The sequence below is a fragment of the Nycticebus coucang genome, chromosome 4, assembly GCF_027406575.1.
Source record: "Nycticebus coucang isolate mNycCou1 chromosome 4, mNycCou1.pri, whole genome shotgun sequence".
Taxonomy (NCBI): domain Eukaryota; kingdom Metazoa; phylum Chordata; class Mammalia; order Primates; family Lorisidae; genus Nycticebus; species Nycticebus coucang.
This window is the reverse complement of record NC_069783.1, coordinates 138,125,694-138,339,328: the sequence shown is the minus strand read 5'-3', so window position 1 is coordinate 138,339,328 and position 213,635 is coordinate 138,125,694. Positions and strand designations below refer to the sequence as shown.

The following is a 213,635-nucleotide window of genomic DNA, read 5'->3' as shown; positions in this document are numbered from 1 at the left end:
AGCTGGAGATATACAAACCCAAATGTCCTAACCCTATTGTCTACAGCTTGTATGAGTTCATACACACGTACGGTTCCTGTAAAGGCTACTGTTATTCCAATATACACAGATGCTGTTTGGAAAAATTAACTGGATATTTACTTTCGAACGTTTCTAAAGTTATGTATCTATATCTTCAAGTACTTTCTGAGGCATCTATATGCCTATAGATGCTAGTCTAAGAAGCCCAGTACTACGTATTACTGGTGTTTCTTTTTGCCTCAGTCTCTAACATGGCTCTGAACAACACCATTATTGATCTTGTCTTTATTAAAAAATGTGGTAGTTTGACGGCGCCCATAACTCAGTGAGTATGGTGCCAGCCACAGGCACCAAGACTGGTGGGTTCAAACCTGGCCTGGGCCAGCTAAACAGCAATGACAACTGTAACAAAAAAATAGCAGGGTGCTGTGGCAGGCTCCTGTAGTTCCAGCTACTTGAGAGGGTGAGGCAAGAGAATTGCTTAAACCCTAGAGTTTGAGGTTGCTGTGATCTGTGACGCTACAGCACTCTACTGAGGGCAACATAGTGAGACACAGTCTCAAAAAAAAAAAAAAGGAAGGGGAAGAAGAAGGGCGGTGCCTGTGGCTCAGTGAGTAGGCCACTGGCCCCATATACTGAAGGTGGTGGGTTCAAACCCAGCCCCGGCCAAACTGCAACAAAAAAAATAGCTGGGTGTTGTGACAGGTGCCTATAGTTGCAGCTACTTGGGAGGCTGAGACAAGAGAATCGCCTAAGCCCAAGAGGTGGAGGTTGCTGTGAGCTGTGTCGCCATAGCACTCTACAGAAGATGACAAAGTGACACTGTCTCTAAAAAAAAAAAAGTGGTAGTTTGGTCAGGCACAGTGGCTCACACCTGTAATTCTAGCACCGTGACAGGCTGAGAAGGGTGTATTGATTGAGCTCAGGAAAGTTAGAGACCAACCTAAGCAAAAGCACCACCCAGCTCTAAAATATAGCCAGGCATTGTGGCCAGTGCCTGTAGTCCCAGCTCTTGGGAGGCTGAGGCAAGAGAATAGCTTAAACCCAAGAATTTTAGGTTGCTGTGAGCTATAATGCCATAGCACTTTATGGAGGGTGACAAAGTAAAATTATGTCTCAAACAAAAAAAAAAAAAGAGGAAGAAGAAGAAAGAAAGAAAAAGAAAAAAATGGGGCAGCATCTCTGGCTCAAAGGAGTAGGGCACTGGCCCCATATGCCAGAGGGGGCTGGTTAGAACGCAGCCCCAGGCCAAAAACTGCAAAATAAATAAATAAAATAAAAAATTAAGCAACCAATAAAAATCCTACAAAAGATCACTATGAAAATATTAGAAAAAGGGTGGCGCCTGTGGCTCAAGGAGTAGGGCGCCAGTCCCATATGCCGGAGGTGGCAGGTTCAAACCTAGCCCCGGCCAAAAAACAAACAAAATAAATAAATAATAAAAAGTTAAAAAAAAAAAAAAAAAGAAAATATTAGAAAAAAAGAAAAAAATTGATAGTTTGTTCATCATAATTTTTTTCTTTCTCAGACAGAGGTCTCATTATGTTACTCTCGGTAGAATGCTGTGGCGTCACAGCTCACAGCAACCTCCAACTCTTGGGCTTAAGCGATTCTCTTGCTTCAGCCTCCCGAGTAGCTGGGACTACAGGCGCCTGCCACAACGCCTGGCTATTTTTTTTTGTGGCAGTTGTCATTGTTGTTTAGCTGGCCCGGGCAGGGCTCGAACCTGCCAGCCTGGGTGTATGTAGCCGGTGCCTTACCCACTGAGCTACGGGTGCCGCCAGAAATATCTGCATTTCTTTTTTTTTTTTTTGAGACAGAGCCTGGAGCTGTCGCCCTGGGTAGAGTGCCGTAGCAACACAGCTCACAGCAACCTCCAACTCCTGGGCTCAAGCGATTCTCCTGCCTCAGCCTCCCAAGTAGCTGGGACTACAGGTGCCCGCCACAACACCCGGCTATTTTTTTTTTTTTTTTGGTTGCAGCCATCATTGTTGTTTGGTGGCCCGGGCTGGATTCAAACCCGCAGCTCAGGTGTATGTGGCTGGTGCCTTAGCCACTTGAGCCACAGGCACCGAGCGCCTGGCTAGTTTTTGGTTGCAGCCGTCATTGTTGTTCTGGCCGGCCAGGGCTGGATTCGAACCTGCCAGCTGGGGTATATGTGGCTGGCCTCTTGAGCCACAGATGCCGAGCCAATATCTGCATTTCTTTTTTTTTTTTTTGTAGAGACAGAGTCTCACTTTATGGCCCTCCGTAGAGTGCCGTGGCCTCACACAGCTCACAGCAACCTCCAACTCCTGGGCTTAAGCGATTCTCTTGCCTCAGCCTCCCGAGTAGCTGGGACTACAGGCGCCCGCCACAACGCCCAGCTATTTTTTGGTTGCAGTCTGGGCGGGCCGGGTTCGAACCCGCCACCCTCGGACATGGGGCTGGCGCCCTACCGACTGAGCCACAGGCGCCGCCCAATATCTGCATTTCTCATACAAGACACCAATCATGGACCTCTCGGAAGAAGGAATCAGAAGGCCAAGAGGAAAGAATCCTAGTAGCTCCCTCCGGAATGGTGGGACATGGACCAACAACTGCTGCTAAAGACAGAAACCAGTGTGGGATCTGGGCGTGTCTCCAGAAGTGGCAACATACAAGTTTTTTTTTACATTTAACATTTTTATCCTTGGAAAAGTTTTGTAACTGTTGCAGTTCGTGTGATTATATGTTTATGTTTTTCTTCAATATAAATACTACTTAAATCATTAAATTAACTTTTCCTGAATCCTAAAGCGAAAGCATCTATGAGCTGATCCAGGGGTCCGCTTGGGGCACTCCCAAGTCTCCTCACTCCCTCCCGTACCATGTTGTTTTCATTCATTCAGAAAACCACAGGAAACTGGCACTGTTCGGTGTTAAAGCTATGAAGAAATTCAGAGGAAGCATTATCACCAACCAGAGGCAGGGGTGCCATTTAGATTTAGTGGTCAGGGTGACTAGAAGCAGCAGGGAGTGGCTTGACCGAAAACACTGATGTCAGTTATAAAAAGGCCTCTCAGACTGCAGAGTGGAAGCAGGGAGGCTCCTACAGGTGCAGGGGTCCAGGATTGGAAAAAAAAAAAAAAAAAACCCAAAAACCCAGTATCCTGGACCCCAGGTGGAGCTGGCAACTTGTCAGGGGTCTTTGGTCCGCATCCCGCACAGCCCACCCAGATTCTCCAGGAGAGAGCTATCTCGACAGATGGGGGCTTAAGCTGAGCCCTGGGTGTGACATGAGGACACTAAAGGCACAGTGTGTCGGGATCGTCCTTGTTTCCTTCAGAGGAGTTTCCCATCCTCAAGCTGCTTCCCCGGCTGGGAAGCAGGACAGCACCGGCCATCCGTACCTACCACGTCATAGGTGTGCAAGGATTACAGAACCTCATCTGCAGAGCCATGCTAGGTATTGTTATTAATAACACGAGCGTGGAAGATCATCTTTTGGAGTTTGAAAGGGTTCGAAAAGTCCCCAACGTGGACACTTCCCAGTAAGGGACATCACACCAACGCTCGTAACTCAGTCCTTTGCATGTCACCAAAGTTCTCCCAGAAACTCTCTCAGTATCCCCCGTGAGGCCAAGTAAGAGTTATCAACCTCGTTTATACACAGATAAAAGGAGCTCTGTGAGATATTTCGGTTGCCTGGGGGGAAATGGAGATCCTCAGCAAAGCGGGCCTCCCAAAGGCCTGCAAGCAGTAAACGCCTGAGAGTGGGTTGAGCTAGAGGCCTTTCCCGAAGCCCCGCCCCGGCGCGAGCCCCGGATGAGGAAGTGGCGCGGACACCGAGACGGCGGAGGCCGGGGGAGAGAGGCCCGGGGGCGGGAAGGGGGCGGGGCCCCGGGGCGGAGCCACCGGAGCGGCGCGGGCTCTCAGGTGAGCGAGCGCTCCGCTGCCGGGGCGGGCCTGCCGGCGCCTCAACCTCAGGGGCGGAAGCTGCGCGGGCCGTGGAGGCGCAAGTGGGGTGTCCCCCGGAGGCACAGGGGACCTGGAGAGGGTCCAGGCCCAGGAGCCCCGGCCTGAGACGGAAGGGGCTCTAGAACCGCCAATGAGTGGAGCTGTCCGCCCGGGACTGGCGCTTGGGGGGGCTTGAGGTAGGGGACTGGTGGCCGAGGTTCGAGTCCCGGCTCTGCCTCGAACCCGCTGTGTGACCTTGGACAAATCTCTCTCCCTCTCTGAGTCTCCGCGGCTTCAACTGTGGAACAGAGGCAGGAAGGTCCGCTGAGAGTGGTACAGGTGGAGGTTCGGGGAAGGACCTCTGCCTAACTCCTCTTTGTAGTCGCCTTGCACAGGTCATTGGCTGCGAAACGCGAACGGTAGGAGTGTCTCGGAGTGACCTTGTGCAAGTCCCTTGCTCTCACTTTGCCCATCTGCATAATGAGCGGACTAACGTCCTTTAAGGTCTCTTTAATATTGGAGTGTTATTGATGTAGGTGGAGACAAGATAATAAGCGCCCATTCGCTAGGAACGAATTGTAGAGATAGAATCAATCTCTTCTGAGGTTTGTCCCTAGACCCTGGCACAGATTCCCCTTATTTCCTGGATTCTGTTTGTTCTCCATCCTTGCTTGTAATTGGAGGAGTGACTTCATCCAAGAGCCACTTGGCGCCACATTTCAGCTGAGCAACACAAATATCTTCATTGGCCTAAAAAAAAATCAAAGAGTAGTTGCAAGGAAAAGTGTGACATTTCAACCTTTCTGTTTTTGTTTCAGTGACAGGGAGGCAAGATGACTTCTCTGCCCCAAGCTTGGAACAGTTGAAGGAAACAACGGTGCAAAATGAGAACAACTAAGGTCTACAAACTCGTCATCCACAAGAAGGGATTTGGGGGCAGTGGTCAGTATAGATTGACTTTCGGGGATTGTGTGAGTTGGCTGAGGTTCTGATGTGTTTGGTGCTTCCAGTGCCATGAAAATTGCACACTGACTCACATGACAATCAAGGCTAGACAGGCATAGATGTGCATAGAACAGGTATGATCAAAGCATGAACCTTTGCCTAGCTCCTAGGCATAGGAAGAAAGAACAGGATGCAGTGTGTTATGCTCCACTGAACCAGAATCTCAGTACCAGCTCTGCCTCTAATTTTCCCAGTGACCTCAGGCAAGCCCCTAGTTTACTTTATCTGCAAGTTTAAAGTCTTTTTTTTTTTTGTAGAGACAGAGTCTCACTGTATCGCCCTCGGTAGAGTGGCTGGGTTTGAACCCACCACCCTCGGCATATGGGGCCGGCGCCCTACTCACTGAGCCACAGGCCTTTAGAATGGTTTCTCTTTGCCCTTTGAGTCCACAAATCTGCAAAATAAGAGAGCACTTACTAGTGTGATTGTTTTCTATTGCAAAGGAATACTTTTTCCTTTTGTTTTAACAACTTTATTTACTTTAGAAATTAGCATTAACACAATGAGTCTTTTTATTGAATTTTGTATTTTAGAATGCATTTGCTTCTGTGTTATGTGAATATAAGCCTCCCGAGGACTAGGACTGCCAAAAAGGGAAAACATTATATTCTATATCATAGGGTGTTGTGAGGCTTAAGCTAATCTATGGATCTATGTAAAGCATTTAGTTCTTTTTTTTTTTTTTTTTTGAGACAGAGCCTCAAGCTGTGGCCCTGGGTAGAGTGCTGTGGCATCACAGCTCACAGCAACCTCCAACTCCTGGGCTCAAGCGATTCTCCTGTCTCATCCTCCCAAGTAGCTGGGAATACAGGTGCCCACCACAACGCCCGGCTATTTTTTTGTTGCAGCCGTCATTGTTTTGCGGGCCCAGGCTGGATTTGAACCCGCCAGCTCAGGTGTATGTGGCTGGCGCCTTAGCCGCTTGAGCCACAGGCACCACACCAGATCTGTGTAAAGCATTTAATAGAGTAACAGTGTCTGCTCAATAAATGTAGCCATTATCATTACTAGGACAAGGATATGCCAGACATTGCTATACTTAAAATACAATTTCTGCTAAAATGCACATTCTATTGTTAACATCATACTTTATGTGCTATTAATTTTTTTTGTTTTCTGAGACAGTCTCACTATGTGGCCCTCGGTAGAGTGCTGTGCTGTCACAGCTCACAGCATCCTCAAACTCTTGGGCTTAAGTGATTCTCTTGCTTCAGCCTCCCAAATAGCTGGGACTATAGGCACCTACCACAACACCTGGCTATTTTTTGTTGTTGTTGTTGTTGCAGTTGTTTAGCTGGTCCGGGCCGGGTTTGAACCTGCCACCCTCAGTGTATGTGGCTGGTGCCATAACCACTGTGCTATGGGCACCGAGCCTATGTGCTATTAAATGTTGCCTAAATATTTGTGGACAAGAGCTGAAAAGGCAACAAAAATAACTTTCAGCAGAGGGAAGGATACAAGGATACGGTATATACAGTGTATACAATGTATGTAAGTTCACATTTTCCTGTATACAAGACAAAGGTAGCTAGGTGCTGTTCACAGTCTTCCATAGGACTATAAATAAAAATATAGTGAATAAATATTTATTAGGTGTATACCTGTGCTAAACATAAAGTTTATAAATGTGACAAGGTTCCTTGTCCCTAAGGATCTTTCAGCTTGATGAGACAGACATGCAAAAAGGAAATGACAAAACCAAGCAGACAGAAGTATGTGCTCAGGGGTTTAATTCAAACTATAGATGTAGGGGAAGGTTTCACAGAGGATTTAGCATAAAACTGTCAAAGGAAACTTACCAAATAAAATTTGGGATTGACCCAGTGCTTCATTTTACTAGGATGAATTTTTCTTGGATCTGATTATATTTGAAATCTGGATATATTTCTCATGTTGTTAGCATAATTAAAGGTGATGTCCTTCCCCTTAAAGCAACAAAGCAATCATTCTTTCTATGTAATTCCGAGTTTGTGGGCAGCGCCTGTCGCTCAGTGAGTGGTGCACCAGCCCCATATACTGAGGGTGGCGGGTTCGAACCTGGCTCTAGCCAAACTGCAACAAAAAAATAGCTGGGCATTGTGGCAGGCACTTGTAGTCCCAGCTACTTGGGAGCCTGAGGCAAGAGAATTGCCTAAAAGAGCTGGAGGTTGCTGTGAGCTGTGATTTCACAGTACTCTATTGAGGGCGACAGGGTGAGACTCTGTCTCTAAAAAAAATAATAAATAAAAAATAAAGTTCAGGCCTCAGTAGACCTGCACATCAAAAAAAAAAAAGGTGCCTGTGGCTCAAGGAGTAGGGTGCTGGTCCCATATGCCGGAGGTGGCGGGTTCAAACCCAGCCCCGGCCAAAAATCACAAAAAAAAAAAAAATTCTGAGTTTGTAATATTTGAAAGAATTCTCTCCTTCCCTGATAGGAGTGTGGGGGTAGACAAGCATCTGAAAGCATGACTTCTATGGACCCTAATGTTAACTGTTGCCTGAAGTTTTTCCCTGATCAGGTGCTGCTCTTTGAAGTCCAGGCCATTTTGTTTGGCTTGATTTTTATGACATGTAAGAGAGGTGGTGAGCTTTAAGGAGAAGGAACCTGGGACCAGTCAGTCTAGGCAATCCTGTTACTAGCTGTCTAACCTTAGGCAAGTCACTTAATCTCCCAAGTTATTTCTTCACTCATGTTAGATCCAAAGATTTATTACTGTGAGGGTCATGTTATGGCAGTGTGTGGGAAGTTCTTTGAACATTGTATAAATGTAAGGGATTATGCTGTGTCTGTGGAAGCCAACCTGTTTTGTTCTTGGTGTATGCGATTTGCATCTGTGGTCTCCAGCCCTGGGCTGTGGACTGCTACCAGTCTGTGACCAGTTTGGAATGGGACCCCAAAGCAGGAGGTGAGCAGCAGGTAGGTGAACAAGCAAAGCTCCACTTGAAGCTCCCTCAAGTTATGGCTGGCCGCTCCCTTGTATTATGGCCTGAGCTGCTCCTCCTGTCCCATTAGCCCAGTTAGATTCTTTTTTTCTTTCTTTTTTTTTTTTTTTTGAGACAGTATCCTCCGTAGAGTACTGTAATGTCATAGCTCACAGTAACCCCAAACTCTTGGGCTCAAGCAATTCTCTTGCCTCAGCCTCCCATGTAGCTGGGACTACAGGTGCCTGCCACACCGCCTGGCTAATTTTAGAGACGGGGTCTCGCTCTTGCTCAGGCTGGTCTCAGACTTGTGAGCTTAGGCAGTCCACCTGCCTCAGCCTCCCAAGTGCTGGGATTATAGGCGTGAGCCACTGCGCTCGGCTATGTTGTATGCTTCTTAAGAGAATCTAATGTGTGATGGTGTGAGGTGAAAATGTAATGTACTTGAATTATCCTGACACCATCCCACCCCACTCCCATACATGGAAAAATTATCTTCCATGAAACTAGTCCCTGGTGCCAAATAGGTTGGGGATGGCTGCATATTTGAGGGAATAAAAGGATGTTCCAGAGGTCTGATATGCAGATACCAAGGGCTGCTTTACCCCTGGGATTAGTAGGATAGTGTTACAGAAAGAGCAGGGGGTACGGAAACAAGAGTACTCGAGCAGTGTTCCATTCAGCTACCCACTAACTTCAGTCATTCCAAACCTTGATTTAAAATGGAAACTCGCCTGCCAATGGGGTAGTAATACCAACATGATGGGTTGTGAGGACCCATTGTGAGAACATACACAGTGTACCTGTCACCCAAATGAGTGTGTTTTCTACTTGAGATCTCTGAATTGTCTTTCAGATGATGAGCTAGTTGTGAACCCCAAAGTGTTTCCTCACATCAAGCTTGGAGACATTGTAGAGATTGCTCACCCCAACGATGAATTCAGGTGAGCATCCTGTTAGGATCAAGGGAACTAGGCAGCCTGCTGGTCCTAAATGATATTTTGTGTAAGGGTGAAAGGTGGGCAGGATAGTACAGGCCTTTAAAAATGCTCATGCCCCCTGGTGTGCAGTGGCTGCAAACAGCAGCCTCCTCGGTAGTGTATGCAGCCTGTTGCTTGTATAGGTTGCTCTAAGGGACCTTGGAGACACTCCTTTCCAATACATGTTCATGTGTTAGACCTTGTGCTGTCCCCAATCTAGGCTCCAGACAGGTATGCGTGGTGCCTTTGGAAAGCCCCAGGGCACTGTGGCCAGGGTTCACATTGGCCAAGTCATCATGTCCATCCGCACCAAACTACAGAACAAGGATCATGTGAGGCCCTTCGCAGGGCCAAGTTCAAGTTCCCTGGCCGTCAGAAGATTCACATCTCCAAGAAATGGGGTTTTATGAAGTTTAACTCAGATGAATTTGAAGACATGGTGGCTGAAAAGCGACTCATCCCAGATGGCTGTGGGGTCAAATACATCCCCAATCGTGGCCCCCTGGACAAGTGGCAGGCCCTGTACTCGTGAGAACTTAACATTGTGTTGCCTATCAATTGCGCCTACCAATAATAAATCCTACTTCCTGTCCAAAAAAAAAAAAAAATGCTCATGCCCTCTAGGATTTGGTAAACCAATACATTTTCAAAAATAGTCTTTATGCTTTAAAGATGAGATGACAGCTCTGAAAAATTCTGTCCCATTTGTCCATTTTCTTTAGTGCCTGTGTAGCGATTCCTTGTTTCTAAGGGAGTTTTCTCCCATTGTTGTAGTACAAGTTACAATATGTCCACAGTGATCTCTTTGCTTTTTGTGGGGGATAAAGAAAGCTGGGGAGTTAACGCTTACAGTATTTCACGTTTTTGTTGCTTTGTTTTCCAGCCCTCTGCTTTTGCAAGTCAAGTCACTTAAGGAAGATTTACAGAAGGGTAAGGATTACCTTTCCTCTGAGATTTTTTTTTTTTTTTCAGGGTAACAAAGAGAGATTTTAGGGAGAACAAAGACAGTTGGAAGTGGCTCTCTCTGAGAGTTTTATATTTACCATCTCAGAAACAGTAAGAACCCTGTCTTCATAATCTCAGGGAATGTGGGCCAGTACTTCTCTGATCAAATTGTATTCCTGCTAAAAAAATTGTTAGGTATCAAAACTGGAGGAATCTCATTTGTCTGCATCTTGAGGGCAATGAAGAAATTATCCTTGTTTAGACTCATGAGAGAAGTTTATCTGAATATCTGAAAGGTTATAAATAACTCTGCAAATTGTTGGTAAAACATGTTTTTCTAAATATACACCCACACAAGAGAAAAACAAGCATATAGGTTGCATTATTCATATAGTATTTTGTTTCACAAAATAATTTGTAAATGCCTATTCTGAGATGAGTTGGGCGGTGGGGGAAGAGATGTATATAATTGCCCAATGGAGTTTTTTATAATTTATCTTTATCCTTCCAACAACTCTTGAGTGAGTAAGGAAATTTAGTTTTAGCCAGACTATAATCTAAGTGGAGCCAGAATGGTGATTCTATTTACTCATTCTGTATCCAAAATTTTTTTGTTTTCCCTGTAATGGTTATGCCATGCTACTTAAGGAACCAGGGTGTTAACTGATGGTAAATAATTTAATTGAAATTGATTTTCCTTCCTTAAAATAAATTCTTTAAACAGATAATTCCTTAAATAGTAAGAGAAAAAAACAAAATACTTCTGTGTTGCTCTAAATGGCTTTGATGTCAGACGCTCAGGTTTAGCCATTCAATCCAGAGGGTGCCAAAAAATGTATATACTTTTTAAGAAAGAAAAAACTGTATTAAAATCATAATATTCAATATGTACTAATAATGTTTGTTATCTTGTATATTTTAAATGTTACTGATATATATTGAGTATGACAATTTTAATACAGTTTTTTCTTAAATTATGTATACATTATTTTGGCACTCTCTGTATATTATTTTGGCACTCTCTGTATATTAATTTGATTGGAAAACATTCTATAAAACCTTATTCCTAAGAGTGGTGTTCCTACCCTTACCCCATCTCCTCCCACCCATGATTTTCTTACTTGCCAGACTTAATGGCTCATTGAAAAGTTTATTTTTTCCTTAATTACTATGGATACTTTCATTCTAAATGAGGGATTTCTTTTTTTCTTACGGATTTTTACAGGTCTTTGAATTTTCTTTTTTTTTAGAGACAGAGTCTGACCTTGTCGCCCTTGGTAGAGCGCTGTGTCATCACAGCTCACAGCAACCTCCAACTCTTGGGCTTGGACGATTCTCTTGCCTCAGCCTCCGAAGCAGCTGTGACTATAGGTGCCTGCCACAATGCCCAAGTATTTTTTTGTTGCAATTTGGCCGGGGCTGGGTTTGAACCCCCCACCCTTGGTATATGGTGCTGGCGCCCTATTCACAGAGCCACAGGAGCTGCCCAGTTCTTTGAACTTTCTTATGCTACTTAAATTCCTTCTTTCCCTTTCCTTTCTGCCCTCCCCTCTCTCTTTTTTTTTTTTATTTTTATTTATTTATTTATTTTTTCCATGGCCTCACACAGCTCACAGCAACCTCAAACTCCTGGGCTTAAGTGATTCTCCTACCTCAGCCTCCCAAGCAGCTGGGACCACAGGCGCCCGCCACAGCGCCCGGCTATTTTTTGGTTGCAGTTTGGCCAGGGCCAGGTTTGAACCCGCCACCCTCGGTATATGGGGCCGGTGCCCTACCGACTGAGCCACAGGCGCCGCGCCCCTTGCCCAGACTGGAGTGCAGTGACGTAATCATAGCTCTCTGCAACCTTAAATTCCTGGGCTGAAATGATCCTCTCGCCTCAGCCTTCTGAGTAGCTGGGACTACAGGTGTGCGCCATTATGCCCAGCTAATTTTTCTTTTTCTTTCTTTCTTTGTTTTTTGTTTTGTTTTGTTTGAGACCAAGTCTCAAGCTGTTGCCCTGGGTAGAGTGCCATGGCGGCACAACTCACGGCAACCTCAAACTCTTGGGCTTAAGCGATTCTCTTGCCTCAGCCTCCCAAGTAGCTGAGACTACAGGCACCCACCACAATGCCCAGCTATTTTTTGGTTGTAGTTGTTATTGTTTGGCAGGCTGGAGCCAGATCCGAACCCGCCAGCTCCGGTGTATGTGGCTGGCTCCACTGAGCTACAGGCTCCAAGCCTCTTTTTTTTTTTTTAATTTTTTTTATTTGTTTTCTGGTGCCAGGAATACAGGCATGAACCACTGCACCCCACCACCTCTCCTTTTTTTAAGGAGTGAATTTTATTTATTTATTTATTTATTTATTTATTTTGAGACGCAGTCTTACTTTGTGACCCTCGGTAGAGTGCCATGGCATCATAACTCACAGCAACTTCAAACTCGTGGGCTCAAGCAATCCTCTTGCCTCAGCCTCCCTAGTAGCTGGGACTGCAGGTACCTGCCCCAATGCCCGGCTATTTCTTTCTTTCTTTTTTTTTTTTTAGAGATAAGATCTCACTCTTGTTCAGGCTAGTCTCGAACTCCTGAGCTCAGGCAATCTACTCGCCTTGGCCTCTCAGAGTGCTAGGATTACATGTGTGAGCCACCGTGACTGGCCTTATTTATTTATTTAATTTCAGATTAATACGAGGGTACAAATGATTAGGATACAATGTTTGCGTTTGTTAGGTAGGGTCCATGTTGTAGTTGGATCCCATACCCAGGAGGTGTGCCATATACCCGTACATTGTGCCTGTGAGATAAGAGCACCTCAGTCTCTCTCCCCCTTTCCCTCTCACTCCTCCCCTTCAGTTGAACTGAGTTTTTCTCTTGTGTGGGCGTGTATTAGTTCATCTACTGGTTTCATATTAGCATTTAGTACATTGGATACTTGCTTTTCATTCTTGTAATACTTTACTAATCTCACTTCTTTTTTCTTTTTTTCCTTTCTTTTTTTTTTTTAGAGACATAGTTTCACTTTGTCGCCCTCAGTAGAGTGCTGTGCTGTCACAGCTCACAGCAACTTCCAGCTCTTGGGTTTAGACGATTCTCTTTCTTCAGCCTCCCGAGTAGCTAGGAGTATGGGCACCCACCATAATGCCCGGCTATTTTTTTGTTGCAGTTTGGCCAGGGCTGGGTTCCAACCCTCCACCCTCAGTATATGGGGCCAGCTCCCTACTCACTGAGCCACAGGCGCCACCCTAATCTCACTTATTTTTTCAATTGCTTGAGCTTAAGCTCCTGGAAAGCAGCAAATTGTGATTTGCCCATGGAAAACAATCAGTTGTGTTGCTTGTTTAATGTCTAAGTATTTATAGATTAGAATGTATGTACTAGCTTTTTCAAAATGTGTCACTTGAGCCAGACTTCTTCACTATTTCAGAAACTATCAGTGTGGACCAGACTGTGACTCAAGTGTTCCGGCTAAGACCTTATCAAGATGTCTATGTGAATGTTGTAGACCCTAAGGTTTGTCTTTGTTCTGGACTTGAATATCTTTTTGGAATGATTAGCACCTTTCTTCCAGGTTAAGTCACTAAGGAAATAATGGGTTACTTAAATACAGAATTAGACTATTAAATATGTGGCTATATTAGGTCTTTTAGGTTATAGGTAGTATGTGGGTTGCATTTCAGATTCTATATATGAAGCTATATGTAAAATTTTTTACATTTTCTCATTTTTCTTCAAAATACAATGCTATAATATGTAAAAATTGTCCAGAAGGTATTGACATTAGGGAAATAAGCACATAAATCAATGTCATGTTTGTGTGCCAGAATGCAACTAAAACAAAATTGTACTCTGGTACCGTTTTTTTTTTTTTTTTGAGATAGAGTCTCACTTTGTGGCCCTCAGTAGAGTGCTGTGGCATTATAGCTCACAGCAACCTCAAACTCTTGGGCTTAAGTGATTCTCTTGCCTCAGCCTCCCAAGTAGCTGGGGCTATAGGTGCCTGTCACAACACCCAGCTATTTTTGGTTGTAGTTGTCATTGTAGTTTGGCAGGCCTGGGCTGGATTTGAACCCGCCAACTGTTTGCACTCAAGCAGTGTATGTGGCTGGTGCCCTAGCCTCTGAGCTACAGGTGCGGAGCCAGTACTGGGTATATATGTATTTTTTTTTTTTTTTTTTTTAATTTGAGAGAGAGTTTACCTCTGTTGCCCTGGGTAGAGTACCATGGTGTTATCATAGCTTACAGCAACCTCAAACTCGTGGGCTCAAGTGATTCTCCTGCCTCAGCTTCCCAAGTAGCCAGGACTATAGGTACCTGTCATAACACCCAGCTAATTGTTCTATTTTTAGTATAGATGGGGTCTCGCTCTTGCTGAGTTGGTCTCAGACTCCTGAACTTAGGCATCCATCCACCTTGGCCTCCCAGAGTGCTAGGATTATAGACTTTAGCCACTGTCCAGCCTGGAACTCTTTTTTTTTTTCTCTCTTTTATCTTTTTTTCTTAAGCTTCCTTTTGGTCATACTTGTATTTTAATTATTATTATTATATTTTTTAGAGACAGAGTCTTGCCTCCTAGGCTGGAGTGCAGTGGTACAATTAACCTTGAATCCCTGGGTTCAAGCAATTGTCTCACCTCTACCTCCTGAGTAACTAGGACTATAGGCACACACCTATATGCCTGGCCTAAGTTTTAAATTTTTTGACAAGATAAGGCCTCACAATGTTGCCTAGATTAATCTCAAACTCCTAGCCTCAAGCAAACCTCTCACTTTAGCCTCCCTAAGTCCTGGATTACAGTGTGAGCTACTGCACCTGGCTGCACTGTTTGCACTCAAAATGATTGTGATACAGCTGTTGTAGGATCAGTTGTAGACTTATTATTATCTACACGTGAAAGCTGCCTTTGACAGGGCAAAATTCTGTTTTTTTAGATTTCTAGTAGTTTTTTTTTTTTTTTCCATGGGGAGTGGACATTAATTTATGAATATAAATTGTGACGGAGTAATGGCAAGATTTATTATTATCCCTTTTAGGATGTGACCCTTGACCTAGTGGAATTAACTTTTAAGGATCAGTATATTGGCCGTGGGGATATGTGGCGACTAAAGAAAAGTTTGGTAGGTGTGATTTTTAAAAAAGTCTGTTATTATGTGAATAACCCCTGTTTATCATAGATATTTAGAAGAGTTAGTAGGGAGAAGAGTATAAAACCATTTCCGTTTCTAGCATCTACAGATAATTATTGTAAGTATCCCGTGTGTTCTTCTATTCTTTTTCCTCTTCATAACTTTTTTCAGCTTTGTTTATTTATTGTTACAGAGGTTTATTCTACATTTTAAGTTTAAATGCGAAATTATACTATATTTTACATTTAAATGGCACTTTAGTTTTCATTTTTCTTTTTTTTTTTTTTTGAGACAGAACGTCACTGTTGATAAAGTGCCGTGGCATCACAGCTCACAGCAACCTCCAACTCTTGGGCTTAAGCAATTCTGTTGCCTCAGCCTCCCAAGTAGCTGGGACTATAGGCGGCCACCATAACGCCTGGCTGTTTTTCTGTTGCAGTTGTCATTGTTGCTTAGCTGGCCCAGGCTAGGTTTGAACCCACCAGCCTCCATGTGTGTGGCTGGCATTATAACCATTGTGCTGGGTGCTGAGCCAGACACTTTAGTTTTCAGATTTTTCACTTGATCTCATTTGTTTTTCACATCTTCTATGGATAGGTATTTATTGTTACTAATTTATAGGCTAGATAGCTAGCAAGCTCTTGATACTTGGCAAGAACCTGGATCTTGTGATTGCTAGGTCAGACTGCTTTTTGCCTCCCATTTTCCTTATTTATTTATTTATTTATTTGGACAGAATCTCACTTTGTCACCCTGGGTAGAGTGCAGTGGCATAATAGCTCATAGCAACCTCAGACTCTTGGGCTCAAGCGATCCTCTTGCCTCAGCCTCCCAGGCAGCTAGGACTACAGGTGCCCACACCACAACATTTGGCTATTTTTAGAGATGGGGTCTCACTCTTGCTCAGGCTGGTCTTTTTTTTTCTTTTTTCTTAAAGACAGAGTTTTACTTTGTTGCCCTCAGTAGAGAGCTGTGGTGTCATAGCACACAGCAACCTTAGACTCTTGAGGTCAAATAATTCTTTTGCCTGGCCTCTCAGGTATCTGGGTGCCAGAACAAATGCCCAGCTACTTTTTTAGTGAGTGGGTCTTACAGTTGCTCCAGCTGGTCTCTGAACTCATGATCTCAGGCAATCCATCGACCTCAGCCTCTCAGAGTGCTGGGATTATAGGCATGAGCCACCTCAGGCTGGTCTTGAACTCCTGAGCTCAAGCAGTCTGCCTGCCTCAGCTTCCTAGAATGCTAGAATTACAGGTGTGAGCTACTGCGCTGCACCCAGCTTATTTATTTATTTATTTATTTATTTATTTATTTTTTGTTGAGACAGAGTCTCACTCTGCCATCCTGGGTAGAGTGCTGTGGCATCATAGCTCACAGCAACCTCAGACTCCTGTGTTGAAGCAATCTTACCTCAGCTTCCTGAGTAGCTGGGACTATCGACGCCCACTACAATGCCTAATTTTTTCTATTTTTAGTAAAGACAGGGGTCTCACTTTTGTTCACGCTGGTCTCGAACTCCTGACCTTAAACAATCCACCCACCTTGTCCTCCCAGAGTGCTAGGATTACATAGTTATTTATTTTTATTTTTATTTTTTCTTGTGGTTTTTGGCTGGGGCTGGGTTTGAACCTAGCACCTCATATGGGACTGGTGCCCTACCCCTTTGAGCAATAGGCACTGCCCTATTTTTATTTTTATTGCCCTAGGAGAGTGCTGTGGTGTCATAGCTCACAGCAACCTCAAACCCTTGGGCTCAAGTGATTCTCTTGCCTCAACCTCCCAAGTAGCTGGGACTACAGGCGCCCGCCACAGCACTCAGCTACTTTTTTTTTTAATTAATTTATTTTTATTTTTATTTTATTTATTTTTCGCCAGGGCTGGGTTTGAACTTGCCACCTCCAGCATATGGGGCCGGTGCCTTACTCCTTTGAGTAAGGTGCCGCACCCAGCTATTTTTAAAGACGGGGTCTCATTCTGGCTCAGGCTGGTCTCAAACCTGTGAGCTCAGACAATCCACCCGCCTTGGCCTCCTGGAGTGCTAGGATTATGGGCATGAGCCACTGCAGCTGGCCCCATAGGTATTTTTAATGGACATTTTTTCTTTTTTCTTTCTTTCTTTCTTTTTTTTTTTTTTTTTTGTAGAGACAGAGTCTCACTTTATGGCCCTTGGTAGAGTGCTGTGGCCTCACACAGCTCACAGCAACCTCCAACTCCTGAGCTTAAGCGATTCTCTTGCCTCAGCCTCCCTAGTAGCTGGGACTACAGGCGCCCGCCACAACGCCCGGCTATTTTTGGTTGCAGTTTGAGTTTGGCCGGGGCCGGGTTTGAACCCACTACCCTCGGTATATGGGGCCGGCGCCTTACCGACTGAGCCACAGGCGCCGCCCTTTTTTTTTTTTCTTTCTATTTTTAATGGACATTTTTTTACTTGAAAGATTAGCTCATCAGAATTATGACTTAGTTCTGAAGATGCTTCTTTTTTTTTTTTTTTTTGAGACAGAGTTTCACTTTGTCCCAGCTCACAGCAACCTCCAACTCTTGGGCTTAAGCAATTCTCCTGCCTCAGCCTCCCTAGTAGCTGGGAGTATAGGCACCTGCCACAACACCTGGCTATTTTTTGTTGCAGTTGTCATTGTTGTTCTAGCTGGCCTGGGCTGGGTTCGAACCCACCAGACTTGGTATATGTAGCTGGCACTGTAACCACTGTGCTATGGGCACCAAGCCCTGAAAATGCTTCTTTTTTATTTTTCGTAGAGACAGAGTCTCACTGTACTGCCCTCGGGTAGAGTGCCATGGCGTCACACGGCTCACAGCAACCTCTAACTTGGGTTTACGCGATTCTCTTGCCTCAGCCTCCCAAGCAGCTGGGACTACAGGCGCCCACCACAACGCCCAGCTATTTTTTTGTTGCAGTTTGGCCGGGGCTGGGTTTGAACCCACCACCCTCGGCATATGGGGCCGGCGCCCTACTCACTGAGCCACAGGCGCCGCCCTGAAAATGCTTCTTATTGGAGTGTTTGCATATTATGAAACAACACTTTCTAGATCAAAATGCCATTTAGTATACATTTTCTTTATTTCTTTTTTTTTTCTTTTGAGACAGAGCTTCAAGCTGTTCGCCTGGGTATAGTGCTGTGGCATCATAGCTCACAGCAACCTCAAACTCCTGGGATAAAGCAATTCTCTTGCCTCAGCCTCCCAGGTAGCTGGGACCACAGGCGCCTGCCACAACGCCTGGCTATTTTTTGGTTGCAGTTGTTGTTGTTTGGCAGGCCTGGGCTGGATTCAAACCTGCTAGCTCTGGTATATGTGGTTGTCACCTCAGCTGCTTCAGCCACAGCCGCTGAGCCATAGTATACATTTTCAGGAAAAGAATTTTTGCTTGTTTTTCATTATATTTGGTGAGGGAGGGTTCCATTTTCTAAAATGAGTGATAAAATGAGGAACTACTATATTTAGAGGAGCATGTAAATGTAAATATAGCTGTAAACATGTGAGTGTAAGTGCAGCAGAACCTCCTTAGTTGGCCACCCCCTACATTAACAACCTCATTAAGTTGACCTAATTTTTGTCGACCAGACATGCATCACATGTACGCATCAGTAAGATAGGCCTAGTTCCTTATGTGGACCACCTCCGTATGTTGATTAGTTTGTTAAGAGTCCCTTGTGTGGTCAACTTACAGAGGTTCTACTATAAATTAGTAAAGTGGGTCCTGGGATTCAGACTCAGGTCTTCATCCATCCAAAGCTCATACTCCTAATCTTCATGAAATACTGTTTTCCTAAAATATAATATTGTTAACCTCTTGGAGAAAATAAATGCTTTCATGTATGTATCAGTCCGGTAGGCGCAGATCTATTATGACCGCCTCTGTATGTTGAGTGTTTTGTTATAGTCCCTCGGGTGGTCAGAGGTTCTACTGAGTCTGTGAGGTCACCATGTATTATCTACCTGGTCTTTACTATTGTCTGTATTTGTCAGACTCTTTAAGCACCTACAGTTATACCTACCTCAGCCCGTTTTCCCATGTGGGTAAATCTATTACTCCAAGGTGAATTGAATTTTGTGTTGTTAGAAGAAACTGAAAAGCCAGGAGACCTCATTTGTGACTTTTTATGGCCTCAATATGTTAAATCTCTTTCTCTCTCCCCTTAGGTCAGCACATGTGCTTATATCACCCAGAAGGTGGAATTTGCTGGCATCAGGTAGCTATTATATCACTCTTTTTAGTTTTTCTTTCTTTTTTTTTTTTTTTCTTGAGACAAAGTCTCATTATGTCACCCTCAGTAGAGTGCTATGGTGTCACAACTCACAGTAACCTCAAATTCTTGGGCTTAAGCGATTCTCTTGCCTCAGCCTCAGAAGTAGCTGGGACTACAGGAGCCCATCACAATGTCCGGCTATTTTTTTTATTGCAGTTGTCGTTGTTTAGCTGTCCTGGGCCAGGTTCGAACCTGCCACCCTCGGTGTATGTGGCTGGCACCATAACCACTATGTTATGGGCGCTGAGCCATTTTTTCTTTCTTTCTTTTTTTTGAGACGGAATCTCACTTTGTTGCCCCCAGTAAAGTTCTGTGCCGTCATAGCTCACAGAACCTCAAACTCTTGGACTTAAGCAATTATTCTCTTGCCTTAACCTCCCAAGTAACTGGGACTACAGGCGCCTGCCTCAACACCTGGCTATTTTTAGAGACAGGATCTCGATCTATCTAGCTTGGGCTGGTCTCAAATTCATGAGCTCAGGTGATCCACCTGCCTCGGCCTCCCAGAGTGCTGGGATTACAGGCATGAGCCACCGTGCCCAGCCTTATTATATCAGTCTTTTTTTTTTTTTTTTTAGAGACAGAGTCACTTTATCACCGTTGGTAGAGTGCCATGAAATCACAGCTCACAGCAACCTCCAACTCCTGGGTTTAGGCTATTCTCTTGCCTCAGCCTCCCCAGTAGCTGGGACTACAGGCGCCTGGCTATTTTTTTTGTTGCAGTTTGGCCGGGGCTGGGTTTGAACCCACCACCATCGATATATGGGGCCGGTGGCCTACCCACTGAGCCACAGGTGCCTATTATATCACTCTTGATTTATCTATGCAGTAACTAGGCTACATAAGGCATTCAAGGCACATCATTATCCATGTAATAAAATATGCAAGACCTTAAAATGTTACATTATCTCTTAGACAAACAACAGGATACACTATAGTAGTTTTAAGATAAATGGAAGAAGTTGCTAACGCTACTTGGTATTCTGTAACAGAGGAGTTAGAGACTCATATAGTATTAGAACTGGGGGAAAAAAACGTAGATAATATCTAATCAAACCTTTTTATTTTATAGATTAAAAGGTAGGTTTAGTGGGTGACGCCTGTGGCTCAAAGGGATAGGGCGCCAGTCCCATATGCTGGAGGTGGTGGGTTCAAACCCAGCCTTGGCCAAAAACCACAAAAAAAAAAAAAAAGTAGGTTTAGAGTCATAAGATCACTAGTAGAATAGGCTTAATGCCTGTACCTCAGTGAGTAGGGTGCTGACCACATACAGCAAAGGTGGCAGGTTCGAGCCCGGCCTGGGCCTGCTAAACAACAATGACAACTGCAACCAAAAAATTGCCGGCGTTGTGGGTACCTGTAGTTCCAGCTGCTTGGGAGGCTGAGGCAAGAGAATTGCTTAAGCCCAAGAGTTTGAGTTGCTGTGAGCTGTGACGCCATGGAACTCTACCCTACCAAGGGTGACACGATGAGACTCTGTCTCAAAAAAAAAAGGAAAAAGATGACTAGCAGAATAGTTCTTTTTTTTTTGAGATGGAGCCTCAAGCTGTCATCCTAGGTAGAGTGCTGTGGCATCACAGCTCACAGCAACCTCCAACTCCTGGGCTTAAGCGATTCTCTTGCCTCAGCCTCCCAGGTAGCTGGGACTACAGGTGCCACCTACAACGCTTGGCTATTTTTTGGTTGTAGTTGTCACTGTTGTTTGGCAGGTCCGGGCTGGATTCAAACCCACCAGCTCTGGTGTATGTGGCTGGCGCCTTAGTCACTTGAGCCACAGGTGCCGAGCTGAGAATAGTTCTTTTATTACATTTTAAACTATATTGCTGTGGTCTTGATTTATTGAAATTATTTCTATATATTGGTTTGTGATATTTAGAACTTCTTGAAGTCCCTTTTAAATTCAAAAAGTACTATATGCACACATTAAAGCATTCAAATAGTATATGATAAGGTATAAAATGAAATACATATTCTTTTCTCCAGAAATAATCTGCATCTTTCCTGAAATTTGCGGTGTATACACAAACATATTTATGTCCAATTGACTTTATTTGTTTATTTTATTTTGAGATAGAGTATCACCCTGCTACCCTGAGTAGAGTGCCATGGCATCATAGCTCACAGCAACCTCAAACTCCTGGGCTTTTGCCTCAGCCTCCCAAGTAGCTGGGATTACAGGTGCTAACTACTATGCCCAACTGGTTTTTCTATTTTAGTAGAGCTGGGCTCTTGCTCTTGCTCAGGCTAGGCTTGAACTCCAGAGCTCAAGCAGTTCACCAGCCTTTGCCTCTGAGAGTGCTAGGGTTACAGGCGGGAGCCACCATGCCCAGCCTGATTGACTGACTTTTAGTAATACTAAGATTGCTCAGTGGGTTCAGATGATGCATTTTGGTTCCCTATTATAAAGCTCCTCATCAACTTTTCTCCAATGATTTTAGTCACTGTTAATTGTTGTAAAATAGTGATTTTCTAATTCAGTCGTCCTTTCTATATTTATTAGCTGGTATCCTTTTTGTTTTGTTTATGAGACAGAGCCTCACTCTGTCCCCCTGACTGCACACACCCAGTTAACTTTTTCTTTTCCATTTTTCTTTTTCTTTTTTTTTTGAGACAGCCTCAAGCTGTTGCCCTGGGTAGAGTGCTGTGGCATCATAGCTCACAGCAACTTCCAACTCCTGGGTTCAAGTGATTCTCCTGCCTCTGCCTCCCAAGTAGGTGGGACTACAGGCACCTGCCACCACGCCTGGCTATTTCTTGGTTGCAGCCATCATTGTTGTTTGGTGGGCCCAGGCTGGATTCAAACCCGCCAGCTCAGGTGTATGTGGCTGGCACCTTAGCCGCTTGAGCCACAGGCACAGAGCCTCTTTTCCATTTTTTAAGAAATGAGATCTCCCTCTATTGCCTGACTGGAGTGCAGTGGCTCTTATCAGGTGTGATCATAGGTCACTGCAACCTGGAACTCCTGGGCTCAGGCAACCTTTCTATCTCAGTCTCCCAAGTAACGAGGACTGTAGGCATGTACTACCAGGCTTGGCTAATTCTTTTTTTTTTGCAAATAGGTGTCTCGCTATAATGTCCATTCTATCTTGAACTCCCAGGCTCAAGTGATCTCCCTACTTCAGCCTCCCAAAGTTTTGAGATTACAAGAGTGAGCCACTGTGTCCAGCCCCTGAATCCTTTTATTATTTATTTATTGAGATAGAGTCTCCATGTGTCACCCTCGATAGTGTTGTGTCATCACAGTTCACAGTAACCTCAAACTCTTGGGCTTACAGGATTCTCTTGCCTCAGCCTCCCAAGTAGCTGGGGCTACAGGCACCTGCCACAACGCCCGGCTATGTTTTTGTTGCAGTTGTCATTGTTGATTTTAGCTGGCCTGGGCTGGGCTCGAACCCACCAGCCTCAGTGTATGTGGCCGACACCCTACCCTCTGAGCTGTGGGCACCACCCTTAAATGGATGTTTTAAAAGTTGGTTGTTTTAATTAGGTTGTTTAATTGTTTTAAAGCTAGCCAGGCGTTGTGGCGGGCATCTGTAGTCCCAGCTACTCAGGAGGCTGAGGCAAGAGAATCGCCTAAGCCCAGGAGTTGGAGGTTGCTGTGAGCTGAGACGCCACAGCACTCTACCGAGGGTAGAGTGAGACTCTGTCTCTACAAAAAAAAACCAAACAACAAAACTTCAAGCAACTAAAGCACAACTTTTTTTTTTTTTTTGTAGAGACAGAGTCTCACTGTACCGCCCTGGGGTAGAGTGCCGTGGCGTCACACGGCTCACAGCAACCTCTAACTCTTGGGCTTACCCGATTCTCTTGCCTCAGCCTCCCCAGCAGCTGGGACTACAGGCGCCCGCCACAACGCCTGGCTATTTTTTTGTTGCAGTTTGGCCGGGGCTGGGTTTGAACCCGCCACCCTCGGCATATGGGGCCGGCGCCCTGCTCACTGAGCCACGGGCGCCGCCCTAAAGCACAACTTTTAAGTGATGAAATGTAACCTAGATTCATGGGATGGTGAACCAGGGGTCAGGAAACCTCACTTCTAAGTGAGTGATCTACTAAGTTCTTCAGTGCCAGGGATTAGCTATCACTTGATCAGTGAGTAGTGTGATATTGGATAAGTCAGGTAAACTCTCAGTCTCCACATCTGCAATCATTCTATGATTGGTTTAGAATCTTTTTCTGTCAGGCACTAGATAATAAATATTTTAGATTTCATTGGTCATATAGATCTCAGGTCTCTATTGCATATTCTCTCTGTGCGTGTGTTTAAAAATGTAACAACCGGGCAGCACCTGGGGCTCAGTAAGTAGGGCACTGGCCCTATATACCAAGGGTAGCAGGTTCAAACCCAGCCCCGGCCAAACTGCAACAAAAAAATAGCTGGGGGGGCGGTGCCTGTGGATCAGTGGGTAGGGTGTTGGCCCCATATACCGAGGGTGGCAGGTTCAAACCCAGCCCCGGCCAAACTGCAACAAAAAATAGCTGGGCGTTGTGGCAGGCGCCTGTGGTCCCAGCTACTTGGGAGGCTGAGGCAAGAGAATCACCTGAGCCCAGGAGTTGGAGGTTGCTGTGAACTGTGTGAGGCCACAGCCTGGGCAATAAAGTGAGACTCTGTCTTTTAAAGAAAAAAAAGTAACAACCATTAGTAGCTATGGACCATACAAAAACAAGAGATGGGCTGGATTTGTCCCATAGGCTGCATATAGTTTGTTGAGCCATGGTTTAGAAACCCTCCCAGATCCCTTTCATTCTTAAATTCCTTATTTCTTTTTTGTAAATGCCCCCATATATGTGGTGCTAGATAAAGAAAATCCTGACACAATGTCAGTCTTAGACTTTCCAAGATCTGTCCTAATATTTTGCTTAGGCATACATAGTTAAATGTCAACATCAAAGTCTTCTATCCTTTCTCCAGAAGATTGATAGTATTTGTACATTGGCTCAAACTTCACTTTCTCTTGCTAACTACATGAATGGATGAACAAAAGAGATGTTCTGGACCTCATGAGGAAAAGAAAGTATAGTCATTATTTGTATAGTTGATGGCATTAATGAATTTTTAAAGAATTTTCCTATAATTTAACTTTCAACCTGGTAATTAGTTAAATAATTTAGGACATATGAGACAGTTTCATTATCTTGAGACCCTGCCTTTACTGTTTATTTTTTTGAGACAGAGTCTCACTTTGTGACCCTCAGTAGAGTGCCGTGGTGTCACAGCTTACAATAGCCTCCAGCTTTTGGGTTTAAGCTGTTCTCTTGCCTCAGCCTCCTGAATAGCTAGGATTACAGGCGCCTGTCACAAAGCCTGGCTATTTTTTGGTTGCAGTTCTCACTGCTGTTTTAGCTGGCCTGGGCTGCGTTTGAACCCGTCACCCTTGGGTATATGAGGCCGGTGCCCTACCCACTGTGCCACAGGGGCCACCTGAGACCCTGCCTTTAAAACATTATTTTTTCTTAAACATTTTTATTTCCTCTGAGCAAATTCCCAGTATAGAGTGTTAAAAAATTAAATTAGCATGCCTTAAATTTGTGAGTTAGAAAAATAATAATTTGGGGTGATGCCTGAATCCTCACTGCTTATGTGAGATGAATTTTTGAGCGGGTAAAGGTTGCCCCAATTAAAAAAAAATTAGCATGTTAAAAACATTAAGGAAAATACCAAAAGAAAATTTCCCCAGTATTTTAAAGTGAAATATCTTTTACTGATCCAACTTTTGCTTTATTATTTTTAAATTTTTTTCTTTTTTGGTTTTTCTTTTTTCTTTATTTTCCTTTTTTGATACAGAGTCTTACTCTGTTGCCCAGGCTAGAGTGTTGTGGCATCATTCTAGCTCACAGCAACCTCAAACTCCTTGGTTCAAGTGATCCTCCTGCTTCAGCCTCCTAGAGTGCTAGGATTACAGGTATGAGCCACTGTACTTGGTCTATGTTTTTAATTTTTTAATTAGTTAATTAATGTTTTTTTGGTTTTTTTTTTTTGAGATAGAATCTCACTTTGTTGCCCTCGGTAGAGTGCCATGGCATCATAGCTCACATCAACCTCAAAATCTTTTTTTTTTTTTTTTTTTTGTAGAGACAGAGTCTTACTTTATGGCCCTCGGTAGAGTGCCGTGGCGTCACACAGCTCACAGCAACCTCCAACTCCTGGGCTTAAGTGATTCTCTTGCCTCAGCCTCCTGAGTAGCTGGGACTACAGGCACGCGCCACAACGCCCAGCTATTTTTGGGTTGCAGTTCAGCCGGGGCCGAGTTTGAACCCGCCACCCTCGGTATATGGGGCCGGCGCCTTACCCACTGAGCCACAGGCGCCGCCCCAACCTCAAAATCTTGGGCTTAAGTGATTCAATTCTCTTGCCTCCCAAGTAGCTGGGACTACAGGTGCCTGCCACAATGTCCAGCCATTGTTAGAGACGAGGTCTCACTCTGGCTCAGGCTGGTCTCTAACTAACTGGTGAGTTTAGGTAATCCCTGCACCTCAGCCTCCCAGAGTGCTAGGATTATAGGCATTAGTCACCGTGCCTGGACAGTTAGTTAATTTTTTTGAGACAGAATCTCACTCTGCTGCTCTAGCTAGAGTGCAGTGTTGTTATCACACCTTATTGCAACCTCAAACCGTAAGGCTCAAGCAATCCTCCTGCCTCAGCCTCCAAAGTAGGTAGGACTACAGGCGCCGGTCATAGCGCCCAGCTGTTTTTTTTTCTATTTTTAGTAGAGATGGAGTTTTGCTTTTGTTCAGATTGGTCTCACCTCCTGGACTCAAGCAATCTACCTGCCTCAGCCTCCCAGATTGTTAGAGTTACAGGCGTGAGCCACCTCACCCGGCTTTTTGCTTTGTTAAAATACTGTTCTTGGGACCCTCACCTGTTTAATTGTAACTTATTTTAACTTTTTAATTCACAGAGTGATGAAACTTAGTTATAAAGGATAGTGGTCATCACTGACCCCACACAACTCACTTGATAGAAAAACAAGGGAAGTGACCTGCCTAAAGCTCATGCATAAATCAAGGACTGGTATTCTGAGATCTCCTTCATTGAGGTCTAGGGCTTGGCCGTGTGCCATTTGCTACTCTTGCACTCTGTGAGAAGCCTTGCATACTCTTGGGTTGTGTCCTGGGGGATATAAATTATGTGCTTGCACTTGTCAGTGGCATTTGTTTCTCCTTTGAACCAGTAGAAAAGAGAAAGGTACTGCCTTTGGGCTGTTCTTGGTTCCTTTTGGGTAAAGGAAAATTAAAGGCTTAGGAATCAGGGTCAACATTGCATTTGCTCTGTATGTGTGTGTGCCTGTGTATGCATGCATGCTTTTCTTTCTTTCTTTTCCTTTTTTTTTTTTTTTTTGATACAGACTCTCACTTTGTCTCCCTCAGTAGAATGCCCTCAAACTCTTGGGCTAGAGAGTTTTTTGTTTGTTTGTTTTGTTTTTTAACCACCGTGTCTGGCCCATGCATACTTTTCAATAAAGAACTTTTTCCATAGAGATAATAATAACTGTTTTGCGGTTTACCAAGTTCTCTCATTTACAGTATATGACATTTGACCTTCCCAGCCCTAGAAGATGGATGGGGTAGGATTCTTCTTAACCACATATACTGATTTTGGGGCAAAGGAGAACCAAGGCTGTAGGTGTAAGCCATAGATAGGTCTGGTCTAACCAACTTCGTTTTGCAGATATGAGGGAGGCCCAGAGAGGTTGATAGATTGTTCAGCATTTCTTAGGTAACTGAGCTGCGACTCGTGGTATGCAGCCTTTTCAGGCTTTTTTTCTAGTCTTTTCTTTTTTATAAGGACTGACAGTTTAGGTCAAGCCAGTGACTACATTGGAGAAAAGAAAGTGAGATAAGGTAGAAGATAAGGGCTTGAGAGGTTTGGCGAGGGATGAGTGATTACTGGGTCCTTAGGTAACAGCTACCACTTTCTCTCCAGTATATTGGCTATACTTATAGTTCTCCTTAATACATATAGTTACTTGTACTCTTAATTGAGCACCTGTTCTCTCTCTCTCTCTTTTTTTTTTTTTTCTGGCAGTTTTTAGCCGGGGCCAGGTTTAAACCCACCATCCTCCATATATGGGGCCAGTGCCCTACTCCTTGAGCCACAGGTGCCGCCCGAGCTCCTGTTCTCTGTCCTAATGCTAACTTCAACTATTTTCCCACATTATCTGGTTTAATTTTCAAAATTGCTCTGTGTGGTAAGTATCATTGTGTCATTCTTTAAGATAAGATTATTGAACTCATGAATTATTTTTCCATGGCCATTCAACCAGTAAGTGACACTCAGAGGTGGATCCCTGCCTAGACCAGTTTCTCTCCAGGCCGGTCAGCTATGAAAACTATGCATTTTATACTGTACTATCCATTTTACACTCTCAAAAGTTGCAGAGGAAAAACGTCAGTCCTTAAAAATGTAGCACCATGTTTCCATTAAAAATTTTCAGCACCTAAGCAAGAGTGAGACCCCCATCTCTACTAAAAATAGAAAAATTAGCCAGTTGTTGTGGTGGGTGCCTGTATTCTCAGCTACTTGGGAAGCTGAGGCAGGAGAATTGCTTGAACTCAAAAGTTTGCATTTGCTGTGAGCTACAGTGACACCACAGCACTAAATGTAAGGCCACAGAGTAAGACTCTGTCTCAGCAAAGTAGCCTCCATTGAACAGGGACCCTGTACCTTCTATCTCCTGACTGCTTGTTTTCTACTCCTTATACTATGATAGATTTATGTCCCTGTTAAAAATTCATTGTATCAAGGGCGGTGCCTGTGGCTCAAAGGGGTAGGGTGCTGGCCCCATATGCTGGAGGTGGCAGGTTCAAACCCAGCCCTGGCCAAAAATAAAACAAAATTCATTGTATCAAAACGGGGGTTAGCAGGCCTGGTGCAGTGGCTCACACTCTTGATCCTAGTACTTTGGCAGGCTGAAGTGGGAGAATTGCTTGAGGCTAGGAGTTTGAGACCAGCCTGGGCAACAGTGAGATGTCATCTCTATAAAAAATAGAAAAATTAGCGAGATGTCATGGCATGGGCCTGTGGTCTCAGCTCCTCAAAAGGCTGAGGCAGGAGGATTGCTTGAGCCCAGAAGTTCAAGGTTGCAGTGAGCTATGACGACACACTGCACCTCTAGCCCAGCCAACAGAGTGATACCTTGTCTCTAAAAGAAAAATAGCAACAACAGAAAACCCCTGAGGTTAGCACAAAATTGTTCATCCGTGCTTCTCTTTTTTTTTTTTTTTGTAGAGACAGAGTCTCACTTTATGGCCCTTGGTAGAGTGCCATGGCCTCACACAGCTCACAGCAACCTCCAACTCCTGGGCTTAAGCGATTCTCTTGCCTCAGCCTCCCGAGTAGCTGGGACTACAGGCGCCCGCCACAACGCCCGGCTATCATCCGTGCTTCTCAACTTTTTATTGTGACATGGGCCCTTTCAAAGTTTGACCACAGTTGTAGATTCTCTCCCTAGAAAGTTGTTTTTTTTGTAGAGACAGAGTCTCACCCCACGGTAGAGTGCGTGATGTCACACAGCTCACAGCAACCTCTAACTCCTGGGTTTAGGCGATTCTCTTGCCTCCCGAGCAGCTGGGACTACAGGTGCCCGCCACAATGCCTGGCTATTGTTTTGTTGCAGTTTGGCCGGAGCTGGGCTTGAACCCGCCACCCTTAGCGTATGGCGCCAGTGCCCCACGCACTGAGCCACAGGCACCGCCCACCCTAGAAAGTTATATATCATTTCAGAGGGTTCACAGATTCTCTGAAGCCCTTTCTTAGATTTACATGTTGTCTATGGGCTCCCAGATTAAGCACTCCTGTTGTACATACTCAATATAGTATGAGAATTTATATTGGATAATTTGTTGGGCTGTCTTTGAAAATCTGTAACTAGTCAATTCATTGGCTGTAAGTCTCAGAGTAGAGAGCGCCTCTGGAAGTTGCCTCTATTTCTTGTTGGTTTAGTTTAAAACTTATAATAATTTGTGTGTGTGTCTCCTTTTAGGGCACAAGCTGGTGAGCTGTGGGTCAAGAATGAAAAAGTCATGTGTGGTTATATTAGCGAAGATACCAGGGTAAGATTTATAAAATAACTTTTCAGTTTTATCTCTCCCTACCATTTTATCTATGCCCTAAAAAAAAAAAATAAATAAATAATCTGATGATCTCATAATTGCTACTGTTTGCCCAGGTGGAACTGGTGATAATTGTCAGGGTCTCCTGCAACTCTGATGTTTTATAGTTGGATTGCTCCAGTTTGGTTTTGATCTTTATTGCCTTCTTCTGAAGGCATCTGTTTTATATAGATATAGATATATATTTTTTTGAGACAGAGCCTTACTATATTGCCCTCCGTAGAATGCCGTGGTGTTAACAGCTCACAGCAACCTCAAACTCTTGGGCTCAAGCAATTCTATTGCCTCCGCCTCCCAAGAGACTATAAGCACCCGCCACAATGCTGGCTATTTTTTGGTTGCAGTGGTCATTGTTTGGCAGGCTCAGGCCGGATTCAAACTTGCCAGCCCAGGTGTATGTGGCCGGTGCCGTAACCACTGAGCTACGGGCGCTGAGCTGGCATGTGTTTAATATTAAACATAGAGATTTAGTATCTAACCTGCAGGATGTTATGCTCACTGACACATAACAAAAGTTAAACTGTCTGTCTGCTTTTCTTTTTTCTCATCTTCCTGTCTCCATGAGAGCAGTGGTTTCAACCAGGGATAATTTTGTCCTCCCCACCAACAGGCTTTTGACAATGTCTACAGACATTTTTGGTTGTCACAACTGGGGGCTTGTGCCATTGGCATCTAGTGAGGTCATTGCTAAACATGCTGCGTGTACAGAACAGGCCTCCAGAACAGAGAATTATCTGGCCCCAAATTCAGTAATGTGATGGGGGCCTGTCTTGTTCCCTGTGGGATAGTTACTAATATCCCCATGGTTTCTACTCATGAGATGCCAGAATCATCCTCCACACCCTACCCTGCGAGTCATGATAGCCCCAGATATGTCTCCATACATTGCAAATGTCCCCTTGGGGACAAAAATCACCCCTAGTTGAAAACCAGTGCATTAGAGGTAACCATATCTAAATTTTGTTGTTATAGTTTTCTGTATATGTAGTGTTAATGCATCTATTTTTTGCCCTAGTATTTGTTTTGTTTATTTTTGAATTGTTTAAGTTGAATAAAAATGTATGTGTGCTTCCTTGGCTAGATTTTTGGTACTCCATACTATATTTTAAGTCTGTAATTAAAGGCTGGGCACAGTGGCTCACACCAATGATTTGTAAGGCTGAGAGGGCAGGATTGCTCAGGACCAGTTTGTGACTAGTCTGGGCAGCATAGTGAGATCCCATCTCTTTAAACATTAAAAAAAAAATTTTGTAATTAAGGGTACATTTGGAGCCATGCATGGTAACCATGCATGGTTGAAATTGCTTCTGCTGAGGAGGTTGAGGTGGAGTGATTGAGCTCAGGAGTTTGAGACCAGCCAGAGCAAAGTGCGATCCCATCTCTACAAATAGAAAAACTAGCCAGGTGTTGTGGCAGGCACTTCTAGTACCAGCTACTTGGGAGGCTGAGACAAGAGGATTGCTTGAGCCCAAGGGTTTGAGGTTGCTGTGAACTATGACACCATGGCACTGACACCCAGGGCAACTGAGTAACACTCTGTCTCCAAAAAAAAAAATGTATATAGAGTGTATTTGCTGGGTCATAGGTGCCACTCTGTGACAGGGCTGTCCACTCTTTTGGCTTCTCTGCTGCACATTGGAAGAACGGTTGTCCTGGGCCATACATTAAATACACAAACATTAATGAAAGCTGATGAGCAAAATAAAAGTCAGTGCATAATATTTGTGATATTGGTGACCACAGCTAAGCAAAAATGTCCTCACATAATCTGCATGTGATCCATGGTTTGGACACCCCCGCAAGATATTGTTTTCATATAATAAAACATATCCATACATATAATAAAACCATGTTATGACCAGGCGTGGTGGCATACACCTATAATCCTAGCTCTCTAGGAGGCGAGGCGGGTGGATTGCCTGAGCTTACAGGTTCAAGACCAGCCTGAGCCAGAGCGAGACCTCATCTCTAAAAATAGCTGGGCATTGTGGCAGACACCTATAGTCCTAGCTGCTTAGGAGGCTGAGGCAAGAGAATTGCTTAAGCCTAAAAGTTGGAGGTTGCTGTGAGCTATGATGCCACAGCACTCTACCAAGGGTGACAAAGTAAGCCTCTATCTCAACAAAACAAACAAAAACAAACCCCCCCATCTTATGTACACAGTTTGATGTTTTGAGAAATGTATACACCATTCTTACTTCCATCAAGGTAGAACATTTTTCATCCCCCTAAAAAGTTCCTTTGTAAGCCTTTGCACTCCTTATCCCCTCACACAAAAGCAGCCTATCTCTAGAATAATTTTGCCTACAATAGTATCTTTGTTTTGTTTTTCAAGTGTGAAACAATGTTTATTGAGGCTGAAGAGAAAGGCTTACAGAGCCAGAGCAGGATAGATTTATGGAGAAATACACATTCTCCAGAAAGAATGAACAGGCCCCCTTGTCTGGTAAAAAAGCTAAAATGACATCTTTTAAAACAAATAACTTTAAGGCTGGGTATGGTGGCTCGCACCTATAATCCTAGCACTCTGGCAGACTGAGGTGGGTGGATAGCTTGAGCTCAGCAGTTTAAGACCAGCCTGAGCGAGACCTCATCTCTTAAATAAAAGAAAATAGCTGGGGTGTTGTGGCGGGCGCCTGTAGTCCCAGCTACTTGGGAGGCTGAAGCAAGAGCATCATTTGAGCCCAAGTTTGAGGTTGCTGTGAGCTGTGAAGCCACAGTACTCTACTGAGTGTAACAAAGAGAGAGACTCTGTCTCAAAAACAAACAAAAAAAAAACCACTTTAATTATAAGAACTTTGCCTGTTTATTATTTAAAAATTTAGAAAATATGTATTTTTTGTTCATTTCTCTAATAGAGTTCATAATTAGAAAAAGTAAACAAAAAGAAGCAAAATCACTTATAATATCAATACCCAGAGATGATCATAGTTAACATTTTGAAAGGTATATCTCCTCCCAAACTTGGTGTCTTTGTGTGTTAGAAAGGGAGAATGTGGCCAAGCATGGTGGGCTTGTGCTTATAATCCTACCATTTTGGGAGACAGAGGTGAAGGATCACTTGAACTCAGGAATTTGAGACCATCCTAGACAACATAGGGAAACCCTGTCTCTACATAAAATACAAAAATTAGTAAATAAAAATAGTAAAATACAAAAATTACTGGCATAGTGGCAGGCATCTGGGGAGGCTGAGGCAGAAGCATCTCTTATGCCTATGAGTTTGAAGTTGTTGTCACTGGTGTTCACACTACTGCACTCTAGCCTGGGCAAGAGAGGGCAACCCTGTCCCCCACCCCATTCCTCCCTAAAAGGGAAGAAAAGGGCGAGTGAATTTTTCAAATGCCTGGTATGCCTCAGGAACTATAGAAAGTGCCAGAGCTTGAATGGTTTTTAAGGAGCTTCTGTCTTTTTCTTTTTTTTTAAGAGACAGAGTCTCACTTTGTCGCCCTCGGTAGAGTGCTGTAGCGTCACAGCTCACAGCAACCTCCAGCTCTTGGGCTTAGGTGATTCTCTTGCCTCAGCCTCCTGAGTAGCTGGGACTACAGGTGTCTGCTACAACACCAGGCTATTTTTTTGTTGTAGTTTGGCCGGGGCCGGATTTGAACCCACCACCCTCGGTATATGAGGCTGGTGCCCTACTCACTGAGCCACAGGCGCCACCCAGGAGCTTCTGTCTTTAAGAAGCAGATCTCTACTGAACAAAGATTATCAGAGATTTATGTTTTGTTTTCCCACCAAATAGTTTCAGAGTTCGGTGGAAAAGAGAAAGTATGGATAAAGTGTGGTATAGCACATAGGGCCAGAAGACCACTTATGCTTATCCTTGAATCAGTGTATCTGTAGGGAATGTGTGGTGTGAATTATTAATTCATTAAACTGACAGGTCATCATCTGGTATATCTCAGCCCGAGTTCTGTCACCATAATTAGATTTCTAGGACCTTCTCAGGTAGATTTACTGCCTTTTCTGCATCTTTTTTTTTTTTTTTAAGACTAGTCAAGTGCAATAGTGAGAAGTCTGCATTTTTTTTTATCTGAGCCTTTATGGACTGTTTGTATCTGTTGCAACATTTTGCATATTTTTATCCTGTACTGTAAGCTCCTAGAGGTCAGGGATCAGATCTTCTCACTGCCTATGCTATAGGACTCAGAGTAAAAGCTCAGTAACTATTTTCTAGTTTTATTTTAAAATTTATTTTATTTTTTCTTTTAGAGATGGGGGTCTTGCTCTGTTGCCCAGTGGTGTGATCATAGCTCACTGTAACCTTGAACTCCTGGGCTCAAGCGATCCTCCTGCCTCAGCCTCCATAGGTGCTGGGATTGTAGGGGTGAATCACTGTGCCCTTTTCAGTAAAAGAAAATGCGTGCATGAAGTTTCACATCATAGTTTAAAGAATTCTCCCATTGTTGCTTTTTAATAAAATTTTGGTAAAAAACACATAAAATTTACCATCTTAACCATTTTTAAGTGTATAGTTCATAGTGTTAAGTATGTTTACACTGTTATGAAGCAGATCTCCAGAAGTTCTTCATTTTACAGAACTGAAACATTGTACATCCTTGCTTTTTAACGCAGTTATGTTTTTGTTTATTTCAGGTGGTGTTCCGTTCTACGTCGGCTATGGTTTACATATTTATTCAGATGAGCTGTGAAATGTGGGATTTTGATATTTATGGTACTGTTCCTAAGTGCTGATTGTAACTGCCACTTGGGAGAATTTTCTGGTTTCCCCCAAATTGGTTATCATTTTACAATGAGCTCTTGACATTGTTTAAAGATAGGTTCTGATGCTAAAATGAATTATATAGAGGTAGGTAAATTATATATATGTGTATATAAAAGATCACAAAGTCCATAAAATTCAATAAAGTATTAGTAAAAAATCTGAATCCTCAGATCTTTAATTATTCTCTAAGTATAGGAAGAAAAATTACAGAATGAGTATGGTTAGCAACCAACACTTTGATATCTTTTGTTTCTCTTCCTGTCATTCACAGAATTAACCAAGTCTATTTCATTTTATTTGAATGATGACATAATGAGTGGAGAACAATAAAGCTGCTGTGAAGTGCGAATGTTGTGTCCAACATACCAGCCTCATGGTGCATATAATCCAAATTTGTGTTTAGAAAAGTTACAAATTAACTCTTGTTATGGATCAACAAGGTTCCTCATGAACGTCAGGAACTGCCAATGATAATTCATGAATGCCCAGGGCCCACTGAATTGTCTTCTTTTTTATGTAGAGACAGAGTCTCACTTTATGGCCCTCGGTAGAGTGCCGTGGCCTCACACAGCTCACAGCAACCTCCAACTCCTGGGCCTAGGCGATTCTCCTGCCGCAGCCTCCCGAGTAGCTGGGACTACAGGCGCCCGCCACAACGCCCGGCTATTTTTTTGTTGCAGTTCGGCCGGGGCCGGATTTGAACCCTCCACCCTCGGTATATGGGGCTGGCGCCTTACCGACTGAGCCACAGGCGCCGCCCTGAATTGTCTTCTAACAATCTCTAAGCATCACTCTGAGAATTATCATATTTGGAAGTTAGATTGTTCTCTCATTCTGAAGATACACTGCATTTCTCGCTCATCAAAGCTTTTTTAAAACTTGTATTTTCTCTTGAAGCCCTGGCCCCTTACTGAGTGAGGCAGATATTAAATTTGGCTTTCCAGTACTTCTAGCTCCCAAGAGAAAAAAATTAGGTTTGATAGAAACTGTAGGACTAAGCCATTTTGTACCTGAGTTTTATGATTTTGTTTTAAAATATAACAGAACCCACCTTTTCTTTGGTCCCATTCCTGTTACTTCACAGGAAAGAAGAAAACACAAGCAAGAAATAAAGGTAGTCTTCAGCCTATTCTCATTGTTTCTTTTCAGGGGATCTGTATTTTGAGAAAGCTGTGAATGGTTTCCTTGCTGATCTATTTACCAAATGGAAGGTACGTTTCTTGTTATATACCAGATCTCACTGAGTAAGTAAACATTATTTGCTACAGATTTTTTTTTTTTTTTTTGTAGAGACAGAGTTTCACTCTATTGCCCTCGGTAGAGTGCCATGGCCTCACACAGCTCACAGCAACCTCCAACTCCGGGAGTTAAGCGATTCTTTTGCCTCAGCCTCCCGAGCAGCTAGGACTACAGGCGCCCGCCACAACGCCTGGCTATTTTTTGGTTGCAGTTTGGCCGGGGCTGGGTTTGAACCCGCCACCCTCGGTATATGGGGCCGGCGCCTTACCGACTGAGCCACAGGCGCCGCCCTGCTACAGATTCTTAAAATGCACTGTTTCTATTAAGTTACCTTAAATTGAGCTATTTTAGTTAAAACCTGGACTCCATTAGCCAGGTATGTTGGCAAGTACCTGTAGTCACATCTACTTGGGAGACTGAGGTGGGGATCATTTGAGGTTATAATGAGCTGTGATCATGCCACTGCACCTAGCCCTGGCAATAGAGTCAGAGACCTTGTTTCCAAAAAAAAATTTTTTTTCAAAAAGAAAAGAACTGAACTCCAAATTTAAATTGCCCTAATCACTTCAACATGATAAAGAGCATATATGAAAAACCCATAGCTTATATCTTACGTACTCAATGGAGAAAGACCGAAAAATTTCTTCTCACTTCAGGAACAAGACAACGATGCTTGCTTTTGCCACTGGTATTCAACATTGTACTAGTTGTTCTAGGCAGAGCAACTAAGTAAGTAAAAGAAATATCCTCTATGGGCGGCGCCTGTGGCTCAACGAGTAGGGCGCCGGTCCCATATGCTGGAGGTGGCGGGTTCAAACCCAGCCCCCGCCAAAACTGCAAAAAAAAAAAAAAGAAAGAAATATCCTCTATGTAGAATATCATAAACAATCTATAAAAAATTATTAGGGCTAATAAATTCAGCAAAGTTTTAGGTTACAAAATCAACACATGTCAGTTGTGTTTCTATACACCAGCAGTGAATAGGAAACTAAAGAAAACATTTACAATAGCATCAGAAATAATAAATACTCAGGAATAATTTCCCCAAGGAACTGCAATACTTTCATACTAAAATCTCTAAAACATTGTCAGCTGGGCTCGATGGCTCACACCTATAATCCTGGTACTCTGAGAGGCCAAGGCAGGTAGATTGCTTGAGATCACAAGTTCAAGACCAGCCTAAGCAAAAGGGAGACCCCATCTCCACTAAAAATAGAAAACCCGAGGCAGGAGGATCTCTTGAGCCCAACAGTTGGAGGTTGCTGTGAGCTATGATGCCACCGCACTCTAACCAGGGTGACAGCTTGAGCCTCTGTCTCAAAAAAAAAAAAAAAATTGTGAAAGTAATTAACAAAGACCTAAATAAATAGATTGACTTCTGTTCAGCGATCAAAGACTTAATACTATTAAAATGGCAATTCTACTTTCAGCTATCTATAATTTAATGAAGTCCCTATCAAAATCTCAATGCCTTTTTTTTTTTGAGACAGAGTCTCACTTTGTCACCCTATGAGTGCCATGGTGTTGCCACAGTAACCTCAAACTCTTGGGCTTAAGCAATTCTCTTGCCTCAGCCTCCCAAGTAGCTGGGACTACAGGCGCCCACCATAACACCCGGCTGTTTTTTTGTTGCAGTTGTCATTGTTTAGCTGGCCCAGGCTGAGTTCGAACCCACCAGCCTTGGTGTATGTGGTTGGCACCAAGCCCTCAATGCTGTTTTTTATAGAAATGGAAAAGCTGATCCTAAAATTCACGTGGAATTGCAAGGGATCCGGAATAGCCAAAACAATATTATAAAAGGAGAATAAAGTTGGAGAACTCTCTCTACCTAATTCAAAACTTAGTGTAAAACTATAGTCATCAAAACAGTGTGATACTGGCAAAAGGATAGACTTGTAGATCAAGAGTTGAATTAGAATCGGAGAAATCAACCAATATATCTATGATCAGTTGATTTTAGATGAGGGTGTCAAGTCCATTGAGGGAGAGATAGCTTCTTCAACAAATTGTTCTGGAACAACTGAATATCCATATGCAAAAAAATAAATTTGGACCCTTACATCATATACAAAGATTTTTGTGGGGAGGAAGGCAGAGTCTTGCTATGTCACCCTCGGTAGAGTGCCATGGAGTCACAGCTCCCAGCAACCTCAAACTCCTGGGCTCAAGTGATCCCCTTGGCTTAGCCTCTGGAGTAGATGGGACTATAGGTCTGCACAATGCCTGGTTATTATTTATTTTTTTTTAGAGACAGAGTCTTACTCCATCACCCTTAGTAGAGTGCCATAGTGTCGCAGCTCACAGCAACCTCCAGCTCTTGGTCTTAGACGATTCTCTTGCCTCAGCTTCCTGAGTAGCTGGGACTATAGGCACCCACTACAATGCCCGGCTATTTTTTGTTGCAGTTTGGCCAGAGCCGGGTTTGAACCCACCAACCTCAGTATATGGGGCTGGTGCCCTACTCACTGAGCCACAGGCAGCACCCAATACCTGATTATTTTTAGAGATGGGGTCTCACTCTGGCACAGATTGGTCTCAAACTCCTGAGCTCAGGCAATCCACCTGCTTCGGCCTCTCAGAGTACTAGGACTATAGGCATGAGCCACTGTACCCAGCCAATAACCACATTTTTTTCTTTTGAGACATTCTCTGTGTTGCCTAGATAGAGTGCTATTCACATCAGAGCTCACAGCAACCTCAAACTCTTGGGCTTAAGTGATCCTCTTGCCTCAGCTTCCCAAGTAGCTGTGACTACAGGTGCCCGCCACAATGCCCAGCTATTTTTATTTTTTGTTATTGTTGTTTGGTAGGCCCATGCCGGCTTCGAATCCACCAGCCCCAGTGCATGTGGCCGGCGCCCTAACCACTGTGAACTATGGGCACTGAGCCCACAATTGTTAAAAACACAAAAATATTACTCCATACAGTTACCTAACCTTGATATCACATGGAAACATTATCCTGGTCAAAAAGTATCTGAGGTAAAATTAAGTAGTGGAAAAGAGCATAGAGTTTGGATTAGAAAAGACTGTGTTGAAAATTATGGCTCCACTCTGATTGGCTTTTTTTTCACAGTCTCACTGTGTTGCCCTCTGTAGAGTGTTGTGGTGTCACGGCTCACAGCAACCTCAAACTCTTGGGCTTAAGGGATTCTCTTGCCTCAGACTCCCAAGTAGCTGGGACCACAGGTGCCTGCCACAACACCCAGCTATTTTATTTATTTTTTTTAATTTTTAGAGAGTTTATTCCTATTTATTTATTTTTTGCAGTTTTTGGCCAGGGCTGGGCTTGAACCCACCACCTCTGGCATATGGGGCCGGCACCCTACTCCTTTGAGCCACAGGTGCTGCCCTATTTTTTGTTGTTGTTGTTGTTGTTGCAGTTGTTATTGTTGCTTAGTCCGGGTTCAAACCCCCAGCCTTGGTGTGTGGGGCTGGCACCCTAACCACTGAGCTGTGGGCGCCGAGCCCTCTGATTGGCTTTTTGACCTTTGAGATTTAGTCTCTCTGAACCTTTATTTCCTTATCCACAAAAGTGGGGATGATGGTAGTCCCTACTGCCTCTTTCGTATGTGAATTGGGAGGCTTATGCCAACATCAACCCATTGGGAGACATTTTTAACTCTATATTACATATACCAAAATTAAATAAGGATTTATTTACACGGCATTTATTTTATTTTTTTTTAGATGAATTTGTGGAGTTATATGATACATGGCATTTATATTGTATTAGGTATTGTAAATAATCTGGCGACGATTTAAAGTATAAGAATGTACATAGGTTATATGCAAATACTATGCCGTTTTATATAAGGGACTTCAGCATTCAAGGATTTTGGTATCCTTTGAGGTCCTGGAGCAATTCCTCCATGGAGAGACAACTGTAGTTGGTTACATTTTCTATTATCTTTGCTTTTAAGGTCGTTTATTTCTTTTGTATTTGTACGGGATAAGTACTGTGTACTGGGGTACTGCGGTGTCTCTCTTCCCAGCTGTGTTCTGTGATGGCTGGAAATCAGTTCTAGTGAGAATATTTATACCACGGAAATTGGAAAACACTGCAAATCTGGAATTGATTTGTGCGGAAGTTGAAAAACATTTCAGTTTAATAAATATAATTGGTATAGGGAAAGAAATTATTTCTTAAAAATTAGATAAGGATGCAGTGTCTAGAGCAATTGGAGTCCATTTAAATTAGTTGGTAGCTAATGAAGAACTGCTCCTTCCTAGATTCTGCTCTTGCTATTATGGCTTGTCTTTTTCTTTTCTTTCTTTCTTTTTTTTTTTGAGACAGAGTCTCACTATGTTGCCTTTGGTAGAGTGCTATGGCGTCACAGCTCACAGCAACCTCAAACTCTCGGGCTTAAGTTATTCTCTTGCCTCAGCCTCCCAAGTAGCTGGGATTATAGGCACCTACCACAGTGCCCAGCTATTTTCTTTTCTTTTTTTTTTTGAGTTTCGGCCAGGGCCAGGCTTGAACCCGCCACCCCCGTATATAGGGCCGGCGCCCTACTGCTTGAGCCACAGGCACCACCCTCCCGGCTATTTTCTTGTTGCAGTTGTCATTGTTGTTTAGCTGGCCCGGGCTGGCCCCGTAACCACTGTGCTACGGGCGCTGAGCCTATGATTTGTCTTTTGTCCATTGAAATATATCCAATATCAGATGCCATACAATGCGCATTAAGTTTATTCCTCATATGGTGAATGCTGAAATGTCTAGTCAGTACGTATGGTTGGGATAAAGGTGAGGTTGGTCCATGCAGTCTGTTGTCTTCAAAGACCCAGGAGGAACTGAAACTGAGCTTGGTAGCTCAGTACAAGCCACATTTCATGTTCATGTGTAAACACCCTCGTTCAAGGAAGTTTATATCCAGATTCATGAAAACATTATTCTTGCTAGTCCCTAGGTGTCAAAAGATATTTAATAATTTATGGGCTTGGCTTATACCTTTTTTTTTTAATTGAGACAGTCTCACTATTGTTGCCCTTGGTAGAGGGCAGTGGCGTCACAGCTCACAGCAACCTCAAACTCTTGGGCTTAAATGATTCTCTACCCTCAGCCTCCCAAGTAGCTGGGACTACAGGCACCTGCCACAACTCCCAGCTATTTTTTTATTTTTAGTAAGCCAGGGCTGGGTTTGAACTCACCAGCCCTGGTGCACGTGGGTGGCACCCTACCCACTGAGCTACAGGTGCCACCCTATACCCTTACATCTTGAGCTGCCCCCAGGCCTCATCATATGGCAGTGATAGGGTGTGAGAATGCCTATAATTTTTAAATCCACCACCAAGAGTGCTGTTCTTATTCCCCAAACTGCAGTTTTGAAGAAATTAAAAAAAACTGTAAACATGTACAACTACGAGCCCCGGATACTGGGCTGATCAGTTTCATGCCACATCAAGAATTAGGAGATAGAGACCATTACTTGTTGGTGATTTGCAGTTTTTTTATTGTTGTTGTTTTTTTGGTATTTTCTGTATCTTTGGGACTTTATTATTTATTTATTTTTTGAGACAGAGTCTCACTATGTCGCCTCACATAGTGTGGAGTTATGTGATACATGGTGTGGTGTCACAGCTCACAGCAACCTCAAACTCTTGGGCTTAAGCGATTCTCTTGCTTCAGCCTCCCAAGTAGCTGGGACTACAGGCACCCACCACAAATGCCTGGCTATTTTTTTGTTGTAGTTGTCATTGTAGTTTAACAGTCCTCAGGCTGGGTTCGAACCCTCCAATGTCGGTGTAATGTGGCTGGTGCCCTAACCCCTGAGTACGGGTGCCAAGCCCATCCTTGGGACTTTAGGTAACTTGCCCAAGGTCACGTAATGGCAAGTTTCAGAGCAAGAACTCTATGCAGGTCTTCTGATTCTCAGCAGTACTCTCTCCTCTGTACTATACAACCTGTAATTACATGAAATTATCCAATACTGTATACATTGCTGCTGAGCCACCTAGAACTGAGAATGTTACATGTATGCACACTGCTTCGTAATGAAGTATATGAAGTAAACTTGAGTGCTGTTTTTCTCTGTTCATGCCTAGGAAAAGAACTGTAGTCATGAAGTAACAGTGATTCTATTTTCCAGAACTTTCTATGATGCAAAATCTATTGGTGAGTAACTCTTTTTTTCCTCCTACAGTTATATTTTTGTTATGTTTCCTCTCCAAAGGTGCAGAATCTGTGGCCTTAAGGACACTTGTGGCCTTCTTGGTCCTTAAGTGTGGCCTTTTGACTGAATCCAAATTGTACATAACAAGTTCTTTTATTAAACGGGGTGTAGCAAAGAAAGATGAAGCTTTTCTTGCCTCCTTTGGTGCTTAAAAAAGAATGATCTTGAAAACAGAGGGCTGCAAGTTCCTCACCCCTGCCAGCTACAGCAGTGGGGCCTATCCCAAGCACCACCATTCTTTTTTATCTTCTTTCCCTTTGCACTGTCCCATCTTTCCCACCCTATGAGGACAGTCTAAGATAGTAAGTAGCATAGTCCATTTGTTGTTGTAAGAAGTGCGTGGGCTGTGATTCATTTTAAAAGCAACTTTACTAGTGTGGGCATGGGGACTTATACCTTTAATCTTAGCACTTTGGGAGGCCAAGGCAGGAAGATCACTTGAGGCTGGGAGTTTGAGTCCAGTCTGGGGAATGTAGTGAGACCTCATCTCTGAAAAAAAAAAAATTAGCTGAGTGTGGACTTTTCCCTAAAGTTGCAGCTACTTGAGAGTCTGAGGTTGGAGGATCACGTGAGCTCAGGTTTGAAGCTGCAGTGAGCTATGGTCGTACCTCTGTGCTCCAGCCTTGGGCAATAGAATGACTCTCTGTCTTAAAAAAAAAAAAAACCCAACTTCATAAACATTTATCTTTATTTTGTTGAGATAACAACAAATCTTTAACCCAAAAGAGGAAGCTGACAAAACTATAAATTTCTCTGTTTGGTCTAAACTACATATTCCATTTTCTCTATTTCAGATGAATTTCCTGAAATAAACAGAGCCTCAATTCGACAGGATCACAAGGGACGGTTCTATGAAGACTTTTACAAGTATGTTTGGGTGCTTCGGTGTGCCTTCTATTTATTTATAGGTTGTTTCTTTCTTTCTTTCTTTTTTTTGCAGTTTTTGGCCGGGGCTGGGTTTGAACCCGCTACCTCTGGCATATGGGGCCAGTGCCCTACTCCTTTGAGCCACAGGTGCCGCCTATAGGTTGTTTCTTTACTAACTTAAAAAAAAATAATCTTTTTATTTTGGAATAATTTTATTTTTATGTTTTTGTTGAGCCAGAGTCTCATTATGTTGCCCTGGGTAGAGTACCATGGTGTCACTGCTCACAGCAACCTCAAACTCTTGGGCTCAAACAGTTCTCTTGCCTCAGACTCTCAAGTAGCTGGGACCACTGTTGCCCACTACAACGCCTGGCTATTTTTTTAGAGATGAGGTCTCACTCTTTTTTAGGCTGGTTTGAACTCATGAGCTCAAGTGATACACCCACCTTGGCCTCCCAGAGTGCTAGGATTACGGGTGCGAGCCACTGCACTCAGCCTTATGGAAGAACTGTAGATTCACAGGGAATTTGCAAAGATAGAACAGAGCATTCCTGTTTACCCTTTCCCCTGTTTTCTCTAATATTAACATTTCATAACGAAGTTACATTGGTCAAAAGTAGATTAGGGTCGGTACATTAGTATTAGTTACATTCAGACTTTTTTCATATTTCGTGAGTTTTTTCACCCATGTACTTATGTGATCTAATCCAGAATGCCACATTTCATTTAGGCCTTCTAAATGTTTTATTGTGAAAAATTTCAACATGCACAAAATGAATGAATATTATAATGAATTGATATACCCAATACCTGGATTTAGCAGTTATTATTTTGCCATATTTGATCCTTTTTTTGACTGAATTTTGTTTTACAAATTATAGATGCCATAACGTTTTATTTCTATGTCTATCAAAAAGGGCATTTTTATATGTAACCACAATATCATCATTTCATTTAACAAAATTAATAATGATTGTATAATATCATCTGATGAATGGTGCATATTCAGATTTTCTTAATTGTCCCCCAAAACAACTTCTTATGTTTTATCTGATTCTTTTTGGTGTTGTTGTTGAGACAGAATCTTACTATGTTGCCCTCAGTAGAGTGTTGTGGCATCACAACTCACAGCAACTTCCAAATCTTGGGCTTAAGCAATTCTCTTGCCTCAGCCTCCCAAGTAGGTGGGACTACAGGCACCTGCCACAATGCCAGGCTATTCTTTGTTGCAGTTGTCATTGTTGTTTAGCTAGCCCAGGCCAGGTTCAAACCTGCCACTCTTGGTGTATGTGGCTGGCGCCATAACCACTGTGCTATGGGTGCCAAGCCATTGTTTGATTCTTTTTTTTTGAGTGACAGAATCTCACTTTGTCACTCTTGGTAGAGTGCTGTGGCATCACAGCTCACAGCAACCTCCAGCTCTCTTGGGCTTAGGCAATTCTCTTGCCTCAGCCTCCTGAGTAGCTGGGAGTACAAGTGCCTGCCACACGCCTGGCTATTTTTTTGTTGCAGTTTGGCTGGGGCCGGGTTTGAACCCGCTACCCTTGGTATCTGGGGCCAGCACCCTACTCACTGATTCTTGATTCAAAATCTAAGACACCACCCCATTGTCTGATTCTTAATTCAAAATCTAAGACAACTTCCTCCTTCCTTTTTACCCCCTAACTATTGACTTGTTGAAGAATCTGTGTCAGTAGTCTGGTAGAAGTATACATCTCAAACTTTAGCTGCATATGAACTACTCCCTGAGGATTCCACTTCTGACCAGGATCTTTTAAAATGCTGATTTTAATCAGTTCAGGTGACCTGGGATGGGCCTAAGATTCTGCTTGATAGCGAGTTACTATGTTTATATATATTACTTATTGGTCTCTTTGTACCACATTTTGAGTAGGGAGGCTGTAGAAAGAATATCCTATCTGGATTTGTCTGATTACATCCTTATGGTTGTGTTTAATTGGGTATTTTTTCTAAACCAGAAGTTATAATGGTGGTGATTTTGATCCCCCCCAATCTTTGGACATTTGGCAGTATCTGGAGACATTTTTACTGTAAAAACACATAGCAGAGAGAAAAGGAGATCATGTAACTGGTATTTTGTGAATAGGGATGCTGCTAAATGTCCTACAGTGCATAAACAGCCCTACACAACAGAGTTATTTTGCTCAAAATGTTGTTAGTATGGCTGGGCACAGTGGGTCACATCTGGAATCCTACCATTTTGGGAGGCTGAGGCAGAAGGATCACTTGATCTCAAGAGTTTGAAACCAGCTTAAGCAATATAGGAAGACCCCACCTCTACAAAAAAATAAAATAGAAGAATTAGCTGGGTGTGGTGGTAGATGCCTGCAGTTCCAGCTCCTTGGGAGGCTAAGGCAGGAAGATTGGTTGAGCCCAAGAGTTTGAGGTTGCTCTGAGCTATGATGCCATGGCATTCTAGGGCAGGCAGCAAAGTGAGACTGTGTCTCAAAAAAAGAAAAAAAATTTAAATAAATTAAGACAGAAAGAAAAGTTGATAGCACCCAAGTCAAGAATCTCTGATTTTAATTTTTTTTTAATTTTTTTATTGAGATAGAGTCTCACTTTGTGGCCCCCAGTAGAGTGCTGTGGCATCATAGCTTATATCAACCTTCAACTCTTGGGCTTAAACGATTCTGTTGCGTAAGCCTCCCAAGTAGCTGGGACTGTAGGCTCCTGCCATAACGCTCTGCTTTTTTTGGTAGAGACAGGGTCTCACTGTGGCTCAGGCTGGTCTCGAACTTCTGAGCTCAGGGCAATCCACCTGCCTCAGCCTCCCAGGGTGCTAGATTGGGTTCCTCAATAACATGAAGTGTAGGACCATGACCTCTTAAATTCTCAGATGTTTGGAGAAATGTACCACCTCAGTTGGAGGACTGAACAGACATCTAAATGGATGTTACAAAGCCATTTGCTTTTGAAAAGGTGTTAGATTGTTTCATTATTGCCTAAGTTTTTACAAAGATTTTATGTTTACATAAAACGTAACAGAAGCACATTTAATCACCTCTGGCTACACTTGTTAAAGCTTTTAAAGATTTCTTCTCTCTAACTCTGCTATTATTGGTTGGGTCTTCCTCAAACTGTTTCCTTCCTTAACTGAGAGGAAGAACTCCTTGTTTCTCTTTTTGCCTCAGACTTGGAGATACAATATCTCTCTGTTTTGCAGTAACCATTTACTTAGTTTTGTTTTGTTTAGTTTTGGATTCAAATGTTTAGTTTTGTTTAGTTTTGGATTCAAATGACCCCTCTTCCTAGCCCCCCCCAACCTTAAATATGTATATAATACTGGGAATGTTTCTTGGTCATAGTTCCTTCCTAAGACCCAAGCCAGCATACAATGCTAACTTACATTTTTTTCCTTTTTCAAATTGTAGTACCATTTCAAAAGAATAAATCTTTTAGGGGTGGCGCCTGTGGCTCAAGGAGTAGGGTGCTGGCCTCATATACTGGGGGTGGCAGGTTCAAGCCCAGCCTGGCCAAAACTGCAAAAAAAAAAAAAAAGAATAAATCTTTTATAACTGTGGTTTTTGTTGTTATATTTTGTGTTTTTAGAGACAGAATCTTGCTCTGTCCCCATCTTAGGGTACAGTATCCTGATCATAGCCCTCACTGTAACTTCAAACTCCTGGGCTTAAGCCATCTTCCTGCTTTAGCCTCCCAAGTAGCTGGGACAATAGGCATATGCCACCATGACCGGCTAATGTTTACATTTTTTTGTAAAGAGGATGTCTGTGTTAGTCAGGCTGGTCTCAGGTGATCCTCCTGTCTTGATCTCCCAAAGTGCTGGGATCACAGGTGTGAGCCATCATGCCTGGCTTGTTTTTAAAAATTGATGCTGTGGATAAGTGCCGAAGAGTAACAAAAAGGAAACTTTGTAAGCAAGTTTTTGGATAATTCCCCCGCCCTGGGTAGAATGTAGTGGTGGCATAGCTCATAGCAACCTCAAACTCTTGGGATCACCTGATTCTCTTGCATCAGCCTCCCCAGAAGCTGGGACTACAGGCGCCCACTACAACGCCTGGCTGTTTTTAGAAATGGGGTCTCGCCTTTGCTTAGGCTAATCTTTAGCTCCTGAGTTTAAGCAATCCACCTGCCTCAGTCTCCTAGAGTGCTGGGATTACAGGTGTGAGCCACTGTGCCCTGTCCTTGGATAATCTTTTTAGCTATTCAATTACAATTATTTAAACCTATGAAATGGAAGAAGAATATAATGAATATTTGCTTGCTTTTTCCCTAGACTTATCAATTATATTCAGGATATTTAACATTGATATAAAGAGGTCGGGTGTGGTGGCTCACAGCTGTAATCCTAGCACTCTGGGAGGCTGAGGCTGGAGGATCCTTTGAGTTCAGGAGTTTAAGACCATCCTGAGCAAGAGAGACTCTGTCTCCAATTAAGAAATCGTAAAATTAGCCAGGTGTCATGGCAGGTGCTCAATCAACCTAGTAGTTTGAGCAGCTGTGAGCTATGACACCATGGCACTGTAGCTTGGGGCAACAGTGAGATTCTCTAAAAAAAAAAAATAATACTATTACCTAATCTTTCATATTTGCCAGTTTTCCTAATATCCCTTATAGAAATGTTTTTCCTGATTCAGATTTCTATCTAGAATCATGCATTGCTTTTAGCTAAGATTATCTTGTTTGTTTACATTTTTTTTTTTAAGCATTCGCTGCTTTTATTTTTATTTATTTTTTTATTTTTGCAGTTTTTTTGGGCTGGGGCTGGGTTTGAACCCACCACCTCCGCCATATGGGGCTGGCGCCCTACTCCTTTGAGCCACTGGCGCCACCCTACATATTGTTCTTTTACAATGTTTCACTATGAAAAATTTCAAACATAGAAAAGTTGAGAGAATGGTATAGTGAACATTCATAACTCAGCCACTTAGATTTTACAACTAGCATTTGCTATATTTATCACATATCTGATTATCTTTTAAATCATTTAAAAAGTAATACATATTCATTATAGAAATTTTGGAAAATATGGAACACAAGGTGAAACATAATAGTGGTTCCACTTTCTTACTGAGATGACAAGATGGTAATATTTGTCTATTATGCAGGACTTATGACACAAGGGGTACTGTATTCTAACCACTTTACGTAACTTGATTCATTTAAATATCACAACAGTCTATGGGATAGTTTCTGTTACCCCATTTTACAGATATGAAAACTTGGACACAGAGTTTAAGTAACTTATCCAAAGTTCATGGCGTATTAGTGGTGGGGTATGGACCTGACACCGTCTAGTTCAGAGTCTGTGTTTTTTGACCATTATATTATTTATCCTCATATTGAATATACTTTATTTTATTTTTATTTTATTATTACTATTTTTTTGAGACAGAGTCTCACTGTATTGCCCTTGGTAAAGTGCTGTGATGTCACAGCTCACAGCAACCTCAAACTCTTGGGCTTAAGCGATTTTCTTGCCTCAGCCTCCCAAGTAGCTGGGACTATAGTCGCCCACCACAACGCCCAGCTGTTTTTTTTTGTTGCAGTTGTCATTGTTGTTTACCAGGCCCAGGCCAGGTTCAAACCCACCTGCCTCGGTGTATGTGGCCGGCACCCTAACCGCTTAGCTACAGGCGCTGAGCCTGAATATACTTTAAATTATCTGTTGCTCTTTTGTTGGATCCTATATCCCTTTGAAAATTTTATGTTTTTAATTGAAAGAAACCAGTTGTCTCTTTCTTACAGTACAGGTTCGTTTTAAGGAAATCATAAAGTTAAGTAAAGAATAGTTCAAAACACCCGCAATTCCACCACCTCCCAGATATAATTACCATTACCTTGGTGAATCAACCCCTGGTCTGTGTATTTAGAAACAAAAATTAGTTTGCAAAGAGATATCACATACTTCACTTTTTTTTTTTTTTTTTACATGTTTTAAACCTGTCCTTTCTGCTTGCTGAATCACAGTGCCATTCCAGGTTAAACAATCTGCTTCTACAGTTTTTTTTTTTAATATAGAAACTCCACTGGATTATTATTACTGAACACTTGAGGTGATTTCTAGCTTTTCACTATTGTCAATAGGTCTGCCACTGAACGTTCTTACAGATAAGTCTTTAAGTATACTCTTAATTTTTCCTTATGATAAATTCCCAGAAATGGCATCACTGAGTCAACAGATATTCTATTTTCTTTTTTTTTATTAAATCATAGCTGTGTACATTAATGTGATCATGGGGCACCATACACTGGTTGATGTTCTATTTTTGTAAAGGCCTTTCATTTGAACAGCCAAATCATCCTCCAAAAGCTTTGAAGTAGAAAATTCTGTTTTCTTAGGAGCCGTCTTATTTCTCTGTGTCCTCACCAACACTTAAGTACTCTTTTTTTGTTTCTTTACCAATTGGATTGGAAGCAACATTATCTCATTGGGTCTTAATATTCATTTCTTTTATTGGTGAAGATAATTGTTTTCTCATGATTATAAGCCTTTATATTTCTCTTGTGAGTTGCCTATTTGTCTTCATAGCTTTTTCTTTTTCTTTCTGTCTTTTTTTTTTGAGACAGAGTTGCCCTGAGTAGAGTGCCGTGGCATCACAGCTCACATCAACCTCAAACTCTTGGGCTTAAGCAATTCTCTTGCCTCAGCCTCCTAAGTAGCTGGGACTACAGGTCTGCCACAACGCCCGGCTATTTTTAGAGATGAGGTCTTTCTCTGGCTCAGGCTGGTCTGGAACTTATGAGCTCAGACAATCCACCCACCTGGCCCTACCACAGTGCTAGGATTATAGGGGTGAGCCACCTCTGCCAGCCATAGCTCATTTTTAAAATCTTTTGTGTGTCTGTGTATATGGATGTGTTTTATCTTACCCCTTGTCTGACTCTGTAGTCCTAAGGGAAGTACTTTTAATAATGTGATAGAATGTTTGTCCAGATCTTTTTCTGTCTAGCCCAATTTAAAATTGGTATGGTCTGTTTTTGTTATCAGTGAAATCAAATATACTTAGGTAGAAAGAACAGTATTGTGAACCTCCTTATACTCTTTACTTGTATTTAGTAATTATCAAAAGGGATCACATCATTTTTGATGGCTATATTTTTGTCAAATTTTTAAAATTTAACTAATTCCTTATTGTTCGATATTCATTTATTTATTTTGTTTAAATTGGGACAGAGATTCGTCTGTTGCCCAGGCTGGAGTGCAGTGGCACTCACTGCAGCCTCCAACTCCTGAGCTGAAATGATCCTCCTGTCTCAGCCTCCTGAGTAACTTGGATTGCAGGCGAGTGCCACCATGCTGGGCTAATTGTTTTTTTTTTTTTTTTTTTCCATTTTTTTGTAGAGATGGGATGTTGCTGTGTTTCTCAATCTCGTCTCAAACTCTTGGTGATTCTCTTGCCTCAGCCTTCCAAAGTGCTGGGATTACAGGCATGAGCTACTGTGCATGGCCATTTTTTTTTTTTTTTTTTGAGACAGAGCCTCAAGCTATCACCCTGGGGAGTGCTGTGGTATCACAGCTCACAGCAACCTTCAACTCCTGGGCTCAAGCGATTCTCCTGCCTCTGCCTCCCAAGTAGCTGGGATTACAGGCGCATGCCACAATGCCCGGCTATTTTTTGGTTGCAGCCATCATTGTTGTTTGGCGGGCCCGGGCTGGATTTGAACCCACCAGCTCAGGTGTATGTGGCAGGCGCTTTAGCCGCTTGAGCCACAGATGCCAAGCCTATGGCCATTTTTTATTTTTTTTTCAGATTAATATAAAGGTACAAACGATTAGGTTACAGTGTTTGCATTTGTTAGGTAAGGTCCCTGTTGTAGTTGTGTCCTGTACCCGTGAGGTGTGCCATGTACTCTTACATTGGGTCCATTAGGTGGGAGCAAATCAATTCTCCTTGTATGGCCAATTTTAAAAAAGTTTTAAATTATCTATATCACTGTGATAAATGAATACATAGTTATATAGCCCTAAGTTTAGAATAAATTTCAAGCATTGACATTATTAAGGAAAATGTATATTGTTTTCTATTTAAATTAAAAAATTTTTTGAAATACATTCACATGGTTCCTATTTCCAATTTTTAATTCACAATGTGTATTGTAAAGCGATTCCCACCCATTCCTTTCCCCTAATCAAGTCTCCCAACCTGGGCATGTTTATTGGATTTATATTTAATACATATATATGGATGTTCTTTTTTCTTTTTTTTGGCCGGGGCTGAGTTTGAACCCGCCACCTCCGGCATATGGGACCAGCGCCCTACTCCTTGAGCCACAGGCGCCGCCCTATGGATGTTCTTTTTAAAGGTTTGTCTGTACATATGCCTAATTGCAATTCAAGAGCGTAAAATGTACATGCCCTCAACAGCATATGGGAATCCATATGTATCCCTGTCCAACAATGGGCATTAGTACATGTACGACATGAAGGCAATTTTTTGGCCAGATGTGGTGGCTCACACCTGTAACCCTAGCACTCTGGGAGGCCAAGGTGGGTGGATTGCTTGATTGAGCTCTGTGTCTACTAAAAATAGAGAACATTAGCTAGGCATCATGATGGGCATCTGTAGTCCCCACTACTGGGGAGGCTAAGGCAGGAGGATCACTTGAGCCCAAGACTTTGAGGTTGCTGTGGGCTATGATGACACTACTCCACTCTACACAGGGCGACAGAGTGAGACTGTCTCACAAAAAAAAAAAAAGGCAATTTTTGAAACGTTTTTCTAGCCTTTTTTGTGATTACTAATATGATTGTATTTCTTTCTTAATGTTTATTAAGTGTATTTAACTTCATTACTTCTTTTATTTTTCAAAACACATTTTAAATACTAATCAAACTAAACATTGATTTTTTTTTTTTTTGAGCTGTTGCCCTGGGTAGAGAGTGCCGTGGCATCATAGCTCACAGCAACCTCCAACTCCTGGGCTCAAGTGATTTTCCTGCCGCTGCCTCCCAAGTAGCTGGGACTACAGGCGCCCGCCACAACCCCCGGCTATTTTTTTTTTTTTTGGTTGCAGCCAACATTGTTGTTTGGCAGGCTTGGGCTGAATGCAAACCTGCCAGCTCAGGTGTATGTGGTTGGCACCTTAGCCACTTGAGCCACAGGCGCCGAGCCTAAACATTGATTTTAAAGAGAGACAGGTGGTATTAAGGATACTGCTAGCAGTAAACCCCAAATACCCCAGTCATATCAGACAAATGGCAAATCTCTTCCTGATTCATTTACTTCTTATTATATAGTTAATTCACCCAGCCCTAGTAATCCCATCTTCTTTCCTTGTAAGGGACCTGAGGCAATAAATAGCTGCTTGCTGTCCATTTTACAATAATACTCCTTTCAGAGTGGTGGTGCAGAATGAGAGAAGAGAAGAATGGACTTCGCTCCTCGTGACCATTAAAAAACTCTTCATCCAGTATCCAGTGTTGGTGCGCCTGGAACAGGCAGGTACTGCATCCATGTGACAGAAGGTGTGGTGGCAGAAGGAGGTCTGAGCGGGAGGCTGGGAGACAGAGAAGAGGTTCATGCTTGTTTCCCATCCATTGCCCTGTGTAGTTTCTGCATGTGGTCAGGTTTCTATTTCAAGTGGATCCACTTGTTCATTACATATGTAGTAAGTTCAGCAATGTCCCTAATGCAGGACTGGGGGCCTTGGGAAGCCAGACACCTGCTTTTTTTTTTTTTTTTTGAGAATTCATCTTTCATGAGATGTTTGTCCTTCTCTCGTAACTTTTGTTTCAGAGGGCTTTCCTCATGGAGACAATTCTACCTCAGCACAAGGAAACTACCTGGAGGCCATCAATCTGTCATTCAATGGTGAGTCACGATACCAGCCACAGTGAGCCAGCATCTTTCTTATTCATGGCTGTGAACTTCTCTCTACTAATGCCCTCTATTTTGCCTTTTTGAATCAAGTGAACATTTTCTTTTTTTTTTTTTTTTTCTTGTAGAGACAGAGTCTCACTTTACGGCCCTCGGTAGGTGCCGTGGCCTCACACAGCTCACAGCAACCTCCAACTCCTGGGCTTAAGCGATTCTCTTGCCTCAGCCTCCCGAGTAGCTGGGACTACAGGTGCCCGCCACAACGCCCGGCTATTTTTTGGTTGCAGTTTTGGCCAGGGCCGGGCTTGAACCCGCCACCCTTGGCATATGGGGCCAGCGCCCCACCAACTGAGCCACAGGCGCCGCCCCAAACTATGTTCTTATTATCATATTTTCCACCCTATCCCTCAGCTGCTTTTAGGTAATTAAAAAAAAAAATCTACTCATGGGGAGGCACCTGTGGCTCAGTTGGTAAGGCGCCGGCCCCATATACCAAGGGTGGCGGGTTCAAACCCAGCCCCAGCTGAACTGCAACCAAAAAATAGCTGGGTGTTGTGGCGGGCGCCTGTAGTCCCAGCTACTTGGGAGGCTGAGGCAAGAGAATCGCTTAAGCCCAGGAGTTGGAGGTTGCTGTGAGCTGTGTGATGCCATGGCACTCTACCGAGGGCCATAAAGTGAGACTCTGTCTCCACAAAAAAAAAAAAAAAAAAAAAAATCTACTCCTGGCTCGGCGCCCATAGCACAGTGGTTAGGGTGCCAGCCACATACACCAAGAGTGGCAGGTTCAAACCCGACCCTGGCCAACTAAACAGCTGCAACCAAAAAATAGCCAGTCATTGTGGTGGGCGCATGTAGTCCCAGCTCTTTGGGAAGCTGAGGCAAGAGAATCACTTAAGCCCAGGAGTTTGAGGTTGCTGTCAGGTATGATGCTACGGCACTCTACAGAGGGCGACATAGTGAGACTCTTGTCTCAAAAAAAAACTATTCAGTAGAAATCAGAAAAAAAAAAAAAGAAGAAGAAGAAAGAATCTATTAACGGCTCAGCACCTGTGCTCAGCGCCAGCCACATACACCGAGGCTGGCGGGTTCGAACCTGGCCCGGGCCTGCTAAACGACAATGGCAACTGCAATAACAACAGCAACAAAATAGCCCGGCGTTGTGGCAGGCACCTGTGGTCCCAACTACTGGGGAAGCTGAAGCAAGAGAATCACTTAAGCCCAGGAGTTTGAGGTTGCTGTCAGGTATGATGCTACGGCACTCTACACAGGGTGACATAGTGAGACTCTGCCCCGCCCCAAAATCTGCTTGAAAAAAAATTACAAAAGTAACCCGTGTTCTTAGAATTTAATATTAAAGAGGTATACATATTAAGTAAAAAATGATACCCTCCACCAGTACTATTGATCCTTTTCTAAGAGAAACCATTTGTTCACATCACAGTGTGATTTCTTCTTAGTGTCTATTCCTGCATTTATGTGTTGGCTAAAATATTACTGCTTGCAAATAACAGAAACCTACCAAGTTAATTTAAACAAGAAAGGAAATTCACTGTAAGGACACAAGAGCTTAGTGGGGCAGTTAGGAAAGGCTTAAATGCCATGTTGGAATAGGTGAGGACCTTGGTGGCTCTGGGAACCACAGCTGCAGGAATTCCTAGAGCTGTATGCAGCTCCCAGCAACTCCGGTTCTGCTCTCCTGTATTCAGAATTTCACATTCCCAGCAGAGGGAGTCGGATAGGCCTAGATCTGCTTAGCTTTCTGTCCAGTGGTGGAAGTGATGATGTGTGCTCACATCATCTGTTGCATCACCTTCCCATGTGCTTGCACCCAGGTGCTGGGGAATTCTAGAATATAGTGTCTTTTGGAAAATCTTTTTGTTTGGCCGGGCACAGTGGCTCATGCCTGTAATCCTGGCACTCTGGGATGTCAAGCCTGGTGGATCACTTGAGCTCAGGAGTTTGAGACTATCCTGAGCAAGAGCAAGACCCTGTCTCTAAAACTAGCCAGGTGTTGTGGTGGGTGCCCACTCAGGAGGCTGAGGCAAGAGAATCACTTGAGCCCAAGAGTTTGAGGTTTCTGTGAGCTGTGACACCTATCACTGACTTTCCATAGTAAGAATTGCAGATGGCTAGAAATAAAAATTATCTTGCCATGTTTAACAAGTGATCTCAAGATTCTGGTCCACTCTCTTAAATTAATATTTGATTCTTTTTTTTTTTTTTTGAGACAGAGCCTTAAGCTATTGCCCTGGGTAGAGTGCCATGGCATCATAGCTCACAGAAACCTCAAGGTTTGGGCTTAAGCAATTCTCTTGCCTCAGCCTCCCAAGTAGCTGGGATTACAGATGGCTGCCACAATTCCTGGCTATTTTTGTTGTTGTTGCAGTTGTCATTGTTGTTTTAGCTGGCCTGGGCTGGATTCAAACCCGCCAGCCTCTGTGTATGCGGCCAGCACCCTTCCCACTGAGCTACAGGTGCTGCCTCTTTTTTTTTTTTTGAGACAGAGTCTTACTCTGTCACTCTTGGTAGAGTGCCGGAACATAGCATAGCTCACAGCAACCTCAGACTCTTGGGCTCAAGTGATCCTCTTGCCTCAACTTGCCCAATAGTTGGGACCACAGGCACCTGTCACAAGGCGCAGCTAGTTTTGTTTTGTTGGTTATTATTATTATTATTATTTTTTTTTTTTTGAGTAGAGATGAAGTCTCACTCTTGCTTAGGCTGGTCTTTTTTTTTTTTTTTTTTTTTTTTTTCTCTAGGGAAATTCAATAAGGCTGGTCTTGAACTCCTGAGCTCAAGGGAGCCACCCACCTCGGCTTCCCAGAATCCTAGGATTAAAGGTGGAGGCCACCATTTGATTCTTTTAAGTTTCAATACAGACTCATTTGTGGATGGTTTAAATTAACCACATGAAATCTGAGCATTTAAGCTGCATTAAGGCAGGTGTTAGGCATCCATGAGGAGGATTGACAGAGGTGACGGGGGCTTAGTTCTCAGTTCAAACAGTTCTTAATTTAGAAGAGAAAAGACAGACAACCAACTAGAATGTGGTAGATGGTATAATAGAAATATGGACATAATCCTCTGAGAGTGCACACATGCTTGCCTGTGGCTGGTTTCTGAATTTTTGTTTTATTTCAAGTGTTTGACAAGCACTACATCAACCGCAACTTTGACCGAACTGGACAGATGTCTGTGGTGATCACGCCTGGGGTGGGTGTCTTTGAAGTGGACCGCCTACTCATGATCCTGACCAAGCAGAGGATGATAGATAATGGTACCGCTCCCTGGCTCATGCTCTGTCTGTCTCTGTCTGTGTGTGTATAGCCTGACTTTCCCCTGAGCTTTCACCGACTTCTTAGAGTGTGAGGAGTGCCACAAGGTCTTCTGCGTGTCACAAGATCCAGGCGTGTCAGTAGACGTCAGATGACAAAAAAAAAGTAGCATCGTCAAATCAGTATGAGAAATGCTGGGTCATACATAAATTACCAGGTTCTATAATTGTAGGCCTTCCCGAGAGTTTCTGATACGTTAGCCTATGTTGTTTATCTCTAGAGGGTGTGTCTGGTATTCTGAGTTCCCCAAACATATTGGTAGAGTGACGCAAGAGATCGCACTCTGGGAGGATTGTTTCAACCCATCTTGGGAAGCACCATCAGGTCATCTTGTTCAGCCCTCTTTGCATAATGTACCTTGTGTCTCCAGCTTGGCTCCATGATCCCCAATTTAACTTCTGTTTCACCAACAAGATGGAGTGAGGAAAGCAAATCCTGACTGTCAATACAAAAAAAGCTCTGTTAAATGACATGAATTGGTTTTCTTTTTTACTGTGATTACACAGTTCTTATTCCTTTCTGGCCTCAAAAGAGGAACCAGACAAAATGCATCTATTTATTTCTTTGTTGCATAGGAAACACTGGTGAAGTTATAAATCATAGATGGTAAAGCTGGTTTTGCCTCATACCTTGTTAAATAATAGCATTTATGGACTGGGACACTCACGTTTTCCCACTCCCCTCCGTCCAGCTCATTTTGTCTTTTCTTTTTTAGGAATTGGTGTGGACTTGGTGTGCATGGGAGAGCAACCATTACATGCTGTCCCATTGTTCAAGGTAATTAGATTTTGGATATTTCAGGTTGAGAATAGCCCAAAACAGAGAAGTTGTAACAGTTCCACATCTTACTTACCCCGTGCATTCACTTTTTTCCTCGCAGTTGCATAATCGGAGTGCTCCTCGGGATTCTCGTCTGGGTGATGACTATAATATTCCTCACTGGATAAACCACAGGTGGGTGCTATCTTGATCAGTAGTAGGTGGTGAGGGTTTCAAATAGCTTCCTTGCCCTTTTCTCTTTAAATTTATTAATTTCTTTTTTATGGCACAAACGTTTGTCAAGAAAATGTGGAAACCGAAGTTCTCACCTTTGCTTAAAAAGCTTCTCCATGTGCAAAACAGTAGCAGTAACACAAGAACAGTCTGTGATAAAAAAGTAAAAACAAAATTTTTTTTGTTTTTAGAGACAGAGTCTCTCTCTCTCTTTTTTTTTTTTTATGTAGAGATAGAGTCTCACTTTATTGCCCTCGGTATAGAGTGCTGTGTCATCACAGCTCACAGCACCCTTCAGCTCCTGGGCTTAGGCGATTCTCTTGCCTCTGCCTCCTGAGTAGCTGGGACTACAGGCGCCCCTTTTGTTGCAGTTTGGCCGGGGTCGGGTTTGAACCTGTTACCCTCGGTATATGGGGCCGGCGCCCTACCCACTGAGCCACAGGTGCCGCCCATAAAAACAAATCTTGAAGGGCTTATTTCCACTATTATTCCAAAGTCCTAGTGTTTCCAACTTCCACAGACCATAGTAGAACAGCACTGTGCCTGGCCTTCTCCATTTGTAAAAAAGTCCCCAGGCCTCCTTACACAGGACAAGGTTTCAGTGTTCTTGCTGATTCTACCTCAGTGATGTAGTTTCTCTTGCCCCTCTGCCAGTGCCACTGCTTCATCTCTGGCCTCATCTTTTTTTTTAATTTCAGAGTGTTAGGGGGTACATGTTTTATTTACATACTTTGTTTTTGTAAAGATTTGTTTATTTATTTAATTATTTTGAGACGGAGTCTCACTCTCTGGCCCAGGCTAGAGTGTTGTGGTGTCAGCCTAGCTCACAGCAACCTCACACTCCTGGGCTCAAGTGATCCACCTGCCCTATTCTCCCAAGTACCTGGGACTACAGGCCTGCACCAACAATGCCTGGCCAATTTTTTCTATTTTTAGTAGAGATGGGGTCTTGCTTTTCTCAGGCTGGTCTCAAACTCCTGAGCTCAAGGAATGCTCCCACCTTCATCTCCCAGAGCAGCTAGGATTGCAGGTGTGAGTGACCATACCTGACCATGTTTTTGTACAGATTGAGTCTAAGTTGTATGTGTAATGTGCCCTTCACCCAGATAAAGTGCACTATACCCGATAGGTGTATATTTATCCATCCCCTTCTCCTCCTGCCCCCATCCTCATCTTTTTGAACTATGGCAGTAATCTTTTTGGTGTGTCTATTTCTCAACCTTGACTCTATGACATTCGGGGCCAGATCATTCTGTGCTGTGGGGGCTGTCTTGTGTGTTGCGGCTCGAGGGAGCAGCGTCCTGACCTCTACTTGCTTGGTGCCAATAGCACACACATAATGTCTGCAGAAATTGTCACTTGTTCCCTGGGTGGCACAAACCACCCTCCAACCCCGTGGGGCCTCCAACCCATGCCCCATTGAGAATTACTTCTTTTGACCAGTGTTTTTCTTCTTTCCTTTCTTTTTTTATTTTGTTCTTAAGCAACAGAGCCCTTTTTTCAAGTTAAAGTCTTAGAGTCCCAATATAAAAAAGCAAAATGAATTAGTGTTCCTCTCTGCCCTCTGTGGCAGGCCCTGAGGTAGCACCTCAAACCCTGGGGGTCTAGGGACTGGCGTCCAGCAACCGCTGTTTGCCAGAGTCACTTTTGTGAAAACAAAATCCTCCTGCTCTTTCCCTCTGATTCTTCACACCAAATTTGATAAAGACTGAAATATTTGCAAGATACAATTGTAAGAGGGACTTTACCTAACAAATGCAATCAGTGTAACCTGGTTTCTTGTACCCTCAATGAATCAACAACAACAACAAAACCAAGAGACTGAAATATTTGACACCTGAAGCTCCTTGCCCACCACTGCCCTCTTTATTTTTCAGGGAAGCACTTCACTTCTAGAGGGCCTCTCTGTCTGCCCTTCCCTCACAAATGCCTATTTATCCCCTAGACCCAGCTCTTGTCATCTCTCTTCCCTGAATTCTTCCTGCGCTGCCTCCAGTATCCAATAGCTGCTTTCCCTTTCATGCTTCCAGAGCTTTCTGTCTTTCTTTGGGTTATTTGTCTATGGCCAGGACTTAGGAGGAGCAGAAAACCAGGAGCAGAAAACCACCGGGCTCTTTCCTCAGTGCAACATAAGCTTCAGTTTTAGCTTCTGTTTTTTTTTGTTGTTGTTGTTGCAGTTTGGCCGGGGCTGGGTTTGAACCTGCCACCCTTGGCATATGGGGCCGGCGCCCTACCCGCTGAGCCACAGGCGCCGCCCTTAGCTTCTGTTTTGTTGTAAATCTTTACAGCTTGAAAACTCATCACAAATTTTGATTGCAGCTATATTTTAACTTTGTTATGGGCTAGATTGCCATCAGTAAAGTGGTTCTTCTGGTCACCTATAAGTACTCATAGGTGAAGAGCCATGAATGAGCAAGGAATAGTCATTTTGGCCAGTTCTGTGAAGATGAAAAGGGTCACATTATAATTATCCGGTTCCAAGTATGTCTATCTTCTCTGGGAGCCCAATGAGATACTTACTGTCTGGTCACCTATGTTCTTTATATGTATATATAAGTTATACTTTTTTTTTGTTGTTGAGACAGGGTCCCACCCTATGCCCCTGAGCAGAGTGCAGTGGGCGTGGTAGCTCGCCACAACCTCAGACTCGGGCTGCGGGCACCCCGCTGCCTCAGCCTCCGGAAGCCGCTGGGATTACAGGCGCTCGCCGCGGCGCCCGGCTGGGTTTTTCCATTTTTTTCACGAGTCGGGGTCTCACTGTCGCTCAGGCGAGTCTCGAACTCCTGAGCTCAAGCGATTCTCCCTCCTCAGCCTCCCACAGTGCTGGGATTACAGGCGTGAGCCACCACGCCCGGCTAAGTTATACTTTTAATGATGTTTAGTTTTGTATGTTGCCATTGCATGGCCTGATAAGGTCATTACTTATTTTTAAAAAGTGACTACTTCATTATAATATGCCTTCATAATCTTTCTCATCTTATGTTTATGTTCCCATTATTATTATTTCTTTTTTTGTTTGTTTTTGAGACAGAGTCTCACTATGTCATCCTGAGTAGAGTGCTGTGGTGTCACAGCTCACAGCAACCTCAAACTCTTCGGCTTAAGCGATTCTCTTGCCTCAGGCTCCCAAGTAATGGGACTACAGGCACCCGCCACAACACCTGGCTATTTTTTTTTTTTTTTTAGAGACAGAGTCTTACTTTATTGCCCTCCATAGAGTGTCATTGCATCACAGCTCTCATAGCAACCTCCAACTCCTGGGCTTAGGTGATTCTCTTGCCTCAGCCTCCTGAGTAGCTGGGACTACAGGCGCCTACCACAATGCCCAGCTATTCTTTTGTTGCAGTTGGGCCGGGGCCGAGTTCAAACACGCCACCCTCGTTAGGGGGGTAGGGGCCGGCGCCCTACCTACTGAGCCACTGGCACTGGCCAAAAGCCAGCTATTTTTTGTTGTTGTTGCAGTTGTCATTATTGTTTAGCTGACCCGGGCTGGATTTGAACCCGCCAACCTCAATGTATGTGGCTGGCGCTGTAACGACTGTGCTACGGGTGCCAAGCCACCATTATTATTATTTTTTTATGTTTTTTGAGACAGAGTCTCACTCTCTCACTCTGGGTTAGAGTGCTGTGGCATCATAGCTCACAGAAACCTCAAACTCTTGGGCTCAAGTGATCCTCTTACCTCAGCCTCCCTAGTAGCTAGGTGTACAGTCACCTGCCACCACGCCTGGCTAGTTTTTCTATTTTTAGTAGAGATGGGTCTTGCTCTTGCTTAGGCTGGTCTTGAACTCCTGAGCTTACGCAATCCAACCACTTTGGCCTCCTTGAGTGTTAGGATTACAGGTGTGAGCCTCTGTACCCCATGCCTGGCCTATATTACCATTATTTTAAAAACCTGATTCTTGGCTGAGCACAGTGGCTCACACCTGGGTGGCCAAAGCAGGAGTATTACTTGAGGGTAGGAGTTCAAAACCAGCGTGAACAGCATAGCAAGACTGTGTCCCTACAAAAAATTAAAAATAAAAGAAAATAAAAATAAAAACCTGGTAAGATAGAGCTGATTTCTTTTTTTCACTATTTCAGAGTAACTTATTTTTTTGTCAGCCTCTATCTTTGGATCTGTAATTTTTTTTTTTTTGTTTGTAGAGACAGAGTCTCACTTTACTGCCCTCGGTAGAGTGCCGTGGCGTCTTTTAATGGACATTCAGATTCAATTGCCAGTAAAAAAAAAAATAGCTGCTCTTTAATTATATATCACATTTTATGGTTTTCAGTTTAGTTCAGGAAATAAGGTAAAAAATAACCATAGTACACACAAAGTTGTATATATAAAGTATTGTAGTTTCCTTAAATTTTACTTTAGAGCAACTTGAAAGTTTCCTGAATTTTTCACTTTATTTTTCATCCTGAATTGCTTCTCTGATGCTAGTTAAGATGGAGGATGGAACCTCGTGCTTTAGAATCTGAGATGCGTGAAGGCCTGAGGCCTGCTTTTCATTTCATTGTAAGCTTTGTTTGCCTATGCCACTTGGGGATGGGAACACAAGGCCCTGAGATGGACAGCTGCTCACAGGGGCTCTTGTTCTTTTCTAGTCAGCAAAGCCTCTTTTTTTGTGTGTGTGTGTGGTTTTTTGTTTTTTTTTTTTGGCCAGGGCTGGGTTTGAAACTGCCACCTCCGGCATATGGGACCAGCGCCCTACCCCTTTGAGCCACAGGCGCCCCCCAGCAAAGCCTCTTTAGAAACAGGCAAGGTATTCCCACTATGTTAAGGCCTGAGTTTACTAAACATAATCAAATTGTCTTCAGTGAAGACTTAATACTCCCAAAGTATAATTGTCTAATAATGAAAATTGATCCAGAAAGTAATGTCAGGTATGTTAAAAGTTACAATACTGACCTGGTGTGGTAGCTCACGCCTGTAATCCTAGCTCTCTGGGAGACCAAGGTAGGTGGATTGTTTGAGGTCAGGAGTTTAAGACCAGCCTGAGCAGGAACAAGACTTGACTCTACTAAAAATAGAAAAATTAACCAGGTATTATGACAGGCACCAGTAGTCCCAGCTACTCAGGAGGCTGAGGCAGCAGGAGAACTTGAGCCCGAGTTTGAGGTTGCTGTGAGCTATGATGTCACAGCACTCTAGCCTGGGGCAACAGAGTGAGACTCTGTCTAAAAAAAAAAAAAAAAAGGAAGAGTTACAAAACAGATTTTTGGGATCACAGGAATTTATCTTAGAAATCATGTAAACCATCCAGTCACATTGTGCAGGTAGGAAACCAAGTTCCAGAGTGGCTTGCCTAGGGTGGAATAACAAGTTCATGGCAAAGGTGCAGCTTGTAATTTGAGCCATTTGAAACCATGATATTAGATGGTTTTTGGCCTTCAAAAATAGTGCTCTATGTGTCAGAAACAAGTTCATGGCAAAGCTGCAGCTCTTAATTTGAGCCATTTGAAACCATGATATTAGATGGTTTTTGACCTTCAAAAATAATGCTCTATGTGTTAGAAACCCTTTCTTCATGCTGACATCACTTGAACACTCAGATGTTTTACAATTAATATCTGGGAAGAGAGTAGCCTTCTCTATTTGGTACTTTCCTAAATACCACTGTGAAAGGCCAAATCCCAGGGCCCATTTGGATTCTAGGTCTGTCTGTATGTGGCATCTTTCTTTTTTTTGAGACAGTCTCACTATGTCGCCCTGGGTAGAGTGCAATGGTGTCACAGCTCATAGCAACCTCCAACTCTTGGGCTTAAGCAATTCTCTTGCCTCAGCCTCCCAAGTAGCTGGGACTACAGGCACCCGCCACAATGTCCGGCTATTTATTTTTGTTTTTGTTGCGGTTGTCATTGTTGTTTAGCAGGCCCGGGCCAGGCTCAAATCCACTAGCTTCAGTGTATGTGGCCCACGCCCTACCCACTGCGCTACGGGCGCTGCCTGTGTGTGGCATCTTAAGTTGTTATCTACTTAATATGCCACAAGGATTGCTTCATGATCCATTGGCCATCTGTTGAAATTGCCTTTTGATAGAAGGCGGAGATTGGTCAATATTCAAAATTATCTTTACCACTAGTGAATGATAGATAAAAGAGAATACAGAGAGATGCTTGAGTAATAGCAAAGGCTGCACAGCCTCTATTCATTCACCATATTCAAGGCAAGGATGAGTCTCTGGTTTTCTTGTATACCTGACATGAGTATATTAAGATGCTCTTCAAAGGCATTGGGATTTAATGATTTCTGCAATCTTTTCTTGAGTACTAACCTTTTTCTTTTGTTGCTTTATTCTTGCTTACTAAGTGCCGATTGATTGATAGGGACCTCCCTTGGGTGTAGCATCACGCCAGGTATCAAGGTGAAAGTATCACAGTATAAATAGATTTTAATCACTGCCACAAGGAGGAGATTCTGATCCACGTAGGAGTTAAGATTTGCATGCATAAAATAATTTATGGGGAAAAAAAGAATAGCACAACAATTAAAAACATAACTAATGTTTTATAGTCACTTCTTGCCAAAGAAGTTAGAATTTGCAAGATCAGTGAAGCTTAAAATAAATTCCATCACAGGGGGACTGATCTATGCCTGGGATTTCAACTAAGTCTTGAGGTTAAAATAAAAGGGATTTAGATTAATGGCCCTGTTGGTTTCTTTTACAGTTTCTACACATCCAAAAGCCAGCTCTTCTGTAACAGTTTCACCCCACGAATAAAACTGGCAGGAAAGAAGGTAGGTTTCACTGACCAGCAAAGCCTTTGGGGACTGTCACATGTTGATGTGTTTATTTTAGTACTGAGGAACCTTCATTTCCCTTCATCTCCCCCAGGGTCAGGAACAGGGTTTAAGAAATTTTGTCTTAGGCTCAGCCCTGTGGCTCAGGGAGCTAAGGTGCCAGCCACATACACCTGAGCTAGAGGGTTCAAATACAGTCCAGGCCCACCAAACAGCAATGACAGCTGCAACCAAAAAATAGCCGGGCATTGTTGCGTGCATCTGTAGTCCTAGTGCAACAACACTAGGGAGGCAGAGGCAGGAGAATCTCTTGAGCCCAGGAGTTGGAGGTTACTGTAAACTGTGATGCCACGGCACTCTACCCAGGGTGACAGCTTGAGGCTCTGTCTCAAAAAAAAAAAATTGTCTTACAACTTTACAGTTATGAATAACAAGATAACCCCCATAGACAGCATGAAAAATATGCAAAAAGTTAATTTTATTATGATGTGACTGGTTTATTCCGATCCTGAGGCCACTCAGATACCAGTGGGGTTAAAACACAGATACACAAATGGGAATTATGGTAAGAAGGTCCATCCTAATAGTAAAGAAATGAAAGTTCAAACTAGAAAGCAGGGGCTGGGTAAGATGGCTCACACCTGTAATCCTAGCACTTCAGGAGGCCAGTGCGGGTGGATTGCCTGAGCTAGAGCGAGACCCCTTCTCTATAAATAGCTGGGTGGGTGCCTGTAGTCCCAGCTACTTAGAAGGCTGAGACAAGAGAATCGCTTGTGCATAAGGGTTTGAGGTTACTGTGAACTGTGACACCACAGCACTCTACCAGGGCAACAAACTGAGACTGTGTCTTAAAAAAAAACAACTAGAAAGTAAATTCATTTTTTTTTTGCTTACCAAATAGGTTTAAAATATATTAAATTATTAATTATACTACATGCTGGAAAAAGTGATGAAATTGGTACTTGAGTACCTGGTTAGTGTGTGATAATTTTGCAAAGCAGTTCAACCGTGTGTATTGGGAGCAATGTCAGTGTTCATGCCATTTGACCAGGCAAGTCCATTTTGGGCATGTGGTAAATTAGATCTGGGTCTCGTTTCATTTATAATAGTAAGAAGTTGAAAGCAACAAAACAATGGTTGACTAAATCATGCAGTATCTACTTGATGAAATATATTTGTAACTAATAAAAAATGCCAGTTTTAAGAACCTAAACAAGTATTTTTGATGTAATATAAGAAGAAAAAGAGGCTATTATGCTCCTAGGATCCAGACCTGGATGCTGTCACTCCTCTGCCTATTTCCAGTAGAGCTGAATTCTCTGAGAGTTGCCCGATTTGTGGCCATGTTACATTAATAGTTTCAGAGCAGCCGGGAGTAGTGGGAGGCTGAGGTGGGTAGAATACCTGAACTCAGGAGCTCAAGACCAGCCTAAGCAAAAAGTGAGACCCCATCTCTACCCAAAATAGGAAAACTAGCCAGGCATTGTGGCAGGCACCTATAATCCCAGCTACTTGGGAGGCTGCAGTAAGAGGATCACTTGAGCCCGAGAGTTGGAGGTTGAGGTGAGGTATGACACCACGACACTCTATCCAGGGTGACAGAGTGAGACTCTGTCTCAAAAAAAAAAAAAAAAGTTTCAGGGTCACTTCTTCCTTTTTCTTTCTTTTTTCTTTTGGCAGGGAGGGCTGTTAATAGGGGAAATACTAATTTGGAGGAATCTGAGGACTCCTTAAATAGGCCAGGTCAAGTAGTAAAGTGCTGGGAGATGGGACTTTGCCTATAAAAAGCCTTCTCCTGCCTTACGAGGTTTTATGCCTTCACCACAACCATTCTTGCCAAAGTGGAGAAACATATCTGCATCTTGATCATGAATATTGTTATGAGAGGTCTCAGGGTCCTGAAAAAGATTCATTGAAAAAAATCTAAAAAGTGATAGTTCTATCAGTTTTTTTTTCTCTACCTGTGTTCTCCATTTCAGCACACTGGGTGATCTACAGAGTGCTCAGCTCTGTTGCAGGGGTCCTCAAACTGTGGCCTGTGGGCCACATGAGGCGGTGTGATTGTATTTGTTCCTGTTTTGTTTTTTTACTTCAAAATAAGATATGTGCAGGGCGGTGCCTGTGGCTGAAGGAGTAGGGCACCAGCCCCATATGCTGGAGGTGGTGTGTTCCAACCCATCCCCAGCCAAAAAAACTGCCAAAAAAAAAAAAAAAAAAGATATGTGTAGTATACATAGGAATTTGTTCATAGTTTTTTTTTTAAACTATAGTCCGGCTCTCCAATGGTCTGAGGGACAGTGAACTGGCCCCCTGTTTAAAAAGTTTGAGAACCCCTGCTGTTAGGTATAAGCAGACAGGTGACAGTGCTGTGGGGAAGGGGAAAACACATACCATTTGGGTCACTTAGGAACTGGCCATGGTAAAACAAAACTGAACAGTGGATTGACCAAGAGAATGAAGATCTGGGCTAGGATTTTGACTGCCACCTGCTAATCATGTGACTGTGGGCAAGTTCCTTATCCTTTCTAGAAATGAATATTCTCACTTTTATTTATTTTTTATTTTTTTATTTTTTTATTAAGTCACATACACATAGATCATGAATACATTCATGCATATGTGGGGTACAATGTGCTGAATTTTTGAGGTCTGTGTCCCCACTGGATAGGCTCTGAGAGCAAACAAGATGTGAGGTGGGAAGGAAAGGACCATGGTAGGTAGGTGTCAGACGTTAGTTCTGCCTTTCCATAAGTTACAGGAAGTGTTCAGACATGGTCTCTGCCCTGGGGAGCAGCCACGTGCCTACTGTTCCTTGTGATATGTTCTATTCTGGTTGGGGAGAAAGTGATTAATTATCTATTTAATTTAATTTTACAGCCTGCCTCTGAGAAAGCAAAAAATGGCCGTGATACTTGTGAGTAGTTTTTGAGATCTTCTTCCATTACTTTTAGAAAGAGTCAGCTAACCCATGGCAAAAAAAGATTATGTGAAATCACTTAAAAGTTCACAGAAAAGTAGGGAGACCTGAGTTCCTTTTGTGTCACTATGGAAGGTCCTTTAACTACCTTGTATTTTGGTCCTAAACACTGTGAAATGATGACAAAACCTTGTTTTTCTTTTCCATAGATCAGTTGTCAGGATCAGGTAGCAAGTTTCATTTATTCATGCATTTATTTGTTTATTTGGTAGAAAGTGTTAAAGTACTAAACATACTAAGATGCTATTTTTAAAGCAGGATCACAGAAGAATGAAATGCTACCCACACCTTGCTTTCCTTTAATGCTATACTGTCTCTATATAACTTTGGCATATCGTTTAATCCCAAACCTGATAGATGAGTATTATTCCATTTTCCAAGGGGAGATGATGGTCACCTATGCCTTGCAGATTTTGGTGGAAACCCTCTGAAGGCATCTGTTTGAAATGTATTTGGATGACAATTTGTATTATTTGTGTATTTCAGCTCTCGGGTCTCCAAAAGAATCTGAGAACGCCCTCCCCATCCAAGTAGATTATGATGCCTATGATGCTCAAGTGTTCAGGCTGCCCGGCCCATCCCGGGCGCAGCGTCTCGCCACCTGCAGGTTTCCTGCCAGATTCACTTTGGGGGTGGGAAGGGGGGGGCAGGGTATACATGTGCACAAATTGTTTAGGAAAACCTGATGTCCATTGGGAACCTTTATGAGAGTAACCTTGAAAATGTTTTAAAATTAGCCGGAAGGAAGCCTTGCTGTGTAGAGCATTAGGGATTTTCTTTTCAGGCTCTTCAGTCCCAGCCATTGTTTACTGTGAAGTATTATCTCAAAACAAAGATAGCATTCTAGCCAAGAGAGGCAATCCATACATTTTAGAATCAGTGGCCTTATCATAGCTCACTGAGCTCAAGTAGTCTTCCTACCTCAGCCTCCCAAGTGGCTAGGGCTATAGGCGCACATGCAACCATGATTGGCTAATTTTATTTTACATTTTTAGAGATGGGGTCTTGCTCTGTTGCCCAGGCTGATCTGGGCTCAAACAATCCTCTTGCTTCAGCCTTCCAAAATGCTGAAATTATAGGCACGATGCCCAGCCTTATATTTTATATTTTATTCTACTGCTTATAGTCTTGGATTTTTTTTTTTTTTTTGAGACATAGTCTCACTATGTTGCCCTCAGTAGAGTGCTATGATGTCACAGCTCACAGTAATATTGAACTCTTGGGCTTAAGCGATTCTCTTGCCTCAGCCTACTGAGTAGTTGGGACTACAGGTGTCCGCCACAACACCTATTTTTTGGTTGCAATTGTCATTGTATAGCTAGCCTGAGTTGGGCTCAAATCCTTCAGTTTCAGCATATGTGGCTGGTGCCCTACTCACTGAGCTACGGGCACCTAGCCTATAGTCTTGAATTTTATGTTTAATTCTTTTTTTTTTTAATTGAGACAGAATCTCTCACTTTGTTGCCCTTGGTAGAGTGTTATGGTATCATAGCTTATAGCAACTTCAAACTCTTGGGCTCAAATGATCCTTTTGCCTCAACCTCCCAAGGAGCTAGGACTATGGGCACCTGCCACATAGCCCAGCTATCTTTTTTAGAAATGGGGTCTCTCTCTTGCTCAGACTGGTCTTGAATTCCTGACCTCTAGCAATCCACCATGGAAGGCCAAGATTGTAGTATGAGCCACTGTGCCCAACCTGTGTTTAATTCTTCATGTAGAATTTTTTTGCGTGAGTGTGAGAAACAGAATTCTACCTTGTTTTCTCCCCTAGTTGGCTAAATACTGTTTTCTAGATTTTTAAAATGTATATATTTAAGTACAACTAACTGTGAGAATATTATATCTCTTAATTTTGTTTCAAATGAAGTTGATGTGGCCACATAATTTTTTTTTCAGAGACAGAATCTCACTTTGTTGCCCTTGGTAGAATGCTGTGGCGTTACAGCTCACAGCAATCTCCAGCTCTTGGGCTTAGCCGATTCTCTTGCCTCAGCCTCCTAAGTGGCTGGGACTACAAGTGCCTGTCACAACGTCTGGCTATTTTTTGTTGTTGTTGCAGTTTGGCCAGGTTTGAACTGGGTTTGAACCCACCACCCTCGGTATATGGGGCCAGCACTCTACTCACTGAGCCACAGGCGCTGCCCCCAAATGATTTTTTTTTTTTTAATCCTTTTCCCTTAACCCATTGTCACGTCTCTTCCTGAGACTGTTTAGAGTTCAGAATAAGTGCTATTAACATTAGGTCTCCTACACATGATGCTACTTAAGGCCTCAGTAGTAGCTACTTAGGGGCTTTTCTTTTGGGTCTTTAAAATTGCTCTCATAGTTAGATTTTGGGTTTTCTTTTATCTAATCAATAACAGCATGACCTAGAGTTTTAGGTATCCAGGTAACTTGAAGGCACAAACCATGTCTTGTTTTTTTGTTTTTGTTTTTTTCAGTTTTTGGCTGTGGATGGGTTTGAACCCACCACCTCTGGCATATGGGGCTGGCGCCCTACTCCTGAGCCACAGGCGCTGCCCACAAACCGTATCTTAATCTGTGCTCTACCTCTTGCAAATGGCTAAGCATATTTTGGTGCTCAAATATTTTCTGTTAAAATAATGAATACGTAGTCAGCACCTGGGATCAATTTTCAGGCTTTATTTAAACTATTAGGTAAAACAAAATCCTTCCAGGAGGATAAGGAAGGCTCTGATGTCAGAAGGGTATCCTATTGGTGGGCTAAGTCTTTTGTTCTTAGTTTTTACTTCCCCATTGGGCTTCTCTCTTTTTGATCTTTCTTCTAACTGCTTCTAGAGATTCTTTCTTTAGGGAGTTTATGTTTTAATAAGTAATTGTTTCTTTCTTTCTTTATTTTTATTTTTTTGTTTGTTTGTTTTTTGCAGTTTCTGGCCAGGGCTGGGTTTGAACCCACCACCTCCAGCATATGGGGCCTGCGCCCTACCCCTTTGAGCCACAGGCACCGCCTATTTATTTTTTTTGAGACAGTCTCACTACGTCACCCTTGGTAGAGTGCTGTGCTGTCACAGCTCACAGCAACTTCAAACTCTTGGCCTGAAGCAATTCTCTTGCCTCAGCCTCTCGAGTAGCTGGGACTATAGGTGCCCACCACAACTCCTGGCTATTTTTTTGTTGTAGTAGTCATTGTTATTTGGCAGGTCCAGGCCTGGCTTGAACCCACCAGCCCTGGTGTATGTGGCTGGTGCTCTAGGCACTGAACTATAGGATCCAAGCCAATATATTGCTTTTTAAACATTTATTAAGGAAATGTTCAGTTGTGCTTAGATAGAGATACTAGTATCATGAATGGTTGTCACCATGTTGCCCATCTTATTTCATCACTTCTCTCACATTTTATATTTTGGCTGAAGAATTTTAAAATAAATCCTAGGCATTCCTATTTCTTTCTCCCTCGCTGATACATACGTCAGTATATGTCTTTTACTAATAAGAACTTTAAAAAATTATTACTAATAACAAAATTCCTTAACGTCCTCTAATAGCCAACCCATATTCACAGTTCCCACTTATCTCAAAAACGGATTTCTGTAGTTGGTTTGTATAATTAGACATCTAAGCAAGATGCACATGTTCCCTTTGGTTGTAATGTGTCTTTCGTGTGTGTGTGTCTAACAGTAGAATGTCTTGCTTTCTTCATTTGGCTGATTGTTTCCTTGTAATGTTTAACTTTTCCCTTTATTCTCTGAATTTCTTTTCTTTTCTTTCTTTTTTTTTTTTTTGTTGCAGTTTTGGCTGGGGCTGAGTTCAAACCCGCCACCCTCGGTATAGGGAACCGGCGCCCTACTCCCTGAGCCACAGGCACCACCCCTCTGAATTTCTTTTAAACTGTGAATTATCTCTAGAAGCTTGGTTAGGTTTAGGCTCAAGTTTAAGGGCAAGAAGACTTCTCCGGTACTGTGTACTTTGTCTTGCATAACATGGTCTCTTGTCAGGTCCCCTGTTTTTAGTGATGTGAGATTGATCAGTAGGATGAGGTGGGGCCATCACTTCTTTACAGCTCTGATACCATCACTTTGGCTATGTGAGAACTATCAGTCATTCCCCCCTTTCTTACACATTCCAAGCTGCTCAGGGCAAAGTACCTCCTATGTATTTCCCACTCATATATCACATTGGACGTCTTTGTCATTAGTTTCCCAAGTAGCTTGGGCAGGTGATGGGTTTAGGAGGTGGGACAGAATCCCTTGCTTGGTAGTAACTTTTTGTCTCTTGCCTGGCAGGTCTGTGCGAGAGCGGGAAAGTCATAGTCGAAAGAGTGCCAGCTCCTGCGACGTCTCATCCAGCCCTTCCCTGCCGAGCCGCGCACTGCCCGCTGAGGAAGTGAGAAGCCAGGCTTCTGACGACAGTTCCCTGGGCAAGAGCACCAACATCCTGATGATCCCACACCCCCACCTGCACCAGTATGAAGTCAGCAGCTCCTTGGGCTACACCAGCACTCGAGGTCAGAGTGCTGACACACATCAGAGTGGGGACAGCATCCTACTGTAGTGGAGGGCGGGTGGGGAATTGGTGGTCTGGGGTGGGGTGTGAGTCCCACATCTCCATTATTCCCACAGCAGTGCAGTGGGTGAGAATCTCCTTAGCTTTTAGGTATGTGTGCTTTACACTGTGTTTTATCTCTACTCCTTGTTCCCTCCTATATACCTTTTCCTATGTTAATGTAGAGTTTTTCTTAGGTCTAGAGTCAAAGGGGTTTGCTTATTTCCTTGCCATTTCTATTTGCACCATACATAAAACAACCTCTGTCCTATGTTCCATTTTAAGGCTTTTCCTCTCAACTACCTGTTCCTGTCTAACACTCAGGAGCACAGATGCTGCTCTGCCTGTAACTTGGCCATCCAGCAACAACTACTACTACTGTTTCACAGACCCCTCCTAACTTTTTGAGATATCGTCTCACTTTGTTGCCCTGGGTAGGATAGCCCATGGTATCATAGCTCACAGCAATGTCAAACTCCTGGGCTCAAGCAATTCTCTTGCCTCAGTCTTCCGAGTAGCTGGGACTATAGGCACCTGCCACAACACCTGGATATTTTTAGAGATAGGGTCAAGCTGGTCTCAAACGCTTGAGTTCAAGCAATCCGTCTGCCTTGAGCTCCCAGAGTGCTAGGATTACAGGCATCATGCGTGGAGATCATTGTGGTTCAGGCCTGGAATTGGAACATTGTCTCTTTTACCTGTGTTGCATTGCCAGAACTAAGTCATTTGGCTTCACTGCAAAGGGGCTGGGAATGATATATTCTTGTTGTGTGCCCAAAAGGAAAATCAAATGGGTTTAGTAAAGAAATTGAGGGCAGCGCCCATAGCTCAGTGGGTAGCACCCTGGCCACATACCCTGAGGCTGGCAGGTTTAAACCCGGCCTGGGCCAGCTAAAACAACAATGACAACTGCAAAAACAACAGAAATAGCCGGGGGTTGGGGTAGGCGCCTGTAGTCCCAGCTACTTGGGAGGCTGAGGCAAGAGAATTGCTTGAACCCAAGAGTTGAAGGTTGCTGTGAGCTGTGACGCCATAGCACTCTGCCCAGAGTGACAGCTTGAGACTCTCTCTCAAAAAAAAAAATATTGACTAGCTTTGCCAGGGTTTGCCCTTCCAGCCACCAAATATCTATCTTTATTTTTTCTCCCACATACAGAAAATACTCACCTCTTTTCCCAGGGCAGTGTTTTTCAACCTTTTTTTATATCATGGCATACTTGAACTTATAGTTAAACTTCCGTGGCACATTTAAATTATGTTGAACTAAAAAAAAAAAAAGAGTGCTTATTGTGCTTTGAACTTGTTTCAAAAATAATTTAATTAATGGTCTTTAAAAATGTTTGCAGCACACACCAGTTGAAAATCACTGACCCAGGGGAACAACTCAAGTCCCATTATTTAGTCATTACATCTAACTCCGAGTCCAGGGTCTCCGGGTGATAGGTGGTCCTTTCTGTCAAGTTTGTACATGGCTTCATTGGTAATTCAGGAACTTGAACCCCCTTTTCCTGTGTATTTAGTAAGTAACAAACCCAAACATACTCCATTCTTTATAGTTTGGCAATTTTACTCATCTCTCTTACTCTCTGACATTTATGATATCCAGGGTTCTTGTCAGTTCTGCTTATCAGCCTGCTTAGTTCTGGTTTCCTCATGGCTCTGTGCTTTCTTTTTGTGATACCGGGCAGATGTCCTGGAGAACATGATGGAGCCACCGCAGAGAGACTCGAGTGCACCAGGGAGGTTCCATGTAGGCAGCGCAGAATCCATGCTCCATGTCCGGCCTGGTGGATACATGCCCCAGCGAGCACTGATTAACCCTTTTGCCCCCTCTCGAATGCCTATGAAGCTCACATCTAATAGAAGGCGCTGGATGCACACTTTTCCTGTGGGTAAGTTGGTTGCTCAGAAAGAGCCTTGGACTAGGTAGGGTTCCAGCCGCGGTCCTCATCTCTCATCATTCATGTGCTTTTGGTCTAGTGTCTCAGCTTCCAGTAAGAGGGGAATAACCCTGTCTACTTTGGCTATCCCAGGGCTTCTCCTGGACAGGCTTTGTAACTAATTAGCTGTGTAAGCCTAAGGGCATATTTTTTTTGCTACTCGAAAGGGACTGCTTTGCCACTTGTTTTCTTTTCTGAGACTAATATCCCTCATTCTTGTTCATTCCCTCTTCTCTAAGTCCTCTCTGGATATTGATATTGCTGTCTTGGTTACACAGAATTATGGTACGTGGCTTTCTCTTAGGGGTCTGTGACAACTGAAAAAAAAATTTTTTTTTTCACATTCACTGTTTTCCTAGTCTGTCCTTTTTGATCTGTGGTCTGTCCTAAAGAAGATGACAGTAAGATTTTAATGCTGCAGCTAAAATTGAACTCCAGCTTAATGAGCTCTTACTGGGCTGGGAAGGAACAAATGCATTGCATTCCAGGTTTGTTTGTTTTTTTTTCATGGAAACCATCCTTCTGAATGCCTGGAAATGTCTAGTTATTTTTTTGCACTTTTAGGGTTTAAAAGTACATTAGTGAGAAAAGCATTGGGGTCTTGGCTGTGAAGTCAGAGAGCAAAAGGGGGGTTGGGAATGATCCCTTTTGCCCTCTTACCTCTGCCATAATCAGTCAGAGAGAAACCACTTGTGTCTTTCTGGTGTCTTTTCCATTCTCTTGCTATCCCCACTGACTCCATGTGAGAGAGCTCTTAAGAGAGCTTTTGAGTCTTCTCCTGTGACCTTCAGCTCTTCTTGTTCTGTGCTTTTCCGCCTCCCACCCTTTGTATACACTTTACTAAAACAGTGTCCTCCAAACCTTGCTTACTCGTTTCTTCGTCCTAAAAACATCTGTGTGGCCTTCTGATAACCAAGGCCCTCCTTTGCAGGCTTCCCAACCTCTCTTCTCATTCCCATCCTCAGAAGCTCTGCTCTTTCTCAGGTAATCCTATGATCTCCTGCACATGTTGCCACTTTCACATTTGGGATTTCACAAATATAATTTCTGCTACCCAGTTGCTCTCTCCTTCTACCCTTACTAACATTGTTTAACACTTAGGTCTAGGCTGGGCACGGTGGCTCACTCCTGTAATCCTAGCATTCCGGGAGGCGGAGGTGAGTGGATCGCCTGAGCTCAGGAGTTCCAGACCAGCCTGAGCGACAGCAAGAACTATCTCTACTAAAAATAGAAAAACTAGCTTGGTGTTGTGGTGGGCGCCTGTAGCTCCAGCTACTTGGAAGACTGAGGCAAGAGGATCTCTTAAGCCCTGGAGTTTGAGGTTTCTGTGAGCTGTGTTCCACAGCACTCTACCCAGGGTGACAGAGTGAGACTCTGTCTCAAAAAAACCAAATGCATAAATATAAAAATTTTTAAAACTGGGCGGCACCTGTGGCTCAAGGAATAGGGCGCTGGTCCCATATGCTGGAGGTGGTGGGTTCAAACCTAGCCCCAGTCAAAAACCAAAAAAATAAAAATAAAACTAAAATAAATAAAAAAAATTTTTAAAACTACTTAGCTCTAAAATATCTTTTTCTATGAAGCTTTCTTCAGTAAACTTGACTAATTCCAGTTTATCTCCTATTCCAACTTCTTTGCACTTAGGCATTTTAACCAGAGTCACAGTTGTTAATTTTCTTCAGTATTAACAGAGTCATTGGCGTTTCACTTGTGCTTCCTTCTGATTGAGTTTGTGTTAACCCTGTTGGGAAGGGGTCTTGCCTCCCATTCTGGTATATTTCTCTGTGGTGTCTCAGTTGGCCTGCATCAAACAGGCTTCTAAAGTATTCCTAATAGACTGAATAGGATGATGAACACGAGGCCCCACCGTAGAATGGGTCCAGCTTGGAAAAAGGAGGTTCCTTTCTGGGAGCCCAGGTGTGTCTTGTGTCATGTTCCTGTGTGGTGTGCTCGTTTTCAATCTCTCCAATGCCAGTATCCCAGCAGCTGGAAAGAAGAACAGTTGCTGTTAAGTGCACAGCACTAGCTGTCAGGTGGGAATGATGCTCAGTAGTTCTTTGTCTGGGTAGGTCCATCCGGAGAGGCCATCCAGATCCATCACCAGACCCGACAGAATATGGCGGAGCTGCAGGGCAGTGGGCAGAGGGACCCAACACACTCCTCTGCAGAGCTGCTGGAGTTAGCATATCATGAAGCTGCTGGAAGGTGAGATGTGCACAGGGCTCCAGAAGGTAACTTGAGAACACTCTCCGGCACCCGGGACAATGTGCATAACAGACAGCTGACAAAACATGTTTATAAGATTTAAAAAGACAACATGAGATCAGGACCTTCCTTTGTCAGTCAGTGTCTTTCCCTTCTCTGGGCAAAGTGCAAAGCAAACGGCCTGACGTTTTTGCCTGAGATGTCACTTAGGCCCTGCTTTAGCTTTATCTTGAATCTAAAACATGGATTTTTCTAAACCTCAGTCAAGGCTGAAAAATGAGAGAGAAAATGCTTTGGGTTTTGAGTGGTCAGACAGGTGATTTATGCCAAATGTTGTGGGCAGCCTCTCTATGACTTCTGTCATTTTGATGATGGAGAAATTCCACTGTTGAGATTAGACGTTAATGCCAGGAGTGGTGGAAATCAGGGCCTGTGTTTATGGAAACAACTCTTTTTGAACCAGACCTCTGAATGTTTTATTAGACATCTAAAGAGAGTCAGTGTAGGAAGAAAGTCATTTAAGCCTTGACAAGTGTGAGCCTGGTTTACACCTGGACTCACTATTCCTGTGTTGCTTTAGGAAACACTTTGCAAAGAGCAATCTTTGGCCCCTCTTTCAATCGTCTTGACATCCCTGAGATAGATCCCTAGGGTAAGGGGTTTGGGCAAGGCATGACCCTTTTTACTAGAGCAACTCTGGTATGTCTGCTCGAGCATCTCACATCCGTCCTTATTCCTAAGGTGGAGGCATGGGACAGAGAGGGCGGGTGGTCTAGCATGGTGGCGGGAAAGCAGCTGGGTATCAAGGCAGGAGGAGCAGGCCTCGGGAGACCAGAGCTGGCACATAAACCAAGCACTGCGGCCTGGTGGCTTGAGATATGAGTCTTCATGGTTGCCAGCCTGAGTGGCTAAATATTCAGGCCAATTTCTGATGAAAACCCCCCGGGATATAGGGTGAACAGGAAAAAGAGGTAGATGACCCACATTAAGCCAGGTGGCTGGGCTCTGTTCTCTGTAGGCACAGCACTTCCCGCCAGCCTGGTGACGGCATGTCCTTCTTGAACTTCAGTGGAACGGAAGAGCTTTCTGTCAGCCTGCTTAGCAACAGTGGTGCAGGTAACCAATCCAAGAGGTAAAAGAGTTGGGACGCTCAGAGGAGGCTCACATCTAGAAACGACACGAGGGCCAGAAAAGCAGGGCCACATCTATTTTGAGATCATTTCAGCCACGATTTTGGGTGACCTATTTAGAAACAGTCCTGTTTAATGCATGGAATTATAAATGGGCTGCACATTACATTTTTAGCCAAGAAAGTATTGGTCAAGCTACATTTATCATCATCCTGTCAGGGAGTCGTGATTGAGGGCTGCTTAGGAGCTTGGTGTTGAGGGCAACACCAGGGCCGGAGGAGGAGTGGTCTCTGCTCTGAAGGCGCTTTCAGGGTGAGGGCAGAAACCCCACCTCCATAAAAACAGTCAAGGGAGTCTCAGAGGGGAACAGTGTGGCTCCAGTTATGAGACCAGAAAAGAGAAGGGTGGCATAGTTGCTTAGAAAAGTGAGCAGAGCATGCATATCAAAATTTGGTTAGGGAGAGGGTCGGAAGATTAGGATTCCAAGTGGAGGGGGGAAGAAGAAAAGTATGATTGTGGTCTTATGCTTTCCAAAACACTTTTATATCTTTGATCTCATCCTGTCATTCCAATAGGGCATACTTATTAGACACATTTTACACATGGGCAGTGTAATGTCCAGAGACGTAGAGATATTGAACCAGTTTCTCAAAACAAACAAACAAAAAACTAATTTCTCAAACCAGTAGGCAGGTATTCTGACCCAGACTGATGTCCTCTTTTGACAACTTTATATATAGAGTACCTTTAAGGGTGTAGGGGAACATGAGTTTGGATGGGTGGGGGCAGATTTTATAGAGTCTTAGAAGGGACAGAATGAATGTGAAAAGCAGTAAAACTTAAAAAAAAAATAACAGAGCTGCTGCTTCATGCCTTAGTGTTCCTGTAGACTAACATGTATTTCTAAAAGTTAGCTTAAGGTAGATGGAGTAAAATTGAAAATGTATAAAATTGGTAATGATGTTTTCCTTCATTCATCGGTAGGTTCATCCAACAGTATTCCTAGAGGCCTATGGCTAAGGCTTGGAAACTGTGTTGACAGTAAGAGAATCCCTAAATGATAATTTTATTCATTCATTCATTTTATTTTCATTTTTTCTTTTTTGGTCAATCTACTTACCAACATTCATTCATTTTAAATGAGAAAACACATTGAATAAAAATTTCAGCTTTGAAAGGCCAAGGCAGGAGGATTGCTTAAGCCCAGGAATTCAAGACTAGCCTGAGCAATATAGTGAGATTTCTTCTCTATTAAAAAGTAAAAAAAAAAAAAAAAAAAAATTGGGGCACTCGCTTCGGCAGCACATATACTAAAAAATTGGGAGTGGTGGTACACACCTGTAGTCCCAGCTACTAAAGTGGCTGAGACAGGAGTATCATTTGAACCCAAGAATTGGAGGTTGCCGTGAGCTATGTGATGCCACTGCACTCTAACCCAGGTGACAGAGACCTTGTCTCCAAAAAAAATTTTGGGGCGCAGCTCCTGTGGCTCAAGGAGTAGGGCGCTGGCCCCATATACCGGAGGTGGTAAAAAAAAAAATTGGAGGATGAGAAGATACTTTGTATCTTTGCACTGATGGTGCTGAAAATGTTACCTTGTTGCTAGGCTTCATTTCACCTTTAAGCCAGACGGGCACAGTGGCTCACACCTGTAATCCCTGCATTCTGGGAGGCCAAGGAGGGTGGATTGCTTGAGCTCAGGAGTTCCTGACCAGCCTGAGCAAGAGCAAGATCTTATCTCTACTAAAAACAGAAAAGAAAAAAAAAAAAAAAGAGGGCATTGTGGCAGGTGCCTATAGTCCGAGCTACTTGGGAGGCTGAGGCAAGAGGATCACTTGAGCCCAGAAGTTTGAGGTTATTGTAAGTTATGACACCACGGCACTAAACTTAGAGTGAGACACTGTCTCAAAAAAATAAAAAGTGCCTTTAGAAGGTTATAGAGGCAATGTTTCTATTGCTTTTTTAAACCAAGGAGCTCCTTTATAGGAACCCAGAGTTTGAGCTTTCCAGGCAGTTTAGGGTAGAGTTGCATCAAGAAAGGCTGCTGTGGAACTCACTGGACTATCCCTGGAGCCGGTTTCGTTGGTGACCTGAAAGAGGGGAATTCACAGGTTTGGATGGTGGCAGCACCAGAATCTACTAGAGTTTTCTGGGCCTAAGGTAGCTTAGGCAGACCAGATGATTCCGCAGAAAAGGGGTCTTAGGAATTTTAAGATGTACTTTGGGGAAAAAGTAAGATTTCAAAGAATATTTGGGAATGGTTGTGGAAGATGCTCAGATGATACCATTGTGGAGTCTCTGGAGCTAAGTGTTCCCTTGTGTAGACACGTTGGAAAAGCATTTTCTGCACCCTGCATCTCCAGCTCAGCCTTTCCCCTCGTGGGCTCTGTAGCAATAAATCTGTCTACCTGATGGACATCTCCACTTGGATGCCTAACAAGTACCTCACCCTTCATGTGTTGACAGCTGAACTCATGTCTCGTCATTTCCCATCCCACACTTCCTCTTCTGTTCCTTCCTTTTCCTGACTTTGGCTCCCATCTCCATTCTCGCTGCTTTTGTTGAGACCTCTGTTGTTTCTGGCCACTGTTACTGTGGCAGCCCTCTAAATGGTCTTCCTGCCCTGTTCTTGTCTCTGCTGATTCATCTTCCCTAATACTAGGGATGAGATATTTCCAGACACAGATCTGATCAGTCACTCCTTCCCAGATATTAACCCTTTTGTGGTTCTTTGTGGCTTGCAATGCTTCTTATCACCTGGGTCCAGCCTCCATGGTGCTGCTTGTGAAAAAAGTGCAGGTTCTGGAATGTTGGTACGTGAGTCCTGACTCTAACTCTGATAGTAGTGAGGCCTTTGATCACTCTCTGTGATCTCAGTTCCTCGTGTGTGAGGAAGACTGTTGTGAATGTTAAACATGATAATGCATGTAAGTGCTAGGACAGAAGCAGCCACAGTGGTGAGTGCTCAACAAATATTGTTGTTACTATTATTACTATTGTTACTATTACTACTAGTGTTGTTACTGTTACTATATAAGCATGTTGAGCCATTGCTCTGGCTCCCCAAAAGAATTGTGTCCTCATCTTCCTTTGCATGCATTAGCCCTTCTATGCAGAGAATATGCTTCTTTGCCCTGGGCACAATGGCTCATGCCTGTAATCCCAGCACTCTGGAAGGCCAAGGCGGGTGGATGGCTTGAGCTCAGAGGTCAAGACCAGCCTGAGCAAGAGTGACACGCCATCTCTACTAAAAACAGAAAAAAACTAGTGGGCATGTGGCAGGCTCCTGTAGTCCCTGATACATGGGAAGCTGAGGCAAGAAGATCAATTGAGCCCAGAAGTTTGAGGTTGCTATGAGCTATGATGCTATGGCACTCTAGCCTGGGTAACAGAGTGAGACTCTGTCTCAAAAAAAAAAAAAAGAAAAAGAAAGGCTCAGTGCCAGTAGCTTAGTGAGTAGAGGTCCAGCCACATACACCGAGGCTGGTGGGTTTAAGCCCAGCCTGGGGCCTGCTAAACAACAATGACAACTGCAACCAAAAAAAAAAAAAGAAGAAGAAGAAGAATATACTTCTTGCCTGTTTTCAGTTCTTGATTCTGCCTCTCAAGCACCAACTTGGTCTTTATGATGTGGCCCCAACACCACCTGTTCTTTGAGGCCCTGGTGGTGCCTCCCCATCCCCATGCCCTCGAAGGAGACATTGGGTCTGTTTCCACGCAGCTCCATGTGCACGACCCAGCTTGGCTCCTCTCACGCCCGTGGTTTGTTTCCATGTCCGTCTCCCCACTAGACTGAAAGAGCTTATCTTTATTCACCTTCTCCCTACAGTGTTCAGCACATGTATTGACTAATGAATTTATTACTTCAAGACCAAGCTACCATAGGTGAGAAGCATTAACAACCCACAAGATTATCATTTAATTGGTATGCAGGTGTTCATTACATGCATACGTTTAGCTTCTCATAGAGGGCTTGGGCTCCTCATGTTGCTATTCTAGTCAAGGCAGTGTAGTTCAGTGGGGTCGTCCTTTCTCTTGCCCAGTCCCCTTGTTTGTTTTTTTTTTTTGTTGTTGTTGTTGTTGCTGTTTGGCCGGGGCCGGGTTCGAACCTGCCACCCTTGGTATGTGGGGCCGGTGCCCTACTCCCTGAGCCACAGGCACCGTCCACCCAGTCCCCTTGTGAGCTGCAGCATGTATTTTTAGTGGAGCCAGGGGACATCAGTAAGTGACCAATAGCCAGGTGGGAACTGAACGCCCATCTTTGACCATATGCTACCTGATCAATTATGTTAATGAGCCATAGAAATTAATTAGATTAAATAATTGCAGTTTTATTGTCATATGCAATAACCAGTTAACGTCACATCAGTCTTCAGGTTATATCCAGAATCTTACCTCACCATTGTTAGCCTGATTCAAGGTACCAGGCTTTTGCCCGTGTACAGTAGCCTGCTAACTGGTATTGGTGGCTTCCTTTACCCTACCCTATCATTTATTTTCAGCAAAGCAATTCAGAGTGATCCGTCTGAAACAGACGTTAGATCATGAAATTTCTCTGCACGATTTCCTCCAAGGTCTTTCCGACTCACTTGAGGTCAAAGCCATGGCATTGTGTCTCTTGGTTTCTTCTTACTTTCAAACTTTGTCTCCTGCTTCCCCCTCTCACTTCACTGTAGCGGTTCCCCAGGCAGATCAGACACACTCAGAATCTCAGGTCCTTTCTCTTGTTCTCTCCTCTGCTGTGCCTCACAGCTAAGGTCCATATGTCTGAGGTTTGCATCTCCAGTTGAATGAATGCTAAAAGCTTCCTGAGATTAGCTTTCTCTCTACTGAAGAAGGACTCAGGTGTTTCTCTAATGCAGTGGTTCTCAACCTTCCCAATGCGGTGACCCTTTAATACAGTTCCTCATGTTGTGGTGACCCCCAACTATAAAATTATTTTCATTGCTACTTCATGAAGCAAGTAGCATTTTGAAGCTACTTCACGAAGTAGCAACAAAAATAATTTTATTTTATTTTTTTGAGTGCCTCTAGTGGCATTAGGAAGGTTGAGAACCACTGCTCTAATGCTTTTCTCTCTTATAACTTTATTGAACAATTAGCTAGATTGCTTTTTCAAAGACTTGAGCAGTGTTTTCCTACCTTACTTGGTTTTGAAGTGACTTTTCTTTCAAACTATCCTCAAACTTCATGAAATATGGTTTGCTTTCTTGAAACTCACGGAACTCTTACTCATTCCAAAAATGTTGATTGAACTCTAGGCACTGTGCTAAGGCTGAGAAGAAACAAAAACTATGGACTCTCCCAACTCCAGGGAGCTCTGGCTTCTCATTCACTTGGGATTTTATTTGAAGCAGTTCCCCTCTGGGGTCATAACGATGAAAGGAAAGCCCTCTCAGGGGGAATTGTACTATGTGAGTGGTTCCAGTAATAAATACAGTGTGGATTGAACATGTGATCTCAGCTAAATTAGGCTATGCTCAGTGAGAGAGCATGCTATGATGAAGACAGCCAAGATCAAAGTCTCAGCCCTCCTCACTGGCCTTTGGAATTGAGCCTTCATGTTTTTGCAGAGGCCCGGGTTCCTCATCTGTATTATGAGCTTATAGAGCCTCACTGTCTCAGCTGCCTACCCTGTATAATTGTTGTCAGTATCAAAAGTAGGTTAGGTTCCTTAAAGGTCAGCTTACCACACTGAGTCCTGGTTTGGGGCAAGGCAGGGTCAAAATAAACAAATAATTAATGTTTCATTCATTGTAAAAAAAACCAAAACAGACAAACAAAAACAGAAAAGAAGCAGGAAAACCTTATCTGTGACCTTACCTTCACCTCCCGGGGCTGGCTGGTTTGTACCATCTGCAGGCAGTCAAGCACGACTCAGATTTTCTTCTGCATTTGGGCATGATTCACATGTGAGTCATGATTCACAGGAGTTGCTTCTCTGTGGGTTTCCCTCCTGGCCCCGTGGAACTTCATTTGGAGTGTTTTTGGCTGAGGCCTCACAGCCACACTCTTCCCTTATTTTTCACCATGCTGCCCAGCAGGGGCCCACACAGTTGGTGGGATTGGGCTGAGAGTTTTTATCCCTCTGTTTCTTTAACTGAAGACCAGTTCAGAAGACTTGTTAGTGTCTTTCCTTTTTTTTTTTTTCAGGTAGATAATTTTGAAAAAATAATAATAATAAGCAGATGCTATGTTTTCTTTCCCTTTAATGTTGGGACTCAGAATCTACAAACTTGGTGTTTGTGATGAATGTTGGGTACGTGTGGCAGATTTGGCCTGAGAGCTAATATAAAAGTAAGTCCTAGCACAGTAAGGGTGGAAAGGAAGGGCCTCTGGTCATTCACTAAGGCCAGGTTGGGTTTTTATGGCGTTGAGAGTTATAATTAGAGAACATAGTTCACAATTCTCGACTCTGAATAGATATCAAAAGAAACAGAACTGAGATGGCTGTTGCCAGCATTTGGCTCTACAAGTGATGTGTCTGACTTTAAACTTGGGAGTGACACCTCATTCCCAAGTGTTGGGTTGGAGCAGAACTAACCAACATGAGGTCTTACTTCCATCGTCACAGCTGCCAACAGCAAGTTTGCTTCACTGAAAGTAAGGCCTCAGAGGCAGAGCCAATGTCAAATGCAGTGTGTAGTTGGACTTGGACTACAAAGAAACTGTGTATCTTCCTGGGAGCCCTTAAAATATTTCTTTCTTTAAATGGCTTTTTCCTTAAAATTCGTGTGCATGCATGTATGTCTTTTTCTGTTAGCGATGGTACAGGTCTACCTTGGGTTGGGACCCTACGCTGCTCTGGTAAGCTCAACTGTTTCTTTAATAGTGCAAGAATTTTAGTTGCATTGTAGGGCAACTAAAGTTACCACACAAAGAGGCTCTGGCTACCTGTCACTGTCCAACCAATATGCAGAGATGGGGTTTAGGTTCAAATAAGCTTTATTTGTCAGAAGGCCAGAGATTCTGGAGAACAGCAAGAGTAACCTCTCGATTCTGCTCTGCCACAGTTATAATTCTAATAACTGTTACAATAAAATGCGAGGAAACCAGCCCAGAAAATTTTAACTTTATCCGATAGGAAGTAACATCAAACTATTCTTCATTTTGACAATGCAAAATGTTTAGACAACAGAAAGGTAATTTTCTTTTTCTTAGACAGAGTCTTACTCTGTTGCCCTGGGTAGAGTGTCCTGGTGTCACAGCTCACAGCAACCTCAAACTCTTGGGCTTAAAGCGATTCTCTTGCTTTCAGCCTCCCAAGTAGCTGGGACTACAGGCGCTCGTCACAACGTCTGACCATTTTTTTGTTGTAGTTGTCATTTTTGGTTAGCAGGCCAGGGCTGGGTTCGAACCGCCAGCCTGTGTATATGTGGCCAGTGCCGTAACCACTGAGCTACGGGCACTGAGCCAAGAAAGGTGATTTTCACTTTAACAAAATATCTGAGAGACTCATCAGAGAAAACATATCATCAAAGTAACCTTTACTCTACCTATATACCGTTTCCCCGAAAATAAGACAGTGTCTTATTTTAAGGTGTGCTCCCAAAGATGCGCTAGGTCTTATTTTCAGGGGACATCTTATCTTTCCTGTAAGTAGGTCTTATTTTTGGAGGATGTCTTATTTTCGGGGAAACGGGGTAATAACACCTATTGTCTATATGTGACCACTTCCCCAGAATTTCCTGAGATAAACAGCCTCACAAGTGTGGAGAAACTTAACTAGATAATCACAGAAGGTGAGTGGGTAAGGCTGAGCAGACTAGGTCAGACTAGGGCAGCTGAACTGTTTCAGCTTAGCTTCTCAAGACGCCATCTTGCAGGCCCCCTTTCTAGCTTCAGTCTGAGTTGGATTTTCTTAAGAACAACAACAACAAGAACAAAATAACAGATGATCAGATGATCAAATTTGGCATCCACCCTGAGAGGTGATGTGTTTAATATTTCTTTTATTGCTTAGAATGTGTTGCAAATGCTACTGTTTCGTACCAGTTTTCAAGCTGAAGAAGAAAATTCATCTCATTGCTTATTTATAATCAGGCTTTATGTTTGCATGGAAATGGATATCGTCAGCCAAGATTTTTTTTTTTTTTTCAGAAAATTTAGCTCCAAATGGCTTTTAGCTATTGACAAAAAACAGATAACATTTCATCAGCTAAAAACTGGTGCCCCAGATGGATAGTCAAGAAATAGAGCATCTGTAAAGTTGAGCGGAAAGAATCTAAATGCAGTTTCCACCTACCTACTGTGAGATCTTCAGTCATTTACTTAACTTTTCTGACCCTCAGTTTCTTGATCAGTGGGAAAAGAATTCTACCTACCTTTTATCTGTCTCCTGGGGTGAGTGTGAATGAAATGAAATACTTTGTCTGAATAAATAAATTGTATCTTAATTTTAAAAATCTGCTTCATGGGCCAGGCTCAGTGGCTCACACCTGAGTGGGTAAGGCTGAGGCGGGTAGATTGCCTGAGCTCACAGGTTCGAGACCAGCCTCAGCAAGAACAAGACCCTATCTCTAAAAATATACTCAGGCGTTGTGGCAGGCGCCTATAGTCCCAGCTACAAGGGAGGCTGAGGCAAGAGAATTGTTTAAGCCCAAGAGTTTGAGGTTGCTGTGAGCTATGAAGCCATAGCACTGTACCCAGGGTGACAAAGTGAGACTCTGTCTCAAAAACAAATAAATAAATAAATAAAATCTGCTTCAGGCAGTTACAAAAAAGTTCTAAAATTCTTTTGGCCAAGAGACATTATCTTTTTAAACTTAAAAATATTATTTATTGGGTGGCACCTGTGGGTCAGTGGGTAGGGCGCTAGCTGCATATACCAAGGGTGGCGTGTTCAAACCCCAAAAAAAAGCTGGGTGTTGTGGCAGGCATCTGTAGTCCCAGCTACTCAGAAGGCTGAGGCAAGAGAATCACCTAAGCCCAGGAGTTAGAGGTTGCTGTGAGCTGTGTGATGCCATGGCACTCTACCGCGGGTGACAAAGTGAGACTGTCTCTACAAAAATATATATCTATTATTATTTATTTAGGCTGGGCAAGGTGGCTCATGCCTATAATTCTAGCACTCTGGGAGGCCAAAATGGGTCAATTGCTTGAGCTCACCAGTTCGACCAAAAACTGAGACCCCTGTCTCTACTAAAATAGAAAACCTGAGGCAAGAGGATCACTTGAGCCCAAGAATTGGAGGTTGCTGTGAACTATGACGCCACAGAACTCTACCCAGGGCGACAGCTTGACACTCTGTCTCAAAAAATATATATGTTAGTTATTTAACAACTTATTTCCAGTAAAATTCACTCTTTTTAGTGTATGGTTCTATGAGTTTTCCTTTTTCTTTTTTTTTTTTGTTCTGTGATAGTCTCACTCTGTCACCCTGGGGTTGAGTGCTATGGCCTCATAGCTCACAGCAACCTCAAACTCTTGAGTTTTGAGCAATCCTCTTGCCTCAGCCTCTCAAGTAGCTGAGACCACAGGCACCCCCCACAATGGCTGGCTATTTTTTTTTTTTTTTTTCTATTTTTAGTAGAGACAGGGTCTCACTTTGGTCAGGCCAGTCTCAAACTCCTGAGCTCAGGTGATCCACCTGCCTTGGCTCCCCAGAGTGTTGGGATTACAGGCATGAGCCTCTGCACCCAGCCACCTTTTTTTTTTTTTTTTTAGACAGAGTCTTGCTCTGTCATCCAGGGTAGAGTGTGCAGTGACATCATCATAGCTTACTACAACCTCAAACTTCTGTGCTCAATCTTCCTGCCTCAGCTTCCCAAGGAGCTGGACTACAAGCACATACCATGAAGCCCAGCTAATTTTCTATTTTTTTAGTAAATATGGGGTCTCACTCTTAACTCAGGCTCGTCTTAAACTCCGAGCTCAAGCAATCTTCCCTCCTTGGCCTCCCAGAGGGCTAGGTTTAGAGGCATGAGCTACTGAGCCCAGCCAGTTCTATGAGTTTTGATAAATGCACAGAGCTCCATATCTACCAACAAACACATCAAGATAGAAAACGTTCCCATCACCCCCTTGTGCTGTTCCTTTGTTCAGTCCCACCCCATCTGCTGGGGACCTTGGATCTGTTCTCAGCTCCTATGGTGTTGCCTTTCCCTGCATGTCACATACATAAAGCCATGTAGTATAGGCAGCCTTTGAGTCTCAGCTTCTTTCGTAGAACATACTCCATTTGAGATACATCCAAGTTATTGCATACACTAGTAGTTCATTACTTTGTATTACTGAATAGTATCCCATTGTAGAGACGTACTACAATTTGTTTATCCTCCCACTGGCTGAAAGACAAAACCTGTCCCCAGGTTTTGGTGACTATGAATAAAGTTTCTATATAAACATTTACATAATTTCGTGTGGACAAAGCTTTTGTATGAACTTAAGTTTTCACTTCTCTTATATAAATTTCTAGGAGTATGATTTCTGGGTCAAATGGTAAATCTTTGCTAAAGCTGTTTCCAAAATGGTACATCATTTTACGTTCCTAACAGCACTGTTGGAGGATTTCAGTTGTTCCATATCCTTGCCAGAACTTGGTATGATCGGTCATTTCAGTTGTTCAGGTAGGCATGTAATAGTGTGGCCCTGTGCTTTTTAATTTCCTATTTCCCTAATGACCAGACGTTAAGCATCTTTTTATGTACTTTTCTGCCTTTTATATATGATGTTTGGTGAAGTATCTTTTGAGTCTTTTGTCCATTTTCTCATTGGGTTGTTTATGTTTTTGCTCTTGAGTTTTGAGAGTTCTCTATGTTCTGGATACAAGGCCTTTGCCAGATGGGTGATCTGCAAGGCTTTCTCCCAGGCTGTATGTAGCTTATATTTTTAAAGATTTCATAAGGAATTTATAAATATTTTTTCTTATTATAAAAGATTTAAATGATACAACATTATTTAAAGTAAAAAGTATGAGTTCTTTATTACTTCCTGCCTCTTTCTCCAGCTTTCTTTTTGGAGATCGCTGCTGTTGACAGTTTGATGAGGATTTTTCCAATTCTTTTTATGGTATCATAATTTTCTAGTAAGTAATTGTTTTACTTATTAGAAATACTTTAACAAGGGCGGTGCGTGTGGCTCAGTGAGTAGGGTGCTGGCCTCATATACTCAGAGTGGTGGGTTCAAACCCAGCCCCGGTCAAACTACAGCAAAAAATAGCTGGGCCTTGTGGCAGGTGCCTGTGGTCCCAGCTACTCAAGAGGCTGAGGCAAGAGAATAGCCTAAGCCCAGGAGAGTTGGAGGTTGCTGTGAGCTGTGATGCCACAGCACTCTATTGAGGGCGACAAAGTGAGATTCTGTCTCTAAAAAAAAGAAATACTTAACAAAGGGACTCTTAACAAGAAGGTACAATTAACAAAGTGATAGGTCTTTTAGTCAATAGGTTGCATTTCAGAGAATCTCTGTTTTTCCTTTTAGCCTACTTATAGGTAAAATTCTTTTTCTGTTAAAGTAGTGAGTTTTGGACATAGTCCAGAAAGTCATGATTTGGGGGAGAAAATTCTAGAGGGTAAGGATGGCTGATGAGTGGACTTAATTTAAATAGGTCATTTTATATTTGCTGAAGATTGCTCTAGGGAAGAGGGGAGGGTAAATTCACACCTATTGGGTATGGTACATACTTTCTGGGTGGAGGGCATACTTATAACCTTTACTCAATTTGTGCAGAAAACCAAGTATGTAAATAAAACGTGTGTATCCCCTAATATCCTAGGGGGAAAAAGATTGCTATAATTCATTGAAATTACTTCGAGATGTCTCTATTTTCTTTTCTTTCCTTTTTTTTTTTTTTTTTGAGACAGAGTCTTACTTTGTTGTCCTCGGTACAGTGCTGTGGTGTCACAGCTCACAGCAACCCCAAACTCTTGGGCTCAAGCAATTATCTTGCCTCATCCTCCTAAGTAGCTGGGACTACAGGTGCCCACCACAACACCTGTGTATTTTTAGAGATGGGGTCTTGTTCTTACTCAGGCTGGTCTCGAATCTGTGAGCTCAAGCAGTCCACCTGCCTTGGCCTCCAAGTGTTGGGATTATAGGTGTGAGCCACTGTGCTCGGCCTAATTAAGATGTCTGTATTTTCTTTAAATAAGTGATGAGTTACTTGGTGGTGGTGGGGTTCCTTTTGACAAAGAGTGATACTGATAACATAATATTAAAGTTCTGCTTACTTCCAAGTTCTGTTTTTTTCTTTTTCTTTCTTTTTTTTTTTTTTTGAAATAAGAGTCTCATTCTATTGCCCAAGCTAGAGTGCAGTAGCATCATTATACCTCATTGCAGCCTCCATCTTCTGGGCTCAAGTGATTCTTCTGCCTCAGCTTCCTGAGTAGCTGGGACTACAGGCACATACCACCGTGCCTCACTAATTAAGAAGAATTTTTTTTGGCTGGGCACTGTGGCTCATGCTTGTAATCCTAGCACTCTTGGGGGCTGAGGTGGGTGGATTGCTTGAGCTCACGGGTTTGAGACCTGCCTAAGCAAAAGCAAGACCCCTATCTCTACTAAAAATAGAAAAACTGAGACAAAAAGATTGCTTGAGCCCAAGAGATGCCACTGCACTCTATCCAGGGCCACAGCTTGAGACTTGTTCCCCCCCCCCAAAAAAAAAGAAAAGAAAGAAAAAAGAAAAGAAGAGTTTGAATTGGCCAACTAGAGGATGATTATGATCTTTTTCGTTGGGAGGATGAGGATGGCTATTCGAGGTGATTGGACCAGCAGAAACACTCATTGCCTTGGCAGGTGAAGAGGCTGTGTTTCCCTGCCACCTCAGCCCATCGATGAATGCTGAGGACATGGAGGTTACGTGGCACCATAATGATCTGGAAGGTGTGGTTTACTATTATGGAAATACCCAAAACAATGTGAAACAGCAGAGACGAGAGTACCAAGGGAGGACAGAATTCCTCAAGGAGAATATCACCAAAGGCCAGGTGGCCCTGAGGATCCATCCCATCCTCTCGTCAGATGAAGGAGAGTACAGCTGTTCCTTTATTAGCTCCACACAGAGCAGCAGTGCAAAATTCCTAGTGTCGGTCACAACCTGAGGAATAGCTCCTCATATTCTCATTGAACCTGGTAGCACCAGCGTTGCACATCCACGGGGTGGTACCCAGAGCCTGAGGTGCACAGGAGGGACCTGCAAGGCCGGCGTTTGGCACCAGACACAGAGACAATGACAACAAATGAAAATGGCCTGGTTCTTGTGGAATCATCTATCACCGTGTATGGAAGTTCAGGAGGAAGTGTGTCCTGTTTCAGAAGGAACCCAGTCCAGAATGTGGAGAAGGGGTCACACATTACCATTACATATTCCTTGGTTTCCAGAGTCAATTTTCTGGTCAGTGGGGCTGCCTCTGTTACTCATTACGATCATCATAATAAGCATCTGTGTCATCTGTCGCGTACGTGTAAAACCATAAATAACCCAAGGATTGTTACAGTTTTCTGCCTTAAGTTTAAGTCAAAGAATTCATGAAGAAGACTCTCCAAAGCAATCAGAGGAAGAAGAAAACGAAGCAAATGAGACCTTATCAATTTAAAAAGCTTCTGCACAGCTAAGGACATAATCAAAAGACCAAATAAATAGGCTACCCATAGAATGGAAGAAAATAGTCACATGCTATACATCTAATAAAGAAATAATGGCTCGGCACCTGTAGCTCAGCAGCTAGGGTGCCAGCCACAAACACCAGATCTGGCAGTTCAAATCCAGCCAGGGCCAGCTGAACAACAATGACAACTACAAACAAAAAATAGCCAGGCGTTGTGGCAGGAGCTTGTAGTCCCAGCTACTTGGGAGGCGGAGGCAAGAGAATCACTTATGCCCAAGAGTTTGAGGTTGCTGTGAGCTGTGACCCCATGGCACTCTACCGAGGGCAACATAGGGAGACTCTGTCTCAAAACAACAACAACAACAAAAAAAACTGATAACCAGAATCTGCAAAGAACTCAAACAAATGAGCAAGAAACAACCAGACCACCCCATTAAAAAGTAGTCAAAGGATGTGATCAGAAACTTTTCAAAAGAATATATACTAATGACTTAAAAATTCATGAAAAAAATGTTCAACGTCTCTAATCATCAGGGAAATGCAAATGAAAACGACACTGAGATACCATCTAACTCCCATGAGAATGGCTTGTATTAAAATATTCCAAGACAACAGATGCTGATGTAGATACAGAGAGAAAGGAATTCTGATACACTGTTGGTGGAACTGCAAAGTAGTAAAACCTCTATGGAAAGCTGTATAGAGATACCTAAAAGAACTTGACATAGGGGCAGCGCCTGTGGCTCAGTGGTTAGGGCGCCAGCCCAATATACCGAGGGTGGCGGGTTTAAACCCGGCCCTGGCCAAACTGCAACAAAAAAATAGCCGGGCATTATGGTGAGTACCTGTAGTCCCAGCTACACAGGAGGCTGAGGCAAGACAATCGCTTAAGCCCAGGAGTTGGAGATTGCTGTGAGCTGTGTGACACCACAGCACTCTACTGAGGGCGATAAAGTGAGACGCTATGTCTACAAAAAAAAAAAAAGAACTTGACGTAGACCTTCCATTTAATCCAGCATTTCCACTGCTAGCTATATACCCAAAGGAAATGAGGTCATTTTAAAAAGGATGCCTGCACTTAAATGTTTACAGCAGAACAATTCACAATTGCAAAGATGTGGAAACAATCCAAGTGTCCACCAAATATAGGAATGGATTAATAAAATGTGGTATGTGCAGGCTCATCACTGTAGCTCAGTGGTTAGGGCACTGGCCACATATACCAGGGCTGGTGGATTTGAACCTGGCTCAGGCCTGCTAAACAACAATGACAACTATAACAACAACAACAAAATGGCCAGATGTTGTGGTGGGTGCCTATAGTCCCAGCTACTTGGGAGACTGAGGCAAGAGAATCATTGAAGCCCAAGAGTTTGAGGTTCCTGTGAGCTGTGATGCCATGGCAATCTACCAAGGGCAACATAGTGAAACTCTGTCTCAAAAAAAAAAAAATGTGTGGTTTACTATACTATGGAGTACTACTCAAAAAATGTGGTATGTGCATACTATGGAGTACTACTCAGCCATAAAAAGTGGCGGTCTCTTGATAACCAGAATCCACAGAGAACTCAAACTTATTAATAAGAAAAGAACAAGTGATCCCATTCATTGTGTGCAAACAGAAGCTTCTATGAAGAAGACAGGCGCACGGCCTCCAGACACATGAAAAAAATGCTCATCATTTTTAATCATCAGAGAAATGCAAATCAAAACCACTTTGAGATATCATCTAATTCCAGTAAGAATAGCCCATATCACAAAATCTCAAAACTACAGGTTTTGGCTTGGATGTGGGGAAAAGGGAACACTGCACTGATGGTGGGAATGCAAACTAATATATTCCTTTTGGAAAGAAGTTTGGAGAACACTTAGGGGTCTAAAAGTAGATCTGCTATTCAATCCTGCAATTCCTCTTCTAGGTGTATATCCAAAAGACCAAAAATCACTTTACAACAAAGATATTTGTACCAGATTGTTTATTACAGCTCAATTCATAATTGCTAAGTCATGGAAGAAGCCCAAGTGCCTGTTGACCCATGAATGGATTAATAAGTTGTGGTATATGCACACCATGGAATATTATGCAGCCTTAAAAAAAAAGATGGAGACCCCACTTTTATGTTTACACGGATGGAGCTGGAACATACTCTTCTTAGTAAAGTATCTGGAGAATGGAAGAAAAAGTATTCAGTGTACTCAGTACTTCTATGAAATCAATTTATAATCATCCACACTTTCATATGAAAGATAAAACACTACTATAGCCCAGGATGAAGGAGGAGGGGGATGGGAGGGAGGGAAGAGTCTGGATGGAGGGAAGATAAACAGTGGGACCACATCTATGGTGCCTATCGCAAGGGTAGATGTCAAATCTATTAAGTGTAGAGTCTTAACACAATAACTAAGTAAGGTGAAGGCTATGCTAATCAGTTTGATGTAAGCATTCCAAATTGTATATAAAATCAGCACATTGTACCCCATAAATGCATTAATGTATACACGATTTATGTATTTATGACTTAATAAAAAATTTTTAAAAGAAAAGAAAAATTAAATTTTTTTTTTTTTTTTTTTGTAGAGACAGGGTTACCCAGGCTGATCTTAAACTTCTGCCCTTAAGGAATCCTCCCACCTTGGCCTCCCAAAGTACTAGGATTCAGGCGTGAGTCACTGTGCCTAAGCTCACTTCTAAATTTTACATTGATCATTTTTCTTTGATTGATTCTTCTGTGCTATGGGACATACTCAGCACAGAATTTACATTTGGCTCACATTTTTAGTTTTAGTTATGAGTTTGGCCTTTCTTAACCATAATGGGTCAGAATTTTTTTGCAGAATAAGCCTTATTAAGAAAAGTTATTTTTTGTCTTTCCGTAGGTATGAATCTTAGGACCCAGAATAAGGATTCTCTAGAGGACAATGTTTCTACCTCTCCAGAACCAAGTAAGAGGGGTCAGTTGACTGGGGAAGTGGGAGTGGGCAGAGTGGGTAAGGAGTGATCAGAGTCTAAGGAAGCAAGAGGAAGCCTTGTGGGAAGAGAATGGTCTGGAAGTCCACACATCTCTGGGGTATGGGAAGATGATGTGGTGAAAGAAGATGCTTTGGACTCTGATGGGAAGTGGGGGAGGGGAGAGGATGCTGCTGAATGAAATGTGATTCAGAGATACATGGGAAGGGTGACACATTTCCCTCAAAGTTCTTGTACCACTACAGAGCTGGCTTAGTCTTTAAATGCCTCACAATATCTCTGGGGAAAAAGTTGGAAAGAAGTGATAGACCATTACTGGAACCCTTTACACTCCTGTAGTTAAAAAATATTTGGCTGGTTTGTGTTCATTTTGATCATCCTTGTCTATTTGAGTAGCTGTGTTGTAAGAGAACATCTAAATATCTATAGTACCAAAATAGCAGGAAAAATCCTATCACCTGATAAGCTTTATTTTACATAGCTATGACTAGTGGATATGTATTGCTAAGTCTTTTTGTCCCCAGTTAAGATTAATAATCCTTTTACTATTTCTTCAGGTCTCTCCTTTGTCTTTTTTTTTTTTTTGAGACAGAGTCTCACTTTGTCACCTCGGTAGGGTGCTGTGACATCATAGCTCACAGCAAGCTCCAACTCTTGGGCTGAAGCTATTCTCTTACCTTAGCCTCCCAAGTAGCTGGGACTACAGGCACCCGCCACAATGCCTGGCTATTTTTAGAGACAAGGTCTCACTCTTGCTCAAGCTGGTCTCGAACTCCTGAGTTCAAGCAATCCACCTGCCCCAGCCTCCCAAAGTGCTAGGATTACAGGTGTGAGCCACCAAGCCCGGCATCCTTTTAGTTATTTGTAATGGTGATATATACCAGCACATTACTATATCCTGGTTTCAGTAGTCCTTTCTTACTGGTGACCATTTGGATGGTTTCCTATTTTTTAGTGATAGCGTATAATGTGGGTGTAATACATGGCACACTGGGTGTATTTTTTTTTTTCTTTTTTCTTTCAGTTCATGTCCTTGGATTATAGTCCCCAAAGTATGATTGGCAGATTATTTTCCAGAAAGCAATGAATAGATGAACCTATTTCTCTACAACCCCTCCAGTGGATTTTGTTACCTGTTCATCATTGTTATTCTAGTGGTTCTGAAGTGGAATTTCCTTAAAGGCGTACTTTTCAGAACCAGAAGATACCAAAGTTAGAAAAGAGGCTGAGTTCTTTTCCCAAAGGTAGAACATCATTAAACTTAGAATCAGGAACCTTTCTCATTATGGGATTTTGGATTAAGGATTTGAATCCTGGTTTTTGGTGTGTGCCCAGCAGTGAACATTTCTACATGGTTTTTATAATCCCAAGGGTCAGTAAGGTGATGAAGGCCAGAATGATCTTAAGAGAGCGCCTGACGATTTAGCTGTTTTCTCCATCTACTTTGCGTTCCTAATTCTAGGCAGGGTTAAACAAGAGCAAGCTCACCTTCTTGCCTGCCATATAGGAAGATTGAGGTGCTTAGGCCATTCCAGGCTGTGTTTTGAATTCCCAAAGTATTAATGAGTTAACAAAACCTGTGTAGACCATGGAGTTAAGCCCATTTCAGGTTAAATCATCTTCACCAAGTCAGTTGTGTTACGTGACATATCTTCCTAGTGTGACTTACGACCCAAGTTTTCTTCTTTGACGTGAGGGCTGCTGAGGCAACAGGGGCTGCAGCACATTGTAGGCCTTGTAGCTATGTGAGTATCCTGCTCAGGGCTCAGAGACAAAAAGGCATGGAATTTTTGGCTTCATTTATTCCCTGTTAGAGATTTAAAAGGTAATCTTCACTTAAATTAGTTAAACAGATAACTACCCTATTACTTTAACTCAATAATTCTTAACTGGAGAGGATTTTGCCCCCCAGGGGATGTGTGTCAATATCTGCAGACATTTCTGGTCTTCTCAAACTAGGGGATGCCAATAACATCTAGTGAGTAGAATCCAGCGAGCAATGCTGCTCAGCATCTTACAGTGCCCAGGGCAGCACTCCTGATTGCCCAGCAAAGACTTACTTGGCTCAGAATGTCCATAGTTGGTAAGGTTGAGAAACTCTGCTTTCAGTGAAGAGCAGGCAGTTCCAGACAGACCTGTGTGGTCAGGCCCACTCTGCTGATTGCAGCTTTCATTTCTGGATTATTAAACTCTTGTCTCTTGAAGGTCTAGACTTGTAACATTCCCAGGCATCCTCACTGGACTTTTTTTCTCCTACCTTTTTAGATCTGTTACTTACTTTGGTGATTCTGGAAGTCTTCCTTATTTCTGCTACTGTGTGCTGTTTGCTCCCAAATCAGGCTGAGCTCTGCTCCTTTCCCCATCCAGCCACTCTGCAGTCCTTAGGAGAGTCTCAGGCTTGAGCCTTTTCATCTGCTCTTGGAATGTTGATTTGCTTCCATAATGTGTAACTCTGCCTGCCCTGCAGTAACCTCACCCGCATTGCGGCTGTAGCTCACAATCAGCAGAAAATGAAACATACCAGCTGTGAATCCCATTTGCATGATGGGATTGGATAAGCATGTGCACTGCATTGTCTAACAAATTCTGTTTCTTTCTTTCTCTTTCCTCCCTACCCCCTCTCCTCTTCTCCCTCCCTATCCTGACAATTTTATCACCTTTTACCATGGACTTCTCCCCCCTTCCTTCCCTTTCCTCCCCTTGCCCCGTGTCCCAAACCTGCCGTGGTGACCACACATACCTTTTCCCCTGTTACACGAGGCAGTTCTGACACTGTCTGCTCCCCCTGTAGTGCCAGGCTTCTGTTGCACAGTTGGAGTGGACTGGAAGTCTCTCACTACTCCGGCGTGCCTCCCCCTCACCACCGACTACTTCCCTGACCGCCAGGGCCTCCAGAACGACTACACGGAGGGCTGTTATGATCTCCTCCCGGAAGCAGATATGGACAGGTCAGTCTCAGAGAAAAAAACACTCACTTTGATTTGTGAAGGTTCTGGGTATATCCCGACATATACATTGGAACACTGAACTTGGAAACCTGTGTCCTTTTGTAGTTGGGAGATGTTATGATGCAAGAACTGTTCATTTCCTTGGAGTTGTGTTGACGTTAACAATTCCTACTCATTGATGGTTCTCATATCTTCTAATGCAGTTATTTCAGGCATATTAAAACTGATCTCCTTTTTTGAGATGATCCACTTTACTCATTTGAGCATTGAATTTACGTGCCTTCTTTTTCCACCTCTTTGTGCTGATCAATTCTCCCAAAAACAGTTTATAAATTGTTAGTTTTATGAACTGCCATGGAATGGTTATCAGGGATAAAGCCAAGAAGAGGATGGGACAGTGTACTCTTAAGTGTCACTGTGCGAGGCCAGGCATCCATCTGAGCAATCGTCTGTCTTTTAGGAGGGACGAGGAGGGTGTACAGATGACGGCCCAGCAGGTGTTTGAAGAATTCATTTGCCAGCGTCTCATGCAGGGGTATCAAATCATAGTGCAGCCCAAGGCACAGAAACCCAACTCCGCTGTCCCACCTCCACTGAGCAGTAGCCCACTCTATAGCCGAGGTGAGTTTTTCTCCTTGGACTTACATTTTTTCTTTTCTAGTAAATTTGTGGGGATAGGTTTTCAAGATGGAAGGGAGTAGATGAATTTAGGAGTAATTGTTTCAACATAAAATTTTTCCTTCCAAATCTTATTTTACATGAGGAGTGACATCTCCATGTGGCATAGATTATCTTGAACACTTTTTAATTTACAACGCTTCTTCTATTTTTTTTTTTTTTTTTTGAGACAAAGTCTCACCTGGTGACTCTTGGTAGAGTGCCGTGGCATCATAGTTTATAGCAACCTCAAACTCTTGGGGTCAAGCTATTCGCTTGCCTCAGCCTTCCAAGAAGCTGGGACTATAGGTGCCTGCCACAGTGCATGCATATTTTTAGAGATGGCTCCATGAAAGCTCCTCTGGTCAGAGGGTCAGATAAGTGTGGACCTGTTAGGGGGAGCTTAATGGTCATCCAGGCCAGGTCCCGTTGTTTAAAGATGAAGCTTTGGAGTCCCTCCTGGTTGTCATTGAAAGCACCTTGTGACTTTTAACACACACTGCTTTCTATTCATACTCTGGACCTTGCTGGATATTAACCTTTTTAAGACCCCGTACTACTTCCAGTTCATCTTTATATCCTTTCTAGTGGAAACCACAGTGCCTGGCATACAACTATACGGGTCAGGTCAATAAAGAGATGAATTCAGGCCAGGCACGGTGGCTCATGTCTGTAATCCCAGCACTCTGGGAGGCCGAGATGGGTGGATTGCTTGAGCTCAGCCGAGTCAGAGACCAGCCTAAGCAAGAGTGAGACCCGCGTCTCTACTAAAAATGGAAAAAAAACTAGCCAGGCATTGTGGCAGGTGCCTGTAGTCCCAGCTACTGGGGAGGCTGAAACAAGAGGATTGCTTGAGTCAAGTGTTTGAGGTTGCTGTGAGCTATGACGCCATGACACTCAACCCCAAAGTGACTGAAACTCTTGTCTAATAAATAAATAAATAAAAATAATTGAATTCATTAATTCACTTATTTATTCAACATTGTCTTTGAAGCTTCTGTTGTGGGCAGGAATTTGTAGCCCAGAGGGCAAAACTAACATTAGTCAAATCATGTTGTGATACAGACCGTGAGGGAAAAGTCAAGGGCTGTGAGAATATTTAATACGTGGCCTGATTTGGTCTAGAGGATTAAAGATAGCTAACTGGAAGAGGTGATGTTTGAGCTTAGACTGAAGTATTTGTAGGTTGAGAGTGGGGGGTGGGAATAGAAAGGATGAGCTTGCAAGACTGAGGGATTGGTTTGTGCAAAGGCCCTGTGGCAGGAGGCATTCTGACATTTTCTAGACACTAAAGAGAAAACTGGTGTGATGGAGCACAAGGAGTGGGCCAGAGATGTGCCCCCAGATTTCAGGGGACACAGGCCTCACAGGATGATATGCAGGATTTTGTGCTTTATCCCAAGAATAGTGGAATGAATTCTCATTTAATGTCACTGATTCCATCTAGGCAGCCCACTTGCTTTTTCTCTGGCTGATTCATGAGCTTCATGTCATGGCTAGCTGGCCAGAGGCTACTTGCCTGTTATTTTTCTTCTTTAATAAGTTTAATCTCTCTTACTTCTGCAGTAACTGAAATGGGACCATTGTTGTTATAATTACTGGAAAAGTTGTACCATAACCGAGCCTGAGCCATTCACTCATCACAGACATATTAAATACTGAATGTGAGCAGGCCCTATTCCAGTAGGGAATAGAACAGCATTATCCCTACCTTTAGAGTTTGCAGTCTACTGTGTGAGATGGATGTTAAACTAATAAACCACAAGTATATATTTGATCATAGATTATGAAGAATACTGTGCAGGATAAAAACAGGAATAACTAGGGTACACCACATCAGGGTATCAGATGCTTGTGAATATTATTCCTGACAGCCAGCAGGGTATTTGTCTATCAGGAATGGTTGCATGAGGGCACGCTTTCTTTCTAGTTGCAGAAAGTGAGACTAAGAAAGATTTGGTGCTCAAAAATCACACAGCTGGCAAACAAAAGAGCTAAGGATTAACCTGGGGTCCCCTGATCAAGAGCTAACCTCTTACTTATATGTATCTGCCTTGCTTCCCCCTTGGCATCATCTGGGAAATTTCCACATTCACAGTAGAGATTCTTTTAGCCTCTGTTTGTCGGCTCTCCTCCTGACTGTTCCCATGCTGCCTGCCTCTGTGCGAGTGTCTCTCAGGACTGCATTTCATTTCTAAACCAAGGGAATTTTGGCTGGTTTTGGCTCAGTTCTTCAAGGCATAATTGTTACTCTCTTGAATACTTGTCATTTTCTTGATTCCTCATTATTTTCCTCTTTCCTGTGTTCAATTCAATTCAACTAATATTTTTTTAAATATCTGGAGCTGAGCACAGTGGCTCAGGCCAGTACTTTCAGCAACTCAGGAGGTAGGAGGATCACTTAAGGCCAGGAGTTCAGACCAGCCTGGGAAACATAATGACATTATGTCTCTAAAAAAATTTTAAAAATTAGCTGGGCATAGTGGCATGTGCCTGTAGTCCCAGCTACTTAGAAGGCTGAGACAGAAGCATTGCTTGAGCCCAGAAGTTCATGGCTGCAGTGAGTTATGTTGATGCCACTGCACTATAGCCTAGAGTGACATGGTGAGGCCCTGTCTCAAAAAATATTTTTTAAAGGATGAACAACTAAACAATACTTGGGTCCTGGCCTCCTGGAACTTTCACTTTATAAGGTTGTAAGACACACACACATATATACAAGGTAGAATTCAGAATTCTGGAGAAAGTGACATTCCGTGGTGACTTTAAGTGATCGATAGGATTTCGAGGATGAGAAGGCAGAGGAAGCAACCCAAGATAATGTTTAGAGGAAGGAAATTGCAGGAAATATATAGCAGTGCGGTTGTGAGGGGCGTTAAGGCCAGAAAGCTAGGTTGGCTGCCACCCTGGGGTGAGGACCTCACATACCCGGTAGGCAGCTATGCTTGGGTGGAGTGGAGTTTCATTTTTGTTCCACAGTCACCTCTTAGCCTACTAATATTTGAACATCAGGTTGTTCAGCTTTGAGAGTGTTGTCTAGGTGTTGTCAGCACCCTCCGGCTGTTGCTGGTTGGTTTTATAACAGAAAAATAAGCCAACCATAGGACTTTTTTTTTTCTTAACCAAGTATAGCTTTCTTTCATGAAACCGCCCCTTAAAAGAAAAGTGTTGCCCCTTCTATTTCTCCTTTCCTCAATCTTTATGAATTTTCTGGAATTATTGGATCTAAACAGGGATATCATTTGTTCACTTTTCTTTATTTTTTATTTTTTTTGAGACAGAGTCTAACTTTGTTGCCCTTTGTAGAGTGCTGTGATGTCATAGCTCACAGCAACCTCAAACTCTTGGGCTCAAGTGCTTCTCTTGCTTCAGCCTCCTGAGTAGCTGGGACTACAGGCACCCGCCATGGTGTCTGGCTATTTTTAGAGGTGGGGTCTCGCTCTTGCTCAGGCTGGTCTCAAACTCGTGAGCTCAGGCAGTCAACCCACCTCGGCTTCCCAGAGTGCTAGGATTACAAGTCTGAGGCACCGTGTGCGTGACCTTGTTCTCTTTTCTTTTCTTTTTTTTTTTTTTTGTAGAGACAGGAGTCTCACTTTATGGCCCTCGGTAGAGTGCCATGGCCTCACACAGCTCACAGCAACCTCCAACTCCTGGGCTTAAGCGATTCTCTTGCCTCAGCCTCCCGAGTAGCTGGGACTACAGGCGCCCGCCACAACGCCCAGCTATTTTTTGGCTGCAGTTCGGCCGGGCCCAGGTTTGAACCCACCACCCTCGGTATACGGGGCCGGCGCCCCACCGACTGAGCCACAGGCGCCGCCCTTGTTCTCTTTTCTTTATTCTCAAATATCCCTGGGGTCATCCTTGTGGTGGTGGGTGTACCACTGAACGACCTGGGTTTTTTGGGTTTTTTTTTTCTGTTTGTTTGTTTGTTTATTTATTTATTTATTTTTGCCGGGGCTGGGTTTGAACCGGCCACCTCCAGCATATGGGGCTGGCGCCCCACCTCCTTGAGCCACAGGCGCCGCCCTGAACAACCTGTTTTAATATCGCTGCATTAACATTTGGTAGAGGAGCTGGGTTGTCATCTCCTTCATCATCCATTCCCCCATCTTCCACCATGGTCTTGATAGTCACAGACTATTTGACATATTCCACGTCAACTTCAAATATCTCTACATCAGAACTCTGCAACTTGATTGAAGGCATAGTATTTAAAGAAAAGCCAGCCAGAGGCTGATGAGAGCTGGCGGCATCTACACAGTAAGAGCAAAGGCAGGACAAGGCCATTCTGAATCTGTGTGGTTGAGAAGCAATTGCCTGTTCTAGGAATGAGCCTAAACCAGATGGAGGAAATTATTATTTTTCTCTGTTAGGACTTGTGTCCCGAAACCGCCCTGAGGAGGAGGATCAGTATTGGCTGAGTATGGGCAGAACTTTCCACAAAGTGACGCTGAAGGATAAGATGATCACAGTGACACGATACCTTCCCAAGTGAGTCCTTGGATGTGTAAGGTCTTCAGCTACTGTCCTGGGTTATGTCAGCATACTTCAGTGTGGGTATGGTACATATTTCAAACCAGGGAGGCTGAGCAATTGTTTTTTCTCTTGGAGTTTTTGTTTTGTTTTCTGGAGTTATTTTAGGGTTTTAGCTTACCTACTTCCAAAAGGGTTTCAATCCGTCTTAATGATGAAGCATGATCCAGAACAAGCCAGTTCACAATTAAGAATGTGAGGAGATAATATAATACATTAATGTAACAGTTGCTCTTATACCCCATGAATATACACAAATTTAAAAGAAAAAGGATCTGAGGAGAGAAGAATGCAAAAGTTTAAGAAAACCTGAGAAATTTCCATTACAGTTCCCTGGGATGAGTTGGTTACTACAGTTGAGGGTTGAATACCAAGAATGGTGCAAGGTCTGTAGAGACAGAAAAGGTAAAGGAGGGTTGGGCAAAATTCTCTTTTTGACCTTTTGGGCCTGCGTTTTATTTTCAGGTACCCTTATGAATCTGCCCAGATCCACTACACCTATAGCCTCTGCCCTTCCCACTCAGACTCAGAGTTTGTATCCTGTTGGGTGGAATTCTCCCATGAACGGCTAGAGGAATACAAGTGGAATTACTTAGATCAGTATATCTGTTCTGCAGGCTCCGAGGACTTCAGGTCAGAGAGTGGGCTTTGGCTTTCCATCTTTGTAACTTTGAGCATATATATATTTTAACACTTTATGTCCTTTTTTTCTGATGGCAAAATGATGTGTGTTTGGGGGAAAAAAATGGAAGAACAAAAGTACATCTGTGTTGGGTTAGAAACTCAGTCATGAGGTGGATAGTGGTGATGTTCTCACAACTGTGTAAATGTACTTAAATGCCACTGAATCATCCATTTAGAACTGGTTAAAATTGGCCAGGCATGGTGGCTCACATCTGTAATCCTAGCACTCTGGGAGGCCGAGGTGGGTGGATCATTTGAGCTCAGGAGTTTGAGACCAGCAAAACCTCATCGCTACTAAAAATAGAAAAACTAGTCATGCATTCTGGTGTGTGCCTGTAGTCCCAGCTACTTGGGAGGCTGAGGTAAGAGGATCACTTGAGCCCAAGAGTTTGAGGTTGCTGTGAGCTGTGATGATGCCATGGCACTCTACTCTGGGTGATGGAGTGAGATTCTGTCTCTAAAAACAACAGCAAATGGCAGCACCGGTAGCTCAGTGGGTAGAGCGCCAGCCATATACACCAAGGCTGGCGAGTTCAAACCCAGCCTGGGCCAGCTAAACGACAATGACAACTGCAACAACAACAAAATAGCCAGGCATTGTGGCGGGCACCTGTAGTCCCAGCTATTTGGGAGGCTGAGACAAGAGAATCACTTAAGCCCGAGAGTTTGAGGTTGCTGTGAGCTGTGACGTTACAGCACTCTACTGAAGGCAACACAACGAAACTCTGTCTCAAAAAAAAAAAACCTGGGCGGCGCCTGTGGCTCAGTGAGTAGGGCGCCAGCCCCGTATGCCGAGGGTGGTGGGTTCAAGCCCAGCCCCGGCCAAACTGCAACAAAAAAATAGCCGGGCGTTGTGGCGGGCGCCTGTAGTCCCAGCTGCTCCGGAGGCTGAGGCAAGAGAATCGCGTAAGCCCAAGAGTTAGAGGTTGCTGTGAGCAGTGTGACGGCACGGCACTCTACCCGAGGGCGGTACAGTGAGACTCTGTCTCTACAAAAAAAAAAAAAAAAAAAAAAAAAACCTGGTTAAGGAAATTTTGTTACATATATTTCACTACAATTGAGGGAAACAAAACAGTACTGCCTGATACAAGTGTCAGCGCGCAGATCACGTTCTTAACAGTTTCCTTGCTAGTTGGCTGGTGGCTTTGTGGTATCTCATTTTCAATGTTTGATTTTTATGTGTGACTTATGATTGTAGAGATAGAATACCACAACTTCCTTGGGCCTGGGTACACAGAAGCATTCCGACATCTCTGAGATTAAAGCAAAAACAACCTTTGTGGTCTTCATTCAGAAATTATCTTTTCTATAAAGCCATGAGCTGTAGTGTCAGATGAATACATACTCTCAGGGATACAGACCCTCACGGGGAGTGTTCGTTTGGCGTGCTTCCCTCAGCTCCTGTTTCTCACCACCACCCTGTGTTTTCTGTGGGCTTCTGTAGCTTAATTGAGTCCCTGAAGTTCTGGAGGACCCGCTTCCTGCTGCTGCCAGCCTGTGTCACTGCCACCAAGCGCATCACAGAGGGGGAGGTACACTGCGACATCTATGGGGACAGACCACGTGCTGATGAGGACGAGTGGCAACTCCTGGATGGTTTTATCCGCTTTGTGGAAGGCTTGAATCGGATCCGCAGGCGGCATCGGTCAGATCGCATGATGAGGGTGAGGACCTCTTGGACTCTGGAACCCGGGCATGCTCTGGGATGCAGGATCAGCCTCCTCCTATCTCGGGGTCTTCAGCCAGTTTATTCCACAACTTCCCAGTGTTTATCTTAAATCCAAAACATTATGTTCTTCTCCATTGCAGGATGAAAGAGGGAGGGATTGCTGCAGACAGCAACTGGGCAGTGTTCTTTGGCTTCAAGCTACCCCTCTCTGTCTGAGGACACAGTCTTGATGTGCTGTTCCCCAAATGGGAGCCAGTCTCAAGTGCAGCTGCTTATGTGATTTGGTGCTGAACTGCTAGACTCCAACAGCAGCAATCCTTACTTACTCTTATATCTTTTAGAGTTTTAGCACCCTTTTGTCTAATTTCAATCACACACTGCCCGATGGGGAGACTGAGGTTCATGTGGGTGTTGGAATATGTCCCAGCTAATGATGAGCAGATCTGGGATTCAGCTTGGTTTTGCTTTGTTTTAATTAACATATAGTATAATTGACACACGTGTGAGTGTGTGTATGCATGTGCACAGGCCTATGAATTTTAATAAATATATGTATTCTTGTTACCACCACCACAATCAGAATACAGAGTAGTTCCATCACTTCACAAAAACTCCTTCATGCTACTCTTCATGGTCACCTTCTTCTAACCCCTGGCCACTAGCAGTCTGTTCTGTTTTTTTTTTCAAATGCCACATAAAATGGAATCATACAATATGTAAGCTTTTGAGGCTGCCTCCTTTCAGTCAGCATAATGCTTTGGGATTCATCTGAGTCGTCGTGTGTACCAGGAGTTCATTCTTTTTAATTGCTAGGTAGTGTTTCGTCATCAGCTGGGTCCTTACTGTGTTGTTTTTAACTTCAAGTTCAGGATTCTTCCTCTCACACCAGCTGCCTCTTGTACACAGTATCACGTATGATTAGGAATATTTCTGGGAGAATTGCATAGTGGAAAGAACTTTGGTTTTGAAGTGAGTCAGTGGAGTTTGAATTCTAGTTCCAGTGGGATTTAGGGGAAATTGCTTAATTGCTCTCTGAGCCTCAGTTTCTTTTTTCTTTCTTTCTTTCTTTTTTTTTTTGTAGAGATAGAGTTTCACTTTATGGCCCTTGGTAGAGTGCTATCCCATCACACAGCTCCCAGCAACCTCCAACTCCTGGGCTCAAGTGATTCTTTTGCCTCAGCCTCCCAAGTAGCTGGGACTACAGGCGCCTGTCACAATGCCCAGCTATTTTTTTGTTGCAGTTCTGCCGGGGTTGGGTTTGAACCCACCACCCTCGGTATATGGGGCTGGCGCCTTACCTACTGAACCACAGGCGCCGCCCTGAGCTTCAGTTTCTTTTTTTTTTTTAAATAGGGGCAATATCATCTACTTCATAGACCTGTGGTGGGGGTAAAATGAAATGGTGCACAAAGAGGTCATTTACTTTTAGTCTGCTAGGCAGTGAGTGAAAAGCAGTTTTCTGTCATTTACTAAACCCAAGAGCCAGTATTCCTCGACTCTGTTCATTGGATTCCCAGAGACTGAGTACATAGTAGCAGGTGCTGGTCCTGCTTCTGTGCATGGCTTTGCTGAGAGAGCCTACTTGTGGTGATGGCCTTGTCTCCTCTTCTCTGTTTAGAAAGGGGCCACCATGAAAGGCTTGCAGATGACCGGGCCTCTTCCCACACACACACTCGAGTCAGCTGGCCCTCCGGTTGGGAAGAAGGGAACCTCAGCTCTGTCTGCCCTGCTGGAGATGGAGGCCACTCAGAAGTAAGTGGCTGGTGGGAGGGTGACTTGTCCTCACCTCACAGACCACGAGGCTTTTTAGTGCCCCTCTCCTGTGATTGGGGTGAAATAAGATTTCCTTCTGTAAGGAGCCTGTAATTAAGAAGATGACATTTACATGGAAAGAAAACTAGACTAATACCTTGTAAGTGTCAAATAACATGAAATAGGTCTGAAATTATAAACTCGTAATCTAGGTCTTAATTTGAACTATAGTCCTATTTGGCCCACAATGTGTGTTTAACATATTTGGGCTAGATTTTTTTGGGGGGGAAGGGACAGAGCCTCAAGCTGTCACCCTGGGTAGAGTACTGTGGAATCACAGCTCACAGCAACCTCTAACTCCTGGGCTCAAGCGATTCTCCTGCCTCCGCTTCCCAAGTAGCTTGGACTACAGATGTCTGCCACAACGCCTGGCTATTTTTGGTTGCAGCCGTCACTGTTTGGTGGGCCCAGGCTGGATTTGAACCCGCCAGCTCAGATGTACATGGCAGGCTCCTTAGCCACTTGAGCCATAAGCGCCAAGCCTTAGGCTAGATTTTTTTTTTTTATTGTTGGGGATTCATTGAGGATACAATAAGCCAGCAATTTGCTGATTGCATTTGTTAGGTAAAGTCCCTCTTGCAGTCATGTCTTGCCCCCAAAAGGTGTGGCACACCCCAAGGCCCCATCCTCCTCCCTCTTTCCCTCTCTCTGCTTTTCCTCCCCCCAACATGACCTTAATTGTTGTTAATTGTCCTCATATCAAAATTGAGTACATAGGATTCATGCTTCTCCATTCTTGTGATGCTTTACTAAGAATAACGTTTTGCACTTCCATCCAGGTTAATACAAAGGATGTAAAGTCTCCATTTTTTTTAATGGCTGAATAGTATTCCATGATATACATATACCACAGCTTGTTAATCCATTCCTGGGTTTGTGGGCATTTAGGCTGTTTCCACATTTTGGCGATTGTAAATTGAGCTGCAATAAACAGTCTAGTGCAAGTGTCCTTATGATAAAAGGATTTTTTTCCTTCTGGGTAGATGCCCAGTAATGGGATTACAGGATCAAATGGGAGGTCTAGCTTGAGTGCTTTGATGTTTCTCCATACTTCCTTCCAGAAAGGTTATACTAGTTTGCAGTCCCACCAGCAGTGTAAAAGTGTTCCCTTCTCTCCACATCCACGCCAGCATCTGCAGTTTTGAGATTTTGTGATGCGGGCCATTCTCCCTGGGGTTAGATGGTATCTCAGGTTGGTTTTGATTTGCATTTCTCTAATAGGGATGATGAACATTTTTTCATATGTTTGTTAGCCATTCGTCTGTCTTCTTTAGAGAAGGTTCTATTCATGTCTCTTGCCCATTGATATATGAGATTGTTGGCTTTTTTCATGTGGATTAATTTGAGTTCTCTATAGATCCTAGTTATCAAGCTTTTGTCTGATTCAAAATATGCAAATATCCTTTCCCATTGTGTAGGTTGTCTATTTGCTTTGGTTGTTGTCTCCTTAGCTGTACAGAAGCTTTTCTCAGTTTAAAGAAGTCCCATTTGTTTATATTTGTTGTTGTTGCAATTGCCATAGCAGTCTTCTTCATGAAGTCTTTCCCCAGGCCAATATCTTCCAGTGTTTTTCCTATGCTTTCTTTGAGGACTTTTATTGTTTCATGCCTTAAATTTAAGTCTTTATCCATCTTGAATCAATTTTTGTGAGTGGGGAAAGGTGTGGGTCCAGTTTCAGTCTTTTACTTGTGGATATCCAGTTCTCCCAACACCATTTATTGAATAGGGAGTTTTTCCCCCAAGGTAAGTTCTTGTTTGGTTTGTTGAATTAGGTGGTTGTAAGATGTTAGTTTCATTTCTCGGTTTTCTATTCGATTCCAAGTGTCTATGTCTCTATTTTTGTGCCAGTACCATGCTGTTTTGACCACTATGGCTTTGTAGTACAGCCTAAAATCTGGTATGCTGATGCCCCCAGCTTTATTTTTATTACTAAGAACTGCCTTAGCTATATGAGGTTTTTTCTGGTTTCATATAAAATGCAGAATCATTTTTTCCAAATCTTGAAAGTACGATGTTGATATTTTAACAGGAATGGCATTGAATAGGTAGATTGCTTTGGGAAGTATAGACATTTTAACAATTTTGATTCTTCCCATCCATGAGCATGGTATGTTCGTCCATTTGTTAATATCCTCTGCTATTTCCCTTCTGAGGATTTCATAATTTTCTTTATAGAGGTCCTTCACCTCCTTCGTTACATATATTCCTAGGTATTTCATTTTCTTTGAAACTATGGTGAAGGGAGTTGTGTCCTTAATTAGCTTCTCATCTTCACTGTTATTGGCGTATACAAAAGCTACTGACTTGTGGACATTGATTTTATATCCTGAAACATTACTGTATTTTTTGATGACTTCTAGGAGTCTTGTGGTTGAGTCTTTGGGATTCTCTAAGTATAAGATCATGTCGTCAGCAAAGAGGGAGAGTTTGACCTCCTCTGCTCCCATTTGGAGTCCCTTTATTTCCTTGTCTTGCCTAATTGTATTGGCTAGAACTTCCGGCACTATGTTGAATAGTAAAGGTGACAGAGGACAACCTTGTCTGGTTCCAGTTCTAAGAGGAAAGTTTTCAGTTTTATTGCATTCAGTAAAATATTAGCTGTGGGTTTGCCATAAATAGCTTCAATCAGTTTTAGAAATGTGCCACCTATGCCTATACTCTTCAGTGTTCTAATTAGAAAAGGATGCTGGATTTTTTGTTGTTGTTGTTGTTCTTGGCCTGGGCTGGGTTTGAATCCGCCACCTCTGGCATATGGGACTGGCGCCCTACTCCTTGAGCCACAGGCACCGCCCAGGATGCTGGATTTTATCAAATGCTTTTTCTGCATCTATTGAGAGGATCATATGATCTTTATTTTTGCTACTGTTAATATGGTGGACAAGGTTTATGGACTTGCGTATGTTAAACCAGCCTTGTATCCTTGGGATGAAACCTACTTGATAATGATGTATGACTTTTTTGATGATAAGCTGTAATCTATTGGCTAGGATTTTGTTGAGAATTTTTGTATCTATATTCATGAGTGAGATTGGTCTGAAATTCTCCTTTTTGGTTGGGTCTTTTCCTTGTTTTGGTATCAGGGTGATGTTTGCTTCATAGAACGTGTTGGGGAAGATTCCTTCCTCCTCGACTTTTTGGAATTTCTGCAGTACAGTAATGAGCTCTTCCTTGAAGGTTTGATAGAATTCTGGTGTGAAGCTGTCTGGACCAGGGCATTTTTTGGTTGGAAGATTTTTTATTGTTTCTTTAATTTCAGTGCTTGAAATTGGTCTGTTCAGGAGCTCTGTTTCTTCCTGGCTAACTCTAGGTGTGATTCCAAATATTGATCCATTTCCTTCATATTGTCAAATTTCTGGGCATAGAGTTTCTGGTAGTATTCAGAGATGATCTCTTGTATCTCTGTGGGGTCAGTTGTTATTTCTCCTTTATCATTTCTCATTGAGGTTACTAGAGATTTTACTTTTCTATTTCTCGTTAGTCTGGCCAATGGTTTATCTATTTTATTTATTTTTTCAAAATACCAACTCCTTGTTTCATTAATTTTCTGAATGATTCTTTTGTTTTCATTTTCATTAATCTCTGATTTGATTTTGGATATTTCTTTTCTTCTGCTGGGTTTAGGCTTAGATTGTTCTTCTTTTTCCAATTCCATAAGATGGCTTGTGAGTTTGTTGATGCACTCTTTCTGTTTTTCAGATGTAGGCATCTAAAGTGATAAATTTTCCTCTCAAAACTGCTTTTGCAGTATCCCACAGGTTTTGGTAGCTTGTGTCTTCATTGTTTTTATGCTCAAGGAAGTTAATGATTTCCTATTTTATTTCTTCCTGCACCCATCTGGTATTCAACAGAAGGTTGTTTAATTTCCATGCCTTTGTGTGAGGTCAAACGTTTTTGGTAGAGTTGAGTTCCACCTTTAGTGCCTTATGGTCTGAGAAGATACAACGTAAAATTTCAATTCTTTTTATTCTGTCGATATTTGTTTTGTGTCCCAGGATATGATCAATTTTGGAGAATGTTCCATGGGGTGATGAGAAGAATGTATATACTTTATCTATGGGATGGAATGTTCTATGTGTGTCTATCAAGCACAGTTGTTCTATGGTCTTATTTAAATCTCTTATATCTTTCTTTAATTTCTGTTTAGAGGATCTGTCCAGCTCTGTAAGAGGAGTGTTAAAGTCCTCTGTTATTATGGTATTATCAGATATCATATTGCTCAGACTGAGTAAGGTCTGTTTCAAGAATCTGGGAGTAGCAGATCTATTTTTTTTTGTAGAGACAGAGTCTCACTGTACCGCCCTCAGGTAGAGTGCCGTGGCGTCACACGGCTCACAGCAACCTCTAACTCTTGGGTTTACACGATTCTCTTGCCTCAGCCTCCCAAGCAGCTGGGACTACAGGCGCCCACCACAACACCCGGCTATTTTTTTGTTGCAGTTTGGCCGGGGCTGGGTTTGAACCTGCCACCCTTGGCATGTGGGGCCGGCGCCCTACTCACTGAGCCACAGGTGCCACCCCAGCAGATCTATTTTTAGATCTCTAAGTGTTCTCCATATATCTTTCCAAAAGGAATGTATTAATTTGCATTCCCACCAACAGTTTAGAAGTGTTCCCTTTTCTCTACATCCACGCCAACATCTCTGGTCTTGGGATTTTGTGATATAGGCTTATCTTACTGGAGTTAGATGATATCTCAAAGTAGTTTTGATTTGCATTTCTCTGATGATTAAAGATGATGAGCATTTTTTCATATGTCTGTAGGCCGCGTGCCTGTCTTCTTTAGAGAAGTTTCTCTTCAAATCCCTTGCCCAGCCTGCGATGGGATCACTTGTTCTTTTCTTGCTTATACATAATCCTATAATTCCTCTACTGGGCATATACCCAGAATATCACATCATAACAAAGATATTTGTACCAGAATGTTTATTGCAGCCCTATTCATAGTTGCTAAGTCATGGAGAAAGCCCAAGTGCCCATCGATCCACGAATGGATTAATAAATTGTGATATATGTACACCATGGAATATTATGCAGCCTTAAAGAAAGATGGAGACTTTACCTCTTTCATGTTTACGTGGATGGAGCTGGAACATATTCTTCTTAGTAAAGTATCTCAAGAATGGAAGAAAAAGTATCCAATGTACTCAGCCCTACTATGAAACTAATTTATGGCTTTCACATGAAAGCTATAACCCAGATACAACCTAAGAATAGGGGGAACGGGGAAAGTGAGGGGAGGGAGGGGGGAGGTGGGCAGAGGAAGGGGGATTGGTGGGATTACACCTGCGGTGCATCGTACAAGGGTATATGTGAAACTTAGTAAATGTGGAATGTAAATGTCTTAGCACGATAACTAAGAAAATGGCAGGAAGGCTATGTTAACCAGTGTGATGAAAATGTGTCAAACGGTCTATGAAACTAGTGTATGGTGCCCCATGATCACATTAATGTACACAGCTATGATTTAATAAAAAATAAATAAATAAAAAATAAAATTCTAGTATATCCAAAAAAAAAAAAGAATCGGGGAGCATTTAAATTGGGTGCATAAATATTTAGAATTGAAACATCTTCTTGTATTTTTCCTTTGACCAATATAAAGTGACCATTTTTCTCTTTTTTGACTTTAGTTGCTTTAAATCCACATGTATCTGAAAATAAGACTGCAACTCCTCTTTTCTTCTGAATTCCATTTGCCTGAAAAATTGTCTTCCAGGCGGCGCCTGTGGCTCAGTGAGTAGGGCGCCGGCCCCATATGCCGAGGGTGGCGGGTTCAGGCCCAGCCCCGGCCAAACTGCAACAAAAAAATAGCCGGGCGTTGTGGCGGGCGCCTGTAGTCCCAGCTGCTCGGGAGGCTGAGGCAGGAGAATCGCGTAAGCCCAAGAGTTAGAGGTTGCTGTGAGCCGTGTGACGCCACGGCACTCTACCCGAGGGCGGTACAGTGAGACTCTGTCTCTACAAAAAAAAAAAAAAAAAAAAAAAATTGTCTTCCAACCCTTGACTCAGAGTTTTAATTTGTGTTTTGAAGCCAGGTGTGTTTCTTGCAGACAGCAAATGGATGGCTTGTGTTTTTTAATCCAGTCCATTAATCTATGTCTCTTCAGTGGGGAATTCAAGCCATTAACATTTATTGAGATAATTGATAAGTGTGGTAGTATTCTATTCATCTTATTTTGTGAGAGTCCATTGCTTAATTTTATGTTTTGCATCAGTGTGGAGGTTAGGTTGAAGTATTTCCTGTAGAGCTGGTCTTGTTGTGGTGAATTTCCTCAGTGTTTGTATATCCGTAAATAATTTGATTTCTCTGTCAATTTTACAGTTTTTGGCCTGGGCTAGGTTTGAACCCACCACCTCTGGCATTTGGGGCCAGCGCCCTACCCCTTTGAGCCACAGGCGCCATCCTTCTCTGTCAATTTTAAAGCATAGCTTAGCAGGGTACAGAATTCTGGGCTGGAAATTGTTCTGTTTAAGTAGATTAAAGGTAGATGACCATTGTCTTCTTGCTTGGAAAGTTTCATTAGAGAAGTCTGCGGTCACTCTGATGGATTTGTCCCTGTAGGTCAACTGGCGCTTACTCCTGGCAGCTTGCAGAATCTTTTCTTTTGTCTTGACTTTGGACAGGTTCATCACAATGTGTCTTGGAGAAGCTCAGTTAGAGTTGAGGCGACCTGGGGTCCGATATCCCTCTGAAAGCAGTGTATCAGAATCTTTGGTGATATTTGGGAAATTTTCATTTATAATATTCTGTAGTATGGCTTCCATTCCTCTGGGGCATTCTTCTTCCCCTTCTGGGATTCCTATAACTGGTATGTTGGAACACTTCATAAAGTCCCATAATTCTGACAGTGAACGTTCTGCTTTCTCTCTCTTCTTTTCTGCTTCTTTTGCTATCTGAGTTATATCAAGAACTTTGTCCTCTACCTTGTTCCTCTTTCTCAAGAAAGAAATTCTTTCTTCTTCATGGTCTAACCTGTTGCTGATACTTTCCATTGCATCTTTAAGTTCCCTAATTGACAGCTTCAGTTCCTTCAGCTCTGCTATATCCTTTCTATATTCTTCATATCGTTCATCTCTTATTTGATTCTGTTTTTGGATTTCCTTTTGGTTATTTTCCACTTTATTAGCAGTTTCCTTCATTGTTTTCATCATGTGTATTCTAAATTCCCTTTCTAAATTTCCCTCAAGCTCTCCCAGAAAAGGAATTTCATTCCTAACATTTCTTTATAGGTGGAATCCTCTGCAGTAGCTACCTCATGATCCCTTGGAGGGGTTGCTCTGGACTGGTTCATCATGTTGCCTGGAGTTTTCTGCTCATTCTTCCTCATGAGTGATTTCTTTTATCTGTTCCCTTGCCCTAATTTTCCTTTCACTTTCTCTTGCTCTTTAAGTTCCCGTGCCTGTGAACTAAGGTTTCAATGAGTCCTTTTGGTACAGGACCAGAAGGATGAGAAGGTTGAAGAGCAAGAAGGGATAAAAGAACGAATGAAAAGAAAATAGAGAAAGGAGAGGGGTTGGGTAAAGGGAATATTGACAAAAAGAAGAGAGACACAGAAAGAGGGAGACAGAGCAATATAGGTGTACAGTAGGGTACTTTAACACAATCTTAAAAAAACCCCAACCTCTGGGGGTACCCGGTTGGATGGCTCCCTGAGGTCAGCAGCTCTTTGCTAACCTGATCAGACACAGTACCCCACCTCCACCAAGTAGAGAGGAAAGATAAAAATGGTATAAATCAAACCAAAAAAAGCAAACAGAAAACTTTATGGCATAAATTTGGGTGAAAAAACAAATAGGGGTAGAAACACTAGCAAAAATGAAGTTCTAGTTATTGAAACAGTCAGCAATGGGACATTGTATTTAAACTAGAAAAATGGAGAAGGAAAAGAAAAAAAAGAAAAGAAAAATCTCTATGGAAAAGGTTGAAATTAAAAAAAAAAAACAAAACAACAACATCAAAATAAACAAAAAACAAAGAAAAAAACAATCAAAAACAAAGCAGTATATATATCTTGTTGAATATTGTCTGAGCAACATGTGGTCTTCTGGGGTATGAGATTTTAATCACAATGCTGATACGACTGGAGGCCTTCGCTGATTTCTCAAACCCCACAGGGTAGACACCCTAAGTCTCTCTTCAGCCCTCCTAAAGGCACTTTAAACTTCTAAACTTGCTAAGCAGAAGCTTTCCCAGGAAAGTGCTTATCGCTGGGATCACTGCTGAAGTGGCTATCCACTTACCCAGTGTGCCAAAACTGGTCTCACTCTGCCCCTGTTAAGGTTAAAGCTGTAAGGCGGCTCAGTCCCTGTCTTTAGGCTGCTCAGTCACTAGGTTACTAGCTCCCGCCCGATCCTTGCTCTGCGACCCTGAGGACAGAGCTTGCTGGAGCAGTTCTCTCACAGTAGCTCCCTGCGGCCCACAGCCAAACACTATTAGCTCCGTCTGGCTCAGCGGCTCAGTCTTGGGCCCTAGACAAAGCCCAAAATTCTCCGCACTCCTGCTCAAGCTCTCCCCAAGGCCAGTGCCAGTTCAGCTGAGTGCCAAGTCCAAAAACACCAAAACAGTTCACAGGTAAGGCCTTTCTGGTTTGCAGTCTTGCTGCTACTGTACTTACAGCTGCCGGTGGGATTAGACCGATCGAACACATGTGACTGCTTGCCAGTTTTCCACTGTTTTTGTCCTCCTCTTGGGGTCCAGAAGTCTCTCACTGACTCCCTGTATCCTCAAAGGGATGATTATAGGCAGATCCCACCAGCCAGAGATGCCTGGAGTCTTATCTTCGCAGACTCATGGAGCCCAGATGCAGGGAAGCTGTTACTCAGCCGCCATCTTGCTCTAATTTAGAGAACATATCATGGGAAGCACACAGACAGTTGTTAAACCACGCCACTGTATTATCATATCCTTGAGTTATTACATGCTAAACCTGGTTGGTGTGTACTCCAAGGACAGACTTAGAAAAGGAGTGAGGCAGTGTAGTCATCTCTGCAGAGAAGGTGTTTAGTAGGAGGATCCAAGGAATGATATGTGAGCACGGCCGCCTCAAGGGTCTGGGCTAGATTTTTTTAATAGGAAGATTTCATATAGAAACCTAGATTTTTGCATGATCTTTTTTTTTTTTTTTTTTTTTTCCCCAAGACTGAGTCTTACTTTGCCACCCTTGGGAGAGTGCCATGGTATCATAGCTCACAGCAACCTCAAACTCGTTGGGCTCAAGCAGTTCTCTTGCCTCAGCCTCCCAAGTAGTTAGGGCTACAGGTGCTCCCCACAGCCCCAACTGTTTTTAGAGATGGGTTCTCACTCTTGCAGGTTGGTCTAGAACCTGTGAGTTCAGGCAATCCATCTGCCTTGGCATCCAAGAGCTAGGATTACAGGTATGAGCCACTGCAACCAGCTAATATTCACATAACTTTTATTACAGAATATGGTTTTAATTGTTCTATTTTATTATTAGTTGTTAATCTTTTATTGCACTTAATTTAAAAATTAATCTTTATTATAGACATGTCCTCATATTCTTTGTGATTTTAGGGATCTGCTGGGGGTCTTAGAACATATCCCCTATAGAAAAGAGGGGACTACTGTAATGCAAAATTATATCATAGATAATATATAAAATCCAGCTTTGCTTGAAACAGCAGAGGCTCTTTTAACACTGGGTCCACAGTTGCACCCAGCCACAGTGGGCTGGCCTTTCAGAAGGGGTGTAGGGCTCTGTTTCATCCTCTGGTCCTCAGTCATGCTGTCTAGTCAGCTGCCCTGGACATTTGGGCATGTGGCCCTCCTTTCTGAACAGTAAGTGCTATATTTGACAGGCCACCAGTGGGACCACACTTGCTTGGAAAGGTGGAGGAAGTGTCCTTGGAGGGGGGATTTAAGTTGACTTTGCAGGAAGTAAAGCATGTATACAGGGGAGAGGTGGGACTTGGGGAAAAGAGAAAACATTGCTATGCCCAGGTGGGACCTGCCTTGGGGGCATCCTTCTCTGCCCCTCTTGTCCTCCCAGCTAGGGCAAGTTTCCTTCTGTGCTTGCCAGCATTTCAGGGGCTGTGTCCATCAGGGAACCTACCAATATTCTACTGAGGGCTGAGGTCATCAGTTTGCTTCTACCTGACTTGATTGTGTGCTCTGAGGGCAAAGGCTGCGTGTTGTCCCTGGCACTTAGTACGTGCATGATGGATTTTTATTGAACGATGGAGGACAGGATGCTGAAGGCCTCCCCATACAGGTTTGTGAGAGTATGTTAGGGAAGATGAGACCTTGTTTGTGTGGCGTGAGGGTCTGTGTCACACCTGCAGGAGCCTGAACACATTGGGCTTTCAGGAAGTAATGTTGAGTGAGTAGGAAGTATGGTGGGAGATGCAGTTGGAAAGACGGTGTGGGAAGTCAGATGCCAGGCTGTCCTTACACATTCTCTTTTTCAAAGAATTCCTAGGAAATTTATTTTATTTTATTGGAAAATTTCAAACAGATAAAATGTATACAGATCAGTATAATAAACCTCTCTTTACCCATCACCCAGCTTCAGTGATTATCAACTCATGGCTGATCTTGCTTCAGTTCTAGCCCACTTGAGTACACCTTTCCTTTTTCCTTTTTCTTTTTTTGTTGAGATAGGGTCTCATTCTGTCACCTTGGGTAGAGTGCTATGGTGTCATAGCTTACAGCAACCTCAAACTCTTGGGCTCAAGTGATCCTCTTGCCTCAGCCTCCCAAGTAACTGGGACTACAGGCACCAGCCACAATGCCCAGCTAGTTTTTCTATTTTTAGTGGAGATAAGGTCTTGATCTTGCTCAGGCTGGTCCCAAACTCCTGAGCTCTGCCTTGGCCTCCCAGAGTGCTAGGATTGCAGGCGTGAGCCACCATGCCTGGCCCCTTTTATTTTTTTAAATAAAATTCTAGATATCATTTCCCTTCATCCGTAATATTTCATACTGTATCTCTGAAAGATAAGTACTCTTTAAAACACCCTGTGATATTGTAATTTACCTTAAGAATTATGACAATTCCTGGGCGGTGCCTGTGGCTCAGTGGGGTAGGGCACTGGCGCCATATACCGAGGGTGGCGGGTTTAAACCTGGCCCCAGACAAATTGCTACAACAACAACAAAATAATAGCCGGACATTGTGGCAGGTACCTGTAGTCCCAGATACTCAGGAGGCTGAGGGAAGAGAATCACCTAAGCCCAGGAGTTGGAGGTTGCTGTGAGCTGTGATGCTACGGTACTCTACTGAGGGCGATAAAGTGAGACTCTGTCTCTATAAAAAAAAAAAAAAAGAATTATGACAATTCCTTAATCATGAAATTCCAATCAGTGTCTTTTGTAGAAGTAGGTTTTTTAGAGATAAGCCTCCTATGTGGGAAGCCTTGGTGGGCAGCGTCAGGAGGCAGAGTCCTGTTGGGAGGCTCCCACTTGTCCAAGCAAGAGGCAGCCAATGCGGAATACAGGCTGATGGTGAAATGGAAAGGAAGGAATGAACAATGCAGGGTTGGGGGACAAATAGGAGAAGGAAAGTTGGGGTAGTTTGGTCTCACCATTGGGAACACTGGGTCTTCCTTTGAATTTATCTTTATCAAACCAAGGAAGGACCTCAAAACTCTGTGTGACAGGTTTTCCCTGTAACTAATCATAGACCTTTCCCACTGGAAAAAGAGAACAAGGAACATATGTTGCTGGGAGGGGTGTGAAGCTGGGGGTGAAGGGATCTTATTTTAATTTGTCTGTGAGTCATTGTTTAGTACTCACCAAGGAGCCTCTTTCTGCTCAGACTTGAAAAATGAGGATATCTTGTGGCAGTATTCCCCCTGGTATCAAGGGTGCGACTCATCTAACCCCATGGCAGGAGTAGGACGGAGAGATCCAGGACTCATTCTTTGCTTCAGATGACTGTTCTTGGGAGACATGCTGTGTTTTCTTTTTCTTTTCTTTCTTTTTTATTTATTTATTTATTTTTGAGAAAGAGTCTTACTTTGTCGCCCTTGGTAAAGTGCTATGGCATCATAGCTGACAGCAACTTCAAACTCTTGGGCTCAGAACTCACGCGATCCTCTTGCCTCAGCCTCCCAAGTAGCTGGGGATTACAGGTGCCCGCCACAGCACCCAGCTATTTTTAGAGACAGGGTCTCGCTCTTGCTCAGGCTGGTCTGAAACTTATGAGTTCAGGTGATTTACCTGCTCTGGCCTCCCAAAGTGCTAGGATTACAGGCATGAGCCACAGGAGCTGAGCCGACATGCTGTGTTTTCTAAAGCCTAAATGTAGAGTGAGGGAGACAGACCTTTATGTAATATTTGCTTCCACTGTGTAGATTTTGTTATTATTGTTTTTGTTTTTTTGAGATGGAGTCTCACTCTGTTGCCCAGGCCAGAGTGCTGTTGTGTCAGCCTAACTCACAGCAACCTCAAACTCGATCCTCCTGCCTCGGCCTCTGAGTAGCTGGAACTACAGGCACTTGCCACAATGCCTGGCTAGTTTTTCTAATTTTAGTAGAAATGGAGTCTCGCTCTTGTTTAGGCTGATCTAGAACTCCTGAGCTCAAGCGATCCTTCCACCTTGGCCTCCCTCTGTACCTGGCCTGTACAGTTTTTTATTTGTGTTTTTTTTTTTCTTTTCCTTTTGCTGCATGAAGCAGATTCGATTTTACTTACTATGAAAACAATGTCATAGCAATATGAAAGGGTTTTAACATTTCACCTATTGGCCTCCCTTTTTACCATAACTGTGTTTATTTCCCTTCCAACCTTTATCTGTATATGCATTTAGTCAGGCTCCTATGGAAGACAGAAGCCTCTGGAGTCTCAGCTATGTGCTGATAAAAACAGTGGTGGGACCAGTCTAGGCAGCTGGTGCTGGCCAGGGAGCTGCTCTGCTTCTATCAGATGAAGATGATCCCATAACAACTGCGTGGGGCAGAGAGAGACACAGACATCTCCCATGCAGATGGATATTCATGTGCTGTCCAGGGTGTCTCTGGTGTGCGCTTGTGGGTCAGATTTCTGTGATGGAAACTTGCCAACAGCATGACACAGCACCCTGTCCACCTGCAGAGATTTGTGAAGGACATTTACATGTTTTTATTCTTCCTGCCTCTGGGTAGGCTATGTCTTCCTTCTGCCTACTTTGCGAGGCCTGCCTAGTTTGTGTATGTCATTAAGCTCTGTGGAGGCCTGGCTGGTAACCCTCTCCTGGAAGAAGGCAGTGTACCCTCATGTACGTTCTCACATCTGCATTGTAAGTGGTTGTTTTGTGGCAGTCTCCTCTTCCCAAGGCATTAGACAAGGAGCCTCCAAGAACAAGGACAGGGTCTTCCTAACCTCTGAATCCCTAATTCTTCATCCATGAGTCCCTACACAGATGGTAACTCAGTGCATGTAGATTGTCAAGCTTTTCAGGTGACACATCTGAGGAGGTTCTAGGAGTGTCTGAGCCTTCCTGCCATCACAGCCTTCAGGAAGTGCAAGAGAATGATACTGTGGGGCGGCGCCTGTGGCTCAGTCGGTAAGGCGCCGGCCCCGTATACCGAGGGTGGTGGGTTCAAACCCAGCCCTGGCCAAACTGCAACAAAAAATAGCTGGGTGTTGTGGCAGGTGCCTGTAGTCCCAGCTACTCGGGAAGCTGAGGCAAGAGAATCGCTTAAGCCCAGGAGTTGGAGGTTGCTGTGAGCTGTGTGAGGCCACGGCACTCTACCGAGGGCCATAAAGTGAGATCCTGTCTCTACAAAAAAAAAAAAAGGAGAGAATGATACTGTGTGCATTTGTGAATTAGGCTCAGAGGAAGACACGCTGTGATGTGATAGAAAGAGACACAGTGTGTGCACTGGGAAAGAATCGAGCATCTATGCTGCTTTCCTCTATGAATTATACCTCATCCAAGTGGGGGAAGTTTCTCTCCCCCCCCCCGATGTGGGGGAAGTTTCTCTTTTGAAAACATCCCATTTAATAAATGGAGAAGGAATGACAGACTACCACTCCGTGTAGTCTCTGATGAATGAATGAATCTAGCAGAGACTGTCAGCAGCAGCTGGCATCACCAGAAAGAGGCCTGCAGTCAGGCGCACACAGCACCACGTAGGAAGAACTCTGGCCCAAAATTGAACACAAATATGCTCAGGTCTCTTGATATAACTTCTAGTTCTCAGGAAGTGCAGAGTGCAGAGGAACATGTTAAACCATAGAGGGATGTAATCAGAACCTCCAGACTGTGTAAATTTACAGGACAAATGAGCTGCTTTCTTTAACAAGTAAATTTCAAGGACAAGAAGTGATGAAAAGGAGCTTATAACTTAAAAGAATCTTGAGAGACAACTAATTGCAGTGTAGGGGCCTTGATTGAGTCTTATTTCCAACAAACTGTAAAAAAAACATTTTTTGAGACAATTGGAAAAATGTCATTTGATACTAGAAAAGTTTTTTTTCCTTATTTTTTTTTATTGTTAAATCATAACTGTATACATTAGTGCAATCGTCTGTACCCATTCTAGGATGCACCATAGATGTGGCCCCACCCATTACCCTCCCTCCACCAAAACTGATACTAGAAAAGTTTTAAAAAATTTTATAAGTTATTTTCTTTTAGAGGTACTGATATGTTTGTGGATGAAATAATATTGTGCGAGTTCTGCTCCAAAATAGTTGACGTGGGTAGTTAGGGATACACATGATACAAGATTGACTCTTGAGTACACGATGTAGATGGCTAGGCATGTAAGGGTTCGTTATATTATCCTCTTTACTTTTGAATATATTTGAATTTTTTCATAATGAAAAATTTCAAAAGGGGAGAGTGCAGCAGGTTACTATGGAAACAGATTTTTTAATCCCCAGTATGTGATTACTTCAAAATTGGTAACAAAAATGTCAGGATTTAAGATGAGAGAAATGTTGCAGGTTGGGTTCTCAGGGAAGCTGACTGAAGTGGCGTTTAGCAAGCAGGATGTTTATCAAGGAGCGTCTTTGGGTCTTTGGGCTCAGTACCAGTGGGAGGGAGGGGACCAAGCAGAGTGAGCACAGGGAGAAGCTGGGCTGCAACCCAGGACCAGTGACAGTGACCCGCTACCCGACAGAAGCTCGGGATCTACAACAGCCTTCAGAGATGAGCCCAGTTGGGCAAGGAGGCCAGACCTTTACCAGCCCACCCCACCCCTGCACACACCCATTGATCATTCACTGGCTATGGCAGCCCAAGGGAGAGGTGTGAGATGAAGCTTCTCTGTAGCTAGGCCTCTCCCCAAAGTGGCTGACAGCTGAACCTTCTGGACAACACTTTCCTCCTGGACAGTGGAGGGACCTGGGCGGCACCTCACATTGTCCCTCTTAAGAAATAAATATTACAGTAATAACGAAGCATTTAAGACTATACTGTGAGCCTTCTGAAACTTGGCAAACAAGAATACAATGATAAAACAATGCGATATAAGCTAAATTAAATGAGTTCATGGTACAGAAAAAAGTCAGGAAAATAGGGCGGCGCCTGTGGCTCAGTCCGTAAGGCACCGGCCCCATATACCGAGGGTGGCGGGTTCAAACCCAGCCCCGGCCAAACTGCAACCAAAAAATAGCCGGGCGTTGTGGCGGGCGCCTGTAGTCCCAGCTGCTCGGGAGGCTGAGGCAGGAGAATCGCTTAAGCCCAGGAGTTGGAGGTTGCTGTGAGCTGTGTGAGGCCACGGCACTCTACAGAGGGCCATAAAGTGAGACTCTGTCTCTACAAAAAAAAAAAAAAAAAGTCAGGAAAATAAATGTGAAAGTGCATTTGTGTACCTCAGAAGGGAGATGGGATGAGATGTAAGAAAACCCTATTTGTCTCATGTTGTGAGATAATGTCTGCTTATTTTTTTTTGTAACATGTACATTTAAAAGATTATCACATAAATCCCTTCAAAATATATAGAGAGTTAACACAGTTCTCCCTGTTTAGTTTATGTCACACATAAATGTAGCCCTAATTTTCAGAATGTGCTTTTGCTGGTATATTTAATAAAAATCGAGGGAAAGTCTTCCCAAAGAACAAAAAAAAAAAAATTGGTTTTCGTGGACAGAGTCACTCAAACCATGTCAATTGCCTTTTTAAATTAATATATAAGCACCAGGTGCTGCCAGAATGTTTTTTAAATTGGGCTGTTTTCTGATTTACCATGGAAGAGCAGTGGTTGTCCAGCACAATAAATGAAAGATGCGGAGCCCGGAGTAGAAACTAGGCAGAAACATTTGTTTCAAAAATGATAACAACATCAATGAATCCCCAACAATAAAAAAAAAAAAAATGATAACAACAGAGCTGTCTTCATCTTGGCTCTTGCACACAGAACTCTGTGCAAGCTACAGTCCCGTATTTTTCTCCTTCCAGGTGCCTGGGAGAACAGCAGTCAGCTGTGCATGGTGGGAAGAGCTCCACTCAGCCAACAGAGAGCAGCAGTGTTACCATGACTCCGACCCACGTGGACAGCCCACGGAAGGTAAAGGAGGCTGCCCCAGCAGGGAGCTGCTGTGATCTCAGAGACCCAGTGTGGAGGGTAAAACGGTTAGCCTTATCCAATCCAGGACTGAACATGCTGGGGCTTGGGATGACTTCTACCTCAACCCCTTTTATGGGTCTGTTACTATTACTATTTGCATCCAGGAGCTTTCTTGTTCACAATATTAAGGAAGCTAATTTATAGCTAAATGCAGATTAAAGAAATAGTCTAACAGGGCAGCGCCTGTGGCTCAACAGAGTAGGGCACTGGCCCCATATGCCGGAGGTGGTGGGTTCAAACCCAGCACCAGCCAAAAACTGCAAAAAAAAATAAAAAGTCAAACTAAACTATATTGGTCAATGCCCAAGATCTGGCTTGAACTTTGAAAATGTTGTCTTGTTTTCCTTCAACCTCATCTTCAGCCTTGGCAGTGGGTAGCAGGAAGCTAGTGAAGCAGCTTCCGCAATAGCTGCTCTTCTTTGATAATGAAATAGCTCTTCTTTGATAATGAAATTCCCATCAGTTCTCTGCTGAGAAATACAGTCTACTGGGAACATCCTGGGAGGGAAAAGACAAAAATCCTGAAACTTTAGACCTCTATCAGGAATTGGAAGTACAGTAGAGAGGCCAAAAACACCAGAGGTCAAACATTTTCTATTTTTTAAGACCAGTAGACTTGGCTTTGTCATCTTCCTTTGGGAAATTCAGACTTTGAGATCATTCTGTTGTGGTGAAGTGAGTTGACTGTACGTTTTCTTTCTTTTTTTTTTTTGAGACAGAATCTCAAGCTGTCACCCTAGGTAGAGTGCTATGGCGTGATAGCTCACAGCAACTCAAACTCTTGGGCTCAAGCAATTCTTTTGCCTCAGCCTCCCAAGTAGCTCGGACCACAGGTGCCCACCACAACACCCGGCTGTATTTTTTGTTGCAGTTATCATTGTTGTTTAGCTGGCCCGGGCTGGGTTCGAACCTGCCAGCCTCGGTGTATGTGGCCAGTGCCCTACCCACTGAGCTAAGGGCGCCGTTCATGTACTTTTTTTTAAAAAATCTGTTTTCTACCATTAGATGAAAGAGATTCAATGGATATATGTTATTTTTTAAAATTGTAGTCAAATTGTAGATTCATCCATGTATTTATTTTACTTACATATCATGAGAATTTCTCATCAGTAAATATTTTTTAAAAGCGTTACTGTAGACAATAGCTATATCATATTTATATAATTATAGCATTCCATCATATGGATATACCTTCATCCTATTAAAAATAGAGATCATTTCTGATTTTTAAGTAATTTTTGATAGTATACAAATTTTTATAATTCTGGGTGTATCACAATTATAATGTTGCAATGAGCATCCTTATAATGATTATTTGACCACATATCTGATTTTTTTGCATAAATTACTAGAATTAGACTACTAGGGTGTAGGAATTAAAATCTGAAAAAAAGTATTAACTGAGGTTGCAGGCAGCTTGTAGATTTTATAGAGCAGAGGTCAGCAAACCTAAATACATACTTTAGGCTTTGTGGGCCAAGAGGCAAAATAAGGCTATTCTTTAAGTACAATATTTCCATAATATTTAAAACTATAAAAATGATTCTTAACTTACAGACTACAGTAGAACCTCCATCGTTGATGCCCTCCCTGCATTGACCACCTGTTTAAGTTGACCTAATTTTCATAGAATGGACATGCACCACATGTACGTATTAGTACAGTAGGCCTAGTTCCTCATGTTGACCGCCTCTGTCTGTTGACCAGTTTATTACAGTCCCTTGGAAAGTCAGCTAACAGGTTCTACTGTATTAAACAGCCAAATGGCTGGCCAGATTTGGCCTGCAAACTGTAGTTTGCCGACCCCTGCTCTTTGGAGTTGCTTTAGGGTCCAAGAATAGTCTGTGCATCAAGAAGGATCTGTTGGTCTAGAGTCCTTTTAGCTGTCCTACCTCATGTGTCCATAAATCTCAGCATCATCAGTTTCTCTGCTTCTATAAGGGACACGAATGGAACAATGAGATAGCTAAGTACCCTGAGTGCTGTCCACCAGCTATTACCTCTACTCATTGTTGTCCTTGAGGATTAGAAACAGTACCAAGGTCAATACTGAAAAGCAGAGAAATTATATTAACAGAACTATAAATATTAAGGTTAAAATGTACCAAAGACCAATTATTAGATTGCTGTTTAGAACACTGTCCTGATCATCCAGCTGAACACTGATGTCCACGTGTACAAGTTATCAGTAGTGCTGGATGTAGACTCCTAAGTAGCTAAGGGGAGATAAAGATGCTATACGCATGAGATGGCTGAACCCTGCTGACTTGCTCAGAAATGTCCCAGGCGTCTCCAGGTGGCATCTTGTGTTAGGGTGCATAGCAGCTACCTACATCTGTACCTCCACACCCGTGGGTTCCTACTGTTTGCAGTCACTCATGAGAAGTGGCGGTAGTATTGATAAAACGAATACCCAAGGGCGGCACCTGTGGCTCAAAGGAGTAGGGCGCCAGCCCCATATGCCAGAGGTGGTGGGTTCAAACATAGCCCCAGCCAAAAAAAAAAAGAAAGAAAAAGAAAATGAACACCCAAATATTTCAGTTATTCTACTTTCCAAATTAAGGAAAGTTGTAGGAAAGCAGGCACCTTGAAATTTATCAAGTGCCACTTCTGAATTTCTGTGCTAATCAAGCATAAAAAGTAAAGAGATTCTGAAGGGATGGAGGGTACTACTTAAGAAAGATGGAAGGAGTGGTCTTTGGAAAAGTTCTCTGTGTCATTTTTGTTTCAAATATATGGCCACCGGAAGCCCACGAGAGTAGGCTGGGGAGGGGAGGCAGCCGTAGGAAGCCTCACACTGAGTCCTTGCGTATCTGACATGTGTGTCTTAGCTTCTTCACAAGTTTGTTATACAACCAGTGGAGGAGAAGGTATGGCTGCTTCTGTCTCCCCTATTTGCTTAGAAAATTAAGTAAGAACTTATCCTGCGTTGAATCCTCTTCTCCTATCTGGCTGTCATATTTTAGTAACAGGCAGAAAAACCTCATGCCTCAGTGTATCTCTTCCGAGAGGGCTGCTAATCACCCAGCCAGGCGGGAGGCCAGGATGTCGCCACTGAAGCCTTTACCCTGCAAGCCCCAGCCAGCAGCTCTGCAGCCTTTTCCTCTTCCTTGGCATAGGTCTGAAGGAATTTCAGAGCTATGTGGGAGGGTGAGAACATCCAAGCCATGCTCTGATGAGACCCGAGGGCGCTTGGACACACCTTCTAACCCAGGTGCTTTCACCCACATAGATGGGATATTCTGCCCTGGAAGGTGTGCGTTTCTGCTAATGCTTTGCATTTGGATATTGTCCTTCTGGGTGGCTCTCTGTCTTTCTTTTATTTTTATTTTCTCTGTTCCCCTCATGTGTCCTTGTTTCTCTACTTCCACCCTTGTCTTTATGTTTATTTTTTTATTTTTCATACTCCTCTCCTCCCCCTGATGGTTAACTGCTGGCACACATTCCGTTTCTTCGCTTCCTTGCACCTGCTGCTGCTGCTTCCTCCTCCTCCTCTGACTTCAGGACGGGGCCTTCTTTATGGAGTTTGTCCGCAGCCCACGCACAGCATCGTCCACCTTCTACCCTCAGGTTAGTCCAACTCCACGGCTCTGCATGCCTGTTTGTCCAGCAGAAGCTGCAAGCTGGATTTCTTTTTTCTTTTTTCTTTTTTTTAATTATTATTTATTTATTTATTTTGCAGTTTTTTTGGCCAGGGCTGGGTTTAAACCTGCCACCTCTGGCATATGGGGCCAGCACCCTACCCCTTTGAGCCACAGGCGCCGCCCCGCAAGCTGGATTTCTGGGTGGCTCTGGGCTGAAACCAAGTTGAGGGGCAGTTGAAATTGAATCTGGCCCCAGAAGTTTACATTCCCTTCCATGGTGTTTGTGGCAGTGAAGAGAAAGAAGGGATTAATGTGAGAGATCAAACAGTGCACCAGTACTGACTCAAGTGTGTCTCGTCACTGCCACTGCAGCACTTTCCTTTCAGAAGGCTTTATAAGCAACATGAAATAGGCTTACTCAAGAATGAAGCACTTATTTTTTTCCTCCTAGTACAACCAGATACATTTATAACAGTGTGGCAGGAAGTGGTGAAAAGCAGCACAAACATTTGTTAATAGGCATGTACCATATCAGAGACTAATTGTTTAGCTCGCCTACCTCTGGGTTTCACTTAACTTATTTGTCAAATAAGGATAGTCTGTGCATAAAGAAGGATCTGTTGGTCTAGAGTCCTTTTACCTGTCCTCCCTCCCTTGGACCAGATCTCCAAGGGCCTTCCAAGCCTTGAAATTCTTCTCTTACTCTGTGCCAAGCACAGGTATTATTTCATCCTCACAGAAGAACCTATGAGTTAAGTAAAAGTTTTATCCCGATTTTTACAAATGAAGAAATTGAGGGATAAAGAAGTTGTGCTTTATACAGCATGGGGTAGAGCTGGGATCTAAATTCAGTACCTTGACTCCCAGCCCACTCTGTAATTAGCATTATAATTACTGTTTTGACAAGGCCATGCTGAAGAGAAAGTGGGCTCACTGCCCTTTATGGAGGAGGGCCCTGAGGATATGAAATTGACTTAGTTACAAAAAAATGGAAAGAGTTGAGAGGGTTTCTGCAGAGTGGGGCAGGCCAAGGATCATGGGACATGGGAGGTTTGAGGGCATATGCTGCAGAGTCCTTTTATTAATGGAAGTCAGAAAACCAGTATTTATAGAGTACCCACTCTGCCAGCTACTGTGCATGCATAATCTTCCCAACAACCTGGGAGGTGCAGGTATTATCACCTCATTTTTCAGATGAGGAAACTAAGACTTAAAGATGTTAGCTGGTCAGGGGGCATATAGGTAGTTGAGTGGCTGAGCCTGTACTCTCCTGCCCACTGTGCTAAGAGGATAAGGAGTTAGTTAACATTGGAGCTTTCCCTTTCTTAGGAGGCCAAAGGTTGCCGCACCTGTCTGTATAGGTCTCCAGAGGTCTACACCTGCCTCTTCCCGTGGAGCTGTGTAGCCCTGGGCAAATTCCCTGTCAGAAACTCTGAGTCCTAATCATCTCTGATCTCAGGGTAGATGAGGTCTTGCTCTTGCTCAGGCTGGAAAAATAAATTTTTATCTCAACTCATATCAGGGATGATACGAAAATTCTTTATACATACAAAAAATTAAATTGCACTTTTTCTTTTATTAATTACAGTAAAAACGCATAACGTAAAATTTGCTTTGTTTTCCAGCATGCAACATGGAAAGAAGTGAAAATGACAAAACCAGGAAAAAAAACGAATAAAACTAACACGCAACATAGAATGGAAAGGGGCTAGTGGAGTCAGGTGGCTGCTTTCAAATCTTGGCTCCAGCCCCACACTAGGGAGCTATTTTAGGCACATCCATTAACCTTCTAAACTTCAGTTTCCACATTTGTGAAAGGAAATAAAAATAATTTCTTCATTGGGTTGTTTTAAGAATCAGTAATAATACACAAGTCTGGGCTCTGTGGCTCACACCTGTCATCCTAGCACTCTGGGAGGCTGAGGCAGGTGGATTGCTTAGGCTTAGGAGTTCGAGATCACCCTGAGCAAGAGTGAAACTCCATCTTTACAATAACACTAGCCAGGCATTGTGGTAGGCCTATAGTCCCAAGTACTCAGGCAGCAGAGGCAAGAGGATCACTTGAGCCTAGGATTTTGAGGTTGCTGTAAGCTATGATACCACAGCACTCTACCAAAGGCAATGGAGGGAAACTCTGTCTCAAAAAAAAAAAAGAAATAACACATTTTTCAAGGGCATGAAATAGAGCATATTTCTGACCACAGTGCAATTAAGTTGCATGCCAATAGTGACAAACTGTAAGCAGAAACCTTGCTTATATTTGGAAATTAAGTAATACATGTCTAATCATGTGTGTGGCTGGAATAATGTATGTAAATGACTAGTGGGGTGCTTGGTATGTGGTGGGCACACTGTAAATGCTAGCTATGACTAGGATTAGTTTTACCAAACTGCCAGATGATAGCGTTAATTTGATGCATTATCTGTTTATTAGTTCCTGCCCCTTATTTCTGCTTACTCTTCTCTCCATCCTAATCCAGGACCAGAAAGTATAAAGAGTTGTCTAGTGAGCCCTTTAGAATCTAAAGTTTAGATAAAGAGGCTGTGTGTTAAAAGACTGTCAGCATGTAGGTCCTTGTGTCAGGCTGCCTGCCCCTTCATGGGACTGATTGTGGACCCTTTGGCACCTGCCTTACCCACTTCCAACTTTGGGTTTCTCATGTGTAGGGTGGGACTCACAATTGTGCACTCCTTATAGGTTTGCTGTGACAGTGAAAGCAGACAAAGCATCTTTGTGATTAGCCCAGACCCTGGCACGTAGTAATTCCCCATACTCGTATAATATCTGTGTGTCAGTGAGGGGGAGAATGGAGGGAGGGAGGGAGGGATGATAGGGGTACAAACTAGTGAACAAGCTTGAGTAGGCCAGGTAGCTCTTTTCTCTTGAGTGTATGTTTAAAAACAAGTTTGGTCGGGCGGCGCCTGTGGCTCAGTGAGTAGGGCACCGGCCCCATATGCCGAGGGTGGCGGGTTCAAACCCAGCCCCAGCCAAACTGCAACAAAAAAATAGCTGGGTGTTGTGGCGGGCGCCTGTAGTCACAGCTGCACGGGAGGCTGAGGCAAGAGAATCGCGTAAGCCCAAGAGTTAGAGGTTGCTGTGAGCCGTGTGATGCCACAGCACTCTACCCGAGGGCGGTACAGTGAGACTCTGTCTCTACAAAAAAAAAACAACAAGTTTGGTCAAGGTGACCTCTCCTATCCCTTCTATCTCTGAAATTCTTTTTTTTTTTTTTTTATTTATTAAATCAGAGCTGTGTACATCAATATATTCATGGGGCATCATTCACTAGCTTCACAGACCGTTTACCAAGTTTCACATATACCCTTGTAAGAAATTCTGCAATGATCCTGTTGGACCTTGGATAGGAGACAAGTCCTCCAGCTCTGGCTGAGTTGCAGAAGTATTGCCTGTGGTTTTTGCCTCTCAGAAAAGCTCTCTGCTGAGAAGGGGTTCTTGTTGGCCTGGGGTTGTGAGGGGACATCATCACCTCAGACTCTGGTTCTGCTGAGGGAAGGAGGTATCTGAAAGATTAAAACAGACAGCAGTGCACAGAAGGCTGCAGATAGCGGGGCAGGAAGTGGGGGAGTATAGCAGTCTTGGAAAAGGGTCCTTGGTACCACCAGTTCATTATCCTGATGGTAATGAATGTGTCACTCTATCTGATAACTCGAACAGAGTCACACGGTTTCTTCCCTATATCCTGTTCTCTGGAAATTAGTTTTTCTCCTTACAAACTTATGTAAGAATTAAAGGTCACGAGAAACACTTGGTAACGGGACTTTCCTCAGAAGTCCACCTCCTGATGTCTTTTGTCTATAGCTTGGAGCCTGAAGACGTGTGGTGGTCAAGCGATGCTATTGGCACAGGAGGGACTCTGAGCCAGTGTTAGGGTCCCTCTTCTCCCTGCACCTCCTGACACCCCAGCAGTTACTTTCACAAGGAGGCTTGGCTCTCAGCAGCCTGGCCCAGCACTTCTGGGTAGATTTACATGGCAAATTATCTCTAGAGTCATCACTGTTCTCGGTCATTTCCATCTCTACCACTGCATCCCCCAGTCCAAGCGACCATTTCTTGCCTTCTGCCTGGTTTCCCTGCTACCATCCTGGCCCTCTCCAGTCTGGTTTCTATCCTGCTGCCAGAGTCACATTTTAAAATGAAATCTAAGGCCTGGTAGTATGGCTCACCCCTGTAATCCTAGCACTCTGGGAGGCCGAGGTAGGAGGATTGCTTGAGCTCAGGAGTTCAAGACCAGCCTGAGCAAGAGAAAGATCAAAAAATCCCATCTCTACTAAAAATAGAAAAACTAGCCAAGCCCTGTGGCAAGTGCCTGTAATCCCAGCTGTTCGGGAGGCTGAAACAAGAGCATCATTTCAGCCCAAGAGTTTGAGGTTGCAGTGAGCTGTGATGCCATGGCAACAGAGTGAGACTCTTTTCTCCAAAAAAACAAAAACAAATGAAATCTAATTGTGTCACCATGATTAAACCTTTCCATGGGCTTTATTTCCTTTAGGGTAAAGGCTTGAAATCCTTACAATGGCCCAAACGGTCCTACACTATAAGGGCCCTACTTCCCCTCCAGCCTCATCTTCTGCCATCCTCTTCACTCCAGTGACCTCTAGGGCCTCTAGGCTTTCTCCCTTGCTGCCTTGGAATATGGTGTTCCCTTGCGCTGACTATGCCTCTTGAATACCTACTCACCCAGTCAGATCCTGGGTCACGGACTTGCATAGCTCTGGTGCCTCTTTTCTTAGCCCTCCTCACAGTGCTACTTTGCATTTATATGACTGGGATGGAATTAATTATCTTCCTCATGAAACTGTAAGCTTCAGGAGGGCAGCTGCCATGTCACTTTTCTGAACTAGCCCAACCCCTGGCACTTTAGGAGTTGTTGAATAAATACAGCCTCTGAGACACTAACAGGGAAGACAGACACAAAATGGTTTATTTTGGGCGGCGCCTGTGGCTCAGTCGGTAGGGTGCCGGCCCCGTATGCCGAGGGTGGTGGGTTCAAACCCAGCCCCGGCCAAACTGCAACCAAAAAATAGCCGGGCGTTGTGGCGGGCGCCTGTAGTCCCAGCTACTCGGGAGGCTGAGGCAGGAGAATCGCCTAAGCCCAGGAGTTGGAGGTTGCTGTGAGCTGTGTGAGGCCACGGCACTCTACCGAAGGCCATAAAGTGAGACTCTGTCTCTACAAAAAAAAAAAAAATGGTTTATTTTAAACAATGGGACCCTTTCCCCCCATTGATAATTTATAACAAACCGTGAAATATAACTGAAATGTGGAATGATTCTGGTTTAGGTACGTCGGGAGAGAGAGGAGGAGCTGACTCATAGCCCTAGACAGTTGTGCCCTGCGTGGCCCCAGGGACACTGGATTCTACACAATTGGGGGCCACATCTGTTAGGGTGGCAATTTTTGGCCTGGCTTATGGGATCGTGAAGGGAGTTTTCTGGGGAGTCTGAGGCGGTGTATCCAAAAGTGGACTTTTTGCCCTTTACTCTATTTCCTTTCTTTGAGAACATGAATGAATAAAATGCTCATATCCCCAGGGGTTCAGTCCCTCTAGAAGACCCCACACAGGGACCCACTAATCAACCTTTGCCCTAACCTACACCTGCCACCATCTATCAGGCTCACAGTCTGCATGTAAGCTTCTGCAAAATCAGGGTGGTTCACCTGAAGGACCCATCTCTACTAAAAATAGAAAAAAAAACTAGCCAGGCGTTGTGGCGGGCACCTATAGCTACTCAAGAGGCTGAGGCAAGAGGATTGCTTGAGCCCAAGAGACTGAGGTTGCTGTGAGCTATGAGGCCACGGCACTCTACTGAGGGTGACAAAGTGAGACTGTTTCAAAAAAAAAAATTGTTTTGAATTGATTGGAAACATTTAAAAATCAGGAGATTTTATACAAAAATCCAGGTTTCTGTCTTGTAAAGTAAGCTAGGTGCTGGGCCTGGGCTCCTGTCTGGTAAGAGTCACATGGCCATGGAGCACCTGCAACCTTTTCCCCTTTTAATACTCAGCCCCAAGTACCAATATGTGTTATCTGCAGGCCCATGGACACATTTTTTGTTTTTAGCCTTCTCTCTAGACCAGTGCTGTCCAATAGAACTTTCTGCAGTGGTGAAAATGTTCTCTCTCTGGACTGTCCGACAGAGTAGCCCCAAGTCTCTGGTTCCTATTGACATTTGAAATGTGGCTGGTACGACCAAGGAACTTAATTTTTAATTTTTTTGTGTGAATGATTTATGATAGCCATATATAGCTATTAGCTGCAGTATTACATCGTGTAGCCCTTGTTGAGGCTATACTTCCACACTTCTGCCCTTGTTTTCTCTTTATTGGACTTTCTTGGGTATTTGTTTTATTGCATTATATGTCTGTTTATTGGTAGCCTCACCTTTGTGGGAGTTATGTGAGATATAAAATTATAAATAACCGTTCAGAATGACGGTTATGATGGACATGTGGAGGAAAGCGGTGAGACCTGTGAAGAAAATTCAGTTCAATTGAGATAGCAAATCCTGAGCACCTGGGCCAAGTCTTGCAGGAGGTACAGGGATAAATGAAACCCCTTATGAATATTTAATGTCCATCTTCTCCTCCTCACCTCCAGATGAAAAGCTCCTTAAGAGCAGGGAGAGTGTTGTGATTTAGGATGTTATGCCCCTTCCTTGATAATATAAAGCTTGAACACTCGGGCTATGGGTCTGGGAATTATTCCCAAGCTCTCCTGCTCTGCAGCGTATATGGAATTCTGTCATGGGTCCCTTTGCAAAGCTTCTGTCTCTCCAGAAGGAGTTGGGTGACTAGAAAGCAGGAGCACCCTTTAGACCTTTTGTGTCCATGTAAGACAAACCAGGGTGTTATCTCCACCAGCCTCCAGGCAAGTTGGAGAGCTGGGCTTGCAGATCTGGCTGCTTCCTGATTATCCTGATTATCCTCCAGTGAGAACTGGGGCTGTGACAGGCACAAGGCAGGTAGGCTCATGGGGGTACCTGCGTTGATGGTGCTCATCTCAGGAGCATCCCTGACGGGGCTCCTTCCCTCCCCTTGTCCCACAGGGCTGCTAGAAAGGGGGAAGAGACAAAAGTGTTGTCAGTGTTGAGACAACACTGTGTGAAGAGTCAGTGTTGCTGCTGAGAGGTTGTGTGTGTGTGTGTGTGTGTGTATATAAATTTTTTTTTTTTCTGTAGAGACAGTCTCACTATGTCGCCCTCGGTAGAGTGCTATGGCATCACAGCTCACAGCAACCTCCAACTCTTGGGCTTAAGCGATTGTCTTGCCTCAGCCTCCTGAGTAGCTGGGACTATAGGCGCCTGCCACAATGCCTGGCTGTTTTTTGGTTGCAGTTTGGCTGGGACCGGGTTCGAACTCACCACCCTTGGTATATGGGGCTGGTGCCCTGCCTACTGAGCCACTAAGCGCTGCCCTGCTGCTGAGAGTAGTTTTTTTTTTTTTTTTTTAGAAATATATTTTAAACGTTTATTTTTATTTTTTATTTTTTTAATTTATTTTTTTATTAAATCATAGCTGTGTACATTAGTATGATCATGGGGCACCATGCACTTGGTTCATAGACCGTTTGAGCTTTTAAGAATAACTGAACACAGAGGGACTTTACCTAACAAATTCAATCAGTGTAACCTGGTTTCTTGAACCCTCAATGAATCCCCAACGATAAATTAAAAAAAAAAAACCAAAGTCACGGGATTTCATCAGAAGTATGCTAAAAAGTATTCCTCTTTATTAACCCATCCCTTTTTAACTCTAAAACCATATTAAGGGAAAAATAAAAGCAAAAGAAACTGAAAAAAGTAGAATAACTGAACACTTGGCTGTGCACAGCGGCTCACACCTGTATCCCAGCATTTTGGGAGGCTGAGGCAGGAGGATCACTTGAGGCCAGGAGTTTGAGACCAGCCTGGTAACATAGCAAGACCATTTCTATAAAAATAATTAGCTAAACACCTGATTTCATTTGGATCTTGAGGTTTTTTCCTACTAATATCCTCTTTCTGTTCCAGGATTCAACCCAAAATATATGATAACTAAATGCAACCAGATTGCATTTAGTTATCATATATCTTTCCAATCTCCTCTGGTCTGTGGCCTTTTCTTAGTCTTTCCTTGTTTTTTTGTACTACCTTCATAATCTTGAGGAGTCCTGGCCAGGTGTCTCATAGAATGTCCCCAAATACGGGTTTAGGGAAGCCGAGGGAGAAGAATTGCTTGAGCCCGGGAGTTCAGCCTGGGCAACATAGCAGAGACCCCTCTACAAAGAGTAAAAAAAATTAGCCAGGCATGGTGGTGTGCACCTATAGTCCCAGCTACTCGGGAGGCTGAGAGAGGAGAATACCCTAAGCCCAGGAGTTTGAGGTTGCTGTGAGCTGTGATGATGCCACTGTACTCTAGCCCAGGCAACAGAGTGAGATCCTGTCTCAAATTAAACAAACAAATATGGATTTGTCTGATATTTTTCTCATGGTTAGATTGGAGTTACAGGTGTTTAAAAAGAATGCCTCAGAGGTGACGTGCACTTCTCGCCACATCATACATGAGGGGGCACACGAGATCTGTATGATGCCACTAGTGGTAGTAACCTTCATCACTTGATTAGTGTATTTGTCAGCCATCTCCACTCTGAAGTTACTCATTTTCCCTTTTTATACTCTATTCTTTGGAGGAAAGTCACTACGTTTAGCCTACTCTAAAGAGGAAGGGGTAGTATCTACATATGTCAGGTGGAATTCTTCTACAAGAAGGTTTTGGATGAGGTTCTTTTTTTTTTTTGAGACAGAGTCTTATTATGTTACCCTCAGTAGAGTGCCAGGGCGATACAGCTCACACCAACCTCCAACTCCTGGGCCTCAGCCTCCTGAGTAGCTGGAGGCGCCCGCCACAACACCCGGCTCTATTTTTTTGCAGTATGGCCAGGGCCAGGTTCGAACCTGCTGCCCGCAGTATGTGGGGCCAGCGCCCTACCCTCTGAGCCACAGGCGCCGCCCCATTGGATGAGGTTCTTAAGATGAAGAGCATTGTAGACCAAGCACCTCCCTCTGAGCCCCAGGCGCCTCCCCATTGGATGAGGTTCTTAAGATGAAGAGCATTGTAGACCAAGCACCTCCCTCTGCTTGGCTCTTGGCCAGGCATCTACGTGCGACATCTGCCATTCTGTCCATCCAAACTACCTTTTCTGTTTGTTTACCACTGGTCTTATTCCAGAAAGTTACTTCAGGTAGATTATGGAAGTAAATGCAACCTCTAGAATAAAAATGTGACTAGATAGGGGAAATTTACGAAAAGAAAAAATAAGATAGGACATAATAGGAGGCATTGTAATGTGCTTAAATCAACTCTCAACTTCCTCCTAGCCAAGGAAAATAGGAAATATCTGCTCCAAGATTCAGAGTGGTCATAAAATAAAGACAAACCAATTCCCTGAGAAAAGTGCATTTTTTTCTTGGTAGTAATATATGAGAAAAATATCTTTTTTGTGCAGCCTCGTGAAAGACATTTTGTGATAACGGAGCAGGGGTCAGGCAACTATGGTGCAAATCTGGCCCACCATCTGCTTTTATAAATAAAGTTTTATTGGAACACAACCATGCCCATTCGTTTACATGTTGTCAAGGGCTGCTTTCCTGCTTTCTCCTGCAGAGTTGGGTAGTTGTGACAGAGACCATATGGCCTGCAAAGCCTAAAATATTTACTCTCTGGTCCCTTACAGAAAATGTTTGCCACCTCCTGATTCAGAGGACAACTCCTGAACCACACCCCTACCAAAATAAAACTGCAAGAATGTAAATTTCTGGTAATACCCCTCAGCTTAGGTTGGTAGAGCAATTCTCAGGGTGCAGCAAGTGAGAGAACCCCACCACAGGGGCCTAGAAGAAGGCAGGACCTAAGAGCAACTTTTTGTTGTTGTTGTTCATCTTTGAGGCAGGATCTTTCTCTGTCACCCGGGCTATATAGTGCAGTAGCATCATTATAGCTCACTGTAACCCCAAAATCCTCGGCGCAAGCCATCCTTCTGCCACAGCCTAAGTAGCTAGAACTACAGGCCCACGCCACTACTATTGGCTAATTTTTAAATTATTTTTCTTTTTTCTTTTTTTTTGAGATAGTTTTACTATGTCACCCTTAGTAGAGTGCTGTCACAGCTCACAGCAACCTCAAACTCCTATGTTCAAGTGATTCTCTTGCCTCAGCCTCCCAAGTAGCTGGGACCACAGGTGCCCACCACAATGCCTGACTATTTTTTGTTGCAGTTGTCATTGTTGTTTAGCTGGCTCAGGCCAGGTTTGAACCCACAAGTCTCAGTGTATGTGGCTTGGCGCCATAACCACTGTGCTAAAGGCGCTGAGCCAATTTTTAAAATTTTTTTGTAGAGACAATGTTTTGCTCTTGCTCAGGCTGTTCTTGCTGAACTCCTGGCCTTAAGTGATCCTCCTGCTTTGGCTCCTCAGGATGCTGGAATTATAGGCTTAAGCCACTCTACCCCGCCCTAAGAGCTAGTTTTAAGCTGGGTCTAGTCTCTCTGAGTTTATTCTTTTTTTTTTTTTTTTTTTCTTTTTTTTTTGTGAGACAGAGTCTCAAGGTGTCACCCTCGGTAGAGTGCCGTGGCATCACAGCTCATAGCAACCTCAAACTCTTGGGCTTAAATGATTCTCTTGCCTCAGCCTCCCAAGTAGCTGGGACCACAGGCGCCCGCTACAACACCCGGCTATTTTTTTGTTGCAGGTGTCGTTGTTTAGCTGGCCCAGGCTGGGTTCGAACCCGCCATCCTCGGTGTATGTGTCTGGCGCCATACCGAGTTGCACTCAGCTTGTTCTAATTTAAGTTTAGGGCATGGTACCTGTTCCTAAGCCTTTCTGCTTAGGGGCAGATGGTGACTAGTAATTGCCAGCTAGCTCTTGCTCCATTTTTCTGTGTGTTTATGGTGGCAGCAGAGCCTATGTGGGTCCTTTTTTGCAAATCACTGAGCCTGCCACAGGAAAGCAAAATGGCTATATCAGAACTGGGGCAATTCAACTCCCAAGGAATATCTAGAGCAGTGGTTCTCAACCTTCCTAATGCCGCGACCCTTTAATATAGTTCCTCATGTTGTGGTGACCCCAACTATAAAATTATTTTTGTTGCTACTTCATAACTGTAATTTTGCTACTGTTATGAATCGTAATGTAAATATCTAATATGCAGGAGACCCCCAAAGGAGTCGTGACCCACAGGTTGAGAACTGCTGATCTAGAGATATCTTTTATTTGTCACAAATGGGGCAGGGGAATGACAGGTGAGTTTTATTAGCATCTGGTTGGTAGAAGCCAGCAATGCTACTCAACATCCTATAATGCACAGGACAGCTCCCCACAATAGGCACATGTCTGGCCCCAGGTGGCAATGGTGCTATGTTCGAGAAACCTTATTTTAGACAGCAATTTTTATACCTAGCAAAATATCTGATAATATAAGACTGTGTTCTGGAGGTACCTAAGAACTTCATGATAAGAGGGACTAGGAGGCTTATATTTTTCTAAAAGTTCTCTGGAAGCCTTAGTAATCCTTTCCAAATATTTGCTGTGAGGCAAAACCTTTGATAGATGCTATAGGGATTCCAGGCAAGCAGATCATAGTCTTGCCTCCAGAACCCTTAAAGAAAATGAGACAGATATAATACCATTCCACGAGGCAAAAACTGGCAGCTGCCAGCAGAGGTTCATGGAGGTCTAAAGTAGAGGGAAAGATGGCTCTGCTTGGGCACTAGAGGCAGAGTGAATCAGGAAACATTTTGCTATGGGAGCAGCATGTGAAACAACCCTTCAAGACTGATGGATTTTTAGCTGGCAATTGTGGAGGAAAGAACCCCAGGGTCCCAGGGCACATAGGTAATACATGCAGGGTTTGACTTGGTATGGGTGAATGGTGGGTGCTGTGGTGAGGTCATGTTGCGACCTGGCCAATGTTGTGTAGGACCTCAGTGCCCTGAGAATTGGTTTTTCAGTGTGGTAGTTCATGGGGAGACTTGAAGGATTTCAGAGTAACAGAGTGGTGGGATTGGAAACTATTCTTTACAAATGGAGGTAGCTTGCAAGTAGGATCTTCAGGGGAGAGGTTACAGTTGTGGGCTTGTGAGGAGATTGGTAGAGGCCTCCCTGGCCAGAGGAAGTGCAGGCGTGGCTGAGAGATGTGTGTGAATCTGCAGTGGGTTGGCCACAGGTCTAGGCCTCTCTTTAGATATGAAGCTGGAGAGCTATCCAGTGCCTCTGAGGCTCAAACCTGGGCACTTGGAAGACTGTAGCACTGACAGATACAGGAAAGGAGGGTTGAGTCAGGAAAGGTTGAGTCATGGTAGATGGAGGATGCCCGTTGTCATGTTCACTCATTGGTCTGGAAATAACGTTCTCTTTCTCCCCCCAATCCCGGTCTCAGAAGGAATGATTCTGACTTCTCTGCTCTTTCTGTGGAGATTTTCTTTAGCATAAATCTTGCTGTTTGAGTTAAATGCTGAAGTGATTTCTTTGGTCCCAGGGATTTACTGTGAGTGGTGGCCTCTTGTCTGCCTTGGTCTGGAGGGGGGAGTTCCCAGTGGCTCTGATAGAAGGCAGCACATACCTTGCCGGGTATAGTCTAAACTCCATTAGCTCTTCCGTAAGGGACCAGTGCGGACTGAGAAGGATGTACCATGTATACAATATGTTGCTTTAAAGTTTTGTTTTGTTTGTATTAGTTATTATTTATTTAGTTAGTTATTATAAATGCTTGTTGAGTGGATAGACCAGTACAGCTTATTTACTGTGGTTCCCTGTTGGTTATTCTTGGATCAAAGTATTAATTTTTAAATCTCCTACAGATGTCTGTGGAACAAACAGTCCCTCCGTTGTTGGATGGCACCAGTTTGGGGGTAACCACAGGCCAATCCGTGGACAGAGGCAACAGCCAGGCCTTTGGGAACTCCCAGAACATAGGAGAACAGGGCTTCCCCTCTGCAAACTCCAGTGACAACAGGTGAGACTCAGAATGGCTGAACTCAGGCTCTTTGGGAGTGGGACAGTCTAACCTCAAAGGCCACAGAGGCTGGGACTCCAAAGCTCTGGGCCAGGTTCTGACTCTGCTACCAATTATGTGGGATACTGGGCAAGTCAGTCCTTATCCACACCTGTGTGATGGGGTGAATGACCTGTATGTTGCCTCCTTGCAGGATAGCTAAGAGGTGGTAGGAAAGAGATGTAGGAAAAACTGGCAGCTGCCAACAGAGGTTTGTAGAGGTCTAAAGTAGAGGGAAAGATGGCTCTGCTTGGGCACTAGAGGCAGAGTGAATCAGGAAACACTTTGCTATGAGAGCAGCATGTGAAACAACCCTTCAAGACTGATGGATTTTTAGCTGGCAATTGTGGGGAAAAGAACCCCAGGGTTCTTTAGTGTGAGATTTACACTTTCCCCTCTCTGTAGGAAAGTGTCCAGGTACCACGCAGGAGTACAGGGCTTCAGGGAGAGGCCCAGACCATCTATCCTGTTCATGGTGGCATGATGCCTTGTATATGACAGCATGCAGTCAGTTAGGAGATGACAAACAGTGAATGAATCACTAATGTGGCCAAACATGGCTGTTCTTTTCCTACCCCTCAGTATCCAGAAGAGAAAGAAGCTGCCTGTACCTCATTTGCTTGAGCAAGTGCACCAGCTTTTTAGGCCGTTGTCAGTTCTAAAAAACTTCTCTTTTATTTCCTCCCCAGCCATGTGTGCTTAAGAATAATTCTGCCCAATCTGTTCTTGTTGCTTCACTGTACTGACTGAGCAGTCCTTGGCTAAGTCTAAGATCTCAGAAGTTTGACTCTTGTACCCCTTTCTTTGGGAGCAGAAAGTTCTTTGGGGCCACTCAGCTGGCTGGCCTCTTTCAGGAATCACTGTCTCCTGTATGTGATAAATTCTGTGCTGGTTTTACCTCATCTGCTGCAGCTGATTCATCCCAGCCAGGAGAGGTAATGATCAGCTCAGAAGCAGGAGCAGGCCTGGACTTCTCTATTCTGTCTTTTCTCAGGCCCATACTTCCAGCAAGCCCAGCTGGCTTTTTGAGTCTGGCCATCTAAGAGGTTGGAGAGGCTGCCCAGTGCATAGCAAAAGGAGGACATTTATCTGCTTCCTCCTTGCTTACAAGGGCAGAACAGCAGGTTTTCTTCTGCTTTTGGAAGAAAAGAGAAACCAAGGATGTCTAGGCTGGAAGTGAAAAGATTGAAAATAACATGGCAGGAAGGACTAATGATTATAAAACTACAGAGACCAGATTCCATTTCATAATAAAGAACTTACTAGCTCTAGGTACAGCTGCATGAAAATGGGCTGCGTTTAGAGGAGCTGAGCTCTCTGCCATGGAAGGTGTTCACACAGATAGCTCCCTGGACTGCTCTGGTTTTGCCTCTTGTTCAGACACTTGGTCTCAGTGGAGATTCCAACATTAGTGGGAAAATCAAGCATCTTTAAAAGCTTTTTCCAACCCTAAAATTCTGAAATGTTACAATGAGTCCTACACTCTCCAAACAGGAAGAGAAATCCAGGACTGAGAAAAGAGCGAGGTTTAAAGAACATGAGGACCTTCCAGATAAGACTCAGAACTGGCCCAATTTGGTGTGATGGGTGGCTGCCCAGCTGCTGAGGATTAAGCTCATTTTAAGGGACTGTCATACCATTGAGTAAGAACTTGGGCAGCGAGTGATGGAAAGGTCTGGGCTTTGGAGTGAGGCTGACCTGGATTCAAATTCAGATCCTGACATTTCCTGGCTCTTTATCTTTGACCTTCACCAGTCCGTCTGTCTGTCCATCCATCCCTCCCTTCCTCCCTCCCTCCTTCCCTCCCTCCCTTGCTTCCTTCCTTCCTTCTTTCCTTCACAGATTCTCACTCTGTCACCCTGGATAGAGTGCCAGTGCATCATCACAGCTCACAGCAACCTCAAACTCTTGGGCTCAAGCCATCCTCCTGCCTCAGCCTTTCCAGTAGTTGGGACTACAGGTGCCCTCCATGATGCCTGGCTCATTTTTCTGTTTTTAGTAGAGATGGGGTTTCCCTCTGGATCAGGCTGGTCTGGAACTCCAGAGCTCAGGTGATCCACCCACTTGGACCTCCCAGAGTGCTAGGATTACAGATGTGAGCCACTGCACCTGGCCTTTCACCAGTTTCTTTAACCAGTCGTGAGCTTCAGAGGATTCATATCACTCATTATATTTAGTATTACTTGTCATTCGGGTCATCGGGTGTATCAGTCCTGTGCTCAGGGGACAGCTTCACGACAACCCTGAAGGAGAGGAATAGCATCGTCCCCATTTTTCAGATGAGGAAACAGGTCAAGAAAAGCTGGGTAGTGACAAGACTGGGATTCTGTCCCCTCTCTGGTCAAGAAAAAGGTTCTTGAGAAAGTTCCTTGGTGCAAAACCAGAGCAGTCCAGGGAGATTTCTTGGAAGTAGGCCATTTAAAAGAGAGATGCTTACTAAGGTTAAGTTCAAACACAAGACTACTTTGTATTATTTTTATTTTTTTTAATGCATATACTTTGGAAATAGGAATTCCCTTCTGAGATACCCCCAGCTGTAGCTGTCCAGAATTTGCTTGAATGCCTTCAGTGTCAGTATTGTCCTGGTTTTCGGCTCCGTAGGAAGTAGTGCTCCTGATATTCGTGCTGCCGACACTGTGTGTGTGTGTGTGTGTCCTCTTGCTTTGCTGACCAGACGCTCTGTGTCACAGCTCTCAGCAGCCGGCAACAAGCTCCTTGACATCATCCTCCACTCTGATGGAGATCCTGGAAGCCATGAAGCACCCCTCGTAAGTGTCTGGTCACATATGTGAGTGTAGGGCTCAGGCATTGTGGTTTGGTGGACTCATTCATACATGACTCTGCTGGCTCACTAGCTTTGAGACCTTGGGGAAGTGACTTGCCCTCTCTGATTCTCTGTTCCTTTGTTTGTAAAATGAGATTTTTTAAAAAAATTACCTAGGCATAGGGTTGATGTAAGGATTAAATGAAATAGTTATGCGAGGGCGGCGCCTGTGGCTCAAGGAGTAGGGCGCCGGTCCCATATGCCGGAGGTGGCGGGTTCAAACCCAGCCCCGGCCAAAAACCACAAAAAAAAAAAAAAAGAAATAGTTATGTGAAGGACCTAGTGTAATGCCTGGCAAGTACTGGTGTTCTCTAAATGTCAGTTCCCTTCTCCCCTTCCTCCTCTTCACCCTGTAACATCTTCTTCTGACCTGTCATGGTTCTTTCTCTGGGTCCAAGACTAGCATAGAGAAATTGCTTTATGGGGGTCCTTACTTCAGATATTAAATATGTCGTTAGTGAGAGTCTCTTCTTTTTCATCTTTTCTTTCTTCTTGTTGCCACGGGGCATACACCCACTCTCCTCCCTGCTCACTGTGTTGGAACCCAGGACAGGAGTCCAGCTGCTCTCTGAACAGAAGGGCCTCTCCCCGTACTGCTTCATCAGTGCCGAGGTGGTGCACTGGCTGGTGAACCACGTGGACGGGGTCCAGACACAGGCGATGGCCATCGACATCATGCAGGTGAGGCAGCAGGGTAGGGTCCCCATGAGATTAGACACTGTCTCAGACACTGTCACTCTTTCCAGAAGTGAGATCTGCATGTGATGTGAAGATGTGTTTTTATAATTGCAAGGCCTCTATGGAACTGATAAAAGAAAAAGTCTTGCTTCGAAGTACACTATATGAGCTTGGCGCCTATGGCTCCCCAGTGGCTAAAGCGCTGGCCACATACACCGGAGCTGGTGAGTTCGAACCCAGCCTGGGCCTAGCAAACAACAATGACAACTACAACCAAAAAATAGCCAGGCATTGTGGTGGGGACCTGTAGTCCCAGCTACTTGGGAGGCTGAGGCAAAAGAATCACTTACGCCCAAGAGTTTGAGGTTGCTGTGAGCTGTGATGCTACGGCACTCTACTGAAGGGGACATAGTGAGACTCTGTCTCAAAAAAAAAGAAATACAGTATATGTTGACTTAAAAATCTGGCAGAAGGCTTGGCTCTGTGGCTGAAGCTGTTAAAGCACCAGCCACATACATCTGAGCTGGCGGGTTCGAATCTAGCCCGGGCCCGCCAAACAACAGTGACGGCTACAACCAAAAAATAGTTGGGCATTGTGGCAGGTGCCTGTAGTCCCAGCTACTTGGGAGGCAGAGGCAGGAGAATCACTTGAGCCCAGAAGTTGGAGATTGTTGTGAGCTGTGATGCCACAGCACTCTACCCAGGGCGACAGCTTGAGGCTCTGTCTCAAAAAAAAAAAAAAAAATCTGGCGGAAATTGTCTGAACTGAAAATGTTCTGTATGAAATCTGTGCACTTGTAAACCTTGGAGAAATCTCTATGAGAGAATTTCAGAGAATGCTCTCCCTCTGACCTCAAGCCCCCAGTTTCCCCTGGTGAGTGTCTTCTTTATTTAGGACTTGAAGCTGGGTTCAAGGCTCTACCCCAGGGGCCTTCTGGCACCCTGTACTTACTCTGTCAGAACTCTTGGCACAACAGAATAAAGAATCTGTCTGTGCACCTCATTTGGCTCCTGTCTGGACCAGCTCCCTGAGGGAGGGGGTACCTCCTGTTGTCCATTCCAGTGTCTAGCACATGGTACACACTTGCCCGATGTAATTACACTGTTTGGAACTGGAGGCTTGGCGCCCGTCGCTCAGTTGTTAGGGCACGGGCCACATACACTAAGGCAGGCAGGTTCGAACCTGGCCTGGGCCTGCTAAACAACAATGACAACTGTAACAAAAAAATTAGCCGGGTATTGTGGCAGGCGCTTGTAGTCCCAGCTACTTGGGAGACTGAGGCAGAATTGCTTAAGCCCAAGAGTTTGTGGCTGCTGTGAGCTATGACGCCACGGCACTCTATGGAGGCTGACATAGTGAGACTGTCTCAAAAAAAAAAAAAAGAACTGGCATCATAAGGTGAGGAAGGGGAAAGATTGAGTTGGCTGAGCCAGTTCTCGCCATCCTGTCCATAAAGATGCCCCCACTGGAAATAAATCAGTACTGTTTTCTGACCTGGGTTGTCATCAGAGAAATGTAAAATCGGTAACTGATTTGAATAAGCATGTGGTCCTCGGTTCTCTCTTTGAGGGTCTTGATGTACATTTTGATTAGTCTTTGCCTGATAACTTTTTATACTCTCACCTCCCTAAGAATACTACTTTCCTTATTCAAACTATGAAATGTGGGGCAGACACAGTGGCTCATGCCTATAATCCTAGCACTCTGGCAGTCTGAGGCAGGAGGATTGCTTGAACTCAGGAGTTCAAGACCGGCCTGAGCAAAAGTGAGACCCTTCCCTCCCCCCACAATCTGGCCTTAAGTCAGTATAGTGAGATGTTAAGTTTATTAAAACAGAATAGTAGTATACCTGATTTTCTTTATGCTTTTCTGCATGTTTGAAATATTTGATAATGATATAATATGAGGCTACATCTTGTAATGTGAATCACACCAGGCACGTGTCTAAAAGTGGGAGAGGAGGGGCTCCTCCATGCTCATTGATTCCAGTGCATGATGGAAGACTGTCCCCCCCGCAAGATGTCCCTCTGGGCCTGGCGCTTGTGGCTCATGCCTGTAATCCTAGCACTCTGAGAGGCTGAGGCAGGTACATAGCATTAGTTCAGGAGTTCGTGACCAGCCTGAGTAACGGTGAGACTCTTAAAAATAGAAATACTGGGCGGCGCCTGTGGCTCAAAGGGTAGGGCGCCAGCCCCATATGCTGGAGGTGGTGGGTTCAAACCCAGCCCCAGCCAAAAACTGCAAAAAAATGAAATAAAATAACACTGTTGATTCTAAAAAATAATAACAATAGAAATACTAGCTGAATGTTGGGATGCACACCAGCTACTGGGGAGGCTGAGGCAGGAAGATCTGTCGAGCGCAAGAGTTTGAAGTTACTGTGAGCTGTGATGCCACGGCACTCTAGCCTGGGTAACACGATGAGACTCTGTCTAAAAAAAAAAGTCCCTCTGCAGGAATTTCAGCATTTCACTGTCTCTCCTAGAAAATGCTGGAAGAGCAGCTCATCATGCATGCATCTGGGGAAGCCTGGCGGACCTTCATCTACGGCTTCTATTTCTACAAGATAGTAGTGGACAAAGAGCCAGACCGAGGTCAGAGCCCAGGCGCGTGCGTTTGCCCACAGGGGTGGGTGTTTTTCTTGGTGACTTGCCCTTTCCCATGACAGTGCTTCTTGAGCTCCATGTGTGACTTCGTATTCTGAGTTGTCAGGGCTGTCAACGTCCTTGAGCATTTGTACTTAATTTAAGCGTAGCCAGAGTGACAAACATTCCTCAAGCTACAGTATGTTCTTCGTGAGGACAGTGTGGGTGGGAGACAAATCCAAAAAAGGCCAAGGGACCTGGTGTGAGGAAATTCCCACGGGTCATTTCTTGGGAGCTGTTTTTAATTACAGCTCCCCAGCCTTCACGCCCATTCCCACTCTGTGCAGGTGGCTCTGATTATAACATGAGAGATTCCAGGCTGTGATTAATAGCACTTTTCACTTGCTGGGGCTCCAGTCTCCATTCCTTTCCCCAGGAAGACTACCAAGTCCTAGCAAGTTTTCCCAGATATATTTTAGGTATTTGGTTTTTTTTATAAAGAAAGAGAGAGAGAAAGTAATTCCCAGAGGGGAACAATTTCTAGCATGACCAGAACTGACTTGCCTAACTTGGGAGGCACCCAGACTTTAGACCAGTATCTCTAGTACACAGAACACCCGGAGCACATGGGAACCTTGGCTGGAGGTGACACACATCCAGCACACAAATGGCTTTTCTCCCTCTGGGTTTAAAGATAAAGCAGCTAGTGCCACTCACTGTGCTCTCCTGTCCAAGGACATGTTGAAATTGGACCTCTGTGGGGTGTTTTTTTCCCCTTGCAGCCATTAGTATGTCCATTGGCACTTTTTCCCTTAAATTCTAAGTTTGACCAGTAGATACCTATTTTACCTTACAGTCAAAAAATACCAGGTTGCTGACATACACTCTCAAAGTTATGAAACCAAGGATAAAATATTTTTTTAATTGAAGTAAAGTTCATATAACATAAAATTGACCGTTTAAAAATGGACATCTCAGAGGCATTTAGTATATTCATCATCCACCAGCCCCTCTATCTAGTTCCAGACCATTTCCGTCACCCCATAAGGAAACCTTATACCCTTTAGCACTTATCTCCCAGCTCCTTCTCCTCCCACCCCACATCCACTAATCTGCTTTCTGTCTCAAAGATTTACTTATTCAGGAATTTTCATACAAATGGAATTATACACTATGTGGCCTTTTGCATCTGGTTTCTTATATTTAATGTGTGTTTTCAAGGCTCATGGGGTTGTAACATGCATCAATTAGAAAACAAGCATCTGTGCTGAGTACTCCTTCTTCCCCTCTGCCTTTCCCAGTGGCCATGCAGCAGCCCGCTGCCACCTGGCACACAGCCGGGGTAGACGACTTCGCCAGCTTCCAGCGTAAGTGGTTCGAGGTGGCCTTTGTGGCAGAAGAGCTCCTGCACTCCGAGATTCCTGCCTTCCTCCTGCCCTGGCTGCCCAGCCGGCCAGCCTCCTATGCAAGCAGGCACAGCTCCTTCAGCCGCAGTTTTGGAGGACGGAGCCAGGCAGCCGCACTCTTAGGTGGGTGCCTGACCCAGACAAGGTGTGGGGATTTGCTGAGGGGTGTCTGGGGGAGGATGGCAGCCAGCCAAGGGAAGTGATGCCACATGAACCGGATTAGAGCTGCTGTGGCTGTTAGAACTGTGGGCTCCTGTGCTGACTTCTGCTGGCTGAAGTTATTATACTAACCAGCAGTATTTGGCACCTCTCAAATCAGAGCAAGATACAAAAACTGCTTGGGAAGAAGAATGTGGCCACTTTTCCCAAGAGGCCCTCAGGCTACAGGGGCCATGAGCCTATACCTTTTGCAGGGATCTAGTTCTGCCAGAGGCATTTCCTACAACTATAGCATCTTAGGACCTCAGAAGAGGAAGGAACCTACAAGGTTATCCATTCTAGACATTCATGCTGAGCAGGAATCTCTCATCTCTGTTCCTTTTTTGAATGTGCTTGCCACAGTTCTAAGCTCTACGACAGGGCTAAATACATGTGTGTTGAAAGGTGGGGTGACCTCTGATGGGACATGGAGACTTCTGCCCAGGAAGACCCTGGAGGACTGACAGGTTGAAATATGAGTGTCTTTAGGAAATACATGCCTTGGTGGAGGCACTATAAGATTAATCTCAAGGGCAGATTGAAGAAATCCTGAAAACCCTCTGGCTAGGAAGGAAGCAGGCGTAACATAGACCAAACTCCATGCAGATTCCAGGTTCTGCTTTGTTTGCCTATAAACGCCCAGCTAATTGGAATTCTTACCTAGCTGGTGGATGAAAATGTCAATAGTCATTGCAGTGTCCAGAGCCTCTGATTCACCTGCACCTGGATGTGGCTGTGACCTCCCCTTACCCCCTTACCCTGGTGTCACTCAATGTGGTGTATGAGAAGGCAAGGGGTGGAGGGAACAAGGTGGAACCATAGAAAGAGTAGCTCTTCCTCTTCTCACCCACACAGTTGTGACTTACTCTTCTTTCTTTTGTTGCATTTCTAACTCTCCACCTCCTCCAAGTCTTTTGGGATCAGAGAAACCACATGCTCCCTATTATCTTGGGTGCTCACTCCCCACAGCCTACTCCACCTAGAGCACCACCAGGTCAAGACCAATAGCCTCGGAGCACTTGGAATAATGAGCACTAAGCTATTTTATTCCATGAAGGTCCTACTAGTAACAGCAAATAGGCTCAGTACCCGTAGCACAGTGGTTATGGCGCCAGCCACATACACCGAATTGGCAGGTTCGAACCCAGACCAGGCCAGCTAAAACTACAATGACACCTGCAAGAAAAAATAGTCAGGTGTTGTGGCGAGTGCCTGTAGTCCCAGCTACTTGGGGGGCTGAAGCAAGAGAATTGCTTGAGCCCAAGAGTTTGAGGTTGCTGTGAGCTGTGACATCACAGCACTCTACTGAGGGCAACATAGTGAGGCTCTGTCTCAAAAAAAAATAAAAATAGAAACAGCAAATAGAAGGGTGGGGCCTCTGATGCCAGTGGGAAGCAAAAACCAATATTCTGACAATGAAGGTGGAGCCCAGGAAAACCTATGACAAATACACCAAGCACAAGAAATCGATAAGAAGAACCCTAGTCATTCATTTATAGCACCGGATTGCATATGAGAAGCTTCTGAAGAAACTGAGCTTTATGCCATTTCCCCCACTAAATCAAGCTTATTTTTAGAAGCCACGTTTAAAGCCTCCTTTTTTTTTAATAGATAAAAATTTTCATCTTCTCTGAGGAGCAAGAAGCTAAGCCTGAAAGCTTTGTGCTTCCAGATACATACAGGGTTGCCAAGTCAACCTACCACTCTCTTTGAGGTCACTTTGTGAGACAAAGACACAGGGAATTACTTTAAATATATACAGGACTGTGGATGGTGACACTTTATTTACCTGAGAGCTGAAGGAAGCAAAAAAGTTTCTGACAAACTTAAATAAATGCCACGAATCCAGGTGTCACCTCCATGTAGTGAAAGGCCCTTGGACCAGCACACTGAGCCTACTTACCGAGTTCTACGAGTTTGGTCATAGGTCCTTCCATAATACTCCAGATCAGAGGGACAGAATTAGGGGCACCTAATGGCAGCAAGTATGCTAACACATTTTAGCAAAGTTTTGGTCCTTTTAAGGTGGGAGGTAGCTGTAATTCTTCCTTTTCTTGCATGTCTTCACTGAAAAGAATTTTTTTTTCACTTTTTTTTTTTTTTTTTTTTTTGCAGTTTATGGCCAGGGCTGGGTTTGAACCCGCCACCTCTGGCATATGGGGCCAGTGCCCTACTCTTTGAACCACAGGTGCTGCCCTGAAAGGAATTATTTTGATATGAATCTTCTCCTGCAGAGTGTACAAAATCTTACAGCAGCCAGGTGTGGTGGCTCATGCCTATAATCCTAGCACTTTGGGAGGCTGAGATGGGTGGATTGCCTGAGCTCAAGGTTCAATACCAGCCTGAGCCAGAGCAAGACCCCGTCTCTAAAAAAAAAAAAAAAAGATAGGTGTTGTGGCAGGTGCCTATAGTCCCAGCTACTTGGGAGGCTGAGGCGAGGGAATTTCTTGAGCCCAAAAGTTTGAGGTTGCTGTGATCTGTGATGCTCCAGAAACTCTACCAAAGGCGACAAAATAAGACTCTGCCTTCAAAAACAACAAAAAGGCTCGACGCCCATAGCTCAGTGGTTGGGGTGCCGGCCATATACGCCAGGGTGGTGGGTTCAAACCAGGCCTGGGCCTGCTAATCAACAACAAAAAAATAGCCAGGTATTGTGGCGGGCATCTTTAGTCCCAGCTACTTGGGAGGCTGAGACAAGAGAATCACTTGAGCCTAAGAGTTTGAGGTTGCTGTGAGCTGTGATGGTACAGAACTCTACAGAGGACAACATAGTGAGACTCTGTCTCTATCTTAAAAAAAAACAAAAAACCAACCAACAACAAAATCTACAGCAGACTTTCTCAACCCCAGCAGTATAGACATTTTGAACTGGATCATTCTTTGCTGGGGTGGGGAGTGCTGTTCTGTGCATTGTGGCATGTTGAGCACCATCCCTGGCCTCTCTATCCACCAGATGCTAGTAGCACACCCCAGGGTGATGTGTCTCCTAACACTGCCACATGTCCTCTGGGGGTTGTAAAATTGCCCCCAGTTGAGAACCACAGTCTTACAGGGAAGGATTCCAATAAGGAGCCAAAAATAGAGTTCAGCAAAACTTGAGAGCCTTTGAAACTCATCAATAATTTCCCTAAGCAGGCATGAGGTTGGTAGTGCTACGGATATGTTTTCAGAGCTTGGGGGTGGGTGCCTGCAGTCCCAGCTACTCTGGAGGCTGAGGGCAAGAGGATCACTTGAGCCCAAGAGTTTGAGGTTGCTGTGAGCTGTGACACCATGGTAGTCTATCAAGAGCAACAAAATAGACTCTGTCTCAATGCTAGTGAAGTGGTTAATCTGTAGACCTGTAGGCGCCAGGCATTGAGAGGACTGGGGCTAACATTTAAGTCATATGTTTATTGATTAATTGTGTGTATGTGTAGTATTGCTGTAGTATTGCCTCTATAACCTTTGGTGGAAGAAATAAAGTTGCAGCATGCCAAAAAAAAAAAAAAAAAAAGACTGTCTCGGGAAGGGAAAAAGAAAAAGAATAATGATTTAAAAAAATGTGTGTGTATATATATATATATATATACTGTGCTTTACACTTCTTTTGAAAATAATGATCTTTAAAAATTTTCATAGCATGCCTAAGATACTCTCATGGCATGCCAATGTGCCATGGCACACAGGTTGAAAAAAATCACTGCTTTACAGGGGTGGCGAATCTGAAACTAGGCAGAATTTTGGGGTTGTGCTTGTTTTCTGGGAAGAGATCTCTTTATTTTTAACGTTTTAATGGTTTCTGTGCTTGTTACAGAAGAATTTAACTCCATCAGCCTCCTTGCCCATTACCCTTCCCAAAAGAAACAAGTTTCTTTTCCTTTTAAACCCAGTGTGGCCTTTATACAGCTAATTCTATGTGATAATAGCTCTCAGACCTTTGTGTTAGAATATGAGATATTTCGTTCCATCTTTTTTTCAGGTTAGAATATACTTTGTTATTTACTTAAGTGAGAAAAATCTATTGTCTTTAAATTAGGCTATCTTTAGTGTTTGAGTTTTTCTCATGGGGAAAAACATTAGCATGATTTATAAGGGAGAGGAAGGCCTGTGTATAATTTGTTACTTCCCATTTTGGTTTGTGTGTTTTGACATGTTCCTTTTTTTTTTTTATCTTTAGAAATCTAATTTTATTTATTTTTTTTAATTTATTTATTTTTATTGTTAAATCATAGCTGTGTACATTAGTGCAATCAGGGGGTACAATGTGCTGGTTTCATATACAATCTGAAATATTCTCATCAAACTGTTCAATGTAGCCTTCATGACATTTTCTTAGTTATTGTATGTAGACATTTGTATTCTGCCTTTAGTAAGTTTTGCCTGTACCAATTCTAAGATGCACCATAGGTGTGGCCCCACCTATTACCTTCCCTCCACCATAACCTCCCCCCTCCCTTCCCCTTCCTTGGCCCTTTCCTTATAGTCTTGTGAAAGCTATAATTTAGCTTCATAGTAGAGCTGAGTACATTGGATACTTTTTCTTCCATTCCTGAGATACTTTGCTAAGAAGAATATGTTCCAGCTCCATCCAAGTAAACGTGAAAGAGATAAAGTCTCCATCGTTCTTTAAGGCTGCATAATATTCCATGGTATACATGTACCATAATTTGCTAGTCCATTCGTGGGTCGATGGGCACTTGGGCTTCTTCCATGACTTAGCAATTATGAATTGGGCTGCAATAAACATTCTGGTACAGATGTCTTTGTTATATTGTGATTTTTGGTCTTCTGGGTATAAACCTAGTAAAGGAATTATAGGATTGAATGGCAGGTCTATTTTTAGGTCTCTAAGTATTCTCCAAACATCCTTCCAGAAGGAACGTATTAGTGTGCATTCCCACCAGCAGTGTAAAAGTGTGCCCTTTTCTCCACATCCACGCCAACATCTCTGGTTTTGGGATTTTGTTATGTGGGCTACTCTTACTGGGGTTAGGTGATATCTCAAAGTAGTTTTGATTTGCATTTCTCTGATGATTAAGGATGATGAGCTTTTTTTCATGTGTTTGTAGATCGTGCGTCTGTCTTTAGAGAAGTTTCTCTTCAAGTCCCTTGCCCACCCTGAGATGGGATCACATGTTCTTTTCTTGCTAATATGTTTGAGTTCTCTGTGGATTCTGGTTATTAGACCTTTATTGGAGATATAACCTACAAATATTTTCTCCCATTCTGAGGGCTGTCTGCTTGCTTTACTCACTATGTTCTTGGCTGTGCAGAAGCTTTTTAGTTTGATCAGGTCCCGGTAGTGTATTTTTTATACTGCTTCAATTGCCTGGGGAGTCCTCCTCATAAAATATTCACCCAGGACGATTCCTTCAAGAGTTTTGCCTGCAGTTTCTTCAAGTATTTTTATAGTTTCATGTCTTAAGTTTAAATCTTTTATCCAGTGAGAGTCTATCTTAGTTAATGGTGAAAGGTGTGGGTCCAGTTTCAGTCTTCTACAGGTTGCCAGCCAGTTCACCCAGCACCATTTGTTAAATAGGGAATCTTTTCCCCACTGAATGTTTTTTTTTTTTTTTTGTAGAGACAGAGTCTCACTTTATGGCCCTCGGTAGAGTGCTGTGGCCTCACACAGCTCACAGCAACCTCCAACTCCTGGGCTTAAGCGATTCTCTTGCTTCAGCCTCCCGAGTAGCTGGGACTACAGGCGCCCGCCACAACGCCCGGCTATTTTTTGGTTGCAGTTTGGCCAGGGCCGGGTTTGAACCCGTCACCCTAGGTATATGGGGCTGGCGCCTTACCGACTGAGCCACAGGCGCCGCCCCCCACTGAATGTTTTTAATTGGCTTGTCAAAGATCAAATAACGGTAAGTAGCTGGATTCATCTCTTGGTTCTCTATTCTGTTCCAGACATCTACTTCTCTGTTTTTGTGCCAATACCATGCTGTTTTGATCACTATCGATTTATAGTATAGTCTCGGGTCTGGTAGCGTGATTCCTCCTGCTGTGTTTTTATTGCTGAGTAATTTCTTGGCTATTCGAGGTTTTTTCTGATTCCATATAAAATGAAGTATTATTTTTTCAAGATCTTTAAAATATGACAATAGAGCTTTAATAGGTATTGCATTAAAATTATATATTGCTTTGGGTGGTATAGACATTTTAACAATGTTGATTCTTCCCAGCCATGAGCATGGTATGTTTTTCCATTTGTTAACATCTTCAGCTATTTCTTTTCTTAAAGTTTCGTAGTTCTCTTTGTAGAGATCTTTCACGTCCTTTGTTAGGTATACTCCCAAATATTTCATCTTCTTTGGTACTACTTTGAAAGGAATAGAGTCCTTGACTATTTTTTCTGCTTGGTTATTGTTGGTATATAGAAAGGCTACAGATTTATGGGTGTTGATTTTGTAGCCTGAGACATTGCTGTATTCCTTGATTGCTTCTAAGAGTTTTGTAGTAGAATCCCTGGTGTTTTCCAGATATACAGTCATATCATCTGCTAAGAGCGAAAGTTTGATCTCTTCTGACCCTCTATAATTTCCCTTGATCACCTTTTCTTCCCTAATTGCGGTGGCTAAAACTTCCATTACAATGTTAAAGAGCAATGGAGACAATGGGCAGCCTTGTCTGGTTCCTGATCTGAGTGGAAATGATTTCAATTTAACTCCATTCAATACAATATTGGCTGTGGGTTTGCTGTAGATGGCCTCTATTAGTTTAAGAAATGTCCCTTCTATACCAATTTTCTTTTTTTTTTTTTTTTTTTTTACCAATTTCCTTAAGTATTCTGATCATGAAGGGATGCTGGATATTATCAAAAGCTTTTTCTGCACCAATTGAAAGAATCATATGGTCCTTATTTTTTAGTTTGTTTATGTACTGAATTACATTTATAGATTTATGTATATTGTACCAGCCTTGAGACCCTGGATAAATCCCACTTGGTCATGGTGTATAAATTTTTTGATGTGTTGTTGGATTCTGTTTGTTAGGATCTTATGAGTATTTTAGCATCAATATTCATTAGTGATATTGGTCTATAATTTTCTTTTCTTGTTGGTCTTTCCCTGATTTGGGGATCAAGATGATGTTTGCTTCATAGAACGTGTTGGGTAATATTCCTTCTTTTTCTATATTTTGGAAGAGGTTTAGTAATATAGGTACTAGTTCTTCTTTAAAGGTTTGGTAGAATTCTGATGTAAAGCCATCTGGTCCTGGGCTTTTCTTTTTAGGGAGATTTTGTATAGTTGATGCTATTTCAGAACTTGATATAGGCCTGTTCAACAAGTCCACTTCGTTCTGGCTAAGTCTAGGTAGGTGGCGTACTTCCAGGTATTGGTTGATTTCTTTCAGATTTTCATATTTCTGAGAGTAGAGTTTCTTGTAATATTCGTTAAGGATTTTTTGAATTTCTGAGGGGTCTATTGTTATTTCATTGTTACCATTTCTGATTGATGAAGTTAGAGATTTTAATCTTTTTTTCCTGGTTAGGTTGGCCAAAGGTTTATCTATTTTATTATTTTTTTTTAATTTTTTTATTAAATCATAACTGTATACAATGATATGATTACGGGGCATCATACACTCACTTCATAAACCATTTGACACATTTTTATCACAGTGGTTAACATAGCCTTTCCGGCGTTATCTCGGTTACTGTGCCAAAACATTTACATTCTACATTTACCAAGTTTCGCAAATACCCCTATAATATGCACCACAGGTGTGATCCCACCGATTCCCCTCCCTCTACCCACCCCCCCCTTTCCCACTTCCCCCTATTGTTAAGTTGTAGCTGGGTTATAGCTTTCATGTGAGAGTCCCAAATTAGTTTCATAGTAGGGCTGTGTACATTGGGTATTTTTTCTTCCATTCTTGGGATACTTTACTAAGAAGAATATGTTCCAGCTCCATCCATGTAAACATGAAAGAGGTAAAGTCTCCATCTTTCTTTAAGGCTGCATAGTATTCCATGGTATACATATACCACAATTTATTAATCCATTCGTGGATCGATGGACACTTGGGCTTTTTCCATGACTTAGCTATTATGAATTGGGCTGCAATAAACATTCTGGTACAAATATCTTTGTTATGTTGTGATTTTTGGTCTTCTGGGTATATGCCCAGCAGAGGAATTACAGGATTGAATGGCAGATCTATTTTTAGATCTCTGAGTGTTCTCCATATATCTTTCCAAAAGGAATGTATTAATTTGCATTCCCACCAGCAGTGCAGAAGTGTTCCCTTTTCTCCGCATCCACGCCAGCATCTCTGGTCTTGAGATTTTGTGATATAGGCTAGTCTCATTGGAGTTAGATGATATCTCAAAGTAGTTTTGATTTGCATTTCTCTGATGATTAAAGATGATGAGCATTTTTTCATATGTCTGAAGGCCTTGCGCCTGTCTTCTTCAGAGAAGTTTCTCTTCAAATCCCTTGCCCAGCCTGCGATGGGATCCCTTGTTTTTTTCTTGCTGATGCGTTTGAGTTCTCTGTGGATTCTGGTTATTAAACCTTTGTCAGAGTTATGCCCTGCAAATATCTTCTCCCATTCTGAGGGCTGTCTGCTTGCTCTGCTTACTGTGTTCTTAGCTGTGCAGAAGCTTTTTAGTTTGATCAAGTCCCAGTAGTGTATTTTTGAAGCTGCTTCAATTGCCCGGGGGGTTCTCCTCATGAAATACTCACCCAGACCAATTTCTTCAAGGGTTTTCCCTGCATTCTCCTCTAGTATTTTTATAGTTTCATGTCTTAAGTTTAAATCTTTAATCCAATGAGAGTCTATCTTAGTTAATGGTGAAAGGTGTGGGTCCAATTTCAGTCTTCTGCAGGTTGCCAGCCAGTTCACCCAGCACCATTTGTTAAATAGGGAATCTTTTCCCCACTGAATGTTTTTAATTGGCTTGTCAAAAATCAAATAGCGGTAAGTAGCTGGATTCATCTCTTGGTTCTCTATTCTGTTCCAGATATCTACTTCTCTGTTTTTGTGCCAATACCATGCTGTTTTGATCACTATCGATTTGTAGTAAAGTCTGAGGTCTGGTAGTGTGATTCCTCCTGTTTTGTTTTTATTTCTGAGTAATGTCTTGGCTATTCGAGGTTTTTTCTGATTCCATATAAAACGAAGTAATGTTTTTTCAAGATCTTTAAAATATGACAGTGGAGCTTTAATAGGGAGTGCGTTGAAATTATATATTGCTTTGGGTAGTATGGACATTTTGATAATGTTGATTCTTCCTAGCCATGAGCATGGTATGTTTTTCCATTTGTTAACATTTTCAGCTATTTCTTTTCTTAGAGTTTCATAGTTCTCTTTATAGAGATCTTTCACGTCTTTTGTTAGGTAAATTCCCAAATATTTCATCTTCTTTGGCACTACTGTGAATGGGATAGAGTCCTTAACTGCTTTTTCAATTTGACTGTTGTTGGTGTATATAAAGGCTACCGATTTATGAATGTTGATTTTGTAACCTGAGACGCCGCTGTATTCCTTGATCACTTCTAGGAGTTTTGTAAGTAGAGTCCCTAGTGTTTTCCAGATACACAATCATATCATCTGCGAAGAGCGAGAGTTTGATCTCTTCTGACCCTATATGGATACCCTTGATCGCCTTTTCTTCCCTAATTGCGGTGGCTAAAACTTCCATTACAATGTTGAAAAGCAATGGAGACAATGGGCAGCCTTGTCTGGTTCCCGATCTGAGTGGAAATGATTCCAATTTAACTCCATTCAATATGATATTGGCTGTGGGTTTGCTGTAGATAGCCTCTATCAGTTTAAGAAAACTCCCTTCTAGACCAATTTTCTTGAGTGTTCTGATCATGAAGGGATGCTGGATATTATCAAAAGCTTTTTCTGCATCAATTGAGAGAATCATATGGTCTTTGTTTTTTAATTTGTTTATGTGCTGAATTACATTTATAGATTTACGTATATTGAACCAGCCTTGAGACCCTGGGATAAAACCAACTTGGTCATGATGTATAATTTGTTTGATGTGTTGTTGGATTCTGTTTGTTAGGATCTTGTTGAATATTTTTGCATCTATATTCATTAGTGATATTGGTCTATAATTTTCTTTTCTTGTTGGGTCTTTTCCTGGTTTGGGGATCAGGGTGATGTTTGCTTCATAGAACGTGTTGGGTAGTCTTCCTTCTTTTTCTACATTTTGGAACAGGTTGAGTAATATAGGTACTAATTCCTCTTTAAAGGTTTGGTAGAATTCTGACGTGAAACCATCTGGTCCCGGGCTTTTCTTTTTAGGGAGGTTTTGTATAGTTGATGCTATTTCTGAACTTGATATGGGTCTGTTCAACATTTCCACTTGATTCTGGTTAAGTCTTGGAAGGTGGCATGCTTCCAAGTATTGGTCTATTTCCTTCAGATTTTCATATTTCTGAGAATAAAGTTTCTTGTAATATTCATTAATGATTTTTTGGATTTCTGATGAGTCTGTGGTTATTTCGTCTTTGTTGTTTCTGATTGATGATATTAGAGATTTTACTCTTTTTTTCCTGATTAGGTTGGCCAGAGGTTTATCTATTTTATTGACCTTTTCAAAAAACCAGCTTTTTGATTTATTGATCTGTTGTATTATTCTTTTGTTTTCAATTTCATTTAATTCTGCTCTAATTTTGGTTATTTCTTTTCTTCTACTGGGTTTGGGGTTGGAATGTTCTTCCTTTTCCAGTTGCGTGAGATGTCCCATTAAGTTGTTAACTTCCTCTCTTTCCGTTCTCTTGAGGAAGGCTTGCAGTGCTATAAATTTCCCTCTTAGAACTGCCTTTGCAGTGTCCCAGAGGTTCTGATAGTTTGTGTCTTCATTGTCATTTTGTTCCAAAAAATTGGTGATTTCTTTCTTAATCTCATCTCTGACCCAGCTATCATTCAGCATAAGGTTATTTAACTTCCATGTTTTTGTATGGGTATGCAGATTCCTGTTGTTACTCAATTCAAGTTTTATTCCATGATGGTCCGAGAAGATGCATGGAATAATTTCTATTCCTTTAAATTTACTGAGGTTAGACTTGTGACCTAAAATGTGATCAATTTTGGAGTAAGTTCCGTGGGCTGATGAGAAGAATGTGTATTCAGTTTTGTTGGGATGAAATGTTCTGTAGATGTCTGCTAAATCTAAATATTGGATGGTTAGGTTTAAATCTAAGATTTCTTTGCTCAGCTTCTTTCTGGAGGATCGATCCAACACTGCCAAGGGAGTGTTGAAATCTCCAACGATTATGGAGCTGGAGGAAATCAAGTTACTCATGTCTGTTAGAGTTTCTCTTATAAATTGAGGTGCATTCTGGTTGGGTGCATAGATATTAATAATTGAGATCTCGTCATATTGAGTATTACCCTTAACAAATATGAAGTGACCATTCTTGTCCTTCCTTACTTTTGATGGTTTAAAGCCTACTGTATCTGCAAATAAAATTGCAACACCTGCTTTTTTCTGATTACCATTTGCCTGAAATATGGATGACCATCCTTTCACCCTGAGTCTGTATTTGTCTTTTAAGTTGAGATGTGACTCTTGTATGCAACAAATATCTGGCTTGAGTTTTTGTATCCAGTCAGCTAACCTATGCCTCTTTAGAGGACAGTTTAAGCCATTCACATTGATGGAGAGTATTGATAAGTCTGGTGGAATTTTGGGTATCGAGTTTTTCAAAGGTCCAGTGGACATTTTTAATCCTTTCGCCAGTGTGGAAGTTGGAGTTTGATCCGAAGTTTCTGAGTGAGTTTACTTTTGTGGTATAGGATTGGGTTGGTCATTGTGGAGGATAGGTCTGAGAACATCCTGAAGAGCTGGTTTACTTATGGCAAATTTTTTCAACATATGAATGTCATTGAAGTATTTAATTTCTCCATCATAGATGAAACTCAGTTTAGCTGGATACAAGATCCTGGGTTGAAAGTTTTTTTGCTTTAGGAGATTAAAAGTTGATGACCAGCCTCTTCTTGCTTGAAAAGTTTCAGCAGAGAGATCTGCAGTTATTCTAATATTCTTACCTTTGTACGTTATAGTTTTCTTTCGCCGAGCTGCTTTGAGAATCTTCTCTTTCATGTTAACTTTAGTGAAGCTAATTATGATATGTCTGGGAGATGGCTTATTGGGGTTGAATCGTGCTGGGGTTCTGAAGCTGTCTGCTATCTGAATTTCAGATTCTCTAGGCATGTCTGGAAAATTTTCTTTCATAATTTCATGTAGAAGGGCCTCTGTGTCCTTGGCAGCTACTTCATCAGTCTCCGAAATTCCTATAACCCTTATGTTGTTTTTTTTCGAATTATCTGAGAGCTCTCTGAGTGAGTGATCCGTTTTTGCTCTCCATTTCTCTTCCTCTTTGAGAGATTGGGAGCGTTCGAAGACTTTATCTTCAATGTCAGAAATCCTTTCTTCTGCTTGCTCCATTCTGTTACTGAGGGATTCTACTGTATTTTTCATATCTTTGAGGGCTGTAAGTTCTTGTTTCAGTGTGTCTAAGTCTTTGGTGGTTTTGTCTTTAAATTCGTTAAATTCTTGAGACAATTTTTGAATTTCTCCTCGAATTCCTAATTCCATTTTATTAATCTTGTCTGCAAACCAAATTCTGAATTCGACTTCTGACATCTCAGCCAGTTGTTTATGAATGGGATCTTCAATCACATCTGCCGTGTCTTTTCTTGGGGGGGTTGATCTATTCTGGTTATTCATGTTACCAGAGTTTTTCCGCTGATTCCGCCCCATGGTTTACTCCCTTTGGTTTTTCCCCTGGGGTTTTATCGAGGGCCCGTACAGTGTTGTGGCCTGAGAAACTGGGGCCCTGTCTGGTGTGGTGGAGCAAAGTGGTTCTGTCTTGTTTTCAGCTGGTTTCTGTTCGATCCTATTGCAACTTCTACTCTGGCTTGAAGTCTCAGCTGTGTGGAAAAATCAGCAATTAAGTCACCCCGCCTGCCCACCTCTGGCCCCAGTTGGAAAAGGAGAATCAAACCTTCCTACAATCGCACACCCAGGGCACCGCCTGAAGAGTCCTCAGTCTATTAGCCCAGTTCAAAAGGTCCGAATCAACTGTCTCAATCGGCACTTGTCTCGGGTGGAAGGGTTCAAGAGGTCTCTGGGAACTGGATCACAGGGGCCTGGTGACTCCTCTGACACGGCTCACCCCAGTGCAGCGTGGAGTCAGGAGGAGCCACCCAGCAAACAGAGCAGTCTGGGAAGGTTGACGTCTCCTTCCCCACTTTGCCCCTCCGTCGGACCCAGTCACTGGTATCTCTGCAGATGGCTAACCCAGTTGTCTGCAGTGAACAGACACTCCAGGGGTTTGCACCTGCCTGAATCGCAAGGAAGTCTGCCAGGTCCCCGCAGACTGCCGCTATCTAGCAGGAGGAGATGGGGCCTGACATCTTTGAGTGTTTGATGCAGGTGATGGGAAGGAGGTGTTCACTCAGGCTTAGCCCCGTCCCTGATGCATGCTGCTAACAGAACAGAACAGACAACTTTGTGAGGTTCTGTCTCTGTTCTTGTCGTCGCCTACAGGAGACGGGCTGTTTTGAGTTCAAACGTCTTTGCTGCTGGAGAATTGCATCTGAACACCTCTCTGGGTCGGCCCCGCCCTGGAGGCTTCCGGGTTTGTGAGCCATGTCACCGGTGGCCTCCTCTGGTTGCCCAGGGAGACAGGGGGTGTGGCCTCAGACTATCCAGAAGTGAGCGTTCTGCCGTTAAAGAAAAAACGGCTGTTGATCTACCTCCAGGGAACTGCTGCTCTGGTGTGGGCACTTAGGCGACCCTTTTCTCCTCTGTCCCACGCCCCAGAGTCAGCACTGAGCGGCCGCAGTTTGTGCTGGGTCCACACCCCTTAAGAGATCCCCCAAGAATCAGAACTCTTGGGGGATGGGCCCCCAGACTCCGATTGGGAGTGGGGCGGGGGGAAGCTAGAGTTTCATTCAGTTTCACGCAATACTACGGTCCGGGGAGGGCTCCTGCACTGCACCGCAGCGAAGTGCCGCCAAGGCTTGATTTCCCCTCAGCAGAGTGCCCTCTCCTCGCTCACGTATCCCAGAGTCAGCGCTGACCTGACGCAGCTCAGGCACTGTGCACTCCCCTCGAGAAATCACCCAAGGAGCCGAACTCCTGGGGGATAGGCCCTCAGACCCCGAGTGAGAGTAGGGGTTCTCAGCTCTCAGCGGGGAGGCCAGAGTCTGATTCAGTCTTGGGCCCCGTATGCCTGGGGAGGGTTGCTGCACTGCACCGCAGGGAAGTGCCACGAGTCGTGACTCAGCCCGGTGCCCTCTCCTCACTTGCGCGCCTCAGAGTCAATGCTGACCAGTCGCAACTCGGGGACTGTCCACTCCCCTTGAGAAATCACCCAAGGATCCGAACTCCTGGGGGATAGGCCCTCAGACCCCGAGTGAGAGTAGGGGCTCTCAGCTCTCAGCGGGGAGGCCAGAGTCTGATTCAGTCTTGGGCCCCCTATGCCCGGGGAGGGTTGCTGCACTGCACCGCAGGGAAGTGCCGCGAGGCGTGACTCCCCCTCAGCCCGGTGCCCTCTCCTCACTCGGCGCGCCTCAGAGTCAATGCTGACCAGTCGCACTCAAGGGGACTGTCCACTCCCCTTGAGAAATCACCCAAGGATCCGAAGTCCTGGGGGACCGGCCTCCAGACCTCAGTGGGCGGGAGGGGAGCGCCGGGGATTCAGGGTTGCCGGCAGAGGATTCCCAAAGTTTTATTCAGCCCTATGTCCGGCAGGAGAACGCCACGGCACCCCAGTAGGGGAGGTAGGTCCAGTTTTTAGAAGGTCTCTCCCATGGAGAGACCGTGGAAATTAAAGGGCTCTAATTTCTGCCCGCTTGTTCAATTTCTGCCCGCTTGTTCAATTATCGGGCTCTAGAGCCGGTCTCATGGGGGAGGGGGACTCCCGTCCGCTTGGTGGTGGATTTTGTACCTTTTGTTTGCGTCCTTGTGATCACAACTTGCCTCAGCGGTGTTGATGTGCGTTCTTCAGCCTTCTCTCTTGGTGAGGCTCAAGTCCACCAGGATACTTACTAAATTCCTGTCCCTTAACTCTCCTTCTGGACGGGAGCCTTTGTTGAAAGCTGGCTTCAGTCTGCCATCTTGTCTCCCCCTTCCGGTTTATCTATTTTATCGATCTTTTCAAAAAACCAACTTTTGGATTTATTGATCTGTTGTATAATTCTTTTGTTTTCAATTTCATTTTGTTCTGCTCTGATTTTGGTTATTTCTTTTCTTCTGCTGGGTTTGGGGTTGGAGTGTTCTTCCTTCTCCTGTTGCTTGAGATGTCCCATTAAGTTATTAACTTCTTCTCTTTCCGTTTTCTTGAGGAAGGCTTGTAGTGCTATAAATTTCCCTCTTAGGACTGCCTTTGCAGTATCCCATAGGTTCTGGTAATTCGTGCCTTGATTGTTGTTTTGTTCCAAAAATTTGGTGATTTCCTTCTTAATCTTGTCTATAACCTATCCTTCAGCATAAGGTTGTTTAGCTTCCATGTTTTTGTGTGGGTATGCAGGTTCCTGTTGTTATTGAGTTCAACTTTTATTCCATGATGGTCTGAGAAGATGCAAGGAATAATTTCTATTTTTTTTAATTTTCTGAGGTTAGATTTTGTGACCTAGGATGTGGTCAATTTTGGAGTATGTTCCATGGACTGATGAGAAGAATGTGTATTCAGTTTTGTTGGGATGAAATGTTGTATAGATGTCTGTTAAGTCCAGATGTTGAATGGTTGAGTTTAAATCTAAAATTTCTTTGCTTAGCTTCTTTTTGGAGGATCTGTCCAGCACTGCTAAAGGGGTGTTAAAATCTCCAACTACTATGGAACTGAAGGAAATCAAGTTGGTCTGGTCTGTTAGAGTTTCTCTTATAAATTGAGGTGCATTCTGGTTGGGTGCATAAATATTAATAATTGAAATCTCATCATATGGAGTATTACCTTTAACAAATATGAAGCGTCCATCCTTATCCTTCCTTATTTTGGTTGGTTTAAAGCCTATTGCATCTGCGAATAGAATTGCAAAGCCTGCTTTTTCTACTTTCCATTTGTCTGAAGTATAGATGACCACCCCTTCACCTTGAGTCTATATTTGTCTTTTAATGTAAGATGCGATTCTTGTATGCAGCAGATATCTGGCTTGAGTTTTTGTATCTAGTCAACCAACCTGTGCCTCTTTAGAGGACAATTTAAACCATTCACATTAATTAAGAATATTGATAAGCCTTTCGAGAGTCCTGTGGACATTTTTAATCCTTTTGCGACTATGGAAGTTCGAATTTGATCCAAATTTTCTGGGTGGGTTTGCTTTTGTGGTGGAGGATTGTGCTGGTCTTTATGGCGGATAGGTCTGAGAATATACTGGAGAGCTGGTTTAGTTATGGCAAATTTCTTCAACATGTGAATGTCATTGAAGTATTTAATTCCTCCGTCATAAATGAAACTCAATTTAGCTGGGTACAGGATCCTGGGTTGAAAGTTATTTTGTTTTAGGAGATTAAAAGTCAAAGACCAGGGCGGCGCCTGTGGCTCAGTGAGTAGGGTACCAGCCCCATATGCCGAGGGTGGCGGGTTCAAACCCAGCCCCGGCCAAATTGCAACAAAAAAATAGCCGGGCGTTGTGGCGGGCGCCTATAGTCCCAGCTACTCGGGAGGCTGAGGCAAGAGAATCGCGTAAGCCCAAGAGTTAGAGGTTGCTGTGAGCCGTGTAACGCCACGGCACTCTACCGCGGGCCGTACAGTGAGACTCTGTCTCTACAAAAAAAAAAAAAAAAAAAAGTCAATGACCATTCTCTTCTAGCTTGAAAGGTTTCAGCAGAGAGTTCTGCAGTTATTCTAATATTCTTGCCCTTGTAGGTGATGGTTTTCTTTCCTCTGTCTGCTTTCAGAATGTTCTCTTTGATATTAACTTTAGTGAAATTGATTATGATGTGTCTGGCAGATGTATTATTTGGGTTGAGTTGTGCTGGAGTTCTGAAACTGTCTACTATCTGAATTTCAGAATCTCTTGTCATGTCTGGAAAGTTCTCCTTCATAATCTCATGGAGAAAAGAGTCTGTGCCTTGTGAAGCCACTTCGTCGCTTTCGGGGATCCCTATAAGACAAATATTGGTTTTCTTCGAATTATCCCAGAACTCTCTAGAGAGTGATATGTTTTTGCTCTCCATTTCTCTTCCTCTTTGAAAGTTTGGGAGCGTTCAAAAGCTTTGTCTTTGATGTTAGAAATCCTTTCTTCTGCTTGCTCCATTCTGTTACTGAGGGATTCTACTGTGTTTCTCAGATCTTTGAGGGCTGCAACTTCTTGTCTCAATGTGTCAAAATCTTTGGTCATTTGGTCTTTGAATTTGTTGAATTCTTGAGATATCTTTTGGGTTACTGCTCGGAATTCTAATTCGATCTTATTTGCTATCCAGATTCTGAATTCGATTTCTGACATCTTAGCTATTTGTTTGTGCATGGGATCTTGTGCTATGTCTGCCCCTTGGGGGAGTTGATCTACTCTGATTATTCATATTGCCAGAGTTTTTCTGTTGATTTCGCCTCATGATTGTTTTTCACCGTTGCCTCTGGCCGTCCTCAGAGTTGGGTAGGTGTCTCTCCAAGATTAGACCCCAACAGGATCACTCTATTGTTGCTGGATGTTTGTAGGGAGTGACCCTGTGTAGTTCCTCTGGGGCTGCCCCAGCCAGGGAGTTCTGGTTGTGGAAGCAGCTCTGGAGTGTGACACACCCATATCCAGCAACAGGGTGGGAGTTGGTGCACACGGTTTTGGGAGTGCCGGGTGCCCAGTGACTTTGGCACAGAGAGCCCAAGGCTTCAGCAGTCTCTGGCCAGGAGAAGGGCTCTGCACAGATCGCAGGAAGGGCTCCGGAGGGCACGCGACTTCCAGAGTCCCTTGCCAGACGAGCGGGCTGGTGTGGAGGCAGGGAGGGTACAGGAGGGAGGATGCAGGGTTGCGTGGCTCCCACAGTTCCTGGTCAGGGCATGCGGAGGCCCGGCGGGTGTGGGTCGCCGGTCACGGCGCAGCTCTTATGGAGGTCCAGGTGGCGCCAAGCCCAGGAGTTTGAGGTTGCTATGAGCTGTGATGCTACGGCACTCTACCCAGGGCAACAGCCCGATGCTCCAGTGTGCCAAAACCAGTCACACTCTGCCCCTGAGGGTTAAGACTGTAAGGCAGCTCAGTCCCTTGCCTTTAGGCTGCTCAGTCACTAGGTTACTGGCTCCCACTGGATCCTTGCTCTGTGACCTTGAGGGCGGAGCTTGCCGGGGCAGTTTTCTCACAATGGCTCCCTGCAGCCCACAGCCAAACACTATTAGCTCTGTCTGGCTCAGCGGCTCAGTCTGGGGCCCTAGACAATGCCCAAAGTTCTCCGCACTTCTGCCCAAGCTCTCCCCAGGGCAGTTCAACTGAGTGCCAAGTCCAAAAACACCAAAACAGTTCACAGGTAAGGCCTTTCCGGTTTGCAGTCTCACTGCTGCTTTTACTTATGGCTGCCGGTGGGATTAGGTCGATCGAACACACGCAACCACTTGCCGGTTTCCCCTGTTTTTGTCCTCCTCTTGGGGTCCAGAAGTCCCTTGCTGACTCGCTGTATCCTCAAAGGGATGATTATAGGCAGATCCCACCAGCCAGAGGTGCCTGGAGTCTTATCTCCCCAGACTCACCGTGCCCAGTTGCAGGGAAGCTGTTACTCCTGACATGTTCCTTTTTAAACACTCTGATTCTCAGTTGGAGGTTGGCAGTGGAAATCTGTGTTGAAGTGCCTGGCATTGGCACATGGCCGTGTCTGGCTTCACCCAGGGTGGCTTCCACTTCCCCATCCCTGTCATCCTGTACTGCTAAGCCAGGAAGCAGCCAGAGCATCTGAGACTCTGGAAGAAGCAGCCCCGCGTACCTCAATACCACTCACACCATTCGCCTTCTCAGCCCTGTCTAGATTCCCCACTGGATTTTGCATTTGGAAGGGACTGTAGAGCATCTCTGTCCAAACCCTGATACCTGAGTGTTTTCCTCAGACTCCAAGTAAGTGGGGTGCCAGCTGCTCTTTGAAAACCCCCACTGGCACAGCATTCACTTCTGAGACTTCTCTTTCCATTCTTGGGTAGCTCTGGTTGTCATGTACAGAGCATCCGTCCCCTTCTGAGGATTGCGTTCTTTCCCCTCCACTGATGCTGATTCCCTACCCAGGTCTTAATACCCCCACTATGACCTGGGGGTGTGATGCTCAGCCTTCTCCTCCTTTGGGCTTGCCGTATCTCTCAGTCCCAAAGGTGAGTTAGTTGGTTCTCATGGAACTCAAGTAATAATTCACTGAACTCACTGACAAATGCAACTCAGCTGGGCTCACACCTCTGTCAACGTTGTAATCCTGCCAGAACAGCGGTTCTCAACCTGTGAGTCGCGACCCCTTTTTTCCATTTGTAACAACGTGGCAATTAGGAAGGTTGAGAACCACTGTGCTAGAAGCATCTGTCCTGTCAGAACTGACCCCTGAAGTACAAAGCCACTGGTATCTCAAGCTTGTAACTGGTTGGCTAAACGGTGTCCTTCCCTGGGTGTCTTCACACTTGCCTGTTCTGAGCTTAGCACTCCAGAAGGGAGGGAAGAGATACATGAAGTCACTGCTAGTCTTTATGAGTATCCTTGTTTTTGTAACATGGAATTTTCAACTGGGGAGAAATATACAGTGTCTAAGATGAGAGACACTTTCTTTCTTTGATTTGGGCTGTTAAGTAAAGGGTTATTCTTGCAGGGTCATGAATCAGGAATGTGAAACAGAGACACAATCTTGTTTTGATGAGCCTTTTAGCATTGGAAGGACCAAATTCTAGCCTTAAGTATCACGAGCCGAAGCAGTGTCCTTGGGCATCATGGGTAAGCCTTGGATTGAGCATTGGTGAGCTCATAGCTTAACTTGGGAGAAGAGAATGACAGAAAAGAAGGAAAGGCAGAGAGGTGCAAGTGAGGTAGCTAGAGGAGAAGGTGCAGGAGAGAACCTACACTCCCTCCTCTACTCCCTTGTCATCACGTTTCGCTTCATCCTTACGCCTTCTCTATGAAGCAGCTGGCCTGCCATATCTCAGTTTGCAGTCAAGGAGCTAAACCACAGGACAAGAAGCAACATGCTCAGAGAGTCACGGCTAGTATGTGGCAGGGCTTAGATCTTCCGACTCCAGTCAAGAACTTTCCGCATGGCTCGGTGCTCATAGCACAGTGGTTATGGTGCCAGCCACATACATTGAGGCTGGCGGGTTTGAACCCAGCCTGGGCCAGCTAAACAACAATGACAACCAAAACAAAAGATAGCCATGTATTGTGGCAGGCGCCTGTAGTCCCAGCTACTCGGGAGGCTGAGACAAGAGAATTGCTTTAGCCCAAGAGTTGGAGGTTGCTGTGAGCAATGATGCCACAGCATTCTACTGAGGGCGACATAGTGAGACTCTGTCTCAAAAAAACAAAACAAAACAAAACAAAACAACTTTTCCCTTTTGCCTGTTCTAGTTTTGAGAGAGTGGTAAGTGGTACACCTGGCCTCTGAATGTCAGTCAGTTTGCTTGTGTGCCATCAGTCACCTAGCTGCAGCTCCTCCACCTCCCAAGAGTAGCTTATTAAGGGCGGCGCCTGTTGCTCAGTGAGTAGGGCGCCGGCCCCATATGCCGAGGGTGGCGGGTTCGGACCCAGCGCCAGCCAAACTGCAACAGAAAAATAGCCGGGCGTTGTGGCGGGCGCCTGTAGTCCCAGCTGCTCAGGAGGCTGAGGCAAGAGAATCGCGTAAACCCAAGAGTTAGAGGTTGCTGTGAACCGTGTGACGCCACGGCATTCTACCCGAGGGTGGTACAGTGAGACTCTGTCTCTACCAAAAAAAAAAAAAAAAAAAGAGTAGCTTATTAAAATTGCTGACTCAAGAGCCGTTTATCCTTGTCAGTGATAAAAGCCACTCAGGACTTCTACGTGCAGGACCCAGAACTAAGCTGACTGCTTCAGATAAAGAAAAACTATTTAATACTTAGAGGGGGAGGTGGAGTGATGGGTGGATAACAGTTTCTAAAAACTGTAGGTCTGGGGTGGCGCCTGTGGCTCAGTCGGTAAGGCGCCAGCCCCATATACCGAGGGTGGCAGGTTCAAACCCGGCCCCGGCCAAACTGCAACCAAGAAATAGCTGGGCGTTGTGGCGGGCGCCTGTAGTCCCAGCTACTCGGGAGGCTGAGGCAAGAGAATCACTTAAGCCCAGGAGTTGGAGGTTGCTGTGAGCTGTGTGAGGCCACGGTACTCTACCGAGGGCCATAAAGTGAGACTCTGTCTCTACAAAAAAAAAAAAAAAAAAAAACTGTAGGTCTGGCAATGGCTGGCTAGGCAGAGCAGAGCCCTGACCTGTTCTTTACTCCTGAGCCCATTTCAGGTCTTTGCTCAGGTCAGGAACTCTTCTGATACATCTCTAAAATATCCCTGTCTTAGTTTGAGTAAGATTTCTGAATAGGGTCCCAGGTAGGATGAGCAAGTTTGATGATACTTACCCAGAGGCCTTGAGTAACACACCCATGATGGAACAAGGTGTTAAGCTTCATTATGAGGTTTCATTTTTTTGAGAAAAGTTTATAGAAGGAAGTTTGCTTTTCTGGTTTTAACCCTTCTCACTGTTGTCCGGGCTTTTTGTCTTATTATGTTCCTCTATGGGCTGCTGAAATCCAAAGATCTAGGGTTCAGTGTGACTGAGGTTCCAACTCTGTGATCTTTGGCAAGGCTATCATTTTCTCCTCTATAAATGTAAATGAAGGGGTCGGATTAGACTGGGGGACACAAACTATGGCTTAACCAGCCAAATCTGGCCAGATTTGTTGGTTTTATAATTGACTTTATTTGGGTCCCCGGTAAAATTGAGCAGAAAGTTCCCATATATCCCCTGCCCCCTCACACCCACTTCCCCCAGTATCAACATCCCCTGCCAGAGTGATGAATTTATTACAGTCCACAAACCTACCTCATTATCACCCAAAGTCCATGGTTGATATTAGGGTTCACTCTTGGTGTTCATTCAATGGTTTTAAACAAGTGTATGATGATACATTTGATAGATGTATCTATCATCTGGTATAGTATCTATGATATTATCTATTTATGATAAATACTAAAGCTGTCATTACAATATCATATGGAAGAGTTTCACTGCCGTAAAACCATCTGTTTTTGTAAATAAAGTTTCATTGGGACACAACTGAACCCCTTTATCATGTACTAAGGGCTGCTTTTGCTTTATAATGACAAGTTGATTAGTTACCACAGAAACTACATGGCCCACAAAAGCTAAAATATTTATCTGGTCCTTTATAGAAAACATTTACCAGCCCCTGGGATAGATGATTTCCAGGAAGCTTCTGGAATCTGTGATTTTATTTTATTTTTTTGAGACATAGTCTCACTCTGTCACTCTGTGGTAGAGTGCCATGGCATCATAGCTCACAGCAACCTCAAACTCCTCGGCTCAAAAGATCCTCTTGCCTCAGCCTCCCAAGTAGCCAGAACTACAAGTGCTCACCACAACATCCAGCTAATTTTTCTATTTTTAGTAGAGTTGGGGGTCTCACTCTTGTTCAAGCTGGTCTTGAACTCCTGAGCTCAGGCAATCCACCTGCCTCTGCCTCCCAGAGTGCTGGGATTACAGGCGTGAGCCACCATGCCCCAGCCTAGAATCTGTGATTTTCTTTAAGGCACTTGTACAGTGTTGTATCTGGATGCTTAGCTTTTTTTGTTCTTCCTCCTTATCCTACTTCTCCTTTTCCCTCTCTTGGGGGCCCTGCTTTGTCCTGACGAAGCTGCCACTGTCCCAGAGCAGAGGACTGTGACCCTGGACGTTGATGTGAACAACCGCACAGACCGGCTGGAGTGGTGCAGCTGTTATTACCATGGCAACTTCTCCCTGAATGCAGCCTTCGAGATCAAACTGCACTGGATGGCAGTGACCGCTGCGGTACTCTTTGAGATGGTGAGAAGCTTTGTGTGTGTAGTCAGGCCTCTGGCTCACCTCACAGGGGAACGAGGGATGCTTAGTAGAGATTCCTGTCACTTTTGTATTTTAATTCAGCTCCTATTGCTATTCACCTGAACTGTTGGAATAACCTTTTATATAAATTTAAACAGGCTGGGCACAGTGGCTCACACCTGTAATCCTAGCACTTTGGGAGGATGAGGTGGGAGGATCACTTGAGCTCAGTAGTTTAAGACCAACCTGAGCAACACAGTGAGACCCCATCTCTACAATTTTTTTTTTTTAATTAAGTGGGCGTGGTGGTACACAACTATAGTCCCAGCTACTTGGGTGGCTGGAGCAGGAGGATCACTTGAACCTAGGTGTTCCAGGTTATGGTAAGTTATGATTGCACTATTGCATTTCAGCCTGGGCAACAAAGTAAGACCTTGTCTCAAAAAAAAACAAAAAAATTAACATAGTACAAAATTCAAATAGTAAAAAAGGGTAAGATCAAGGTTTCGATCTTCGATCTTTTGATCAAGAGTAAGATCAAAGTTTCTCAGCCTTGGCAGTACTGACATTTGGGGACAGAAAATTCTCTTTTGTAGGGGGACTGTCCTTCTTGCACATTGCAGGTTACCATCCAGCATCCCTGACCTCTACTCGTTAAATCCCAGTCGCACAACCCCTCAGTGGTATACCCAAAAATGTCTCCAGATATTGCTCCTCCAAGAGGGGGAGTATTGTTCCCTGTTGAGAATCATTGGTCCAGAGTGAAAAGTAAGTCTCTCTCCCAGCTTCGATCCCTTTCATCTAAAAGTAGCTACCACTACTACTTTGTCAAGTGAACTTCTAGAAAGGCTGCTTGAGGCAGCTCACACCCGTAATCCTAGCACTCTGGGAGGACCAGATGGGAGGATCCCTTGAGCTCAGGAGTTTTGTTATTTTATTGTTGTTTCGTTTTGTTTTTTGAATAGCAAATAGTTTATTGGTAAGTGTGTGGTTTCAAAGGCTGTTTTGTTTTTGTTTTAGCTCGTTGTTTTTAAGGGCTGCAAAATATTCTATTGCTTGTTTTTACCATAGTTGATCCATCCTCTGTTAATGAACATGACTGCTTTTAACTTAGTGATTCTCAACCATGGGCAATTTTGCTGCCCAGGAGCATTTGGCCATATCTGGAGACATTTTTGCTTGTCACAAATGGCAGGTGGTGGGGATGCTACTGGTGTGTAGTGGGTAGAGACCAGAAATGCTGTTTGTCATCCTACAATCACAGGAAAGCCCCCACCACGAAGAATTAACCAGCCCAGGAAGTCACAAGTGCTGAGGTTGAGCAGCCCTGTTCTAACTGGCCTCCCTGCCTGTCCTTCCTCCTTGTGGTGCATCCTAGCTCACCCCTCTGATAATCAGGACATTCACTGTTCCTGCATTATGAAGCCATGCCTGGCCACCCCCATCCCCAGTCTCTGTGCCCACACCTTAGCCAAGCTATCATTATCTTCTAGGTGCTCTCCTTACCATCCTTACAGTCTGCTACTCTGCAATATGGCCCAAAAGAGTATTTTTCTGTGGTTTCAGTTGAGTCCTATTCCACTCTAACACCACCCAAGCATCTTATTACACAGCTGAGGGCAACTAGAAAGTTGAAGAAGAGTTTACTAAGAGCTAGGCAATGACCAAAGAGACATCTGTACACACACATGGGCTGGCAAGTGTTTGTGTCTAGAGTTAATAGGCTCAGTTTTGTCCCATAAGACGTGAGATCCTGGGGAAGAGATTTGTCCAGTGCTGTGTCTGCCTTCATGTGGCATTAGCACCTTCAAGGACCCCTCCCTTGGAAAGACTCTAATCTGGGAAATATCTTTAAAGTCTAAATCAAAAAAGACAGCCACTGCTTATCCTGGACAGTAGCTCTCCCATAGCTGGTTGACACCAGAATGACCACACCTTCAGGCAAAACTAACCCTGTGACCCAGTAGGGCTTAAGCATTCTCCATACAGGCCCTATCCAGATAACCATATCGCAAAACAACACAACCACAGCATTCATAGACAAACACATATTATTACAGTTGGGCAGGAAGAAGGGTATTTATTTCCTCAAAGGAATTTAGCAACTATCTTTAAAAAGTATCCTTGTCGTGTCTTTTTTTTTTTTTTTTTTTTTGAGACAAAGTCTCACTCTGTTGCCCTAGGCTAGAGTGCCATGGTGTCATAGTAACCTCAAACTCCTGGGCTCAAGTGATCTTCCTGCCTTAGCCTCCCAAGTAGCTGGGACTACACAGCATGCACCACCATGCCTGGCTAGTTTTTTTCTGTTTTTACTAGGGATGGGGTCTTTTTCCTGCTCAGGCTGGAACTCTCGAGCTCAAGCAATTCACCTGCCTCAGCCTCCCAGAGTACTGAGATTACAGGCGTGAGCCACCATGCCTGGCCCTTTTCATAACTATTTATATAAAACCCACAGAAAGCTGCTAATCCCTTTATCAGTATTTTGTTAAGCTTTTAAAACTCTAGTGTAGGTTAATTATTTTTAAGGCAATGTCCGTATTTATTATAAATCAGATTTTATTCGGATGAATACTGTATAAAATTAAAAAGTTGTCAGCTTGGCACCCATAGCACAGTGGTTACGGCGCCAGCCACATACACCAAGGGAGCCAGGTTCAAACCCAGCCTGGGCCAGCTAGACGACAATGACAACTGCAACAAAAAATGGCCAGGTGTTGTGGTGGGCACCTGTGGTCCCAGCTGCCTGGGAGGCTGAGACAGGAGAATCGCTTAAGCCCGGGAGTTTGAGGTTGCTGTGAGCTGTGATGCCATGGCACTCTACCCAGGGCGTCAGCTTGAGACTCTGTCTTGGAAAAAAAAAAAAATTAAAAGGTTGTTGACCAAACCATAGGAATTATTTTGGTCAGGGATCTTGGCTTCTTTTGCTTGTTGTCTTGAGTGTTCCTGGGGAAAAAGGTAAGAGTGGTCTTTTCAGGTGGGACCTGTAGCTCAGTGAGTAGGGTGCCGGCCACATACACCAAAGGTGGTGGGTTTGAGCCCGGCCCAGGCCTGCTAAACAACAATGACAACTGCAACCAAAAATAGTTGGGCATTGTGGTGGGCTCCTGTAATCCCAGCTACTCCAGAGGTTGAGGCAAGAGAATTGCTTGAGCCCAAGAGTTTGAGGTTGCTGTGAGCTGTGATGCCACGGTACTCTACTGAGGGCGACATAGTCTATGAGACTGTCTCGGAAAAAAAAAAAAAAAAAAAACAGAAAAGAGTGGTCTCTTTCAATTTATTGCAAGACTTAGAAAATTGCCACTGTTCCCTAAGAAAATGTTACCGATGAGAGGTTTGTCTTCGTGCCCTAGTAACCTTTGTTCTCAGCCTTCAGGCAGACAGCTTTTGGGAGTTTGCCAGAGAATGTCTGTCATTCTGTGAGGTCAGAGCTTATCACCTTTGGGCAGAGGCCACCACAGTCATCTCCCACCGTGCGTCATGTTCGTCTCAGTCAGTCTGCATGGATTGTTTTCCTATTTGAGGGGTGAGGAACCTGCAGCCTCAAGGCCACATGTGGCCCTCCAGATCCCCAAGTGCAGCCCTATGACTGAATCCAAACTTCACAGAACAGATGTCTTTTTTTTTTTTTATTAAATCATAACTGTATACATTGATGTGATCATGGGGCATCATACACTCACTTCATAGATGTCTTTATTAAGAAGATTTGTCCCATAAAATTTGGATTCAGTCAAAAGGCCACACTCGGGTCCAGAAAGCCACATGTGCCTCCAAGGCTGCAGGTTCCCCATAAGGACAAGGTCTTAACCTATATCCAGTGGCCTTCTTTCAACATACCCCAGCACAGGGAGGGTTTCTGCTCTCTCCTGTCGGTTCCTTCCAAAAGAAACACTAAAGTCGCAGAAGCTTGGGCCATGAAGAGGAGCTGTGTGCTTAGCTCACAGTTTTTCAAGGATTTGTCAGGAGGTTAAACTGTGCTTATTCCTGTCCAGGACTGGTTTGGAGCCAGAGAACATGAATAAATGAACAAGCCAATCGATATGTATGCTGCCACTTTGGCGGGTTCGCTCCTGGGGAAGTATTTTCTGTTGTCAGAAAGAACTTAGCAATGACACTTTGTTTCTGTACTTTCCACCAGGTCCAAGGTTGGCATCGGAAAGCTACCTCCTGTGGCTTTTTGTTGGTCCCGGTTTTAGAGGGGCCTTTCTCGCTGCCCAGCTATCTGTATGGCGACCCGCTTCGAGCTCAGCTCTTCATCCCACTCAACGTCAGCTGCTTGCTTAAGGAGGGTAGCGAGCACCTGTTCGATAGTAAGAGATACTCCCCTCTGGAGGTTGGGAAAAGAGAGAGGCTTTCAATAAGGGACCAAAAGAATCTAGGTTCTAATCCTGGTCCTTCACCTAGTGGCTGGGTAAACCTGGACAAATCACTTACTATCTCTGAGTCTCAAATTCCTTATTCCTAAACTGGGAGTGCTAGCGCTGCCTTGCCAGTTCAGGAAGGCTGTCTGTAAGGCCTTGGTGTGGAGCGGTGCGTGGGAGAGGCACCTGTGTTGTAAGTCATGCGAGGCCCTGGTGTTCTTCCCAGGTGCTCCTTTCCCGTGCTCATCCTAACTGGATTGGGCTGTGGGGCTTCAAGCCTCGCGAGAGGCTTGTGTGTGCTGTTTCATGGGAAAAGGCTGGGGACAGCACAAGTGGCTCGAGTTGCTCATCTCAAGGAAGGCAAAGCAGAGCAGCATAAGGACAGCAGCATCCACATCAGAGCCCTTCCCTCTGGAGTAAGTTGTCAGAAAGGGAGCGCACAGGGCCAGCCCTGACCTGCTGCCCAACCCCAGCCCACCAGAACCCTGAAGGCAGGTTTAGCATAGAACACAGCACAGAGCTTTTTATCCCCAAGCACTCATTGTGGCTAAACGTATAAATAGGCTCCCAAAAGTTTTCGATGAGTTCACAGATGATCTTTTTTAAAACAAGAAGCTAGAGTTGATACCAATATGTCAGGAGCCCTCTAATTCTTGGATATAAAGATTATAAATGTGAAGAAAATAACTTTTGATGTAACGGAGATGCTTTCTTCCCATCCCCTTGCAAGTCTGGCAGCAAAGAACTGGCCCAGAGGGTGAGCAGGTCTCGCCAAGTTGGGGGGGTCAAGTCTGCCCAGGCGTTTTGTGTGACAAGCTTTTCTGGTGTAAACAGCTTTTTTCCAAAGGCCCATCTGTATGTTCTTGGTTTACATCTTGGAAGGCATTTTTGTATAGACAAAATGTTCTAAGTGGTAGTTGGGGTTCTGGATGAGCCCCACGGAGCCCCTCCCTGCTGGAGGTCATAAAGTCTGTGATACATAGAGCTTATAAAGTCCCCTTTACACACACTCTTTCTTGTTTAACCTCACAGCATGGCTGAGAGAGAACTGTTTATGCTGTCCTGAAATGCCTGACGATTATGGTCCTATCAGACAATTTTAAACTAGGTTGCATTATGTTGTGGGGACAGTGAGATCTTTCCTCACACCATCCACAGACTGTTGTAGGGTTTTCCACATTCACCTCAGGATTGGCATCAAGAACATTTTTGGTTTTTTCAAGACAGAGTGTCATTCTGTGCTCTGGGTAGAGTGCCGTGTTGTATAGCTCACAGCAACCTCAAACTGCTGGGCTCAAGCAATCCTCTTGCCTCAGCCTCCTGTGGGACTACAGGTGCCCACTACCGCACCCAGCTAGTTTTTCTATCTTTAGTAGAGATGGGATCTTACTCTGGCTCAGGCTGGTCTTGAACTCTCAAGTTCAAGCAATCGGCCCACCTCGGCCTCCCCAGAGTGCTAGGATTACAGGCGTGAGCCATCTGCACCTGGCCTCAAGGACATTTTTGTACGAGTTGGTTTTCCCCACCAGTTGTAACCCCATCTGAAAGACCAGCATCCTCTGTTGGTTGCCATGGTTACAGCTGAAGGAAAGGGTCTTAGTTGAAAAGATTAAGGACTTGAATCTGAAAACCTATTTTTTTTGCATCTGTGCCTCTTCTTTTTGTTCTCACCGCTTCTGATAAAAAGGAATTCAAAATCTTAAAAATCTGACAAGGATGTGCTCTGTATGTGTGTTTTCTTTTAAAGCCAGAGTCTTTTTTGTTTTTGGCTCTTTAAAGTTGCCCAGAATCCTCAAGTCAGTCCATCCTAGGTAGAAAATCCTAAATGCAGAAAGAGCGATAGAGTCGCCGGAGGCGCCCTCCTGCCCCCAGCATCAGCACCTCATCCGAGAGCAGCCTGGCTCCCTTGCCTGGTGCTAGGCACAGCCAGCCCCAACCTCCCACTCCCTCCTCTTTGGTCTTCAGTAACAGCTTCACAAAGTGGGTAATGGGGGAGGGCATCATCTGCTCCCCTCCCCAGCCAACTACGTGTCAATTAATTAATGTAGTTTTGTATTTACTTGCTTCGTTTTCACCACCCTTGAAATAGTGCTTGTAATATTGCCTTTCCTTTTAGGGAACGAAAGATCAATAATATAAAGAGTGAAGGTTTGTTCTTGTTGCTCCTTAGAAGCAGCTAACCTGCATTTAAAGTTTATCTTCTGTTTGTATTTTAATATCATGGTCCATTCAGCTTTTAGTGTAGGAAGTCATTAGAGTGGGTCTTATAATAAGTTCCGGTGGCTCACACTGCCTGCTGAGGACTCATCCCCTTTCTAGAGCCTGCTGTAGCTTGGGGAAAGGGGTGTGTGAGCACACAGCTTTCACTCTTGGAACGGAGGCTAGCCCAAAGCAGGCAGCCTGGAGACGCTGAGCTGAGGTGCAAGGGGTCTAACTGCCAAGAGTCCAGAAGGTACAGAGGAGGGGCCCCCGAGAGAACTACAAATCTTGTGATCATAACTCAGCATTATTTTTTCCTTTTAGGCTTTGAGCCGGAAACATACTGGGATCGAATGCACCTTTTTCAGGAAGCCATTGCACACAGGTTTGTCCCTGAGCAGGAGTGAAGAAATCAGCGTTTATCTTGAATGGCAGTTACCAAAGTGAAACCCAGTTTCTTTTACTTCTGAGGAAAGGGATCTGTTCTACCAAGGACACATTCACTGCTTATCTCCAAGGGGACTCTTTACTTTAATTTCAGAGATAAGCACTACTGCCCTCGTTCCTGTAGCTATTGTTTTTCAGAATACATTACCTTCTTCCACACCTACACCCTCCACCTTCCACACCTACACCCTCCACCTTCCACACCTACACCCTCCACCTTCCACACCTACACACCCCCACCTTCCACACCTACACCCTCCACCTTCCATAACTACATCCCACACCTTCCACACCTACACCCTCCACCTTCCACACCTACACCCTCCACCTTCCACACCTACACCCTCCACCTTCCATAACTACATCCCACACCTTCCACACCTACACCCTCCACCTTCCACACCTACACCCTCCACCTTCCATAACTACATCCCACACCTTCCACACCTACACCCTCCACCTTCCACACCTACACCCTCCACCTTCCATAACTACATCCCACACCTTCCACACCTACACCCTCCACCTTCCACACCCACACCCTCCACCTTCCACACCTACACCCCCACCTTCCGCATCTACACTCCCCACCTTCCACACCCACACCCACACCTTCCAAACCTACACCCCCGACTTCTATACCTGACAGAATGTTTTTTCACTAGGGGTTCCCAGGTTTTTCAACTCTAAATTCCTTTTGGCCTTTTTTTCAAAGCACTCTGAATCTATTTCAGTGATTTGGGGGCCTCCAGAGGGGTATTTTTGTTTCCTTGTACAGTGCCTAGTAAAATGACTTGCCTCAATTAGTCATTTAACGTGTAGCTTTTGCATAGAGTGAAGCTCTCAATGGAAATGTGGCCCTGAATGACGCATCAGCCCACCCACAAGCTCCCTCTCAGAAAGAGCTAGAAAAGTGTCCAACTTCCCTGGGCCACCTCTGCTATGGCTCCTCATTCCTCCTCCATCTTCATCTGGGCAGTTGGAGTGTGATTATTCCATCTCCTTCCTTAGTGAATTAAAACAAAGAAATAAATACCCTTCCCAGGGACAGGAGCACAGGCTAGCTTGAACTCCTGGATTCAACTACTCCTCCTGCCTCGGCTTCCAAAAGTTCTGGGATAATAGGCATGAGCCACCGCCCCCAGCCCCAGCAGCTTATACAGCCTACACAACACAGCACTTCTCTGAGGAACTAAGTCCAGGAAAGGAGACTGGCATTCCACCTTCTTTAGTTCTGCCTACATTGCTGCCTTCCTTACATAAACCCCTCAGACTTAGAGGACAGGAGCCACATCTGTTACCGCGTCCTTTACAGCTCTTAGCAGGTAGAGCTATAATAAATGCACTTTATGGAAATAGAAAAACCAGGAATAGCACAAGCCATAGAAGAGAAATGGAACAGAACAAGGCAGAAATGAAAAATGGCCTCTCCTGCCCATTTCCAGAGTGCAGGGAAACAGAGACACCCAGACTGGTGTTCTCACTTCTAAGAAAAGTGCTTTAATTACAGTTCTTCATTTTATTTCAGCTCAAGGCCTTTATTGAGAACCTTACACATGCTTAGCTTAAGAAATAGTAGAGTGGCTCGGCACCTGTAGCTAAGGTGCCAGCCACATACACCTGAGCTGGTGGGTACGAATACAGCCTGGGCCCGCCAAACAACAATGACGGCTGCAACCAAAAAATAGCCGGGCATTGTGGCAGGTGCCTGTAATCCCAGCTACTTGGGAGGCTGAGGCAGAAGAATTGCTTGAGCCCAGGAGTTGGAGGTTGCTGTGAGCTGTGATGCCACGGCACTCTACCCAGGGTGACAGCTTGAAGCTCCGTCTCAAAAAAAAAAAAAAAGAAATAGTAGAGAAAGGGAAAGAGGTGTGGCTAAGGTGAATCAGCATTTATCTTGAATGGCAGTTACCAAAGTGAAACCCTTCTCTTAATGTGCAGTAACGGGGACATGAGGTTGATTCCAGTGAGATGCAGAGGGAAGGTCCGAGGTGGGGGTGGGGAGAAGGCACCGTGGGCAGGTCTGCTGGGGTGGCTGGAGTGCGTCTGAGCAGAGACGAAGACTGGGTGAGGAGTGCATTGGGTAGGAGAGCTTTCATTCGTTGTGACAGGGACATAGACCTCAGAGACAACAGGCACCTGGGTGTAAGGAGCTCTGGTGAGCCATAGTGGTGGAAGGGGTAGCAGTTAGAAAGGGATGAGAATAAAAATAAGCACTCTGGCTGGACACAGTGGCTCACAGCTGTCATCCCAGCACGTTGGGACACTGAGGCAGGACAATTGCTTGAGTCTAGGAGCCCAAGACCAACCTGAGCAACACAGCAAGACCCTATCTCTAAAATTTTTTTTTTAGCCACGTATGGGGGTTGTGCACCTGTTGTCCCACCTACTCAGGAGGCTAAGGCAGGATAATCACTTGAGCCTAGGAGATTTGAGGTTTCAGTGAGCTACAGTGATGCTACCGCACTCCAGCCTGGACAACAGAGCAAGATCCTGTCTCCAAAAAAAAAAATCAACCTGCATGTTCCCTCTTGAAGGAAATCTTTGCAGATCCCTTTTGTTTCAGGCTGTCAGAGAGTCTATTTGCCAATTCTCTGTCCCCTTAGGCTGAAGAGGCCCTAATCAGTGTGTGTCTTCTTGTCCTTTTGTTAGGTTTGGGTTTGTACAGGATAAATATTCTGCCTCTGCCTTTAACTTTCCTGCTGAGAATAAGCCTCAGTACATCCATGTTACAGGTGAGGAGCTGGGGAGGTGGGCCCCTGTGGTGGGAGTGGGAGCCCTGGCCCTGTTCACAGAGGTCCCTTCTGAGCTTGTGGCCACAGAACCACTTCAGCTGGCTTCGGGGGCCCTCCTAGTGGCTGTGACATGGGTGCTGGCCTTTTTCTGCAGGAACAGTGTTTCTGCAGCTGCCCTACTCCAAGCGCAAGTTCTCAGGGCAGCAGCGGCGGCGGCGGAACTCCACCAGCTCCGCCAACCAGAACATGTTCTGCGAGGAGCGGGTTGGCTACAACTGGGCCTACAACACCATGCTGACCAAGACGTGGCGCTCCAGCGCCACGGGGGATGAGAAGTTTGCCGACAGGCTGCTGAAGGACTTCACAGACTTCTGCATCAACCGTGACAACCGGCTGGTCACATTCTGGACGAGTTGCCTGGAGAAGATGCACGCCAGCGCCCCATGAGGCCAGGCTGCAGCGGGTCAGAAGGCTGTGTCCACGTTGGGGCAGGGAGGTGACCTGACACCCTCAGCAGTCTCCAGGCATCAGCTGTCTGTTGGTGCGTGGGGGCCGTTGCTTCTTTTTGGTCCTCCCAACAAGTGTTGTTCCACTGGAGGAGAAAGACTTTGGAAGCAGCTGCTGCTGCCACCACCATCCAAATCCCATCAGCAAGCGCCCAGCGGAGGTGGAAGGCACAGATTGTCCGTGGGAGGGCTTCAGTGTCTGGGAAGCAGGCAGGCAGCCCCCGTGAATGTCCTCAGAATGGGGGTGGCTCCTGTGAGCGTCCTTCTCCTTTACCATCCATGTGCTATTAGGAGCAGAATCTGCTGCTTCCTGTCCAGGAGTGCACCCAGGGTGTAAGATAATCTTGTGAAATAATGTACCATAGACTCACACAAACTGTATATACCTGTACATATCAGAAGTAAATAAAGCTCCACACGCAGCTTCTCCGTCCCCAGCCTGGGCTAGGCAGCCGTGCCCAGTGGTCAGGGCCGTGGTGGTCAGTGGGGTAGCCACAAGCATTAGAATTCACTGGCTTAGGCTCCGTACCTGTGGCTCAAGCTGCTAAGGCACCACATACACCTGAGCTGGCGGGTTTGAATCTAGGCCAGGCCCACCAAACAACAATGATGGCTGCAACCGAAAAAAAAAATAGCAGACATTGTGGTGGGTGCCTGTAGGCAGGAGAATTGCTTGAGCCCAGGAATTGGAGGTTGCTGTGAGCTGTGAAAAAAAAAAAATAATAATTCACTGGCTTGGAGAATCTGGCTGTGGGTTTACGGAGTTATTTCTTTTCACAGGCGCTTGGGCCAAGATAGTTTTGGTCAGAACTAGTAAGCAGATGGTACAAGATACCAGGTAACCATAGGCTGATGTCATTGGAGCGAATCTGAATGGTGAGCCCAGCTCTGGGATCATCTTGGCATTCTGAGAAAAATCAAAGGAAAGCAGGAAAGCTTTCACGAACTCTTGGGTTTAGGTCCCTCTGTTGACTGGGATAAACTCAGCATGTGCACCAACCTCAGTGCCCTGCCCTAACCTGCTCCAGGGCAGTGGAGGAACTGCCCGCCAAAGGGGAGCGCCTGCTGGTTACAGCCACTCTCTCCTCTTCCCTCTGTCCCCATGGTGTAATTACAGCCCTGCTGAATTGCCTCCTCTGTGGCTTAGGAATCCATCCACTTCCTACCAGGCCCTGTGCTATAACACTCAGTCCGCCTCCTTTGTCTTTCTCTTAGATCTCTAGGAAAACCTCCTAATTTGTCTCTGCTGTCACTCCAGGCCATTCTCCACTTGTCAGTCAGAGTCTTAATAAAGCTGCTGTGATTATGCCCACTACTTAATTAGAGCTCTTTGGTGACTTGAGCTTTAAAAATCTTAGATGGGCCTGCAAAGTCTGGACCTGTGGGGTGTTTCTGCTGCCACTGTGGCTGTTTTGCAGTCCCTGGAACTTTGCAAACTCTGTGCCAACTAAGAGCCTTTGCCCATGCTATTCCATCTGCGAAAAACACGGCTTCTCTGCATGCCCTCTTTGTCTCCCTAAATCCTGGTCATCTGTCAGCTCTGCGCTCAAATGCCACTTCTCCAGAGCACTTTGTACTTCTCCAACCTGGTGCTTGACACATTGACACTTGACCATGGCAGAAGCTTCTCCATTTTGTTCATCTTTGTGTCCGTAAGTGTGCAACATAATAGATAGTGGAGAGAATGGTTGTTGACTGAACGCACAGAATGAATGAACTCTGGATTCCAGAGTTAGCCTTCGGGTGTTACATCTGAATCTCCGCCTCTCTAGCTGGGCTCCTTAGTTACTTAGCAGAACTCTTTGGTGACTTGAACTTGGACTTATTTTTAGAGTTCTTAAAATATCATTATCGATGCTTCATGTAGAGATTTTGAGAAAAAGGATCTGTTAATAAATGTGAAAATGTACTGGCTGATACCTAACGCAGAGCAGCACTTTGATAAAACTCCATTTTCTTTTCCTTTTTCACCCAACCTTCTCTCAGACAAACCATTGCTTCTCTTTAAGTGTCAGTGCCCTCACCTATAAAATGGGAGGCTTTCTCCCAGGGTGGTCAGAGGATCAAAAGGAGGTGAATATAAAAGGACTTGCCAATGAGAAGGGAGGAAACCGATGGCTGCTCTCACTTCCCAGACGGGAGTCTTCATTGAGCTCCCAGCCAGGTTCTTGAGTGATGCTACACACACACAGGCTGCTAAGCTGTTCATATGACACGTGATCTGAACAGTGCTTGTGATCCTCAACATCCTGTATGTGAAGCAATAATTGCCCTTGCAGTTGCCCCAGAGGAGGCACAGAGAATGATTTGGCAGAAAGGGCAGGGGAAGAGTCTGAATGCTGAGTCACTCACCCAGCAGAGCTGGGCTTCAAGCTTGCCTGCCCTTGAGCCCCGGTTGCCCTGTTGCCTGCTCCCCAGCAGTCCTCCCCTCTCTGGTGGGTACCTCCTTCCACCCACTTGTCTATCCCAGAATCTGGGAGCTGAACTCAGTGCCTCCCTCCTTGCATCATCTGGTCCTCTTACCTACCCATCCTACCTGTCTTAGACCGGCCCACCTCCTTCCATTCCTACTGCCCACAGGGAACGTGGCTTGGCTACTCCTGGAGGACACGTGCTTGCCATCCAGAAACCCACCACGTGTGCACAGTTATGAGTAACCGTGCCTTGGAGTAGAGGAAAATCCAGTAGGCTTGGGGCCAAGAGGACCTGGGTTTAAATTCCAGCCTTGCCATGTTTTAGCTATGAGCAGAGTATGGACAGTTCTATCTCCTGAGCCTATTTCCTCACCTGTAAAATGGAGATTATGTGGCCGCCCTCACCTTTCTCTCCAACCTCCCCCCCCCCACACACACACACTTTGGAGTGTTGCTCTTCTGCACTGTGACATTCATTATGTGCTGGCCTGTTTGAGCTCACTAGGCTGAGAATTTCCCTAAGGCAGGGACCAGGCCTCCAATCTCTCCCTAGCTCTGTGCTCCGTAACTTCTGCTGCACACTTCAGTCAGCGAGAGCTGAATGAATGAGCCAGTGAGACCAAAGGAGCAGGTATGTGTGGCAGGGTCCCTCATAGTGTCCAGTGCAGAGGAGGGACTCATGAACCAGAAGGAGGACCTTGACAGGATTACCTGACCTGCTTCCCTAAATCAAATCATGGAAAGGACTTATTCCTATTGAAAAATGAGGCTGTTGCCTAGTATGGTGGCTCACCCCTGTAGTCCTAGCACTCTGGGAGGCCAAGGCTTGAGCTCAGGAGTTCAAGACCAGCCTGAGCAAGGGTGAGACCCTGTCTCTACTAAAAATAGAAAAACTGGTCAGGTGTTGTGGTGGGTGCCTGTAGTCCCAGCTACTTGGGAAGCTGAGGCAAGAGAAGTGCAAGAGTTAGAGGTTGCTGTGAGCTGTGATTGTCATGGAACTCTACTGAGGGTGATAGAGTAAGACTCTGCCTCAAAAAAAAAAAAAAAAACTTTAAAAAAAGGAACATGAGCAGGGAGAAGGGAGCGGGATATAAGAAGGACTCTACCTAACAAATGCAATCAGAGTAACCTTAAAAAAAAAAAAAAAAGAGGAATGGGCAGCGCCTGTGGCTCAGTCGGTAGGGCGCCGGCCCCATATACCGAGGGTGGCGGGCTCAAACCCGGCCCTGGCTGAACTGCAACCAAAAAAAATAGCTGGGCGTTGTGGCGGGCACCTGTAGTCCCAGCTACTCGGGAGGCTGAGGCAAGAGAATCACTTAAGCCCAGGAGTTGGAGGTTGCTGTGAGCTGTATGATGCCACGGCACTCTACTGAGGGCCATAAAGTGAAACTCTGTCTCTACAAAAAAAAAAAAAAAAAAAAGGAAAATGAGGCTGTTAAGAGCCAGACATGTGCATGACATGCCTGGGGTCACCCCAGTGTGTGGAGATCAGTGAGGTCCAATAGCCTTAGCATGGAGTGGGTCTTGGAGATCGGTTCCAACACTTTCATTTCCCCTACTTGAGCAAACAGGCCCCAAGTGACCTGCTCAGCCTCTGGGTAAAGGCAAGGGAAGGACCCAGGTTCTCTGACTCCTAGTCCATCACCTTCCCAGGCATTTGGTTACAGTCTATAGCAGTGGTTCTCAACCTTCCTAATGCTGTGACCCTTTAATACAGTTCCTCATGTTGTGGTGATCCCCAACCATAAAATTATGTTTGTTGCTACTTCGCGAAGTAGCAACGAACCATTAGGAAGGTTGAGAACCACTGGTCTATAGCATAGTGGTTAAGAATGAAGGCTTGGGAGGCAGGTGCCTGGATTCAGTTTCTAGAAGGGCCTCTTACCAGCCATGTGGCTCTGAGTAAGGTACTGTACCTCTCAGAACCTCATTTTTTTCTTTTCTTAATTCTTTTTCAAATTAATATGAGGGTACAATTTTTAGGTTACATTGTTCTCACTTCCAGGGTAAAGTTCCATTTGTAGAAGAGCCCCCTTACGCAGGGGGCATGTTATACACCTTCACAATGTGCACATTAGGTGAGACCTCACCTCATGCCCTCCCTCCTTCTACCAAACGTGCTCCCCCCACCCCCCCAGAGCCTCAGTTTTCTTATTTGTAAAATGAGTGGATAATATGACCTCGAGAGGTCCTAAGGATCACACAGGAGAGTGTGGCTATAGCTTTGTGCCTGGAAAGTTGGAAGCTCTGCACAGATGTTAATGTTATGATGACAATTATTGATGTTGACTCTGTGAGCCCCAAGAGCTTAGAGAAGGGAGTGATCACATAGGGCTGGAGAGGACAGGGTGGTGTTTAAAGAGGAAGTAGCCTTGGGCCTTGTGGCAGGTGTAGGAGTCAGAATGGGTCAAGGAGCTATGGAGGACCCCTGTTCTAATGACTCTGTAGCTGCTCTGGTCATTCTGCCTCTTCTGGGTTCCATGACCCTCTTCTGGGAAAAGTTTTTTCTGTTGGCAGAGGCGCCACATTGCCAAGAGTGGAAGAAGGGCATCTTGACCATGCTGCCCTGGCACCTGCCGATTGGGAACAGGGCTGTTGCCTGAGGCTGGGCAGCTCCTGCAAAGTTTCCCAGATTTGTGGTGGTGCCCAGGGGTGTACACAGACCCCACTACACCTGAGGCAGTGCCAGTCGGCTTCCTGGATGTAGAAATGCAGCGGGGCAGGGACGGGGGGGGAACCACACTGTGTGAGCTGCAGAAAAATGCAGCAACAAAAGAAATAGGTAGAATAACACATTCCTTTACCAAGGGAACTAGGAACGAGCCAAAAAGTCTTCAAAGCAGGAGTAGCTGTCTTGGCACTTCCACCTAGTGGTTCTCAGATGCTGCCATGTATAAGTGCTCCCTTAGAGTACAGATCCCAGGTGTCCCTCCCAGAGCTGCTGATTCCAGAGGTCTGGGACTCTGTGCTGCAAACAGACCCTCCAAGTGATTCTGCCATCAGTGGTCCATTGGAGAAACCAGCCAGATAGGTAGGTTCCTTCTCCAAGCTTCTTCCCATTTACATGCAGTTCTAACCAGCCCTGGAAATAGGATTCTCAGACAGATCAGAAGCAGCACATGGAGCAAAAGATAGTGGAGGCAGAGAGCTCGACAGCAGGGCGAGACAGCAACCGACTGTGACGGCAGCGGGGGCCACAGAGAACTAAGGACCTCCAAAGGCGCAGGTCTGCCAGAGGGTGAGGAGCCAGATACCGCCAAGCCCTGCGCTGAACAGGCACAGGAGCTGTATCCAATTTGTAGGGATTGACTCATCAAAATAATTTAAGTGAAATCTTCAGGTGCTACAGGGAAGGAGCATGTGACATAGTCTGAGATGCTCAGCAAATCTGCAAGGTCATGCTGCAGTGGGTGGGAAATAGTGGGAGAAGCAGCTGCGTAGAAGCCAATTTAAGGCTCTTCAGTTACCCAGAAAACTTCAGATACCTGGAATGACAACCGTCACTCCATTCCGTGAGTGTTGCTTGTGTCACGCGCCTTTTCATCTCATACTCTTATCAACATGCTGGATGAGATTTAGAGCCCAAGGCCACACAGCTGCCAAACAGCTGGGCTGGGAATCAGATGTGTGGGACTTCAGAGCCCAGTCCTTGCCCACTGTGCTGCCGTCTTCTCCCCCTGGGGGTTCCAGGTTGATGAGTACCACCTGCTGCCCCAGGCTGGGGGCCCCTCTGTTCCCTTCATTTGACTCTATTACAAGTGTGGTGCGGCCCTGAGGGGCACAGATGCCCCATATACAGGTCCTCTGGGAGGGAGTGGGCCGTGACTTGGAGCCAGGGACCGTCTTCCTCCCCCTCCTCCAGGCTCCTGTGTGGAAGGCACTTCTGCTCTTTCCCTTCCGGCAGCTGCAGCTTCAGGCTGCAAGAGCTTCAGGCAGCTCCTGGGGTTCAAGCTGTGCCACACGCTTGCCATAAACCTGGCCTGAAACGCCTGCGTTATAACATTTGCTTGTTGCAAAGCTGGTGCCAAGAACTCGGTCCCTACCAGCCTACGGATTTGACCTCCATCTGCTTCTCTGGATGCAGCAAGAGTCATCTGTTTCCTCAGTGAATCAGCACACAGTCGTTCCAGGAAGAAAATCTCTTTCCCCACAGGGGGCAAGCAGAGATGGGGGGACTGCTGTGCAATCTCCAGCAAACCCCTTTCTGTCTGAGTTCCGTGAATTCTGAGTTCCATGAATTCATCTGGCAATGAGGCTGAGATTGTAGACCTTTCCCCTTCTCAACCAACAGGCAGGCTGGGTACAGACAGGGAGTCCCCGCTCCCCTCCATCCCTCAGGTGGCTGCGGCAGTTGCACATGGAATTGAGTCTCTTTCCCCCTCTCTGCTGTCTTTGACTTGTACCACGTTGCTTGTCCAGGCTCAGTTTCCCCCCTTTAACACTCCTTGAATGTATTCTAAGAGATGGGACATTTTCTTTTTAAGCCCATCCTGGGAGAGAAACATTTTCCTAATGCCTTTGATGTTCGTCCAGCCCTAGTAAGTTCACGTCCGGCTCCTTCTCCCTACAGTCTAAGAGTACCTGGTAGGCACAATCAGGGGCTGCCTTGGGGAAAGGGCCCCTTCTCCAGGTGATATGTCCTGTGCCTCCTCAAGCTGTGTGTCCTCAGAACCTGAGTAGACACAGACAAGCTTGAGGGGTGGGTGAGGACTCTGCCAAAGGCCAGCCTCTGAGGCTTTGTCCCAGCTCTGTCTCAAAACACACTGACCCCTTTCCAGGCCCTTGGACATGGCACTTAAGAAGAACCAGGAACTGGCTAGGCTCTCAACTGGGGGGAATTTTGCCTGCCAGGGGACATCTGGCAATGTCTGGAGACACAGCTGCAGGGAGTGCTACTAGCATCTAGTGGGTATTTCTAAATACCCTGCAACACACAGGTCTCACAACAAAGGGTTATTCAGTGTCAAACGTTAACGGTGTCTGGTGGAGACACCATGAACCAGACTCTGATCAGGTAAGAGGTTTAGATGGGGTGCCCCTTCCTCTGTGCCTTCTTGGGAGGAAGAGGTCCCTACCACTTACCCTGGCTGCAGAGATTTGAATCCCTCCCTCTTCTCTTTTCTCTTTGCTTTCCTTTTTCTTTCTCTCTCTCTCCTTTCCCTTCTCTCCCTTTCTTCTCTTTCTCTTCTTCCCCTTTCTTTCCCTCTCTTTTGATACTGTTTTGCTCTGTCACCCCAAGTAGAGTGTAGTGGTGACATCATAGCTCACGGCAACCTCAAACTCCTAAATTCAAGTGATCCTCCTGCCTCAGCCTCCTGCATAGTTGGGACTACAGGCACCCACTACCATTCCTGGCTAATTGTCCTATTTTTTTGTAGAGGCAGGGTCTTGCTCCTATTCCAGCTGGTTATAAAATCTTGGCCTCACGGAATCCTCACACTTCGGCCTCCCAGAGTGCTAGGATTACGGGTGTGAGTCTCTGTTCCTGGCCTGAATCCTTTCTTGATGACAGCCTCATCCCAATCTCCTATAGCAATTACTCTTGCTAGGTTTCAAGGTCAGAGTGGCTGAGAGCCACACAGCCAGTTATGGACAGCACCAGAATTAGAATCCCGGTCACGGGCGGCTCCTGTGGCTCAGTGGGTAGGGCACCGGCCCCATATACGGAGGGTGGCAGGTTCAAACCCAGCCCTGGCCAAACTGCAACAAAAAATAGCTGGGCGTTGTGGTGGGCGTCTGTAGTCCCAGCTACTCAGGAGGCTGAGGCAAGAGAATTGCCTAAGCCTAAGAGCTGGAGGTTGTTGTAAGCTATGACACCAAGGCTCTCTACTGAGGGCGACAAAGTGAGACTCTGTCTGTAAAAAAAAAAAAAAAGAGAGTCCTGGTCACTTCCAGTGCTCACATGCTGTGGCAAGGCTCTTGTGTTCTTGTGTTTCTCTTACACTGTCCTTGTTTGTATAGCTTCCTTCTCCAACTGGATATAAACTCTTTGAGGGCAGAGAGCATATCTTGCTCATTCTTGCTTCCTCCATGGCAAGTGCCCATCACACAGTACGTGTTTGTTTACAATTGGTTGAATTCATTCATTCATTCATTCATTCATTCAGTTAACATTTATGAAGAATTGAACTAGTAGAGCCCTGGCCTCCTAGTGTTGGGAAACAGACATACAAAGCACCACTGTGGTGCTCTAGGAGAGGTCTTGGACACACTGTGTGACACTTGGACATACTTCTTCACTGCAGAAATGGAGGAGGAGGTGAGGAAGCCTGGATAAAGGGGCATTTGGGCTAGGATTCTGATGGCTACATAAAAGTGTTCCAAGGCCAGGCATGGTGGCTCATGCCTATAATCCCAGATCATGCCTGTAATCCCTCCCAGCTCTTAGCACTCTGGGAGGCTGAGGTGGGTGGGTTGCCTGAGTTCAAGAATTCAAGACCTGGGTGGCACGTGTGGCTCATGGGTAGGGCACTGGCCCCATATACCGAGGGTGGTGGGTACAAACCTGGCCCCAGCCAAACTGCAACAAAAAAATAGCCAGGTGTTGTGGCAGGTGACTGTAGTCCCAGCTACTCGGGAGGCTGAGGCAAGAGAATCGCCTAAGCCCAGGAGTTGGAGGTTGCTGTGAGCTGTGACACCACAGCACTGTTCCTGGGGTGATAAAAAAAAAAAAAAGAGTTCGAGACCAGCCTGAGCCAGAGCAAAATCCTGTCTCAAGGCATTGTGGTGGGTGCCTGTAGTCCCAGCTACCTGTGGGGCTGAGGCAAGAGAATCACCTAAGCCCGAGTTCAAGGTTGCTGTGGGCTAAGATGCCACAAAGTGAGATGCTATCTCAAAAAAAAAAGAGTGTTCCTAGCAGGTGAGGAGGATAGGGTGGAGAAGTAGATGCTGGCGGGCTTTGGCACCAGATCAGTTAGGAGAAGGTGGCTAAAAACTGAAAAGCTGAGAGAACCACAGAGAGAGTTCCCCAAACCTGCCTTACCCAGCCTGCCCTTTCTTTTCTTCTTCTTCTTCTTTTTTTTTTCACTGTAGAGACAAGAGTCTCACTTTGTTGCCCTTGGTAGAGTGCCGTGGCCTCACACAGCTCACAGCAACCTCCAACTCCTGGGCTTAGGAGATTCTCTTGCCTGAGCCTCCTGAGTATCTGGGACTACAGGTGCCCGCCACAATGCCTGGCTATTTTTTGTTGCAGTTCAGCCGGGGCCAGGTTTGAACCTGCCACCCTCAGTATATGGGGTTGGCGCCCTACCCACTGAGCCACAAACAACCTGCCCTTTCAATAGCTGATTTCCAGAGTGAGGTGAACGTTGTCAAATTCCAGGTTGCCAGCCAGGAGCAGTGGCTCTTGCCTATAATCCTAGCACTCTGGGAGGCTTAGGTGGGTGGATCGCTTGAGCTCAGGAGTTCAGAGATCAGCTTGAGCAAGAGTGAGATCCTGTCTCTACTAAAAATGAAAAACTGAAGTAAGAGGATTGCTTGAGCCCAAGAGCTTGAGGTTGCTGTGAGCTATGATGCCGCTTTGGCACTCTACTGAGGGCGAAAAAGGGAGACTCTGGATAAAAATAAATAAATAAAAATTTAAAAAATTCTGGGTTCGAACCGGAGCTAACAAATGGCTCATTGTCTGGAAGCCCTGAGCCGGCCTGTCACCTGGGGTCATGCAGTGTTGGGCCTGAATAGAACAATGGGCTCTCAACACACCTGAACAGCACGGAGATTAGAATACCGGTCACATCGTATGCTTGTGTCTTGGACAGCACAGGCAGGGGAACATCCTCTTTCATGCACTCCTTTCTCTTCAGAGGGGCAAACACCTGGCTCCCAGGCTCAGCCCGCACTTTCTTCTCCATGGGGCTCTGTGCAAATTTCTGAAACCTCCCTGACCCTTGTCAGTCTATTGACAAAATGGGAGTCATCCGGTATTCCTTATGCAACTAGGGAGTTGCCGCGAAAAACTGGAAGATAAGGGTTGAGAAAACATTTGCAAATTGAGGCCAGCATGGTGGCTCACGCCCATAATTCTAGCACCCTGAGAGGCTGATGTGGGAGGATTCCTTGAGCTCAGGGGCTTTCAGACCTGCCTGAGCTGGAGCGAGACCTTGTCTCCAATAATAAGAAAACTAGCTGGGTGTGGAGGCAGGTGCCTGTATTCTCAGTTGCTTGGGAGGCTGAGGCAACAGGATCTCTTGAGCCCAAGAGAGTGAAGTTGCTGTGAGCTATGATGACACCACAGCATTCTACCCAGGGTGACAGAGTGAGACTCTGCCTCAAAAAAAAAAAAAAAAAGAGAGAGAGAGAGAGAGAGAATCCAGCCACTGTGCAGTCAGAGTTGGAGTTGCTGTTATTCTTGCCTGACATTAGTGCCAACTACCTGTGTGGTCCTGAGCAACTCTGATCACCTCGCTCCACCTCAGATTGGAGGCTGTGGTGGTGGTGGTGATTCTCCAGCCTCCTTCAGGGATTCACAGTAGAGATCCCATGTCGTCAGCTTTGCAAAGGTGTCTGAGTGGCACAGAGCACTCCCTAGTTTTAAGGCAATGCTGTACGTCTCTCCTAATAGAGGCCCTATGTTCCGTTTTGAACATGCCCAGCAGGTGCAGAAAGAGCCTGGTACACTGCTGGCTGGTCTGAAGCTTGGGGAAGAAGGGAAAGAGAACAGAAGACACCAGCCAGAGATCACCTGCACACTGAACCCCAAACAAGTTTGCACATATCATCCTGCTAGGACCTGAGGACAGCCCCGAGGGAGACAGGAATATAACCCAGGGAAGTGGAGGACCTACCTAGGGATTTTGAGCACACATGGCAGAGGCGAACCCAGTGGCGCTTTTGAACCCAGTGGCGCTTTGCACCCTTAGAAAGAATGAGATGGGGTGTGGGAGACAGAAGCCCCCACAAGCACAGTCTCTGTGGTGGGTAGCCATCCCAGGAGGGAGGGGGGACACATAGGGTTTTGTGCCTGGGTCCCCTACACAGTGACGAGAGCCATGTCCCTGGTCCTGACTTTCCAGGCTCTCCTGTTTCTGGTCACAGCACTGGCTGCTTTTGGTGGTTGGTGCTGGGTGGACAGGAGCACTCCCTGGGTGGTCTGACACACAGAATGTGTCTCGCCTCAAAGCAGAAGTGAAACGGGCCAGTTCCCCTTGCAAGACAAGAAGCAAGTCTGACCACCTCCTGCCACCATCTCTTCCCTGGTGGAACCAGGAAAGCAGTTGCCACCTCTGGGAGCCAGACTGGGGGATGACAAAGAGAAGCCGCCTACCCTGGGGCCCGACCCGTACAGGGAGCTGGGTGTCTGCCTCCCACTGCACATGCCTCCTAGGTCAGCCACCCGTAGAATAGAAGATACTGTTTCTACCAGGTTTCATGATTTGGAGTCTAAGGGAGGTGGCCCTTTATACAAGTCCTGTCTCAGAAGAATCACAGCCAGGCCGTTTCTGCAAGAGGGAGATTCTATTGGGTTTTTTCACTCTTTCTTTGTTCACATGCTCAGTCATCATGCTCTCATCAACAAATGTGTGTTAATGACCATCTATGTACCTAGCATTCTGGGGACACAGGATGGAGAAGGATGTTAAACAAAAAGTTACAGGCTGGGCGCAGTGGCTCACACCCGTAATCCTAGCACTCTGGGAGGCCGAGGATGGTGGACTGCCTGAGCTCAGGAGTTTGAGATTGAGACCCCATCTCTAAAAATAGCTGGGTGTTGTGGCAGGTGCCTGTAGTCCCAGCTACTTGGGAGGCTGAGACAAGAGGATCGCTTGAGCCCAGGAGTTGGAGGTTGCTGTGAGCTGTGATGCCATGGCATTCTACTGAGGGTGACGAAATGAAACTCTGTCTCCCAAAACAAAAACAAAAAAGTTACACAAATAACTGCTGTTGTGAAAAGTGCTCCAAAACCAAAGGAGAGAGGCCAGGTGCAGTGGCTCACGCCTATAATCCCAGCACTTAGGAGGCTGAAGTGAGATTGCCTGAGCTCACGGGTTTGAGACCAGCCTGAGCCACAGCAAGATCCCCGTCTCTAAAAAGTAGCTGGGCGTTGAGGCAGGCACCTGTAGTCCCAGCTACTTGGGAGGTTGAGGCAAGACAATTGCTTGAGCCCAAGAGTTTGAGGTTGCTGTGAGCTATAACACATGGCATTCTAGCAGGGTCAACAAATAAGACTCTGTGTCCAAAAACAACAAAGGAGAGACCTCTGTGAGAGGTCTGAGGAGGACCCCGCTGACCTGTTCTGGGCCTCGGGGAAGGCTTCTGGACATTTCTAGGAAGACCTGATAGGTGGCCCAATGAGAAGGAGGGGGCAGGTGCCACTGGAGAAGGGGGCAGAGACAAGATCACACAAGACCATGTGCTCTGCAAAAGGGAGTCCTGGTTGTTCATATGTCTTTCAGAGAAAGAACGTCTGGAAGGCTGGGTGACTCTGGGCAGGCCTTCCACGTCTCCTGGTCAGTTTCCTCACCTTTTCTTTTCTTTTTTTTTTTTTTTGAGACAGAGTCTCATTATGTTGCCCTCGGTAGAATACCGTGGTATCACAGCTCACAGCAACCTCCAAATCTTGGGCTTAAGCAATTCTCTTGCCTCAGCCTCCCAAGTAGCTGGAACTACATGTGCCTGCCACAATGCCCAGCTACTTTTTGTTGCAGTTGTCATTGTTGTTTTAGCTGGCCTGGGCCAGGTTCAAACCTGCCAGCCTCAGTGTATATGGCTGGTGCTGGAACCACTGTGCTACGGGCGCTGAGCCATCCTCACCTTTTCAATAGGAGCATGGTCACTCTCCTTGTAGGGTTGTTGAAGACCTCCTCTCTTAGGTGAAGTGCCTGGCACAGCTGCTGCCATGTTGAATGCACTCCAGTAAGTGGAGCCATTAGTGTCATTGTTGTGACAAAAGTGGGCCAGGCTGCCTTCCCAGCTCCCCTTCCAGTGGCTGCCACTGCAGAGCTCACCTTCTTCCCAGGGCTGCTTCTGGGAGGCACAGAACAGGAGCTGTCCTGGGGTTGAACAAGTTGGCCTGAGTCTCACTTGCTCCCTGCTCAAGTGTTTCCCTGATGTGACACCACTGCCCTTTGCTGGCCAAGTTAACACAGCCTGAGGGAAAGGCTCAAGCCAGTAGATAGCCATGGTCAGCCTTAGTAGCTCACGTCTCCCCTCTCTGCTCTGACTCTCCACAAAGCACCAGGTTCCAGCCGGGTGACCTAGTCGGTCTTTGCAGACTCCTAATTCCTGTGATCAGCTAGGTAGCCATGTGGCACGCAAGTCAGAGGCAGGGGTGGCACAGAGCTGGTGGCATCCCTGAGGTTGATCAGCAACAGGACTGCATTACTCTGAAAGGGTAGAGTCACCTCGGAGTCCCTTTCTTCTGATTCAGGGTAAAGAAATCTTCCTAAAGCAGGAAGGAGGTGTCACGGATCACACCCATGCCTGGAGCCGAGCAGGAGGCTCCACTTGCTACCCAGCTGAGTTCTAGCAACAACCGCTCACTGTGGGTATTGTTGGCTGCCTTTTACCGATAAGTAACTGAGGACTGGAGTCACCCAGTTGGAGAGGACAGAGTCTGGATTCTACTCCAGGCCACCATGACCCAGACCAGCACCCCACCCCAGTGACGGACCTTTGGTATTTTGTAGTATTTTGGATTTCATCCAGTGTGAGACCATTGCAGGAATCCCAGAAATGAGGTGGGCAAGCCTGAGTTCTTCTTATTATTATTTATTTTACTTTATTTATTTTTCTTTTTTTTCAGCATGAAGTATCAAGCAAGGAAGAGCCTGACCTTTGGTTTTTTTCCTTCTGGCGAGTGGCTACAGGAGTTGCTGCAGCTGCTTCTCAGGCAGGTGAGTCACAGAATGATCAGGCTGGAGCCACCTCAGTGATGGGTATGGCCAGCCCCAGTCTACAGAGGGGAAACTGAGGCCCAGAGAAGGGAAGCAACTTGAGGGGAAACTGAGGCCCAGAGAAGGTTACCAGGTTGGTCAGTGGAGCTGGGCCAGGCTGGGGTTCTCCTCATGGCCTCCCTCATTGGCTTCCCGTTTCACCGCCCCCCTTGCTGGCCCCTGTGCCTCTGTCCATCTTTTGCACATTGGGAGACCCCCCTGGACCTCTTTTCAGCATTGCATTCCCCAGGTGACCTTGTTCTGTGATTCTATCACCTACATGGCTGTGAGTCTCAACTTAAGATCTCTAGCCTGGAGCCCACTTCTGAACTCCAATCTGTCTGTCCCCTTGCCTTCCCGGCCTCTCCTTAGAGACCTGTGAGTAATAACAAACGTGATATGTCTAAAACCAGCTCTTCATTTTGCTCTGCACCCCACCCCCAGCTCCCACCCAGACCTGTTCCTCCCACAGCCTTCCCAATTTAGTAACTGTACCATCCTCTACCCAGCCGTGAAATTATCCTGTATTTCCCTTCCCTCAACCCCCACATCTAATCCATTGGCAAAAATAATATCATAGTCTGATCCTCCTCCCCATCTCCACCTTCATCTAATGCAACACAGCGTAACCGGGCCTCCAGCATCCTCTTCTGCCTTGGAGAATGTATTCTCCTCCTGGCAACCAGCCTGCTCCCTTTTAAACATACAGCAGGTTCTATCATTCTCCTGTTTGAAAACCCTTCAGTCACTCCTGTTTGAAAACCCTTTGGTGTGGCGGGGCACCTGTAGTACAGTGGTTACGGCACCAACCACATACACAGAAGGTGGCGGGTTTGAACCCACCCCGGGCCAGCTAAACAACTGCAACCACAACAAAAAATAGACAGGCGTTGTGGCCGGCACCTGTAGCCCCAGCTTCTTGGGAATTGCTTGAGCCCAAGAGTTTGAGGTTGCTGTGAGCCGTGACAGCACGGCATTCTACTGAGGGTGACATAGTGAGGCTCTGTCTCAAAAAAAAAAAAAAAAAAAAGAAAGAAAGAAAACCCTTTGGTGACTTCCCATCAATTCAGGATAAAAATCTCAGCTCCTCAGCAGGGCCCAAAAGCCCCTGTGAGGCCTGCCTGGGCTTCTGAAAGTTCAAGTCTCCACTCTCATCTCCTCCTACTCAGAATAAAGCAGCTTCTCCTGTTTCTGTTCCGTGAACACCCCAAGGTGCCCCTGCCTTGGGGTCTTTGCACGTCTCTTTCCTCTTCTTGGAACCCTTTTCCCAAGATTGTGGTTCAGTTGGTTCCTTGTTGCTGGTGTCACTTGTTGCTTTCTCAGAAAGCCCTTCTCTGACCATCTGTCTAGAGACCCACCACCCACTCAGTGTTTCTTCTTCCCAGCCCCGTCATCGTCTGGAATTATCTGCATGGTTTGCCTTCCTGTGCATTATCTTTTCTCCTCACCAGAAATTAAGTTCTATGACTGTTTCGGGCCTCAGCCACATCCTCAATACCCATAGTGTGCTTAGCACATGGTAGGAGCTCAATAAGAATGCACAGAATGGGCTGGGCGCAGTCGCTCATGCCTGTAATCCTAGCTCTCTTGGAGGCTGAGGCGGGTGGATTGCTTAAGTGAGCTCAGGAGTTCGATACCAGCCTGAGTCTCAAGACCAGTGAGATCCCAGTCTCTATTAAAAATAGAAAAACTAAAAAAAAAAAAAAAAAAAAAAAAAACTAGAAAAACTAGGGCAGCGCCTGTGGCTCAGTTGGTAAGGTGCCGGCCCCATATACTGAGGGTGGTGGGTTCAAACCCGGCCCCGGCTGAACTGCAACCAAAAAATAGCCAGGTGTTGTGGCAGGCACCTGTAGTCCCAGCTACTCGGGAGGCTGAGGCAAGAGAATCGCTTAAGCCCAGGAGTTGGAGGTTGCTGTGAGCCGTGTGAGGCCACGGCACTCTACTGAGGGCCATAAAGTGAGACTCTGTCTCTACAAAAATAAAAAAATTAAAAAAAAAGGAAAGAAAATGTATCCAAAAAAAAAGAAAAACTAGCTGTGTGTTTTGGTGAGTGCCTGTTGTTCCAGCTACTTGAAGGCTGAGGCAGGAGGATTGCTTGAACCCATGGCAACAGAGTGAGACTCTGTCTCAAAAAAAAAAAAAAAAAAATGCACAGAACCAACTGTGTGGATTAAAGGCCTAAATTACAAATCAATCAAGTTTGTTCCTGGCCGTTGTTCCCAGACTCTCTTTTATAGGACAGCATTTTTCAGGGTAATGCCTGCCTCCCCTTATTGTGATCGTCACTTTACATCTGTTCCTTTAACACGGATGAATGTTTGCCCTTCTTTCTTGAGACAGAGTCTTATTATGTTGCCCTCGGTAGAGTTATATGGTGTCATAGCTCACAGCAACCTCAAACTCCTGGGCTCAAGTGATTCCCTGGTCTCAGACTCCCGAGTAGCTGGGACTACAGGTGCTGCCACAATGCCTGGCTATTTTTAGAGATGGGGTCTTGCTCTTGCTCAGGCTGGTCTCAAACTCCTGAGCTCAAGCAATCTGCCTATCTCAGCCTCCCAAAGTGCTGGGATCACAGGTGTGAACCAACGCGCCGAGCCTTCTTAATAGATGCTAAACTCCGTGAGAACAGAGACCAAATCATTCTTTGCTCACCTTTGTACTTCCAATGCTGACACAGCAGTCTGCACATAGAAGGCATCCAATAAATATTGAATGAATGAATGAATGAATGAAGTGGTAAGAAAGGCTTTGGGGTGGGGAGGAGCCCTTCAGATCAGGCCCAGAATTGCCCCCAAGGAAAATCTATTGCCTGTGCATTACCAACTAGCCAGCCTTTCATACCAGACCCCTGACTTGGAATCAGAATGGCCCTCCCGACTTCCACTAAGTTCTGCCTAGTAGAGAGGTGGCCTCCGATGGTCACAGGGTACCTAAGGAGTTACAAACACAGGGAAAGCCTTTGCTCCTCCAAGTTGAGACAGAACGTGGACACAAAGCCACAGGGCAATGGAGAAGTCTGTGTCGCTTCCTGAGCTCGGCTGTGTCATGGTGCCAGCCACTTTTGGCTTTTCCTTCCCTCTTGAGACAGGATCCTGATGGTGAAGTGCTGTGCTCTGGCTAAGCTGGCTGGCAGCGTTTTCTTTAATGGCTTGGAGCAGAGGTTTTCACAGGCTACCTCCAGACCTGGACCAGTCCCCCATGGAGTCAGCACCAGGACATGGTGAAATGAGAAAAACAGGGACAATGTAGTGGGTTTTCATAAAACTAAAATTAATTCTGAGATTGTCTGCCCTACTTTTTTTCTGTGTCAGGATGCCCTTTCTTTTATGAAACAAGCGTGCTAGGAATTGGTGGGGGTTTTTTTTGTTTTTTTTTTAAATGTCCTTGTTGGTCAAAATCACCTATTTAATTTTCTTTTGAAATTCGCTGTTCTGTGGATGGTGGCTAAGCCAAGATGAGGGCCTGAGTTTTCTAATTCTAGGTTAACGTTCTTTCTGTTCTGCAGCCCCTCCCAAGAGAGGGTAAAATGCAGGGGAGACACGAGAGCTGGCTGTAAATTATTGACAGGCTGCCATGTGGAAGAGGGGATGTGCTTGTTCTGATTGTAACCAGGGGGCAGAATCAGGGTCAGTGGGTAGCAGTATCAGATGGATACATTTCAACCAGTTTAAAATAAAGTCTTTGACAGTCAAGACAATAGAATAGGCTTACCCGTCCAGTGGCATCCAGGCACAGGTGCAGAAGATGGATGTTGTAGCAGCCACATTTGGGTTCTTAGAGAGACTATTTGGGCCTGAGGATACTGGTTAAGGATCTTGGCCTTGGATTCAAACAGACTTGGGTTTCATCACCAATTTCATCATTCATTATCTGTGGGGAAATCACTTTCCTGCTCTTTAAAATGAGGAGGGCCTGGTGCAGTAGCTCATGCCTATAACCCTAGCACTTTGGGAGCACTTTGGGAGGCTGAGGTGAGGGGATCACTTGATGCCAGGAGTTCAAGAACAGCCGAGGCAACACAGCAAGAGCTTCCCCCATCTCTACAAAAAAATAAAAATAAATAATAAATAAATAAAATGTGAGGTAATCATATCTCCCTCAGAGTCCTGTTAGAATTCAAAGAGGGAACGTACAACACCCAGCCCCTAGACAGGCCTCCTGTGAGTTGTGAATCCTCATACCTGTCCCCAGGATTAAGTAGGAATTCCATTCCTTTAGAGAAAGGATAATATGAAGGAGTTTATGAGCAAAGACCAGCATTAGTGCCCCAGAATTACATGGTGGGGCAGTTCTGAACAGTGGGTATCAGGCAAGGACTGACTGATCAGGGAGGAATTCTTGGAGGAGATGAACTCTTGAGACACAGATAGGCTTCTGGCCTCTACAACTGTAAAAGGAGAGAGAGGGGAGGAGGAGCTTCCCAGGAGGAGAGCTTCCAGGGCAAGTAGCCATTATTATTATCTAAGTTTTTATTTTTTAAGAGCCATTTTATTTTATTTTATTTTATTTTTTATTTTTTTGGTTTTTGGCCAGGGCTAGGTTTGAACCCACCACCTCCGGCATATGGGACTGGCGCACTACTCCTTGAGCTACAGGCACCACCCTATTATCTAAGTTTTAAGGGCATGGAAATCCCTCTGTCCTTGGATTCCCACAGCACTGTGGGCACATTTCTGGCACGTCAGAGATACTTGGATGAATAGGAGAAAGATTAGCTGATCATCTTGGGGCATCTTGGCTGTAGGGGGAGATACGATTACAAAGATATGTACGATTAGATCTAAATAAGCTGGGCAACATGGGAGCATCCCTATACACCCGTCCATTCATCTATCCACCACCCATCTATCCACTCATCCATCCATCCATCAATTTACCTATTCATCCAATTCCTGTCCATCATTCCGTCCATATGCTTTAGGCGGAGAACAAGGGCGCAGTGGCTCATGCCTGTAACCCTAGCACTCTGGTAGGCCAAAGCAGGTGTATTGCCTGAGCTCATGAGTGCCAGACCAGCCTGAGCCAAAGCGAGACCTCATCTCTTAAAAAAAAATATCTGGGCATTGTGGTGGGCACCTGTAGTCTCAGCTACTTGGGAGGCTAAGAGAAAAGAATTGCTCGAGCCCAAGGGTTTGAGGTTGGGGCAGCGCCTGTGGCTCAGTTGGTACGGCGCTGGCCCCATATACCGAGGGTGGTGGGTTCAAACCCAGCCCTGGCTGAATTGCAACCAAAAAATAGCTGGGCGTTGTGGCGGGTGCCTGTAGTCCCAGCTACTTGGGAGGCTGAGGCAAGAGAATCGCTTAAGCCCAGGAGTTGGAGGTTGCTGTGAGCTGTGTGATGCCATGGCACTCTACTGAGGGCCATAAAGTGAGACTCTGTCTCTATAAAAAAAAGAAAAAAAAAAAGAGTTTGAGGTTGCTGTGAGCTGGGACACCACAGCACTCTACCAGGGGCAACAAAGTGAGACGCTTGTCTCAAAAAAAAAACAAGAAACAAAAAACAAAGTCACTGCCTTCATGAAGCTTACATCACATGGGTCAGAGCTTATGGATGTAAATTAAATACTTATATGAATAAGAGTAAAGCATCTCGTGTGGGAAGTGCTACTGATGAAAGTAGCACGCAGGGCCAGAAGAGTCCATCACAGGGAGATTTGACCTTGTCATGGAGGTCTGCAAAGATTCCCCGGGGAAGAACCAAGAGCTACGAGGTGAGCAGGAGTCACCAGAAAAATTGAGCAGCGGCGGGTGGAGAAATGTTCCAGGTAGAGAGGGATGAGCACGGGCAAGGGCAAAATAAAGTTGGGGGAGTAGGCTGATGATGATTTTTATCCTTGGAGGTTCTAAGCAAATAGCAGGTGATGAGATTAGATTTGTTTTTTAAAAGATTATTCTGGCCATGGTTATAGAAAAGAGGAGCAGGGGGTGGGATGAGTGAGTGTGAAAGCCGGAGGCCTGTGGGGCGCCGATGTAGCTGTCCAGGAAATTCATCATGGAACCTTAGGCTCGTGAAGGGGGGTGGGAAGGGTGGAGTAGATGGACTCAAAAGCCATTTAGGAGATAAAATGGACGTGCCTGGGCTGTGGGTTTTGTGGGAAGGATAAAGGTGAGGGAGTTGTCTAGGATGGTACTCAGGTTTTTGGATGGAACTGTTGCCACGCAACAGAGTGAAAGCCAGGAGGAAGTGGGGAAGGGGTGGGACACACTTTTCCTTGCAGTTGTTTTTAAGCCTGTGTTTGGAGGCGTGGGCATCCACAGCTCCCTGACTGCCTGCCCAGGGCTGAAGAGGCTAGTTTAAGGAGGTTGCACTTTGCAGGCTAAAGAGAGCTGGAGCATCTTGGCTGTGCATCCAGATTACTGCGTGAGGTTAGCTTCACCCCTCTGACCCGGAGCTCTAAAAATGATGGCCTTCCTAGTCTGGCAACTTAAGGGCACAGAGAAGCCTGAGTGTTATTTGTGTTCACTCGCACTATTTACAGGGCTTCTCCTTGGAAGTTATTCCTTCCAGACCCACTCTATCCAGGCCTGAACGTGAGAAAGCATGAAGTCTAGAATGAAATTTAAAAGGAATCACAGAGCCCATTTGCCTAGTCTTCTCATTTTGCAGAGCAGGGCAGCAGCTGTGTCTGATCCTTACGTCTCTCTCTCTTTGCACTACCTTGCCCATTGGAGGAAAAGTTAAGGAGTTTATCCAAAAACCACAAAGCTATAGTGAAAAAGGGAGTGAGCCCCACGTTCCTTTTTTTACTTTGGGGGTGAGGATTTGTCTGCAGCCTACAGACATTCCCTAGGACAGACAGGGCTAGGTAGATCTGTGGGGATGGGCCAAGATCAGAGAGGTACAGGTGATTCTTGGAGGATAATGATTAAGGGATCATCTAAAGCTGTGCCCGGCTAAGCTGGAGTCCTTCAGACCTTCTCATCTCATATGCCTGCTGTGACTCCTGAACATCCCCCGGGGGCTGGAAGATGCTCTTTACAAAAAAAGGAATGCAGAAAACCCAGCCTACCCCCTGCGAAGGAGACATAGCGACAAAAACATGGTTTGAACCTCTCTGCTGAGGTTTCCATGGTGGCTCCACTCTGCTGCCCTTCCCATTGGCTAGGTGTCCTGCTCCAGCTTTAGCAACAGAGGCTCAGATACCCATCTCCTTCCTGATTGGCCAGGCGGTGCTGCAGTGCCATGGCAACAGAGGCAGGGGGACCAGTCTCTGCAGAACAGCTTGAGTCACCATCTACCTGGGGTGGGCTGAGATCCAGAGGGCTGCTTGTAGGGGATGGAAAAGGAAACAGGTAGCTCCCACCTGAGCTCACAATCAGGTGGGGAGCCCTCTCCACTGGTTTTCCAGGGGTTTTGGAGGCTGGTGGGCTTCTTTCTCATCTTTTCTATCCTGTATTTTCTCATCTTCCCAGCTCTTCTCTTACCCTAGGGCTCCTGTGGCCACTAGAAGAAAAACTAAACCTCTGACAGTGCTAGAGGTCAACTCATTTTGCCTAAAGTCACGCAAGTGGCAAGCCAGAATTTGAACCCATAGTATATTGCCTGACTTAAAGACTTTAGAGGGTTTTTGCTAGAGAATCTAGGGGTCCTTTCAATTTTAAGAGCTATTTCCTTTTTATTTGTCAAATCCTTTTCAAAGCCCTCTTTGAAAACCATCTCACTATTTCATCATTTCAACAACCCCATGAGTTTGGTAAGGAGGAGTTGAATGACCCATTTTATAGACTGAAGACTCTGGAGCCCAGAGAGGGCAAGTGACTTGTTTCCTGACACACAGCACTCCAGCGCCAGAGCTGGGGCTCTAACTCAAGCTTTCTGAATCTTTGTCAGGGCTATACCTCAAAACCATTGACACCATGGGGCCTCCAGGAGGGTTGGAGAGCTGCTCTGAGGGGTTTTCTCATCTGTTAGAGAAGCCAGTTAGAATCAGGCACTCCAGTGTGGACCAGAGGTTTCTCACTCAGACCCTAACCCCAGCCAAGAAATTTCTAAATGTGCCCTGGTTCCTGGGAAGGGTCCATGTTTAACTGCAAATCTTGGTCCCTCTAAGCCCCTGTACACTTAAGAATACTCATCAGCTGAACTACAGTCCATATCGCTGTTTCTGTGTGTTTGAAGCTGTGCTGAGCATCCCATTCTCACTGAATTCTCATTACAATCTTAGGAGTTTGGTTTTCATTGTCCACGGTTTATAGACACAGAAATTGGCGCTAGGGAAGGTGAAGCAACACACCCAAGGGCACACCGTCATGGAGTCAGAATATCAACATGAGGTTTACTGACTTGAAAGCAGCTTGGTTGGACCACAGCGAGGCTCTCTCTGCTCCCACAGGATGCAGAATGGTAGAGCTCCAAGATGCATCCGGGAGCTGATTCCTTTGCTCTTGGGTATGCCTTTTTTCCCCCTCTATAAAGTTGATCAATTTCTTGGCACTGGAAAAAGCAGACTCTGAGGGACTTGGAAATAGTTGGTTCCTCAGGAAGTGACTCTGTCCCCAACATTGTCTCCCATTGCCCAGTTGCTTCACATGCTGACCCTACAGGAGAGTGTGGCTGGGCTTCTGGTGATCAGCAGCTGATAGGAGGAGAAATGCCTTAGTGACTTTCCTTCGTGTGAATCTGAGTCCCTGCTGAAAATGAAGCTTGGCTGTTCAAACTGTCAATGGTTTTGAGGTACAGCCCTGACATAGTTTGGCTGTTTCTCTTCCTTCCTGTTCAACTTGGAATCCCTGAAGTTCTTCCTCCTGAAACAAGCCCAGCCACCTGGCTTTCCCTCCTGTGCTCCCAAGGGCACTGGTTTTATTTTTTAATTTTTTTTAGACACAGTCTCACTTTGTTGCCTTCAGTAGAGTGCTGTGGCATCATAGCTCACAGCAACCTCAAACTCTTGGGCTTAAGCGATTCTCTTGCCTCAGCCTCCCGAGTAGCTGGGACTGTAGGCGCCCACCACAATGCCTGGTTATTTTTAGAGATGGGGGTCTCCCTCTTGCTCAGGCTGGTCTCAAACTCCTGAGCTCAGGTGATCACCTGCCGCAGCCTCCCACAGTGCTAGGAATACAGGCATGAGCCACCACGCCTGGCCCCTACTGGTTTGAGAAGATGTGCTCTGGTGGGAGCTCACACCTGCTACTCTGCTCCCCCCGTATCACACCAGCAAGCAGCAGGTGTACAATCTCTCCACGAAGTTTGCAGCTTCTTCCCTGTGCCAGACACCACACAGGTGCTGGTGAGATGGCATAAGACAACATTTTGGCCTCTGTCGTCGTGAAACCTGCACATGGAAGAGATGAATATTAAGTCCGCAAGTGAATAAATCAGTTGTTCTCAACCTTCCTAATGCTGCGATGTATTTTCATTGTTACAAAGGGGTCGCGACCCACACGTTGACAACTGCTGGAATAAATCATCATTTCATTTTATTTATAACTAACTTTCTCTCTCTCTCTTTTTCTCTTTCTTTCCTTTTTTTGAGACAGAGTCTCACTCTGTGGCTTGGGTAGAGTGTTCTGGTATCATAGGTCATAAAACCCTCAAACTCCTGGGTTCAAGTGATCTACCTGCCTCAGGCTCCTGAGTAGCCAGGAGTACAGGTGCTCGCCACAATGCCTAGCTAATTTTTCTACTTTTAGTAGAGACTGGAGTCTTGCTCTTGCTCAGGCTGGTCTTGAACTCCCGAGCTGAAGCAATCCTCCTGCCTGGGCCTCCCAGAGTGCTGGGATTGCAGGCGTGAGGCACTGCACCTGGGCTAAATGATTTTAGATAGTGTAAATGCCTTGGCCAGGCTGAAACAGGATAATGGGATAAACAACAGCTGGCGGGTGGGGGTGGGAGTATGGGGTTGGGATGTGTGGCACTATTTTAGCCAGAACAGCTAAGAAAGTTCTCTCTGAGGAGATGACATTGGAGCAGACACCTGAGTGAGGAAGAGGCAGTTGTATGTTGTGTTTGGCCATGTAACAAACCCCCAAAGTTAGTGGCTTACAGTAACCAATCATTATTTCTCATGAGTCTGTGGTTGGTCTGGGTGGGTCCTCAGTCATATATGTGGCTGCCTTTATCTAGAGACACAGCTGGATTGGAACGTCCAAGAAAGCCTCGTTCACACATATGACAGTTGGTGCTGGCTGTTGGCTGGGGCACCTCAGGTCCATGTTATATCACCTCTCATCCTCCAGTTGGCTAGAGCGGCTGCCTCATGTGGTGGTCTAGGAGCAGTGTTCCAAGAGGGTGAAGGCAGAAGTTTACAAGGTCTCTTGAAGCCTAAGCTTTCAAACTCACAAAGGGTCACATCCCTGTTACATTCTCTTGTCAAAGCAAGTCGCAGGCCAGCCTGGACTCAAGGGTTGGAGAAAGTGACAGACACATCGTTTCTTTTCTTTTTTTTTTTTGTAGAGACAGAGTCTCACTGTACCACCCTCAGGTAGAGTGCCATGACATCGCACGGCTCACAGCAACCTCTAACTGTTGGGCTTACGCGATTCTCTTGCCTCAGCCTCCCAAGCAGCTGGGACTATAGGCGCCTGCCACAATACCCGGCTATTTTTTTATTGCAGTTTGGCCGGGGCTGGGTTTGAATCCGCCACCCTCGGCATATGGGGCCAGCGCCCTACTCACTGAGCCACAGGCGCCGCCCAGACACATCGTTTCTTTTTTTTTTTTGGTTTTTGGCCGGGGCTAGGTTTGAACCCGCCACCTCCGGCATATGGGACCGGCGCCCTACTCCTTGAGCCACAGGCGCTGCCCGACACATCGTTTCTTAATGGGAGGAAGCAGCGAAGTATTTATCTTCAAACTGCCAAATTATCCATTTGAAGATCTTTGGGAAGAGTGTTCCAGGCAGAGGAATAGCAGGTGCAAAGGGCCTGAAGTTGGATGGAATTCAGTGATTGAACCTTGAACAACGGATTCCTCCACTGCCTGGTTTCCTCTTCAGTAAAGTGAGAACTAAGGATGCTTCCCTTCCTTTACAGGGATATAAGATTTGAGATGCTAGGCCTCAGGGCGGGGTTAGGATTTCAGTTATTGGCTACTGGATGGGAGGAGAATTAAACGGGAGCTTGGTTTGGCTTCCCCTTAGCTCACAAGTGTTTACTGAGCCCTGTCTGGTAGGAAGGCACTGTGCTCAGCCCCACAGGTCACAGAGGAGAGTCCCATGGTTGCTGACATTGCTGAGCTGATGGGATGAAAGGATTGCTCACCGCCCCAGCTGTGACTGAGACATGCCAGGTGCCTCTCAGAAGGTGAAGGGAGAAGGGACTCAGCATTTGTGGAGGTCCTGTTATGTGTTAAGCTAAGTCCACTGTCTGCATCACTTGTCTCATTCAATCCTCCCAGCAGAGCCACAAGGCCAGTCTTAGCCCCATTTCACATTCAAGGTAGCTGAGGCTCAGTAGTCCAGCTGCTGCCCTGGTCACACAGCCGGGCAGGGCAAACCTGGAGTGGAGTCCAGATCTGGCTGGCGCCAGTGCTCCGCCCTCCCACTGTCTCCAGGAAACGTCCCTGGGAGCCCCTAATCCCCCATGTATTCAGTGCATGGGCTCAGTCAGCAGTCTTCTTGTCCCCCTGCAAGCTCAGGCTGCCCAGCTCTTCCTGAGTTAAGCCAGGGACTAAATGGGTCTGCGTAATGCTTGTCTGCTGGGGACCTTATGGTTTATGAAGCCCTTTCCCATCTGTGCCCTCCTGATGACCCCTTGGAGACTCTGCGCGGCCCCTCTAGTTCTTGGAGCCTATGGTTTTGCTGCAGCAAAGTCCACATTAAATATTAACAGGGCAGCTCCTAGTACCGCGGCGATGTCAATTACTGGGCCACTTGGTGACGGCTGCAGCTGCCTTTCCAAGGTGAAGCAGTGACCGGAATTCGCTGGCTCGAATGGCATCCCGGGAGGCAGGCTTTCAGGACTGGGAGAAGATGCTGCTAATGTAAGGCATGGCAGGAGTCCAAAAGTCTTCCTCTTCGTCTGATCTCCCCATCTCCCTCAGGCTCCATCAGCATCCCGATGCTGGCATGATGTGTTCAGTTTACTTGTTTACCAAGCTCAGTGCTGGGCTGTGGAGATACAGCCGTGAGTGTGACCAGGTCTTGCATCACAGAGCTCCTTATCTGTTGGAGGAGAGTGAGAAACCCAGCACTGTAGGTTAGGGCAGCTGCCTGCCAAAGGTCCTTCCAAAGGAAGCCAGGGTGTTGCTGAAACCTGAAGAAGGAGCCCATGTTAGGTAGGGAAAGAGGAGGGATAAATGTTTCAGGCACAGAGATAGATTTGGAGCCCAGATCCTGGCTCCACCTGTTCCTAGCTGTTTATCTGCAAGTTAGGATCCCACCTCACAGGGTTGCTATGAGGACCAAAGAAGCCATTGCAAGCAGAGCACAGGGCCGGACACATGGTGCCATATGCACAAGGAGAGCTTAGGGGAGGCTGTTATGAAAATTAGTTCTGATTCCTCTGCACTGCTAGGAATTTTTTTTTGTGTGTGTGTGTAGAGACAGAGTTTCACTTTATTGCCCTGGGTAGAGTGCCATGGCGTCACACAGCTCACAGCAACCTCCAACTCCTGGGCTTAGGCGATTCTCCTGCCTCAGCCTCCCGAGTAGCTGGGACTACAGGCGCCCGCCACAACGCCCGGCTATTTTTTTGTTGCAGTTTGGCCGGGGCTGGGTTTGAACCCGCCACCCTCAGTATATGAGGCCGACGCCCTGCTCACTGAGCCACAGGTGCCGCCCATGCACTGCTAGGAATTTTTACCCCCATTTGGTAAACAGAGAAACTAAAGCTCAGAGAGGTGACCAGACACGCCCAGGGTTACAATGTGGATTAGGCCCCAGGTTAGACACATGTCCCTAGTTCTGACTTGGGCATTTTGCCATACTCCAGCCACAAACGACCCAAGACTTCCACCACTCACAGAGATGGCTGTCATGGTGGGATTTCTGTAATATGCAGAAAGTGTAACGGAATTCAATTCAGCATTCACGGAGCAGTGCCCGGCTTCAGTACACTCAGCCAGGAATCCCAGGGGCTCAGGTGATGAACAAAACACAGACCCTGTCCTCTGCTGCTTACATTCTACAAGGGAAATGGCAACTTTCTGGGAAGTGGGAAGCAGGTGGTTTAAGTGACAAAGATCCTGAACTTTATAGTCAGAAAGGCCTGGGATCAAATCCTAACTCTTCTGCTAGCTGCACGACCTTGGGTGAGAGGATGCTTCTCTGAGCTTCAGTTGCCCCATCTGTTTAATGAGAATAAGAGGAACAGTTGTCATGAGGATTAAATGAGATCATCTATTACATTAAATGACCTAACAAAGTACTCAACACCCTGTGTAGCTGGCCAGTAAGTATCCACACTGCTGAGGTCGCTCTGTGCAGACGGCGGATACCACAGTCACAGTAGGAGCAAGTGGAAAGTGGGAGTAATTTTTTTTTTTTTTTTGTAGAGACAGAGTCTCACTTTATGGCCCTCGGTAGAGTGCCATGACCTCATACAGCTGACAGCAACCTCCAACTCCTGGGCTTAAACGATTCTCTTGCCTCAGCCTCCCGAGTAGCTGGGACTACAGGCGCCCGCCACAACGCCCGGCTATTTTTTGGTTGCAGTTTGGCCGGGGCCGGGTTTGAACCCGTCACCCTCAGTATATGGGGCCGGCGCCTTACCGACTGAGCCACAGACGCCGCCCAGTAGGAGTAATTCTTATTGGAGATACTGGGAAGGCTCTTTAGAGGAGATAAGATTTCAGCTGGGTATTAAAGGATTTAAGAAGCAGGGATTGAGGTACAGGGATGAGAAAGGACTTTCTAGAAATCCATGGACAGAATTTGGGACCTGGTGGGCCTAGGATGTCCAGGGAGCAGGTGATGACCTTGGAAAGATGGGCCAGGGCCAGCTTATGAAGAGGCAGGTGGAGGAGCTTGATGTTTAAAGGGGGAGGGTTCCACCTATGACCCCAGGGGGCAGCTCAGTGCTGTGTCTGCAGAGGTCAGTCTCCTGGAGACAGCTTTTTCGTGTAGCTTTGTTCCTCCTAGACCCTTTGTTTCCTGAGTCAGGGTCAGCCTGCCACCAGGGCCAGCCTGCCACCATTGTCTGGATTCAGAAGACAGAGGACTATAACAATCTGCTGGCCTCCTACTAACATACTGGGAAAGAAAAAAAAAATGTTTTTTTAGCACAATTTCCTGGCAGGGAACTCTGGTGAAAACTCAGGACCCTCTCTCTCACCCCCAGGGCATGGTTTAAGTAGCAGTTGATGGCAGTTGTGCTCACAGCTTAAGGACTGAAAAAATGTTCTCACAGTGGAAACAATGGTGAAGATGGAGCAGGTGTGAATCCTGGTTCCTGCCCACTGCTTTCTGTGCTGTGGTTGGGCAAGACACTTATCCTCCTTGAACCTCAGTTTCCTCATCTGTGAAATGGAAACAATAACACTGACCTTGCCTTAACCAAGTGGAGGTGTACTGGAAAACTGCTGCCCCCTTCTTTACTCCATGGCTTGACGTGGTCCAAACACTTGTCTTTTGAAGCATCCTTGTTTTATCCTCTTGGGCTGTCATGTCATTGTCTGCTGATCTTCCAGTGGTGAAATGCCCTAGACCAGGCGTCCTCAAACTTTCTAAACAGGGGGCCAATTCACTGTCCCTCAGACGGTTGGAGGGCCGGACTATAGCTTTAAAAAAAAACAACTATGAACAAATTCCTATGCACACTGCACATATCTTATTTTGAAGTAAAAAACAAAATGGGAACAAATACAATTCACACCGCTTCATGTGGCCCGCGGGCCGCAGTTTGAGGACGCCTGCCCTAGACTTTCAGAGGTGGGGGGGGAGACTTTGCCATCCACAGTGCAATCTCTCATTTCACAGGTAAGAAATGCAAGGCTCAGAGGCGAAGTAACAGCATTCTCCAGCTTTCTTGGAGCACAACAGCCCCTTCCACCTGGGCTCACTTAGCGGGTGCCATGCAGAAGCTTGCAGCAACTATCCAGATGGTTCAAGCCAAAGGATTTAGAAAATTCTCAGACACAGCTCCTAGATCATCTGCAGAACTAAAAGCAAAAACCTCTTTCACCCTCATTTTACTACAATCCTACAGGGGACTGCTTTGCCTTCTCCCCCTGAGCTGAACTCCTCTGAACAACCTCAAGGTGGGGCAGGTGCTATAAGTGGGGCTCTGAGTTCCTTGTGGAACCAGCTTGCAGATTGCCATACTAGGACATTTTCGCGCTTCTTAATGCCAAAAGCTGCCTCCGGTGCCGGTCTGCTTCCAAGACAGGCTTTGAAAGAGTGACGAAGGCTCTGGATGAACCTGAAATCTGTGTGCTCAGGCAGATCTTAGACACTGGATGGGATTTGGTATCAGCAATAGAACACTGGGGTCAAATGACAGAAAAAGGGTGTGAGCGGGGAAGTCTTTGGATGACTGTGAATATACAGGGCGTCCATAAAGTTCATGTTCAGTTTTAAATTGCACACTATTTAATTAATTAATTAATTTTTGGATACAGAGTCTCACTCAGTCGCCCTTGATAGGGTGGCATCGTAGCTCACAGCAACCTCAAACTCTTGGGCTCAAGTGCTCCTCTTGTCTCAGCCTCCCTGGTAGCTGGCACTACAGGCGTCCACTACAATGCCCGGCTATTTTTTTTTTTTTTTTTAGTGGCAGGATCTCACTTTTGCTCAGGCTGGTCTTGAACTCCTGAGCTTAGCCAATCCACCCCCCTTGGCCTCCCAGAGTGCTGGAATCACAGGTGTGCACCACCGCGCTTGGCTGTAAATTGCACACGAACTTCCTGGACACTCTGTACAAATAATGGGGATAACAACCTTCTTCGAAATGAGGATTTTTTTGAGATGGAGTCTTGCTACATTGCCCAGGTTGGTCTTGAACTGCTGGACTCAAGGGATCCTTCTGCCTCAGCCTCCTGGGTAGCTGGGATCACAGGCATGTGTCACCACACCTTGCTTCAAGTGAGGATTTGATGAGCTAATATATGCTGGTAAATTGTTTACTGGCAAGCCAGGCAGAGAGTGATTAATAAACAAGAGCTGCTCTTAATGCTATTGTTGGTGTTGTTTATTGTCATTGGCTGAGGATCAGGAAGGTCACCTTGGCAGTAGGCAGCGTGCATTGGGGACAAAAAAAATTAAATTTGTATCTGGGTGATACGAATTTGTGGGCTGGTAGCCCCTCCAGAGCAACATGGTAACCATGCCAACAGCATGAACACCATCTTTCTAGAACAATACTGGGTATTCTTTGTAATATGTCCCTTCGTGTCCAGACTTCTCAGGCAGCTCAGAGTGTCCCAGAGTATCCCAGGGAAAAAAAAAAAAACCAAAAAGCAGGACGTGCCTTTTCTGGGTCACTTATTCACTGGGCTCCGATGGAGGATTCTGTCAATGCTTTGGAAATCCAGCCCCGCGTGAGGTGCAGTCGTGACTACTAGCTCAGGGTGGGATGCAGGGAAGAATTATTATATACCTGTGACGGCTGGTGCCGTCCACGTGCCAGCACCAAGCAGGCATAGCACACATGCTGGCTGACCCCCACGAGAACCCTGAGACATGGTGAATCCCTTTTTTCAAAAAAAATGAAGATTCTGGGCGGCGCCTGTGGCTCAAGGAGTAGGGCGCCGGTCCCATATGCCGGAGGTGGTGGGTTCAAACCCAGCCCTGGCCAAAAACCACAAAAAAAAAAAAAAAAAATGAAGATTCTGATTTAGTAGGGTCCAGGGTGAGACTCGACATTCTGTATTTCCTTCTTTCTTTTTGTGATTTTTTTTTTTTTTTGGCCGGGGCTGGGTTTGAACCCGCCACCTCCAGCATATGGGACCAGCGCCCTACTCCTTGAGCCACAGGCACCGCCCCTTCTTTCTTTTTGACACAGGATGAAGTGCAGGCTGAAGTGCAGTGGCAGGACTCACAGCTCACCGCAGCCTTGAACCTTGGGCTGAAGGGATCTTCCCACCTCAGCCTCCTGAGTACTTAGGACTACAGCTGAGCCACCGTGTCAGCCCTGGTTAGCCCCTGCTTGCAAGTACCTTGCTCAAGTGTACTCAGCTGGCACACTGGCAGGACAGGATTTGAACCCAGGTCCACAACGATGTTCTTTCTCCCATCACACCACACACATTCTTAGGAAGCTAAGGGGCTTCTGCTGGGTTCACTGAGTGAGAAGCCTTGAACCAGATGAACACACAGATTGGGGCGCTGCCATTAAACACTGGCCCCCTTCACCTAGCTCAGGGGTTCTCTCTGGAGTCGTTCAATGGCTATGTTTATTGATGAGACTTATGAGCCCTGGGAGCAGGCTCTGCGGAGTTTGCAGCTGTCTCCCCACAGTGCAAGGAAGATGAGTGCGGGTGAACATAGGCAGGGAGTCCCTGGGGCAGTGTGAGGCTGTCAGGTTTGGGATTGTGCCAGACTTGAGTATGAATCCCAGCACTGCACCTTACCAGCTGTGTGACTTTGTTCAAGCCATGGGACATCTCTTAGCCAGCTCCTTCATCTATAAAACAAGAATGGGAATCATACCTACCTCACAGGGGCACCTTGAGGCAAAAAAATATGTGCCCATCTCTGTAAGTTCCTTGCCTGGTGCTGGGAACACGGTAGATGGTTCCTCAAGAGTTGGGGTGGATGAGGTTGCTTAGTACAGGGCAGTGAGAAGAGGGCCTGGGACAGAGCCCTGAGGAACTCCAGCACTTCAGGGTAGGGTAGAAGACAAGCCACACGGGAGACAGAGAGGAGCAGGTGGAGCAGCAGAGAAGCCAGGAGAGTGCAGGGGCATGAGAGGGGTGAGCAGTGGTGCCCAGTCTAGCCACGCAGGCCTGAGAGGTGAGGACTATGACAGAAAGGAGGGTTCTGGTGCCATGGCAGAGGAGTGGGAGCATAGCCAGAGCACACTGGGTGGGGAGAAGGTAAGGAAGTAGAGATGGGGAATTTTGGTGAGTAGCAAAGAAAAGCTTCCTGAGAGGATGATCATTTATGCATGTCTAAATTGATTATTCAGAATGCTTCAGCTCTGCTTAATTTTCAATTTTGAAATCAGTCTCAGTCCACATGATCAGAAAAGCTGGAAGGGTTCTCAGCCCTCAAAGAGCTGGAAGGAGCCAAGGCGGTGTCCCCATCCGGCGCTGGCCCTCCTCCCTCCTCTCACGGGAACCCCATTCTCATGGAGGGTGGTTGGGTGATTAATTACTAACCAGCATGCACGTGCTTTTTAAAGAAGACATTCACTAGGGGGAAGATCACCCTGGTTTGTTAACCTGGATTCCATCAGCAAAGGTGACTCTCAAAGCGTGGCAAAGCCTAAGACAGTGGGGCCTCCTCCCGGGCCCACACTCAAATCCTGTTTCGTGGGCACTGAACTGTGGTCATTTTGGCATCCCAGCAGGAAGCAGAAGGCCTGAGAAGCAGGAGACGTGGTGGAGACCCTAGCTCTGCTCACTCACTGCACAAACTGGGGCCAGCCCCACCTTCTCCTCTGACCTGTTTCTCCTTATGCAGGAGAGGGATTGGACAGTGGTGACTCTAACAGTCCTGTCTGCTCTGACATTTCAGGATGTAGATTTCTATTCTATAGGCCTTCAAATAATTATTTTGAAACTTATTTTTTTTTGAGACAGAGTCTCACTTTGTCACCCTTGGTAGAGTGCTGTGGTGTCACAGCTCACAGCAACCTCCAACTTCTGGGCTTAGATGATTCTCTTGCCTCAGTCTCCCAAGTAGCTGGGACTATGGGCACCTGCCACAACGCCTGGGTATTTCTTGTTGCAGTTTGGCCAGGGCTGGGTTTGAACCCACCACCCTCTGTATATGGGGCCGGCGCCCTGCTCACTGAGCCACAGGTGCTGCCCTATTTTGAAACATTTTAATTATTTATTTCTGACACAGAGTCTCACGCTGTCACTGAGGCTAGAATGCAGTGGCATCATCATAGCTCACTGCAGCCACAAATTCCTGAGCTCAAGCAATCTTCCTCCTCAGCCTTCCAAGTAGCAGGGGCTACAGGTGCCCACCACCATGCCTGACTAATTTTTCTTTTTTTTTTTTGTAGAGACAGAGTCTCACGGTACCGCCCTCGGGTAGAGTGCCGTGGCGTGACATGGCTCACAGCAACCTCCAGCTCCTGGGCTTACGCGATTCTCTTGCCTCAGCCTCCCGAGCAGCTGGGACTACAGGTGCCCGCCACAACACCCGGCTAGTTTTCTGTTGCAGTTTGGCCAGGGCTAGGGTTTGAACCCACCACCCTCGGCATATGGGGCCGGCACCCTACTCACTGAGCCACAGGCGCCGCCCTTTTTTTTATTGTTGTAGATTCATTGAGGGTACAATAAGCCAGGTTGCACTGATTGCATTTGTTAGGTAAAGTCCCTCTTGCAATCATGTCTTGCCCCCAGAAGGTGTGGCACTCACCAAGGCCCCTCCCCCCTCCCTCCTTCCCTCTCTCTGCTTTTCCTTCCACCCCCCATAACCTTAATTGTCATTAATTGTCCTCATATCAAAATTGAGTACATAGGGGCAGCACCTGTGGCTCAGTGAGAAGGGCGCCGGCCCCATATGCCGAGGGTGGAGGGTTCAAACCCAGCCCCAGCCAAACTGCAACAAAAAAATAGCCGGGTGTTGTGGCCGGCGCCTGTAGTCCCAGCTACTCGGGAGGCTGAGGCAAGAGAATCACATAAGCCCAAGAGCTGGAGGTTGCTGTGAGCTGTGTGACGCCATGGCACTCTACTGAGGGCAGTAAAGTGAGACTTTGTCTCTACAAAAAAAAAAAAAAAAAAAGTTGAGTACATAGGATTCATGCTTCTCCATTCTTGTGATGCTTTACTAAGAATAATGTCTTCCACTTCCATCCGGGTTAATACGAAGGATGTAAAGTCTCCATTTATTTTTTATTTTTATTTTTTTTATTGTTGGGGATTCATTGAGGGTACAATAAGCCAGTTACACTGATTGCAATTGTTGGGTAAAGTCCCTCTTGCAATCATGTCTTGCCCCCATTAAGTGTGACACACACTAAGGCCCCACCCCCCTCCCTCCGTCCCTCTTTCTGCTTCCCCCCCCATAACCTTAATTGTCATTAATTGTCCTCATATCAAAATTGAGTACATAGGATTCATGCTTCTCCATTCTTGTGATGCTTTACTAAGAATAATGTCTTCCACTTCCATCCAGGTTAATACAAAGGATGTAAAGTCTCCATTTTTTTTAATGGCTGAATAGTATTCCATGGTGTACATATACCACAGCTTGTTAATCCATTCCTGGGTTGGGCAGTGCCTGTGGCTCAGCGGGTAGGGCGCCGGTCCCATATGCCGGAGGTGGCGGGTTCAAACCCAGCCCCGGCCAAATTAAAAAAAAAAAAAAAAATCCATTCCTGGGTTGGTGGGCATTTAGGCTGTTTCCACATTTTGGCGATTGTAAATTGAGCTGCAATAAACAGTCTAGTACAAGTGTCCTTATGATAAAAGGATTGTTTTCCTTCTGGGTAGAGTCCAGTAATAGGATTGCCGGATCAAATGGGAGGTTGTGACTAATTTTTCTACTTTTACTAGAGGCAGGGTCTCGCTCTTGCTCTGGCGGGTCTTGAACTCCTAACCTCAAGCCATCCTCCCGCCTCAGTCTCCCAGAATGCCAGGATTACAGGTG

General features: G+C 44.8%; 1 protein-coding gene, 1 non-coding gene and 2 pseudogenes across 6 annotated transcripts; 3 read left to right on the top strand and 1 right to left on the bottom strand.

The window, feature by feature from the left end:
- Positions 1–3,932: 3,932 nt before the first annotated feature.
- DEPDC5 (DEP domain containing 5, GATOR1 subcomplex subunit) lies at positions 3,933–179,127 on the top strand. Of its 5 annotated transcripts, XM_053589966.1 has the most exons (44): positions 3,933–4,358; positions 4,758–4,881; positions 8,702–8,789; positions 9,709–9,755; positions 13,175–13,260; positions 14,781–14,864; positions 19,032–19,081; positions 29,119–29,188; positions 33,848–33,926; positions 35,127–35,188; positions 41,261–41,330; positions 42,183–42,255; positions 51,580–51,683; positions 51,978–52,052; positions 55,201–55,335; positions 56,109–56,170; positions 56,274–56,347; positions 63,044–63,113; positions 65,994–66,030; positions 66,580–66,700; positions 70,338–70,558; positions 72,285–72,488; positions 74,606–74,741; positions 75,760–75,857; positions 76,856–76,912; positions 92,296–92,361; positions 95,151–95,334; positions 95,795–95,955; positions 100,365–100,482; positions 100,990–101,157; positions 102,653–102,872; positions 104,496–104,629; positions 121,030–121,138; positions 124,703–124,768; positions 137,635–137,789; positions 140,519–140,596; positions 141,201–141,333; positions 143,817–143,925; positions 145,218–145,445; positions 168,296–168,465; positions 172,601–172,772; positions 175,347–175,407; positions 178,122–178,204; positions 178,359–179,127. In XM_053589966.1, the coding sequence occupies exons 2-44, from the start codon at positions 4,824–4,826 to the stop codon at positions 178,649–178,651; spliced, it is 4,869 nt and encodes a 1,622-aa protein (XP_053445941.1). In that variant the 5' UTR covers positions 3,933–4,358; positions 4,758–4,823; the 3' UTR covers positions 178,652–179,127. The 5 variants fall into 5 exon arrangements, with proteins under 5 accessions (XP_053445941.1, XP_053445943.1, XP_053445942.1 ...); XM_053589968.1 differs by lacking the exon at positions 76,856–76,912 and having other exon boundaries at positions 95,178–95,334; XM_053589967.1 differs by lacking the exon at positions 76,856–76,912.
- On the top strand, positions 8,876–8,996 carry LOC128585217 (uncharacterized; annotated as a pseudogene).
- On the top strand, positions 24,652–24,751 carry LOC128585015 (U12 minor spliceosomal RNA). Its single transcript, XR_008379783.1, has one exon. It is a non-coding gene; the product is annotated as a U12 minor spliceosomal RNA (small nuclear RNA).
- A 25,759-nt stretch (positions 179,128–204,886) lies between the features above and the next one.
- Positions 204,887–207,569, bottom strand: LOC128584467 (putative uncharacterized protein YWHAH-AS1; annotated as a pseudogene).
- Between the last annotated feature and the right edge of the window lie 6,066 nt (positions 207,570–213,635).

Coding starts and splice junctions, on each gene's coding strand:
- DEPDC5 (XM_053589966.1), top strand. CDS start 4,824: ATGAGAACAACTAAGGTCTACAAACTCGTCATCCACAAGAAGGGATTT. Junction 35,189..41,260: donor ATCTATTTACCAAATGGAAG/GTACGTTTCTTG, acceptor GTTCATGCCTAG/GAAAAGAACTGTAGTCATGA. Junction 51,684..51,977: donor GGTGCGCCTGGAACAGGCAG/GTACTGCATCCA, acceptor CTTTTGTTTCAG/AGGGCTTTCCTCATGGAGAC.